The following is a 223,215-nucleotide window of genomic DNA, read 5'->3' as shown; positions in this document are numbered from 1 at the left end:
GTTTTGACACTTTAGTGTACTTCAAAATGTGGTTGAGCATCAGCAGTTTCTCTTGTTTTGTCACTGATAGTCACTCAATTAGCCATGTCAGCTAACCATTTTTAGATTGGTAAATGAATCTATCCAGTTACCTAAACTTCTAGTAATCATGGCTGAATACCAACCCAGGGGCCCTGACCTCCAGGGTGCCCAGGGGCCCTGACCTCCAGGGGGCCCCCATTGATTTTGTTAGTCACTCTCACTCAGATATCATTAAGGTGACATAAGCAGTGGTGTAAAAATGATCCAATTATCATACTTGAGTAAAAGTTAAGGGTAACACTTTACTTGACATGTCATTTGACATAAAAGCTGACAACTTGTCATTGTAATGACATATTTAGACCTGTTGTGGCATATTTGTGTTATTTTATGGCTGTTATGACACCTACATAAATGTCAAAACATTCCATTACACCACAGCCTACGTGTTAACAGTATGTTTGTTAACTTTTTTATTTTATTGACCATACACATTGCTGTCAGACATGTGCCTGCCCCAATGCTCTGTTGCTGATGAATGCAGGAGAAGCCACCCTCTTTTTTTAAACTTTTTTTAATTTTTTTAACTAATGACTGATATAAGGGCATGTATATGATAACCCTATCTGGCTTATATGATTGGTCATATTTTTTTTATTTGTATTTTTTATTTCACCTTTATTTAACCAGTTAGGCTAGTTGAGAACAAGAACACTGAAAAGTATCTAGACATTATCTCAAATTTCTTTTAGACAAAAATGTGGTTTCCACCAAGGAGATTTGTATAAACCTTCTCCAACATTTGCAACATTGTTTCAATATTCAAATTCGATCTCCAGCTGTCCCATAGTAATAAACGTAACGGGAGTCGGGACGAGACAGACAGTTGAAATCATGAATCAGCTGGCATAATTTTTATAGATATATGCAAATAAATGTCAAACGAAACGAAGTGCAGCTGGTTTGCAGTCTTTCCAGCTTCAGTTTGAAGTGATTGCGTAAGCTGTGTTGTTGGCTAGCGCCACTGAACAACAGTGTCCTGACGAGTGAGCACATTTTCTATGCCGGGCGAAATCGCGCCTCAGCTCATTGTTATGGATGTATCCAAATAAATGTCACTAGGAAACAGCTTTAACAAATGCAGCTACTTTGTTATTCTGGCTGCACTTTTTGACGTGACTATAAATTACCCTTCCTGGGCTAGCTCGATACCGTTATCTCGCTCCTGTTATCTAACAAAAGACCGTTTGTTCTCGCAACACTACGTTCTGAATGTTCCCCCCCAACCCAATTGCACAGTTCCTGTCTTCATGTTATTCTGTATTTTTCCATCATGAGAAAGGCCCATGGCCCTGAAACTGTTAACAATGTTTCAAGTCAGCTATGTTGCAAAACACATACATACATCCACACAAGCCAACAGCAGATAATATTCAATCACATATATGGTAAAGGGCTATAGTGCATAACACAGAAACCTCATACAGTAGAGACAGAGAATTTACTGGAGGAGGTTGCTGATGTTTTTACAGGAATAGGATTATTCCCAGGAGAATGTACCATTCACCTTGAACCTGTGGTCTACCCATCGAGAAAGATTCCCCTTGCTCTCCGTGCCCATCTGAAGAAAGAGTTGGAGAGCATGGAGCAATCTGACATAGTCACCAAGGTTACAGAACCGACTGACTGGGTAAACGAGTTAGTGGTGGTGGAGAAAGCACGCACAGGCTCCGAGTATGTCTCGACCCAAGAGACTTGAACAAGGCTACCGACGCTAGATGGCATCACACACAAGCTAGCGGGAGCACACTACTTCAGTGTCATGGATGCTAGATCAGGCTACTGGGCTATCAAGCTCACAGAAGAGTCATCTAAGCTCACAACATTCAACACACCGCTTGGACGCTACAGGTTCCGTCGCCTGCCTTTTGGGATTATCTCAGCCCAAGACAAGTTTCAGCGAAAGATTGACAAAGGCCTCGACGGAGTTGTGGCAATTGTGGACGACATCCTTGTCTATGGTCGAATCAAAGGGGATCACGACCGAAATCTCCGTTTGATGCTGCAAAGATCCCGCAAGAGAGGAGTCCAGCTCAACCCCGAGAAGAGCACAGTCGACGCTACAGAGGTCAGCTACAGAGGACATCTTCTCACAGCGACTGGAATCAAGCCAGATCCACAGAAGGTCTTAGCCATAAAAGAAATGGAGCCACCAAAGAACCATGCAGAGCTGGAAACAGTGCTTGGCATGGTCAACTACTTAGCCAAGTTCACACCCAGCCTCTCCAATGCTAATGCACCCCTGCGTCAACTGCTAAAGCAGTCCAGTGACTTCCTCTGGGACAAGCAACACGACATTGCTTTCCAGAATGGGAAAGACTTGATCACGAGAGAACCAGGACCAATCATTGCCTACTACGACCCCAACAAAGAGCTCAGACTCCAAGTGGACGCGTCGAAGTATGGACTAGGTGCAGTACTACTGCAAGAAGGAAAGACCATCGGCTACACTTCCAAATCTCTCACAGACTGTGAAATCAACTACGCTCAAATCGAAAAGGAGCTCTACGACATTCTGTTCGGATGTAAACTTTTCCATCAGTACATACAGTCGGGCAATAAAGTATTTAGTCAGCCACCAATTGTGCAAGTTCTCCCACTTAAAAAGAGGAGAGAGGCCTGTAAATTTATCATAGGTACACTTGAACTATGACAGACAAAATGAGTAAGAAAATACAGAAAATCACATTGTAGGATTTTTAATGAATTTATTTGCAAATTATGGTGGAAAATAAGTATTTAGTCAATAACAAAAGTTTCTCAATACTTTGTTATATACCCTGTGTCATTGCCAACAGAGGTCATACGCTTTCTGTAAGTCTTCACAAGGTTTTCACACACTGTTGCTGGTATTTTGGCCCATTTCTCCATGCAGATCTCCTCTAGAGCAGTGATGTTTTGGGGCTGTTGCTGGGCAACACTTTCAACTCCCTCCAAAGATTTTTCTTTGGGGTTAAGATCTGGAGACTGGCGAGGCCACTCCAGGACCTTGAAATGCTTCTTACGAAGCCACTCTTTCGTTGCCCGGACGGTGTGTTTGGGATCATTGTCATGCTGAAAGACCTAGCCACGTTTCATCTTCAATGCCCTTGCTGAGGTTTTCACTCAAAATCTCACGATACATGGCCCCATTCATTCTTTCCTCTACACGGATCAGTCGTCCTGGTCCCTTTGCAGAAGAACAGCCCCAAAGCATGATGTTTCCACCCCCACGCTTCACAGTATGTATGGTGTTCTTTGGAAGCAACTCAGCATTCTTTGTCCTCCAAACACGACGATTTAAGTTCTTACCAAAAAGTTATATTTTGGTTTCATCTGACCATATGACATTCTCCCAATCTTCTTCTGGATCATCCAAATGCTCTCTAGCAAACTTCAGACTGGCCTGGACATGTACTGGCTTAAGCAGGGGGACGCGTCTGGCACTGCAGGATTTGAGTCCCTGGCGGCGTAGTGTGTTACTGATGGTAGGCTTTGTTACTTTGGTCCCAGCTCTCTGCAGGTCATTCACTAGGTCCCCCCGTGTGTTTCTGGGATTTTTGCTCACTGTTCTTGTGATCATTTTGACCCCACAGGGTGAGATCTTGCGTGGATCGAGGGAGATTATCAGTGGTCTTGTATGTCTTCCATTTCCTAATAATTGCTCCCACGGTTGATTTCTTCAAACCAAGCTGCTTACCTATTGCAGATTCAGTCTTCCCAGCCTGGTGCAGGTCTACAATTTTGTTTCTGGTGTCCTTTGATAGCTCTTTGGTCTTGGCCATAGTGGAGTTTGGAGTGTGACTGTTTGTGGTTGTGGACAGGTGTCTTTTATACTGATAACAAGTTCAAACAGGTGCCATTAATACAGGTAACGAGTGTAGGACAGAGGAGCCTCTTAAAGAAGAAGTTACAGGTCTGTGATAGCCAGAAATCTTGCTTGTTTGTAGGTGACCAAATACTTATTTTCCACCCATAATTTGGGATCATTTTCAAAAGGAATAAGAGAGTTGGTTGCAGTGTTGCCAACTAATTTTCAGGGTAAGTTGTGATCAACTATATTCATTGGGTTTGGCTTGTGTAACCCGTACTACTGCTGTCAGCCAACAATGATTTGCAATTCGCTGAAACTGCTGCTGCCTGGGTATAGGCTGAGCGCCTGCTGCTGACGTCACTCACAATGCACTTTTGCAGCCAGGCAATTATGTTGTGACAGAGAAAATTGTTTGTGTCATTTAGAGGGAAAATGCGTGCATTATAGCTTTGAGTCACTTTTAACTAAACCTGTATGTCCAAGATTTTATGCTCTACAGGTGAATTACAGGAGAAGGTGATTCACTCAATCCTGTCCCTGAGGAGAATAGACGGGAAGCAGCCCCGTTGGGAGGGGCCATACCAAGTACTCCTGGTGACAGCCTTCACGGTGAGAATAGCTGAAAGAGCTACCGGGGTTCATATCACACATTGCAAGAGGGTAAGACACTGACACTGTCGAACAATCACAGAGTTAGGAGAAGAACTGAATACCAATAGGGTTCGGGTGTTACCTCTCTAACGAAGATTCCCTGTCCCCGCCCTATCCTCCCTGTTTGTGTTCGTAGAAGTGAAAGTGTGGGCTGGCCACTGGCTGAGGATATGTTCTCCAGGAAAGGGTGGGGCCTTACAGGAGTACTGATTGGTCTGAGCTGTCTTATTGTGGGAGCCATCATCCTAATACATCATGACCCATCCAAGATGGAAGAAGGTGAAGTACAGTGAAGGTGAGGATTTTGGACTCTAATCCGGATCGAGATAAATATTGCGTAAAGGTACGAATTACTATTAAAAACGTAAAGGAAGAGGATCTCGGGTTATGGTATGTTGGATTTGATCAGGTTTCAGTTGATACCCTAGTGCCAATCCGGGTAGAAGCGGTTAGGGCAGGTGATAGCTCTATAGTCAGCCAGAATACAAGCAGAGCCCCTGACGAAACAGATACTGACAGTGGAGTCGTAAAGAGCCACGGGCCGGGGCGGATAGCTCAGACGAAAGATCTTAAGGAAGTGATTGAGGTGGAAACTGTCTATGGTTATACAGCAAGATCAGTAGCGAAAGAAAAAGGTTATGCCTGAGCCACAGCAAAACCTCAGTTGACAACTATCCCCTTTCCATTTGATGGAATTGATTCACCCAGGGGAATGGCCTGTATGGTAAAGCTGTTCATGAAGGCAGGGAAGCCATACAATGACAGTTGCATTGATCTGCATGTATCCCCATGTGCCCAGGACATCCAGACTTCCCCCTTTCACCGTTACAGGAGGACGTTATTATTGTATTGCTCGATACATCACACACGGATGGGACGTAGGGAAAGTAAGAACATGCAATAGGACAGAGAACGTTACAATTGATGAGACTATGAGGGATCTGACAGGCTGGTTGAGCTCCGGGGATTTCAGTAAGATAAAGAGGATAAGGGCTGACGTCTGGTGGTTGTGTGGGGGAATGACGTTATGGCCGAATCTGCCTACGAATTGGACAGGCCTATGTGCTCTTGTACATTTAGGAATGCCTTTCACCCTCATCCAACACCATGACATAGTGTTGGCAAGATGGGAAAAATAAGCTCTCCATCTGGGTCTTTTGACGATAGAGTATATATTGATAATATTGGGGTACCAGACGAGTTTAAAGCAAGAAATCAGATCTTAGCAGGATTAGAATCAAGCATTTTCTGTTGGTCAACTCTCAATAAGAATGTGGATTGGATCAATTATATATATTATAATCAACAGCGGATCATCAATTATACTAGAGATGCAATAAAAGGATTGGCAGAACAGACAGAAGCGACTAGTTTGATGGCATGGCAGAATAGGATAACATTAGACATGCTACTAGCTGAGAAGGGAGGGGTGCTGTCACGAATCCCGCCGAAGATGGTGCCTCTTCCTGTTCGGGTGGCTGTGGTCGTCGTCGCCAGCCTATTAGCTGCCATCGATTCCCTTTCCTTTTGTTTCTGTTAGTTGGGTCTAATTGGTTACACTTGTTTTGAGTTCGTTGACCAAGGCCCTGGCTGGTTTAACCACCTTAGCTCACGAATTAGCAGAAAACTCTGGGGTGGATACTTCTCTGACGAGTTGGTTTGGAAAATGGAAAAATGTCATGATCACTGTTGTGGGCAACCTTCACCTGTGTGACTGTGTTAGTTTTGTGCGGATGTTGTTTGATTACGTGTGTGAGAGGTCTCATTTCCAGGACTCTGGAGAAATCGATGACACATCAAATGGTGAGATACGGACCGATGCCGAGCTCTGACCAGTGGAATGATGAATACATACCCCCAGACCTAGTAGATGGACTTCACTTACAAGGAACCTATGTTAGATGAGACCGTTTTTAATGTTTAGGTTCCTTCTTGTTTTGATGTTTAGACTGTTTTTTTATGAAGATTATAACAAATCCTGACAAGAAGAGTTATGATTCTGATGTAGGCCTAGAACAGTCATTGTAAATACATATATTGTTTTTCTGTGTGGTTGATTTTGAGTATAATGGATAATTCTAATAAAAATGATGTGTGATTAAATGTTTAATATTTAGTCAAAGGGTGGATTGTTGTGAATTTTATGTATAATGACTAAATTATGTATACATTTAAAGTAATGATAGATATAGTCCTAACAGAATTCTACCCTGTCAATGTATAATGATGAAGAATGTTTGTCCATGAGAAAGAGGGACTGTTAGCAGGCAAGGAACTGTGGCAGACAACTTGTGACCACTGTGAAACTGATAACAGGGAAGGAAGTCTCCCCATCCAGGGAGGGGAGAAACATTGGGCTTGCAGTAGATTGTGTAACATGTTGCAGGATGTGATAAGCAATGTATGAGTAGGAGAAGACTTGTAAACTATATTGTCATTGTCTGAGAGGAGGAGGGACATTTATGACGAAATGAGAGGTATATAAACCAATGTACATGAAATGATAAGCAGAGCTCTCGTAAATAAATGTTGCTGACTATTGTAGGCTGGCCTCTGTCTGTTTCATTTGAAAATTTCTACCAGACCGAGTAGTTTAATTGAAGTTCAGTTTATGAACATTGAGAACATAAATCTCGTGACATTTTCTGAAAGCATAGTAATAACACATTGGGAATTCAACAAACTTTTGTCTGTCTTTTTGAGTGTGTGAAAATAGGTTGGAATCTCATTGATCAAAGTATCTACCAAATTTCAATTTCATTGAACCAACGTGGAATAGACGTTGAACTGACGTCTGTGCCTAGTGGGCTATTCCCTATGCGGCTTTGGGCAAAAGTAGTTTCCTAAATAGGGAATAGGGTGCCATTTGGGACATAACCTAAAACTATATAGTTGATATGCACTGTTACGTTTTGTTTAGTTCTTACTCTGGCTGTGTTGGTATAACATGGTTTGAACTAATGCCCTCTCGCTCTCTCAGTGCTGCCTGTGATGAAGTGACTAAAGTATATCCAAAATTAATACAAATTTAAGAGGAAATCCAGCTGAGAATCTAGAGAAATGATCTGTGCTGAAGTATACCTAACAAAACTAGATTTTTATATTTATCCTGTTTTCTTTTAAACTCCTTCAGAAATATGGCTCTGTTCGGCTTGTAAAGGGTCATCACACTCCAAAATCAAAGTTTGTGAGACATTTTCAGACCTCAAAAGTGGACTTATGTTGAGATAGATCCATGTCCCAGTCCATATATTGTGTACATCCAACTGTATGCAGACAACCATAAATGAATGAAAAACATAAATACCATATAATGTTCTGATCTTATTCGGTGATAGTTCTAGCTCTACATTTCTACATTGAATAAAAATGTTATATGGTGAAATATTGGCAAAATGGAAACAAATAGATTCCCACTGAATTTAAGCTCCAATTAAGCTATTGATATATCAATATCAAATCATTTCTAGTTGACAATTAAGTACCTTACTGTGATTGTTTTAAATTAAAATGGTAAAAAAAAATATGAGTTTAGTTTATTAGCAAAAAGCCATTTCTCTAGCAATAATTTCACTAGGGCTGTCTGAGTGGCCCTAATTGGAGGAGCCTAATGGGAGGGATATGTCACTTGAAAACTATCTGTTATTGGCAGAGAGGTTTGAAACTCTCTGTTATGGGTCTATTAACTTATACTGCATGGGGATGTCACCAGGCAGGCCAAAACTCCACCCATTCAAAACGAGCTGAAAATTCTGTCTTTTCAAACAGCTTTTACATTCATAGGGAATTATCATAATTTTAAAATGTCTAATTTCAAACTCAAAACTTCAAACTCAAATTTCTAACTCTCACTGCCTCTGACCAGTACCCTAATGGCCATCATGCCCAGGCCCTAGCTCCAGACCAAGGGGATGAGGATGTCCCGTCCTATGATGACGACGGCGAGGGGATTTAGAATCCTCTTCGCAGCAGACGAGGAGGAGATGGAATATAAGGCGCAAGCCGACAAATCCTCTTCTACCCTTAGCGGGGCATCGTCACCGGATGAGAGATACTATTCACTACTCGATGTCTGCAAACGGACAGCGGTGAGACTCAACATTTAGTGGCCTGAGCCATTGGGGAGTCGGCGACGCAGACAGGGACTTTTACGATGGGCGGCGTCTCCCTTCTGGTACTGTTCCAGGCAAGCAGTTCCTCTCAACTGTCCTAGCATGCATGATGGAAACCAAGGGCAATTTGGTCAACCCCCTCACCTCCAAAGCTCAGACCAGGCATTTTGCCAACATGGAGGTCAGGGACATAAAGGACCTGGGTGTCGGCAGTCTACTGGTAATTGACCTATAGTTTCCCAAATACCTTAACCCTGGTTCTTCGTCTATGACGGGGACACCTCTCTTCCTGGAACAGCGGATCGATTCTCCACTTCCATTTACCAGAAGGTTTACCTGTCTGCCGCACGTCCAGAAGAGTTCTGAATGTGATGTCTCTGCTCCTGGTGTACCAGGCCAAACTGATTTAAGGCTATCCAGGACGTCTAGGGGAGCCATTCAAGGCTGTGGCCGTGCCATTAGCCTGGCGGTGGTAGGAGAGAGAGCCTTGTGACTCAACCTGTCAGGTCCCTCGGACAAGGAGAAAGCTGATTTCCTTGACAACCCCGTGGTGCCTAAGGTGCTGTTACAGCCTTCTGTTGCCACCATATGACAGAAGCGCAAACTTTACACTGACCAGCCTTCAACTGCAACCCAGGCTACACCCCACCAGCATATGATTTTTAAAGAAAACGGCCTAGGCTACATAACAATATCAGAAATGACTTGCTCGGTCGGCCCTTAGGTGGGAGTACGGTGGCAATGAGGTGGGGGTAAGATGGTGGACAGAAAAAACGTGAAAAGTGGAGCATGTTTTGAGTGAATATGGAATGGTGGATCACACAGAATTTATGGCATAGCTACAGAAGGAAATTGAGCATGAGAGTGAGAATGAATTAACTTCAGTGGCAAGTGCGGCGAAGACTGCCGGGTTTGCGCCTCCTCCTGGTGATGACAAAGATGATTCTGGTCCAGTGGGAGAGAATGGATCCTTGCCTTCTAGCAGATTAATATGTGGTGTCTGGTTGGATGGAGAAGAGGTTGGGGACTGTTGAGTTGGTGAAAGCAACTTGAAGTGGATTTGTGATGATTTTTTGTGTTTCTTCTGTCCAGAGGGAGCGGGCGCTCCGGACTACACGACTAGGGACAAGAGCTGTGACTTGCTTTGCTCTCCGAAGCAGGGCGCAGTTGAAAGGTGTAATAACGGGGTGGCGTTAAAACTGCAATATGTTACTTTTTGGGAGACCCAACCAAATTGACGTAGAAATGTGAGTTATAGATCTATCATTCGCATTGAAAGCAAGTCTAAGAAGCTGTAGATCTGTTCTGTGTGCATTATTTCTATGCCTCATGTTCTTAGGTTTAGTTTTTGCATCTTTTACTTTTGGTTTTGTACACCAGCATCAAACAGCTGAAAATGCAAATATTTTTGCTTATGGAAAATATTTGTCCGAGCGGTTTAGATGGTACAATGATTCTCTACACTATAGTTGATTGTTTTGTCACATAAACTGAAATTAGGCAAACTATTCTAATTTTAGCAACCAGGAAATGGCGGGACAATTTCTGCATAGTGCACCTTTAAGTTGGAAGAGGATCAACTTAAATTGAAGATTCCCGGTGTCTGTGATGCCCACCGTTTGGTGCGACACAGACCCGGTGAAGAGAGTGGTGCAACTGGAGAGGACATTGTCTGCCCTGCTGAGTTTTCATGCATTGTCAATGCCCAACAAGGTCAAGTTAGGATGTGTAATTTATCCTATGAGAGCTTTTGTCCCGGACCCATTATGGTGTTTTAGGTGACAAGCTTATGGTCATGTTGCAGCATGTGTAGGAGAGAGATTCTTATATGTGAGAAGAGTGCAGGAGGGCATGACACAAAGGACTGTGTAGTATCGATTTAAAAAGTTTTGTGTGTTAGCTGTGGGGGTGCCCATGGTGCTGGAGCTCGGAAGCGTCTGGTGAGAGGAAGGCATGTTGAGTTTGCCAGGATCAGAGTAGTACAGAAGATGTTGTATGCTGAGGCAGTGAAGTAGTAGAGGAAGATGGGTACAGGGTAGGTCTATCAACATACCTAATTGCCGCGCACAATTTCCTGTCACGAACTCGGATACCTCCTGCACCTCGACCTGTTGTTTCCTAATATTTATTTTTGTTTTGTTCAGAAGTGTTTGTGTCAAAAACTGCTACTGGCTAGCTGGGCTGCAATGGAGCCCGCTTCGTCTGCAATAGTTCAAACATTTCCAGCGCTGTAAAGCTGTGTTTATTACGCTTTTGTCTGGGACAATATTGGCAATTCGGGGTTCCAATGCGGCAATTGTTTGTTAATGGAGGATTACAGAAATGAGCTGGCTATGCTTCGTAATCTCAATTATGCACGGATTTATGGGGAAAATGCAAATTGGAACATTCTCAACTTGTCAGGATTTGGCCAGGGTTGTTCCGGTTTTTGGTCACTAGATGCCCCCATTGTGCCTTTTGACCTTTTGTTTTCCCTTGATCCCCATTATTATTTGCACCTGTGCCTCGTTTCCCCTGATTGTTTTTAAACCCTTTGTTTTACTCAGTTCTTTGCTCTGTGTTTGTATGTTAGCACCCAGCCCTAGTACTCTGTGAGCTCTTGTTGATCCCGGTGGACTCTCTTGTGGAGTTCTTTTTTTTGTTCTTGTTTGTTTGTTTTTGAGTATCTTTTGAGGCTTTTTGTGCTGTGCCTTCCACCTTGTGGATTTGCCTTTTTGTCTTGGAGGATTGCCTTTGTTCTTGTGGAATTCCTTTTGAGGTTGTGGAGTTACATGTTTTCCTGAAGAACTTCACTTTTTACTTCATTAAATACACTGTCTCAAGTACTGCTGTGTCTGCCTCATCTTCTGGGTTCTGCTGACTATTCGTGGCTCAGTTGGTTTAGTGACTGTTTCTCACTCCGGAGACCCGGGTTCGTAACCGGGTCCTGACACAACTCCTGTGGCTGGATGCCTCTCGGGCCTAATGGATGTTTGTCATCTGTCCCTATCCAAATGGGCTGTAAATACCTGGAACTTGCCTAGCAATGAAGTCGTCTCCATCTGCTTCTCCTCCATCTAGTAGTGGAGTAGATGGAGAACAGCAAGAAGATTTGTTCCAATCACCTCTGGTCCCATGTCACAAGTTGTGGAAACCGAAGACAGCGGCATGCTGCTAAATCAATGGGAGTGACTGCGAGAGGTTCGTAGCAGATTGACATAGGGAATAGCTCTGCTGCACTTGTTCCTGATCCACCTGCGCCTTCATCGCTGGGATTCCTCGTGTCAGCGATGGTTGTGCTGACTAAAGCTGTGGATTTATCGTCGAGTTTGGCTCCTTTCCCTCACTCTGGATCTGAGGGGGCACTGCACACTGTGGGATGTTCGGACCTATCGCCGGGAGAAGCTATCCTGCTTCTCGTGGGCCTGTGAAAGGTTCAACGAATTGTAAGAGGGGTAGGAATGGGCAGATTTCTCCACCCCATTCTCCGGCCGTTGTATTGGGCAGTTCAATGGTGAGAAATGTCTCAGTCCCTGGAACAAAAACGTTGTGCTATACAGGAACACGAGTACAGGACATCAATAAGCTGCTCCCAAATGCACACTACCACCACTACTACCTTCGTAGTTGGGGAGTCCATAGTCAGGGATGTAGCAGTCCACCATGCTTTACTGGGATCTGCACTGGTGCAATGAGTCCATGTTATGGATCTAAACAAGCAGCTACCCTGTGTGTTTTGTCCCATAGTTGCTAAACAACGAAGCCGTTTTATTATGTGAGAATATTACTTTTGTCATACAGTAGATAACATGTGACACAGAGGAATAAGTGTGAATCTGAATAATATTATATAAGTCCTTAACATTCACATATCATTATCTTATGTTATTAAACTACTGCACAGGCACATTTTTCAAGGATGATGAAAGTCTTAGGACATTTGCATCCCAACATTTCCCATAGCTACTCAGAAGTACACTGTATATACAAAAGTATGTGGACACCCAGTCAAATGAGTGAATTCGGCTATTTCAGCCACACCCGTTGCTGACAGGTGATAATATCGAGCACACAGCCATGCGATCTCCATAGACAAACATTGGCAGTTGAATGACCTTACTGAAGAGCTCAGTGACTTTCAACGTGGCACCTTCAGTTCGTCACATTTCTGCCCTGCAAGAGCTGCTCCGGTCAACTGTAAGTGCTGTTATTGTGAAGTGATAATGTCTAGAAGCACAACGGCTCAGCCATGAAGTGGTAGGCCACACAAGCTCACAAAACGGGACTGTCCTCAATTGCTACACTCACTACCTAGTTCCAAATTACCTCTGGAAGCAACGTCAGCACAATAACTGTTCGTCGAAACCCATGAAATGGGTTTCCATGGCTAAGCAGCCACACACAAGCCTAAGATCACTCTGCAAAGGGGGGGCCAACTCCACATTAATGCCAATGATTTTGGAATGAGATGTTCGATTAGCATGTGTCCACATACCTTTGGTCATGTAGTGAACATTTTAACAAACACAACTAATATGATAATGGCAGAACCGATGAGGTTATCTGAGTTGTCATAATTTGGCTTGCTGACCCTGGCTAGAAAAGGAGAAACCACAGCAGTATTTTTTATAAATAAAATGTTTACTGGTATGTACAGTATATGTTGCAAGTTTAGAGGGGCTCCCGAGTGGTGCAAGCGGTCTAGGGCACTGCATCTCAGTGCTAGAGGCGTCACTACAGACCCTGGTTTGATTCCAGGCTGTATCACAACCGGCCATGTTTGGGAGTCCCATAGGGTGGCGCCCAGCGTCGTTAGAGTTGGCTAGGGGGTAGATCGTCATTGTAAGTAAGAATTTGTTCTTAACTGATTTGCCTATTAAATAAAGGTTAAATCAAAAATAAAGAAATGTAAAAAGTTATTATCTGCTCGTATAGACGGGTTAGCTGACAACGTCACGAAAACAATGTGCATACTTCAATGGAGCAGAAGGTAGTGTTGTTGTGATTCTGGATGGCCAGATACTGTAGCTAGCAACAATGACAAGAAGCTGTCAAGTGGGGAATCATAGATGGCTCATTTCAGCAAATGTTATCTTGTTCTTGAATCCATGCTTTATTTTGAGGTGTTTTGACTGTCACGTCTATGCTAATTATGTCAAAAATTCACTAGCTAGCTAACCAACAACTGTAACAATGTATTTGAGACAAGTGCTCATTGTGCAAATGTTTTTGTTTTCAATGAACATTGGAGATGATATATAGCTTACATGCTGTCAATCTAAGCCAATCCCATCTGTTTTGCCCCATAGTTGCGCATGCGTCGATTTTGTTGTTAAACAATGAAGCCATCTGTTGTCACGTTCTGACGTTTTGTTATGTCTTTGTTTTAGTATGGTCAGGGCGTGAGTTGGGTGGGTTGTCTATGTTCGTTTTTCTATGATTTGGTATTTCTGTGTTTGGCCTGGTATGGTTCTCAATCAGAGGCAGCTGTCAATCGTTGTCCCTGATTGAGAACCATACTTAGGCAGCGTGTTTTCACCCTTGAGTTGTGGGTGATTATTTTCTGTTGAGTGTTTGTATCGGCACCAGACAGAACGGGTTCGTTCGTTCGTTCGTTCGTTCGTTCGTTCGTTCGTTCGTTCGTTCACGGTTTTGTTCAGTGTTCATTTACTTTATTAAAAAGATGGACACTTACCATGCTGCGCATTGGTCCTCACCTTCTTCCACCACCAACGACGAACGTTACATCTATTATGTGAGAATATTACTTTTTGAGTCAATGAATGAGTCATTGAACATACACAATTACTTCAGGTGTCTAGGCAAATGTCAATTTACTCTAGAGCCTAAATTAAAGAATCTAATTTTATTGGTCACATACACATGGTTAGCAGATGTTAATCCGAGTGTAGCGAAATGCTTGTGCTTCTAGTTCCGACCATGCAGTAATATCTAACAAGTCATCTAACAATTACACAACTACCTTTTACACACAAGTGTAAAGGAATGAATAAGAATATATAAATATATATATATATGAGCGATGGCCGAACGGCATAGGCAAGATACAGTAGATGGTATTGAGTACAGCATATACACATAATAATAATAATAATATATGCCATTTAGCAGACGCTTTTATCCAAAGCGACTTACAGTCATGTGTGCATACATTCTACGTATGGGTGGTCCCGGGGATCGAACCCACTACCCTGGCGTTACAAGCACCATGCTCTACCAACTGAGCTACAGGACCACCCACGACATGAGTAATGTAGGGTATGTAAACATATAAAAGTGGCTAGTGAAACATGTATTACATAAAGATGGCAAGATGCAGTAGATGGTATAGAGTACAGTATATACATACAGTGGGGAGAACAAGTATTTGATACACTTCCGATTTTGCAGGTTTTCCAACTTACAAAGCATAATTTTTTATCATAGGTACACTTGATAAAATGAAAATCATACAATGAGATTTTCTGGATTTTTGTTTTAGATTCCGTCTCTCACAGTTGAAGTGTACCTATGATAAAGATTACAGACCTCTACATGCTTAAGTAGGAAGTAGGAAAACCTGAAAAATCGGCAGTGTATCAAATACTTGTCCTCCCCACTGTATGAGATGAGTAATAACAGGAACAATGGTACAGGAGAGGGCTGAGAACGCACCCTTGTGGGTGTGTAAATATTATATATAGTGGCATTGTTTAAGTGACCAGTGATACATTTAATACATAATACACTTTTGAATGATTAAAGTGGCTAGAGATCTGAGTCAATATGTTGGCAGCAGCCACTCAATGTTAGTGATGGCTGTTTAACAGTCTGATGGCCTTGAGATAGAAGCTGTTTTTTAGTCTCTCGGCTTTGATGCACCTGTATTGACCTGGCCTTCTGGATGATAGCGGGGTGAACAGGCAGTGACTCAGGTGGTTGTTGTCCTTGATGATCTTTTCGACCTTCCTGTGACATCTGGTGGTGTAGGTGTCCTGGAATGTAGGTAGTTTGCCCCTGTTAATGCGTTGTGCAGACCTCACTACCCTCTGGAGAGCCTTACGGTTGTGGGCGGAGCAGTTGCCGTACCAGGCGGTGATACAGCCCGACAGGATGCTCTCGATTGTGCATCTGTAAAAGTTGGTGAGTGTTTTTTGGTGACAAGACAAATTTCGTCAGCCTCCTGAGGTTGAAGAGGCGCTACTGCGCCTTCTTCACGATGCTGTCTGTGTGGATGGACCATTTCAGTTTGTCCGTGATGTGTACGCCGAGGAACTTAAAACTTCCAACCTTCTCCACTACTGTCCCATCGATGTGGATAGGTGGCTGCTCCCTCTGCTGTTTCCTGAAGTCCACGATCATCTCCTTTGTTTTGTTGACGTTGAGTGTGAGGTTATTTTCCTGACACCACACTCCGAGGGCCCTCACCTTCTCCCTGTAGGCCGTCTTGTTGTTGCTGGTAATCAAGCCTACCACTGTAGTGTCATCTGCAAACTTGATGATTGAGTTGGAGTCGTGCATGGCCACGCAGGCATGGGTGAACAGGGAGTACAGGAGAGGGCTGAGAACGCACCCTTGTGGGGCCCCATTGTTGAGGATCAGCGGGGTGGAGATGTTGTTTCCTACCCTCACCACCTGGAGACGTGCCGTCAGAAAGTCCAGGACCCAGTTGCACAGGGCGGGGTTGAGACCCAGGGTCTCGAGCTTAATGGCGAGTTTGGAGGGTACTATGGTGTTAAATGCTGAGCTGTAGTCAATGAGCAGCATTCTTACATAGGTATTCCTCTTGTCTAGATGGGTTAGGGCAGTGTGATTGCGTCGTCTGTGTACCTATTGGTGCTGTAAGCAAATTGAAGTGGGTCTAGGGTGTCAGGTAGGGTGGAGGTGATATGATCCTTGACTAGTCTCTCAAAGCACTTCATGATGACAGAAGTGAGTGCTTTGGGGCAATAGTCGTTTAGCTCAGTTACCTTAGCTTTCTTGGGAACAGGAACGATGGTGGACCTTTTGAAGCATGTGGGAACATCACACTGGGATAGGGATTGATTGAATATGTCTGTAAACACACCAGCCAGCTGGTCTGCGCATGCTCTGAAGACACGGCTAGTTGGAGGCCTATAGTTTATTCTTATGTTTGGAATGTCATACAGTAGATACCATGATGTGACTCAGAGGAATATGTGTGAATCTGAATTATCCTATGTTATTGAACATCTTTTTTACAAACTACTGCACAGGCTCATGTTTCAAGGACTGTTAAACTCTTAGGACATGCTATCTAATTTGTGTCCCAACATTTCCCAAGGCTACTCAGAAGTACATTTAAACAAACACAACTAATATGATAAGGGCAGAACTGATGAGGTTATCTGAGTTGACATAATATTCCTTGCTGACCCTGGCTAGAACAGGCTAGAACAGGAAAGGAGCACCCAGAACAGTATTTATTTATAAATCAAAATAATGTGCTGATATATACAGTATTCCTATACGTTGCAAGTTATCATGTATTATGTGAGAATATGACTTCTTGAGTCACTGAACACACACAATTACTTCAGGTGTCTAGGTAAATGTCAAATGACCTGAGTCTATAGTTTATCATTACGTTTGGAATGTCATACAGTAGATAACATGACGTGGCCCCTAGTTGGAGGCCTAATGGTTCCATACTACACCCATATTGAATTAGGTAATGGCTCCATGTGTTCTGGAGCCATATGGCCTATTCCCAGGAAGAACTGGTTTTAACAGTACCTTTGAAAAAGTGGAGATAGTGTGGAGTGGTACAGTATATATAGCCTTGGTTGTGGGAGCGCCATACGTACAAACAAACATGAAAGCCCTGATTCTTCTGGCTTTACTCGGAGCAGTATGTAAGAAAAACAAATCACTCTAGAGGAAAGTGGACCGATGTGCCTATCCTTGTTAACTAAACTGTTTTAAAAAATCTTCTTTGTTAACGGATCCATCAGCTTATGGCTCTTATTATCTACTCTTCTGGATGTAAGTATGATCGGGCTTAACTCCACACCTGATTGTTTCAGTTGCTGCCCCGGTGGACGAGAGGGATGAGAAGGTTGTCGGAGGGTATGAGTGCCCTGCCCACTCCGTGCCCTACCAAGTGTCTCTGAACGCTGGCTACCACTTCTGCGGTGGCTCCCTGATCTCCAGCCAGTGGGTGGTGTCTGCTGCCCACTGCCACAAGTCGTAAGCACTGACAGGGCTTTATTAAACCGATGTAGGCCTATTTGATGTCAGCCCATGGTGGTTTAGCCTTTAATTGGGCCCACTTGTTATAGACTATAACAAGTGGGACACAGTCTTTCTTGGTAAGATAATCATATGGTCAGGAAAGAGTTCGGTATAATAGGTGATGTTGGTCAGGTAGTAGTCTAAATGTATTGTTTACTACAGAACCACATTTCAATATATGCCATTTCACAGTCGCTTTTTTCCAGAGCGACTTACAAGTAGCGCGTGCATACATTTTCGTATGGCTGGCCTACCGCGGGACTTCACACAATCTTAGATGTGTACTTTACTTTTCGTTCACTCCAAAATGATGGATTTCCTAAAACCCTCTCCTGATCCTCAGTCGTATCCAGGTGCGTCTGGGTGAGCACAACATCGAGCAGAACGAGGTCACTGAGCAGTGGATCGACTCCGCCAAGCTAATCAAGCACCCCAACTATGACAGTTACACCCTGGACAACGACATCATGCTGATCAAGCTGAGCAAGCCTGCCACCCTCAACAGGTGATTAATGAGCAGTGTTGTGGAGTAGTGAACTACATTTAGTTCAAACTAGTAATTCTGTGGTCGTTGAACTAAATAAAATATTGTTTGTGTTTTCAGTAGTAAATTACTGTTTGCCATGTAGTGGTGTAGCTAACTACTGGAACTACAATACTCTTCTTTCTAAAATAACATATTGGTGAAGTAGGCAAGAATTGACATACTTTCTTTTTTGGTATCAGACTTGTCTAATTCTCACTTGAAACACCTGTGTACCTAATTCTCACTTTTTTTGTTGAATAGGCTAAATTACACATTTTGACTGGCAATTTGTAGTCTATAACATTTCATATTTAGATATGATAATTATTCACGGAGTAGTTTGATGTAGTGCACTACTTTTTCTAAGTAACTAGTTAAGTAAAGTGTATTTTTCTTAAGGTTAGCTTTAATGTATCTTAACTTCTTACAGCGTGAAATAATTGGTAGCTTGGTAAACTATATTTTCAGAGTAGCTTCTTTAAGTCTTGAAGATCCTTTTTTTGTCCTTTTATCAATTTATAAATAAATATATATTTAGTTAGGCCTATGCCATTTGTATGCCTGTGGGTTTCAATTTGTACCGACTGCTGCTATTTAGGTGGAATCTATAACATTTGAACATGACATTTACAGCTACGTCCAGACTGTGGCCCTGCCCTCCCGCTGCCCCCAGGCCGACGAGAACTGCCTGGTGTCCGGCTGGGGCAACACCATCCCCAATGGAAGTAAGTGAGAGGCTGGAAGCTAAACGTAGAAGTTGCACCTGACCGTAGGCTTAGGATGCGACTAGCCAACCCACAATCTTAAACGTAAAACTATTTAGGAGAATACAAAATAATCCTGTATTAGTGGTTATGGGCCCTTTCTACAGTTCCATAACTATGCCATGATAAAGAGGACACACACTACAGGGGAAATCAGAGGGGATTGGGATGTGAAGTTAATAAGTGCCTTCTTTGATTAAAGCAAATTTACTTGAAGGGTATGCTTTTTTTGTGTACATGATGCACAACATTTCAAACGCAAACAGTTCAGGGCCGACTTGAATGCACACAACACAGCACCTCTCGTGAAGAATACTGTATGTTGAATGAGAGGCTGTGTAAGTGTGGCATAGCATATTCATTGACTTATTTCTGCTTTGCCAGACAGCTTTCCTACTAAACTCCAGTGCCTGAGGCAGCCCATCATCGATCACAGAATCTGCGAGAATGCTTACCCCCATCTGTTCACAGAGAACATGGTATGCTCTGGATTCATGCACGGAGGAGCCAGCAGCTGTCAGGTTAGTCGGCCTAAACCACTGAGAAAAAGGGGGTGGAGATACCGATATAGGACTGTTTGACTATACTATCAGGTTCAGCCACAGACTTTTCCTGCTTTCATTCTTCATCACCTCTACCACTTGTATTGATAGTATTCTCTAACCCTCTACCCAACACTCTCCTTTAGATTGTCTTACTACAGTTAGTCTCCTGAGAATATTCACTTTAATTCTGACCTTTTTATCCTCTCCCTCTCTCTGCCTTTCTCTCTGTGTGTGTGTTGTGTGTGTGTGTGTGTGTGTGTGTGTGTGTGTGTGTGTGTGCACGCAGGGGGATTCCGGTGGACCCCTGGTGTGTAATGGTCAGCTGCAGGGTGTGGTGTCCTGGGGTTACGAGTGTGCCCAGGAGGGACACCCCAGTGTCTATGCCCGCGTTTGCCGATACAACAACTGGATCAGCGATATCATGAGCAGCAACTAAACACAAATACACAGTGTTGCACACACACACACGTACTGTAATGCTCACACACTCATTCAAGGTCACACTAACTATGCCAATCAGAAACATTCACTCTACCTCTGAGTCAACAGACAGTGTATCAGTCAATACGTTGGGATACTGTGCAGCACTCTCACACCCTGTCAGTAATATACCGTTTGGAACACACACACTATATCCCGTGCAGACTACAGCCTACCCCCAGAGAAGTTTAGGCTATATCTATGAAATTAACTACAATAAATCCTATCAGTGTGTTTTATCTTCTTCAAAATGATTCAAACTGTTCTTCATAACACAGATAGGTACAACACATTGTGATGGGAACAGCATGTGAGCCACACATTTGTTGGGGGGGTGTTGTTGATAATATTGGGCTCCTCCTTTCAGGAATACATGTGGACATTTTCAAATATATATGCCATTTAGCAGACGCTTTTATCCAAAGCGACTTACAGTCATGTGTGCATACATTCTACGTATGGGTGGTCCCAGGAATCGAACCCACTACCCTGGCGTTACAAGCGCCATGCTCTACCAACTGAGAACATGTTCTAAGAGACCTCTCATCTCTCAATGAGCTGTAGCCTGCAGTATGTTACCCCCCAAATGGCATCCTATTTCCTATTTAGTGCACTACTTTTGACCAGGGCCAACAGGACTCAATATGTCAAAGTAGTGCACTATATAGGGAATAGGATGCCATTTGAGATGCATTCCAAGCCTGTCACAAGGGATATCAACTATTGTCTTTTTCAGGTTGTTAATTAAGAAGAGGTTGTAAGGGGAAAATGTGCATACTTTAAGGTTTATATAAATGATAGGTGTGTACAATCCTGTTACTCTGGATGTGTAAGTTGCTGTTTTCACATAACTCTGTACCTAATTCACCACGGCTCTGCACATCTCGTGTTCTTACGCCCGTTCTCTATACTCTGAAACCTGCATGTTCAGAACGAGGTGTCTCTGTTCTGAATAAAGTCTCTCCTTGTCCTCTATTCTAAGAACAAACAGTTGTTAGGACTTGCAGAAGAACACAGAGGACTCCGAATATCTGTTGGTTCGGCACATTGATATAGTTGTGGTGGATGAAGGAAATGTAACAAGGTTGGGCTATATAAGGCAAGTCTCAACTCAGAATCATTGGGCTCTCAACGAATCACCTACGGGTGGGGTGTTGACCAGCTACATTATTGCAATAATTAATCAATGGTTGTTTGAAGAAGTGACAAAGTCTCTCTCACTTGATTAGGATTTTTCACGACAAGGTTCACTTGCAGTTCAAATGGAGGTCAAAGTGCAGGGAAAACATGACAGGAAGGTGTGATTCTCTTCTATCATACTTCTTGTGAACTTCACTCACTGCTTGCGGTTTGCAGAAGGAAGCTGTAAATAGAGAGACATAAGTCGATCAGTATGGTACACCCTTCTAACCTCCATCTTAACTCCTCCTCCATATTTACTGGATTGGTTCAGTAGTGCAGAAGAGAACCTCCCCAGAAAGAGAGAAACGCCGCTCAGACATTTATTTGTTCGCCTGCTACGTTAGGTTATGACCCACCTGACCAGCAATTCTATCTATCTCTCTTTGGCCTTGAGGAATGAGTCTTCGCCCCCTGCAAGAAAGAACAAATAACAAACATGATTAACATCAACCAGTTGCGTTAAAGTGTCACTAAGAGGCTATTCAACATGCAATTCAATCTAGTACAGGCGTACCTAAATGAACAACAGAGACGGAATGCAATATGACATTTTATTAAATAGTTTGGGGAATGGCTTCGGAGCCAGAGGATGTGATGGAAGGTAGTCCTACGCCGGGCTGCTGGGAGAAAGGAGTTCCAATGACAGGCCGTATAAGGTTATTATACACTGCTCAACAGAATAAAGGGAACACTAAAATAACACATCCTAGATCTGAATTAATGAAATATTCTTCATAAATACTTGTTTCTTTACATAGTTGAATGTGCTGACAAAAAAAAAAAAAAATCACAAAAATTATCAATGGAAGTCAAATTTATCAACCCATGGATTTGGAGTCACACTCAAAATTAAAGTGGAAAACCACACTACAGGCTGTTCCAACTTTGATGTAATGTCCTTAAAACAAGTCAAAATGAGGCTCAGTAGTGTGTGTGGCCTCCACGTGCCTGTATGACCTCCCTACGACGCCTGGGCATGCTCCTGATGAGGTGGCGGATGGTCTCCTGAGGGATCTTTTTAATTTAATTTTAATTTTTTACCATTATTTAACTAGGCAAGTCAGTTAAGAACAAATTTGTATTTTCAATGACGGCCTAGGAACAGTGGGTTAACTGCCTGTTCAGGGGCAGAACGACAGATCTGTACCTTGTCAGCTCGGGGGTCCTCCCAGACCTGGACTAAAGCATCCGCTAACTCCTGGACAGTCTGTGGTGCAACGTGGCGTTGGTGGATGGAGCGAGACATGATGTCCCAGATGTGCTCAATTGGATTCAGGTCTGGGGAACAGGTGGGCCAGTCCATAGCATCAATGCCTTCCTCTTGCAGGAACTGCTGACACACTCCAGCCACATGAGGTCCACCATTGTCTTGCATTAGGAGGAACCCAGGGCCAACCGCACCAGCATATGGTCTCTGTTACAGATACAAGTATCCTGTGTGTGTATCCTGTGTGTGTGTTTCTTTTCTCTCCTTCTCCCCTCACAGGTGAAAATCATCACTCCCCAATCAGTCACCAATCATCAATCAGAAGACTCACCTCCTCCTGTTTCCTACCCAATCACAGTTCCTTTCCCTTGGTTTAAAAACCCTGTCAGTAGTTTGCTCTAGAGCTCAATCTCTCTGTAAATGCCATGTCTGTAGATCTTTATTCTGTAGAGCTCGCATTGATGTTCCATCCTGGATGAGCCTCACTACCTGAGCCACTTGTGTGGGTTGTAGACTCCGTCTCATGCTACCACTAGAGTGAAAGCACCACCAGCATTTAAAGGTGACCAAAACGTCAGCCAGGAAGCATAGGAACTGAGAAGTGGTCTGTGGTCACCACCTGCAGAACCACTCCTTTATTGGAGGTGTCTTGCTAATTGCCTATAATATCCACCTGTTGTCTATTCCATTTGCACAACAGCATGTGAAATTTATTGTCAATCAGTGTTGCTTCCTAAGTGGACAGATTGATTTCACAGAAGTGTGATTGACTTGGAGTTACATTGTGTTTAAGTGTTCCCTTTATTTTTTTGAGCAGTGTAGTTGGAGGTGGAGAGTTGTCAGTAACTTTTGCTGTATCACAGCAAGAAAGAGAACATGGGTAAGTTTGACATGTAAATACATCCCAAGATTTATGACTACAGAAAGGTGATAATTGCAAGATTTAGACCATATGTGAGAGGAATATGCGTTATTGTGCTCATAGGTTGAGGTAAATGGGTGAATGACAGTCCCCACGTGGTATAAAAGATTAGGAGAGATATGACGCTATGCTAATGATGATAACGTTTGTAACTTCTAACATATACACTGAGTATATCAAACATTTGCCCTCAGAACAGCATTAATTCGTCGGGGCATGGACTCTGCAAGCTGTTGAAAGCTTTCCACAAGGATGCTGGCCCATGTTAACTTCAATGCTTCCCACAGTTGTGTCAAGTTGGCTGGATGTCCTTTGGGTGGCGGACCATTGTTAATGCACACGGGAAACTGTTGAGTGTGAAAAACCCAGCAGTGTGTCAATTCTTGACACAAGCAAATGCGCCTGACACAAACAAATTATTTCAACGCTTAAAAATCCCTCTTTAACTTTTATCCTCCCCTCCATCTACTCTGAATGAAGTGGATTTAACAAGTGACATCAATAAGGGAAGTGAAGGGAAAGGCGGGAAAGGCGATACCTAGTCAGTTGCGCAATTGAATGAGTCAGGAATCAGAGCCGGATTACCGAATGGGTTCCAGGAAAAGGTACAAATAAAATATACAAGCAACTGATAAAATGCCTATTCAGCACCTCCGAATCACTCATTACTGTCATGCACAGGTCAGAAGTCTGCAACAGCTCAATACATTATTTAGATATTTTTTGGAAGTAGATACCGGCCCGGAACAGAGGTAAATGAAAATAGTTGCTCAGCAGAACTTATATTTTGTGAGTAACAAACGTATTTTGACATTATAACACTTAGAGTTGACTAATGGGAGTTTGAATCAGAGCTTCCTGGTCATTACAGAGGGGACATGTCATACACATAGTAGACATACAGTGTCTAATGCATAGATACTGGGGCAACCTATTCCACCTCGGGAGACTGAAAAGATTTGGCATGGGTCATCAGATCCTCAAAACGTTCTACAGCTGCACCATCGAGAGCATCCTGACTGGTTGCATCACTACCTTTTATGGCAACTGCTCGGCCTCTGACCGCAAGGCACTACAGAGGGTAGTGCGAACGGCCCAGTACATCACTGGGGCCAAGCTTCCTGCCATCCAGGACCTCTATACCATGTGGTGTCAGAGGAAGGCCCTAAAAATCGTCAAAGACTCCAGCCACCCTAGTCATAGACTGTTCTCTCTGCTACCGTACGACAAGCGGTACCGGAGCGCCAAGTCTAGGTTCAAGAGGCTTCTAAACAGCTTCTACCCCCAAGCCATAAGACTCCTGATACTCCATCCATTTCAATATTATCGCTTGCACAGTGCTCCTTGGGATGTTTAAAGCTTGGGAAATCTTTTTGTATCCAAATCCGGCTTTAAACTTCTTCACAACAGTATCTCGGACCTGCCTGGTGTGTTCCTTGTTCTTCATAATGCTCTCTGCGCTTTTAACGGACCTCTGAGACTATCACAGTGCAGGTGCATTTATACGGAGACTTGATTACACACAGGTGGATTGTATTTATCATCATTAGTCATTTAGGTCAACATTGGATCATTCAGAGATCCTCACTGAACTTCTGGAGAGAGTTTGCTGCACTGAAAGTAAAGGGGCTGAATAATTTTGCACGCCCAATTTTTCAGTTTTTGATTTGTTAAAAAGTTTGAAATATCCAATAAATGTCGTTCCACTTCATGATTGTGTCCCACTTGTTGTTGATTCTTCACAAAAACAGTTTTATTTGATTCCCTACTATGCATTGCGTGCCGACCGTTAATAAAGATTGTGACAGTGAGCAAGCTAACAATGATGGTGTCATATATATATATATATATATATATATATATATGACACCATCATTGTTAGATTGCTCACTGTCACAATCTTTAAGCATTAATTACTTTTTCAAGCCACTTCTCCATGTAATGCTACCCATAACCTATGCGCCCCTGCAAAGAATAGATTTGGATATACTGTATCTCTGTGCACTTCCTGCAAAATAAAGTATATGACCCAAGACGTATTGCTTACCAAACAGGCCTAAGTGGGCCTGAATATTAATGCTAGACTTCCTTCAGCAGAGAGACTCTACCCTTGCTCCATCCAATGATTGTATCTTACAACTTACTGAACTGGTATTAACCCATAACTACTTTGTCTTTGAGTCAGACCTTTTCCTTCAAATTCGGGGAGTAGCCATGGGCTCCCCTTTTCCCCCCTGTATGTGGAACAATTTGAAGAAGCATTCCTTTTTAAAACAGAGACACACTCCTTACTTTCTAAAATACTTTAATGGAAGAGATACATAGATGATGTCTTTGTGCTCTGGGAAGGAAGTCAGCAGGAAGTAAATGAATTCCAAACTCTGCTAAAGGAGAGCTCTGAACACCTCAAATACACCATGCAGACTGATGAGCGAAAAATAAACTACCTGGATTTATGGATCATCAAAGAGAATGATGCATTACACACAGACTTGTACACAAAGCCCACAGACCGCAATACCTTGCTATGTGCGGATAGTATGCATCCCCTTCCCCTCGAATTGTCTACCATATAGCCAGTTGTGCAGGGTTCAACAAATCTGTGGCCACCAGAAAGATTTTGACAGCAATGCTAAAAAAATGACAGATAAATTCAAAGGATAAAACTCTTGAAGCTGCAATGATGAAAATATCTCAAAAACCATGAGAGGAATTACTAAACTCAACTTAAGAAGAAAAACAACGCAACTGTCTTTTGTACTAAGTACACCAAGTGTTCAGAGAAAATGAAAGCAATCCTGAAAAAGCACTGGCATATTCTGCAATCAGATGAAAAAATTGCATCTCTTCAAGGAACCCCCACTGGTGGTCTATAAGCGTGGTCGCAATATTGGAGATAGATGAGATTTACATTTACATTTAAGTCATTTAGCAGACGCTCTTATCCAGAGCGACTTACAAATTGGTGCATTCACCTTATGACATCCAGTGGAACAGCCACTTTACAATAGTGCATCTAAATCTTTTAAGGGGGTGAGAAGGATTACTTTATCCTATCCTAGGTATTCCTTAAAGAGGTGGGATCTGACCTGCCCCCTGAGCCCACGCAGACACTCTTGACACCTATCCCAAATGGGAACTACAAATATGGCTCATGCGCACAGTGCAATGGCACTATAAAAACATCCTTCTTCAGACACCCACATACAGGTGGAAAAATCCCTGTTAGGGGTATCATCTCATGCAAGACCAAGGGAGTAATCTATCTCATCGCCTGTTCATGTGGAAAAGCCTACGTAGGACAAACGAAAAGACGATTAAAACAACGCATAGCTGAACACCGCAGCTCAATCAGGTGTAAGAACATTGACTATCCAATAGCAGCTCACTTTGTTGAAGCTAACCATCCCATCTCCTCCCTCAAATACACAGGCATTGAGCATGTTGCTCTACCAAGGGGAGGAGGTAACATTGAGATTCTACTACTACGAAGGGAGGCTTACTGGATATCCTCTCTAAAACATTGACCCCTAGTGGTCTGAATATTGACTTTGATCTCAGGCCCTTCTTATGACCACATTTTCCTTTATGAACAAGTCTTATAAATTAAACATTTTATTTTTACAGCTTATTAGCTATTACCTAATACGTTCCCCCTGTTGATGATGCTCATTATATATTAAGGTTGAACCAATATTACATGTAACAAAAATGAAATACGAAAATGATGTGAAATTGAATGAAACAATATTGCATGTTGACGCTAATATAATGTACAATATTCCATTATGTTTCTATATGATAACAATAGCATAATATATTTAATATGCCATATAATATTTTTAAACAGTTTCACACATTTTTATTCACTTAATCATTATGACCCACCCCTCACTACTGTCATTGTTCACACTAATTGCACTGTTTGTCTACATAACATGGGTCAAGTATTCATGACATTACCCTGAGGAAGGCACAGCGATGCCGAAACGTTGGTAAATACCCATTAAATTGCTGCGAGATTATACATATGGATTGTGCGACTTTTCTTTAAGTTGATAGATTATAGTGTAATCGCCATTATTCAGCACCTCCACACAAACTAATATTCTGGGTGTGCGCAAGCTCATGTTTTTTTAAACATTTTTTTTTTATATAGACTTAGCCTATATGCCATAAATTGTAAGGCTGTAAAGTGTATCTGTAAGAAATGAACACGTATCAAACGTGTATGGCTTCTGAGTTTGTTTTTGTTCATTTGAGTTTATCGAAAAGTTTGTGTTCGCAATGCAGCAAATGATAACAGAAAAGTAGTGCCTGATATTTGTCTAGTATTACAAAAAAACAGAACATTTATTAGAAATGGTTAATGTGCCATTAAATTGCCTGCAAATGATATGAAAGCCATGCTGTTGACGCAAAGTAAAAACAAGCTGGTGTGAATATGAGTGGGTGCCCAGTGCTGGTGTCTTTAATGGAGATAATTTGTGTACTCTCCATTATCCCCTCTTGTAGTGTTCAGTGGACAAACTTGCCATTTTCTCAACAGTTTTTTGTCTTTCTCATCCTGAGAAGGAAGAGCAGTTCAAGCACTAGCATATCACAATTCATAGAGAGACGTGGACAAAAGTGAGCGCTGCCCCCCAAAAACAATCCCGCCCTTGCACAGGCCTGCAGGTCAATCGACAGAGTAAAGCTTGTTGCAACCTTGAAAGAGAAGTTGACTATTTTATAAATTGATGTTAGATGGTGTTGTGTAAAAAAGAAAGCGAGACTGTAGATTCTTCAAACAACAACTTTATTATAATATTTCCAAATCTTGAGCAGTTAACAATTACTCAATGGTGCAGAGCTAAGGGCCCAACGAACAGAGTTGGGTCTCAGCTTTTATAAAATACAACCTCTTTTTCTACGTGGCAGTTAGCAGATGTGTGAGAGCCTGGTGGGAACATAGCGTGCAAACAAGTGATAACGTCAGTTTTATTACCCCTTTCTGCTGATATCTAGGTGCTGCTGCTCAAGCTAGCTCCTGTTCTCCTCATATCGCCACTCAGCTGTGTCCTTGACAGATACCAAAAAAACATGATATACCAAGACTCTGGTCACCCTCAAACGGCTCTTAGCTGTACGCCCAGACTTACGACTAGGCCAGACAAAGTCAGATTGTCTCAGTGTAATTGTAATTTTCCACCATAATGGTTTAGATGAATGACAGGTGAACTCTTAACCCATTCATGTCCAAAAACAGAAATGTATTATTTCCATTGGTACATATTTCTTATTTTTTCATCAGCCAAAGTGTTTGTCTACAACGTGAGTTTATGATATTGTACTATATTTAGTCTTTGGACAGATGGGGTTACTAATCAAGTCATGTGAATAGATGTTCAAATCATCAGATCTTAGTGATTGTTAGTATATAGAACAAAAGGTGCTATCTTGAACCTAAATGGGTTCTTCGGCTGTCCCAATAGGATAACCATTAAGAAACCTTTTGGGTTCCATGTAGAGACCATTCTACAGAGGGTTCTCCACGGAATCCAAAACGGTTCTGCATGGAACCCAAAAGGGTTCTCCTATGGGGGCACAGGGTTGCCTAGTGGTTAGAGCGTTGGACTAGTAACCGGGTTGCAAGTTCAAACCCCCGAGCTGACAAGGTACAAATCTGTCATTCTGCCCCTGAACAGGCAGTTAACCCACTGTTCCTAGGCCGTCATTGAAAATAAGAATTTGTTCTTAACTGACTTGCCTGGTTAAATAAAGGTTAAAAAAAAGATCACTTTTGGAACCCTTTTTTCTAAGAGTGTATACATGAAAACAATACCTAAAGAATTCCATTCACACACACCCCCAAGGATCTATTTTAACAAACATAATGCAATGGTAAATCTTAGTACTGGCCGTGTGGTGTGTCAGAAATATTTTCACAACCTAAATGATGGGTGCAGTAGCTGGCGATGGCGCAAAAGGGCTGGGTTTTGATGAATAAACAATTTTTGGGTGTGTCAAGGCTTGGCCCCTCACTGGCCAATCAGAACGTGCTCAATTGCTTAATATGTAGTTTCTTCAAGTTGTGTATGTACAGTTGAAGTCGGAGGTGTACATACACTTAGGTTGGAGTCATTAAAACTCGTTTTTCAACCACTCCACAAATTTCTTCTTAACACACTAAAATTTTGACAAGTCGGTTAGGACAGATTACAGACAGATTACATTTACATCACTTATAATTCACTGTATCATGATTCCAGTGGGTCAGAAGTTTACATACACTTGACTGTGCCTTTAAACAGCTTGGTAAATTCCAGAAAATTATGTCATGGCTTTAGAAGCTTCTGATAGTCTAATTGACATAATTTGAGTCAATTGGAGGTGTGCCTGTGGATGTATTTCAAGGCATACCTTCAACCTCAGTCCCTCTTTGCTTGACATCATGGGAAAATCAAAAGAAATCAGCCAAGACCTCAGAAAAAAAACTTGAATACCTCCACAAGTCTGGTTCATCCTTGGGAGCAATTTCCAAACTCCTGAAGGTACCACGTTCATATGAACAAACAATAGTACGCAAGTAGACACACCATGGGACCACACAGCCGTCATACCACTCAGGAAGGAGATGCGTTCTGTCTCCTAGAGATGAACGTACTTTGGTGCGAAAAGTGCAAATCAATCCAAGAACAACACCAAAGGACCTTGTGAAGATGCTGGAGGAAACAGGTACAAAAGTATCGATATCTACATTAAACGAGTCCTATATCGACATAACCTGAAAGGCCGCTCAGTAAGGAAGAAGCCACTGCTCCAAAACCGCCATAAAAAAGCCAGACTACAGTTTGCAACTGCACATGGGGACAAAGATCAAACTTTTTGGAGAAATGTCCTTTGGTCCGATGAAACAAAAATAGAACTGTTTGGCCATAATGACCATCGTTATGTTCGGAGGAAAAAGGTGGAGGAATGCAAGCTGAAGAACACCATCCCAACCGTGAAGCACGGGGGTGGCAGCATCCTGTTGTGGGGGTGTTTTGCTGCAGGAGGGACTGGTGCACTTCACAAAATAGATGGCATCATGAGGTAAGAAAATTATGTGGATATATTGAAGCAACATCTCAAGATATCAGTCAGGAAGTTAAAGCTTGGTCGCAAATGAGTCAGGCCTGTATGCTCTAGTCGGCTGGCCCTCGCTACATATTCGTCGCCAGACCCACTCGCTCCAGGTAATCTACAAGTCCATGCTAGGTAAAGCTCCACCTTATCTCGGTTCACTGGTCACGATGGCAATACCCACCCATAGCATGCGCTCCAGCAGGTGTATCTCACTGATCATCCCTAAAGCCAACACCTCATTTGGCCGCATTTCCTTCCAGTTCTCTGCTGCCTGTGACTGGAACGCATTGCAAAAATCGTTGAAGTTGGAGACTTTTATCTCCCTCACCAACTTTAAACATCTGCTATCTGAGCAGCTAACCGATCGCTGCAGCTGTACACAGTCCATCGGTAAATTGCCCACCCAATTTACTTACCTCATCTCCATACTGTTTTTATTTATTTACTTTTTTGCTCTTTTGCACACCAGTATCTCTACCTGCACATGACCATCTGATTATTTATCACTCCAGTGTTAATCTGCTAAATTGTAATTATTCGCCTACCTCCTCATGCCTTTTGCACACAATGTATATAGACTCTTTTTTAAATTTTATTTTTTTCTACTATGTTATTGACTTGTTTATTGTTTACTCCATGTGTAACTCTGTGTTGTTGTCTGTTCACACTGCTATGCTTTATTTTGGCCAGGTCGCAGTTGTAAATGAGAACTTGTTCTCAACTAGCCTACCTGGTTAAATAAAGTCCTTCTGTTCATCTGACTTAGAATTTCTCACAATCAAATGCCGACAGCATTATCTACCAAGGGAATTCTCTTCTATCATGATCACAGTCGTGTATATTCCCCCCCAAGCAGACACATCGACGGCCCTGAAAGAACTTCATTGGACCCTATGTAAACTGGAAACCACATATCCTGAGGCTTGCATTTATTGTAGCCGGGGATTTTAACAAGGCTAATCTGAAAACAAGGCTCCCCAGCATATCGATTGTGCTGCCAGTGCTGGCAAAACCCTAGACCACTGTAATTCTAACTTCTGCGATGCATATGGTCCTTCTGTAGCTCAGTTGGTAGAGCATGGCGCTTGTAACGCCAGGGTAGTGGGTTCGATTCCCGGGACCACCCATACGTAGAATGTATGCACACATGAGTCGCTTTGGATAAAAGCGTCTGCTAAATGGCATTTATTATTATTATTATTATTATTATAAAGCCCTCCACCGCACTCCCTTTGGAAAAGCTGACCACGACTCCATTTTGTTGCTCCCTGCCTATAGACAGGAACTACAACAGGAAGCTCCCGCGCTCAGGTCTGTTCAATGCTGGTCCGACCGATCGGATTCCACGCTTCAAGTGGACTGGGATATGTTCTGCATTGCAACGAACAACAACATTGACGAATATGCTGATTCGGTGTGCGAGTTTATTAACAAGTGCATTGGTGATGTTGTACCCACAGCGTCTATTAAAACATTCCCCAACCAGAAACCGTGGATTGATGGCAGCATTCGGCAAAAGTGAACGCACCACGAACCACTGCTTTTAATCAGGGCAAGGTGACCGGAAACATAACCGAATACAAACAGTGTAGCAATTCCCTCCGCAAGGCAATCAAACAAGCTAAGCATCAGTACAGAGACAAAGTGGAGTCGCAATTCAATGGCTCAGACACAAGAGGTTTGTGGCAGGGTCTACAGTCAATCACGGACTACAAAAGAAAAACCAGCCCCGTCGCGGATCACGATGCCTTGCTCCCAGACAGACTAAACAACTTTTTTAATCGCTTTGAGGACAGTACAGTGCTACTGACACGGCCCGCTACCAAAACTTGCGGGCTCTCCTTCACTGCAGCCGACGTAAAACATTTAAACGTGTTAAACCTCGCAAGGCTGCAGGCCCAGACAGCATCCCCGGCCGCTTCCTCAGAGCATGCGCAGACCACCTGGCTGGTGTGTTTACAGACATATTCAATCATTCCTTATCCCAGTCTGCTGTCCCCACATGCTTTATTGATAAATAAATACTGTTCTGGGTGCTCCTTTCCTGTTCTAGCCTGTTCTAGCCAGGGTCAGCAAGGAATATTATGTCAACTCAGATAACCTCATCAGTTCTGCCCTTATCATATTAGTTGTGTTTGTTTAAATGTACTTCTGAGTAGCCTTGGGAAATGTTGGGACACAAATTAGATGGCATGTCCTAAGAGTTTAACAGTCCTTGAAACATGAGCCTGTGCAGTAGTTTGTAAAAAATATATTCAATAACATAGGATAATTCAGATTCACACATATTCCTCTGAGTCACATCATGGTATCTACTGTATGACATTCCAAACATAAGAATAAACTATAGGCCTCCAACTAGCCGTGTCTTCAGAGCATGCGCAGACCAGCTGGCTGGTGTGTTTACAGACATATTCAATCAATCCCTATCCCAGTGTGATGTTCCCACATGCTTCAAAAGGGCCACCATTGTTCCTGTTCCCAAGAAAGCTAAGGTAACTGAGCTAAATGACTACTGCCCTGTAGCACTCACTTCCATCATCATGAAGTGCTTTGAGAGACTAGTCAAGGACCATATCACCTCCACTCAACCTGACACCCTAGACCCACTCCAAGTTGCTTACCTCCACAATAGGTCCACAGACGACGCAATCGCAATCACACTACACACTGCCCTAACCCATCTGGACAAGAGGAATATCTATGTAAGAATGCTGTTCATCGTTTACAGCTCAGCATTTAACACCATAGTACCCTCCAAACTCGTCATTAAGCTCAAGACCCTGGGTCTCGACCCCGCCCTGTGCAACTGGGTCCTGGACTTCCTGACGGGCCGCACCCAAGTGGTGAGGTTAGGTAACAACATCTCCACCCCACTGATCCTCAACACTGGGTCCCCACAGGGGTGTGTTCTCAGCCCTCTCCTGTACTCCCTGTTCACCCACGACTGCGTGGCCATGCACACCTCCAACTCAATCATCAAGTTTGCAGACGACACTACAGTGCTAGGCTTGATTACCAACAACGACGAGACTGCCTACAGGGAGGAGGTGAGGGCCCTCGGAGTGTGGTGTCAGGAAAATAACCTCACACTCAATGTCAACAAAACAAAGGAGATGATTGTGGACTTCAGGAAACAGCAGAGGGAGCAGTCCCCTATCTATATTGACGGAACAGTCGTGGAGAGGGTGGAGAGTTTTAAGTCCCTCGGCGTACACATCACGGGCAAACTGAAATGGTCCACCCACACAGACAGCGTGGTGAAGAAGGCGCAGCAGCGCCTCTTCAACCTCAGGAGGCTGAAGAAATTTGGCTTGTCACCAAAAACACTCAAACTTTTACAGATGCACAATCGAGAGCATCCCGTCGGGCTGTATCACCGCAAGGTACGGCAGCTGCTCCGCCCATAACCAGAAGGCTCTCCAGAGGGTAGTGAGGTCTGCACAACGCATCACCGGGTGCAAACTACCTGCCTTCCAGGACACCTACAACACCCGATGTCACAGGAAGGCCAAAAAGATCATCAAGGACAACAACCACCCGAGCCACTGCCTGTTCACCCCGCTATCATCCAGAAGGTGAGGTCAGTACAGGTGCATCAAAGCGGGGACCGAGAGACGGTCATCAGACTGTTAAACAGCCATCACTAACATTGAGTGGCTGCTGCCAACATACTGACTCAACTCCAGCCACTTTAATATTGATGTAATCAATTCATCACTAGCCACTTTATATAATACACTACATTACTCATCTCATATGTATATACTGTACGCTATACATACACTACATTACTCATCTCATATTTATATACTGTATGCTATACCATCTATTGCATCTTGCCATCTTGATGTAATGTATCACTAGCCACTTTAAACAATGCCACTTCATATAAAATTTTCATACCCTACATTACTCATCTCATATGTATACACTGTACTCTATACCATCTACTGCATCTTGCCTATGCCGTTCAGTCATCACTCATTAGATATTTTTATGTAAATATTTGTGTCCATTCCTTTATACTTGTGTGTATAAGGTAGTTTCTGTGGAATTGTTAGGTTATATTACTTGTTAGATATTACTGCATGGTCGGAACTTGAAGCACAATCATTTCGCTACACTCGCATTAACATCTGCTAACCATGTGTATGTGACGAATACATTTGATTTGATTTGATAGCTGTCTGCATCTGGGTCTTATCCTGAGTTCTGATACAAACATTGCAAAAGTTATTGCAGACAAGAGATTTAACGGCGAATGTCTTTTGAATGTCTGATATAAAACCCACTAGATCTCGCTGCTGGGTAGGGTTACTGCCTTCAGTTGGAGTATATGTATTCTCCTCATTTTGATGTAGTCCTACCCTGCAACTTGGCTTGTAGCCTGCCTGGCAACCTTGTGACCATGTAATTCGGAGTTAGGTGTATTTAGACAGTTCCAAAGTGATATTGCAAGCGATAGCTGTGAGTATAATTGAAATGCCTTTGCTTCTTCAGAGGATGAGGCATGGATGTAAGGGATAATAACCTACTATGCTATACCAGCAGAGGGCAGGCTTGTTCATTTAATGTCCACGTGTTTCTTTCCCCAGCCACCATTCCTATACATGAAGTTTGGTGCAGTGGCCTCAGAGAGAAGATAGCCTACACCATTAGCAAGCATGCATATGGCATAGTGGTTATTTTATGTTCCTGCTTGTAAACTCAGCAAAAAAAGAAACGTCCCTTTTTCAGGACCCTGTCTTTCATAGATAATTCGTCAAAATCCAAATCACTTCACAGATCTTCATTGCAAAGGGTTTAAACACTGTTTCCCATGCTTGTTCAATGAACCACAATTCAATGAACATGCACCTGTGGAATGGTCGTTAAGACACGCACAGCTTACAGACGGTAGGCAATTCAAGGTCACAGTTATGAAAACTTAGGACACTCAAGAGGCTTTTCTACTGACTGAAAAACACCAAAAGAATGATGCCCAGGGTCCCTGCTCATCTGCGTGAACGTGCCTTAGGCATGCTGCAAGGAGTCATGAGGACTGCAGATGTGGCCAGGGCAATAAATTGCCATGTCCGTACTGTGAGATGCCTAAGACAGTGCTATAGGGAGACAGGGTGGACAGCTGATCGTCCTCACAGTGGCAGACCACATGTTGCAACAGCTGCACAGGATCAGTACATCTGAACATCACACCTGCGGGACAGGTACAGGATGGCAACAACAACTGCCCGAGTTACACCAGGAACGCACAATCCCTCCATCAGTGATCAGACTGTCCGCAATAGGCTGAGAGAGGCTGGACTGAGGGCTTGTAGATCTGTTGTAAGGCAGGTCCTCACCAGACATCACCGGCAACAACGTCGCTTATGGGCACAAACCCACCGTCGCTGGACCAGACAACACTGGCAAAAAGTGCTCTTCACTGTAACGATTTTCTTCTTTCTCTGTCGAGGAGTATGAGAGATCGGACCAATGCGCAGCGTGGTAAGTGTCCATAATACATTTATTCAACTGAACACAGAATACAAAAGAACAAGAGAAATAAATGAAAAACCGAAACAGTTCTGTATGGTAAACACAGACACAGAAAACAACTACCTACAGCCCATAGTGGGAAAACAGGCTGCCTAAGTATGGTTCTCAATCAGAGACAATGACAAACAGCTGCCTCTGATTGGGAACCATACCAGGCCAAACACAGAAATACAAAAACATAGAACAACACATAGAATGCCCACCCCAACTCACGCCCTGACTAAACTAAACTAGAGACATAAAAAAGGAACTAAGGTCAGGATGTGACAGTACACCCCCCCAAAGGTGCGGACTCCGCCCGCAAAACCTAAACCCATAGGGGGAGGGTCTGGGTGGGCATCTGTCCACGGTGGCGGCTCTGGCGCGGGACGTGGACCCCACTCCACCATAGTCTTGGCCCACTTAAGTGGCGCCTTTGGAGCGGCGAACCTCGCCACCGACCTCAGACTGGGGACCCTTGCAGCGGGCCCCGAATAGACGGGAGACTCCGGCAGCGCCGAAGTGAAGGGCGGCCCTGGAGGGAGGAGACGGAGAGAGAGCCTGGTCCTCAGAGGAGGCACAGGATAGACCGGGCCGTGGAGGCGCACTCGAGGTCTCCAACTAAGGGCCTGCACAACCCGTCCCGGCTAGATGGTGATTTTTGAACTGTTATGACCCCCCCGCTCCCCGCTCCCCACTCCCCACTCTACTCCATTTCCACCCAAATGTCACTGCACCGCCACCTTACTTTTCCCCTCATAACTGCACTGATGCCTGGGGATTTCCTGATGAAATGGAAAAGCCTTTGTCAGTATGGCATAAAATGGCTTGGATTTTGTAGGTCATGGAAATGGTTTTGCAATAGGACATTGTTAGATGGGTAGCAAAGCATAAAGGGCTACTAACTTAGTAATAGTATGATAACAAGTTATAGGTACTCACCACGAATACATTATTTTACCCAGAAACCTTTTTGTGTAAATTATATGATTGTCTCAGAGTAGTACGCACCATAAGTAGTAGAGGGGCTAACAATACAAGAAGGCACAATGCTAAATATAATGCAGGAAATAAACCAACCCTCAACTGAAAGATGTAAGACAAGTCATCGTCACTGTTTGTGTTACGGGAACTCTTGAATGTGTGTAGTTCATGGTGTTCGGTTATTGCAGCTTTAAATGAGACAGTCTTGAGGTCCCTGAAGTTTGCGGCTGTTTATGTTTTGATCATTTCCTCCCTCTTCTATATTTGCCATTGCCTCAGGCTTACCAGTGTACCACACAGTAAATCAAATTTTAAGACCCAAAGTATTAAGTAACAAAAATGAGTATTACACGTAACAAAACACACACACACACACACACACACACACACACACACACACACACACACACACACACACACACACACACACACACACACAGAGCCACCCTCAGCTCTGAATCAGCCCTTCTACGGCTCTTCCCCTCTGTCACGACTTTCGCCAAAGTCGGTGCCTCTCCTTGTTCGGGCGGCGGTCGGCGTCGCCCCATCGCCGATCCACTTTTCTTTTTCCTTTGGATTTTGTCTTTGTTTTCAAACACCTGTTTTCCATTTCACAATTATTTGTTCCTGTATTTAAACCCGCTGTTTCCCCCATGGTGTTGTGTGGGATTATTTCATGTTCAGTTAGGTTTATTTTGATGGCTGTTTTTTTATGCTGTGTTGTGTTCTGTGTTCTGGTGCTGTGTTCACCCGTGCGTTATCTTTACCGTCTTGTTTTGGTCAAGTATATTGTTACCTTGTGCCTTGTTGAGTAAAGTACGTTGCTCACTCATTCTGCTCTCCTGCGCCTGACTTCAAGCACCAGCTACACTCACCTTCTGACACCCTCCCTCTATTTACATCTCTCTCCCCTTTTTTGTCCCCCTTGCCCTCTCCATATCTCTCTCGTGTTTAGCCTGTAAGCACTATTTCAATCCTCTGTCTGGGAGAGAGAGAGAGACAGGCAGAGTCAGAGAGAGCTAGTGCGTGTGAGAGAAAGAGGGAAAGGGGAGGGTATGTCAGACAGGATTTAGAGTTCAAGTGCACATGTAGAAAATTGCCTGAATAAAAGGGAGACTGAGTGGGAAATAAGCAAGGAGGAAGGGAGGCAAAAAGAGGCCCAAAGTGGAGAAAGCAGTGCTCTTACGCTCTCTTTCTGAGAGAAAATGTATTAACCCGGGAATAAGGGAAGAAATGGAAGTACAAAAATGAATACTGGGAGAGAGAAGAAAAAAAAATCCAGCAACCCCCTCCTCTTCCCTCTCTCCCAAACAACACACTCCTCCTCTTCTATCCCTCCCTCCTGGATATTTCACCATGAAATCCCAGTCTCGCTCTAGCTAGCTTTCCCTTTTCTCCCCTCCCACCTCTTTACACACAGGCACACACACCCGGGCTGACTCCTTCCCTCACACGCCTACTATCCACTTTCGCCTGAGACCGCAGCCAGCGCAGGGCTCAGTTTTTTTATTTGATTTTTTATTTGCCTTGCTTGCTTTGGGTCTTTCCCTCTTGTACAGCGAGACGAGTCCCATTTCACCCCTCCTCTGCCCCTGAAAACATAGGCCCTGGATTGTCCCTGCATCAGACTGCATGCTACCAATTGATTTGTGCATCTACTCCTCCCTATTATTTGAGCTCTTTATATTAAAAATTGCTCTCTAGCTTTAATGTAAAATTCGGTTCATTTTGAGTAATTTTTTTCACATACCCATTCTGGAAGAGAGGACGAAGAAAAGAAGAGAACGCTCACGGAATGGACAGATGAAAGGGGACAGCAGAAAAAAAGAGTGAGAAAATGGAGAGCATGTTCTGTGGGAGAGCAAGAGAGGTAGGAGAGAGAGTACCGGCACCACCAAGAAACATTAGAGGGAGAGAAGAGAAGGGGGGCCAGTAGAGGGTCAAAATCAAGGGAAAAGGAGGAAAAAAAGAGAAGGAACAAGACTTATCTCCTAAACGTGTGCTAGTACTTTCTATATCGCTTTTGTGTTTTTTGCCCCCTCACTTTTCCTCATCTTTTATAATTCCGTCAAGGTCCCTCACGCCTCTGTGTGTCTGTTCATATCCTTTTTTCCCTCTTCATACATTTATCGCTTTCTTTCTCTCAGATTCTCCTTTCTCCCGCCCTCCTCATTGCCTTGCTCCATTTTTCAACTATTTTAAAATCTTTCCCCTAGGATCCTAATCCCCCATCCTATCCCCTCTCTCTCTCTCTCTCCTTCCCTATCTCCCTCTCTCTCTTACTCTCCCCCTTCTGCTGTTCTCTAACACATGCTATCTTAAGTGCCTCCCTGTAGGATTACCCTTGGTCGCATTTAGATGGGTATTTCGGAGGGGGCTGCATTCAGAGCATCCAGTTTTGGGAGTCCAGACAGAGGAGAAAGAGAGAGAGGGAGACTGGGTCTGGGGGGTTTGGAGTGAGAGGTGCCTGGCGGATGGATCACTCTTATGGCGGATCACTCTTCTGTGACTCCCTACGCATTCGTGGGGTTGTACCAATCACGTTTCATGTTATATGTCGATGTGTGTATCGAAAGGATGTTTGTTGTGTGTTATAATGAAGCGTTAAAGGAGGCATGAAGGTCGGCTTGGCTGATGACAGCCAAGTTTGATTATTTTAGTATTACAATATGGGTATTGGGAATTGGGAATTAGAAGTATAGGGTCGCCCCTTCTCTCTTTTTGTTATATGCTCCTCCCATCTTTTTCCCCTTTTCTGTCCTGTCTTCCATCCGGGTACCCCTCAATCTGTCTGTCCTTCTGTATTGAAAGACAATATTCACAAATCAGGACATGGTCTGGTGTCATCAATAGATCGGGGGAAAATTAACTACGGGTTCCCGAAACACTCAAAAAGTTTGTTTGATTATCTTTCCTGCATTTTTGGGGGATAACTTGTTTGATGTGGTGATATTTGCTGGTAAAGAGAGAGACTTGGTATGTACATACAATTTCGACACCGAGCAATAGCAATAGTAGTATCTTGTGTTCATTTTAAGACATCGTGGTCATTCATTACTTTGCCTCACATGTCATATTAATGTAATGACATGTGAGGCAATGGCGATTCACACTACATATGTTATTGATATGTGATTGTTGGTTAGAAAAATACCCAAATATGCTCTACCCAGCTGCTAATCCAACCGTATGTATTGTATGTCCAGTACCAATATGTAAACCTACCTTCTCCTCTCCATCATCAGCCCGATATACACTACATATACACAAGTATGTGGACACCCATTCAAATTAGTAGATTCAGCTATTTCAATCACACCTGTTTCTGACAGGTTTTTAAAATCGAGCACACAGCCATGCAATCTCCATAGACATACTTTGGCAGTAAAATTGTGTCCTTACTGAAGAGCTCATTGACTTTCAAAGTGGCACCTTTCCAACAAGTCGGTTCGTCAAATTTCTGCTCTCCTAGAGCTGCTCCGGTCAACTGTAAGTACTGTTATTGTGAAGTGGAAACGTCGAGGAGCGACAACTGCTTAGAGCAAAGTGGTAGGCCACACAAGCTTACAGAACGGGACCGCAGACTGCTGAAGCGCGTAGCACATAAAAATCCTCTGTCCTCGGTTGCAACTCTCACTACCTAGTTCCAAACTGCCTCTGGAAGCAAAGTCAGCACAATAACTGTTCGTCGGTAGCTTCATGAAATGTGTTTCCATGGCCGAGCAGCCGCACACAAGCCTAAGATCACCATGTGCAATACCGTGCATCGGCAAGAGTGGTGTAAAGCTCGCCGCCATTGGACTCTGGAGCAGTGGAAACACATTCTCTGGAGGGATGAATCACGCTTCACCATCTGGCAGTCTGACGGACAAATCAGGGATTGGCGGATGCCAGGAGAACGCTTCCTGCCCAAATGCATAGTACCAACTATAAAGTTTGGTGGAGGAGGAGTAATGGTCTGGGCTGTTTTCATGGTTCTGGTTAGGCCCCTTAGTTCCAGTGAAGGGAAATCTTAATGCTACAGCATACAATGACATTTCAGTCAATTCTGTGGTTTCAACTTTGTGGAAACGGTTTGGGGAAGGCCCTTTCCAGTTTCAGAATGACAATGCCCCCGTGCACAAAGTGAGGTTCATACAGAAATGGTTTGACGAGATTAGCGTCGAAGAACTTGACTGGCCTGCACAGAGCCCTGACCTCGAACACATTTGGTATGAAATGGAACACCGACTGCGAGCCACGCCTAATCGCTAAACAGGAGTTCCCGACCAAACTAATGCTCTTGTGGCTGAATGCAGCAATGTTCCAACATCTGGTGGAAAGCCTTCCCAGAAGAGTGGAGGCTGTTATAGCAGCAAAGGGGGGGACCAACTCCGCATTAATGCCCATCATTTTGGAATGAGATGTTTGACGAGCAGGTGTCCACATACTTTTGGTCATGTAGTGACCAATCTTTCCCTTTCTCTCTTCCCTCCCCTGTGTTTAAGTCGAACCAGTAGGACTGCAATGCGCGGCCTAATTTCATTGCATGTTTCATGCATAGTTACAGGATGAATTCACATGTATTGATTTGATTAATGAAGACATCATCTCAATAGTCTGCGTGGGACGTCCCTTTGTTTAGTGGCGTTCCAGCCCTGGCACCACCACGACCTCCCTATGGCTTTTAAAGAAAGCATCCGTCAGGGGGGGATCCCATGATCCGGCAGTACACCTGTTTGATTCAAATCCACCATCAGATGTCTCTGAATGTTCCTCAACCTCAACAAACCGCCTTTGATTTCAGTCCTGTAGGTAGTTGATGGTAATGCCAGTGTACTGTATTGGGACCCGGGTGTTTTGTAATCTTTACGTGACAGTGGCTGGATGGGGGTGCAGGCTCATGATCAGTGGTAGTGAACTATATGGATCTACCCCTGGCATGGACTCGGTGGCCCCATCCTAGCACCTATAGCACAGTACATACCTGTGCTTGAAGTGGAAGAGACAGGTTGTAAATGACAAGAATACTGTATGTCTCAGAAGGAGGTTGACATCACATCTAAATACCACAAGAGTACATTATTATCATAATATTTAGTTGTACCCGATTTCAAATCTATTAGATCCATCCATTTCAGAAATGTGGAAATCATTCATCATCACATTAGGCTCATATGGAGAATTTTAACGAATATACGAACAATGTCACCCGTCAGCAGCTCATGTGATATTCCAAACATGTAATAGAAATACATATTGTACAAGCCCATCGCTCTAATCTGTCTACATCTTGCTCTCTTAGGTTAGGTCTCAAATAGCACCATATACCCTTTTGTAGTGCACTACTTTTTACCAGAGCTGTATGGGGGCTCTGGTCAAAAGTAGTGCACTACATAGGGAATAAGTGTACCATCGACATGTACCATTGTTTTAGCATCCGAATGTTCCACTCACCATCAGTTCCATTCTTCTGTATGTGAATCTGTTGCTCATACTTAAGAGATGATATTCAACCGCAGCATCATACATTAACTGGATCAGTGCAGACCTAACGATTTCCTCTGCAAGGCTGGCTCTGTGTGTGTGTCTAGATGGGGTTGACTCATTTAGATACAGGGCCTTCAGAAAGTATTCACACCCGTTGACTTCTTCCACATTTTGTTGTGTTACATGTTGACTTTAAAATGGTTTAAATTGAGATTTTGTGTCTCTGGCCTACACTATATCCCATAATGTCAAAGTGGAATTCTGTTTTCAGAAATGTTTACAAATGAATTAAAAATGAAAAGCTGAAATGTCTTGAGTCTATAAGTATTCAACCCCTTTGTTATGGCAAGCCTAAACACGTTGTTTAACAATAATAGTGTTGAACGTGATTTTGTAACCATACCTCATCTCCGTACCCTACACGTACAATTAATTATCTGTAGGCTCCTCAGTCAAGCAGTGAATTTCAAACACAGATTCAACCACAAAGACCAGGGAGCTTTTCCAAAGCCTCGCAAATAAGAGATGGGTAAAAAAAAAAAAAAGAGCATACATTGAATATCCGTTTGAGAATGGAGAAATTAACCAGATTTTTTTAATGGCTACCTCATCTCTGTACCTCACACGTATATTTATCCCTCAGTCAAGCTGTCAATTTCAAACACAGATTCAACCACAAGCGTATTTAATAACTTCGCCATCCTCAAAGGGATATTCAGTGTCTGCTTTAGGTACCCTTCTTTGAGAGGCATTTGAAAACCTTGCGGGTTTTTGTGGTTGAATCTGTGTTTGAAATTGACAGCTTGACTGAGGGATAAATATATGTGTGAGGTACAGAGATGAGGTAGTCACTAATAAATCATATTAAACACTATTGCACACAGTCCATGAAACTTAAGCACATTTTTACTCCCAAACTTATTTTGTCTTGTCATAACAAAGGGGTTTGAATTCTTATTGACTCAAGACAATTCAGATATTGAATATCCCTTTAAGGATGGTGAAACTAAGAATTACACTTTGGATGGTGTACCAATACAACCAGTCACTACAAATATACAGGCGTCCTTCCTAACTCAGTTGCCGGAGAGGAAGGAAACAACTCAGGGATTTCACCATGAGGCCAATAGTGACTTTAAAACAGTTACAGAGTTTATGGCTGTGATAGAAAACTGAGAATAGATCAGCAGTCTTTATTTATTTTTTTAACCTTTATTTTGAGAGGGAAGTCATAAATAGGGTCTCTTTTACAGATGAGCCCTGCGTAAATACATCGAACCTATACAATGTACAAAATTACAAAACATATTAAGGACAAAATACATTTATCAACATAGAGATCATTACTCTGAACTGACCAAGGGGGACACCTAATTTCAGAGAGCTCTGTAGTTACTCCGCAATACTAACCTAAATGACAACGTTAAAAAAAGGAAGCCTGTACAAAATAAAAAATATTCCAAAACATGCATCCTGTTTGCAATAAGTCACTAAAGTAAAACTGCAAAAAATGTGGCAAAGAAATTTACTTCATACAAATACAAATTGTTATGTTTGGGGCGAATCCAAAACAACACATCACCGAGTACCGCTCTTCATATTTTCAAGCATTGTGGTGGTGTCATCATGTTATGGGTATGCTTGTCATCAGCAAGGTCTAGGGAGTTAATAAATGGAATAGAGTTAAGCACAGGAAAATTCATGGAGGAAAACTTGGTTCAGTCTGCTTTTCAACAGACATTGGGAGAAAAAATCCCCATTCAGCAGGACAATTACCAAAAGCACAAGGAGAAATATACACTGGAGTTGCTTACCAAGACAACATTGAATGTTCCTGAGTGGCCTAGTTACAGTTTAGACTTACAGTGCCTTGCGAAAGTATTCGGCCCCTTTGAACTTTGCGACCTTTTGCCACATTTCAGGCTTCAAACATAAAGATATAAAACTGTATTTTTTTGTGAAGAATCAACAACAAGTGGGACACAATCATGAAGTGGAACAACATTTATTGGATATTTCAAACTTTTTTAACAAATTAAAAACTGAAAAATTGGGCGTGCAAAATTATTCAGCCCCCTTAAGTTAATACTTTTTAGCGCCACCTTTTGCTGCGATTACAGCTGTAACGCTCTTAGAGACTTACCCAGAAAGACTCACAGCTATAATCACTGCCAAACATAATTCTAACACATGTATTGAATCAGGAATGTGAATACTTATTCAATTGCGATATCTGTATTTCATTTTCAATACATTTGCAAACATTTCTAAAAACATGTTTTCACTTTGATATTATGGGGTATTTTGTGTGAGAGCAAAAAAATATAGTTAATCCATTTTGAATTCAGGCTGTAACACAACACAATGTGGAAAACGTCAAGGGGTATGAATCTTTCTGAAGGCAGGGGTTGAATGTCAATTTCTGGTATGGAAAAACTCCCAGTGTGACTGTTGCAAAGCAATATATCCGCAGAGCAATAGACAGATTGGTATACATACAGTTGAAGTCGGAAGTTTTTCTTGTTAAATTTCTTGTTAAGTTTTGGCAAGTCGGTAAGTACATCTACCTTGTGCATGACACAAGTATTTTTTTCCAACAATTGTTTACAGACAGATTATTTCACTTATAATTCACTGTATCACAATTCCAGTGGGTCAGAAGTTGACTGTGCCTTTAAACAGCTTGGAAAATTCCAGAAAATGATGTCATGGCTTTAGAAGCTTCTGATAGGCTAATTGACATAATTTGAGTCAATTGGAGGTGTACCTGGGGATGTATTTCAAGGCCTACCTTCAAACTCAGTGACATCTATGTTTGACATCATGGGAAAATTAAAATAAATCAGCCAAGACCTCAGAAAAAAAATGGTAGATCTCAACAAGTCTGGTTCATCCTTGGGAGCAATTTCCTGATGGTCTGAAAGGAACCAGGTTCATCTGTAAAAACAATAGTATGCAAGTATAAACACCATGGGACCTCGTAGCCGCAACACGGCTCAGGAAGGAGACCGTTCTGTCTCCTAGACATGAACATGCTTTGGTGCGAAAAGTGCAAATCAATCCCAGAACAACAACAAAGGACCTTGTGAAGATGCTGGAGGAAACAGGTACAAAAGTATCTATATCCACGGTAAAACGAGTCCTATATCGACATAACCTGAAAGGCCGCTCAGCAAGGAAGAAGCCACTGCTCCAAAACCACCATAAAAAGCCAACGTCAACAAAACTAGGAGATGTTTGCACATGGGGACAAAGATTGTACTAGTTTTTTTGGAGAAATGTCCTCTGGCCTGTTCACCCCGCTATCATCCAGAAGGCGAGGTCAGTACAGGTGCATCAAAGCTGGGACCGAGAGACTGAAAAACAGCTAAACAGCCACCACTCAGTGTATCTCAAGGCCATCAACTGGCTACCTTATATAATGTTACCACTAACAGTGTGAGTGGCTGCTGTTTACCAACACACTGTCATTGACACTGATGCTGCTCTGTACCATCACTCATTCATATATTTTAATAATGTGTATAAGAAGTTTTGATGGTTAGATTACTTGTTGGTTATCACTGCATTGTCGGAACTGATGAAACAAAAATAGAACTGTTTGGCTATAATGAGCATCGTTATGTTTGGAGGAAAAAGGGGGAGGCTTGCAAGCCAAAGAACACCATCCCATCCGTGAAGCACGGGGGTGGCAGCATCATGTTGTGGGGGTGCTTTGCTGTAGGAGGGACTGGTGCACTTCACACAGAATATATGGCATCATGAGGTAGGAAAATTACGTGGATATATTGAAGCAACATCTCAAGACATTAGTCAGGAAGTTAAAGCTTGGTCGCCAATGGGTCTTCCAAATGGACAATGACCCCAAGCATACTTCCAAAGTTGTGGCAAAATGGCTTAAGGACAACAAAGTCAAGGTATTGGAGTGGCCATCACAAAGCCCTGACCTCAATGTCCTCTGATGAAACAAAAATAGAACTGTTTGGCATAACTGAAAAACATTTGGAGGAAAAGGGGAGGCCTACAAACCATCCCATCCGTGGCACAGCAGCTCATGTCTGGAGGAATGGGCCAGAGGGACTTCACCACAGAATATATGGCATCATGAGGTAGGAAGCTTGTGGATATATTGAAGCAACATCTCAAGACATTAGTTAAACAATGGGTTTAAAGGCAATGGTACCAAATACTCCAAAGTTGTGCAAAACTTCTGACAACAAAGTCAAGGTATTGCCTGAGTGGTCACTGCCTCTAACCCTTTTAGAACATTTGTGGGCAGAATCTTCCTGAGGCCTACAAACCTGAGTCACTGACGTGATCTTCCTGTCTGGGTTGGCGCTCCCCCTTGGGTTGTGCTGTGGCGGAGATCTTTGTGGGCTATATTCGGCTTTGTCTCAGGATGAGGACCTGAGCCCTAGGACCATGCCTCAGGACTACCTCGCATGATGACTCCTTGCTGTCCGCAGTCCACCTGGCCGTGCTGCTGCTCCAGTTTCAACTGTTCTGTCTGCGGCTATGGAACCCTGACCTGTTCACCGGACGCGCTACCTGTCCCAGACCTGCTGTTTTCAACTCTCTAGAGACAGCAGGAGTGGTAGAGATACTCGTAATGATCGGCTATGAAAAGCCAACTGACATTTACTCCTGAGGTGTTGACTTGCTGCACCCTTTGACAACTACTGTGATTATTATTATTATTTGACCATGCAGGTCATTTATGAACATTTGAACATCTTGGCCATGTTCTGTTATAATCTCCACCCGGCACAGCCAGAAGAGGACTGGCCACCCCTCATAGCCTGGTTCCTCTCTAGGTTTCTTCCTAGGATTTGGCATTTCTAGGGAGTTTTTCCTAGCCACCTCGCTTCTTCACCTGCATTGCTTGTTGTTTGGGGTTTTAGGCTGGGTTTCTGTACAGCACTTTGAGATATCAGCTGATGTAAGAAGGGCTATATAAATACATTTGATTTGATTTGACTGGGAATGTGATGAAAGAAATAAAAGCTGAAATAAATCATTCTCTCTACTATTATTCTGACATTTCACATTCTTAAAATAAAGTGGTGATCCTAACTGACCTAACACAGGGACTTTTTACTAAGATTTAATGTCAGGAATAGTGAAAATAGTTTAAATGTATTTGGCTAAGGTGTATGTAAAGTTCAGACTTCAACTGTATACAGTAAGCGGACATGCTAATAGACATACTGGGAAACAGACAGGTGGATGTACAGTAAAAACAATGGACAGCCTAATAAACAAGCCAATACAAATATAGAGAAAACAGAGGCTACCTCTCTTCAGGGGTATTAGGGCAGCAGCAGTCAAGCATACAGAACTAGAACGGGAAGTTTTCAAAAGAAGTAAAGATGACTGCAAAAAATGTAACTGTTTTTTTTCTCTTTTTCAGACCTGACCTATGCACCCAACATTGCCAATCCAATTCCATGTAGCCCAAGACCTGAAAAGTAAGCAGTGGTGTAAAATATTACTTTTTTGGGGGGTATCTGTACTTTACTTTACTATTTATATTTTTGACTACTTTTACTTCACTACATTCCTAAATAAAACTATGTACTTTTTACTCCATACATTTTCCCTGACACCCAACAGTACTTATTACATGTTGAATGCTTAACAGGACACGAAAATGGTCCAATTCAAATACTTATCAAGAGAACATCCCTGGTCATCCATACTTCCTCTAATCTGGCGGATTCACTGAGCATGCTTTGTTTGTGAATTATATCTTAGTGTTGGTTCGTGTACCTGACTATCCGTAAATTTAAAAAAAACATGAAATTAGGCTGTCTGTTACATTTACTTATTTAAAAGCAAATACTTTTAGACTTTTACTTAAGTCTTATTTTACTGGGTGACTTTCACTTTTACTTGAGTCATTTTTTATTAAGGTATCTTTACTTTTACTCAAGTATGATGTTTGGGTGCTTTTACCCCCACCGAAAGTAAGGAGATATTTTTATTTTCAGTCAAAACTAACCAACACAAATCATCCATCATACTTCACTTACCTTTCAGGGAAGTAATCTGAATGTGAATAGAATCAAGTGCTCTATCGGTCATCTTTTTTCTCAAACATTTAGCAGTGAGGAAGATCACTTGGTCAGCCATTTCGAGCTCGGATCCAATCGACCCATTGATTTACCACCAGAACAATTGAATTACAACTCCCCGAGTCATCCTATAATGATTCCGTTTAAGGTTGTTCTACCAAGGAAGCTAAAGAGCAAACTAATGATAATGTTCTACGGTGATGGGTATTTCATGTCACTTTGACATACTGTATTTCCTACTGAGTTACAAGTGGTGAGGTTGCCAGTTGGTCATGTCCTGATCCTGCAGTCTTGTATGTAGTGAATTGCTAGGGAATCATGGCGAAGCAGAGGAGTATAAAGAAGAGCATGTGGTTTGAGAAGCTTCACATTACATTTTTGTCTTTGTAACTCCCCGTCCCCAGTTCCCACCAGCAGAATAAAACATTCTGCCCTGGCGACACAATAGAGCCCTTCATATCCAGATATTGTCACAATGTGTTTTTGCAGCACCATATGCACACCTACACCCAGTTCAATGGTTCACTTGGTTATGCTACGGACTTTACCTGATCAACGCATTCTTGTTTACTGTGTTCGTTTAGAAATGTGTATAGGCTCCCTGTATAGGCGTTTGTGTTTGTGTGTGTGTGCCGTGGCAGTTTAGGCATCACAATTAATCATGCTTCAATATATGTAGATTATTGGCTTTTCAGATACAGTATATGTGCTGATTTATTGTGTGTGCAGAACTAGGCTTGGTGAATGTGTGCACAGGACAGTACTGATGAAGTGGCCTGTGGTGGTATAGCCGTTTACTGTGGCTGCCTTTGGAGCACTGTCTCCCTTCACTGTCTCTATCCAAGAAAAAATAAATAAATAAAAACAATGAGTTGCTAGTGTAGAGCATTGTACAATGGTGCAACCCAGTGCCAGTGAGGGCTGCCAGTGTAGCCCGCTCCACCCCAACAGGGCGGCAGCGCTTGGGTTAATGTCTGAGGACTGGAGGAATGTGTCCTGTTAGACAGGGAGAATTCCTCAGTCCTGCATGAGTAGGTCACAGTGCTGACAAGAGCCTGCCTCTTATTTTAGCTCTCTCTCTCTCTCTCTCTCTCTCTCTCTCTCTCTCTCTCTCTCTCTCTCTCTCTCTCTCTCTCTCTCTCTCTCTCTCTCTCTCTCTCTCTCCCCCCTAACCTAGGCCCTTTCTGCCCTGCTCTCTCTCTCTCTCTTTCATCGTGCGCTCTCTCTCTCTTTCATCGTGCTCTCTCTCTCGCTCTTTCATTGTGCTCTCTCTCTCTCTCTTTCATCGGCTCTCTCTCTCTTCGCTCCCGCTCTCTCATAGCGCTCTCTCTCTCTTTTTCATCTCGCTCTCTCTCTCTTCGCTCGCATTCTCATAGCGCTCTCTCTCTCATCACACTTTCTCTCTCTCTCATCGCACTCGTGTTCTCTCATTGCTCTCTCTCATCACTCTCTCTCATCGCTCTCTCTCTCTCTCTCTCTCTCTCTCTCCCTTCCCCCTTGCCTTTTCTGCCCCTCTCTCTTTCACAGGTAGTCTATCAACCTCTCACTCATTCTTCCTTCTTCTCTGTCTTACTTTCTGCTCTCTTTTCACTCCTGTTCATTGTCTCATTTGTTCTTTATCTCCATGTCTCTCTATTCACATTGACATATCCTCCACTTACATCAGGTATCCTATTAACTTTATGCACTATACCTACCCTTCATTGATCTCTTTCTCCTCTCAATTCTTCCATTTCAATTCAATTCAAATTTAAGGGCTTTATTGGCATGGGAAACATATGTTAACATTGCCAATGCAAGTGAAGTAGATAATAGCTCTCTCTCTCTCTCTCTTCAGCACATGGAGTTCAGTACCTGCTGTGCTGGGGGTTGGTTGAGAAAGGGAAAGATACAGACTGTGTGTCTGTGCGTACTTGTTATTAATGCAGCACGGTACAGTGTCTGTATAGTGTGCCTGGTGCTGCTGGTCATGTATGATTTATAACATCTGTTCCCAAACACAGGAGGTTGTTGGCACCTTAATTGCGGAGCACGGGCTTGTGGTAATGGCTGGAATGGAATGAGTGGAATGGTATCAAATACGTCCGACACGATTTGAAATAGTGTTTTTTACATTGGATAAAGGTAGAGACTCAGAGCTCAAAAATGGTATATCATACACCACAGTTGAGGAACAATGGGAGAGTAATTTTGCTTTGAAAGTTGATAAACATGTAACCTCACTTTTGAGAAGAATGGCCCTTGGATGTTTTGGTACACCTACTGGAGAGCTCTTCTTTGTCTACACCCATTCAGCATCATTCACACCCTCTTAAACTTTAGTCCCACCCAGTTCTTTAACTTTTTATGGCTGCAGGGGCAGTATTGAGTACCTTGGATGAAAAGGTGCCCATGGTAAACGGCCAGCCCATCAGTCTCAGTCGCTAATATATGCAGTATTATTAGTATTGGATAGAAAAAACTCTGAAGTTTCTAAAACTGTTTGAATTATGTCTGTGAGTATAACAGAACTCATATTGCAGGCAAAAACCTGAGATATTCCACTTCCTGTTTGTATTTTTTCTGGGGGTGGCAGATTTTCAACCAAGCTCTCATTGAAATTACAGCGAGATATGGATGAGTTTTCACTTCCTACGCCTTCCACTAGATGTAAACAGTCAATATAACTTTGTCTGATGACTCTAATGTGAAGGGGGGTCAAATGAGACAGGAAATAGTCACCACTGCCACGAGTTGACCATGCTTTCACTATGCACACTCACAGGGGAAGGACCTGCGTTCCACCGGTCATCTGAAGTCATTCCAATTCTCCGGTTGGAATGTTATTCAAGATATATGTAAACAACATTCTAAAGATTGATTCAGTACATCGTTTGACATGCTTCTACTGACTGTTATGGAACTTTTGGACATTTCGTCACGTTATAGTGGACGCGCTTAGTGACTTTGTGACTTTTATAGTGGACGCGCTAACCAAAGTAGCTAATTGGACATTTTCAAACAAATCAAGCATTTATTGTGGACCTGGGATTCCTAGGACTGCATTCTGATTAAGTTCATCAAAGGTAAGGAAACATTTACCATGTATTTTCTGGTTTCTGTTGACTCCAACATGGTGGCTAATTTGGCTACTGTTCTGAGCTCCGTCTCAGATTATTGCATGGGTTGCTTTTTCCGTAAACTTTTTTAGAGGTATATCTATAATTCCATGTGTATAACTTGTATCATCATCTACATTTATGATGAGTATTTCTGTTGAAACGATGTGGCTATGCAAAATCACTTGATGTTTATGAACTAGTGAATCTAATACGCCAATGTAAACTCAGATTTTTTTACATAAATATGAACTTTATCAAACAAAACATGCATGTATTGTGTAACATGAAGTCCTATGAGTGTCATCTGATGAAGATAATTCAAGGTGAGTGATTAATTGTGTCTCTATTTCTGCTTTTTGTGAATGCTATATTTCGCTGGAAAATGGCTGTGCTTATTGTGGTTTGGTGGAGACCTAACATCGTTTGTAGTGCTTTCGTTGAAAAGTCTATTTGAAATCAGACACTTTTGGTGGGATTAACAACAAGATTAATTTTAAAATGATATAAGACACATGTATGTTTTAGGAATTGTAATTGTGAGATTTCTGTGGTTTGAATTTGGCACCCTCTATTTTCACTGGTTTATACCACGTGTGTGTTTGTAAATTCAATCTGGAGTGCCAGAGTATGCACTCTGGGCGTTTGTTTCACTCTCTGAGCGTTCAGAATGCACACTAGGACGCTCTGGCCGAGGAGTTGGGTTGATCTGAGCGTTCTGCAGTCAAGCACCCAAGCTAACTGGATAACGTTGGCTAGCTTGCTAGCTACTTCTAGACATAAATGAGGGAACACCTCACTCTGACCATTTTACTCACACTAGCAGAGCTGGTTAGGCTGTTTTTATGTTAGCCAGAGCGTTGGTGACTGCAACAGTACTGCTTGCAACAATTTAATTACGCGTTTTTGCAAACATTTACTGACACCGGCCATATTCAACGGCTGTTGAGCGTTCATAAATGTGTTAGTTATTCTGTGTTCTGGCACAGCTAAGTCTATCAAAAGTTATCACAGTGACATCATGAACAGTCTATTGAAATGGTTATTTGCATAGTGGAGTCTTTTGTTTAGACATTTAGCTAGCTATCTAGCTAAACATCAAGCCATAATCCCAACTCATTATGTTACTTCCTGCATGAATCTGCAGGTAGCTAAACCACCAGGTTCAATGTTAGCTAGCTAACATTGAGTAGCAATGCAAATGGCTCTGAGATACTAATAATATTACCACACAGATCATACACATAACATTAGCTACCTAGCTAACAGTACACTTTAACTTGAAATTAAACGACTTTCTGACTAAATTAGAAACGTGTAACATCTGAAAATGTAGCTAGACTATCTTGCCCGTATACATGGACACTTCTCCCTCTCTGTCACGGATGCCATAGTTGCCTTAGCTTGAAGATGTAATCCGGAGACAGGTGTTTTATATAACAGCCTTCGTGTGTTTTCTTTTTGACTCAGTTTGTAATTTAACAATTTTGTTTACAGATGGCAAATGTATTTACAAATGGCATTATTAAGGCACATGAAAGTTCACATGTTCCATAAAGCATTTCTGCCCAAAAACGCATTTTGATTAAAAAATGAAGTTTATGTTCAAATGGCTCTGCTGTGAAGTATATATGCATAGTTTCCTGAAATGAGTCACGTATGAGCTATCTGGATATCTGACTGTAGTAACCCAAAGCTGTGATTCTCTCTTTCTGTAGCCCCCCTACAATCCCCAATCCTGACTGGTTCATATTGTGAGTGACGGACTCAAAAGATAGCCCCCTCAGGTACGCTGATGTTCTTGATTCTGTCAGATGGGGGATTTGACATACTTTAAACCTCATACACACGCTCCTTGAATGAAAGTACATTTCACATACACAGATGTAGGGCATCTCATATCTGACGCAAAGGAAGCTTTTAATGCCAGATTGGCAGGGAATAGAATTTAGCTCAGGGGGACAGACAGAGGGAGGGCGGAGAGAGAGGGGGAAGGGGGAAAAAGAGATCAGAGAGAGAGTCTCCTGGTCTGTCTCACTCAGACACGCATACAAACATACACACACAGCTCTGTATTACTATACTTGTGAGGACTTTTTTACCCTATGCCTAAACCAAACCCTTATAATAACCCTAATTCTAACCCTAAACCTAACCCGAAGCCTAAAATAGCCTTTTTAGAAGTGAGGACCGGCCAAATGTCCTCACTTCTCAGAATTGTCCTTGGTTTACCATTGTTGTGAGGACTTCCATTGCTGTGAGGACTTTGTGTGCTGAGGTGGAAGGGGTGGCAATATCTGAGGTGTGTCTTTTAAAACATGTGCCAACGTGCCAATTTCAGGCAGCGCTGGTGGGGATATTTAAGGCCAACCAAAAGCTGGTCATAGCGGTTATGGCATGGATTTTGACGTTGGAAGCACAGCCTATCCAGCCGTGATGCACAGTGCCCGTATGCACATGGAGCATGAGAGATGTGCTTTTTCCGCCCATTTATTTTCATTTAATTAAAAACCAAGCATATCTTCCACTCTCAATGAAGGCTGTTTTTGTAATGCCCAAGAGAGAGAGAGATACTTACTTCGCCATTGAGTTACGCACCCTCACTGCCTAGAGTGGATGGCTTTTCACCGGCCTCTCGGGAATTGGGAGAGGACCTCCAGTTCCTGATAATGTTGGTAATCAGGATAGATGGCTGCCTCCGAGAACGCGTGAGACATTGCTTTTTTGACACCACCCCAGTGGTGTCGGTGATCAGGCCTACCACTGTTGTGTCATCTGCAAACTTAGTGATGGTGTTGGAGTCGTGCCTGGCCATGCAGGGTGTACAGGAGGGGACTGAGCACGCACCCCTGAGGGGCGTGCCTGTCAGGAAGTCCAGGATCCAGTTGCAGAGGGAGGTGTGTAGTTCCAGGGTCCTTAGCTTAGTGATGAGCTTTGAGGACACTGTGCCGGCACCCCGCCGGCACCACGGACCGTGCCGGCACCATGTACCAGGTGTCCCGTGCGACTCGGCAGTCCAGAGCGTCCGGCGGCAGTACCCAGTCCAGAGCGTCCGGCGACGTTTCACAGTCCAGAACCTCCAACGACAGGCCACAGTCCGGAACCTCCAGCGACGGTCCCCGGTCCGGGGACTCCGGCGATGATTCGCAGTCCAGAGACTCCGGCGATGATTCACGGGTCGGTTCTACAAAGGCGGAGGGATCAGTGTATAGAAGGAGGGCGGCGTCCAGAAAAAGAGCCGCAACCGAGGGTAGATGCCCACCCAGTTAGGTCAGGGTTTGACTATGGTGGGTATGTTAGTTTTTGTATTGTCTTGAGGTTTTTGTGGCCTGAATTGGTTCCAATCAGAGGCAGCTGTTTATCGTTGTCTCTGATTGGGGACCATATTTAGGTAGCCATATTCCCTTGGGTATTTTGTGGGTTCTTGTCTATGTGTAGTTGCCTGTCAGCACTCGTTTATATAGCTTCACGGTTCGTTTTGTTATTTTTGTTAGTTTGTTCTGTGTTCATTCGTCTAATAAAAGAGAATGTACGCATAACACGCTGCGCCTTGGTCTCCTCCATACGACGACCATGACACTCACACCCTGTTAACTTCTAAGCAGACCCAGGGTCCCCTTCAATACGGGACCAGGGTTTTACTTACGACATCTTGCGTAAAACCCAATGGGTGTTTTTTCTGGTCATGTTATTGGAACACGCAACACCGGAGGCAATCTTTCTTGGACCTCAAAAGGAATCTCACACATACTCACTCTCAATTCACATAGACTGAATTCAACAGCAAGACCTAATTCTGTTTTAGATGCCTCACACTGGGCACCAATATGTCATAACTTTACTTTCATTAATATGATGACTGTTATTTATTTAATCCACTATCTGTGTTAAACTGTAACCCGATTAAATGAATCATGTAACAATGAAATCATTAGGATTTGGGGCACTACGGAAGATGTTGGTTTAAAGAGATACCATCTCCCGAATTAAATACTATAAGGTATATAGGTCTATTTAATTGAAAAACAGTCATCTTATTAATCATTATCTCTTATCATATCATCCTTCTGACCAGTCGTTTTTTATTTATTTTATTTCTCCTTTATTTAACCAGGTAGGCTAGTTGAGAACAAGTTCTCATTTGCAACTGAGACCTGGCCAAGATAAAGAAAAGCAGTTCGACACATACAACAACACAGAGTTACACATGGAATAAAACAAACATACATACATACATCGTAACCATCTTGGATCTGCAAAAACCCCACCCTTGCTCATTATTCAGTACTATACAAATTGGTTTTGTATATGGTTTACTAGCTAACTACATAATAACACAGAATACACAAACACTTACTACATGAGACAAACGACAGACAGACAGAGAGAAATCATATAGTTTGCACACAAACCGCCGCCCGTTTGGAATAAGAAATCATGAATGTATTTACGTGTGGGTGCCTTTGTTCATTGTGTAGTCCTGAACAGAACTACGGAGTTCACTCTTCCATATTGGCTGCACCACATCCGGCCATGATTGGGAGTCCCATAGGGCGGCAGTTTCAACCATTTCAAACATGTAGCTAACGTCTCATGTTTAATGGTCAAATGTTAATTTCGTTATGCACTCTTGGTCAAAAGAGGCGTTCCGTCATGCTGACAAGCTCGCTGACCTCACTCGGGATGTGGCTAGTTACTGTGCGAAGTATTATGAAAAACAATGATGTTATTAGAAAACTATAATCACATTCCTATTTTTACAAAAATACTTGTATTTTATATTAAATGCACAACATATTGGATGAAAACTTTACAGATAAAGGGGATATACTTTTCAAGTTACAGTATTTCCGTTATACTATTTTTATTGACTTCACAAAATAATCAACCACATGACATTAGTTTTCCATAGACCTACAGTGATCATTCCCCACATCGTTGTGTTAGAAATATTGTTCCATTATCCACGTTTGACCGTGTTAGAGTTTTGGGCAAAAGTCTCTGGAGACAAAGGACATTCCTTTAGCAAGAGCAAGAGTGAGTCCTCTCCTGCATAATTTACAACTGTGTGTGAGCTGTCAACCGGGCAGTCCCCTCCCCACCCCCCTCACAGGACAGTCATGACAGAGGCTTTTGCCGTCATGCTTTTGCATTATCCACAATTCCCATTGGCCTACCTGCAGTGCAAACTCCATTCGGCTTGTATCCATCCACATTGTCTGGTTACCACCACCAAACATATACAATTATTAAGTCCTATAATGACATATCAACGGTAGGCCTAAATTATGGGAGCGTAGTATTTTTTATTTGAGGAGAAATGCAATGCTTAAAGACATACCCGTTGAAGCCAATTTCATTCATTTTGACTGTCAACACTCCAAATATATTGATCTTTTTTTTTCTTTACAGTTGTTATAACTCAATACTGTAGCCTGTGCTATTTAAAAAATGGTAGTATCAATCCACAATAGGCTAGGATGAGAATAGTCTGTTCTGAATTGGAGTTGATGACAATGACAAGACCGTCAATAACCTAAAGAATTGAGAATCTGCAGTATTAAGCCATGAAATGCGATGATTGGCGAGTGAGTAGCCAAGCACTGATCACACCTCCAATTTACAGTTGAAGTCGGAAGTTTACATACACTTAGGTTGTGGTCATTAAAACTCATTTTTCAACCACTCCACAAATTTCTTGTTAACGAACTATTAGTTTTGGAAAGTCGGTTAGGACATCTACTTTGTGCATGACACGAGTCATTTTTCCAACAATTGTTTATAGACAGATTATTTCACTTATAATTCACTGTATCACAATTCCAGTGGGTCAGAAGTTTACATACATTAAGTTGACTGTGCCTTTAAACAGCTTGGAAAATTCCTGAAGGCACCAAATTCACCGGTACAAACAATAGTACGCAAGTAGAAACACCATGGGACCAAGCAGCCGTAATACCGCTCAGGAAGGAGATGCGTTCTGTCTCCTAGAGATGAACGTACTTTGGTGCGAAAAGTGCAAATCAATCCCAGAACAACAGCCAAGGACCCTGTGAAGATGCTGGGGGAAACAGGTACAAAAGTATCTATATCTACAGTAAAACAAGTCCAATATCGACATAACCTGAAAGGCCGCTCAGAAAGCAAGAAGCAACTGCTCCAAAACCGCCATAAAAAAGCCAGACTACGGTTTGCAACTGCACATGGGGACAAAGATCATACTTTTTGGAGAAATGTCCTCTGGTCTGATGAAACAAAAATAGAACTGTTTGGCCATAATGACCATCGTTATGTTTGGAGGAAAAAGAGGAAGCTTGCAAGCCGAAGAACACCATCTCACCATGAAGCACGGAGGTGGCAGCATCATGTTGTGGGGGTGCTTTGCTGCAGGAGGGAGTGATGCACTTCACAAAACAGGAAAGCAACATCTCAAGACATTAGTCAGGAAGTTAAAGCGTGGTCGCAAATGGGTCTTCCAAATGGACAATGACCTCAAGCATACTTCCAAAGTTGTGGCAAAATGGCTTAAGGATAACAAAGTCAAGGTTTTTTGGATTGCTTGGATTGCGTCCTACCTGACAGGTCGCTCCTACCAGGTGGCGTGGCGAGAATCTGTCTCCTCACCACGCGCTCTCACCACTGGTGTCCCCCAGGGCTCTGTTCTAGGCCCTCTCTTATTCTCGCTATACACCAAGTCACTTGGCTCTGTCATAACCTCACATGGTCTCTCCTATCATTGCTATGCAGACGACACACAATTAATCTTCTCCTTTCCCCTTCTGATGACCAGGTGGCGAATCGCATCTCTGCATGTCTGGCAGACATATCAGTGTGGATGACGGATCACCACCTCAAGCTGAACCTCAGCAAGACGGAGCTCCTCTTCCTCCTGGGGAAGGACTGCCCGTTCCATGATCTCGCCATCACGGTTGACAACTCCATTGTGTCCTCCTCCCAGAGCGCTAAGAACCTTGGCGTGATCCTGGACAACACCCTGACGTTCTCAACTAACATCAAGGCGGTGTCCCGTTCCTGTAGGTTCATGCTCTACAACATCCGCAGAGTACGACCCTGCCTCACACAGGAAGCGGCGCAGGTCCTAATCCAGGCACTTGTCATCTCCCGTCTTGATTACTGCAACTCGCTGTTGGCTGGGCTCCCTGCCTGTGCCATTAAACCCCTACAACTCATCCAGAACGCCGCAGCCCGTCTGGTGTTCAACCTTCCCAAGTTCTCTCACGTCACCCCGCTCCTCCGCTCTCTCCACTGGCTTCCAGTTGAAGCTTGCATCCGCTACAAGACCATGGTGCTTGCCTACGGAGCTGTGAGGGGAACGGCACCTCAGTACCTCCAGGCTCTGATCAGGCCCTACACCCAAACAAGGGCACTGCGTTCATCCACCTCTGGCCTGCTCGCCTCCCTACCACTGAGGAAGTACAGTTCCCGCTCAGCCCAGTCAAAACTGTTCGCTGCTCTGGCCCCCAATGGTGGAACAAACTCCCTCACGACGCCAGGACAGCGGAGTCAATCACCACCTTCCGGAGACACCTGAAACCCCACCTCTTCAAGGAATACCTAGGATAGGGTAAGTAAGGGTTAGTAATCCTTCTCACGCCCCCCTTCTCCCCAAAAAAAAAAAAAAAAAAAAAAGATTTAGATGCAAGTGGCTGTTCCACTGGATGTCATAAGGTGTATGCACCAATTTGTAAGTCGCTCTGGATAAGAGCGTCTGCTAAATGACTTAAATGTAAATGTAAATGTTTTGGAGTGGCCATCGCAAAGCCCTGACCTCAATCCCAATTGAAAATATGTGCGCAGAACTGAAAAAGCATGTGTGAGCAAGGAGGCCTACAAACCTGACTCAGTTACATCAGCTCTGTCAGGAGGAATGAGCCAAAATTCATCCAACTTATTGTGGGAAGGTTGTGGAAGGCTACATTAAATGTTTGACCCAAGTTAAACAATTTAAAAGCAACACTACCAAATACTAATTGGGTGTATGTAAACTTCTGACCCACTGGGAATAAATCATTCCCTCTACCATTATTCTGACATTTCACATTCTTAAAATAAAGTGGTGATCCTAACTGAGCTAAGACAGGACATTTTTTACTAGGATTAAATGTTAGGAATGATGAAAAACTGAGTTTAAATGTATTTGCCTAAGGTGTATGTAAACTTCTGACTTCAACTGTATTTATTAATCAGAATTTGCTCATAATTCTGGTTATGAAAATAGCAAAAATATTTCTGACACACCCCAGAACCTATAGCGCTAACGCCAGCGCTAAGATTTACCATTAAGTTAGGTTTGTTAAAATAGAGCCCTAACTATAGTTGAAGTCGGAAGTTTACATACACCTTAGCCAAATACTTTTAAACTCAGTTTCACAATTCCTGACATTTAACTCCTGACATTTAAAGTACATTCATCTCTAGGAGACAGAACGCATCTCCTTCCTGAGCGGTATGACGGCTGGTATGCGCATGCATCGATATTATCTAGGATGCACCTGTTTGAACACTAGTTAGGTTTCCATTCAATCGGCGACAGACTTTCATGCAAATGTAACAAAATATGCATAAAGGAAATATGCAAGTTTTCCCACCAGTGGTGTGTTTCCACCAAACGGACTTGTTGCGGATGGAAATCAGTGTGTGATGATGTAGTCCACACAAAATGTAAACTTTCACTTAAGTTTTCATGTATCGAATAGAAATCTAAAGTTCTATTTGTTTCCATTGCATTTTCAACTTTACCCATAGTTTTATCACAAAAAGTGTTACGTTAAATAGCAAATGTGGTTCCCATCAGCTCCCGAGTGGTGCAGCAATCTAAGGCACTGCATCACAGCGCTCCAGGCTGTATCACATCCGGTTGTGATTGGGAGTCCCATAGGGCAGCACACAATTGGCCCAGCGTCATTGGGGTTTGGCCAGAGTAGGACGTCATTGTAAATAATATTTTTTTTCACCACTAGGCTGTATTTCTACACAGATCATTCAGAAGAAACACCACTGGCCTGTATTTCTACACAGATCATTCAGAAGAAACACCACTAGGCTGTATTTCTACACAGATCATTCAGAAGAAACACCACTAGGCTGTATTTCTACACAGATCATTCAGAAGAAACACCACTGGGCTGGATTTCTACACAGATCATTCAGAAGAAACACCACTGGGCTGGATTTCTACACAGATCATTCAGAAGAAACACCACTAGGCTGTATTTCTACACAGATCATTCAGAAGAAACACCACTGGCCTGTATTTCTACACAGATCATTCAGAAGAAACACCACTAGGCTGTATTTCTACACAGATCATTCAGAAGAAACACCACTAGGCTGTATTTCTACACAGATCATTCAGAAGAAACACCACTGGGCTGTATTTCTACACAGATCATTCAGAAGAAATGGTCAGTTTGACTTGTATGCAGCGGCCTTTCTAATTAAAAGTGCTGAGGAACCTTGAGCGAGATGGAGAGCAGGTTCAATAGCAGCCAGGTGTTTGTTTTCACCACTTCACATCAAAACACCCAGTATAGACACCAAAATGGTCTTCTGCGCTTTGATCTTGCCACCAAGCAACGAGGCGTTGTAGAAACCCACGTTATCCTGTTTTCACTTTTGAGATGTGTGAAGACATTGGCTGAAAGAATTTGAAATGTTTGTCACAATAGAAAAAATAATAGCAGTCTGAAAAGGAAATCGATAGTAGGAAAATATAGAATGTATGGTATGTATAGTGCATGATACTTGCATATATGCATTTCTAAAAACAAAAGATGGAGATTTGCTTTAGACGGTGGGGTGACAGATTGATGTTAAAAGTCCACTTGGCCCTCAGCTGTAGCTTGTCTGCCTCTATCATACAGAGCCAGATTTCACTGACTGGGGTTCAGAGGTCAAGGATAGGAGACACACAGCCATACCCTGGACACCCTCCAAACCGTGGCTTTGTCCCAAATTGCACCATATTCTCCATATAGTGCACTGGTCAAAAACAAATAATGTCTCTCAAACAGAATGGGGAACTAACAAAGAGTCACTGACAACAACCAAAATGAAACAGGTGGGATTTTTAGAAGGGGTTCTGAAAGATACTCGTGGGGGTGCCCACTGAAAGTTGACTAGCAACAACAACTGGAACCTAAAAGACACCGACCCGACCATGAGAGCCCACCAAACTTGGAGCAAAACATATTCAGACAAAGGATTGTTTGTCTAGACATCAAAATAGGAATAGCCAACTAAAGGTGTTAACGCTCTGCATCTAACAAGACAACTGGAGTACTGGGCCAGCCACTCTTAAATAGCACCTGGGCCAGCACAGATGAAACACCTTCCCACTAATGAGATGAACAAGACACCACAGGTGTAACACATACTGACTAACGATGTGACACCAATCGGTACGTCCTAAGTGCTAACGTACTAAAGTCCAACCTCAAAACATAAATGGAAAAACCAAAGCATGTAATAATATCCAATTCCCTCTCTTCTCTCAAAGTCTGAGTCACTGCTTTAACAGAATGTCAATAACAATGCAGGAAGGTTGAATTAGTCTCCGGTATCTCTCTGCTCTCCTCTCTCTCCCCTCCTTGACCCTCTTTCTTCACTGTCACTGACATCTAGAGTTTAAGTACTCAGGTTGTGCTGTAGAGATGGCTGGTTTCTCCCCAGTGTACAGTTAGCCAGTGCGCTAGCACTAACAGTCAGCCCCTGTCCAACTCACCACCTCCCATTTCTTCATCCCCCTCCTCCCTTTTTCTCTCTAACCCCTTCTCTCTCCTTCACTCTCTCACTTGGCTTCATATTGATCTGAATTCCTTTGTTTCTTATTGATCCGCCACTCCACCCTCTGCCGCATTAAACAAACATAAAGACACACACACACACACACACTCTGGAAAAGCACACACACACCCACTCACATAGGACATATGTGAACTGCGTCAATGCATGCACGTTGTGAAGACAGGTCTGTATCTGAATTGTATTGAATGGAAATACCACTATGCATGCATAAATATGCACTCACTCAGCGCTATTCCCGTCAATGTGTGTATCTCTCTGTCTCTATCTCTCTCACACACACCTGCGGACACAAAGGTCTCTACTAAATGACCGGACAAGCTAATGACACAGAATGGAGACCAGATTCCATATTGACCCAACACTCCAGAGCTGAATTGAAAACAGAGAGTCAGACCTTGCAGGTAACACAATTAGGCTAAAGCTGCTGTTCATTTTACAGTGTTGACGTTTTTGAAGGGGCTTTGCATTTTTGTTTAGTGTTGCATTGACATTGTTGTTTTTTGTCAACACTGGCACCACACATACAATTCATTCATAGAAGGATGTCTACAATCTTAGAAAACCCTTTTGAAGAACACGTTTTAGTTCCATACTGTGTAGAACCATTTTGGTTCCAGGTAGAACTCTCTTGGGTTCCATGTAGAATCCTTTCCACAGAGGGTTCTACATGGAACCCAAAAGGGTTCTCCGGGGACAGCCAGAGAACCCCTTTGGGACCCTTTTTTCTAAGAGTGTAGTATGCATCGGGAAGTATGAAAGACACAAGGGAAAAGTCAATGAGTATCCAGACCGAGATTCACTTGAGAATTCACTTTAAGAAGCATCAATATTTTAGGCTCAACTTCCTTCTTGCCGATTCAGAGCCAGAATGATGTGTCTCTGATAATGACCCCCTGGTTGTCTCTGACCTCTCAAACCATCCCGCCTCACAATCTCTGGTTGGTGTCATCAAGTTGCCGTAACACCTGACTGTTTAGCCTGGTCTTTGACCTCCTTTAAGGGCATGCTGTGCTCAATCAGACATCTCCAGCCATGGTTTCAATTCAAAGGGGTTGGGAGAGGCAGGGGAAGAGGGGCAACGCTTCCTCTGGTGATTTTAGATCAGAATGCACTGTAGGCAACACTGATCTCTTACTTAAGGTGTCTGCGTGCTTCCCATCTGAAACAGTTTGTGCATATATTACGGTGACATTTTGTGACATTGTCATTCGTTTTGTCCTTCAAGCAAGGGTTTTTTCGGCTGTTCGTACACACACAAAAATGTTTGAGGCAAACCGAAGATCGGAAGTTACATTTTGTGACGTTCTTGCTGGTTTTGGCCTTCGACAAGTTTTTAAAGGGCTGTTCGGAAGGCGAAGTCTACCCCCCTTCATCGGTAATTGGTCAACAGTAAGGATTATTCAATGAAGAGTTTGTTGTCATTCAAAGATAGACGACTCGTTTTCATATACATTTTTTTTCATTTGAGGAATACTGCACCAAACATCCTAGTTAAAAATATAAAAATGTGCGACTAAGATCTCCTTGGCAAAAATGTAAAAGTGAATGACATATCTTGACTATTTTGAGGAAGTGTATACTGGCTACGTGTCTCCAGATTGACAAACAGTACTAAGGATGCTTTTTTTTTTACAAGCCAAGTTGTTTTCAAGAAGGTCGAAGGTATGCAAGCACACTTGTTCGGTTCGCCCGCACCGAGTTCAGCCAGCTGAACTGAAGCATGCAGAGGCCTTAAGTGCATGCAAACACTGTGTTGAGATGAAATAATTATTGCATTTGTTTGGCTCACTACTATTTAATTTATAACGTCGGATTGTTAATGTATTATTCATCGCTATTGTCTTAAAACATCTCTTCACGGTTTTGTATGTCATGTTCTAGTCAGTCTTTGTCAATAAGCACAACAACATTGTGATCTTTTCACTCTTCCATTTTCCCTTTCATTATCTACACAGATAATATTGTGGATATACTCTGTTTCCTGACTTAAAGCTACATGATGTAACTTTTTGTTATAGATCTTTCATTCCCATTGAAGGCAAGTCTTAATAAGCTGTAGATCTGTTCTATGTGTGCTGTTTCTATTCTTCCCTTTCTAAAGTTTCATTTTTGCTCTTTTGCTTTGGTTTTGTACACCAGCTTCAAACAGCTAAATATACAATATTTTTTCTTATGGAAAATATATTTCACAGCGGTTTAGATGGTACAATGATTCTCTACATAATGACTGCTTGTTTAGTCAAAAACTGAAATTAGGCAAACTATTAGAATTTTAGTGATTTCTGCATAGTGTATCTTTAAGACTATGAGCTATTATGTTTTTGGTTCAATGGGTTTACTCTACTATTGTTATTTATTGTTCAAAGATTTACTTCACAAATGTTTAGCTTACATTATCCAACGCTCTATGTTTCCATCGGAAATAGCACTGGACAAGGTCAGGTCTGAACTGTGGACATATGAATTGATTTATTAATAGATGATAATAATAAACATCCTATTCTCTGTTGCTTTCAGGAATGCTGTGGTCTACTCTTGTCTTGAGTCCGTGGAAACTTCCCACTAAGGAGTAACAATGGAATGAATTTCAGTCCAGCCTAAGTAAGGTAAAGCTGCCTCCAATCTTTCTCTCTCTCTCTCTCACCCTTTTTTTCACACCCTCTTTTTCCCTCTCTCGCTCTCTCTCTCTCTTTGTCTCCTCTCTCTCTCTCTCTCTCTCTCTCTCTCTCTCTCTCTCTCTCTCTCTCTCTCAGACACACACACACACACACACACACACACACACACACACACACACACACACACACACACACACACACACACACACACACACACACACACACACACACACACACACACACACACACACACACACACACAGAAACGTGCACATATACACACATATGTGAATGTTCTGGCACCTTCAAATCTCATTCCACTCACAAACACTCCCACTAGTAGCTATTTCAAACAGATGGTAGAATATCTCATTTACATAAAACATCAAATAATGAGCTTTATCAACTTTTTCAATGGTCTTTATTAGAATTGGGTACAAGTACATTGACTTACATAGGCTACAAAAACACATGTTCCACACGTGCACACACACTCACAGGATTGGTACAATACCCATAGCAACTGAAAACTGCACCATAGTAACTATTGGGCATCTTGCCAAGCCATTGAGGTTGCCAGGCAGTGTCAGTGTTCCCATGGTAACATCTTATGCTGCCTTTGTAAATATGGGAGAGAGAAATGGGGGAAGAGAAAAGAGGGGTTGGGACTACTACAGCATCTTGTATCATCTTAAGAAAGCTAATAATTTATGGTCTGGGAGTAGCAGATACTTACCCTGGACTTGAATCAAGTTGTCATCTGGCTGAAGAGGGAAAGTTTGAGCCTTGCTCTCCCATGCAGAGAACCAGACCCAAACTCTAAAGAGGACAAGGGACTGAATATGACTCCAGAGAGGAGTATAACACATTTCAGCATCCTCCCCAACGTCTAACGGTCACATAAACACACTCTCATAAAAGTTCTGAAAATAAAGGGGGAAATAATTACCACATATCCACACAGTATACACAGTTTATACTCCCACCTGCTTCAGCTCTGGTGAGGTAATGCGTGTCACGTCGACTTGCCGTCCAACTCAATCTGCTTTTCCCGTTAGAAGAGGAGACAATGTTGGTTTGAGTCAAGACTCCCCACTCAACGATTTATGTGTTGCCATGCAGACTTCATGGACTCATGCTCTATGGCTGTCTGGGTTTCGCCACACACAGTGGCTTTTAGTTGTCTGTCACTCAAATCACAGTGGAGACATGTTAAGTCTTAAGATGTGTCCTTTTTTAAGTGTGTCAAAGGTGTATCTGTCACCTGAGCTCATTATTTGTCGCTTTGTATCCAGAGAATTACCTCAGTGATTGACAAAGATCAGACAGGCACGTTTGACACCAATGCATCTGTCACGACGCCCGAGTGTCTCTATCCAGTCAAGTCAGAAGCATATAATTTCAAAAAGCTTTTGTTTTGCGTTCCCTGCCTGTTAAGTCAAACTGTGTTTTAAATGTATTATCTTCCTCAAAGCTCATTTAAGACTTTGTCAATCTCTCAACTTTTGACTTAAAGAAACAGATGTTAAGTTTGTTCTTTTAACAAACAAACAAGCTTTGGTTACTTTTTCTTCTTGTCTTCCTTATATCCTTAAAGGATAAAAAATCATGTAACTGCTAGTTACTCAGAAGGGTGCCAATGTCCTATCTTCAGTGGATATCCAGTGGGACACTGTTTAAGTCCCAAAAGGCACCATGTTCCCTACATAGTGCACTAATCTTGGCCCTGGTCAATGGCTGTGCACTATATTGGGAAAACGGTGTAATGTGTGAGGTAGACACTGTAAGTTACAGAGATGGGCTGGGAGGGAGCCACCCACTGTGAAACAGCTGGAAAGTTTGACCATCCATCAGTCAACTGGGCAGTGCCAAGTTTTGGATTCTGTCGTCGGATGTGCTTCCCTCTCTCACCTTAACAAGCCCAACTCTGGTGTCTGGTGCAAAGTCACAGATTCCCAGACAGAGCCGAATAAGTGCATGTACTGTCACTTTCTGAATATGCAGAGAGGAATTTCTAATTCTTTATTATATCTAAATATTCTTCATCAATATTTGTCTTGAAGGTGGAGCTCTATGCTACGATCCTACGACCCTCCCAATTAATTTGGTGTCAATCAAGTTGTTTGAATAGTAATCTACAATAGCTTCACATAACCCCAAACCAACCGGGGTTCATAAACCATGGACTGGCATCCGACGCAAGGGCTTTCCATCAGGCTTACATTGGCACACAAAAAAAAACACACACACAAACAGACTGGCAGAGAAATGGCATTGGCACAACCATGCCGCATACACGCGTGATTCGACTACGAATGAGACAGTGAGAGAGATTTGAAAGAGGAGGAGCGGAATCAAGGGGATGAAGAAGGGAGACCTGTATGAAAAGAGAGATTGTCCAACAACAACAAAAAAAGAGCTGGAAAAGATTTCTCAGACAAATGTTTGATGAAGGACAACTGAGAGGCACTTCGAGGCCGGGGAAGCTGGCCAATGAAAGCGAATGAAAGGTAGACAGACGGCTTTGTGGGGTAGACTGAAGGAGAAAGAAAGCAAGAAAGAGAGGAGTGGCGAATGGGGTTTGCAGTTGGATGCAACACGAGTAAAAAAAAAAAAAGATGACCATCTGTAATGTCTCCACTGATCATACTTTTCATAATAGCATACGGTTTGAAATAGGCACTAAATCTATTGAAGGGCATAAAAGTTGGTCTTTCCTACCTGATATATCTATATAATATATCAAACGAAGGGTAGAATCACTTAGCAAGATAGCAAGACCGGCTATGGTGATGGCATTTATGCTCATACATAGTCCGAGACAAAAAGCCACTGACGTAATTGTCGCAATATGAATTTCCCAGTCAATATGCATCAGTTGACATGAAACCTTGATCCCGCTCCTCAACCTTTTGGTCAACAGAAATTCAGTAAGGCTTTAGCTAGCCAACTCAGAAGTGAATCCTTTTTTGGGGTGCATTAACCAAGCTGAATGGGGAGCCTAGCAAAGCTGTGGAGCTATCAAGTAATCAGTGAGTCCTTCAGGCACAAAGGAAGAGTGTCAAAACAGCACCATTGACTTCCAACAACAGCCAATTTACTGCTGTTATTATCAGAGAGGAAAAGAGCTATACCTCACTCTGCAGTCTGTACGCGCCTATCAAAATCAGCTCCCTGTGCTGTGAGATAGACTGACCTAATGTTGAGCTGTAGATCTGTACCTCACTCTGCAGTCTGTACTCGCCTATCAACATCAGCTCCTGTGCTGTTAGATAGACTGACCTAATGTTGAGCTGTAGATCTGTACCTCACTCTGCAGTCTGTACGCGCCTATCAAAATCAGCTCCCTGTGCTGTCAGATAGACTGACCTAATGTTGAGCTGTAGATCTGTACCTCACTCTGCAGTCTGTACTCGCCTATCAACATCAGCTCCTGTGATGTTAGATAGACTGACCTAATGTTGAGCTGTAAATCTGTACCTCACTCTGCAGTCTGTACGCGCCTATCAAAATCAGCTCCCTGTGCTGTGAGATAGACTGACCTAATGTTGAGCTGTACATCTGTACCTCACTCTGCAGTCTGTATGCGCCTATCAAAATCAGCTCCCTGTGCTGTGAGATAGACTGACCTAATGTTGAGCTGTAGATCTGTACCTTACTCTGCAGTCTGTACTCGCCTATCAAAATCAGCTCCCTGTGCTGTGCAGTGAGATAGACTGACATAATGTTGAGCTGTAGATCTGTACCTCACTCTGCAGTCTGTACGCGCCTATCAAAATCAGCTCCCTGTGCTGTGCAGTGGAGATAGAATGACCTAATGTTGAGCTGTAGATCTGTACCTCACTCTCCAGTCTGTACTCGCCTATCAAAATCAGCTACCTGTGCTCTGAGATAGACTGACCTAATGTTGAGCTGTATATCTGTACCTCACTCTTCAGGCTGTACTCGCCTTTTCAAAATCAGCTCCCTGTGCTGTGAGATAGACTGACCTAATGTTGAGCTGTATATCTGTACCTCACTCTGCAGTCTGTACGCGCCTATCAAAATCAGCTCCCTGTGCTGTGAGATAGACTGACCTAATGTTGAGCTGTATATCTGTACCTCACTCTGCAGTCTGTACGCGCCTATCAAAATCAGCTCCCTGTGCTGTGAGATAGACTGACCTAATGTTGAGCTGTAGATCTGTACCTCACTCTGCAGTCTGTACGCGCCTATCAAAATCAGCTCCCTGTGCTGTGAGGTAGACTGACCTCATGTTGAGCTGTAGATCTGTACCTCACTCTGCTGTCTGTATGCACCTATCAAAATCAGCTCTGTGTGCTGTGAAATAGACTGACCTAATGTTGAGCTGTAGATCTGTACCTCACTATGCAGTCTGTATGCGCCTATCCAAATCAGCTCCCTGTGCTGTGAGATAGACTGACCTGATTTTGAGCTGTAGATATGAACCTCACTATGCAGTCTGTATGCGCCTATCCAAATCAGCTCCCTGTGCTGTGAGATAGACTGACCTGATTTTGAGCTGTAGATATGAACCTCATTCTGCAGTCTGTACGCGCCTATCAAAATCAGCTCCCTGTGCTGTGAGATAGACTGACCGAATGTTGAGCTGTAGATCTGTACCTCACTCTGCAGTCTGTACGCGCCTATCAAAATCAGCTCCCTGTGCTGTGAGATAGACTGACCTCATGTTGAGCTGTAGATCTGTACCTCACTCTGCAGTCTGTATGCGCCTATCAAAATCAGCTCCCTGTGCTGTGAGATAGACTGACCTAATGTTGAGCTGTAGATCTGTACCTCACTCTGCAGTCTGTATGCGCCTATCCAAATCAGCTCCCTGTGCTGTGAGATAGACTGACCTGATTTTGAGCTGTAGATATGAACCTCATTCTGCAGTCTGTACGCGCCTATCAAAATCAGCTCCCTGTGCTGTGAGATAGACTGACCGAATGTTGAGCTGTAGATCTGTACCTCACTCTGCAGTCTGTATGCGCCTATCAAAATCAGCTCCCTGTGCTGTGAGATGGACTGACCTAATGTTGAGCTGTAGAACTGTACCTCAATCTGCAGTCTGTTCACGCCTATCAAAATCAGCTCCCTGTGCTGTGAGATAGACTGACCTAATGTTGAGCTGTAGATCTGTACCTCACTCTGCAGTCTGTACGCGCCTATCAATATCAGCTCCCTGTGCTGTGCAGTGAGATAGAATGACCTAATGTTGAGCTGTAGATCTGTACCTCACTCTGCAGTCTGTTCTCGCCTATCAAAATCAGCTCCCTGTGCTGTGAGATAGACTGACCTAATGTTGAGCTGTAGATCTGTACCTCACTCTGCAGTCTGTACGCGCCTATCCAAATCAGCTCCCTGTGCTGTGAGATAGACTGACCTAATGTTGAGCTGTAGATCTGTACCTCACTCTGCAGCCTATCAAAATCAGCTCCCTGTGCTGTGAGATAGACTGACCTAATGTTGAGCTGTAGATCTGTACCTCACTCTGCATTCTGTACGCGCCTATCAAAATCAGCTCCCTGTGCTGTGAGATAGACTGACCGAATGATGAGCTGTAGATCTGTACCTCACTCTGCAGTTTGTACGCACCTATCAAAATCAGCTCCCTGTGCTGTGCAGTGAGATAGACTGACCTAATGTTGAGCTCTAGATCTGTACCTCACTCTGCAGTCTGTACTCCCCTATCAAAATCAGCTCCCTGTGCTGTGCAGTGAGATAGACTGACATAATGTTGAGCTGTAGATCTGTACCTCACTCTGCAGTCTGTACGCGCCTATCAAAATCAGCTCCCTGTGCTGTGCAGTGGAGATAGAATGACCTAATGTTGAGCTGTAGATCTGTACCTCACTCTCCAGTCTGTACTCGCCTATCAAAATCAGCTCCCTGTGCTGTGAGATAGACTGACCTAATGTTGAGCTGTACATCTGTACCTCACTCTGCAGTCTGTATGCGCCTATCAAAATCAGCTCCCTGTGCTGTGAGATAGACTGACCTAATGTTGAGCTGTAGATCTGTACCTCACTCTGCAGTCTGTACGCGCCTATCAAAATCAGCTCCCTGTGCTGTGAGATAGACTGACCTAATGTTGAGCTGTACATCTGTACCTCACTCTGCAGTCTGTATGCGCCTATCAAAATCAGCTCCCTGTGCTGTGAGATAGACTGACCTAATGTTGAGCTGTACATCTGTACCTCACTTTGCATTCTTTACGCGCCTATCAAAGTCAGCTCCCTGTGCTCTGAGATAGACTGACCTAATGTTGAGCTGTAGATCTGTACCTCACTCTGCAGTCTGTACTCGCCTATCAAAATCAGCTCCCTGTGCTGTGCAGTGAGATAGACTTACCTAATGTTGAACTGTAGATCTGTACCTCACTCTGCAGTCTGTTCACGCCTGTCAAAATCAGCTCCCTGTGCTGTGAGATAGACTGACCTGATGTTGAGCTGTCGATATGTATCTCACTCTGCAGTCTGTATGCGCCTATCAAAGTCAGCTCCCTGTGCTGTGAGATAGACTGACCTAATGTTGAGCTGTAGATCTGTACCTCACTCTGCAGTCTGTATGCACCTATCAAAATCAGCTCCCTGTGCTGTGAGATAGACTGACCGAATGATGAGCTGTAGATCTGTACCTCACTCTGCAGTCTGTACGCGCCTATCAAAATCAGCTCCATGTGCTGTGAGATAGACTGACCTAATGTTGAGCTGTAGATATGTACCTCACTCTCCAGTCTGTTTGCGCCTATGAAAATCAGCTCCCTGTGCTGTGCAGTGAGATAGACTGACCTAATGTTGAGCTGTAGATCTGTACCTCACTCTGCAGTCTGTACGCGCCTATGAAAATCAGCTCCCTGTGCTGTGAGATAGACTGACCTAATGTTGAGCTGTCGATATGTATCTCACTCTCCAGTCTGTTTGCGCCTATCAAAGTCAGCTCCCTGTGCTGTGAGATAGACTGACCTAATGTTGAGCTGTAGATCTGTACCTCACTCTGCAGTCTGTACACGCCTATGAAAATCAGCTCCCTGTGCTGTGCAGTGAGATACACTGACCTAATGTTGAGCTGTAGATCTGTACCTCACGCTGCAGTGTGTACGCGCCTATGAAAATCAGCTCCCTGTGCTGTGCAGTGAGATAGACTGACCTAATGTTGAGCTGTCCATCTGTACCTCACTCTGCAGTCTGTACGCGCCTATCAAAATCAGCTCCCTGTGCTGTGAGATAGACTGACCTAATGTTGAGCTGTAGATCTGTACCTCACTCTGCAGTCTGTACGCGCCTATCAAAATCAGCTCCCTGTGCTGTGAGATAGACTGACCTAATGTTGAGCTGTAGATCTGTACCTCACTCTGCAGTCTGTACGCGCCTATCAAAATCAGCTCCCTGTGCTGTGAGATAGACTGACCGAATGATGAGCTGTAGATCTGTACCTCACTCTGCAGTTTGTACGCACCTATCAAAATCAGCTCCCTGTGCTGTGCAGTGAGATAGACTGACCTAATGTTGAGCTCTAGATCTGTACCTCACTCTGCAGTCTGTACTCCCCTATCAAAATCAGCTCCCTGTGCTGTGCAGTGAGATAGACTGACATAATGTTGAGCTGTAGATCTGTACCTCACTCTGCAGTCTGTACGCGCCTATCAAAATCAGCTCCCTGTGCTGTGCAGTGGAGATAGAATGACCTAATGTTGAGCTGTAGATCTGTACCTCACTCTCCAGTCTGTACTCGCCTATCAAAATCAGCTCCCTGTGCTGTGAGATAGACTGACCTAATGTTGAGCTGTACATCTGTACCTCACTCTGCAGTCTGTATGCGCCTATCAAAATCAGCTCCCTGTGCTGTGAGATAGACTGACCTAATGTTGAGCTGTAGATCTGTACCTTACTCTGCAGTCTGTACGCGCCTATCAAAATCAGCTCCCTGTGCAGTGAGATAGACTGACCTAATGTTGAGCTATAGATATGTACCTCACTCTGCAGCCTATCAAAATCAGCTCCCTGTGCTGTGCAGTGAGATAGAATGACCTAATGTTGAACTGTAGATCTGTACCTCACTTTGCATTCTTTACGCGCCTATCAAAGTCAGCTCCCTGTGCTCTGAGATAGACTGACCTAATGTTGAGCTGTAGTTCTGTACCCCACTCTGCAGTCTGTATTCGCCTATCAAAATCAGCTACCTGTGCTGTGAGGTAGACTGACCTCATGTTGAGCTGTAGATCTGTACCTCACTCTGCTGTCTGTATGCACCTATCAAAATCAGCTCTGTGTGCTGTGAAATAGACTGACCTAATGTTGAGCTGTAGATCTGTACCTCACTATGCAGTCTGTATGCACCTATCAAAATCAGCTCCCTGTGCTGTGAGATAGACTGACCTAATGATGAGCTGTAGATCTGTACCTCACTCTGCAGTGTGTACGCGCCTATGAAAATCAGCTCCCTGTGCTGTGAGATAGACTGACCTAATGTTGAGCTGTCGATATGTATCTCACTCTCCAGTCTGTTTGCGCCTATGAAAATCAGCTCCCTGTGCTGTGCAGTGAGATAGACTGACCTAATGTTGAGCTGTAGATCTGTACCTCACTCTGCAGTCTGTACGCGCCTATGAAAATCAGCTCCCTGTGCTGTGAGATAGACTGACCTAATGTTGAGCTGTCGATATGTATCTCACTCTCCAGTCTGTTTGCGCCTATCAAAGTCAGCTCCCTGTGCTGTGAGATAGACTGACCTAATGTTGAGCTGTAGATCTGTACCTCACTCTCCAGTCTGTACGCGCCTATCAAAATCAGCTCCCTGTGCTGTGAGATAGACTGACCTAATGTTGAGCTGTAGATCTGTACCTCACTCTGCAGTCTGTACTCGCCTATCAACATCAGCTCCCTGTGCTGTGCAGTGAGATAGACTGACCTAATGTTGAGCTGTAGATCTGTACCTCACTCTGCAGTCTGTACGCGCCTATCAAAATCAGCTCCCTGTGCTGTGCAGTGAGATAGACTGACCTAATGTTGAGCTGTAGATCTGTACCTCACTCTGCAGTCTGTGCGCGCCTATCAAAATCTGCTCCGTGTGCTATGAGATAGACTGACCTAATGTTGAGCTGTAGATCTGTACCTCACTCTGCAGTCTGTGCGCGCCTATCAAAATCTGCTCCGTGTGCTATGAGATAGACTGACCTAATGTTGAGCTGTAGATCTGTACCTCACTCTGCAGTCTGTACGCGCCTATCAAAATCAGCTCCCTGTGCTGTGAGATAGACTGACCTAATGTTGAGCTGTAGATCTGTACCTCACTCTGCAGTCAGTACGCGCCTATCAAAATCAGCTCCCTGTGCTGTGCAGTGAGATGGACTGACCTAATGTTGAGCTGTAGATCTGTACCTCACTCTGCAGTCTGTACTCCCCTATCAAAATCAGCTCCCTGTGCTGTGCAGTGAGATAGACTGACCTAATGTTGAGCTGTAGATCTGTACCTCACTCTGCAGTCTGTACGCGCCTATCAAAATCAGCTCCCTGTGGTGTGAGATAGACTGACCTAATGTTGAACTGTAGATCTGTACCTCACTTTGCATTCTTTACGCGCCTATCAAAATCAGCTCCCTGTGCTGTGAGATAGACTGACCGAATGATGAGCTGTAGATCTGTACCTCACTCTGCAGTTTGTACGCACCTATCAAAATCAGCTCCCTGTGTTGTGCAATGAGATAGACTGACCTAATGTTGAGCTGTAGATCTGTACCTCACGCTGCAGTGTGTACGCGCCTATGAAAATCAGCTCCCTGTGCTGTGCAGTGAGATAGACTGACCTAATGTTGAGCTGTCCATCTGTACCTCACTCTGCAGTCTGTACGCGCCTATCAAAATCAGCTCCCTGTGCTGTGAGATAGACTGACCTAATGTTGAGCTGTCGATATGTATCTCACTCTCCAGTCTGTTTGCACCTATCAAAATCAGCTCCCTGTGCTGTGCAATGAGATAGACTGACCTAATGTTGAGCTGTAGATCTGTACCTCACTCTGCAGTGTGTACGCGCCTATGAAAATCAGCTCCCTGTGCTGTGCAGTGAGATAGACTGACCTAATGTTGAGCTGTCCATCTGTACCTCACTCTGCAGTCTGTACGCGCCTATGAAAATCAGCTCCCTGTGCTGTGCAGTGAGATAGACTGACCTAATGTTGAGCTGTAGATCTGTACCTCACTCTGCAGTCTGTACTCGCCTATCAAAATCAGCTCCCTGTGCTGTGAGATAGACTGACCTAATGTTGAGCTGTAGATCTGTACCTCACTCTGCAGTCTGTACGCGCCTATCAAAATCAGCTCCCTGTGCTGTGAGATAGACTGACCTAATGTTGAGCTGTAGATCTGTACCTCACTCTGCAGTCTGTACGCGCCTATCAAAATCAGCTCCCTGTGCTGTGCAGTGAGATAGACTGACCTAATGTTGAGCTGTAGATCTGTACCTCACTCTGCAGTCTGTACGCGCCTATCAAAATCAGCTCCCTGTGCTGTGAGATAGACTGACCTAATGTTGAGCTGTAGATCTGTACCTCACTCTGCAGTCTGTACGCGCCTATCAAAATCAGCTCCCTGTGCTGTGCAGTGAGATAGACTGACCTAATGTTGAGCTGTAGATCTGTACCTCACTCTGCAGTCTGTACGCGCCTATCAAAATCAGCTCCCTGTGCTGTGCAGTGAGATAGACTGACCTAATGTTGAGCTGTAGATCTGTACCTCACTCTGCAGTCTGTACTCGCCTATCAAAATCAGCTCCCTGTGCTGTGAGATAGACTGACCTAATGTTGAGCTGTAGATATGTACCTCACTCTGCAGTCTGTACTCGCCTATCAAAATCAGCTCCCTGTGCTTTGTGATAGACTGACCTAATGTTGAGCTGTAGATGTGTACCTCACTCTGCAGTCTGTACACGCCTATCTAAATCAACTCCCTGTGCTGTGCAGTGAGATAGACTGACCTAATGTTGAACTGTAGATCTGTACCTCACTCTGAAGTCTGTATGCGCCTATCAAAATCAGCTCCCTGTGCTGTGAGATAGACTGACCTAATGTTGAGCTGTAGATCTGTACCTCACTCTGCAGTCTGTGCCTATCAAAATCAGCTCCCTGTGCTATGAGATAGACTGACCTAATGTTGAGCTGTAGATCTGCATTTTACAAATAAAAATAAAACCTGGATCTACCATCAGGGCAAGTGCTGCTTCATTGATTAGATTGAGAGAAGGGAGTATAACATATTAGTGCATATTAGTAGTGCATATTATGTACTCCCTGTTTTAGGCACTCCCATATGATTATTAAGACAGAATGTCTACTGATACAATAACTCATGTTGTGGTGATTGAAAGAGTGTGCTAAAAGAATATATCTAGCATCATAATTTCCAAATCACTACACTCTATGTCTTGATCATTCTTGTGTCACAATCTTATTGCCATCAGCTGATATTCTAGTGAAGAGAGATCCTACAGACCTTTTGATCTGAGTAAAGTGATGATTTTCAATCCACAGAGACAATACTTACATTCTGATGTTCTTTTTGTGGGAGAATAAAGAGAAAGTGAGAGAAAAAAGATGCGACTGAACCCAGCATTTCTAGACTGCTTCAGAATAATGAAGTATTCTCAGTATTCAAGGGGGTGAAGATTTTGGATGCACCACTTTATTGTTTAAGTACGTCAGACAGACTGCAGGTAGAGTGCCTGGCTTTGTGCTGTGAGACAGTGAAGGAATGCGTACCAAATGGCACCCTATTCCCTTATAGTGCCAGATCTGGTCAAAAGTAGTGCACTATAAAGGGAATAAAGTGCCATTTGGGACATAACCAAGGTCTTGCCATCAGTTGAAGGGGGAGGGGATGTCTTGAAGGTTCAATCACATACCACAAGAGGGAGACAATACCACAGAAATGCATTGGGTGGATGCATTTCTCAACCCTCACACATTTTTTTTATCACTTTGGAATCTGTACATTTCATCATGATACCCTGTACAATGTTAGGATATATTTAGGATTATATTAGGATATATTAACAAACCTTTCTAGAATTTTTATTTTATTTTTTAAATTCAGGATGACTTTCGAACCAATATTGAATTGTATCATCAATCGGGTGAAAAACATACTGTATTTAGAGTAAAAATACTGAAAGGAAACTCCAGCAGTGACCCTGCTCTAAGAGGGCTCTGCAGTGTGAGGTAGTTGGTTGTATTGTTTCGCATAATAAACAGCCTGGAGATAACTGTACAACCTTCTAGCTTTCCCTGCGGTGTCACCAATACATCATCAAATGGACCCCTTCTCTCGACTCCCCTGTGGTAAGTATGAAGAGTCGACTAAAGACCCCACAACAGTTCTGGACATTTAGACAGAGTGGGCCATTTAGAAAGTGTCAGCTCTACGCTAAGATGCTCCATTAATCTTGCTTTTTAGTCCAGGTCTTGGTTGAAACTGTGTCCAGGAAACTGCCCCGTAAAATACATGTACTATGTATTGCTCTGTCAATTTATAATGAATAATGTATAATAATGTGTAAAACCACTGAGTAAGAAATGTGAAATAGGGCTGTGTCCAAATGGCAGCCCCCAGGTGGTGAAGGTAGGAAACAACACCTCCACTTCGCTGATCCTCAACACAGGGGCCCCACAAGGGTGCGTGCTCAGCCCCCTCCTGTACGCCCTGTTCACCCATGACTGTGTGGCCATACACACATCCAACTCAATCATCAAGTTTGCAGACGAGACAACAGTAGTAGGCTTGATTACCAACAATGACGAGACAGCCTACAGGGAGGAGGTGAGGGCTCTGGGAGAGTGGTGCCAGGAAAATAACCTCTCACCCAACGTCAACAAAACAAAGTAGCTGATTGTGGACTTCAGGAAACAGCAGAGGGAGCACCCCCTTATCCACATCGACAGGACCACAGTGGAGAAGGTGGAAAGCTTCAAGTTCCTCGGCGTACACATCATGGACAAACTGAAATGGTCCAACCACACAGACAGTGTGATGAAGAAGGCTCAGCAGCGCCTCTGAAGAAATTTGGCTTGGCACCTAAAACCCTCACAAACTTTTACAGATGCACAATTGAGAGCATCCTATCGGGCTGTATCACTGCCTGGTACGGCAACTAGACCGCCGCCAACTGCAGGGCTCTCCAGAGGGCAGTGAGGTCTGCACAATGCATCACCGGGGGCAAAGTGCCTGCACTCCTGGACACCTACAGCACCTGATGTCACAGGAAGGTCAAAAAGATCATCAAGGACAACAACCATCCGGGCCACTGCCTGTTCAACCTGCCAGAAGGCGAGGTCAGTACAGTTGCATCAAAGCTGGGACCAAGAGACTGAAAAACAGCTTCTATCTCAAGCCATCAGAATGCTAAATAGCCATCACTAGCCAGCTTCCACCCGGTTACTCAACCCTGCACATTAGAGGCTGATGCCTGTATACATAGACTTGAAATCACTGGCCACTTCAATAATGGAACAGTAGTCACTTTAATAACTTTTACATATTTTGCATTACTCATCTCACATGTACAGTGGGGAGAACAAGTATTTGATACACTGCCGATTTTGCAGGTTTTCCTACTTACAAAGCATGTAGAGGTCTGTAATTTTTATCATAGGTACACTTCAACTGTGAGAGACGGAATCAAAAATAAAATGCTAATTAATTACTTAAAAATCATACAATGTGATTTTCTGGATTTTTGTTTTAGATTCCGTCTCTCACAGTTGAAGTGTACCTATGATAAAAAATGACAGACCTCTACATGCTTTGTAAGAAAACCTGCGAAATTGGCAGTGTATCAAATACTTGTTCTCCCCACTGTATATACTGTATTGTATTATATTCTACTGTATCTTAGTCTATGCCACTGTGACATTGATAATCTCATATGTATATATTCTTAATTCCGTTCCTTTACTTAGATGTGTGTGTATTGTGTATACTGTTGTGAAATTGTTAGATATGACTTGTTATATTTCACTGCACTGTTGGAGCTAGAAACACAAGCATTTCGTTACACCCACAATAACAATCTGCCAAACACGTGTGACCAATAAAATCTGATTTGATTTAGATTTGATGTATTCCCTAAATAGTGCTGTACGTTTGAACAGTGCCCATAGGGACGCAATCTATGTGTGTGATTGAATAAGGGGCATAAGGCCAATTAAGGCACATTAGACTTTGAAAATGTTATTTGAATTTCATCATTGATAAGTATTTGGTGCAGCATGTGGACGTATAGAGCTTTTATAAATTATTTTCATTGCTCAACTGCACTCTTTTAACTAGAGGTACACATACAATACCATAACCTAAACACCATTATCATGGTTTGTTCATGGTCACAGATTACACAGTGTATTGCCCTTTTCATTGTTGCACTCCCCCATTTCCATTACAGATTATGACAGCCTCTGGTCCAGTAATATCGACCAAATGGACATTTGTGGTGCTTTTAACCATTTTGTCTCCTTTTTGGCCACCTGGCCACCTTTTTGAAAGAATAGTTTATGAGAATTCCTCTAATTTCTCTATAGGGAGTTAATTTAACTTGAAACAGACTGTACAGACAATCTTGTTTTTTTCATTTCAAGTATTTTATGTCTGATATATTTAGTACCTTGCTAAAGATCGATGGGAAAAAAATCCCCATGGGCTTACTACAATTCTCCCCGACTCATTGTTGAATCATTAACCTATATTCTTTATTTGACAATTGCTACTGGTGTTATCCCTAAATTCTGGAAAATGGCACGTGTCCTCCCCATACAGAAGGGTGGAGATCCTTCCGACTTAGATAACTGTCGCCCAATTTCCAAGTTATCTTGCCTAGCCAAGGTATTAGAATCCGTGACCAACTCCCAGCCCTTGTTGATTTAAAACTTGTATTTACAGTAATGCGAGCAAAACTAAATATATGTTCTCTAATTCACGCAAAGAAAATTCTCAGATGGACTAAACACAGTGCCTTCAGAAAGTATTCACACCCCCTTGACTTTTTCCACATTTTGTTGTGTTACAGCCTGAATTTAAAATGGATTCATTTGAGATGTTTTTGTCAGTGGCTTACACACAATACCCCATAATATCAAATTGGAATGATGTTTTAAAAAAAAAAGTATTGAGTGTTCAACCCCTTTCTTATTGTAAGCCTAAATATGTTAATTGAGTAAAAATGTGCTTAACAAGTCACATAATATGTTGCATGGACTCACTCTGTGTGCAATAATAGTGTTTAACCTGAGTACCATCTATAGGCCAGCTATTAGTAGATGGGAAGAAAAAAAGGCAGACAACTACTTTTCTACTTTTCCAATGAGAGACACCTTGGAAAAACTACATCTACTCATTCATTTTTCAAAAAACAAGCCTGAAACCCTTTCTAAAGACTGTTGACATCTAGTGGAAGCCATAGGAACTGCAATCTGGGAGCTATGCATTTGTATATCCCATAGACAAGCATTGAAATGGCCTGTGACCTCCAAAAAATATTATACGGATGGATTTTCCTCGGGTTTTCACCTGCCATATCAGTTCTGTTATACTCACATACATTACTTTAACAGTTTTAGAAACTTGTTTTCTATCCAATGCTACTAATTATATGCATATCCTAGCATCTGGGTCTGAGTAACAGGCAGTTTACTTTGGACACGTCATTCATCCGAACTTACGAACACTGCCACCTAGCCCTAAGAGGTTTTAAATATCTGTGCGTTTGGATTGATAAAGATCTAATCTATTAAAACACCAAATCCATTCCCAGGGATGGTTAACTTTTGGGGTTCCACCAGTCTGAACCAATCTAGGTAGATCTGCTTCAGTTTTAATGCCCCCCTTTCTTGGACTAGCCTGCAGAACTCCTTGCATCTTGACTCCCTGGTGCTGCCAGGGCAGTTTAACATTATAGTGTTAGATTTGTTGAATGAAAGTTAGTTGTTTTGATTGAATTAAGAGATTGTTTTGGTTGTAATGTTGAAAGTTGTAATGTAGTTTTCTTTTTGTTTTGTTTGAAGGATCATTTTTGTACTGTTGTATTGTTGTATTGTTGTATTGCTCAGTGAGTTTCCCCTGACTAAATAAAAGTTAAATAAAAAAATGGGCAAACACCCTGGATTATATAGCCTTTGAATTAAATGGACAGGTGACAGGTTTCTACTGTGATCTCATAAATTCGCCATCTTCCCGAGAGTCTGCTGTTCTGTGTGGTTGCAGGAAGTACAGCTATTAGTACCAATATGTCCGAAAGCATGGGAGCTTGTGTTTGAGCTCCCCCACCATACTGCCTTCCCCCTCTCCTCCTCCTTGCCGTACAACCCCCCTCCACTCCCCCTAAGTCCCCCCCCCAGTGTGTCTGGCTAGTGGCTCAGACAGTCACTATCCGCATTGCGTTACAGTGCTCGAGTAAGGAGGGGAAAAGAACATATATCATTCATCTGTGCCTGCCACTGTTTCTTGTTTAAGCACTCAAATAAATACTTGCTTGACCTCTCCTCTAACAGGATAAATATACCCAGCATGGCACTAGTGACAACTATTGTCTGCTATTTTGGAATTTTGTGCCATTCGTAGGTTTGTGGGGGCACTTTATTATTTTTGACTTTGTGACATTCCTTTCTGCCGTCAACCATTGATGTTTCCTTCTTGATATAACCAATTGTCTCATGACTTTATATTGATTGTGTTATATTCATATATACAACTTGTGTTGGTTTAAAAGTGCTACACAACTGTGGCGTAGTATAAGTGAATCAAGTAACATGAAAATAACAGTGAATCTGTTCATGTGTGCATTTAAGATAAACGTGTCCATGACAAGTAGAAATGATCAAAGAAGACATGGTAGTTATATGCACATTTATAATTGGGATTCTAACTGTAAAATATTTATATTAAGAGATATTTATAAGAGGAAGATTCTTAGGGACATATTTGCTTCAGAGGTACTGAGTGTTGTGTAGATGTAGAGATGATGATAGATGTATGTTGTTTAGATGCCCAGTGTATAATAGTGAGGAGGTTGGCGGTCGAACAGAATGTGAGGTTAATCACCTTTGGGTTGATGTGGCTTTGATCCTCATGCTGTGTGAATACCACAGCCTCAGTCTCTGTCTGCTCCTGCCACTGCCACCTTCCCCCACTCCCTCCCTGCCTCCAGCTCTCACACACATTTACTCTCTTTCCCAGATGCACGAGCACAGCAGTGTACGAGCACACACACCACACATGCAAGTGTGCGCACGCACATACGTACAGATAGACACACAGACATAAAGACACAAATGCGCGCACACAGACTGCAAGATGGGCGAGACAAGTCGTCACGCCTGAAAACAACACAAGGGTGAGAGTATGAGTGAGAAAGAGAGAGAGAAAGTGAGAGGGAGGAAAAGGGAATAGATGGAGATGAGGGGAAAGGGGGTGAGAGACAGAGCAGGGGAGGCGGGGACAGAGCGGTGAGAATGTCAGCAGGCAAGAGAGAAAGATGGACTGTAAGCTTGCATATGTGTTTTGTGTGTGTTTGTGTGTGTGCGATGTATATAGGTGACACAGATTTATGAGGGGAGGAGGTCAGAGATGGCGGCGCTGGCTGGTGTTTGTGGTAGGGGGTTGTGGAAGTATGGCTGTAAGTACAGCAGCAATGGCATCAATGCGATTGTCTGTGTGTACCTGTCTCACACAATGGCTGCTTGGACTCTAATCGCCCGGAGAATTAGAGATCCGACTTGGCAAATGGAGACAGCCATTCACAGAGCCAGGGACAGAGCCTGTGAGAGGGATAGGAGAAGGAGAGAGAGACAAAAAAAGAGAGAGAAAACTGGAGGAGTAGAACGGGCACCTTTTTCATGTTACTGTCTAGGCTATAGCCCTGGGAAAAAAGGAAGACAGTGAAGATGGAGCAGGATAGGGCTTATTGTGCTTTATTTCCTTTACCGATGGAATAATTGTCCTTTTTCTCAGTGGGGTAATAGATCAATAACTAATCGAGAGTGTGTGTGTCTGTGTGTGCTACTGTGCTACTGTGCATGTTTGCATGTGTGTGTGTGTGCACGCTCTTGTGTATGTATGTACAGTATGTGCATCCATTTGTGTGCATGTATGTGCACACAGTCATGTGTGTGAGTGTGTGTTTACACAAGGAACACAAATTCTACACCAGCTAAAGCCGAAATGGTGAGTGGATACACTCGAGCAAACAGGCAAACAAAAAGAGAGAAGCTATCTATTTGACCTCTTTGGCCAGCCGGCGTTATTCTCTTAACATTTCTTCTTTCACATTCATCCTGTTTCTTTTTGCGTGGTGTTTCTACTCCCTCTCTCTCTGGTTTTCTTCATCCACCTTCCTCTTGTGCTCTCATGCTTTGGAGAGAAAGGATGAGCTCATAAATCTGGGACAGGGAAAACCAGAGGGACAAGAGGAAATTGAAGGGGTCTAATTTCAGACAGTACATGCTACATGCACCTTCGTTGTGTTGGATTTATTTGCATTACATGTATGTATTTCATTGCATGAGCAGCAAACTTAGCGCTTTGGTAGTATCTCAGTAGTTTTAAGCCTTTTTTTTACTTTTAAGAAAGCATATGTTTAGTTATGTTTCACTGTTGTCTAATATAGACTAGTGTAGAAATGTGTCTGTAAATCAATAATATTTCTACAAAATGTATATTTAAACTCGAATATGTGTGTGGGTGCGCAGACCCACTAACCACTGCGGCCCCCCATGAGTTACATTTTTTTGTGGCCCCCTCCCCATCAAAGTTGCCCATCCCTGGTTTAGACAATAGTATGTCAGTCTGTTTCAAAAGTAACTTTTTCTCTGTCTGTCTACCACTAGGGGGTAACTATAGGAATGAAATGCATATACAATATCTTCATGTCTTGAAAGATTCAAATGAAAACACAAGAATAGTACAGGGCATCAATACCATCCAATGATTTCTTACCCCTGTCTTTTTTCATCTTTCAGGTAACATCTCTGGCAAGTTTGGAGGTTTAGAGATGAGCCATTATGAGGTGGAGCCATTCACCAACCCAACACACAACACAATTATATGGTATCCAAACTAGTGGCAGATTGACTCTTTCTTTCAGGGATCGTCATAAGTAAGTTTCCCACTAACTGCTGTTCGCCGTTTCGCTACAAAAGCCTTTATACACCACTATCATTGTTGTGTTATACTTTTATCCTCAAATAGATTCACATAAGTATATTTAGAGACTTGACTTATATCTAAGCATGTTTTGTTGTCCCTGAGACCCTTAACCTGTGATTACTTTAAGGTCACAGGTGAGGTCCTTGGGAACAAGGCTGCATGCAAGTTCATCAGAATTTGGGTGAATAAAAAAACTATTAGGTAGAATGATGTAATCGGGATCAAGAAGATGTCATTGGATGAACAGCCAAGGAAACACAGAAATATCACCACCTAAAGCATCAGTTACCCTACTGGAAATATCACCACCTCATGCACCAGTTACCCTACTGGAAATATCACCACCTAAAGCATCAGTTACCCCTACTGGAAATATCACCAACTAAAGCACCAGTTACCCTACTGGAAATATCACCACCTAAAGCATCAGTTACCCTACTGGAAATATCACCACCTAAAGCACCAGTTACCCTACTGGAAATATCACCACCTAAAGCATCAGTTACCCTACTGGAAATATCACCACCTAAAGCATCAGTTACCTACTGGAAATATCACCGCCTAAAGCACCAGTTACCCTACTGGAAATATTACCACCTAAAGCACCAGTTACCCTACTGGAAATATCACTGCCTAAATCACCAGTTACCCTACTGGAAATATCACCGCCTAAAGCACCAGTTACCCTACTGGAAATATTACCACCTAAAGCACCAGTTACCTACTGGAAATATCACCACCTAAAGCACCAGTTACCCTACTGGAAATATCACCACCTAAAGCACCAGTTACACTACTGGAAATATCACCACCTAAAGCACCAGTTACCCTACTGGAAATATTACCACCTAAAGCACCAGTTACCCTACTGGAAATATCACTGCCTAAATCACCAGTTACCCTACTGGAAATATCACCGCCTAAAGCACCAGTTACCCTACTGGAAATATTACCACCTAAAGCACCAGTTACCTACTGGAAATATCACCACCTAAAGCACCAGTTACCCTACTGGAAATATCACCACCTAAAGCACCAGTTACACTACTGGAAATATCACCACCTAAAGCACCAGTTACCCTACTGGAAATATTACCACCTAAAGCACCAGTTACCCTACTGGAAATATCACTGCCTAAATCACCAGTTACCCTACTGGAAATATCACCGCCTAAAGCACCAGTTACCCTACTGGAAATATTACCACCTAAAGCACCAGTTACCTACTGGAAATATCACCACCTAAAGCACCAGTTACCCACTGGAATCTTACACAAAATAAACACATTCTGTTTGCAATTCTAACATGTTCCATCTCATGTGAAATTACTTGATTACCTGTTTCCTATGCATTTGTAATGTGTTTTGGAACTACAAAAGGCACTCCATACAACCTTTTAAGGTGTTTATGAAATCATGTTTTATGTTACAATTCGATTTGTGTTACAATACATTTTGTTATTGTGAATTGAATGTATATTCATACATTTTTAGCATGTCCATTTCTGGTAGGGGACCCTCACAAAAGTGTCTTTAATAGAATAATAATATTATTTTTATTCACAAATGATAAGGCTAAACTCCAATGTATTGATAAAGGAAATACACATTTTCTTGGAAAAAATGTATAAGGGAAGACATTGACATTGTAAATAAGGACACTAAAAGTATGTCACACAAGCATATAACAAAGGTGTATGGAGTATAACGAACTCATCGCAGCTCGGCCACGAAAATGGAAGAGGCAATTTCTCAAAATATAAAGCAATGCATTGGTTTGTCTGCCACCAATGAAAAACCATGCATGGCTTAAAATGACTAGTATGAATAGTAAAAATAATCAGTTTCACTTAAGGTCGAGAGTTTTGATAACTACACCGCATATAATTCGAGATATTTGCGAACAGATTTTTTATGTCCCAATACCATGGCATCGGGTTTATGAACTGATTTACAAAACAACAATTGAAGCAGAATTCCATTATTTTTTATTTAATGTTATTATGTAAAATTCTCACCACAAAAAGAATGCTCAATATATGGGGCATTGAACAGTCAGTCCTGTGCAGACTTGAAGAAACAGAATTAATAGATAATCTCTTTTGGTACTACCCTTCGGTGGCTCGCTTTTGGAGTCAGGTCCACAAGTGGTTGTTAAGTCCACAAGTGGTTGTTAATAAGTCTGTGCTCAGATTGACCTACAAACAGTACTGTTAGGAGATTTGAAAAACCACGATCAATTAATGGGAAATATGATAATACTCTAAGGTATCGTATTTATTTTTAGAAGAATCTCAGTAGAAATGGAACAAATAGAAAGGTTCAAGTCCCTCATAAAACATCACAGTAAAATAGGAGGATGTATGCAAAAGGAAATAGTCAAATGTTAGTGTATTGGGAAAGGTGGCTTAGTCTGTGGTTATCTGAGAGTAGGAATTCAGATTTTTTAAAACATTTTTACATTTGACCTGGAGTCCAGTGTAATTAGGAAAGAAACGTCATACACTGATGGTACAAAACATTAGTAACACCTTCCTAATGTTAAGTTGCACCCCCTTTTTGACACCTTGTCGAGTCCAATCCCAGACGAATTGAGGCTATTATGAGGACAAAATGGAGTGCAACTCAATATTAGGAAGGTGTTCCTACTGTTTTGTACATTCAGTGTCATATATATATATATATATATATATTTACAAAGTTTAAGTCGAATGTTTACATTCACTTAGGTTGGGAGTCATTAAAATTCGTTTTTCAACCACTCCAAAAATTTTTGTTAACAAGTCATTTTTCCAACAATTGTTTACAGAGATTATTTCACTTATAATTCACTGTATCACATTTCCAGAAGTTTACATACACTAAGTTCCCTGTGCCTTTAAACAGCTTGGAAAAAATGTCGCTGGCTTTAGAAGCTTCTGATAGACTAATTGACATTATAAGAGTCAATTGGAGGTGTACCTGTGGATTTATTTCAAGGCATTCAAACTCAATGCCTCTTTGCTTGACATTTATTTTTTTATTTAACCTTTATTAAACCAGGTAGACTAGTTGAGAACAATTTCCCATTTGCTACTGCGACCTGGCCAAGATAAAGCAAAGCAGTTCGACACATACAACAACACAGAGTTACACATGGAATAAACAAACATACAGTCAATAATACAGTAGAAAAAGTCTATATACAGGCAATAAAAAGGCCATGGTGGCGAAGTAATTACAATATAGCAATTAAACACTGGAATGGTAGTTGTGCAGAAGATGAATGTGCAAGTAGAGATATTGGGGTGCAAAGGAGCAAGATAAAAAAATAAATACAGTATGAGAATGAGGTAGTTGGATGGGCTATTTACAGATGGGCTATGTACAGGTACAGTGATCTGTGAGCTGCTCTGACAGCTGATGCTTAAAGCTAGTGAGGGAGATATGAGTCTCCAGCTTCAGTGATTTTTGTAGTTCGTTCCTGGAAGGAAAGGCGGCCAAAGGAAGAATTGCCTATGGGGGTGACCAGTGAGATATATCTGTAGCGCGTGCTACGGGTGGGTGCTGCTATGGTGACCAGTGAGCTGAGATAAGGTGGGGCAGATACTTGTAGATGACCTGGAGCCAGTGGGTTTGGCGACGAGTATGAAGCGAGGGCCAGGCAACGAGAGCGTACAGGTCGCAGTGGTGGGAAGTATATGGGGCTTTGGTGACAGAACAGATGGCACTGTGATAAACTGCATCCAATTTGTTGAGTAGAGTGTTGGAGGCTATTTTGTAAATGACATCGCCAAAGACGAGGATCGGTAGGATTGTCAGTTTTACTAGGGTATGTTTGGCAGCATGAGTGAAGGATGCTTTGTTGCGAAATAGGAAGCCAATTCCAGATTTAACTTTTTATGTCTGCAGGGGCAGTATTGAGTAGCTTGGATGAAAAGGTGCCCATTGTAAACGGCCAGCTCCTCAGTCTCAGTTGCTAATATATGCATATTATTATTAGAATTGGATAGAAAACACTCTAAAGTTTCCAAACCTGTCAAAATATTGTCTGTGAGTATAACAGAACTGATATTGCAGGCGAAACCCTGAGGAAAATCAAAACAGGAAGTGGCTTCTATTTTGAAAACTCCATGTTCCATAGCCTCCCTTTGCTGGATTTAAAGGGATATGAACCAGATTCAGATCGCTTCCTCAAGGTGTCTACAGTCTTCAGACATAGTTTCAGGCTTTTATTTTGAAAACTGAGCCAGAACGATAACATTGCGTCAAGTGGTCACTTGAGTTTTGCTCGCGCAACAGAATTTGGACAGCCATTGTTTTCCTCTCTCCTACTGTGAAAGACATTTGCGGTTAATATATTATCGATTATATATTTTAAAAACAACCTGAGGATTGATTATAAAAAACGTTTGACATGTTTCTGTGGACATTATGGAAACTATTTGGAATTTTCGTCTGCGTTGTCGTGACTGCTCTTTCCTGTGGATTTCTGAACATAACGCGACAAACAAACGGAGGTATTTTGGATCTAAAAATAATCTTTATGGAACAAAATGAACATTTGTTGTGTAACTGGGAGTCTCGTGAGTGAAAACATCTGAAGATCATCAAAGGTAAACAATTAATTTGATTGCTTTTCTGATTTCCGTGACCGAGCGATCGATAAACTTACACAAACGCTTGGATTGCTTTTGCTGTAAAGCATAGTTTCAAAATCTGACACAACAGGTGGGTTAACAAAAGGCTAAACAGTGTTTTCCTATATTGCACTTGTGATTTCATGAATATAAATATTTATAGTAATATTTATTGTATGTAGCGCTATGCTATTCAGCGGTTGTTGATGACACTTATACCAATATCGGGATTGCAGCCATAACAAGTTAATTTAGGATTGGAGATGTTTGATATGAGTCTGGAAGGAGAGTTTACAGTCTAACCAGACACCTAGGTATTTATTGTTGTCCACATATTCTAAGTCAGAACCGTCCAGAGTAGTGATGCTGGACGGGCGGGTGTGTGAGGGCAGCGATCTGTTGAAGAGCATTTAGTTTTACTTGCATTTAACAGCAGTTGGAGGAGAGTTGTACGGCATTGAAGCTCGTCTGGAGGTTACCTCTCTGGGATATGTGGGCCCACCTGGCCAAAAGCCAGTGAAAGTGCAGAGCGCCAAATTCAAATAAATTACTATAAAAATCTAACTTTCATGAAATCACATATGTAAGATACCAAATTAAAGCTACACGTGTTGTGAATCCAGCCAACATGTCAAATTTCAAAAATGCATTTCGGCAAAAGCAAACAATGCTATTATCTGAGGATAGCACCTCCGTAAACAAAGAGAGAAAACATATTTCAACCCTGCAGGCGCGACACAAAACACAGAAATAAAAATATAAATCATGCCTTACCTTTGACGATGTCTGACCAGCATTCTATGTTGTGTGTCTGGTTCGTCTATTTCTATGTTTGGCCTGATATGGCTCTCAATCAGAGGCAGGTGTTAGTCATTGTCTCTGATTGGGAACCATATTTAGGTAGCCTGTTTTGTGTTGGGTTTTGTGGCTGATTGTTCCTGTCTTTGTGTTTGTGGCAACAGATAGGACTGTTTTGGTTTTTTCACGTTTCTTGTTTTGTAGATTGTTGTACTTTCATCTTTATTAAAGATGCACAAAACTAACCCCGCTGCATTTTGGTCCGCCTCTCTTTCCCCAGAAGAAAACCGTTACAGACAAGCTTCTTTTGTTGGCACTCCAATATGTCCCATAAACATCACAAAGGGTCCTTTTGTTCAATTAGTTCCGTCGACATATATCCAAAATGTCCATTTATTTAGCGCGTTTGATCCAGAAAAACACCTGTTCCAACTTGCGCAATGTCACTACAAAATATGTCAAAAGTTACCTGTAAACTTTGCCAAAACATTTCAAACTACTTTTGTAATACAACTATAGGTATTTTTTAAATAAGTAAATAATCGATCAAATTGAAGACGGGATGATCTGTGTTCAATACAGGAAGAAAACAAACTGACGCTACCTTTCTGATCACGCGCCTCTATCTAACAGTACACTTGAAGTGACCCTCGTTTTGAACAGGACCACTTCTTCATTACACAAAGGAAAAACCTCAACCAATTTCTAAAGACTGGTGACATCCAGTGGAAGCGGTAGGAACTGCAAGAAGTTCCCTTAGAAATCTTGATTCCCAATGAAAACACATTGAAAAGAGAGTGACCTCAAATAAAAATCTGAATGGTTTTTCCTTCGCCTGCTACATAAGTTCTGTTTTACTCACAGACATGATTCAAACCGTTTTAGAAACTTCAGAGTGTTTCCTATTCAATACTAATAATAATATGCATAATATGCATATCTTATTTAATAATATTTAATAATAAAATAAATGTATTATTTTCTGGGGATGAGTAGCAGGCAGTTGAATTTGGGCATGCATTTCATCTGGACTTGAAAACACTGCCCCCTTTAACCAAGAAGTTTTAACACAGTGTCCAAAGAAGGGCCAGAGGTATACAGAACAGTGTCGTCTGTGTAGAGGTGGATCAGAGAATCACCAGCAGCAAGAGCGACATCATTGATGTATACAGAGAAGAGAGTCGGCCCGAGAATTGAACCCTGTGGCACCCCCATAGCGACTGCCAGCGGTCCGGACAACAGGCCCTCCGATTTGACACACTGAACTCTATCAGAGAAGTAGTTGGTGAACCAGGTGAGGCAATAATTTGAGAAACCAAGGCTGTTGAGTCTGCCGATAAGAATGTGGTGATTGACAGAGTCGAAAGCCTTGTCTCTTATCGATGGAGGTTATGATATCATTTAGTACTTTTAGTACTTTTAGTACTTTGAGCATGGCTGAGGTGCACCAGCTCTGAAACCAGATTGCATAGAGGAGAAGGTACGGTGGGATTCGAAATGGTTGGTAATCTGTTTGTTAACTTCGCTTTCGAAGACCTTAGAAAGGCAGGGTAGGATAGATATTGGTCTGTAGCAGTTTGGGTCTAGAGTGTCTCCCCCTTTGAACAGGGGGATGACCGTGGCAGCTTTCCAATCTTTGGGAATCTCAGACAATATGAAAGAGAGGTTGAACAGGCTAGTAATAGGGGTTGCAACAATTTCGGCAGATCATTTTAGAAAGAGAGGGCCCAGATTGTCTAGCCCGGCTGATTTGTAGGGGTCCAGATTTTGCAGCTCTTTCAGAAAATCAGCTATCTTGATTTGGGTGAAGGAGAAATAGTGAGGCTTGGGCGAGTTGCTGTGGGGGGTGGAGGGATATTGATCGGGGTAGAGGTAGCCAGGTGGAGAAAAATGCTTATTGAAATTCTCAATTATAGTGGATTTATTGGTGGTGACAGTGTTTCCTAGCCTCAGTGCAGTGGGCAGCTGGGAGGAGGTGCTCTTATTCTCCATGGACTTTACAGTGTCCCAAAACTTTTTGGAGTTTGTGCTACAGGGTGCAAATTTCTGCTTGAAAAAGCTAGCCTTAACTTTCCTAACTGCCTGTGTATATTGGTTCCTAACTTCCCTGAAAAGTTGCATATCAATGGGGCTGTTCGATGCTAATGCAGAACGCCACAGGATGTTTTTGTGCTGATCAAGGGCAGTCAAGTCTGGAGAGAACCAAGGGCTATATCTGTTCCTGGTTCTACATTTTTTGAAGGGGGGGATGCTTATTTAAGATGGTCCGAAAGGCACTTTTAAAGAATAACCAGGCATCCTCTACTGACGGGATGAGGTCAATATCCTTCCAGGATACCCGGGCCAGGTCGATTAGAAAGGCCTGCTCGCTGAAGTGTTTCAGGGAGCGTTTGACAATGATGAGGGGTGGTCGTTTGACCACAGAACCATTACAGATGCAGGCAATGAGGCAGAGCGCTGAGATCTTGGTTGAAAACAGCAGAGGTGTATTTAGAGGGCAAGTTGGTTAGGATAATATCTATGAGGGTGCCCGTGTTTACGGATTTGGGGTTGTACCTGGTGGGTTTATTTTGTAATTTGTGTGAGATTGAGGGCATCAAGCTTAGACTGTAGGATGGCCGGGGTGTTAAGTTTAGGTCACCTAGCAGCACAAGCTCTGAAGATTACATGGGGGGCAATCAATTCACATATGGTGTCCAGGGCACAGCTGGGAGCAGAGGATGGTCTATAGCAAGCAGCGGAGAGACTTGTTTCTGGAAAGGTGGATTTTTTAATTGTTTAGGGTACAGACCTGGATAGTGAGACAGAACTCTGCAGGCTATCTCTGCAGTAGATTGCAACACCTGCCCCTTTGGCAGTTCTATCTTGTTGGAAAATGTTATAGTTAGGGATGGAATTTCAGGATTTTTGGTGGTCTTCCAAAGCCAGGATTCAGACACGGCTAGAACATCCAGGTTGGTAGAGTGTGCTAAAGCAGTGACTAAAACAAACTTAGGGAGGAGGCTTCTAATATGCATGAAACCAAAGCTTTTAAGGTTACAGAAGTCAACAAATGAGAGCACCCGGGGAGTAGGAGTGGGGCTAGACACTGCAGGGCCTGGATTAACCTCTACATAACCAGAAGAACAGGAGTAGGATAAGGGTATGGCTAAAGGCTATCAGAACTGCTCGTCTAGTGCGTTCGGAACAGAGAGTAAAAGGAGCAGGTTTCTGGGCGTGATAGAATAGATTCAAGGAATATTGTACAGATAAAAGTATGGGAGGATGTGAGTACATTGGAGGTAAACCTAGGCATTGAGCAATGATGAGAGAGATGTTGTCTCTAGAGATTTAAACCAGGTGATGTCACCACATGTGGGAAGTGGAACTAAATGGTTGGTTAAGGCATATTGAGCAGGGCTAGAGGCTCACTAGTGAAATAAGACAATAATCACTAACCAGGACAGTAATGGACAAGGCATATTGATATTAGGGTAGAGGCATGCGTAGCCGAGTGATTATAGGGTCCAGTGAGTGGTTGGGCTGGCTGGAGACACAGCGATTCAGACAGCTAGCAGGCCGGGGATAGCAAGCTAGCAGAAGGGCCTTATGGAGGGACATCGCAACGGAGGAAAGTCTGTTTTAGCCTGCGCATGCGGTGACGTCGATAGACCAGTCGTGATGGATTAGTAGTGTTCCTAGTAGCAGAGGGGTCCAAGTCTAATTGGCAAAATAGGTATAGTGGCCCAAGGAATTGGACGAATAATCTATTCAGCTAACAGTCCAATATGCTCTAGACAGCTAGCTGGCCGTGGCTAACAGCTAGCGGGCCACGGCAGGCAGGCTAGCAGATGGGCATTCAGGGGACGTCGCAACGTAGGGGCCAGTTGAGTACCCCCTCGAGCAGATTACGTCGGTAGTCCAATCGTGAAGGGGAAATCAAAAGATATCAGCCAAGACCTGAGAAAAAAAAATTGTAGACCTCCACAATTCTGGTTCTTCCTTGGGAGCAATTTCCAAATGCCTGAAGGTACCACGTTCATCTGTACAAACAGTAGTATGCAAGAATAAGCACCATGGGACCAAGCATACGTTATATGTTATTGTTACAGGAATTAAATTCCTCTGTTTTAATAACCAATTAAAATGAATCACTCTGTCAATTCATAAGAGGTTGTAAGACACTTATTGGTATAAAATGGACAGAGACCAGCCTTTGAAATCAACCAGCTGCGTTTATTCCGTGAGTACTGCTCCTTACACATTTTGCCACAGGTTATAAACTTAAAATGACGTCATTAGTTTCAGTACCAGCCCGTATCATCTCCGCTCTAGTACAATGGCTGTATGGTTCTCACATCGTCTCTCCCTATTAAGATGATATATGACTGAGCCTAGGACAGCTGGTGTAGATAAGCCTTCTAGCCAGTCTGGCTATACGTTCATTCATTTCTACCATGGTACAGACAGTCATTGTTCTAATTCTTGATTATATTTACACACATTATATTTAATACTAGGATTAAAAAGAAAATTCATACATATACAGTAACATAATAGTATTCTGATTCGTACATATACAGTAACATAATAGTATTCTGATTAGTACATATACAGTAACATAATAGTATTCTGATTAGTCAGTCCTGATTGAAATGTATACATAATTAGTCATCGTTGATAAAAATTCCCTTAACAGTTATAGAGTTCTGTCCTACTATCCAGGCCTGTACCCAAACAATTTGAACTTCTACTTTAAAAAAAACACCTCTCTAAAAACAAGTATCTCACTGTTGCCACCTGCTATAGACCACCCTCTGCCCCCAGCTGTGCTCTGGACACCATATGTGAACTGATTGACCCCCATCTATCTTCAGAACTCATGCTGCTAGGCGACCTAAACTGGAACATGCTTAACACCCCAGACATCCTTCAATCTAAGCTTGATGCCCTCAATCTCACACAAATTATCAATGAACCTACCAGGTACAACCCAAAGTCGTAAACACGGGCACCCTCATAGATATCATCCTAACCAACTTGCCTTCTAAATACACCTCTGCTGTTTTCAACCAAGATCTCAGCGCACTGCCTCATTGCCTGCATCCGTAATGGGTCAACGGTCAAACGACCTCCACTCATCACTGTCAAAAGCTCCATGAAACACTTCAGCGAGCATGCCTTTCTAATCGACCTGGCCGGGGTACCCTGGAAGGATATTGATCTCATCCCGTCAGTAGAGGATGCCTGTTTTGTTTTTTAAATGCCTTCCTCACCATCTTAAATAAGCATGCTCCATTCAAGAAATTTAGAACCAGGAACAGATATAGCCCTTGGTTCTCTCCAGACCTGACTGCCCTTAACCAACACAAAAACATCCTATGGCGTTCTGCATTAGCATCGAACAGACCCCGTGATATGCAACTATTCAGGGAAGCTAGAAACCAATATACACAAGCAGTTAGAAAAGCCAAGGCTAGCTTTTTCAAGCAGAAATTAGCTTCCTGCAACACAAACTCAAAAAGGTTCTGGGACACTGTAAAGTCCATGGAGAATAAGAACACCTCCTCCCAGCTGCCCACTGCACAGAAGATAGGAAACACTGTCACCGCCGATAAATCCACTATAATTGCTTTCCACCTGGCTACCACTACCGCAGTCAACAGCACTGCACCCCCCACAGCAACTCGCCCAAGCCTTCCCCATTTCTCCTTCTCCCAAATCCAGTCAGCGAATGTTCTGAAAGAGCTGCAAAATCTGGACCCTTTCTTTCTAAAATGATCTGCCGAAATTGTTGCAAACCCCTACTACTAGCCTGTTCAACCTCTCTTTCATATTGTCTGAGATTCCCAAAGATTGGAAAGCTGCCATGGTCATCCCCCTGTTCAAAGGGGGAGACACTCTAGACCCAAACTGCTACAGGCCTATATCTATCCTACCCTGCCTTTCTAAGGTCTTCGAAAGCGAAGTTAACAAACACATTACCGACCATTTCGAATCCCACCGTACCTTCTCCTCTATGCAATCTGGTTTCAGAGCTGGTCATGGGTGCACCTCAGCCATGCTCAAAGTACTAAACGATATCTTAACCGCCATCGATAAGAAACAATACTGTGCAGCCGTATTCATTGACCTGGCCAAGGCTTTCGACTCTGTAAATCATCACATCCTCATCGGCAGACTCGACAGCCTTGGTTTCTCAAATGATTGCCTCGCCTGGTTCACCAACTACTTCTCTGATAGAGTTCAGTGTGTCAAATCGGAGGGTCTGTTGTCCAGGCCTCTGGCAGTCTCTATGGGGGGCCACAGGGTTCAATTCTTGGACCGACTCTCTTCTCTGTATATATCAATGATGTCCCTTTTGCTGCTGGTGAGTCTCTGATCCACCTCTATGCAGACGACATCATTCTGTATACTTCTGGCCCTTCTTTGGACACTGTGTTAACAACCCTCCAGGCGAGCTTCAATGCCATACATCTCTCCTTCCGTGGCCTCCAATTGCCCTTAAATACAAGTAAAACTAAATGCATGCTCTTCAACAGATCGCTGCCTGCACCTGCCCACCTGTCCAACATCACTACTCTGGACGGATATGTGGACAACTACAAATACCTAGGTGTCTGGTTAGACTGTAAACTCTCCTTCCAGACTCACGTGAAACATCTCCAATCCAAAGTTAAATCTAGAATTGGCTTCCTATTTCGCAACAAAGCATCCTTCACTCACGCTGCCAAACATACCCTTGTAAAACTGACCATCCTACCAATCCTCGACTTCGGCAATGTCATTTACAAAATAGCCTCCAATACCCTACTCAATAAATTGGATGCAGTCTATCACAGTGCCATCCGTTTAGTCGCCAAAGCCCCATATACTACCCACCACTGCGACCTGTACGCTCTTGTTGGCTGGCCCTCGCTTCATACTCATCGCCAAACCCACTGGCTCCAGGTCATCTACAAGACCCTGCTAGGTAAAGTCCCCCCTTATCTCAGCTCGCTGGTCACCATAGCAGCACCCACCTGTAGCACACGCTCCAGCAGGTATATCTCTCTGGTCACCCCCAAAACCAATTATTTCTTTGGCAGCCTATCCTTCCAGTGCTGCCATTGACTGGAACGAACTACAAAAATCTCTGAAACTGGAAACACTTATCTCCCTCACTAGCTTTAAGCACCAGCTGTCAGAGCAGATCACAGGTTACTGCACCTGTACATAGCCCATCTATAATTTAGCCCAAACAACTACCTCTTTCCCTACTGTATTTATTTATTTTACTCCTTTGCACCCAAATTTTTCTATCTCTACTTTGCACATTCTTCCACTGCAAATCAACCATTCCAGTGTTTTACTTGCTATATTGTATTTACTTCGCCACCATGGCCTTTTTTTGCCTTTACCTCCCTTATCTCACCTCACTTGCTCATATTGTATATAGACATATTTTTCTACTGTATTATTGACTGTATGTTTGTTTCACTCCATGTGTAACTCTGTGTTGTTGTATGTGTCAAACTGCTTTGCTTTATCTTGGCCAGGTCGCAATTGTAAATGAGAACGTGTTCTCAACTTGCCTACCTGGTTAAATAAAGGTTAAATAAAAAATATGAAAAATAAAAATACCGCTCAAGAAGGAGGCGTGTTCTGTCTCCTGGAGATGAACGTACTTTGGTGTGAAAAGTGCAAATCAATCCCAGAACAACAGCATAGGACCTTGAGGGGGAAACAGATACAAAAGTATCTATATCCACAATAGTCCTATATCGACATAACCTGAAAGGCCGTTCAGCAAGGAAGAAGCTGCTCCAAAACCGCCCTAAAAAAAGCCAAACTACAGTTTGCAATTACACAAAGATCACAAAGAGACAAAAATCGTACTTTTTGGAGAAATGTCCTCTGGTCTGATGAAACAAAAATAGAACTGTTTGGACATAATGACCGTCGTTATGTTTGGAGGAAAAAGGGGGTGGCTTGCAAGCCGAAGAACACCATCCCAACCGTGAAGCATGGGGGTGGCAGCATCATGTTGTGGGGGTGCTTTGCAGGGGAGACTGGTGCACTTCACAAAATAGATGGCTTCATGAGGCAGGAAAATTATGTGGATATATTGAAGCAACATCTCAAGACATCAGTCAGGAAGTTAAAGCTTGGTCGCAAATGGGTCTTCCAAATGGACAATGACCCTAAGTATACTTCCAAAGTTGAGGCAAAATTGCTTAAGGACAACAAAGTCAAGGTATTGGAGTGGCCATCACAAACCTCTGACCTCAATCCTATAGAAAAGTTGTGGGCAGAACTGAAAAGGTGTGTGCGAGCAAGGAGGCCTACAACCCTGACTCAGTTATACCAATTCTGTCAGGAGGAATGGGCCAAAATTCACTCTACTTATTGTGGGAAGCTTCTGGAAGGCTACCCAAAATGTTTGACCCAAGTTAAACAATTTAAAGGCAATGCTACCACATACTAATTGAGTTTATGTAAACTTCTGACCCACTGGGAATGTGATGAAAGAAATAAAAGCTGTAATATATCATTCTCTACTATTATTCTGACATTTCACATTCTTAAAATAAAGTAACTGAGCTAAGACAGGGAATTGTTACAAGGATTAAACGTCAGGAATTGTGAAAAACTGAATTTAATTTAAATGTATTTGGCTAAGGTTTATGTAAATTTTTGACTTCAACTGTACAGTATATATTCAATTGTAATGTTTTCCACCAAGTTTTCTAAACAGGGGAGAAGGGGGTAGGGGCATAGTAATTTATGTATATATATATATAGTACCAGTCAAACGTTTGGACACACCGACTCATTCAAGGGTTTTTCTTTATTTTTACTATTTTTTACATTGTAGAATAATAGTAAAGACACCAAAACTATGAAATAACACATAGTAAAAAGTGTTAAACAAATGTTAAACAAATCAAATATATTTTAGTCACACTTCGCCAAGTCACCTGGAATGCATTTCATTTAACATGTGTGCCTTGTTAAAAGTTCATTTGTGGAATTTCTTTCCTTCTTAATGCGTTTGAGCCAATCAGTTGTGTGACAAGTTAGGGGTCGTATACAGAAGAGCTCTCCCTATTTGGTAAAAGACCAAGTCCATATCATAGCAAAAACAGAAATAAGCACAGAGAAATGACAGTCTATCATTACTTAAAGATATAAAGGTCAGTCAATCTGAAAATTTTAAAGAACTTTGAAAGTTTCTTCAAGTGCAGTCGCAAAAACCATCAAGCAATATGATGAAACTGGCTCTCATGAGGACCGCCATAGGAAAGGAAAACCCAGAAAGGAAAACCCAGAGCTAGAGTTACCAGCCTCAGAAATTGCAGCCCAAATAAATGCTTCACAGAGTTCAAGTAACAGACACGTCTCAACATCAACTGTTCAGAGGAGATTGTGTTAATCAGGCCTTCATGGTCGAATTGCTGCAAAGAAACCACTACTAAAGGACACCAATAAGAAGAAGAGACTTCCTTAGACCAAGATATACGAGCAATGGACATTAGACAAGTGGAAATCTGTCCTTTGGTCTGATGAGTCCAAATGTGCCATTTTTGGTTCCAACCCCCGTATCTCTGTGAGATGCAGAGTAGGTGAACGGATGATTTCCGCATGTGTGGTTCCCACTGTGAAGCATGGAGGAGGAGGTGTGATGGTGCTTTGCTGGTGACACTATCTGTGATTTATTTTGAATTCAAGGCACACTGAACCAACATGGCTACCACAGCATTCTGCAGCGATACACCATCCCATCTTTTTTGCACTTAGTGGGACTATCATTTGTTTTTCAACAGGACAATGACCCAAAACACACCTCCAGGCTGTGTAAGGGCTATTTGACCAAGAAGGAGAGTGATGGAGTGCTGCATTAGATGACCTGGCATCCACAATCACCCGACCTCAACCCAATTTAGATGGGTGAAGGAAAAGCAGCCAACAAGTGCACAACATATGTGGGAACTCCTTCGAGACTGTTGGAAATACATTCCAGGGGAAGCTGGTTGAGAGAATGCTATGAGTGTGCAAAGCTGTCATCAAAGTATTGATTTGTTTAACACTTGTTTTGTTTACTACATGATTCCCATATGTGTAAGTTCATAGTTTTGATGTCTTCAATATTATTTTACAATGTAGAAAATAGTCAAATAAAGAAAAACTCTTGAATGAGTAGGTGTGTCCAAACGTTTGACTGGTATTGTATATACATGTACAGTGCCTACGGAAAGTAATCAGACCCCTTTAATTTTTCCACATTTTGTTGTGTTACAGCCTTCTTCTAAAATGGATTAAAAAAAAAATACAACTCAGCAATCTACACACAATAAATACCTCATAATGACAAAGCAAAAACAGGTTTTTAGTAATTTTCTTCAAATGTATTAAAAATAAAAATTCAAACACCTTATTTACGTAAGTATTCAGACCCTTTGCTATTTGACTCGGAACTGAGCTCAGGTGCATCCTGTTTCCATTGATCATCCTTGAGATGTTTCTACAACTTGATTGGAGTCCAACTGTGGTAAATTCAATTGATTGGACATGATTTGGAAAGGCACACACCTGTCTATATAAGGTCCCACAGTTGAAAGTGCATGTCAGAGCAAAAACCAAGCCATGATCTGGTGAAGGGTACCAAAACATTTCGGCAGAATTGCAGGTCCCCAAGAACACAGTGGCTTCCATCATTCTGAAATGGAATACATTTGGAACCACCAAAACTTTTCCTAGAAGTGGCTGCTCGTCCAAACTGAGCAATCGGGAGAGAAGGCCCTTGGTCAGGGAGGTGACCAAGAACCCGATGGTCACTCTGACCGAGCTCTAAAGTTCCTCTGTGGAGATGGGAGAACATTCTAGAAGGACAACCATCTCTGCAGCACTCCCCCAATTAGGCCTTTATGGTAGAGTGGCCAGACGGAAGCCACTCCTCCGTAAAAGGCACATGACAGCCCGCTTGGAGTTTGCCAAAAGACTCTCAGACAATGAGAAACAAGATTCTCTGGTCTGATGAAACCAAGATTGAACTCTTGTGCCTGAATGCCAAGCGTCACGTCTGGAGGAAACCTGGCACCATCCCTACGGTGAAGCATGGTGGTGGCAGCATCATGCTGTGGGGATGTTTTTTAGCGGCAGGGACTGGAAGACCAATCAGGATCGAGGAAAAGATGAACGGAGCAAAGTACTGAGAGATTCTTGATGAAAACCTGCTCCAGAGTGCTCTGGACCTCATACTGGGGCGAAGGTACACCTTCCAACAGGACAACGACCCTAAACACATAGCCAAGACAACTCAGGAGTGGCTTTGGGACAAGTTTCTGAATTTCCTTGAGTGGCCCAGCCAGAGCCTAGACTTGAACCCGATCGAACATCTCTGGAGAGACCTGAAAATAGCTGTGTAGCAAAGCTCCCCATCCATCCTGACAGAGCTTGAGAGGATCTGCAGAGAAGAATGGGAGGACCTCCCCAAATACAAGCTTGTAGCGTCATACCCAAGACTCGATGCTTTAATCACTACCAAAGGTGATTCCAGAATCAAATCAAATCAAATGTATTCATATAGCCCTTCGTACATCAGCTGATATCTCAAAGTGCTGTACAGAAACCCAGCCTAAAACCCCAAACAGCAAGCAATGCAGGTGTAGAAGCACGGTGGCTAGGAAAAACTCCCTAGAAAGGCCAAAACCTAGGAAGAAACCTAGAGGGGAACCAGGCTATGTGGGGTGGCCAGTCCTCTTCTGGCTGTGCTGGGTGGAGATTATAACAGAACATGGCCAAGATGTTCAAATGTTCATAAATGACCAGCATGGTCAAATAATAATAAGGCAGAACAGTTCAAACTGGAGCAGCAGCACGGCCAGGTGGACTGGGGACAGCAAGGAGTCATCATGTCAGGTAGTCCTGAGGCATGGTCCTCGGGCTCAGGTCCTCCGAGAGAGAGAAAGAAAGAGAGAATTAGAGAGAGCACACTTAAATTCACACAGGACACCGAATAGGACAGGAGAAGTACTCCAGATATAACAAACTGACCCTAGCCCCCCGACACAAACTACTGCAGCAGAAATACTGGAGACTGAGACAGGAGGGGTCAGGAGACACTGTGGCCCCATCCGAGGACACCCCCGGACAGGGCCAAACAGGAAGGATATAACCCCACCCACTTTTCCAAAGCACAGCCCCCACACCACTAGAGGGATATCTTCAACCACCAACGGCACAACCCAAGGGGAAAGTACTTAGTAAAGGGTCTGAATACTTACATACATTTTTTTTATATATAAATTATTTTTTTAAATTGCAAAAACCTGTTAATGCTTTGTCATTATGGGGTATTGTGTGTTGATTTATGAGGGGGGAGGGGGACGATTTATTCAATTTTAGAATAAGGCCGTAATGTAATAAAATGTGGAAAAGGTCTGAATACTTTCCGAATTCACTGTATAAAGGGAGATTAGAAATTATGTAAGTAATATTATTTGAGAGACATCGATTCTATCTGCTAATTTCATAGCTGATCTACCTCCTTAAAAAAATATTTTTAAAAATAATTGTCTTGGATAAATTATACATGAACCATAGTGTCAGACTTGTATCTTTGCATCATTGCCATGAGCAACCAATGACCATTGAGACCCCTGGAGGGACAGTCCCTATTGGCCGGCTTTGTGCCATGACCACTAACATGGTCCAATGAGAAGAAGTTGTGTATGTTTCATATGTTTCACCTGGGACTTTCAAGTTAACTGCCCAGCTGATGAAGACTTGCATGATAATAGAAGTATTTTTAGATACAGAGAGAGCTTTGATAGTCATCTTGTGTTAGTTAGTGTTCATTGTGTGTTGCAAATCAATAAAAACAAAACAGTGGGATGGATTGTTATGAACATGTTTCATTTCAATAAAGTTACATCTATAAAATGTTATTCATTTGGTTGTTCCAATTATTTTACTGGTAAAGGAAACTGTAATATTCAGTGTCACTTAATTATGTAAATCTTCAATGTACATTATGCATATATTTTACAATAACTACAATAACTGAAAAGATATACAGTCAGGTCTAAAATGATTGGAACCCTTGATAAAGACAAGAAAACAATACTATAAAATAAATAATACAAATGCTGAGCTATATGTTGACATACAGTGCATTCGGGAAGTACTCAGACACCTTCACTTTTTCCACATTTTGTTACGTTACAGCATTTTTCTAAAATGGATTGAATTGTTTTTTTTTTGTTTTTTTTCATCAATCTACACACAATACCCCATATTGACAAAGCAAAAACAGGTTGTTTGATTTTTTGCAAATGTATAAAAAATACAAAACTGAAATATCACATTCACATAAGTATTCAGACCCTTTATTCAGTACTTTGTTGAAGCACCTTAAGCAGGGATTACAGCCTCGAGTCTTCTTGGGTATGATGCTACAAGCTTGGCACACCTGTATTTGGGGAGTTTCTTCCATTCTTCTCTGCAGATCCTGTCAAGCTCTGTCAGGTTCAATGGGGAGCATCGCTGCACAGCTATATTCAGGTCTCTCCAGAGATGTTCAATGGGGAGCAAGTCCGGGCTCAGGCTGGGCCACTCAAGGACATTCAGAGACATCTGGAGAACTCAGCGGTTGTGGGCGGCGCAGTTGCAGTACCAGGTGGTGATACAGCCCAACAGGATGCTCTCAATTGTACATCTGTAAAAGAGTATGTTTTTAGGTGACAAGACAAATTTCATCCGCCTCCTGAGGTTAAAGAGACACTGTTGCGCCTTCTTCACCACACTGTCTGTGTGGGTAGACAATTTCAGTTTGTCAGTAATGTGTATGCCGAGGAACTTAACTTTCCACCTTCTCCACTACTGTCCCATAGATGTGGATAGGGGGGTGCTCCCTCTGCTGTTTCCTGAAGGCCACGATCTTCTCCTTTGTTTTGTTGATGTTGAGTGAGAGGTTTTTAGGTGATGGCGCCAGAGGAGATGGCCGCCGTTTTACGGTCTCCTAACCAATTGTGCTATTATGTGTTTTTTTTTGCAATATTTGTAAATTCTTTTGTACATAGTGTTTCTGCAACTATATATTACGGAAGAAAAGAGATTCTGGATATCAAGACATTTGTAAACAACAGCTGGTGCACGAAATCTAAGGAAGTCTCTATATATTGTGATAAACTGCAGGCCACACTACTTGCCTAGAGAGTTCTCAGCTATACTTTACGTGGCTGTTTATTTACCACCACAGACAGATGCTGGCACTAAGACCCCACTCAGTCAGCTGTATAAGGAAAAAAGCAACCAGGAAACCACTCACCCAGAGGCGGCGCTCCTAGTGGCTGGAGACTTTAATGCACGGAAACTAAAATCAGTTCTACCAAATCTCTATCAACATGTTAAATGTGCAACCAGAGGGAAAAAAAATCTAGATCACCTGTACTCCACACACAGAGATGCGTACAAAGCTCTCCCTCGCCCTCCATTTGGTAAATCCGACCACAACTCAATCCTCCTGATTCCTGCTTACAAGCAAAAATGAAAGCAGGAAGCACCAGTATCTCGGTCTATAAAAAAATGGTCAGATGAAGCAGATGCTAAACTACAGGACTGCTTTGCTATCACAGACTGGAACATGTTCCGGGATTTTTCCAATGACATTGAGGAATACACCACATCAGTCACTGGGTTTATCAATAAATGCATTGAGGACGTCGTCCCCACAGTGACTGTAGGTACATACCCCAACCAGAAGCCATCGATTACAGGCAGCATTCGCACTGAGCTAAAGGGTAGAGCTGACGCTTTCAAGGTGCGGGACTCTAATCCGGAAGCTTACAAGAAATCCCGCTATGCTCTGCGACGAACCATCAAACAGGCAAAGCGTCAATACAGGGCTAAGATTGAATCATACTACACCGGCTCCGATGCTCGTCGGATGTGGCAAGGCTTGCAAACTATTACAGACTACAAAGGGAAGCACAGCCGAGAGCTGCCCAGTGACACGAGCCTACCAGACGAGCTAAATCCCTTCTATGCTCACTTCAAGGCAAGCAACACTGAGGCATGCATGAGAACATCAGCTGTTCCCTGGATGACTGTGTGATCACGCTCTCTGTAGCTGACGTGAGTAAGACCTTTAAACAGGTCAACATACACAAGGCTGCGGGACCAGACGGATTACCAGGATGTGTGCTCGGGGCATGTGCTGACCAACTGGCAGGTGACTTCACTGACATTTTCAACATGTCCCTGATTGAGTCTGTAATACCAACATGCTTCAAGCAGACCACCATAGTCCCTGTGCCCAAGAACACGAAGGGAACCTGCCTAAATGACTACAGACCCGTAGCACTCACGTCTGTAGCCATGAAGTGCTTTGAAAGGCTGGTAATGGCTCACATCAACACCATTATCCCAGAAACCCTAGACCCACTCCAATTTGCATACCTCCCAAATAGATCCACAGATGATGCAATCTCTATTGCACTCCACACTGCCCTTTCCCACCTGGACAAAATGAACACCTATGTGAGAATGCTGTTCATTGACTACAGCTCAGTGTTTAGCACCATAGTACCCTCAAAGCTCATCACCAAGCTAAGGATCCTGGGACTAAACACCTCCCTCTGCAACTGGATCCTGGACTTCCTGACAGGCCGCCCCCAGGTGGTGAGGGTAGGTAGCAACACATCTGCCATGCAGATCCTCAACACTGGAGCTCCCCAGGGGTACGTGCTCGGTCCCCTCCTGTACTCCCTGTTCACCCACGACCCAAGTCTAGGACAAAAAGGCTTCTCAACAGTTTTTACCCCCAAGCCATAAGACTCCTGAACATCTAACCAAATGGTTAACCGGGATATCTGCATCGTGTCCCACCACCCGCCAACCCCTCTTTTTACGCTTCTGCTACTCTCTGTTCATCATATATGCATAGTCACTTTAACGATACCTACATGTACATACTACCTCAATAAGCCTGACTACCAGGTGTCTGTATATAGCCTTGCTACTCTTTTTTCAAATTTATTTTTGCTGTTGTTTTATTTCTTTACTCACACACACACACACACACACACACACACACACACACACACACACACACACACACACACACACACACACACACACACACACTTTTTTCCCCACACCATTGGTTAGAGCCTGTAAGTAAGCATTTCACTGTAACCTGTTGTATTCGGCTCAAGTGACAAATAAACTTTGATTTAATTTGATATTTTCCTGACACCACACTCCGAGAGACCTCACCTCCTCCCTGTAGGCTGTCTCGTCATTCTTGGTAATCAAGCCAACTACTGTTGTGTCGCTTGCAAACTTGATGATTGAGTTGGAGGCGTGTATGGCCACGCAGTCATGGTCGAACAGGGAGTACATGAGGGGGATGAGCACACACCCTTGTGGGGCCCCAGTGTTGAGCATCGGCAAAGGGGAGATGTTGTTTCCTACCTTCACCACCTGGGGGCGGCCCGTCAGGAAGTCCAGGATCCAATTGCACAGGGTGGGGTTGAGACCCAGAGCCTCAAACATAATGATGAGCTTGGAGGGTACTATGGTGTTGAATGCTATAGTCAATGAACAGCATTCTTACATAGGTGTTCCTCTTGTCCAGATGGGACAGGGCAGTGAGCAGTGTGATGGCGATTGCATCGTCTGTGGACCTATTGGAGCGGTATGCAAATTGAAGTGGGTCTAGGGTGACTGGTAAGGTGGAGGTGATATGATCCTTGACTAGTCTCTCAAAGCACTTCATGATGACAGAAGTGAGTGCTACGGGGAGGTAGTCATTTAGTTCAGTTACCTTTGCTTTCTTGGGAACAGGAACAATGGTGGCCATCTTGAAGCATGTGGGGACAGCAGACTGGAATATGTCAGTAACCACACCAGCCAGCTGGTCTGTCCATGCTCTGAGGATGCGTCTAGGCATGCCGTTTGGGCCAGCAGCTTTGCCAGGGTTAACACGTTCAAATGTCTTACTCACGTCGACCATGGAGAATGAGTGCCCACAGTCCTTGGCAGCGGGCCGCGTCGGTGGCACTGTATTATCCTCAAAGCGGGCAAAGAAGGTATTAAGTTTGTCTGGAGACGTCCTTGTCCGTGACGTGGCTGGTTTTTCATTTGTAGTCCGTGATTATCTGCCACATACATCTCGTGTCTGAGCCGTTGAATTGCGACTCCACTTTGTCTCTATACCGACATTTTTCATGTTTGATTGCCTTGCGGAGGGAAAAACTACACTGTTTATATTCGGCCTATTCCCAGTCACCTTTCCATGGTTAAATGCAGTGGTTCGCGCTTTCAGTTTAGAAGGAATGCTGCCATCTATCCACGGTTTCCGGTTAGCCTAACTTTGAATAGTCACAGTAGGTAAAACATCTCCTATACACTTCCTTATAAACTCACTCACCAAATCAGCGTATATGGCGGTATTATTCTCAGAGCCTACCCGGAACAAATCCCGGTCCACGTGATCAAAATTGATTGTGAGGTATTCAAGTTCAGGTGAACAAAAGTACTTGAGTTCCTGTATGCTGTTACAATTACACCATGAGTCGTTAATCATGAAACATACACCCCCGCCCCTTCTTCTTCCCGGAGAGATATTTATTCCTGTAGGAGTGACGCACTGAGAAGCCAGGTGGCTGTATCGACTCCGACAGCATATCCCAAGAGAGCCATGTTTCCGTGATACAGAGTATGTTACAATATCTGATGTCTCTCTGGAAAGCAAACCTTGCCCTGATTTCGTCGACCTTGTTATCTAGGGACTGGACATTAGCGAGTAATATATTCGGGAGCAGTGGGTTGTGTGCACGCCTCTGAAGTCTGACCAGAAGACCGCTCCGTCTTCCTTTTGTCTGGCGGCATTGTTTTGGGTTGGCCTCTAGAATGAGTTAAAATGCCCTCGGTGGTGCGGACAAAGGATCCGCTTCAGGAAAGTTGTATTCCTGGTCGTTGTGCTGGTAAGTTGACGTCACTCTGATATCCTGTAGTTCTTGAAGAAAAAGAAACGCACACCTATTAAGACGAGGTAGAAAATTTGAAAATAAAAGAGAGCCGCACACTCTAGGAGCTCATATGCAAAAATGTAATTACCAACGTTTCGACAGCCAAGCTGTCTTCATCAGGGTGTAGTCACAAACACTGCGGGATGACTCGTTTATATAGTGTCAAAAGACACAGGTGTCTGTAATCATGGCCAAGAGTGGCCTAATATCATTGGTTAATAATCAAATATTAAAATGTCATACAAAGAACAGCATACAAACAACAAATGGATAGCATACGATCATAGATGAATTTGAATACACAAGCTTACAAACAATTACAATGGCAAAGTCACAATAATCACAAGAATGGCTTCAGATCAAAGTCTACGTTGAGACCAAACAAGGGAAGGAGGGGGAACAAGGGTCTTTAAGTTAAAGATCCAGGCAGCCTCTCGTTTTAACAATAAATTATCAAGGTCACACCCTCTCCTAGGGAGGGTGACATGTTCGATGCCAATATAATGCAGAGACGAAATAGAGTGGTCTGCCTCCAAGAAGTGGGCCGCAACTGGGTAAGTAAAGTTTTTACACCTAATGGTGCTACGATGCTCTGAGATACGTACTATTAATTTGCGCTTTGTTTTACCTACATCATTTTTTACCATAGATCTTCCCAGCTGTATGTAATAACACTTAAGATTTTCTGGGCTAACAATGTAAGAAAAAACTAAATACTGCAAAGTTTCCCAAGGACTAGAAGCAAGACAGCCCTCTCTGTCTTTTCTGCACGGAGGTGCAAGGTGTACGATCGCCCATCCCCATGAGTGTGTCACCCTGTAGAAACATCTCAAGGATGATCAATGGAAACAGTATGCACCTGGGCTCAATTTCGAGTTATGTTGAGTCAATTTCGAGTTATGTTGGCTGACAATTTGTTAGCTACGCTGTCATAACGAACCACATAGCATATCGTTACAGCAGAATCCCAGCTAGCAATGAGGAATCGGCCCAGAAGCGGCCCTCTTCTGGGAGGCCGGAACTGATTGAATTCGCCCGGAATCGGGTGTCGGACTCGGCCCGGAATCAAAATGAATGACTGCCCAGAATCAGCCCAAGTACATCGGGCCGTTTCCTCTACCCAAATTCAGCTAACATCTTACCAGAATCTCCCCAGAAGCGGTCCGATGCAAATTTAAATAAATGTATACAAAATTACCCAATTTAGTCATTTTAAATACTACTATTATACATACAAAGTATACCCATCCACAAAAAAACTGAGGAAAACCATACACCTGGTGACCGTGTTAGCGGGCATGCGCCTGGCCCGCAGGACCTCCCCTAACTCGAACGATGCTGTGTCAATTGTGCATCGCCTCATGGGTCTCCTGGTTGTGGCAAGCACGGGACTCGAGACAGCATCTGTAGCAACGCAGTTTGTACTGCGATGCAGTGTCTTAGACTGCTGCGCTACTCGGGAGTGTAATGAACACAAAGGGAGACAGAGAGCTGGTTTCAAGCGCAGGGCGCAGCAGGTCTTTATTGGTAAAGGACCACATGAGGAGGCAGGTAGCTGGGTCCAGGGGCAGGCAGAATGTCATACACCGGGGGTCCAAAAAGGCAATAGTACAGGCATGGAAAAGGCTTGTAACGTCATCCGGGAGATCAGGCAATAGGTTGATAACAGGAAATCCGAAATCTAAAGTACAGGCAGGGAATAGGCAAAAGGCGTCGTTAGTGAGGCAGGCAGAAACTATCATACACAGGAGGAGTAAATCACGGGAAAAACAGAGCTCCGAATAGAAGTGTGTCACAAAATAAACAATACGTCACAATGACGGGAATGCAAAGAACTGAACTATATAATGTGTGATAATGACATACAAGTGTGTGAACAGGTAATCAAAGTGCAGGTGATTGGGATCTGGAGAGTGAGCTGCGTTCAGGGGATCTATGTGCTTGAGAGTGTGAGCTGGAAAGTGGACTGGAAAGTGAGCTGTGTCCAGGGGATCTACGTGTTTGAGAGTGAGTTGGAAGCAGATGTTACAGGGAGGCTCCATCCACAAAGTTTTTAATGCTTATCAATTGCCTTGCACAAATTATAAAAATTCTAAAATACTACACAGGACTCTTAAAGAATTTCATTTAAATGTTAATTATATTTTTTGATCACAGAAACTATTAGAAAACATGGAAAAATAAATAATGAAATGTTAAATATTTAAAGCAGCCCTCATCTGCCAGAGAGTGGTCCCAATCCGCTGAGCCCCAAGAAATACATTTGGGCCAGTAAACTCTCACCGGAATCAGCCCGAGCCCCAAATAATACATTTGGGCCAGATAACTCACACCGGAATCGGACCGAGCTCAATCCCCGCATCCTAACCATAAGTAATACTGACGTCTGCCGAGTCAGACTCTCAGCCGAGTTCCCCGACTCTACCCAACGTTTATTGACAAGATTATTCCCGTCATTCTTAGTTTAGCTAAATGGTATAGTCGTTGTGCATTCTCAATGGACATTCGGGTCCCGTCATTCTTAGCTTAGCTAAATGGTATATAGTCGTTGTGCATTCTCAATGGACATTCGGGTCCTTTCGTAAATTCGCTCTGACTATCTACAGCACTCTTATTTCAGAGCACTCTCCTCTGAGTGTAATGAATTTATGAGCGCTCAACCCCCATTGAATATGGCTGGTGTCAGTAAACTTCAGCAAAAGAGCGTCATTTACAGTCACAGTTACAGTCACCAACGCTCTGGAAAACTGCCTAACCAGCTCTGCTCGGGCGAGTAAAATGGTCAGAGTTGTCTCATTTGTGTCTGGAAGTAGCTAGCAAGCTAGCCAACGTTAGCTTGGGTGCTTGACTGCCATAAGATCAGAAAGCCAAAGGCTGGAGCGTCCAGTGTGCGCTCCGAGAGCGAAAGCTCTGAATTTACAAACAGACAATCTGACTACGCTCTGAATTTACAAGTGCACTCTGGCACTCCAGATTGAATTTAGGAACACACCCAAAGTTGTAAAAATGTTTTGCTCGTCATGTGTTATGCTAACTAGCTAGCAAGAGGTTGCATAGCAACAGCATCAACTACCGGAAGACAAGTGAAGAGACAGTATGCTCAACTGAAAGCATACTGTTCGTTTACAGTATACTAAAATTAACTATGTAGTATATACTCATTAAGTGTGCAGTATACCTATGTTAGTATGGGTATTCGCACGCAGCTCTGGTTAACTCTGCCAGGAAGCTGAAACTTGGCTGCAAGTGGCTCTTCCAGCAAGACACTAACCCCAAGAACACATCATAATCTACAAATAAATGATTAATTGACCACAAAACCAATATTTTGCAATGGCCATCTCAGTCTCTTGACTTGAACCCCATTGAAAACCTGTGGTTTGAATTGAAGAGGGCAGTCCACAAACACAGACAAAGGATATCAAGGATCTGGAAAGATTCTGAATGGAGGAATGGTCTAAGATCCCTCCCGATGTGTTCTCCAATCTCATAAAACATATTAGAAAAAGGCTCAGTGTCGTAATCCTCGCAAGGTGAGGTATTGAAAACAGGGATAACAATAATTTTGACCCCTATCTTTAAAATATATATATATTACTTGTTAAACTAAGTGTATTTCTCTGAACAATAAAACAACATAATTTTGAAATGTTTTTGAGCATACAATAGTATTTCAAGCTAGCAGTATATCGCTGCAGTTGTACATAGTCTATCGGTAAATAGCCCACCCAATTTGACCTACCTATAATATAATAATAATAATAATATATGCCTCATCCCCATATTGTTTACATTTATTTACTTTTCTGCTCTTTTGCACACCAATATGTCTACAATGTACATGACCATCTGATCATTTATCACTCCAGTATTAATCTGCAAAATTGTAATTATTTGCCTACCTCCTCATGCCTTTTGCACACAATGTATATAGACTCTCTTTTTTTTCTGTGTTACTGACTTGTTAATTGTTTACTCCATGTGTAACTCTGTGTTGTCTGTTCACACTGCCATGCTTTATCTTGGCCAGGTCGCAGTTGCAAATGAGAACTTGTTCTCAACTAGCCTACCTGGTTAAATAAAGGTGAAATAAAATAAAATAAATAAAAATATGATTTATTTTATAGTCTTTTTTTTTGCTCATCTTTATCAAGTGTGCCAATAATTTTGGACCTGCAGGATACATATCATTTTCTTTTACTGAAAACAAAAAAAAATTAAACAAAAGAAATCTCTTGTGCCATAAATTGTGCTAATATATTGTACAAAAATTAATTGAATAAATTAAAATGAGTCTCTAATTACTATTATTTTCTCTAACTCACAAACTAATTCTAAAATCTTTAAGGAGAGCAAGGTATTTTGTTTCATTTCAAAAAAGCACAACATTTTATAAAAGCAGAATATTTCAGTCACCTTACATTATTCAGCCTTGCAGGCAGCTTGGTGGTTTTCCTGGCCCTCTGCTCATGGTGGTGCATCCTGGGACAGTTGATATTGATTGTGCCATTTGCTGAGGAGACAGACCGAGACACATTAGTACCCAGCTCACCCCTGCTGAAAAACACATTAACTGCCTGCATTGGGAGCCCTGTCTCGTAACCATGGCAAAGCATGCAGGGAGCAGGTAGGGGTATTAGGGGGCAGCGGGTATCAATACACAGTCTCTCTGGGATTGTCTCTCAAGCTCTCTCCCTGTTTCTCTCCAAATCCCACACAGAGGCACGTACAGGGTCATGCGCACAAACACACATACAATTTGTATGTATATTTTTTATTCAGGCTGCTTCCATCACTCATTTGTTACGACATACCTCTTATCTCCCTTAATCTCCATACATCAATATTTTTCCTGTCTATGGAGACATGAGAACAACATATAGAAGTAGGGAAAAGAAAGGGGAAGCAAATCAAGTTGTGCGAAAATAACAAAAGTAGTGCTTGACATACTGTATATTTTCATTATTTCTACAGTTATATATCTATGCCATATTATTTTATACAGAAGGTGTAAAAGTTCTCAGCCATACTGTAGTGATCCTCCCTAATGAGCCACCTAGCAATTCCCACCAAGTGGGTTAACCCTATTGGTGTGATGCGTAGGTGGCTTGCTTTTCACGCCAGTGACACCTGGACAGATCATCAGTAAGAGAGGAGAACATTTGGCGGAAGTGGACGCTGATGTGGAGCGTGAATATAATGGCGGGGGAATCAAGGAGAATTGGAATGTTGTCCAAAAGAATATAAAACGGAGAAAAGAAGCAGACAGTGATGAGAATGTCCCTTCTTATCTTGTAGGAGTACATTTTGTTTGAAAAAAAGAATTTGTTCTTAACTGACTTGCCTAGTCAAATAAAGGTAAAAAAAAATATTTAAAAAAGTGATGAAAATATAACATGTTGCAATTGTGGTGGTAACCAATACGCCACCTATTTGGAATGCCCAACAAGGGTGAAAGAGAATGAGGTGACCGATGTTAGGGCATTTAAAAGGGTTGAGGGTTCAAATGCTGCTCCTGAATAGTCCATGGTGGTGGATAGGCATTCACTGAAGGCTGCAGGGGTTGCCGTTCAACGGCAGAACCCAGATATGTTAAAGGTACAGAAGGTGGACTTTGTGGCCTTTATAGCTATGGTGATTACTGCCACTGCCAAGGTGGAGAGGAAGTCCTGGAAAATAGACATTGTTGTGGATGCGGCGGAATGTTTCCTGGGACTGAAAGACTTCTTGGCAGAGGAGATGCATGGAGTATTGTCACAAGCCTCTCAGGTGAGAATTAAACACAAATACATTATTTAACCTTTATTAAACTAGGCTAGTCAGAAGAAGGGAGATATGGGGATTTGAAGGATAGAAGAAGTGGGTGTTTGGGGTTTTTGGTTTTGTCAATGTGGTTTTTATTGTTTTATTTTGGGTGGATTTAAGTTTGTTTTCCCTATCATGTATGGGTTTTATTTTTACCTTGTTTTTTTCAACGTCGTCCAGTTGGTGGCGGTAATACATATTTTGGGGTTGTATAGCATGTCCAGATCATCCAGAAGAAGCCCAAGCGTTTTCCCAGGCTTTCAAAGAAAATCATTCTGAGATATGATGCATCTTTTTTTATTTTATAATAATTGCTCAAATAAAGAACAGGGGTCATAGACAACATCTTATTTATTTCAGGGAGCGGAAATGAAAAACGTTGTTCCACTTCCCCTTTAGTCTATAGGAAATCAGCTTTCACCCGCCACAACGTCCGGTTGAAATTCAAATCGCTAGCTCGCTAAAAAATTACAACAAAGGCCGATTAAACATCTGGCGACTTTCATGACAAACGATATCTGATAGAAGTGTAGACAGCACCAGCTACGCAAGTATTGTACCAAGGTGAGGCGTGTGCTATTTTCATTAAACTAGTTTACCCTGCTTGAGATCCGGGGCTGTCGTAAGCGATCGAGCTAATGCTAGCTACCTAGCTGGATATGCTACGTAATTTGCTATCTTATTTTAAAGTACATTTACTTAGGTAGCTAGTTCAACCCGGTCGTAGAAGATGAATGTGATGTTGCTTCGAACATCTGGTAAAGTTGGCTAACTAGCTACTAGTAACCAAAACAGTCACTGAATCAGGATACTAAGCTAGATAGATTTCAGTGTCGCGTCAATGCATCAACTTTAGTTTACTTATGGAGAAGACGGTCATATCAGATTTGGTTTATTGTGCACCTTTCCATATACATAATTGCAACGTGCACCTTTCCATATACATAATTGCAACGTGACCTTTCCATATACATAATTGCAACGTGACCTATCACAAAATGAAGAAACTGCAATTAGTAAACCATCTATGTTTACAATGTGCATATTACAAGACACGAATACTTTTTCTGATAAAACTAGTTCATTGCATCCGCCATGGAGCCCAGTTTCATAATGTCCCAGCTGTCTGCCGTAGTTTTGAAGTAAACACGAAAAAACAGGCCTTATTTTGGGACATTTTCCCGGCTCCAAATAGTTATACTGAGCACCGTGACACCAACTCGCCTTCCGACCGTTCTACTCAAATTGTTCTAAGTCACGCCGCCTGCTTCGCTGTTGTTGGCAATGCCCACGTTGGTAGTTAAAATGTTCACCACAACACATTACTCATGTAACTACTTCCTTGTTATGCAGACATACTCAAACTTGGCACCATCGAGGTGCGGATGTTTACTTTCTACACAAGTTATCCTAAGAACAGATTGTAGTGGTAAAATAAAAAGGGATACATAAATGGAATTATAAGCGTCAGTCCAATCAGAAGAGACCCTGGGAATGTTCAATTCCATTCATATGCTAGTGTTCCAGCTTAGCTAACCTTTCTTTTGCCATGTTTCATCCTTGGGGGAATTTTGACTCATTCTATTGTCCAGCCTAGACATGCTAGCTACACTTTATCGTGCCCACATATGCCAGTTTTATGAAGGGGTGCGTGCTCAAAGAACATTTAGTTTTGTATTGTAACCTTCTCGATATGACCTTTACAGTGGGAAGCCCTAAGTAGTTCACAAGACCTCCTAGGAAGTGAGCTGGAAGGAAAGAAAGGAGGAGCCAGGTTGCAAGAAAACAGATGAAAAAAGAAGCAACAATGTCAGAAGAGGGGGCAACAATGTTGGATGAAGGGGCAACGGTGTCGGAAGAAGGGGAAGGGGCAACGGCTTTGGAAGAAGGGGCAACGGTTTTGGAAGAAGGGGCAACGGTTTTGGAAGAAGGGGCAACGGCTTTGGAAGAAGGGGCAACGGCTTTGGAAGAAGGGGCAACGGCTTTGGAAGAAGGGGCAACGGCTTCGGAAGAAGGGGCAACTGCTTCGGAAGAAGGGGCAACGGCTTCGGATGAAGGGGCAACGGCTTCGGAAGAAGGGGCAACGGCGTCGGAAGAAGGGGCAATGGATGCCACTAGTAGTGAAGAGGAGTCCGATGAAACCTTGTCTAATGGCAGCTCCATACCACCTAATAGGGGAAGGGGTAGGCCCAAAGGATCAGGCTCCAAGAAACCTAAGATACTGAGGGTACTAGACAAGCAGCCACGGGGCAGGCCACGTAAAGTGGTTGACCCTAATGCTGTTTCAGCAGAGACAACTGCACCTTTGAAGCGTGGCCGGCCCAAAAAAGTTCAGCAAAAAACAAAAATGGGTAGGCCGAGGAAGTACCTGCTGTCACCCGAGGAGGAAGAGGAGAGAGAGATACTGAAAAGCCAACCTAAGGGACCTAGAGTGTGGAAGCCGCTCGGAAGGCCGCGCATCTATCCCCGCGTGATCCCCCGCCACACCCACCTCTGCCGAGCCACGGAGAAGAGGCCGTCCACTCAAGGCATCAACAGGTAGAGGTGCCCACTTACGGAAGAACCCACCTCCAACTTCTAAAGTTTCAACGCCCCCGCTAAAGATGATTCCCGCGAAAGAGTGGCCGCCCCTTAGGCTCCTTCAAAGCCAAGAGAGCAGCAGAGACTGATAGGTCCAACAGTTCGCCCTCAGCCAAACAGGGTTGCACTGTTTCTCCAGTAGTAAGGCTTTACCGCTGCTCCGACGGTAAAGCAAATGTGTTCGATGAAGCTGCCTTCCAAGCCCAGAGGCAAAAAGGCAGGAGAAAGACTGTGAACGTTGATTGTACAGCTTATGATTCAGAGGAGGAAAATGAAGATACACAGAGAAATGAGGATGAAGTATTTTCTCTAGTAGAAGATGACAAAGAAGAGGAAATTAAACCACGCGATGGTCATGGCAAGGCTAGTAACCCTGGTAAGGTAGCGGCAGCTATTAAGAAAAAAGAAGTGGTTGTTCCTAAGAGGGGGGGCAGAAAACCTGGCACAATCAAAAAGGTTGTAAAGTAAAAGGAACCTGGGCGGAGCAGACTGAACGAGTATCAATAGCATCTTGTAAGATGTTTTTTTAACATTGTATTATCTCTTACCCAACTCTTTCTTGTTTTCTCAACTAACCTATGTGTCTGCTTGCTCTTGCTGTTATTTTTTATGGTTTGATGCCTTCATGGAAACCATGTGGAAAAAACAAGTACTTTTTGTACTTCCTTGGTCATCCATAGCTTGAATGATGTGAAGACAATTTCATTGACCGTTGTTAATCTTGTATTGGTCTGTTCAGACTTATCCCATTTAGATTTTTTACTGGTACTGTCATTGATACAGTTTCTAATTCCATACACATCCTATAGTTGATGATATTCTCATTGAGGTTTGTTAATCTTGTATTGGTCTGTGCAGATTTGTCCAAATAAGCTCAAAATGGTTTAAATCAATTGAATTAGGTAAGTATTTTGTTTTTCGTTTGTGAAACCTCCCCAACGTTCATTTGAGGGTAATGTGTGAATTTCAGTTTTTTTAGAGAGAGCAAATATTTAGAAAGTTTCATGTAATAAAGTGAAATGTCAAACTTTGTTTTTGTTGATGTTTTTTAATCTCAATAAAACCTAAAATATGACTTAATTTGTCTTTATTTGGTATTATTGTAAAACTTAATTGTTTGAAAAGCAGAATGTGATGAATAAATGGAAGATTTGATAGAAACATTTATTCCTGGCTGGTCAGTATCAAAAAGTCAGTGGTGGAATGTTCACACCGTTTATTGGACCGAGCTCAATCCATAAGTAATACTGACGTCTGCAGAGTCTGACTCTCAGCCGAGTTCCCCGACTCTACCCAACGTTTATTGACAAGATTATTCCCGTCATTCTTAGTTTAGCTAAATGGTATAGTCGTTGTGCATTCTCAATGGACATGTGGGTCTTTTCGTAAATTCGCTCTGGCTATCTACAGTACTCTGATTTCAGAGCACTCTCCTCTGAGTGTAATGAATTTATGAGCGCTCAACCCCCATTGAATATGGCTGGTGTCAGTAAACTTCAGCAAAAGAGCGTCATTTACAGTTAGTCACCAACACTCTGGAAAACTGCCTAACCAGCTCTGCTAGGGCGAGTAAAATGGTCAGAGTGGTCTCATTTGTGTCTGGAAGTAGCTAGCAAGCTAGCCAACGTTAGCTTGGGTGCTTGACTGCCATAAGATCAGAAAGCCAAAGGCTGGAGTGTCCAGTGTGCGCTCCGAGAGCGAAAGCTCTGAATTTACAAACAGACCATCTGAATTTACAAGTGCACTCTGGCACTCCAGATTGAATTTAGGAACACACCCAAAGTTGTAAAATGTTTAGCTAGTCATTTGTTATGCTAACTAGCTAGCAAGAGGTTGCATAGCAACAGCATCAACTTCCGTTAGACAAGTGAAGAGAGAGTACGCTCAACTGAAAGCATACTGTTCGTTTACAGTATACTAAAATTAACTATGTAGTATATACTCATTAAGTGTGCAGTATACGTATGTTAGTATGGGTATTCGCACGCAGCTCTGGTTAACTCTGCCAGGAGGCTGAAACTTGGCTGCAAGTGGCTCTTCCAGCAAGACACTTAACCCCAAGAACACATCATAATCTACAAATAAATGATTAATTGACCACAAAACCAATATTTTGCAATGGCCATCTCAGTCTCTTGACTTGAACCCCTTTGAAAACCTGTGGTTTGAATTGAAGAGGGCAGTCCATAAACACAGACAAAGGATATCAAGGATCTGGAAAGATTCTGAATGGAGGAATGGTCTAAGATCCCTCCCGATGTGTTCTCCAATCTCATAAAACATATTAGAAAAAGGCTCAGTGTCATTATCCTCGCAAGGTGAGGTATTGAAAACAGGGATGACAATAATTTTGACCCCTATCTTTAAAAATATATATATTACTTGTTATACAAAATGTATTTCTCTGAACTATAAGACAACATCATTTTCAAATGTTTTTGAGCATACAATAGCTCAGTATTTTTATTATTTATTTTATAGTCTTTTTTTGCTCATCTTTATCAAGTGTGCCAATAATTTTGGACCTGACGGTACGTAATCGAAATAATTTGCTGAAAAAAAAAATTACAAAAGAAAAAATCTCTTGTGCCATAAATTGTGCTAATACATTGTACACAAATTAATTGAATAAATTAAAATTAGTCTCTAATTACTCTTATTTTCTCTAACTCACAAACTAATTCTAAAATCTTTAAGGAGAGCAAGGTATTTTGTTTCATTTCAAAAAAGCATAACATTTTATAAAAGCAGAATATTTCAGTCACCTTACATTATTCAGCCTTGCAGGCAGCTTGGTGGTTTTCCTGGCCCTCTGCTAGTGGTGGTGCATCCTGGGACAGTTGATATTGATTGTGCCATTTGCTGAGGAGACAGACCGAGACACATTAGTACCCAGCTCACCCCTGCTGAAAAACACATTAACTGCCTGCATTGGGAGCCCTGTCTCGTAACCATGGCAAAGCATGCAGGGAGCAGGTAGGGGTATTAGGGGCAGCGGGTTCAACACACAGTCTCTCTGGGATTGTCTCTCAAGCTCTCTCCCTGTTTCTCTTCAAATCCCACACAGAGGCACATACAGGGTCATGCGCACACACACACACAATTTGTATATATATTTTTTTATTCAGGCTGCTTTCATCACTCATATGTTACCACATACCTCTTATCTCCCTTACATTTACATTTTACATTTAAGTCATTTAGCAGACGCTCTTATCCAGAGCGACTTACAAATTGGTGCATTCACCTTATGACATCCAGTGGAACAGCCACTTTACAATAGTGCATCTAAATCTTTTAGGGGGGGGGGGTGAGAAGGATTACTTATCCTATCCTAGGTATTCCTTAAAGAGGTGGGGTTTCAGGTGTCTCAGGAAGGTGGTGATTGACTCCGCTGTCCTGGCGTCGTGAGGGAGTTTGTTCCACCATTGGGGGGCCAGAGCAGCGAACAGTTTTGACTGGGCTGAGCGGGAACTGTACTTCCTCAGTGGTAGGGAGGCGAGCAGGCCAGAGGTGGATGAACGCAGTGCCCTTGTTTGGGAGTAGGGCCTTATCAGAGCCTGGAGGTACTGAGGTGCCGTTCCCCTCACAGCTCCGTAGGCAAGCACCATGGTCTTGTAGCGGATGCGAGCTTCAACTGGAAGCCAGTGGAGAGAGCGGAGGAGCGGGGTGACGTGAGAGAACTTGGGAAGGTTGAACACCAGACGGGCTGCGGCGTTCTGGATGAGTTGTAGGGGTTTAATGGCACAGGCAGGGAGCCCAGCCAACAGCGAGTTGCAGTAATCCAGACGGGAGATGACAAGTGCCTGGATTAGGACCTGCGCCGCTTCCTGTGTGAGGCAGGGTCGTACTCTGCGGATGTTGTAGAGCATGAACCTACAGGAACGGGCCACCGCCTTGATGTTAGTTGAGAACGACAGGGTGTTGTCCAGGATCACGCCAAGGTTCTTAGCGCTCTGGGAGGAGGACACAATGGAGTTGTCAACCGTGATGGCGAGATCATGGAACGGGCAGTCCTTCCCGGGAGGAAGAGCAGCTCCGTCTTGCCGAGGTTCAGCTTGAGGTGGTGATCCGTCATCCACACTGATATGTCTGCCAGACATGCAGAGATGCGAATCGCCACCTGGTCATCAGAAGGGGGAAAGGAGAAGATTAATTGTGTGTCGTCTGCATAGCAATGATAGGAGAGACCATGTGAGGTTATGACAGAGCCAAGTGACTTGGTGTATAGCGAGAATAGGAGAGGGCCTAGAACAGAGCCCTGGGGGACACCAGTGGTGAGAGCGCGTGGTGAGGAGACAGATTCTCGCCACGCCACCTGCGTGGGCCGCGCCGGAGATGCCCAACTCGGAGAGGGTGGAGAGGAGGATCTGATGGTTCACAGTATCGAAGGCAGCCGATAGGTCTAGAAGGATGAGAGCAGAGGAGAGAGAGTTAGCTTTAGCAGTGCGGAGCGCCTCCGTGATACAGAGAAGAGCAGTCTCAGTTGAATGACTAGTATTGAAACCTGACTGATTTGGATCAAGAAGGTCATTCTGAGAGAGATAGCGGGAGAGCTGGTCAAGGAGGGCACGTTCAAGAGTTTTGGAGAGAAAAGAAAGAAGGGATACTGGTCTGTAGTTGTTGACATCGGAGGGATCGAGTGTAGGTTTTTTCAGAAGGGGTGCAACTCTCGCTCTCTTGAAGACGGAAGGGACGTAGCCAGCGGTCAGGGATGAGTTGATGAGCGAGGTGAGGTAAGGGAGAAGGTCTCCGGAAATGGTCTGGAGAAGAGAGGAGGGGATAGGGTCAAGCGGGCAGGTTGTTGGGCGGCCGGCCGTCACAAGACGCGAGATTTCACCTGGAGAGAGAGGGGAGAAAGAGGTCAGAGCACAGGGTAGGGCAGTGTGAGCAGAACCAGCGGTGTCGTTTGACTTAGCAAACGAGGATCGGATGTCGTCGACCTTCTTTTCAAAATGGTTGACGAAGTCATCTGCAGAGAGGGAGGGGGGGGTTCAGGAGGGAGGAGAAGGTGGCAAAGAGATTCCTAGGGTTAGAGGCAGATGCTTGGAATTTAGAGTGGTAGAAAGTGGCTTTAGCAGCAGAGACAGAGGAGGAAAATGTAGAGAGGAGGGAGTGAAAGGATGCCAGGTCTGCAGGGAGGCGAGTTTTCCTCCATTTCCGCTCGGCTGCCCGGAGCCCTGTTCTGTGAGCTCGCAATGAGTCGTCGAGCCACGGAGCGGGAGGGGAGGACCGAGCCGGCCTGGAGGATAAGGGACATAGAGAGTCAAAGTATGCAGAAAGGGAGGAGAGGAGGGTTGAGGAGGCAGAATCAGGAGATAGGTTGGAGAAGGTTTGAGCAGAGGGAAGAGATGATAGGATGGAAGGATAGGAGGAGAGAGTAGCGGGGGAGAGAGAGCGAAGGTTGGGACGGCGCGATACCATCCGATTAGGGGCAGCGTGGGAAGTGTTGGATGAGAGCGAGAGGGAAAAGGATACAAGGTAGTGGTCGGAGACTTGGAGGGGAGTTGCAATGAGGTTAGTGGAAGAACAGCATCTAGTAAAGATGAGGTCGAGCGTATTGCCTGCCTTGTGAGTAGGGGGGAAGGTGAGAGGGTGAGGTCAAAAGAGGAGAGGAGTGGAAAGAAGGAGGCAGAGAGGAATGAGTCAAAGGTAGACGTGGGGAGGTTAAAGTCGCCCAGAACTGTGAGAGGTGAGCCGTCCTCAGGAAAGGAGCTTATCAAGACATCAAGCTCATTGATGAACTCTCCGAGGGAACCTGGAGGGCGATAAATGATAAGGATGTTAAGCTTGAAAGGACTGGTAACTGTGACAGCATGGAATTCAAAGGAGGCGATAGACAGATGGGTAAGGGGAGAAAGAGAGAATGACCACTTGGGAGAGATGAGGATCCCGGTGCCACCACCCCGCTGACCAGAAGCTCTCGGGGTGTGCGAGAACACGTGGGCGGACGAAGAGAGAGCAGTAGGAGTAGCAGTGTTATCTGTGGTGATCCATGTTTCCGTTAGTGCCAAGAAGTCGAGGGACTGGAGGGAGGCATAGGCTGAGATGAACTCTGCCTTGTTGGCCGCAGATCGGCAGTTCCAGAGGCTACCGGAGACCTAGAACTCCACGTGGGTCGTGCGCGCTGGGACCACCAGATTAGGGTGGCCGCGGCCACGCGGTGTGGAGCATTTGTATGGTCTGTGCAGAGAGGAGAGAACAGGGATAGACATACATCAATCTTTTTCCTGTTTATGGAGACATGAGAACAAAATATAGAAGTAGGGAAAAGAAAGGGGTAGCCAATCAAGTAACCCTATTGGCGTGATGCGTAGGGGGCTTGCTTTTCACGTCAGTGACACCTGTTCACGACCCACTCCCTCCATTCGCTACACTGGTGTCAGAAATGGGATGGTGGACATGAGGCCATCGAAATGCACGGCCGGACGTGTGAGGGCACTGAGGTGGTCAAAGTACGGGACAGCCTCCCATTCCGAGGGGGTAGTGTAGCGATCCTCGCTAACAATTCCTAAGTGGGTTAACCCTATTGGTGCAATGCATATAGGGTGTTTTCTTTTCACGCCAGCACCACAGGTTTATGTCTCTGTCCCTCCGTTTGCTACTCTCACTGATCTTTTAATTAATATTATTATCTAAAAGTTTGCAGTTTCAAGCTAACAGTCTCAAGAACACAGGTAAATCTAGCAATTAATAACTAATTAATTGATGAGATATACATTTTCATGATCCAAAGACCAATAGATCTAGCAGGGTTGGCTGCTGTTGGCACTGTACAAAACATTCACTCTCCATCATGGACAGATCATCAGTAAGAGAGGAGAAAATTTTGGCGGAAGTGGACGCTGATGTGGAGCGTGAATATAATGGCGGGAGAATCAAGGAGAATTGGAATGTTGTCCAAAAGAATATAAAACGGAGCAAAGAAGCACACAGTGATGAGAATGTCCCTTCTTATCTTGTAGGAGTACGTTTTGTTTAATTAGCAGCTGATTGGATTGCCAATTTTGAAGAATCCATTTGAGATGTCAAAACTGGTGGAGAGAGTGCTGGGTAAAGTGACGGCTGTGAAGATCACTAAAGGTGAGCTTGTTTGGATTCTTTGTTCTTCTGAGTTTTAGAAGGAATGTGTCTCACCTGAGTTTGATGTGTCCTGTGTGTCTCTTCGGAACAGGGCAACCATCACGGGGGTAATATCTGGCGTTTCACTGGAAGTCGATGTTGCAGAGATTAGTAATATTCCTGGAGTGATTGATACCTGTCGGATGAATTGTGGGGTGTATGAAGAAAAAGTGTTATTTTTGGAATTTCTCCTACTCAAGTGCATTTGGGATATACAAACTACAGAGAGAGCATTTGTTCCAAGACCAATGCAGTGTGATCACTGTAAAGCTTTTGGACATGTTTCAAGTGTTTATAGAAGGGAGAAGCCGAGATGTCCAAGTTGTGGAAAAGATCATATCATGTGTTTTAAAAGTGGCGGCAGCAGGGTAGCCTAGTGGTTAGAGCGTTGGACTATTAACCGGAAGGTTGCAAGTTCAAACCCCCGAGCTGACAAGGTACAAATCTGTCGTTCTGCCCCTGAACAGGCAGTTCACCCACTGTTTCTAGGCTGTCATTGAAAATAAGAATTTGTTCTTAACTGACTTGCCTAGTTAAATAAAGGTAAAATAAAAAAATAAAAAGTGATGAAAATATGACATGTTGCAATTGGGGTGGTAACCAATACGCCACCTATTTGGAATGCCCAACAAGGGTGAAAGAGAATGAGGTGACCGATGTTAGGGCATTTAAAAGGGTTGAGGGTTCAAATGCTGCTCCTGAATAGTCCATGGTGGTGGATAGGCATTCACTGAAGGCTGCAGGGGTTGCCGTTCAACGGCAGAACCCAGATATGTTAAAGGTACAGAAGGTGGACTTTGTGGCCTTTATAGCTATGGTGATTAATGGCACTGCCAAGGTGGAGAGGAAGTCCTGGAAAATAGACATCGTTGTGGATGCGGCGGAATGTTTCCTGGGACTGAAAGACTTCTTGGCAGAGGAGTTGCATGGAGTATTGTCACAAGCCTCTCAGGTAATAGAGCCTGATAATTAAACATGAATACATTATTTAACCTTTATTAAACTAGGCTAGTCAGAAGAAGGGAGATATGGGGATTTGAAGGATAGAAGAAGTGGGTGTTTGGGGTTTTGGTTTTGTCAATGTGGTTTTTATTGTTTTATTTTGGGTGGATTTAAGTTTGTTTTCCCTATCATGTATGGGTTTTATTTTTACCTTGTTTTTTTCAACGTCGTCCAGTTGGTGGCGGTAATACATATTTTGGGGTTGTATAGCATGTCCAGATCATCCAGAAGAAGCCCAAGCGTTTTCCCAGGCTTTCAAAGGAAATCATTCTGAGATATGATGCTATTATGCATCTTTTTTTATTTTATAATAATTGCTCAAGGAAAGAACAGGGGTCATAGACAACATCTTATTTATTTCAGGGAGCGGAAATGAAAAACGTTGTTCCACTTCCCCTTTAGTCTATAGGAAATCAGCTTTCACCCGCCACAACGTCCGGTTGAAATTCAAATTCAAACATCTGGCGGCTTTCATGACAAACGATATCTGATAGAAGTGTAGACAGCACCAGCTACGCAAGTATTGTACCAAGGTGAGGCGTGTGCTATTTTCATTAAACTAGTTTACCCTGCTTGAGATCCGGGGCTGTCGTAAGCGATCGAGCTAATGCTAGCTACCTAGCTGGATATGCTACGTAATTTGCTATCTTATTTTAAAGTACATTTACTTAGGTAGCTAGTTCAACCCGGTCGTAGAAGATGAATGTGATGTTGCTTCGAACATCTGGTAAAGTTGGCTAACTAGCTACTAGTAACCAAAACAGTCACTGAATCAGGATACTAAGCTAGATAGATTTCAGTGTCGCGTCAATGCATCAACTTTAGTTTACTTATGGAGAAGACGGTCATATCAGATTTGGTTTATTGTGCACCTTTCCATATACATAATTGCAACGTGCACCTTTCCATATACATAATTGCAACGTGACCTATCACAAAATGAAGAAACTGCAATTAGTAAACCATCTATGTTTACAATGTGCATATTACAAGACACGAATACTTTTTCTGATAAAACTAGTTCATTGCATCCGCCATGGAGCCCAGTTTCATAATGTCCCAGCTGTCTGCCGTAGTTTTGAAGTAAACACGAAAAACAGGCCTTATTTTGGGACATTTTCCCGGCTCCAAATAGTTATACTGAGCACCGTGACACCAACTCGCCTTCCGACCGTTCTACTCAAATTGTTCTAAGTCACGCCGCCTGCTTCGCTGTTGTTGGCAATGCCCACGTTGGTAGTTAAAATGTACACCACAACACATTACTCATGTAACTACTTCCTTGTTATGCAGACATACTCAAACTTGGTACCGTCGAGGTGCGGATGTTTACTTTCTACACAAGTTATCCTAAGAACAGATTGTAGTGGTAAAATAAAAGGGATACATAAATGGAATTATAAGCGTCACTCCAATCAGAAGAGACCCTGGGAATGTTCAATTCCATTCATATGCTAGTGTTCCAGCTTAGCTAACCTTTCTTTTGCCATGTTTCATCCTTGGGGGAATTTTGACTCATTCTATTGTCCAGCCTAGACATGCTAGCTACACTTTATCGTGCCCACATATGCCAGTTTTATGAAGGGTGCGTGCTCAAAGAACATTTAGTTTTGTATTGTAACCTTCTCGATATGACCTTTACAGTGGGAAGCCCTAAGTAGTTCACAAGACCTCCTAGGAAGTGAGCTGGAAGGAAAGAAAGGAGGAGCCAGGTTGCAAGAAAACAGATGAAAAAAGAAGCAACAATGTCAGAAGAGGGGGCAACAATGTTGGATGAAGGGTCAACGGCGTCGGAAGAAGGGGAAGAACGGCTTTGGAAGAAGGGGCAACGGCTTTGGAAGAAGGGGCAACGGCTTTGGAAGAAGGGGCAACGGCTTTGGAAGAAGGGGCAACGGCTTTGGAAGAAGGGGCAACGGCTTTGGAAGAAGGGGCAACGGCTTTGGAAGAAGGGGCAACGGCTTTGGAAGAAGGGGCAACGGCTTCGGAAGAAGGGGCAATGGCGTCGGAAGAAGGGGCAATGGATGCCACCATACCACCTAATAGGGGAAGGGGTAGGCCCAAAGGATCAGGCTCCAAGAAACCTAAGATACTGAGGGTACTAGACAAGCAGCCACGGGGCAGGCCACGTAAAGTGGTTGACCCTAATGCTGTTTCAGCAGAGACAACTGCACCTTTGAAGCGTGGCCGGCCCAAAAAAGTTCAGCAAAAACAAAAATGGGTAGGCCGAGGAAGTACCTGCTGTCACCCGAGGAGGAAGAGGAGAGAGAGATACTGAAAAGCCAACCTAAGGGACCTAGAGTGTGGAAGCCGCTCGGAAGGCCGCGCATCTATCCCGCGTGGATCCCCCGCCACACCCACCTCTGCCGAGCCACGGAGAAGAGGCCGTCCACTCAAGGCATCAACAGGTAGAGGTGGCCACTTACGGAAGAACCCACCTCCAACTTCTAAAGTTTCAACGCCCCCGCTAAAGATGATTCCCCGCGAAAGAGTGGCCGCCCCTTAGGCTCCTTCAAAGCCAAGAGAGCAGCAGAGACTGATAGGTCCAACAGTTCGCCCTCAGCCAAACAGGGTTGCACTGTTTCTCCAGTAGTAAGGCTTTACCGCTGCTCCGACGGTAAAGCAAATGTGTTCGATGAAGCTGCCTTCCAAGCCCAGAGGCAAAAAGGCAGGAGAAAGACTGTGAACGTTGATTGTACAGCTTATGATTCAGAGGAGGAAAATGAAGATACACAGAGAAATGAGGATGAAGTCTTTTCTCTAGTAGAAGATGACAAAGAAGAGGAAATTAAACCACGCGATGGTCATGGCAAGGCTAGTAACCCTGGTAAGGTAGCGGCAGCTATTAAGAAAAAAGAAGTGGTTGTTCCTAAGAGGGGGGGCAGAAAACCTGGCACAATCAAAAAGGTTGTAAAGTAAAAGGAACCTGGGCGGAGCAGACTGAACGAGTATCAATAGCATCTTGTAAGATGTTTTTTTAACATTGTATTATCTCTTACCCAACTCTTTCTTGTTTTCTCAACTAACCTATGTGTCTGCTTGCTCTTGCTGTTATTTTTTATGGTTTGATGCCTTCATGGAAACCATGTGGAAAAAACAAGTACTTTTTGTACTTCCTTGGTCATCCATAGCTTGAATGATGTGAAGACAATTTCATTGACCGTTGTTAATCTTGTATTGGTCTGTTCAGACTTATCCCATTTAGATTTTTTACTGTTACTGTCATTGATACAGTTTCTAATTCCATACACATCCTATAGTTGATGATATTCTCATTGAGGTTTGTTAATCTTGTATTGGTCTGTGCAGATTTGTCCAAATAAGCTCAAAATGGTTTAAATCAATTGAATTAGGTAAGTATTTTGTTTTTCGTTTGTGAAACCTCCCAACGTTCATTTGAGGGTAATGTGTGAATTTCAGTTTTTTTAGAGAGAGCAAATATTTAGAAAGTTTCATGTAATAAAGTGAAATGTCAAACTTTGTTTTTGTTGATGTTTTTTAATCTCAATAAAACCTAAAATATGACTTAATTTGTCTTTATTTGGTATTATTGTAAAACTTAATTGTTTGAAAAGCAGAATGTGATGAATAAATGGAAGATTTGATAGAAACATTTATTCCTGGCTGGTCAGTATCAAAAAGTCAGTGGTGGAATGTTCACACCGTTTATTGGACCGAGCTCAATCCATAAGTAATACTGACGTCTGCAGAGTCTGACTCTCAGCCGAGTTCCCCGACTCTACCCAACGTTTATTGACAAGATTATTCCCGTCATTCTTAGTTTAGCTAAATGGTATAGTCGTTGTGCATTCTCAATGGACATGTGGGTCTTTTCGTAAATTCGCTCTGGCTATCTACAGTACTCTGATTTCAGAGCACTCTCCTCTGAGTGTAATGAATTTATGAGCGCTCAACCCCCATTGAATATGGCTGGTGTCAGTAAACTTCAGCAAAAGAGCGTCATTTACAGTTACAGTCACAAACACTCTGGAAAACTGCCTAAACAGCTCTGCTAGGGCGAGTAAAATGGTCAGAGTGGTCTCATTTGTGTCTGGAAGTAGCTAGCAAGCTAGCCAACGTTAGCTTGGGTGCTTGACTGCCATAAGATCAGAAAGCCAAAGGCTGGAGTGTCCAGTGTGCGCTCCGAGAGCGAAAGCTCTGAATTTACAAACAGACAATCTGAATTTACAAGTGCACTCTGGCACTCCAGATTGAATTTAGGAACACACCCAAAGTTGTAAAATGTTTAGCTAGTCATTTGTTATGCTAACTAGCTAGCAAGAGGTTGCATAGCAACAGCATCAACTTCCGTTAGACAAGTGAAGAGAGAGTACGCTCAACTGAAAGCATACTGTTCGTTTACAGTATACTAAAATTAACTATGTAGTATATACTCATTAAGTGTGCAGTATACGTATGTTAGTATGGGTATTCGCACGCAGCTCTGGTTAACTCTGCCAGGAGGCTGAAACTTGGCTGCAAGTGGCTCTTCCAGCAAGACACTTAACCCCAAGAACACATCATAATCTACAAATAAATGATTAATTGACCACAAAACCAATATTTTGCAATGGCCATCTCAGTCTCTTGACTTGAACCCCTTTGAAAACCTGTGGTTTGAATTGAAGAGGGCAGTCCATAAACACAGACAAAGGATATCAAGGATCTGGAAAGATTCTGAATGGAGGAATGGTCTAAGATCCCTCCCGATGTGTTCTCCAATCTCATAAAACATATTAGAAAAAGGCTCAGTGTCATTATCCTCGCAAGGTGAGGTATTGAAAACAGGGATGACAATAATTTTGACCCCTATCTTTAAAAATATATATATTACTTGTTATACAAAATGTATTTCTCTGAACTATAAGACAACATCATTTTCAAATGTTTTTGAGCATACAATAGCTCAGTATTTTTATTATTTATTTTATATTCTTTTTTGCTCATCTTTATCAAGTGTGCCAATAATTTTGGACCTGACGGTGCGTAATCGAAATAATTTGCTGGAAAAAAAATTACAAAAGAAAAAAATCTCTTGTGCCATAAATTGTGCTAATACATTGTACACAAATGAATTGAATAAATTAAAATTAGTCTCTAATTACTCTTATTTTCTCTAACTCACAAACTAATTCTAAAATCTTTAAGGAGAGCAAGGTATTTTGTTTCATTTCAAAAAAGCATAACATTTTATAAAAGCAGAATATTTCAGTCACCTTACATTATTCAGCCTTGCAGGCAGCTTGGTGGTTTTCCTGGCCCTCTGCTAGTGGTGGTGCATCCTGGGACAGTTGATATTGATTGTGCCATTTGCTGAGGAGACAGACCGAGACACATTAGTACCCAGCTCACCCCTGCTGAAAAACACATTAACTGCCTGCATTGGGAGCCCTGTCTCGTAACCATGGCAAAGCATGCAGGGAGCAGGTAGGGGTATTAGGGGGCAGCGGGTTCAACACACAGTCTCTCTGGGATTGTCTCTCAAGCTCTCTCCCTGTTTCTCTTCAAATCCCACACAGAGGCACATACAGGGTCATGCGCACACACACACACAATTTGTATATATATATTTTTTATTCAGGCTGCTTTCATCACTCATATGTTACCACATACCTCTTATCTCCCTTACATTTACATTTTACATTTAAGTCATTTAGCAGACGCTCTTATCCAGAGCGACTTACAAATTGGTGCATTCACCTTATGACATCCAGTGGAACAGCCACTTTACAATAGTGCATCTAAATCTTTTAGGGGGTGAGAAGGATTACTTATCCTATCCTAGGTATTCCTTAAAGAGGTGGGGTTTCAGGTGTCTCAGGAAGGTGGTGATTGACTCCGCTGTCCTGGCGTCGTGAGGGAGTTTGTTCCACCATTGGGGGCCAGAGCAGCGAACAGTTTTGACTGGGCTGAGCGGGAACTGTACTTCCTCAGTGGTAGGGAGGCGAGCAGGCCAGAGGTGGATGAACGCAGTGCCCTTGTTTGGGAGTAGGGCCTGATCAGAGCCTGGAGGTACTGAGGTGCCGTTCCCCTCACAGCTCCGTAGGCAAGCACCATGGTCTTGTAGCGGATGCGAGCTTCAACTGGAAGCCAGTGGAGAGAGCGGAGGAGCGGGGTGACGTGAGAGAACTTGGGAAGGTTGAACACCAGACGGGCTGCGGCGTTCTGGATGAGTTGTAGGGGTTTAATGGCACAGGCAGGGAGCCCAGCCAACAGCGAGTTGCAGTAATCCAGACGGGAGATGACAAGTGCCTGGATTAGGACCTGCGCCGCTTCCTGTGTGTGGCAGGGTCGTACTCTGCGGATGTTGTAGAGCATGAACCTACAGGAACGGGCCACCGCCTTGATGTTAGTTGAGAACGACAGGGTGTTGTCCAGGATCACGCCAAGGTTCTTAGCGCTCTGGGAGGAGGACACAATGGAGTTGTCAACCGTGATGGCGAGATCATGGAACGGGCAGTCCTTCCCCGGGAGGAAGAGCAGCTCCGTCTTGCCGAGGTTCAGCTTGAGGTGGTGATCCGTCATCCACACTGATATGTCTGCCAGACATGCAGAGATGCGAATCGCCACCTGGTCATCAGAAGGGGGAAAGGAGAAGATTAATTGTGTGTCGTCTGCATAGCAATGATAGGAGAGACCATGTGAGGTTATGACAGAGCCAAGTGACTTGGTGTATAGCGAGAATAGGAGAGGGCCTAGAACAGAGCCCTGGGGGACACCAGTGGTGAGAGCGCGTGGTGAGGAGACAGATTCTCGCCACGCCACCTGGTAGGAGCGACCTGTCAAGTAGGACGCAATCCAAGCGTGGGCCGCGCCGGAGATGCCCAACTCGGAGAGGGTGGAGAGGAGGATCTGATGGTTCACAGTATCGAAGGCAGCCGATAGGTCTAGAAGGATGAGAGCAGAGGAGAGAGAGTTAGCTTTAGCAGTGCGGAGCGCCTCCGTGATACAGAGAAGAGCAGTCTCAGTTGAATGACTAGTATTGAAACCTGACTGATTTGGATCAAGAAGGTCATTCTGAGAGAGATAGCGGGAGAGCTGGTCAAGGACGGCACGTTCAAGAGTTTTGGAGAGAAAAGAAAGAAGGGATTTGTAGTTGTTGACATCGGAGGGATCGAGTGTAGGTTTTTTCAGAAGGGGTGCAACTCTCGCTCTCTTGAAGACGGAAGGGACGTAGCCAGCGGTCAGGGATGAGTTGATGAGCGAGGTGAGGTAAGGGAGAAGGTCTCCGGAAATGGTCTGGAGAAGAGAGGAGGGGATAGGGTCAAGCGGGCAGGTTGTTGGGCGGCCGGCCGTCACAAGACGCGAGATTTCATCTGGAGAGAGAGGGGAGAAAGAGGTCAGAGCACAGGGTAGGGCAGTGTGAGCAGAACCAGCGGTGTCGTTTGACTTAGCAAACGAGGATCGGATGTCGTCGACCTTCTTTTCAAAATGGTTGACGAAGTCATCTGCAGAGAGGGAGGGGGGAGGATTCAGGAGGGAGGAGAAGGTGGCAAAGAGATTCCTAGGGTTAGAGGCAGATGCTTGGAATTTAGAGTGGTAGAAAGTGGCTTTAGCAGCAGAGACAGAGGAGGAAAATGTAGAGAGGAGGGAGTGAAAGGATGCCAGGTCCGCAGGGAGGTGAGTTTTCCTCCATTTCCGCTCGGCTGCCCGGAGCCCTGTTCTGTGAGCTCGCAATGAGTCGTCGAGCCACGGAGCGGGAGGGAGGACCGAGCCGGCCTGGAGGATAGGGGACATAGAGAGTCAAAGGATGCAGAAAGGGAGGAGAGGAGGGTTGAGGAGGCAGAATCAGGAGATAGGTTGGAGAAGGTTTGAGCAGAGGGAAGAGATGATAGGATGGAAGAGGAGAGAGTAGCGGGGGAGAGAGAGCGAAGGTTGGGACGGCGCGATACCATCCGAGTAGGGGCAGTGTGGGAAGTGTTGGATGAGAGCGAGAGGGAAAAGGATACAAGGTAGTGGTCGGAGACTTGGAGGAGTTGCAATGAGGTTAGTGGAAGAACAGCATCTAGTAAAGATGAGGTCGAGCGTATTGCCTGCCTTGTGAGTAGGGGGAAGGTGAGAGGGTGAGGTCAAAAGAGGAGAGGAGTGGAAAGAAGGAGGCAGAGAGGAATGAGTCAAAGGTAGACGTGGGGAGGTTAAAGTCGCCCAGAACTGTGAGAGGTGAGCCGTCCTCAGGAAAGGAGCTTATCAAGACATCAAGCTCATTGATGAACTCTCCGAGGGAACCTGGAGGGCGATAAATGATAAGGATGTTAAGCTTGAAAGGACTGGTAACTGTGACAGCATGGAATTCAAAGGAGGCGATAGACAGATGGGTAAGGGGAGAAAGAGAGAATGACCACTTGGGAGAGATGAGGATCCCGGTGCCACCACCCCGCTGACCAGAAGCTCTCGGGGTGTGCGAGAACACGTGGGCGGACGAAGAGAGAGCAGTAGGAGTAGCAGTGTTATCTGTGGTGATCCATGTTTCCGTTAGTGCCAAGAAGTCGAGGGACTGGAGGGAGGCATAGGCTGAGATGAACTCTGCCTTGTTGGCCGCAGATCGGCAGTTCCAGAGGCTACCGGAGACCTAGAACTCCACGTGGGTCGTGCGCGCTGGGACCACCAGATTAGGGTGGCCGCGGCCACGCGGTGTGGAGCGTTTGTATGGTCTGTGCAGAGAGGAGAGAACAGGGATAGACATACATCAATCTTTTTTCCTGTTTATGGAGACATGAGAACAAAATATAGAAGTAGGGAAAAGAAAGGGGTAGCCAATCAAGTAACCCTATTGGCGTGATGCGTAGGGGGCTTGCTTTTCACGTCAGTGACACCTGTTCACGACCCACTCCCTCCATTCGCTACACTGGTGTCAGAAATGGGATGGTGGACATGAGGCCATCGAAATGCACGGCCGGACGTGTGAGGGCACTGAGGTGGTCAAAGTACGGGACAGCCTCCCATTCCGAGGGGGTAGTGTAGCGATCCTCGCTAACAATTCCTAAGTGGGTTAACCCTATTGGTGCAATGCATATAGGGTGTTTTCTTTTCACGCCAGCACCACAGGTTTATGTCTCTGTCCCTCCGTTTGCTACTCTCACTGATCTTTTAATTAATATTATTATCTAAAAGTTTGCAGTTTCAAGCTAACAGTCTCAAGAACACAGGTAAATCTAGCAATTAATAACTAATTAATTGATGAGATATACATTTTCATGATCCAAAGACCAATAGATCTAGCAGGGTTGGCTGCTGTTGGCACTGTACAAAACATTCACTCTCCATCATGGACAGATCATCAGTAAGAGAGGAGAAAATTTGGCGGAAGTGGACGCTGATGTGGAGCGTGAATATAATGGCGGGAGAATCAAGGAGAATTGGAATGTTGTCCAAAAGAATATAAAACGGAGCAAAGAAGCACACAGTGATGAGAATGTCCCTTCTTATCTTGTAGGAGTACGTTTTGTTTAATTAGCAGCTGATTGGATTGCCAATTTTGAAGAATCCATTTGAGATGTCAAAACTGGTGGAGAGAGTGCTGGGTAAAGTGACGGCTGTGAAGATCACTAAAGGTGAGCTTGTTTGGATTCTTTGTTCTTCTGAGTTTTAGAAGGAATGTGTCTCACCTGAGTTTGATGTGTCCTGTGTGTCTCTTCGGAACAGGGCAACCATCACGGGGGTAATATCTGGCGTTTCACTGGAAGTCGATGTTGCAGAGATTAGTAATATTCCTGGAGTGATTGATACCTGTCGGATGAATTGTGGGGTGTATGAAGAAAAAGTGTTATTTTTGGAATTTCTCCCTACTCAAGTGCATTTGGGATATACAAACTACAGAGAGAGCATTTGTTCCAAGACCAATGCAGTGTGATCACTGTAAAGCTTTTGGACATGTTTCAAGTGTTTATAGAAGGGAGAAGCCGAGATGTCCAAGTTGTGGAAAAGATCATATCATGTGTTTTAAAAGTGGCGGCAGCAGGGTAGCCTAGTGGTTAGAGCGTTGGACTATTAACCGGAAGGTTGCAAGTTCAAACCCCCGAGCTGACAAGGTACAAATCTGTCATTCTGCCCCTGAACAGGCAGTTCACCCACTGTTTCTAGGCTGTCATTGAAAATAAGAATTTGTTCTTAACTGACTTGCCTAGTTAAATAAAGGTAAAATAAAAAAATAAAAAGTGATGAAAATATGACATGTTGCAATTGGGGTGGTAACCAATACGCCACCTATTTGGAATGCCCAACAAGGGTGAAAGAGAATGAGGTGACCGATGTTAGGGCATTTAAAAGGGTTGAGGGTTCAAATGCTGCTCCTGAATAGTCCATGGTGGTGGATAGGCATTCACTGAAGGCTGCAGGGGTTGCCGTTCAACGGCAGAACCCAGATATGTTAAAGGTACAGAAGGTGGACTTTGTGGCCTTTATAGCTATGGTGATTAATGGCACTGCCAAGGTGGAGAGGAAGTCCTGGAAAATAGACATCGTTGTGGATGCGGCGGAATGTTTCCTGGGACTGAAAGACTTCTTGGCAGAGGAGTTGCATGGAGTATTGTCACAAGCCTCTCAGGTAATAGAGCCTGATAATTAAACATGAATACATTATTTAACCTTTATTAAACTAGGCTAGTCAGAAGAAGGGAGATATGGGGATTTGAAGGATAGAAGAAGTGGGTGTTTGGGGTTTTGGTTTTGTCAATGTGGTTTTTATTGTTTTATTTTGGGTGGATTTAAGTTTGTTTTCCCTATCATGTATGGGTTTTATTTTTACCTTGTTTTTTTCAACGTCGTCCAGTTGGTGGCGGTAATACATATTTTGGGGTTGTATAGCATGTCCAGATCATCCAGAAGAAGCCCAAGCGTTTTCCCAGGCTTTCAAAGGAAATCATTCTGAGATATGATGCTATTATGCATCTTTTTTTATTTTATAATAATTGCTCAAGGAAAGAACAGGGGTCATAGACAACATCTTATTTATTTCAGGGAGCGGAAATGAAAAACGTTGTTCCACTTCCCCTTTAGTCTATAGGAAATCAGCTTTCACCCGCCACAACGTCCGGTTGAAATTCAAATTCAAACATCTGGCGGCTTTCATGACAAACGATATCTGATAGAAGTGTAGACAGCACCAGCTACGCAAGTATTGTACCAAGGTGAGGCGTGTGCTATTTTCATTAAACTAGTTTACCCTGCTTGAGATCCGGGGCTGTCGTAAGCGATCGAGCTAATGCTAGCTACCTAGCTGGATATGCTACGTAATTTGCTATCTTATTTTAAAGTACATTTACTTAGGTAGCTAGTTCAACCCGGTCGTAGAAGATGAATGTGATGTTGCTTCGAACATCTGGTAAAGTTGGCTAACTAGCTACTAGTAACCAAAACAGTCACTGAATCAGGATACTAAGCTAGATAGATTTCAGTGTCGCGTCAATGCATCAACTTTAGTTTACTTATGGAGAAGACGGTCATATCAGATTTGGTTTATTGTGCACCTTTCCATATACATAATTGCAACGTGCACCTTTCCATATACATAATTGCAACGTGACCTATCACAAAATGAAGAAACTGCAATTAGTAAACCATCTATGTTTACAATGTGCATATTACAAGACACGAATACTTTTTCTGATAAAACTAGTTCATTGCATCCGCCATGGAGCCCAGTTTCATAATGTCCCAGCTGTCTGCCGTAGTTTTGAAGTAAACACGAAAAAACAGGCCTTATTTTGGGACATTTTCCCGGCTCCAAATAGTTATACTGAGCACCGTGACACCAACTCGCCTTCCGACCGTTCTACTCAAATTGTTCTAAGTCACGCCGCCTGCTTCGCTGTTGTTGGCAATGCCCACGTTGGTAGTTAAAATGTACACCACAACACATTACTCATGTAACTACTTCCTTGTTATGCAGACATACTCAAACTTGGTACCGTCGAGGTGCGGATGTTTACTTTCTACACAAGTTATCCTAAGAACAGATTGTAGTGGTAAAATAAAAAGGGATACATAAATGGAATTATAAGCGTCAGTCCAATCAGAAGAGACCCTGGGAATGTTCAATTCCATTCATATGCTAGTGTTCCAGCTTAGCTAACCTTTCTTTTGCCATGTTTCATCCTTGGGGGAATTTTGACTCATTCTATTGTCCAGCCTAGACATGCTAGCTACACTTTATCGTGCCCACATATGCCAGTTTTATGAAGGGGTGCGTGCTCAAAGAACATTTAGTTTTGTATTGTAACCTTCTCGATATGACCTTTACAGTGGGAAGCCCTAAGTAGTTCACAAGACCTCCTAGGAAGTGAGCTGGAAGGAAAGAAAGGAGGAGCCAGGTTGCAAGAAAACAGATGAAAAAAGAAGCAACAATGTCAGAAGAGGGGGCAACAATGTTGGATGAAGGGTCAACGGCGTCGGAAGAAGGGGAAGGGGCAACGGCTTTGGAAGAAGGGGCAACGGCTTTGGAAGAAGGGGTAACGGCTTTGGAAGAAGGGGCAACGGCTTTGGAAGAAGGGGCAACGGCTTTGGAAGAAGGGGCAACGGCTTTGGAAGAAGGGGCAACGGCTTTGGAAGAAGGGGCAACGGCTTTGGAAGAAGGGGCAACGGCTTTGGAAGAAGGGGCAACGGCTTCGGAAGAAGGGGCAATGGCGTCGGAAGAAGGGGCAATGGATGCCACCATACCACCTAATAGGGGAAGGGGTAGGCCCAAAGGATCAGGCTCCAAGAAACCTAAGATACTGAGGGTACTAGACAAGCAGCCACGGGGCAGGCCACGTAAAGTGGTTGACCCTAATGCTGTTTCAGCAGAGACAACTGCACCTTTGAAGCGTGGCCGGCCCAAAAAAGTTCAGCAAAAAACAAAAATGGGTAGGCCGAGGAAGTACCTGCTGTCACCCGAGGAGGAAGAGGAGAGAGAGATACTGAAAAGCCAACCTAAGGGACCTAGAGTGTGGAAGCCGCTCGGAAGGCCGCGCATCTATCCCCGCGTGGATCCCCCGCCACACCCACCTCTGCCGAGCCACGGAGAAGAGGCCGTCCACTCAAGGCATCAACAGGTAGAGGTGGCCACTTACGGAAGAACCCACCTCCAACTTCTAAAGTTTCAACGCCCCCCGCTAAAGATGATTCCCCATGAAAGAGTGGCCGCCCCTTAGGCTCCTTCAAAGCCAAGAGAGCAGCAGAGACTGATAGGTCCAACAGTTCGCCCTCAGCCAAACAGGGTTGCACTGTTTCTCCAGTAGTAAGGCTTTACCGCTGCTCCGACGGTAAAGCAAATGTGTTCGATGAAGCTGCCTTCCAAGCCCAGAGGCAAAAGGCAGGAGAAAGACTGTGAACGTTGATTGTACAGCTTATGATTCAGAGGAGGAAAATGAAGATACACAGAGAAATGAGGATGAAGTCTTTTCTCTAGTAGAAGATGACAAAGAAGAGGAAATTAAACCACGCGATGGTCATGGCAAGGCTAGTAACCCTGGTAAGGTAGCGGCAGCTATTAAGAAAAAAGAAGTGGTTGTTCCTAAGAGGGGGGGCAGAAAACCTGGCACAATCAAAAAGGTTGTAAAGTAAAAGGAACCTGGGCGGAGCAGACTGAACGAGTATCAATAGCATCTTGTAAGATGTTTTTTTAACATTGTATTATCTCTTACCCAACTCTTTCTTGTTTTCTCAACTAACCTATGTGTCTGCTTGCTCTTGCTGTTATTTTTTATGGTTTGATGCCTTCATGGAAACCATGTGGAAAAAACAAGTACTTTTTGTACTTCCTTGGTCATCCATAGCTTGAATGATGTGAAGACTATTTCATTGACCGTTGTTAATCTTGTATTGGTCTGTTCAGACTTATCCCATTTAGATTTTTTACTGTTACTGTCATTGATACAGTTTCTAATTCCATACACATCCTATAGTTGATGATATTCTCATTGAGGTTTGTTAATCTTGTATTGGTCTGTGCAGATTTGTCCAAATAAGCTCAAAATGGTTTAAATCAATTGAATTAGGTAAGTATTTTGTTTTTCGTTTGTGAAACCTCCCCAACGTTCATTTGAGGGTAATGTGTGAATTTCAGTTTTTTTAGAGAGAGCAAATATTTAGAAAGTTTCATGTAATAAAGTGAAATGTCAAACTTTGTTTTTGTTGATGTTTTTTAATCTCAATAAAACCTAAAATATGACTTAATTTGTCTTTATTTGGTATTATTGTAAAACTTAATTGTTTGAAAAGCAGAATGTGATGAATAAATGGAAGATTTGATAGAAACATTTATTCCTGGCTGGTCAGTATCAAAAAGTCAGTGGTGGAATGTTCACACCGTTTATTGGACCGAGCTCAATCCATAAGTAATACTGACGTCTGCAGAGTCTGACTCTCAGCCGAGTTCCCGACTCTACCCAACGTTTATTGACAAGATTATTCCCGTCATTCTTAGTTTAGCTAAATGGTATAGTCGTTGTGCATTCTCAATGGACATGTGGGTCTTTTCGTAAATTCGCTCTGGCTATCTACAGTATCCCATTGAATATGGCTGGTGTCAGTAAACTTCAGCAAAAGAGCGTCATTTACAGTTACAGTCACAAACACTCTGGAAAACTGCCTAAACAGCTCTGCTAGGGCGAGTAAAATGGTCAGAGTGGTCTCATTTGTGTCTGGAAGTAGCTAGCAAGCTAGCCAACGTTAGCTTGGGTGCTTGACTGCCATAAGATCAGAAAGCCAAAGGCTGGAGTGTCCAGTGTGCGCTCCGAGAGCGAAAGCTCTGAATTTACAAACAGACAATCTGAATTTACAAGTGCACTCTGGCACTCCAGATCGAATTTAGGAACACACCCAAAGTTGTAAAATGTTTAGCTAGTCATTTGTTATGCTAACTAGCTAGCAAGAGGTTGCATAGCAACAGCATCAACTTCCGTTAGACAAGTGAAGAGAGTGTACGCTCAACTGAAAGCATACTGTTCGTTTACAGTATACTAAAATTAACTATGTAGTATATACTCATTAAGTGTGCAGTATACGTATGTTAGTATGGGTATTCGCACGCAGCTCTGGTTAACTCTGCCAGGAGGCTGAAACTTGGCTGCAAGTGGCTCTTCCAGCAAGACACTTAACCCCAAGAACACATCATAATCTACAAATAAATGATTAATTGACCACAAAACCAATATTTTGCAATGGCCATCTCAGTCTCTTGACTTGAACCCCTTTGAAAACCTGTGGTTTGAATTGAAGAGGGCAGTCCATAAACACAGACAAAGGATATCAAGGATCTGGAAAGATTCTGAATGGAGGAATGGTCTAAGATCCCTCCCGATGTGTTCTCCAATCTCATAAAACATATTAGAAAAAGGCTCAGTGTCATTATCCTCGCAAGGTGAGGTATTGAAAACAGGGATGACAATAATTTTGACCCCTATCTTTAAAAATATATATATTACTTGTTATACAAAATGTATTTCTCTGAACTATAAGACAACATCATTTTCAAATGTTTTTGAGCATACAATAGCTCAGTATTTTTATTATTTATTTTATAGTCTTTTTGCTCATCTTTATCAAGTGTGCCAATAATTTTGGACCTGACGGTACGTAATCGAAATAATTTGCTGAAAAAAAAATTACAAAAGAAAAAATCTCTTGTGCCATAAATTGTGCTAATACATTGTACACAAATGAATTGAATAAATTAAAATTAGTCTCTAATTACTCTTATTTTCTCTAACTCACAAACTAATTCTAAAATCTTTAAGGAGAGCAAGGTATTTTGTTTCATTTCAAAAAAGCATAACATTTTATAAAAGCAGAATATTTCAGTCACCTTACATTATTCAGCCTTGCAGGCAGCTTGGTGGTTTTCCTGGCCCTCTGCTAGTGGTGGTGCATCCTGGGACAGTTGATATTGATTGTGCCATTTGCTGAGGAGACAGACCGAGACACATTAGTACCCAGCTCACCCCTGCTGAAAAACACATTAACTGCCTGCATTGGGAGCCCTGTCTCGTAACCATGGCAAAGCATGCAGGGAGCAGGTAGGGGTATTAGGGGGCAGCGGGTTCAACACACAGTCTCTCTGGGATTGTCTCTCAAGCTCTCTCCCTGTTTCTCTTCAAATCCCACACAGAGGCACATACAGGGTCATGCGCACACACACACACAATTTGTATATATATTTTTTTATTCAGGCTGCTTTCATCACTCATATGTTACCACATACCTCTTATCTCCCTTACATTTACATTTTACATTTAAGTCATTTAGCAGACGCTCTTATCCAGAGCGACTTACAAATTGGTGCATTCACCTTATGACATCCAGTGGAACAGCCACTTTACAATAGTGCATCTAAATCTTTTAGGGGGGTGAGAAGGATTACTTATCCTATCCTAGGTATTCCTTAAAGAGGTGGGGTTTCAGGTGTCTCAGGAAGGTGGTGATTGACTCCGCTGTCCTGGCGTCGTGAGGGAGTTTGTTCCACCATTGGGGGGCCAGAGCAGCGAACAGTTTTGACTGGGCTGAGCGGGAACTGTACTTCCTCAGTGGTAGGGAGGCGAGCAGGCCAGAGGTGGATGAACGCAGTGCCCTTGTTTGGGAGTAGGGCCTGATCAGAGCCTGGAGGTACTGAGGTGCCGTTCCCCTCACAGCTCCGTAGGCAAGCACCATGGTCTTGTAGCGGATGCGAGCTTCAACTGGAAGCCAGTGGAGAGAGCGGAGGAGCGGGGTGACGTGAGAGAACTTGGGAAGGTTGAACACCAGACGGGCTGCGGCGTTCTGGATGAGTTGTAGGGGTTTAATGGCACAGGCAGGGAGCCCAGCCAACAGCGAGTTGCAGTAATCCAGACGGGAGATGACAAGTGCCTGGATTAGGACCTGCGCCGCTTCCTGTGTGTGGCAGGGTCGTACTCTGCGGATGTTGTAGAGCATGAACCTACAGGAACGGGCCACCGCCTTGATGTTAGTTGAGAACGACAGGGTGTTGTCCAGGATCACGCCAAGGTTCTTAGCGCTCTGGGAGGAGGACACAATGGAGTTGTCAACCGTGATGGCGAGATCATGGAACGGGCAGTCCTTCCCCGGGAGGAAGAGCAGCTCCGTCTTGCCGAGGTTCAGCTTGAGGTGGTGATCCGTCATCCACACTGATATGTCTGCCAGACATGCAGAGATGCGAATCGCCACCTGGTCATCAGAAGGGGGAAAGGAGAAGATTAATTGTGTGTCGTCTGCATAGCAATGATAGGAGAGACCATGTGAGGTTATGACAGAGCCAAGTGACTTGGTGTATAGCGAGAATAGGAGAGGGCCTAGAACAGAGCCCTGGGGGACACCAGTGGTGAGAGCGCGTGGTGAGGAGACAGATTCTCGCCACGCCACCTGGTAGGAGCGACCTGTCAAGTAGGACGCAATCCAAGCGTGGGCCGCGCCGGAGATGCCCAACTCGGAGAGGGTGGAGAGGAGGATCTGATGGTTCACAGTATCGAAGGCAGCCGATAGGTCTAGAAGGATGAGAGCAGAGGAGAGAGAGTTAGCTTTAGCAGTGCGGAGCGCCTCCGTGATACAGAGAAGAGCAGTCTCAGTTGAATGACTAGTATTGAAACCTGACTGATTTGGATCAAGAAGGTCATTCTGAGAGAGATAGCGGGAGAGCTGGTCAAGGACGGCACGTTCAAGAGTTTTGGAGAGAAAAGAAAGAAGGGATTTGTAGTTGTTGACATCGGAGGGATCGAGTGTAGGTTTTTTCAGAAGGGGTGCAACTCTCGCTCTCTTGAAGACGGAAGGGACGTAGCCAGCGGTCAGGGATGAGTTGATGAGCGAGGTGAGGTAAGGGAGAAGGTCTCCGGAAATGGTCTGGAGAAGAGAGGAGGGGATAGGGTCAAGCGGGCAGGTTGTTGGGCGGCCGGCCGTCACAAGACGCGAGATTTCATCTGAGAGAGAGGGGAGAAAGAGGTCAGAGCACAGGGTAGGGCAGTGTGAGCAGAACCAGCGGTGTCGTTTGACTTAGCAAACGAGGATCGGATGTCGTCGACCTTCTTTTCAAAATGGTTGACGAAGTCATCTGCAGAGAGGGAGGGGGGAGGATTCAGGAGGGAGGAGAAGGTGGCAAAGAGATTCCTAGGGTTAGAGGCAGATGCTTGGAATTTAGAGTGGTAGAAAGTGGCTTTAGCAGCAGAGACAGAGGAGGAAAATGTAGAGAGGAGGGAGTGAAAGGATGCCAGGTCCGCAGGAGGTGAGTTTTCCTCCATTTCCGCTCGGCTGCCCGGAGCCCTGTTCTGTGAGCTCGCAATGAGTCGTCGAGCCACGGAGCGGGAGGGGAGGACCGAGCCGGCCTGGAGGATAGGGGACATAGAGAGTCAAAGGATGCAGAAAGGGAGGAGAGGAGGGTTGAGGAGGCAGAATCAGGAGATAGGTTGGAGAAGGTTTGAGCAGAGGGAAGAGATGATAGGATGGAAGAGGGAGAGAGTAGGGGGAGAGAGAGCGAAGGTTGGGACGGCGCGATACCATCCGAGTAGGGGCAGTGTGGGAAGTGTTGGATGAGAGCGAGAGGGAAAAGGATACAAGGTAGTGGTCGGAGACTTGGAGGGAGTTGCAATGAGGTTAGTGGAAGAACAGCATCTAGTAAAGATGAGGTCGAGCGTATTGCCTGCCTTGTGAGTAGGGGGAAGGTGAGAGGGTGAGGTCAAAAGAGGAGAGGAGTGGAAAGAAGGAGGCAGAGAGGAATGAGTCAAAGGTAGACGTGGGGAGGTTAAAGTCGCCCAGAACTGTGAGAGGTGAGCCGTCCTCAGGAAAGGAGCTTATCAAGACATCAAGCTCATTGATGAACTCTCCGAGGAACCTGGAGGGCGATAAATGATAAGGATGTTAAGCTTGAAAGGACTGGTAACTGTGACAGCATGGAATTCAAAGGAGGCGATAGACAGATGGGTAAGGGAGAAAGAGAGAATGACCACTTGGGAGAGATGAGGATCCCGGTGCCACCACCCCGCTGACCAGAAGCTCTCGGGGTGTGCGAGAACACGTGGGCGGACGAAGAGAGAGCAGTAGGAGTAGCAGTGTTATCTGTGGTGATCCATGTTTCCGTTAGTGCCAAGAAGTCGAGGGACTGGAGGGAGGCATAGGCTGAGATGAACTCTGCCTTGTTGGCCGCAGATCGGCAGTTCCAGAGGCTACCGGAGACCTAGAACTCCACGTGGGTCGTGCGCGCTGGGACCACCAGATTAGGGTGGCCGCGGCCACGCGGTGTGGAGCGTTTGTATGGTCTGTGCAGAGAGGAGAGAACAGGGATAGACATACATCAATCTTTTTCCTGTTTATGGAGACATGAGAACAAAATATAGAAGTAGGGAAAAGAAAGGGGTAGCCAATCAAGTAACCCTATTGGCGTGATGCGTAGGGGGCTTGCTTTTCACGTCAGTGACACCTGTTCACGACCCACTCCCTCCATTCGCTACACTGGTGTCAGAAATGGGATGGTGGACATGAGGCCATCGAAATGCACGGCCGGACGTGTGAGGGCACTGAGGTGGTCAAAGTACGGGACAGCCTCCCATTCCGAGGGGGTAGTGTAGCGATCCTCGCTAACAATTCCTAAGTGGGTTAACCCTATTGGTGCAATGCATATAGGGTGTTTTCTTTTCACGCCAGCACCACAGGTTTATGTCTCTGTCCCTCCGTTTGCTACTCTCACTGATCTTTTAATTAATATTATTATCTAAAAGTTTGCAGTTTCAAGCTAACAGTCTCAAGAACACAGGTAAATCTAGCAATTAATAACTAATTAATTGATGAGATATACATTTTCATGATCCAAAGACCAATAGATCTAGCAGGGTTGGCTGCTGTTGGCACTGTACAAAACATTCACTCTCCATCATGGACAGATCATCAGTAAGAGAGGAGAAAATTTGGCGGAAGTGGACGCTGATGTGGAGCGTGAATATAATGGCGGGAGAATCAAGGAGAATTGGAATGTTGTCCAAAAGAATATAAAACGGAGCAAAGAAGCACACAGTGATGAGAATGTCCCTTCTTATCTTGTAGGAGTACGTTTTGTTTAATTAGCAGCTGATTGGATTGCCAATTTTGAAGAATCCATTTGAGATGTCAAAACTGGTGGAGAGAGTGCTGGGTAAAGTGACGGCTGTGAAGATCACTAAAGGTGAGCTTGTTTGGATTCTTTGTTCTTCTGAGTTTTAGAAGGAATGTGTCTCACCTGAGTTTGATGTGTCCTGTGTGTCTCTTCGAACAGGGCAACCATCACGGGGTAATATCTGGCGTTTCACTGGAAGTCGATGTTGCAGAGATTAGTAATATTCCTGGAGTGATTGATACCTGTCGGATGAATTGTGGGGTGTATGAAGAAAAAGTGTTATTTTTGGAATTTCTCCCTACTCAAGTGCATTTGGGATATACAAACTACAGAGAGAGCATTTGTTCCAAGACCAATGCAGTGTGATCACTGTAAAGCTTTTGGACATGTTTCAAGTGTTTATAGAAGGGAGAAGCCGAGATGTCCAAGTTGTGGAAAAGATCATATCATGTGTTTTAAAAGTGGCGGCAGCAGGGTAGCCTAGTGGTTAGAGCGTTGGACTATTAACCGGAAGGTTGCAAGTTCAAACCCCCGAGCTGACAAGGTACAAATCTGTCGTTCTGCCCCTGAACAGGCAGTTCACCCACTGTTTCTAGGCTGTCATTGAAAATAAGAATTTGTTCTTAACTGACTTGCCTAGTTAAATAAAGGTAAAATAAAAAAATAAAAAGTGATGAAAATATGACATGTTGCAATTGGGGTGGTAACCAATACGCCACCTATTTGGAATGCCCAACAAGGGTGAAAGAGAATGAGGTGACCGATGTTAGGGCATTTAAAAGGGTTGAGGGTTCAAATGCTGCTCCTGAATAGTCCATGGTGGTGGATAGGCATTCACTGAAGGCTGCAGGGGTTGCCGTTCAACGGCAGAACCCAGATATGTTAAAGGTACAGAAGGTGGACTTTGTGGCCTTTATAGCTATGGTGATTAATGGCACTGCCAAGGTGGAGAGGAAGTCCTGGAAAATAGACATCGTTGTGGATGCGGCGGAATGTTTCCTGGGACTGAAAGACTTCTTGGCAGAGGAGTTGCATGGAGTATTGTCACAAGCCTCTCAGGTAATAGAGCCTGATAATTAAACATGAATACATTATTTAACCTTTATTAAACTAGGCTAGTCAGAAGAAGGGAGATATGGGGATTTGAAGGATAGAAGAAGTGGGTGTTTGGGGTTTTTGGTTTTGTCAATGTGGTTTTTATTGTTTTATTTTGGGTGGATTTAAGTTTGTTTTCCCTATCATGTATGGGTTTTATTTTTACCTTGTTTTTTTCAACGTCGTCCAGTTGGTGGCGGTAATACATATTTTGGGGTTGTATAGCATGTCCAGATCATCCAGAAGAAGCCCAAGCGTTTTCCCAGGCTTTCAAAGGAAATCATTCTGAGATATGATGCTATTATGCATCTTTTTTTATTTTATAATAATTGCTCAAGGAAAGAACAGGGGTCATAGACAACATCTTATTTATTTCAGGGAGCGGAAATGAAAAACGTTGTTCCACTTCCCCTTTAGTCTATAGGAAATCAGCTTTCACCCGCCACAACGTCCGGTTGAAATTCAAATTCAAACATCTGGCGGCTTTCATGACAAACGATATCTGATAGAAGTGTAGACAGCACCAGCTACGCAAGTATTGTACCAAGGTGAGGCGTGTGCTATTTTCATTAAACTAGTTTACCCTGCTTGAGATCCGGGGCTGTCGTAAGCGATCGAGCTAATGCTAGCTACCTAGCTGGATATGCTACGTAATTTGCTATCTTATTTTAAAGTACATTTACTTAGGTAGCTAGTTCAACCCGGTCGTAGAAGATGAATGTGATGTTGCTTCGAACATCTGGTAAAGTTGGCTAACTAGCTACTAGTAACCAAAACAGTCACTGAATCAGGATACTAAGCTAGATAGATTTCAGTGTCGCGTCAATGCATCAACTTTAGTTTACTTATGGAGAAGACGGTCATATCAGATTTGGTTTATTGTGCACCTTTCCATATACATAATTGCAACGTGCACCTTTCCATATACATAATTGCAACGTGACCTATCACAAAATGAAGAAACTGCAATTAGTAAACCATCTATGTTTACAATGTGCATATTACAAGACACGAATACTTTTTCTGATAAAACTAGTTCATTGCATCCGCCATGGAGCCCAGTTTCATAATGTCCCAGCTGTCTGCCGTAGTTTTGAAGTAAACACGAAAAAACAGGCCTTATTTTGGGACATTTTCCCGGCTCCAAATAGTTATACTGAGCACCGTGACACCAACTCGCCTTCCGACCGTTCTACTCAAATTGTTCTAAGTCACGCCGCCTGCTTCGCTGTTGTTGGCAATGCCCACGTTGGTAGTTAAAATGTACACCACAACACATTACTCATGTAACTACTTCCTTGTTATGCAGACATACTCAAACTTGGTACCGTCGAGGTGCGGATGTTTACTTTCTACACAAGTTATCCTAAGAACAGATTGTAGTGGTAAAATAAAAAGGGATACATAAATGGAATTATAAGCGTCACTCCAATCAGAAGAGACCCTGGGAATGTTCAATTCCATTCATATGCTAGTGTTCCAGCTTAGCTAACCTTTCTTTTGCCATGTTTCATCCTTGGGGGAATTTTGACTCATTCTATTGTCCAGCCTAGACATGCTAGCTACACTTTATCGTGCCCACATATGCCAGTTTTATGAAGGGGTGCGTGCTCAAAGAACATTTAGTTTTGTATTGTAACCTTCTCGATATGACCTTTACAGTGGGAAGCCCTAAGTAGTTCACAAGACCTCCTAGGAAGTGAGCTGGAAGGAAAGAAAGGAGGAGCCAGGTTGCAAGAAAACAGATGAAAAAAGAAGCAACAATGTCAGAAGAGGGGGCAACAATGTTGGATGAAGGGTCAACGGCGTCGGAAGAAGGGGAAGGGGCAACGGCTTTGGAAGAAGGGGCAACGGCTTTGGAAGAAGGGGCAACGGCTTTGGAAGAAGGGGCAACGGCTTTGGAAGAAGGGGCAACGGCTTTGGAAGAAGGGGCAACGGCTTTGGAAGAAGGGGCAACGGCTTTGGAAGAAGGGGCAACGGCTTTGGAAGAAGGGGCAACGGCTTTGGAAGAAGGGGCAACGGCTTCGGAAGAAGGGGCAATGGCGTCGGAAGAAGGGGCAATGGATGCCACCATACCACCTAATAGGGGAAGGGGTAGGCCCAAAGGATCAGGCTCCAAGAAACCTAAGATACTGAGGGTACTAGACAAGCAGCCACGGGGCAGGCCACGTAAAGTGGTTGACCCTAATGCTGTTTCAGCAGAGACAACTGCACCTTTGAAGCGTGGCCGGCCCAAAAAAGTTCAGCAAAAAACAAAAATGGGTAGGCCGAGGAAGTACCTGCTGTCACCCGAGGAGGAAGAGGAGAGAGAGATACTGAAAAGCCAACCTAAGGGACCTAGAGTGTGGAAGCCGCTCGGAAGGCCGCGCATCTATCCCCGCGTGGATCCCCCCGCCACACCCACCTCTGCCGAGCCACGGAGAAGAGGCCGTCCACTCAAGGCATCAACAGGTAGAGGTGGCCACTTACGGAAGAACCCACCTCCAACTTCTAAAGTTTCAACGCCCCCCGCTAAAGATGATTCCCCGCGAAAGAGTGGCCGCCCCTTAGGCTCCTTCAAAGCCAAGAGAGCAGCAGAGACTGATAGGTCCAACAGTTCGCCCTCAGCCAAACAGGGTTGCACTGTTTCTCCAGTAGTAAGGCTTTACCGCTGCTCCGACGGTAAAGCAAATGTGTTCGATGAAGCTGCCTTCCAAGCCCAGAGGCAAAAAGGCAGGAGAAAGACTGTGAACGTTGATTGTACAGCTTATGATTCAGAGGAGGAAAATGAAGATACACAGAGAAATGAGGATGAAGTCTTTTCTCTAGTAGAAGATGACAAAGAAGAGGAAATTAAACCACGCGATGGTCATGGCAAGGCTAGTAACCCTGGTAAGGTAGCGGCAGCTATTAAGAAAAAAGAAGTGGTTGTTCCTAAGAGGGGGGGCAGAAAACCTGGCACAATCAAAAGTGTTGTAAAGTAAAAGGAACCTGGGCGGAGCAGACTGAACGAGTATCAATAGCATCTTGTAAGATGTTTTTTTAACATTGTATTATCTCTTACCCAACTCTTTCTTGTTTTCTCAACTAACCTATGTGTCTGCTTGCTCTTGCTGTTATTTTTTATGGTTTGATGCCTTCATGGAAACCATGTGGAAAAAACAAGTACTTTTTGTACTTCCTTGGTCATCCATAGCTTGAATGATGTGAAGACTATTTCATTGACCGTTGTTAATCTTGTATTGGTCTGTTCAGACTTATCCCATTTAGATTTTTTACTGGTACTGTCATTGATACAGTTTCTAATTCCATACACATCCTATAGTTGATGATATTCTCATTGAGGTTTGTTAATCTTGTATTGGTCTGTGCAGATTTGTCCAAATAAGCTCAAAATGGTTTAAATCAATTGAATTAGGTAAGTATTTTGTTTTTCGTTTGTGAAACCTCCCCAACGTTCATTTGAGGGTAATGTGAATTTCAGTTTTTTTAGAGAGAGCAAATATTTAGAAAGTTTCATGTAATAAAGTGAAATGTCAAACTTTGTTTTTGTTGATGTTTTTTAATCTCAATAAAACCTCAAATATGACTTAATTTGTCTTTATTTGGTATTATTGTAAAACTTAATTGTTTGAAAAGCAGAATGTGATGAATAAATTGAAGATTTGATAGAAACATTTATTCCTGGCTGGTCAGTATCAAAAAGTCAGTGGTGGAATGTTCACACCGTTTATTGGACCGAGCTCAATCCATAAGTAATACTGACGTCTGCAGAGTCTGACTCTCAGCCGAGTTCCCCGACTCTACCCAACGTTTATTGACAAGATTATTCCCGTCATTCTTAGTTTAGCTAAATGGTATAGTCGTGCATTCTCAATGGACATTTGGGTCTTTTCGTAAATTCGCTCTGGCTATCTACAGTACTCTGATTTCAGAGCACTCTCCTCTGAGTGTAATGAATTTATGAGCGCTCAACCCCCATTGAATATGGCTGGTGTCAGTAAACTTCAGCAAAAGAGCGTCATTTACAGTTAGTCACCAACACTCTGGAAAACTGCCTAACCAGCTCTGCTATGGCGAGTAAAATGGTCAGAGTGGTCTCATTTGTGTCTGGAAGTAGCTAGCAAGCTAGCCAACGTTAGCTTGGGTGCTTGACTGCCATAAGATCAGAAAGCCAAAGGCTGGAGTGTCCAGTGTGCGCTCCGAGAGCGAAAGCTCTGAATTTACAAACAGACAATCTGAATTTACAAGTGCACTCTGGCACTCCAGATTGAATTTAGGAACACACCCAAAGTTGTAAAATGTTTAGCTAGTCATTTGTTATGCTAACTAGCTAGCAAGAGGTTGCATAGCAACAGCATCAACTTCCGTTAGACAAGTGAAGAGAGAGTACGCTCAACTGAAAGCATACTGTTCGTTTACAGTATACTAAAATTAACTATGTAGTATATACTCATTAAGTGTGCAGTATACGTATGTTAGTATGGGTATTCGCACGCAGCTCTGGTTAACTCTGCCAGGAGGCTGAAACTTGGCTGCAAGATGCTCTTCCAGCAAGACACTTAACCCCAAGAACACATCATAATCTACAAATAAATGATTAATTGACCACAAAACCAATATTTTGCAATGGCCATCTCAGTCTCTTGACTTGAACCCCTTTGAAAACCTGTGGTTTGAATTGAAGAGGGCAGTCCATAAACACAGACAAAGGATATCAAGGATCTGGAAAGATTCTGAATGGAGGAATGGTCTAAGATCCCTCCCGATGTGTTCTCCAATCTCATAAAACATATTAGAAAAAGGCTCAGTGTCATTATCCTCGCAAGGTGAGGTATTGAAAACAGGGATGACAATAATTTTGACCCCTATCTTTAAAAATATATATATTACTTGTTATACAAAATGTATTTCTCTGAACAATAAGACATAATTTTCAAATGTTTTTGAGCATACAATAGCTCAGTATTTTTATTATTTATTTTATAGTCTTTTTTTGCTCATCTTTATCAAGTGTGCCAATAATTTTGGACCTGACGGTACGTAATCAAAATAATTTGCTGGGGGAAAAAATTACAAAAGAAAAAATCTCTTGTGGCATAAATTGTGCGAATACATTGTACACAAATGAATTGAATAAATTAAAATTAGTCTCTAATTACTCTTATTTTCTCTAACTCACAAACTAATTCTAAAATCTTTAAGGAGAGCAAGGTATTTTGTTTCATTTCAAAAAAGCATAACATTTTATAAAAGCGGAATATTTCAGTCACCTTACATTATTCAGCCTTGCAGGCAGCTTGGTGGTTTTCCTGGCCCTCTGCTAGTGGTGGTGCATCCTGGGACAGTTGATATTGATTGTGCCATTTGCTGAGGAGACAGACCGAGACACATTAGTACCCAGCTCACCCCTGCTGAAAAACACATTAACTGCCTGCATTGGGAGCCCTGTCTCGTAACCATGGCAAAGCATGCAGGGAGCAGGTAGGGGTATTAGGGGGCAGCGGGTTCAACACACAGTCTCTCTGGGATTGTCTCTCAAGCTCTCTCCCTGTTTCTCTCCAAATCCCACACAGAGGCACATACAGAGTCATGCGCACACACACACATACAATTTGTATATATATTTTTTTTATTCAGGCTGCTTTCATCAATCATATGTTACCACATACCTCTTATCTCCCTTAATCTCCATACATCAATATTTTTCCTGTTTATGGAGACATGAGAACAAAATATAGAAGTAGGGAAAAGAAAGGGGTAGCAAATCAAGTTGTGCGAAAATAACAAAAGTAGTGCTTGATATACTGTATATTTTAATTATTTCTACAGTTATAGATCTATGCCATATTATTTTATACAGAAGCTGTAAAAGTTCTCAGCAATACTGTAGTGATCCTCCTCCCTAATGAGCCACCTTACAATTCCCACCAAGTGGGTTAACCCTATTGGCGTGATGCGTAGGGGGCTTGCTTTTCACGCCAGTGACACCTGTTCACGACCCACTCCCTCCATTCGCTACACTGGTGTCAGAAATGGGATGGTGGACATGAGGCCATCGAAACGCACGGCCGGACGTGTGAGGGCACTGAGGTGGTCAAAGTACGGGACAGCCTCCCATTCCGAGGGGGTAGTGTAGCGATCCTCGCTAACAATTCCTAAGTGGGTTAACCCTATTGGTGCAATGCATATAGGGTGTTTTCTTTTCACGCCAGCACCACAGGTTTATGTCTCTGTCCCTCCGTTTGCTACTCTCACTGATCTTTTAATTAATGTTATTATCTAAAAGTTTGCAGTTTCAAGCTAACAGTCTCAAGAACACAGGTAAATCTAGCAATTAATAACTAATTAATTGATGAGATATACATTTTCATGATCCAAAGACCAATAGATCTAGCAGGGTTGGCTGCTGTTGGCACTGTACAAAACATTCACTCTCCATCATGGACAGATCATCAGTAAGAGAGGAGAAAATTTGGCGGAAGTGGACGCTGATGTGGAGCGTGAATATAATGGCGGGGGAATCAAGGAGAATTGGAATGTTGTCCAAAAGAATATAAAACGGAGCAAAGAAGCAGACAGTGATGAGAATGTCCCTTCTTATCTTGTAGGAGTACGTTTTGTTTAATTAGCAGCTGATTGGATTGCCAATTTTGAAGAATCCATTTGAGATGTCAAAACTGGTGGAGAGAGTGCTGGGTAAAGTGACGGCTGTGAAGATCACTAAAGGTGAGCTTGTTTGGATTCTTTGTTCTTCTGAGTTTTAGAAGGAATGTGTCTCACCTGAGTTTGATGTGTCCTGTGTGTCTCTTCGGAACAGGGCAACCCTCACGGGGGTAATATCTGGCGTTTCACTGGAAGTCGATGTTGCAGAGATTAGTAATATTCCTGGAGTGATTGATACCTGTCGGATGAATTGTGGGGTGTATGAAGAAAAAGTGTTATTTTTGGAATTTCTCCCTACTCAAGTGCATTTGGGATATACAAACTACAGAGAGAGCATTTGTTCCAAGACCAATGCAGTGTGATCACTGTAAAGCTTTTGGACATGTTTCAAGTGTTTATAGAAGGGAGAAGCCGAGATGTCCAAGTTGTGGAAAAGATAATAATAATAATAATAATATATGCCATTTAGCAGACGCTTTTATCCAAAGCGACTTACAGTCATGTGTTTTAAAAGTGGCGGCAGCAGGGTAGCCTAGTGGTTAGAGCGTTGTACTATTAACCGGAAGGTTGCAAGTTCAAACCCCCGAGCTGACAAGGTACAAATCTGTCGTTCTGCCCCTGAACAGGCAGTTCACCCACTGTTCCTAGGCTGTCATTGAAAATAAGAATTTGTTCTTAACTGACTTGCCTAGTTAAATAAAGGTTAAATAAAAAAATAAAAAGTGATGAAAATATGACATGTTGCAATTGGGGTGGTAACCAATACGCCACCTATTTGGAATGCCCAACAAGGGTGAAAGAGAATGAGGTGACCGATGTTAGGGCATTTAAAAGGGTTGAGGGTTCAAATGCTGCTCCTGAATAGTCCATGGTGGTGGATAGGCATTCACTGAAGGCTGCAGGGGTTGCCGTTCAACGGCAGAACCCAGATATGTTAAAGGTACAGAAGGTGGACTTTGTGGCCTTAGACATCGTTGTGGATGTGGCGGAATGTTTCCTGGGACTGAAAGAATTCGTGGCAGAGGAGTTGCATGGAGTATTGTCACAAGCCTCTCAGGTAATAGAGCCTGATAATTAAACATGAATACATTATTTAACCTTTATTAAACTAGGCTAGTCAGAAGAAGGGAGATATGGGGATTTGAAGGATAGAAGAAGTGGGTTTTTGGTTTTGTCAATGTGGTTTTTATTGTTTTATTTTGGGTGGATTTAAGTTTTTTGTTTTCCCTATCATGTATGGGTTTTATTTTTACCTTGTTTTTTTTAACGTCGTCCATTTGGTGGCGGTAATACATATTTTGGGGTTGTATAGCATGTCCAGATCATCCAGAAGAAGACCAAGCGTTTTCCCAGGCTTTCAAAGGAAATCATTCTGAGATATGATGCTATTATGCTTCTTTTTTTATTTTATAATAATTGCTCAAGGAAAGAACAGGGGTCATAGACAACATCTTATTTATTTCAGGGAGCGGAAATGAAAAACGTTGTTCCACTTCCCCTTTATTCGATAGGAAATCAGCTTTCACCCGCCACAACTTCCGGTTGAAATTCAAATCGCTAGCTCGCTGAAAATTACAACAAAGGCCGATTAAACATCTGGCGACTTTCATGACAAACGATATCTAATAGAAGTGTAGACAGCACCAGCTACGCAAGGATTGTACCAAGGTGAGGCGTGTGCTATTTTCATTAAACTAGTTTACCCTGCTTGAGATCCGGGGCTGTCGTAAGCAATCGAGCTAATGCTAGCTACCTAGCTGGATATGCTACGTAATTTGCTATCTTATTTTAAAGTAAATTTACTTAGGTAGCTAGTTCACCCCGGTCGTAGAAGATGAATGTGATGTTGCTTCGAACATCTGGTAAAGTTGGCTAACTAGCTACTAGTAACCAAAATAGTCACTGAATCAGGATACTAAGCTAGATAGATTTCAGTGTCGCGTCAATGCATCAACTTTAGTTTACTTATGGAGAAGACGGTCATATCAGATTTGGTTTATTGTGCACCTTTCCATATACATAATTGCAACGTGACCTATCACAAAATGAAGAAACTGCAATTAGTAAACCATCTATGTTTACAATGTGCATATTACAAGACACGAATACTTTTTCTGATAAAACTAGTTAATAGCATCCGCCATGGAGCCCAGTTTCATAATGTCCCAGCTGTCTGCCGTAGTTTTGAAGTAATCACGAAAAAAACAGGCCTTATTTTGGGACATTTTCCCGGCTCCAAACAGTTATACTGAGCACCGTGACACCAACTCGCCTTCCGACCGTTCTACTCAAATTGTTCTAAGTCACGCCGCCTGCTTCGCTGTTTTTGGCAATGCCCACGTTGGTAGTTAAAATGTACACCACAACACATTACTCATGTAACTACTTCCTTGTTATGCAGACATACTCAAACTTGGCACCATCGAGGTGCGGATGTTTACTTTCTACACAAGTTATCCTAAGAACAGATTGTAGTGGTAAAATAAAAAGGGATACATAAATGGAATTATAAGCGTCACTCCAGTCAGAAGAGACCCTGGGAATGTTCAATTCCATTCATATGCTAGTGTTCCAGCTTAGCTAACCTTTCTTTTGCCATGTTTCATCCTTGGGGGAATTTTGACTCATTCTATTGTCCAGCCTAGACATGCTAGCTACACTTTATCGTGCCCACATATGCCAGTTTTATGAAGGGGTGCATGCACAAAGAACATTTAGTTTTGTATTGTAACCTTCTCGATATGACCTTTACAGTGGGAAGCCCAAAGTAGTTCACAAGACCTCCTAGGAAGTGAGCTGGAAGGAAAGAAAGGAGGAGCCAGGTTGCAAGAAAACAGATGAAAAAAGAAGCAACGATGTCGGAAGAGGGGGCAACAATGTCAGAAGAGGGGGCAACAATGTCAGAAGAGGGGGCAACAATGTCAGAAGAGGGGGCAACAATGTCAGAAGAGGGGGCAACAATGTCAGAAGAGGGGGCAACAATGTCAGAAGAGGGGGCAACAATGTCAGAAGAGGGGGCAACAATGTCAGAAGAGGGGGCAACAATGTCAGAAGAGGGGGCAACAATGTCAGAAGAGGGGGCAACAATGTTGGATGAAGGGGAAGGGGCAACGGCTTTGGAAGAAGGGGCAACGGCTTTGGAAGAAGGTGCAACGGCTTTGGAAGAAGGGGCAACGGCTTTGGAAGAAGGGGCAACGGCTTTGGAAGAAGGGGCAACGGCTTTGGAAGAAGGGGCAACGGCTTTGGAAGAAGGGGCAACGGCTTTGGAAGAAGGGGCAACGGCTTCGGAAGAAGGGGCAATGGATGCCACTGGTAGTGAAGAGGAGTCCGATGAAGCCTTGTCTAATGGCAGCTCCATACCACCTAATAGGGGAAGGGGTAGGCCCAAAGGATCATGCTCCAAGAAACCTAAGATACTGAGGGTACAAGACAAGCAGCCACGGGGCAGGCCACGTAAAGTGGTTGACCCTAATGCTGTTTCAGCAGAGACAACTGCACCTTTGAAGCGTGGCCGGCCCAAAAAAGTTCAGCAAAAAAAAAAATGGGTAGGCCGAGGAAGTACCTGCTGTCACCCGAGGAGGAAGAGGAGAGAGAGATACTGAAAAGCCAACCTAAGGGACCTAGAGTGTGGAAGCCGCTCGGAAGGCCGCGCATCTATCCCCGCGTGGATCCCCCCGCCACACCCACCTCTGCCGAGCCACGGAGAAGAGGCCGTCCACTCAAGGCATCAACAGGTAGAGGTGCCCACTTACGGAAGAACCCACCTCCAACTTCTAAAGTTTCAACGCCACCCGCTAAAGATGATTCCCCGCGAAAGAGTGGCCGCCCCTTAGGCTCCTTCAAAGCCAAGAGAGCAGCAGAGACTGATAGGTCCAACAGTTCGCCCTCAGCCAAACAGGGTTGCACTGTTTCTCCAATAGTAAGGCTTTACCGCTGCTCCAACGGTAAAGCAAATGTGTTCGATGGAGCTGCCTTCCAAGCCCAGAGGCAAAAAGGCAGGAGAAAGACTGTGAACGTTGATTATACAGGAGGAAAATGAAGATACACAGAGAAATGAGGATTAAGTCTTTTCTCTAGTAGAAGATGACAAAGAAGAGGAAATTAAACCACGCAATGGTCATGGCAAGGCTAGTAACCCTGGTAAGGTAGCGGCAGCTATTAAGAAAAAAGAAGTGGTTGTTCCTAAGAGGGGGGGGGGCAGAAAACCTGGCTCAATCAAAAAGGTTGTAAAGTAAAAGGAACCTGGGCGGAGCAGACTGAACGAGTATCAATAGCATCTTGTAAGATTTTTTTTAAACATTTTATCTCTTACCCAACTCTTTCTTGTTTTCTCAACTAACCTATGTGTCTGCTTGCTCTTGCTGTTATTTTTTATGGTTTGATGCCTTCATGGAAACCATGTGGAAAAAACAAGTACTTTTTGTACTTCCTTGGTCATCCATAGCTTGAATGATGTGAAGACAATTTCATTGACCGTTGTTAATCTTGTATTGGTCTGTTCAGACTTATCCCATTTAGATTTTTTACTGGTACTGTCATTGATACAGTTTCTAATTCCATACACATCCTATAGTTGATGATATTCTCATTGAGGTTTGTTAATCTTGTATTGGTCTGTGCAGATTTGTCCAAATAAGCTCAAATGGTTTAAATCATTTAAATTTAAATCAATTGAATTAGGTAAGTATTTTGTTTTTCGTTTTTTTATCTCTCCTTAATTAAGCTCTGTAGTTTTCGAATTGCTAATGTCTTCTAATTTTATTTGCCTAAATTGCCAAAGCTTTGAATGTAACTTCCCCCTCCCAGCTATCTTTGTTTCGATACAGATGTTGTTAGTATCCCTATCATGGCACCCTTTTACCTATAAAGTGCACTACTTTTGACCAAAGTCAAAAGTAATGCACTATAAGGGGAATATGGTGCCGTTTGGGACTGTACCATAATCGTAGTTGTTTTCTTTCACTTGGTTCATTGCATACTTCACCTTGTGGAGTCAAAACGGTAACTGCAAACTTCCAATCCATCATCCTTAAGATTTCTCTTAGAAGATGTATGGTTATTGACTATTGTGATGGTTTTGTTCGCCAGTATCATCCTTGTAATTCACTCAACATCACTCCTCAGTTATTTTTAAGACTTTTTATGTCAGCTCTTTTTACTTGTTTTTTATCACTTGGCTTTCAACTGAAGTGGATGCTTGGTTTCACAGACTCTGGGTGATGTGTGTAAATGTTCAGATTATATTTTAAACATGTCTTCATCTAGCCTGGTATTTGTTTATTTAATTAATTATGTGCTGGACCATGATATAAACAGTTCATACTGCATTACAACTTTGTAAATTATGTAATATAAAAATAGTAATTGAGGTAAACAACCAAATCTATCATTTGTATGAATTCATGTTCCTGTGACCAAAGCTTGCTAGTTTCATGTTTTCAACTTGGTCTGTTCTTATGCTATGTTGCTTGGATTAATACAATGTTCTTCAAGATGCAGTTAGAACTATAGAGAGATACATAGTGTAAGTTTTACCTATGTATTTCTCTCTGTGATCAGAAACAGGTCTGTGAAACCTCCCCAACGTTCATTTGAGGGTAATGTGAATTTCATTTTTTTAGAGAGAGCAAATATTTAGAAAGTTTCATGTAATAAAGTGAAATGTCAAACTTGGTTTTTGTTGATGTTTTTTAATCTCAATAAAACCTAAAATATGACTACTTTTGTCTTTATTTGGTATTATTGTAAAGCTTAATTGTTTGAAAAGCAGAATGTGGTGAATAAATTGAAGATTTGATAGAAACATTTCTTCCTGGCTGGTCAGGATCAAAAAGTCGGTGGTGGAATGTTCACACCGTTCATTGGACCCACTTTGTGCTTATCTCATTAGCATCATGGCAGCAACATTAAGACTTCTTAAAATATTTGTTAAAAAAATCTAAACCAAAGAGATTTACTACTTTATATAAATATAAGGTGGAGAACATAGATAAATGGTTGGAGCTTAAGTAACTTAATGTAAAGAACATAACATTCTAAAGACTGTAGAATGATTTAGCGCTGGAGTCTATACAGTACAATCAGAAAGTATTCAGACCCTTTTACTTTTTACACATTTTGTTACGTTACAGCCTTATTCTAAAATGGATTAAAAACATTTTTTTCCTCATCAATCTACATACAATACCCCATACTGACAGAGTGAAAACATTTTTTTTTTGCAAATGTATTACAAATTAAAAACAGAAATACCTTACTTACCTTACCTTAGATAAGTATTCAGACCCTTGGCTATGAGACTAGAAATGGAGGTTCAGGTGTATCCTGTTTACACTGATCCTCCTTGAGATGTTTCTACAACTTGATTGGAGTCCACCTGTGGTAAATTCAATTGATTGGACATGATTCGGAAAGGCACACATCTGTCTATATAAGGTCCCACAGTTGACAGTGCATGTCAGTAAAAACCAAGCCATGAGGTTGAGGAATTGTCTATAGAGGTCCGACACAGGATTGTGTCGAGAAACATCTGAGGAAGGGTACCAAAATATTTTTGGAGCATTAAAGGTCACCAAGAACACAGTAGCCTCAAATCATTCTTAAATGGAAGTAGTTTGCAAATCGGGGGAGAAGGGACTTGGTCAGGGAGGTGACCAAGAACCCGATGATCACTCTGACAGAGTTCCTCTGTGGGAATGGGAGAACCTTCCAGAAGGACAAATATCTCTGCAGCATTCCACCAATCAGCCCTTCATGGTAGAGTGGCCAGATGGAACAAGATTGGACTCTTTGGACTGAATGCCAAGTGTTACGTCTGGAGGAAACCTGGCACCATCCCTACTGTGAAGCATGGTGGTGGCAGCATCATGCTGTGGGAATGTTTTTCAGCGGCAGGGACTAGGAGACGAGTCAGGATCGAGGGAAAGATGAAAAGAGCAAAGTACAGAGAGATCCTTGATGAAAACCTGATCCAGAGCAGGGGGCGAAGGTTCACCTTCCAACAGGACAATGACCAGGACAAGTCTCTGAATGTCCTTGAGTGGCCCAGCCAGAACCTGATTGAACATCTCTGGAGAGGCCTGAAAATGGCTGTGCAGCGACGCTCCACATCCAACCTGAAAGACCATGAGAGGATCTGCAGAGAAGAATGGGAGAAACTCCCCAAATACAGATGTACCAAGCTTGGAGTGTCATGCCCAAGAAGACTCAAGGCTGTATTTTCTGCCAAAGGGTCTGAATATTTATGTACATTTGAAATTTCAGTTACTTTATTATTATTTTATAAACTTTTCTAAAAAATGATTTTTGTTTTGTCATTATAGGTTATTATGTGTTGATTAGATATATATTTTTAATACATTTTAGAATAAGGCGGTAACATAACAAAATGTTGAAAAAGTCAACGGGTCTGAATGCTTTACATGGTGTTATTTCTTGAATGACTGTGGTCTAAATACCCAGCAGCCCTTTTTACTCCGCCCATTCCATTGGTCCCAATACAAAACACTGTAGGCCTATAAATTGGCTTAGAGAGAAAAAAAGATTGTATGTGGTGTCGGGCATACTCAGTAGGGTCTGTAGAATCTATTTGTGGTGTCATTTCATGGGGCTCTGAAAAATACTACTATAAAAAGTTTGGGAACCACTGGATTAACCAATGCCATTAAGAAAGAGGTAGGTGAAGTCACATTAGCCTGGTCGATTGGTAATGGCACACTTGTTAATATTTTGTGCTGACCATGTTCAGCAAGGGAAGATTCTCAAATGAAAACTCTCAATGGGAAGAAAGCTTTGGCTAAGATGAGGGGGATCATTTCTAGGGTTCCACTTTCTATGTCCATCAATTATTTAAAAGAAAATATAGAGGGGGGCATAGTGGTTGAAGCCCAAAGTCTATTCAGTAAGAAAGAGTGGCAAAGTGAAAGTCAGTACTCTTAATGTTTGAGAAGGTTCTGCCTGAGACACCTTCTCAAATAGAAGTGCTTCATGGCTTTCACTGTTAGAGTTTGGCCCACCTCCATTAAGGTGTTTTTAATGCCAAAGAATGGGACATGTAGCGGCTCTGTGCAAAGGAAAGGAAAGATGTGGCAAGTGTGGAGGGGAACATGATTATGGTGAATGTGGGAACAATGTCAAGGCTAGCTATTATAATTCTGGGGGGAACACAGTGGTTACGAGAAATCTTGCTCTCACAAATGGGTTGTGTCAAAGGACACCTTGATAGTTCATCAGATTGACTTCATAGCTTTCATTGGAAAGGTTAACAACCTGCCTGCGTTTGTGGGAAGAAGAACTGCTAAATTGAAGATCCTTGTGGAAGCAGCAGCAGAGTTTTTAGGAGTAACAGATGTTACTGTCGCCATGATTGTTGATATGTTGACAACTAATAATAGTAATGATGGAATGTCTCAGTATGATGATAATTAGAGTTATGGTTTTTGTCATCCTTTAGTGGAATGCCAGAAGCCTTATTGCTAACTGACTTGCCTAGTTAAATAAAGGTAAAATAAATATATCCCTCTCTAACTTTAAGCATCAGCTGTAAGCAAGAGCAGCAAGAGCAGCTTACCAATCACTTTAGGTTGGATGGGGTGGGTGGGCGGGCGGGGTAGAAGGGATTTTGGGGATGGGGGAGGGTCATTTAGAAGTTAGTAAGGCTCTTTGTTTTTGTCAGACGTACTAAGTTAGGTAGGAGGATTTAGGAATGTGGAGCTAATATTGTAAACCGTGATTGACCACACACTCCAGCACAGTAGGTGGTGGAATGCACCTTAAACTTTTGTTTGTGTACCACCAATATATCATAGAAGAAGAATGCACTCCGACTTCAGAATGAAATGTTGCCTATTCACAGTGCCTGACTAAAATATTTAATTTTGATAAGTTAATAAATACATGCTGTGTTAATAATGTTGGCATGTTTACCTGCCTACAATACCCACTGTACTGTGCATAGATCTCAAGCCCGTAATAAGTCAATAGGGCTAACTGGCTAGCGACTACTGTTGGCTAGCTACTACTTTTAACAAGCCAGACAACCACGAATGATTGACATCTACCTTGCATAACATTAGTTTTAGGTCATTTTTGCCTATTTGGTTAGCTACATTATTACGATTCACATATAGCTCACTGGAGGCTCCTCCAGGGAGGAAGGGGAGGACCATCCTCCTCAGTAAATTTCATAAAAATAAAAATTGTGAAACATTAAAAAAGTTGACCTTTTTAGATAAAACTATACTAAATATATTCAAATGTCACCAGATAATGAATTAAACACACTGTTTTGCAATGAAGCTCTACAATGGCCTCAGCAGCACTCTGTAGGGTAGCACCATGGTGCAACCGGAGGACAGCTGGTTTCCATCCCCCTCTGAGTACAGTGGTACATTGACTTCACTACAAAACCAAAGAGGCTTGTGGTTCCTACCACCTTCCATAGACTTACACAGTAATGATGACAACTTCTGGAGGACGTCCTCCAGCCTATCAGAACTCTTGCAGCATAAACTGACATGTTGTCTACCCAATCAAAGGATCAGAGAATGAATCTAGTACTGAAAGCATGAGCTACAGCTAGCTAGCACTGCAGTGTATAAAATGTGGTGAGTAGTTGACTCAAAGAGAGAGAAAGACAATAGTTGAACAGTTTTGAACAAATTCATTTCTTCCAAAATTAAAGATAAGCAAGAGAGAGCTAGCTATATTTGGTTGTATTTAAATAAAAACGTTCCCTTTCACCCAGCTAGCATATGCATCTAGCTAGTTTAGCATACTCAAACACCCGGCTAAAACAGAGAGGTTAGTTTACAAGTCAAGGTAAGCTTTTGGTTTTATTAATTTATTGCCACTGGGGCCTGCCGGTGTAACTGCTAAACTGCGTGCTGCCGACTGTACACTGTACTGTTGCCATTGGCCTGGCTGGACGAAGGTTCTGTGAATCTGGAGGTGCAGCGTGAGGTAATACAGTAGGGGGAGTGTGAGTGCTTCTCAAATGTAATGTTTTGTGCACTCTCCACACTCTCGTCTTCACAAGAACGTACTCAAGAGAACGTCCTTGGAGATGCATATGCATACTGGGAAAACACCCATTGACCCGTGACAAATGGGAGAGGGTCCATTCAGAGAGAAGTAGTAGGTATTTTTAAAAGTTCTCATTTCCCCCGCAGAGAAGCGGGGTCCAGAAAACTCGGATCTGTAGCCTCTGCTTAAAAAAAAAACAGTAGCAGTTGTGGTGTTTATGTGTGCTTGTTCTTTAAGAGGGCAATGTGAATACACTTTTTCACAATGGCATGCAAGACTATGTTTTCCACGAGTTAACAGAGGAAATTACTTAGTTGAAACAAGTTAAGATTTTGAACTTAAATGATAGAGCAGACTGATAAAATTAAGCTTTACGCTTAATAATTAAAATATAAATATGTTATTTATTTCATATAGTGGTGGACACCAAATTGTATAATTTGATATGATATCGATAAGTGTTGTTTGCTCAGACAGTGAAGAGAGTAGTAGAGAAAGATGGGGGATACTAAGAAGATCCCTGCTGTGAGTAGGCTGAGGCCAATAGATAGTGACAGAAATAACAAGTGCTTCAGTAAAGTTTTTTTGTTGTTGTTGGCATTCATGGCCATGGTTGTCATCTGTACTGCAGGAATGGGTGCAGGAATTACTGAGGATTCACTTAGGATACATGTTGTGGTGGCAGTTGCAGAGAAGTACTTGAGTATATGAGATTTTACTCCATAAGATTTAAGGTGTTTTGAACGATACGTGTCCCGTAGGATCAGATAGGGCCAAAGTAGTGGAATAGTGGTGAGTTTAAAAAAAATCGGTGCAGGGTAAGTTGGTAGGGCAAAGTGTAATGAATGCATTATACAGAATAGTAGGCTGATACACAGCCAATACAGTAGGTGGCGGCATGCACCTAACATTTGTTTGCGGACCGCCATAATACCAAAGAAGAAGAAGCCCGTCGAAATGGACGTCTTTGACAGTGTTGCCACAATTTATCTCGACTTCGTGATTTTGCTGTAATTTTGCAAATCAGAGACGTCAGGAGTTCACTGGTCTATCTAATGGTACGTGCATCCATGCATACGAAACGGGGGGAGGGCTGTAATGGTAACGGTATCCCTGCGTTAGCGCGTTGACGGGAAGTCTAGATTCCGGTAGACTTTCAGTCATCGCTAGTTAGCATTAGCACGTTAAACTACTGCTAACTTCCTTCATACTGGACACAGATACATGACAATGGTATCCACGAGTTCATCTGACTCGGGGGAACTATATAAAGGGAATCATTGCCAATATCCCGAAGTGTTAATGATGAGATAAAAGACGAGTTCAGGTAGCCAGGCTGGAGCTCTGCGAGACATTAACAGCGATGGGGGCAGACGTTTTGATCAAGAGACCTTCAGAAAATATGCTAATTCTCAGATACTAAATATGCAACTATGTATTTTACAGTTATAAGCAAGGTGGATTCTTAAAGTTAGTGGTTTTATAAATTGATTATACTGTATTTAGAAAAAAATACGTAATTTCAAGCCTTACTATTTAATATTTGTACTGTGTACTTGAGCTGTGTCCTCAAGTGACTACACCTCAGCAACGTATAACTATTATTTTTTACCAGAAATGTGAGATTTTAACCTTTCTTGGAGTATGCAGCATTAATAGTTATTGTTTAGCCCTCTGATGATAAATAATTCAGGGGGGCAGCGTAGCCTAGTGGTTAGAGCGTTGGACTATTAACCGGAAGGTTGCGAGTTCAAACCCCCGAGCTGACAAGGTCGTTCTGCCCCTGAACAGGCAGTTAACCCACTGTTCCCAGGCCGTCATTGAAAATAATTAACTGACTTGCCTGGTTAAATAAAGGTAAAATTAAAATTACTTTTGGGGATTACATAAATTACATTTAGTTACTTTTAATTAAGAGGTTTTTAATCAGAGAAGTGTGCACTCACAAAATCAATATGTACAATAATATGGACTGTTTGTTGTTGTCAGGAGCATGCATGTGTTTCATGGACTTTACCATTTAGGAATGTGCAAGGGTAAATTTGGTTCATAGTAAATCCCACTTTTTTTTGCTGCATTATATTTAGCCTAGCCCAAAGGCCAGCAGATGGGGCTATTTAGTTGTTTCATCTTACTGTCCGAAGGGAATCTATGAAACGGGTTATACACACGTGGCCCTGTGGACTGGTTCGTACATGAAACATTCTCCATTCCGGCTGCAAAGGTGTAAATTTCCTACTTTTATTGCGAGGTGTAAAATAATGGGGAAAATATGCATACTTTCTTTTTGAAACACCATTTTCCACCACCATACTACAATGGTGTGGCTATTGCTAGTCCCTGTCCACAGTAGTGTTTGGAAACTATCACTGCCAGTAGTGAAAATACAGACTATGGCAACCTGATTGGCTGAACGCGATACGCAACATCTGGGACTAGCATTAGCCACTGTAGCATGGTGGGTAAAAACGGTGTTTCATACATTTTTCTGCCTTCTCCGCCATTCATTTGAGTTAAGGAGGAAATTGACGCCTTTGCAGCCGGAATGGAGAATGTTTTATGTACGAACCAGTTCATGGAGATACGGGTGTATAGCCAGTTGCATAAATTCCCTTTGCACGGTAAAATGAAACTACTCAATAACGCCATCTGCCGGCACATCATTTGATATATTATACCAGACATTCTACAACAAGTTAAAGCATTTACAAATGTTATATAATAGTATTTATTCTTATATTTAAGCAATAGCCAACCAAGGAGCAACCAGGATAACTGAAGGAGTCTGGATATGATCTGCAGTGAGTACATTTAATATTTTTATAAATGATGTAGCCTAGAAGGCTATTTTAATCATGATGATGCCATTGCCAATGTTCCATTTTCCCCCCATACAATAGCACTGATATAAGTGCTACTCCTATACAATGCATTTGGAAAGTATTCAGACCCCTAGACCTTTGATTAAATATTTTTTTTCCCTCATCAATCTACACACAATACCCCATTATGACAAAGCAAAAACAGGTTTTTCAAAATGATTGTACATTTACTCCGTACTTTGTTGAAGCACCTTTGGCAGCGATTACAGTCTCAAGTCTTCTTGGGTATGACGCTACAAGCTGGACACACCTGTATTTGGGGACTTTCTCCCATTATTTTCTGCAGATCCTCTCATGCTCTGTCAGGTTGGATGGGGAATGTCGCTGCACAGCTATTTTCAGGTCTCTCCAGAGATGTTCGATCAGGTTCAAGTCCGGGCTCTGGCTGGGTAGGGTTGCAAAGGGTGGGAAACTTTCAGGGAAATTTTCCATGGAAAGTTTAGCCCAGGAATTTAGGGAATTTTGCTTAAATTCCTCAAACAATTTAGCTCATAACAGTGAACCTTTTTAGTGGGATACACATAAGGCAATTCTAGGTCCTGTGGCATATTTTGGTTTAACTATCCCCAATTCTATGGAATTGCAACCCTCTGCATGCACAGTGCATTCTTCCATCACATGTAAAGCTGATTCTCAAGATCTTGCTCACTAAGGAATGTTATTGAGCCCACACTACTACACTGTCTGAGCCAAGGACTACATGCTTTCTGGTAAGTTCTGATTACAATACTGGGTGGGGTGAATATATTTTATAAGACATGCATGCTTTTTTGTTAACTGGTAAATAGTAGCCTACAGCAACATGTGTTTAAATAATTTCTAACTTGTTAACAATTTCTGCTAGCTAGTTTTTGCTACCATGTGGTTTTTTAGCTTGCTTGAGCCTGCTAACTGAGTGTTAATTCACCTGTTTCTATACATGTCTCATTTTAAAACATTTATCTTAAAAAGGAATTGTTTAATCTAACTTCTTAACCATTTATCTGTACATGGAATTGTATTTGTTAGTTTTTTACTCATTTCTTTCTAATCTTTACAGGAAAATGCTACGGGCACAATCTGATGTGTGGAGGCATTTCACTGCAGCTAATGTAGAAGGAAAATCTGTGTACATTTGCAAATACTGTGCCAAAATCATATGTGAAGAATGCAATAAAGATGCAGAATCATCTGGCCAAGTGCATAAAGTTCCCTCAGCGCTCACAACAAGCAACCTCTCACAAAAGTCCCTCTACTTCTATTTGAGGTGAAAATTATGAATCGGGCACCTTATCGATGGCAACAGCTCATGGTCCTCCTGGAATCAGAAGTTTTTTTGACTCAATGGAGGAACGTAGTCAGCGATGCTGATGAATGTCTTGCTCGAGCTGTGTATGCAACTGGTTCACCTCAGATGCTCATAGGCAATGTGTATTGGAAGAGATTTCTGAATGTTCTTCTCCCAGCATACATCCCTCCAATCAGACATGCCTTTTCTACTAATTTGCTGGATGCAGAGTTCATCAGAGTTCAAGTGAAGGTCAAGCAAATCATAGAGAATGCAGACTGTATTGCAATCATCTCTGATGGGTGGTTGAATGTTCGAGGGCAAGGAATAATTAACTACATCTCCACCCCTCAACCAGTATTCTACAAGAGTACAGACACAAGGGACAACAGACACCGGTCTCTACATTGCAGATGAGCTGAAGGCAGTCATCAATGACCTTGGACCACAGAAGGTATTTGCACTGGTGGTAGACAGTGCTGCGAACATGAAGCCTGCTTGGTCTAAAGTGGAGGAGTCCTACCCTCACAACACCAATTGGCTGTGCTGCTCATGCAATGAATCTGCTCCTCAGGGACATCATGGCACTGAAAAAAATGTATACACTCTACAAGTGAGCCAATGAAATGGCTAGGTATGTTAAGGGTAATCAAGTTATAGCAGCAGTCTACCTCACCAAGCAAAGTGAGAAGAATGAGAGCACCACATTGAAGCTGCCCAGCAACACCCGTTGGGGTGGTGTTATCACGTTTGACAGTCTCCTGGAGGAGAAAGAGTCTCTCCAAGAAATGGCCATATCCCAGTCTGCCGATATGGACAGCCCCATCAAGAGGATCCTCCTGGATGATGTATTTTGGGAGAGAGTGTTAAGCAGCCTGAAACTCCTGAAACCTATAGCAGTAGCCATTCCATGGATTGAGGGAGACAATGCCATCCTGTCTGATGTTCAGACTCTGCTTGCAGATGTAAGAAGAAATCCAAACTGCCCTGCCTACTTCACTGTTGCTCCAAGCAGAGGAAACTGCAGTTCTGAAATACATCAAAAAGAGTGAAGACTTGAGGCCAATACACGCAGCAAGAGTACATGTTTGACCCCAAGTAAGTTGGCAAGAGCATCCTGTCTGGTGCAGAGATCAACAAGGCCTATGGTGTCATCACTACCGTGTCTCACCATCTTGTTCTGGATGAGAGCAAGGTTGGCGAAGTTCACTTCCAAGCAAGGGCTTTGGGGTGGAGAAGCAATATGGCAGTTGTGCCAACATATCTCATCAGCCACCTGGTGGAAGGGACTTTGGCAATCTGAGGCTCTTTCTGCTGTTGCCTCCATCATCCTCCAAATCCTACCAACATCAGCTGCCTCAGAGCGCAACTGGTCCTTGTTTGGGAACACACACACCAAAGCACACAACAGGCTGACCAATACAAGGGGTGAAAAATTGGTGGCTATCTGGGAAACTTTGAGGCTGTTTGAGCCTGACAATGAGCCATCCTCAGCAAGGTTGGAAAGTGACAGTGAAGATGAGGCCTCAGACTCTGATGTTTAAGAGGTGGACATTGAGGATGTCCAGGGAGAAGACATGGAAGCCTGAGAGGATGACAACCAAAGCTTTAGTTTCGAGACTATAATTTTACAGAGATGCATGTTGAAAACATTTTTGGGAGATGCGATGGATCTTTGGAGATCATTCAATATTCCCTTTCTTTTGTTGTTCAGTGAAATCATCCCATGTGAAGAGTTAACTCATTTAATTAAAGTTCAATTTTAAAACTTTTTTAAAAAATATATTGGAAGAATTTAATAATTTGCAATTATGTCTTATGATAAGGTAAACAGTTTCTGTTTCTGTTTCCATATGATATGGTAAATATATCCAATATATAAAAAAAAACATCTACATTGAATTAATATTATTTAGCATATATTTCCGTTAATTCCCATGTATTCCTGTTAATTCCCACGGAAAGTTTCCACCTCTGAATGTTGGAAGTTGAACTTTCGCCCCAGTCTGAGGTCCTGAGCGCTCTGGAGCAGGCTTTCATCAAGGATCTCTCTGTACTTTGCTCCCTTCATCTTCCCTCGATGCTGACTAGTCTCCCAGTCCCTGCCACTGAAAAACATCCCCACATCATGACGCTGCCACCACCATGCTTCACCATAGGGATGGTGCCAGGTTTCCTCCAGATGTGACGCTTGGCATTCAGGCCAGAGAGTTCAATCATGGTTTCATCAGACCAGAGAATCTTGTTTCTCATGGTCTGAGTCCTTTAGGTGCCTTTTGGTAAACTCTAAGCGGGCTGTCATGTGCCTTTTACTGAGGAGTGGCTTCCTTCTGGCCACTCTACCATAAAGGCCTGATTGGTGGAGTGCTGCAGAGATGTTTGTTCTTCTGGAAGGTTCTCCCATCTCCACAGAGGAACTCTAGAGCTATATCAGAGTGACCATCGGGTTCTTGGTCACCTCCCTGACCAAGGCCCTTCTCCCCCGATTGCTCAGTTTGGACGGGCGGCCAGCTCTAGGAAGAGTCTTGGTGGTTCCAAACTTCTTCCATTTAAGAAAGATGGAGGCCACTGTGTTCTTCGGGATCTTCAATGCTGCAGACATTATTTGGTACCCTTCCCCAGATCCGTGCCTCGGCACAATCCTGTGTCGGAGCTCTACGGACAATTTCATTGACCCCATGGCATGGTTTTTGTTCGGACACGCACTGTCAACTGTGGGACCTTATATAGACAGGTGTTTGCCCTTCCAAATCATGTCCAATCAATTGAATTTAACACCGGTGGACTCCAATCAAGTTGTAGAAAGATCTCAAGGATGATCAATTGAAACAGGATGCACCTGAGCTCAATTTTGAGTTTCATAGCAAAGGGCCTGAATACTTATGTACATAAGTTTCCACTTTGTCATTATGGGGTATTTGTGTAGATTGATTTGGACTTATTTATATTATATTAAAATATTTGAAATCAATTTTAGATTAAGTCTGTAATGTAACAATGTGGAAAAAGTCTGAATACTTTGCCCTGTAAGTGGTTATGTGTTTCTCTGTTTGGAAAATAGTGGGCAATGTATTTTATATTTGTTTGTCATATGAAGGTTGCAGATGAACTTATTGACCAAGTTCTCCTGGAAGCCTTTGACAACATGGAGGAAAGTTGGGACAGCATAGAGGAAGCAGGAGACTACAAAACAGATGCAGCTAGACATTTACCAAGCTGTTCATGTCAGCAAATCACTGAACACAAGGTGGGCCATACAAACAGAAATGTATTCCAATTGATGTTTTCGAGACCTTATTCCAACCTCCATAACAATCACTTATTTGTATTCATTCAAATGTTTTGTCAAAAGGGAACAGAAGTGGGAGAAGAGATCCTGACTGACGAGACATATAAGAGCATGGCAGCATTTAAGGTGAAGAATGATGAAGGCTCTGCTCCTTTTTCGGACATCCACAGTCATTCAAAGATCATGGCTCAAGATCTTCAACGAAAGGCGGCAGAGAGGAGGGCAACAGAGGTCACCCACGATAAGTGTCCTTCTTTCTCAGAAAGATCATGCCCTGTGGGCCTAACAAATGTTCAGGAAATATGTATTTTGTCTTCTGGATTTGATGTAAAAAAGATCAGAGGGAGAGATTCTGCTGCAGTGGAGGTTGGCACTATAGTTTCTCCCCCCCCCTTTTCAAGCAGTCTGTCAAAAAACATGAAGGGAAATGTCACACTTTCACCCACAGAGAAGATTGCTGTGACTCAAGGGCTATCAGCCTCTTCTCTAAGTGACCACGCACGATATTCAAGAGAGGTAGTGAATGAGAAGACCTATGCTGATGTTTCCCATCAAACGTTACCACTTGCAGATATCAAGAAAGGAAAAGAGAAAATGTCCTTTACCCTTTTGCCTGTGATGGAAAAGCAACAAAAGCGAAAAGCTGGTCGGCCATATAAGAAGAAAACTCTAGTGAAAATGGCTAAACTTTTAGCAATTGGCCAAGAACGGTATTCCGATGCCACAGAAATACACGGGGATACTCTAACACCCTCACGCAAACAAACACAAGAGAAGAAAAAGGATGAAATGTTTCCCCCAACTACCTCAAGTGACACATGGTTTGGATGCAATTCAACATCTGATTCTTCAAACCACCTTACTATTGCACATTCAGATGACATCATTTCTGCATCTCAAATAGCTGGGCCAAGTATTTCTGTGGAATTGAACCAACCCTCCAGGATACAGAAAACTTCAAAGACCACACAAAAAGAAGAATTCAAAATAACCGAAGTGTCGGCGCTGAAATTGACCACTGTCACAAAGGGTCAATATTCTCCTATAGAACAAGCTCTGACACACAACACCTTGGTGCCATCTGAGAATGCATTGAAAGTACAAAAGAGAACTGGAAGAAATAAAACGATGATATCCAAAGGAGGAAATAGAAGAACTCAGGCATTCAAAAGAAACCGAATGAATCCGAGCAGCCTCTTCACCCCCCAGTCACAGAGTAGCAATGCTACATCCCAAGAAAAAAATGATTTGGGACTCTCTCAAGATGAGACTCCACTGCAGTCATCAGATATAAAAATGGAGCCCAAATACTTGTCAGACACTTCTGTCTTGGATGTAACGAACAATGTGAAGGAACACCAAAAAAGAGAACCTCCCTCCAAAAACTTTACAGAAGCGAGTATTAAAAGTCCTGGTATAATGTCAAAATGCTTTGACTTGTCTATCACTCAAAAAAATCAGGGGGCACGAAGTGACATGAAGAGGGAAATCAAAGATAATGTAACTGCTAACATATCAGCTGTAGGAAACCAGGGTGAAATGACTCCAAGAACTCAAGAGCTCTCAAGACTAAAGAGTATTGAGGATGTGCTCAAATTGAAGCGGAAAGCTGGTCGACCATTCAAGAAAAATAGGTTGTTTAAAATGGATAAGCTGGTAGCGATAGCACAGGAAGGCAGAACTAATGATCCAGAGAATAGTGGCATGACTAAAGAGTGTGTTCCAAAATTCCCTGCATATAACCCCCTAAAGTCAAAAGTGAAGAAGGAAAAGACTGACACAAAAACCTTGGCATCAAATTCACCTACAAGCCCCTCAAGAAGATCCAACAGAACATGTAAAACTACCCCAAAAACTGTTCAAAAGATGCAAGTCCTCACACACACGCTCGCCCAATCAGTTTTATCAGTTCCATCCAATCTCATTGAACTCAAATCAGAGGACACAACTCTTATCTCCGCAACGGTCTCTCCAATTATTTTATGTAGTGCAGAGATTTTCCCTCAACAGGAAAGCCACAGATGTGGAAAACCCCCGAAGAAAAACACAAAAGTTAACAAACACATGACCACTGCAGTCCCACATCCTCCAATATTTGCAGTAGTTTCCAAGGCCCTTGCTGAGATTGTCTCTACAGGGAATGGTAAAGAAGCAAATAAAGACATTGGATCCAAAAGAAAATACAAACGGGTGCCTGGAACTCGTGGTGTATCAGAATTGCTGTGTACAAATGGAATTCCTCAGGGAGATATACATACCCAAACTAATAGGGACGAGGTGTATTCCAAGACTTCAGCCCCAACTGTGCCACATTCCCAGAACACACGGAAGCGTGAGGTTAAAAATAAAAAAGGTACAGAAAAGGCAGCTGTCCCATTATCTGATGAAACTGTCCTTCCTGTTTCAGATTGCCAGGTGCAAAGTCACAGTGCATCTCAGGAAACGCCTTTACCGCCATCAAAGATTAAGACACAATCTGACACATTATACCTGACACCTAGAACGGTTAGGAAGAAAAAAAATCCAAAGACGTGTAAGGAAATAAAAAAAACTTCACCGAAAGTTGAGAAAGCACAGGTGCCATCTCTGGATCCTTCCCTTGGAGTGGAACATAGATGTCATGATGTGCCACAAGTGGATCATATAAGACAAATGGAAGCAGTGATAGAGTCCGTGATGGAGGATCTCCACAAACCACTCAAACCTAGTGGACAACAAAAAAAGTTTAAAGAAGAGACCAGTAATATTTGTGCATTGGAACAAACAGCATTTCTCGCCTCGGATAACCTGTTGGAACAGCGTAACCATTGTACGTTACCTCAATATTATTTTCTGACAAAATCAGGCTTGAAACATGCCAAACCCAAAATGTCAACAAAAATGAAGTCAAAAGCATGCAGTAAAGGGAAACTATTTAAAAATGCTAAGAAGGCTGCTGTAATAACTTCAGATCCTTCTATTGGAGCAGAAAATGGATGTCTTGAAATGCCTTCCCACTTTACCCAAGCAGAGAAAGGAGAAAAGGGAGATGTAAAAACCAATAAATGTGTAGGAAAGCATGAAAAGGAAGCAGTGATATCAGTGACCGGTGATCATTTGGAAACAGCGGCCCACAAACCACATCAACGTAAGGGGCCAAGAAAGAAGCTGAAAGATGAGGACAGCAGTGTTTCCAAAGCAGAACAAGTAGAATCTACTACTTCAGATAGCCAGCTAAGACTGCATGACCACAATGATTCACAACAAGTTTCTTTGCTAGTGTCGGCGGGAAAGACAGAATCAGGAATAAAGCATATCATGCCAGAAATGGAAATGACAAATAAGCCAAAAACATGCAGGAAAAGGAAAATACTGTCCAAACAAAGCTCAAAGATCACTGAAACTCCAACCCCACCAAGTTCAAAACCATCTCTTGGAGTGGAATATAGATATTCTGAAATGGCTACCCCTTTCACACATGTGGACCAGGGTCAGAATATTCTTGATACTCCTAAAGGCTCCAAAGCGAGTAATGGAAATACTGGATCAAACCATCCAATATCCAATGTCAGACATTCCAGACGGCCCTCCAAATCGAATTCACATATCACAACTGACTTGATGCAAGATCAAGCAATCTTATCAGTTGCATCACATCCCACTAATCAACCTACCAGTCCTGTATCAACAACCGTGTCCTCAACTGCAGCACAAGGACAGGTTACTGAATTAGTGAGTTCTCTTTGTACAGATAAAAGGCCGCATAAAATAGGGAGGCCTCCGAAGAATAAGAAGAAAAAGTCTCAGAGACCAAAAAGAACAGGTATTGATAAGAATATCACAGATGACGACAAAGTGTGTGTTAAATTCTTATCAGCATTTGTAAAAGAGGAACTAATTGAGGAAGAGAAAAGTCTAGAAAATAGGGGAAAAGAAAAGAACGGCAAAGGGAAGAAAGGCAAAATTCTCCAAACAGACAATGTGAAGGTGAAAGATGGCAACGCATTAGCAGATGACAAATTAGTTTTACAAGTCCCTATAGATGATGCAGGGGACTCTATATCTATTGCAATAGACCCAATCAGTGCCGTAATTCCCAAACATAAAAAAGGTGGCCGTATTGCCACGGGTAAAAGAGTGCAAAAAATTGCATCCACTCCCAACATCCCCGGTGACCAGCAATGCATGAATATGTCCCCAGAAGAAATGTCTCTGTGTCTCAGCAATATATCAGAAAAACACAGAAAACGAAAAGTTGACAGCAGCAGTGCTGATTTTGTTAATGCAGATATAAATGTTCTAAATCTAAAAGATGATCTTAGTGATAGATCTGAAATACCGGACTCGTCCTTACTAGGGACTCAGAGGGTGAAGAACAAGGGTAAGATCAAATCCAAGACAATTACAGAAGAACAGACATTGGCCACATCAGTGGTAAAAGAGATGGTGTGGCTAGATTTACAGACCACCATAGCAGCACTGAAAAAGAAACGAGGTCGGCCATTCAAGAAAAGTACCTTGATGAGAATGGCAAAACAGCAGTCATGTGAACAGCAGAAGTCAAACACTAGCAGACAACTTTCCGTGAACAAGACACAGAGCTGCAAATCAATGGGAACTTCTAAGGGAGGGAAAATGCACAAATTCAACCCAATGTCAACAACTTCAAGAAGGGACACTAGAGCATCCGTGGCAATGGAGAATGAAGACCTTGTTCTTAAACAACAGCAAGACGACATATGGGAGATCACCGATGTGTCCAGCAACATTTTCTTCCCAATTGTGACTAATTCCCGCAGTATTTCAGTGCAAGAAATCGAAACTTCGGAAACTATTTTCTCTGTTGATGCAGGGGCGACACAAGGAATCCAGCAAGTTGAGTCTACCCCATTAACAACCCCTCTCACAAAATTACCTCATAAAGTGACTGGCGTGAAGAAGAGACGCAGGAGAAATAAAACTGGATGGGCTACAAAAGTGAAATCCAAACAACCTCTCTCCAAAGTGAACTGCGGGGGTACGCTTGAGGTGTTTGTTCAGTCTTCCATTGACAACACTGGACTCTCATTCAACTCTAGCCTCTGTAATTCGTTAACAGAAAATGACACATTGGAAAGTGTTGAACAAGAGAAAGAATGTAGAGCACATGTGAAAGCAGTAACAAACTACAATCGAGTTTGTGTGGAGAAGGAGATCAACTGTGGCGATCAGCCCCTAACAGCTCGTGCTAAATTGCAGCATTCAAGTGTACTCCTACACAATTTTAAGACAAGGAAACCTATGTCGTGCCATTTCTGCAGTCGCTCATTCCGTCACATAACCGCATACACAATTCACAAGCGCATTCACACAGGTGAGAAGCCTTACAGTTGCCAGAAGTGCGGCAAGAGCTTTGCTCATCTCTCCAAACTCAAATCACACTCAAACATCCACAAACAACATGGGCCCATTCAATGCCCATGTTGCATCACTCAGTCTCCAAATAAAGATGACTTGATTGATCATTTCAAGATCCACATGAAGGGTACCAAGAGGTTCAGTTTGATTAATAAAACAAGAAGAGACAAAGAAATCCAGATTCACCCTTACACTGATTACATAGAGTCCCCAGTCACTCTTAACGGCAGGAAATTCCTTAGATGCTCCACTTGTTTTAAATATTTTTTCAGTAAGGCCACATTGAAGCTGCACCTACAAACACACAGTGGAGTGAGGCGTTTCACCTGCAAAGTCTGTGGCAAGATGTTTAGCACGTTCTCAAGTTTCAATGCACATGAAAAAACACACTGGCCTGTTAAACCGTATGCCTGCTCTGTGTGTGGAAAAGGCTTTGTTCTGCTTAGGGAGCTCAAAACCCACTCTCATATGCACTCAGGAGAGATGCCTTTCTTCTGTAACCACTGTGGTCAGGCCTTTAGCGACTTCTCATCCTTGCGCACACATCAAGTCTCCAAAGTGTGTTTTGAGGCTACAGACGAAGGGGATGGAAACAAGGTTGACATTGAGGGGTTCCTGGTGGAACAAAGGGCTGATGGGCAGATTAATACCCCGATGTACTTTAAATGTCAGATTTGCAAACAACTTAATCGTCACTGGTGTCAGTACATTCTTCATCTGCAAACGCACACTAATGACAAGCCAAACCTTTGTGAGATCTGTGGACAACGGTATGAGGTTCCTGAATTATGTGTTCATTGTAAAGTGTGCTGCAAATCAAGTGGAGAGGAGAGGGCATGCAATTCGTCCTTGTCAGAGGTCTGGCATGAACCCCAATCTCTGCAAAATCCGATGCATGTGACTGAAATTGATTTTCTGTACAATGATAATCAGGAAATGTTATCTACTGATGACCAACATCCTAAATGCAAGGAGCCTGAGCCCCTGCCACCTCTGGAAACTATGGAGGAGTATTCCTCAGATGTGCTTCTACAAAACCCCAAACCTGCTTACCAGATCCCAGGTAATGGGTTAGAGATAAATCGACCTTCTCCCTCAAACTCCATGTGTGCAAGTTCTGCCATATTGTCCCCCTCTGTAATGAGCTGTAATTCAGTATGTGTGGTTCAACAGCCTTCAGGTTTTCACTCTCGTTTGCAGACCCATGCTCCTTGTGACAGATATCGTCGTGGACAATGTGGAAAATCCTTTAACCGGTGGAATAAGCTCTGGTTGCATCAGGGACGACACAGAGAAAAACGCTGTAGCTTCTCATGCACTCAGTGCAATTTAGAGTTTCGCTTCTTAGGCTCCTATAGGGAGCACATGCAGGAACATGCAGCGCAGAGACCCTATGTTTGTCCGTTATGTCCCAAAACCTATATCACGAAAGAAGACTTAAATACCCATCTGTGTGAAAATCACCAGCCGTGTGAAAGCCTGAAATGTGACACGTGTGAAAAGGGTTTCACCAGTTTCAGAAATTTGGAGAGACATCGTCTGTTACACAGAGCTGCTAGCTCGCACTATTGTCTCCCTTGCAAGCTCCCATTTCCTAGTTACCTAGCCTTAAAGAATCACTTGAAGGCTCACAAAGCCCGCCCTGTTATCCCTCTCCCTGAAGGGCTATTGGAACCACTTCGATTTCCCTATCACTGTAGAAAATGTAATGCCAGATTTACAACCACAGACTTGCTCCAAGCCCATCAGGTTTGCCATCTTATAGGGGGGAAGAAAACATATAGCAGTTCAGCAAATGTAGTTTCTGCTTCCCTGACCTCCAAGCTCTCAAACAAACCAAGAGCGAGAGTCACCCCTCTATCCCCTACGACAGTACCGAGTCTTCTTCTGTCAAAGAAAAGGAACATGTATAGGTATCCTCACCCTGATCGTCTCTATGTCGTCCCTAAAATATCCTCACAGCCACCGGTCATTGTTTCGGACACAGAAGAAGAGCCCCAAGAGATTCTAAACTTTAGCTTATCCTCAGTCCACGACTCGCCCTGTAACACTGTGTCCCTTGAACATGAAGGGCCAACCAGCCCGAGCAATAATTGTTGTGAGGCAAACAACTCGGATCTACCTCAGTGCTCATGCCCCTCATGTGTCCTTATTTATGAACCTACTCAATGTATGCCAAAAATAGACACCCCACACATGCCGACTCATGAACCACCATGTCCCTTGGATAAAGGTCATCAGAATGTACCACCTCAAAGATGGAAAAAGTCTAAGGGTAATGATGATGCTTTCTTTAGAGCCTCAACATTTGTGATATCAAGGGGCAAAAAACAGCGGATTGGCTTTGAGTGTGCTGATTGTTGGGTAAGATTTAGTGACGTCTCAGAGCTACATGAGCATTACTTACATCATGCCAGGGGGGTGAAGTGAAAATCAATATATTTTTTTCCACTAATGGACATTTGCATCGGAAAGTATTCAGAACGATTTACTTTTTCCAAATTTTGTTACGTTACAGCCTTATTCTAAAATGTATTTTTGCAAATGTATAAAAAAAATATATGAAATATCACATTTACAAGTATTCAGACCTTTTACTCAGTACTTTGTTGAAGCACCTTTGGCAGTGGTTACAGCCTTGAGTCTTCTTGGGTATGACACTACAAGCTTGGCACACCTGTATTTGGGCAGTTTCTCCCATTTTTCTTTGCAGATCCTCTCATACTCTGTCAGGTTGGATGGGGAGCGTCGCTGCACAGCTATTTTCAGGTCTCTCCAGAGATGTTCTATCGGGTTCAAGTCTTGGCTCTGGCTGGGTCACTCAAGTATATTCAGAGACTTGTCCCAAAGCCACTCCTGTGTTGTCTTGGCTGTGTGCTTAGCGCTGTCCTGTTGGGGTGAAGGTTCTTCCAATATAAGGTCCTGAGCGTTCTGGATCAGGTTTTCATCAAGGATCTCTCTGTACTTTGCTCCAATCATCTTTCCCTTGATCCTGACTAGTCCCTTCCACTGAAAAACATCCCCACAGCATGACGCTGCCACCGCCATGCTTCACCATATGGATGGTGCAAGATTTCCTCCAGATGTGTTTCTTGTCATTCAGGCCAAAGAGTTCAATCATGGTTTCATCAGACAAGAGAAGCTTGATTCTCATGGTCTGAGTCCTTTAGGTGCCTTTTGGCAAACTCCAAATGGTCTGTCATGTGCCTTTTACTGAGGAGTGGCTTCCGTCTGGCCACTCTAACATAAAGGCCTGATTGGTGGAGTGCTGCAGAAATGTTTGTTCTTCTGGAAGGTTCTCCCATCTCCACAGAGGAACTCTTGAGCTCTGTCAGAGTGACCATCGGGTTCTTGGTCACCTCCCTAACCAAGGCCCTTCTCCCCTGATTGCTCAGCTCTAGGAAGAGTCTTGGTGGTTCCAAACTTCTTCCATTTAAGATTGATGGAGGCCACTGTGTTCTTCGGGAACTTCAATGCTGCAGACATTTTTTGGTGTCCTTTCATAGATCTGTGCCTTGACACAATCCTGTCTCGGAGCTCTACGAACAATTTCTTTGACCTCGTGGCTTGGTTTTCCCGCGGACAAGCATTGTCAACTGTGGGACCTAATATAGACAGGTGTGTGCCTTTCCAAATCATGTCCAATCAATTGAATTTACTACAGGTGGACTCCAAGTTGTAGAAAGATCTCAAAGATGAGCAATTGAAACAGAATGCACCTGAGCTCAATTTTGAGTCTCATAGCAAAGGGTCTGAATACTTATGAAAATATTGCTGTTTTTTTATTACATTTGCAAACATTTCTAAAAACCTGTTTCGCTTTGTCATTATGGGGTATTGTGTGTACATTGATGAGGAAAATGTTTTGTTTAATCCATTTTAAAATAAATGTGGAAAAAGTCAAGGACTGAATACTTTCCGAATGGACTGTATATCATTGTTTTTGATGAGTACTAAATAAGTTTCCGAGTTCACCATGGTTGTCTTCATAGCTATAGCAATGGTTAAATTAATAATTCACTCCAAACCACTATTTCCTATGATTTTCATTATTAAATAACGCCAATATGTATTTTCGTCGTTATGTTAAGGTAGGAAGCAACTTGAAAATTGTTGCGGAAATACTTTGGAGCTTAAGTCAACTACACTTCTCTCCAGACAGGAGGGCTGGCTAGCTTGCTAGAAAATATAGCTATACACAATATTACTAAAGTCAATATCAGCATGTGAAGTAGCTAGTTAGCTGTAAAATCTCAAACACTGCACTATCAATTTTAGAATTACAATCTCACCATGTTCAACCTGGTAGAGATTTTGTCTTGCTCAAAACAGTGAGTGAGGTTGTGAATGCTACACAATGGACCTGTGCTGCTGAGATCCAGTGGTACGTAGTTGGAGGAAAGGATATTGATCTGAAGGTGCACTGTGTACTTGAGCGCAAGTCTAAGAAGTGGTAGATATCCTAGTGTTTACCTGTGGCGGCAGGTAGCCTAATTTGTTAGTGTTGGGCCAGTAACTGAAAGGTTGCTGGATCAAATCCCTGAGCCGACAAGAAAAATATGTGTTGTTCTGCCCCTGAACAAGGCGGTTAACCCACTGTTCCCCGGTAGGCCGTCATTGTAAATAAGAATTTGTTCTTAACTGACTTGACTAGTTAAATAAAGTAAAAAATAAATAAAGGTATGTTCTATGTGTTGAATTTCTACTACTTCACATTCTTAATTTTTGTTTTTGGTCTTTTACTTTACTTTTTTTTTTTACACCAGCTTCAAACAGCTGAAAATACAATACCTTTTTTGTTACTAAAAAGCAGTTTGGATTGTACAATCATTTTCTACACTTTGCTTGTTTTGTCACAAACTTCAATTATGCGAAATCTAAAACAAATTTCAATCAGGAAATAGCAAAGCAATTTCTGCATATTGGATATTTTTTAAAGGCGTTATGAAATATGATAGTCTTTTTGGAAATAGGGATTAACAAACCATCACCAAATTGACAGGAGTTTCACTCCTGGAGTGGATTATCCATTTAACGTTGATATTAACCTTAAGTTTATTTTTATTTATTATCTATTCATATTTACACTGATTGTACAAAACATTAAGAACACCTTCCTAATATTGAATTGCCCCCCCCCACCCCCTCTACCTGTGAAAAACACCCAGCCGCTCCTTGCACCTACTACCATACCCTGTTCAATAACCTGTTCAAAGGCACTTCAATCTTTTGTGTTGCCCATATTCACCGTCTGAACGGCACACGTACACAATCCATGTCTCAATTGTATCGAGGCACTACATTCCTTCTTTAACCTGTCTCTTCCCCTTCATCTACACTGACTGAAATGGTTTTAACAAGTGACATCAATAAGGGATACAACTGGTCAGTCTGTCATGGAAAGAGCAGGTGTTCTTAATGTTTTGTACACTACTGCAAGAATGTGCCTTTTGAATAGATTACAAACTTGTCATACGTTAGTTAAACAGTTATTCATATCCAGTGGTGGAAATAGTACCCAATTGTCATACTTGAGTAAAATGGTAGATACCTTAATAGAAAGTTACTCAAGTGCAAGTCACCTAGGAAAATAATAAGTATTTGGTTTTAAATATACTTAAGTATCAAAAGTAAAAGTGTACATAATTTCAAATTCCTTATATTAAGCAAAGCAGACTGTACCATTTTCTTGTTTTAAAAATGTAGGATAGAGGCAGAGGGATGACCACGTGTTCTCTTGATAAGTGTGTGAATTGGACCATTTTCCTGTCCTGCTAAGCATTCAAAATGTGATTAGTACTTTTGGGTGTCAGGGTAAAAGTAAGTAAAAGTTGTCAAAAATATAAATTGTAAAGTACAGACCACATAAAAATACTTTTAAAGTACTACTTAAGTACTTTACACCGCTGTTCAAATCTGTCCAAACCTGGCAAAGTTTTCTTTGTTCTATTTTTGTAAGAGCTTTATGTACACAGACACCATGAGTGTCTCTCTTTTTATTATGTTTAACATGGGATATATTGCACATTTGATAATGCACACTAATTGTATCCTTTGGGGAAACGGATAGATCTGCTTTCCAAACAGTCAATAGTTTGGTAATGGTGATTACTTAAACATCTTTGATTTCTGGAAGGTGGTTTGGCACGTTATAGAAAGTCGGTCATTTTTAAATGTCAACGATTTCATTGGACATTCAGTAAGCATTACTCATTGAATATTTAGGCACTGTGTGCACGTACAACATGAGTATGAAAATGTTTGAAATGTAATTGTAACAAAGATGTGATGACAAATATTAGTTATTGATTCTGTGCTGGTAAGTTTTCATTCTTTTAGATGTCACTGTCTCATTATCAATGCAAAATGTGTTTTGCTTTTTACTTTTGATTTACAGTAGTCTGACAATAAAAGTTGACATTACATCAGGAGTATCTTGACTGACTTTTGTGCCGGGTTTCTCCACAGTAAGCACGTTTCCTAGCACGTCTCCAAGCACGTTTCCATTTATGCAAGGGAAGTCATGCCATAAAAAATAATCACGACAGGTGTGGTGGACACCAGACGTTTGGTCGTTTGACATGGTGGGATCTTTTTATTTTGTTGCAATGATAAACTATGTTGTATTACTCTTACGATGTGGAAAAGCATTGTTTTTAGGCAGATTAAATAATTGATGAACTTCATGGTGGTTAAGTGATGGACGGTGATGTGCTTGATGCAAAATGTCAAATATATATTACCAGTTTATTTAAATAGTGGTAACCTGACGATCGATGCTTGGCTGCCAATTATCAAAGGAAATGTTGCTGTTATGTATATCTTATCATATTACCTACCAAAGTTATTATAGTCAACTTTTTTGATAGCGGCTCCTCCACTAGCGCCATGTTGCCTCCATACACAACGCTATCCACAGTGGTACAATTATTTTCAGCCATATTCCCTTAATAGGCTATCACAATAATATATATTTTGATATGCAACCATGAATATAAATCGCTCCAATGCGCTGTGCTCCTTCAACAGTGTCACTATATCATTAATCTTCACACTTCAATGAATTAGGCAGCAGAGATTGGAAATCGGATTCTATGGATTCAGTCCTTGTTCGTTGTTATAGGCAAAACTAATGATTCCAATAATCCGACATGCTGCATGCAATGATCCATCAGTCCAATTTCCAACGAGAGTTAAGTTCTTACTGTTGTAGTGGTGATTCCCTATGAACTGCCACTGGCACAGGAGAGAGCTGTCCATAACACATCCACTAAAATCAGCTTTCCAAACATTACTCTTTTGGGGTGAAGTTCCCATTGCGTATATAAATCGCTCCAAAACACACATTCCTATACAAAAGGTGCAGAGAGATGCATTCTATAAGCTATACAAGTGATACGGTAACAACTATGAGCTCTCCTCTCACCTGTGCTAACCCTTCGTGCTTCCTATATGCACATGACCCCAACATATGTCCTCTAGTGTATATAAGTCAAAATAACCCTTGACAGACAACACAACTCATAAACAGGCCAAAATGGCTCTTACAATATATATATATTTTTTTTTGTGACAAAACCATCAGTGCCATAAATATAGTTCTGCTATGAATTGGTAATCAAACAAAGGTTGCATACTGCCACCTATAATATGTTGTTTGAACAGGCATAAAGCCACAAGGTTTGATGATTTACTTGGATGGAATTATGTGATCCTTCCTTACCCTGTAGGAAGTCCCACCCAGTTGTCAACTTCCAAAGGCCTCAATATCACTGCCCATGCTAAAATGGGCTTCGGGGCCCAAGTCCTCTATCTCTGTGATAGAAACGCCTTTGGTGGGAAAATGTGCCATGTTTTTTTTAATGCAGATTTGAGAATATTATCATGGAAATCTGTTGCCAATTGGATGGAATGCTTATGATGACCATCATGCCATATAACCATGATCATGAAATACACTGAACAACAAAATATAAACGCAACATGTAAAGTGTTCCCATGTTTCATGAGCTGACATACGCGCAAAAATCTGGTTTCTCTCAAATTTTGTGCACACATTTTTATTTACATCCCTGTTCGTTAGCATTTCTCCTTTGCCAACATAATCCACCCATCTGGCAGGTGTGGCATATCAAAAAACAGATTAAACACCAATCAATTACACATTGTGTTGTGTGATAAAACTGCATATTTTAGAGTGGCCTTTTATTGGCCTCAGCGCTGACTACAGGAATGTCCACCAGAGCTGTTGCCAGATAATTGAATGGTAATTTCTCTACCATAAACTGGCTCCAATGTAGAAGAGAAATAATAGATCAAATATATCAGTGCTCATCGGCCATTGGAAATAAACAGCCATTGGAAATCGGCCATTGGAAATAGCAAACAGTGAGTGGTTTGGAAGGAGTCAGTGGCTATAACTGCAACCATTGCAAAGCAATCACTAGCCTGTTATTCAGTGGAGTGGCTGTGTGGTCCTAAGTCTAAGATTAAGGGGTCTCTTTTCCTAGTTTAAAATTATAAACTTTCAACATTGGCTATGCTGTCAATGAAGAATGATTTGTGCCGCACTCAAAACAACTGTTAACTTGGAACTGCAAAATTTGACTTTTGTGAGTTCAAGACAACTGGGAACTCAGGAAAAACTGGGAAAATACATTTGAACATTCATCCAACTCTGAATTGTAAATCGGGAACTCGGGCCTCTTTCTAGAGCTACAACCTGAAGATCACTGTCGTCATGAGTCAACCCCCAGCTGTCTTGAAAGCACCATAAATCCAGAGAATGCCAGACTTTGATGTTAAGATTTGTCCACGAAGCACTGCCGTGACACCTTCCTGTTCAATTGAGCACAGCACAACAAGGTGAGTCCAAAAATATATTTGTAGTTGTATTTATTATGGTTCTCCATTAGCTGCTGCCACACCGGCAGCTACTCTTCCTGCGGTCCAGCAAAATTGAGGCAGTTTATACGGTTTTAAAAACATTACCATACATTCACAGATTTAACAACACACTGTGTGCCCTCAGGCCCCTACTCCACCACTACCACATATCTACAGTACTAAATCCATGTGTATGTATAGTGTGCATGTTATCGTGTGTGTGTGTGTGTATGCACGTGTCTGTGCCAATGTTTGTGTTGCTTCACAGTCTTAGCTGTTTTAAGGTGTTTTTTTAATCTGTTTTTTAAAACCAAATTTTACTGCTTTCATCAGTTACTTGATGTGGATTAGAGTTCCATGTAGTACTTTGTGTCTCCCATAGTCTGTTCTGGACTTGGGGACTGTGAAAAGACCTCTTGTGGCATGTCTTGTGGGGTATGCATGGGTGTCCGAGCTGTGTGCCAGTCGTTTAGACAGACAGCTCGGTGCATTCAACATGTCAATACCTCTCATAAATAAAAGTAGTGATGAAGTCAATCTCTCTTCTACTTTCAGCCAGGAGAGATTGACATGCATATTAGCCTATAACCTGTTTTTGAGAAACGTAATCTTTGAATATTGTAAGAGCTTCCATTGTCTGCTTATACGCCCACTTTATTTATCCTACGGTTCTGACTTGGTGTATAGAGAGAACACTGTAAGAACGGCCCATGTTCTGAATTGTCGCTGCACATTTCAAACGTGCTGAACAAATGGTTATATTGACTACGTCCATCCTAGCTCGCTCATTAATGTCTACATCGAAATTACGGATTGTCTCTTATCCGTTCCCTTATGCAATAGTTTGAACATCTCAATTGTCATTAGAAACCATATTTGTTTAAGCAAGTCAGCCATATCAGCTATGTTTTTTTAAAGGCAGTAAATGAGGCTGAATGAACTGTTTCTCTACCAGACAAGGCTCCGCTGATAGGCAGGTGTAGCAGTGGTAAGGTGTTGGGGCTGCTGTTGGGACTCTGCTGTGGGGACAGCTTTATGTAGGCCCTAACAGTTTGTGGGCACCGTTTGTCACCGTTATAGTGCAATTCATGTAATGTTTAGTGTTGTGTAGTGGCTTTTCTGGCATGTATCCCACTTTTTTTTTGCCCCACCAAGATTTACATGCTAAAATCGCCACTGCACGCTATACACACGTACACCTGGATTGTGTTCTCATAGAGTAGTTACCTGAGGGCAAACACTTAAAGTATTGTAAAATGTATTTTAATGTTTACATTTTTATGGACCCCAGGAAGCTGCTACCTTGGCAAGAACTATGTCTTGGAAAAAGCAGGTGTTTATTTGTATACTCAGTTTATATCAATCAAGTATGCAGGACACAGATAGCCTTCATGCCTGAATTCCCCCAGGAGGCAGATCTAAGGGCAGTGTGAGCCATTGTCTCCTCCCCTAGAGGTGGTGAGGACCTGGGCTTTAACCCCCCCCAGTCTTCTTCTTTTTTCCCCAGAAACTAGACTAAGAAGCTGAAACCACAAGTCATTAATAGTCATTATTTCTGTACAATTTCAAAGGAAAGTCTCCTTGCTCATGAATGTAAAACATTTCTACATTCTGCCTCAACAAACAAAATATAAACAGATATGCTTGTGATGAAAATATTTTCACTAACATGGAGGTATGCAATATCCACAGTCGGACGAATTCAGCGTCAGTCCTGGAACCCTTTGTTAGATTTTTTTGCACCTATTTTTCTAAGCCTTCATTATTTTCTTTCTTTGTAGGGCTGTGGGACCCCAAAGAAGTCAAATTTTTTAGACCTCACCTCAAGGATTTGGGTAGCAGCTTGGACATGTTTGTTTTGTTGATCCCAGCATTTCTGAAATGAGGACAATGTACATCTTCATAATCTGTCAATATGAACACAAAAGGCAAATTGTTTAATATCATACACATACCATGTCATATTATGTGAATCATCATTCCAGAATGAGGTTAGGATGCAGAGGGTTATTTTGGATATTAAATTGTCTACCCAAGGAACAAGATCAATCAATTGATTAAGAATGCTGATTCAGTTATTGGAGTTAGTTCTTGGCCTGACTCTGGAGGTCATGACAGAGCAGAGAAACAGACAGAAACTGGAAATCTGTACAGTACATCTAATGACTGTAGAAGTACTTTTAGCAATTGTCTTGGAATGCCAAAGTGCTCAACAGAAAGACTTAGGATGTTCGTTTTACCAAAAATCAAATTTATATAGCCCTTACATCAGCTGATATCTCAGTGCAGTACAGCAACTCAGCCTAAAACCCCAAACAATGCAGGAGTAGAAGCACAGTGGCTAGGAAAAACTCCCTAGAAAGGCCAAAACCTAGGAGGAAACCGAGAGAGGAACCAGGCTATGAGGGGTGGCCGGGTGGAAATTATAACAGAACATGGCCAAGATGTTCAAATGTTCATAAATGACCAGCATGGTCAACTAATAATAATCACAGTGGTTGTCGAGGGTGCAACAACTCAGCACCTCAGGAGTAAATGTCAGTTGGCTTTTCATAGCCGATCATTGAGAGGATCTCTACCGCTCCTGCTGTCTCTAGTTGAGCAGGTCTTAAAACAGCAGGGTAGCCGCAGGCAGAACAGAACTGGAGCAGCAGCACGGCCAGGTGGACTGGAGACAGCAAGGAGTCATCATGCCAGGTAGTCCTGAGGCATGGTCCTCAGAGAGAGAGAGAGAAAGAATGAGAGAGCATACTTAAATTCACACAGGACACAGGATAAGACAGGAAAAATACTCCAGATATAACAGACTAACCCTAGCCCCCCGACACAAACTACTGGAGGCTTCGACAGGAGGGGTCAGGACCTAATGCATTAGTTCCTAAGGAATACCTAATGCATTCGTTTTTTTATGAGCATACTTGAGGGGTTGTAGGCCTATATTTTATTATATAGTTTTGATATATTGATAGTAATATATTATTATTAAGCTCTCACTTCTGCCTTAACAAAGGCAAAACGCAGGAACTACGCAATTATTTTGTGTGTTCAAAATCATCAAACATCAAATAATTTTTTCGGTCTAGCAGAGAGCAATTTCTAATAATCCATTATATATTATAATCAATTGGCTTGTTCTTGTGTCAGGAAACCATTACAGCAGATCAAAGATGTTTTACAAAATTCATAATTACTGCCTTTGTAAGGCACTCTTGCCAAAGTCAGAGTGTTATTGGTTGCGCTATTGCCGAGTCACATCCCTATTGCCCCTGTAGACTTGGACAGTAAGGCTTCCCAGTCTAGGCCACTGATGCTGTCCCAGTGCACAAACTTAGGCTACAACAGTCATTCTGTGTTTTACCTGATCGTCAAGTAAGATAGTAAACTATGTTGAATATAGCCACTCTCAGAAAGAGAGAGTTGTATTAGGTCTTAAATGTTTCAATCTGGAACTTTTTTTAGAGGGTTCCCCTAGAAGCACATATGGTGCCCCAAAGCAGTGTGAATAACATCTCAACATACTGTCGACAATGTTTCACTGGCAACTACTAAGGCTCAAAATATTTTCACATTTTTCTCTCTGATCATTCGAATGGTTGTGCAGACCAGTCATTTCTGTTGGACATGCCAATAAATTAACTAGCTACACTATCACAGGTCTAATTAAAATGCTAAATACAATTGTTTCTTCTATTATTATACATTATATGCAGAACAATAGTTCACTGTAAATTGTTTTTTCTTAAGTTTGTTGCAGAATTCAACATAATTAAGTTGATTCGTTATATTACAAATGACAACACAGTCAGTTCCGGTACAACGGAATCATGGCCGATTGAGTTAGTCTTTCACTAATAGTCCACCACTTAAATAATTAAATAAATAAACAATTAGCTAAAAAATATGTCCATGTGCTTACACGATTGATATTATTGATTATCTTTTTACATAAATGTAACAACAGCGAGTAGATTTTTTAACAGCTAGCTAAAACATGCTTCCGGGAACCACCAACAATGTTGGCCAGGGCGAATAAAGATCACTTCCAGTATACAAGATGATAACGCAATACACATAACTGAATCAAAATAAAAGTCTAGAATTATGCGGCTGAAATACAGAAAACATTAGATTGGTAATTTCTTATCTGATAACTTGCCTCGCTTTCACTGTAAAATAGCTAGCTATGTTTATTTGTACTAATAGCACAAACTCAAAGAACATCGAGGGATTCAGAAGGGGCGTGGTATTGATGGAGTTTGTGCTAATAGTATATTTTAATTTATACATATAGTACATAATCTTGTTGCTAACATAAAAACTATCGGCCTATATCGAATCTCCCATTCCTCTAAAAAAAAAAATGAAAAAGCTGTGGCGCAGAAACTCACTGCCTTCCTGAAGCCAAATAATGTATACAAAATGCTTCAGTCTGGTTTTAGACCCCATCATAACACTAAGACTGCACTCGTGAAGGTGGTCATTTACCTTTTAACGGCGTCCGACAAAGGCTATGCCCCTGTCCTCGTTCTCCTACACCATTGGTTCCCAAACTTTTATAGTCCTGTACCCCTTCAATCATTCAACCTCCAGCTGCGTACCCCCTCTAGCACCAGGGTCAGCGCACTCAAACAATACGATACATTTATTAGACATAAGAATGAATGTGAGTTTTTGTCACAACCCGGCTCGTGGGAAGTGACAGAGAGAGCTCTTATTGGACCAGGGCACAAATAATAATATAATAATAATCAATCATTTTGCTCTTTATTTAGCCATCTTACATATAAAACATTATTTGTTGTGGGATCCTGTGTTTTACATTATAGTCCTTATATATATGATTAAATATTATCTGATGTTGGTTTGTGTGAGTGAGGTGTCTGCATTTGTGCACTGGAGCATCATTATGAGATTAAACAACTGCTTGCTACTTGCCTGTTTGTGTGTAACAAGAACTGAGTAACATGGTGTGACCTGCATGTTGCAAAACTGTAGATAACAGCCCAGCAGATGCTTTGTCCTTTGTATGTAACAATATTGAACACATGGTGTGACTTGCTGTATCTTACAAAGTTGTGATAGGGAGGGGTGGTCATCACGAGGTTTAACTGAGATGGAAAAATACTGAACAACACATGAACTGAGCAATTGTTATAACTAGGCTGCGATAGCAGAACAGTAAGAATCTATACATCGACGGAGGGAGGACTCCAAGAAGCGCCAAGAGGCGGGGACCCGCCTGAGCGCCTGCAATAGGCTGAGCAAGTCTAAACCACGCCCAGCCTCTACTGTGATAGGCCAACAGACGGGTTGGAACAATGTATATCACAGTATAAGAACACTGTTTACATACATCTTGTCAGTTCCCTGTTCTGCCCTGCGTGGTATTACAGTGAGCCCGTATATACGAAAGTTGCATTTGCCATTTATTACTTAGCTAATAAAAAATACATAGTATACAATCGGTGACTCATTGTTATATTTATCCTGATACCAGATTCGAATTTACGCAACTCTAACATTGTTCATCGAAAATTGTGAATAACTCACCACAGGTTAATGAAAAGGGTGTGCTTGAAAGGATGCACATAACTCTGCATTGTTGGGTTGTATCAGAGAGAGTCTGTCTTAAATAATTTTCCACACACAGTCTGTGCCTGTATTTCATTGTCATGCTAGTGAGGGCCAAGAATCCACTCTCACATAGGTACATGGTTGCAAAGGGCATCAGTGTCTCAACAGTGCGATTTGCCAAGTCAGGATACTCTGAGCGCAGTTTCAACTGTTCTGCCTCATTATTATTATTGGACCATGCTGGTCATTTATGAACATTTGAACATCTTGGCCATGTTCTGTTATAATCTCCACCCGGCACAGCCAGAAGAGGACTGGCCACCCCACATAGCCTGGTTCCTCTCTAGGTTTCTTCCTAGGTTTTGGCCTTTCTAGGGAGTTTTTCCTAGCCACCGTGCTTCTACACCTGCATTGCTTGCTGTTTGGGGTTTTAGGCTGGGTTTCTGTACAGCACTTTGAGATATCAGCTGATGTACGAAGGGCTTTATAAATACATTTGATTTGATGTAGTAACTAAAAAAGTGTTAAATAACTCAAAATATATTTTATATTTGAGATTCTTCAAAGTAGCCACCCGTGGCATAATCTCAACCAGCTTCATGAGGTAGTCACCTAAAATGCATTTCAATTAACAGGTGTGCCTTGTTAAAAGTTAATTTGTGGAATTTCTTTCCTTCTTAATGCATTTGAGCCAATCAGTTGTGTTGTGACAAGGTAGGGCTGGTATACAGAAGATAGCCCTATTTGGTAAAAGACCAAGTCCATATTATAACAAGAACAGCTCAAATAAGCAAAGATAAACAACAGTCCATCAATACTTTAAGACATGAAGGTCAGTCAATATGAAACATTTCAATAACTTTGAAAGTTTCTTAAAGTGCAGTCACAAAAACCATCAAGCGAAACTGAAACTGGCTCTCATGAGGACCGCCACAGAAAAGTAAGACCCAGATTACCTCTGCTGCAGAGGATAAGTTCATTAGAGTTACCAGCCTCAGAAATTGCAGCTCAAATAAACGCTTCACAGAGTTCGACACATCTCAACATCAACTGTTCAGAAGAGACTGTGTGAATCAGGCCTTTATGGTCGAATTGTTGCAAAGAAACCATTACTAAAGGACACCAATAATAAGAAAAGACCAAACTTGGGCCAAGAAACACGAGCAATGGACATTAGACCGGTGTAAATCTATCCATTGTTCTGATGAGTCCAAATTTGAGAATGAGTCCATGCAACTTATAAAGACATTTTTCAGAATACTTTCTGAAGGCACAGTACTACCAGATACAAGGACAAGACACAAGCGCTCTCAAACAGGTAACCAACCCACTTAACAACAAATATTCCCACAATTTTAGAGAACATTCCCTTAAGAGTCTCATTAGGTCATTAACTAAAGTTTTTCCAACAGAACCTTCTCTTAATGTCAAATACAACTTACTCAGAATGTGATTACGATGTTCTGAGAACTTATATATACAGTTGAAGTCAGAAGTTGACATACACCTTAGCCAAATACATTTAAACTCAGTTTTTCACAATTCCTGACATTTGATCCCAGTAAAAATTCCCTGTTTTAGGTCAGTTAGGATCCCCACTTTATTTTAAGAATGTGAAATAATAGTAGAGAGTGATTTATTTCAGCTTTTATTTCTTTCGTCACATTCTCAGTGGGTATTTGGTAGCATTGCCTTTAAATTGTTTACCTTGGGTCAAGTGTTTCAGGTAGCCTTCCACAACCTTCCCACAATAAATTGGGTGAATTTTGGCACATTCCTCCTGACAGAGCTGGTGTAACTGAGTCAGGTTTGTAGGCCTCCTTGCTCGTACACGCTTTTCAGTTCTGCCCACAAATTTTCTATAGGATTGAGGTCAGGGCTTTGTGATGGCCACTCCAATACCTTGACTTTGTTGTCCTTAAGCCATTTTGCCACAACATTTTGCCACAACTTTGGAAGTATGCTTGGGGTCATTATCCATTTGGAAGACCCATTTGCGACCAAGCTTTAACTGAGGTCTTGAGATGTTGCTTCAATATATCCACATAATTTGCCTGCTTCATGATTCCATCTATTTTGTGAAATGCACTAGTCCCTCCTGCAGCAAAGCACCCCCACAACATGATGCTGCCACCCCCGTGCTTCACGGTTGGGATGGTGTTCTTCTGCTTGCAAGCCTCCCCCTTTTTCCTCCAAACATAACGATGGTCATTATGGCCAAACAGTTCTATTTTTGTTTCATCAGACCAGAGGACATTTCTCCAAAAAGTACGATCTTTGTCCCCATGTGCAGTTGCAAACCGTAGTCTGTCTTTTTTATGGCCGTTTTGGAGCAGTGGCTTCTTCCTTGCTGAGCTGCCTTTCAGGTTATGTCGATATAGGACTCGTTCTACTGTGGATATAGATACTTTTGTACCTGTTTCCTCCAGCATCTTCACAAGGTCCTTTGCTGTTGTTCTGGGATTGATTTGCACTTTTCACACCAAAGTACATTCATCTCTAGGAGAGAGAATGCGTCTCCTTCCTGAGCGATATGACGGCTGCGTGGTCCCATGGTGTTTATACTTGCGTACTATTGTTTGTACAGATGAACATGGTACCTTCAGGAGTTTGGAAATTGCTCCCAAGTATGAACCAGACATGTGGAGGTCTACAATTTCTTTTTCTGAGGTCTTGGCTGATTTCAATTTGATTTACCCATGATGTCAAGCAAAGAGGCACTGAGTTTGAAGGTAGGCCTTGAAATACATCCACAGGTACACCTCCAACTGACTCAAATGATGTCAGTTAGCCTATCAGAAGCTTCTAAAGCCAAGCTGTTTAAAGGCACAGTCAACTTAGTGTATGTAAACATCTGACCCACTGGAATTGTGATAATGAATTATAAGTGAAATAATCTGTCTGTAAACAATTGTTTTTAAAAATGACTTGTGTCATGCACAAAGTAGATGTCCTAACCGACTTGCCAAAACTATAGTTTGTTAACAAGAATTGTGTGGAGTGGTTGACTCCAACCTAAGTATATGTAAACTGTATATACACTGCTCAAAAAAATAAAGGGAACACTTAAACACAATGTAACTCCAAGTCAATCACAATTCTGTGAAATCAAACTGTCCACTTAGGAAGCAACACTGATTGACAATAAATTTCACATGCTGTTGTGCAAATGGAATAGACAACAGCTGGAAATTATAGGCAATTAGCAAGACACCCCCAATAAAGGACTGGTTCTGCAGGTGGTGACCACAGACCACTTCTCAGTTCCTATGCTTCCTGGCTGATGTTTTGGTCACTTTTGAATGCTGGCGATGCTTTCACTCTAGTGTAGCTCAGTTGGTAGAGCATGGCGCTTGTAACGCCAGGGTAGTGGGTTCGATCCCCGGGACCACCCATACGTAGAATGTATGCACACATGACTGTAAGTCGCTTTGGATAAAAGCGTCTGCTAAATGGCATATATTATTATATAATAGTGGTAGCATGAGACGGAGACTACAACCCACACAAGTGGCTCAGGTAGTGCAGCTCATCCAGGATGACACATCAATGCGAGCTGTGGCAAGAAGGTTTGCTGTGTCTGTCAGCGTAGTGTCCAGAGCATGGAGGCGCTACCAGGAGACAGACCAGTACACCATGAGATGTTGAGGAGGCCGTAGGATGGCAACAACCCAGCAGCAGGACCGCTACCTCCGCCTTTGTGCAAGGAGGAGCAGGAGGAGCACTGCCAGAGCCCTGCAAAATGACCTCCAGCAGGCCACAAATGTGCATGTGTCTGCTCAAATGGTATGAGGGCCCGACATCCACAGGTGGTGGTTGTGCTTACAGCCCAACACCGTGCAGGACGTTTGGCATTTGCCAGAGAACACCAAGATTGGCAAATTCGCCACTGGTGCCCTGTGCTCTTCACAGATGAAAGCAGGTTCACACTGAGCACGCAACAGACGTAACAGAGTCTGGAGACGCCGTGGAGAACGTTCTGCTTGGTGTGGGGTGGCATTTCTTTGGGGGGCCGCACAGCCCTCCATGTGCTCACCAGAGGTAGCTTGACTGCCATTAGGTACCGAGATGAGATCCTCAGACCCCTTGTGAGACCATATGTTAGTGCGGTTGGCCCTGGGTTCCTCCTAATGCAAGATAATGCTTGACCTCATGTGGCTGGAGTGTCAGCAGTTCCTGCAAGAGGAAGGCATTGATGCTATGGACTGGCCTGGCCGTTCCCCAGACCTGAATCCAATTGAGCACATCTGAGCACATCATGTCTCGCTCCATCCACCAACGCCACATTGCACCACAATGTCCAGGGGTTGGCGGATGCTTTAGTCCAGGTCTGGGAGGAGATCCCTCAGGAGACCATCCGCCACCTCATTAAGAGCATGCCCAGGCGTTGTAGGGAGGTCATACAGGCACGTGGAGGCCACACACACTACTGAGCCTAATTTTGACTTGTTTTAAGGACATTACATCAAAGTTGGATCAGCCTGTAGTGTGGTTTTCCACTTTAATTTTGAGTGTGACTCCAAATCCAGACCTCCATTGGTTGATAAATTTGATTTCCATTGATAATTTTTGTGTGATTTTGTTGTCAGCACATTCAACTATGTAAGGAAAAAAGTATTTAATAAGAATACATTCATTCAGATCTAGGATGTGTTATTTTAGTGTTCCCTTTTATTTGTGGAGCAGTGTATATTTTCTAGATACATTTCATGGGAACATTGCAAGAATATTCATTTGTCCAATTTTCTGTGTATCACAGTTATCAGCCTGATGGTCTCAAAGATAAAATCATAACACATCACGCCTCGTTACTAAGCCCCTGATTGGTAAATCACTAATCCATTCACAGCTCTATTTGTCTGTTGGCAAGGTTAGGGATATTCTTACACGCAGTGCTTTTAACTTGCATATTTGACACACATGATTACATTGTGCATGTTAGTTTATACAGTAATTATTAATGAACATGTCTTCACCAGGGATTTGAACTCACAACAATTCAGAGCTTCCTGCTATTGCCACCATGTCTGTGTCAGCTTTCAGTTAATTTTACCTGATTAGATTGATTTATTTAAACAATTTAAGGACTTTCTGTATAGTTGGTTACTGTTGTCTTAATGGTACTCCTGAATCACTATGATCACTAAAACAATTTATTGATGGTACTTGTAACAGAGCTGAAATTTACTTCAAAGTGCATTATGTGAATAAAGCTTACCCCATAAAGTTGTTTTAAGGGGTTTAGGGTTTCTTTTGGACAGAGCCTAACTATACTGGCCCAATAAGGACATGCCCTTGAGAGATCCCTATTGACACAGTCGTTAGGGTGTTTGTCGCTCATCTTCTCCAGTATCCCCTGGGTACTTATACCTGTGTTTTCTGTCGTCTGTGCCAGTTTGTTTTGTTTGTTCAAACCTACCAGCAGTTTCCCTTGCTCCTGTTTTCCCTTGCTTACCGACCTCTGCCTGACCCTGCCCGCTGTTCCGCTGCCTTACACCCTCTCTGTATTATTGACCTCTGCCTGACCCTGCCCGCTGTTCTGCTACCTTACACCCTCTCTGGATTACTGTCCTCTGCCTGACCCTGACCCCTGCCCGCTGTTCTGCTGCCTTACACCCTCTCTTGATTACCGACCTCTGCCTGACCCTGAACCCTGCCCACTGTTCCGGTGCCTTACACCCTCTCTCTATTATTGACCTCTGCCTGACCCTGCCCTCTGTTCCGCTGCCTTACACCCTCTTTGGATTATTGACCTCTGCCCACTGTTCTGCTGCCTTACACCCTCTCTGTATTACTGACCTCTGCCTGACCCCTGCCCGCTGTTCTGCTGCCTTACACCCTCTCTGGATTATTGACCTCTGCCTGACCCTGACCGCTGTTCTGCTGCCTTACACCCTCTCTGTATTATTGACCTCTGCCTGACCCCTGCCCGCTGTTCCGCTGCCTTACACCCTCTCTGTATTATTGACCTCTGCCTGACCCCTGCCCGCTGTTCTGCTGCCTTACACCCTCTCTGGATTATTGACCTGTGCCTGACCCTGACCCTGACCCTGCCCGCTGTTCCGCTGCCTTACACCCTCTTTGGATTATTGACCTCTGCCCACTGTTCTGCTGCCTTACACCCTCTCTGTATTACTGACCTCTGCCTGACCCCTGCCCGCTGTTCTGCTGCCTTACACCCTCTCTGGATTATTGACCTCTGCCTGACCCTGACCCTGACCGCTGTTCTGCTGCCTTACACCCTCTCTGTATTATTGACCTCTGCCTGACCCCTGCCCGCTGTTCCGCTGCCTTACACCCTCTCTGGATTTATTGACCTCTGCCTGACCCCTGCCCGCTGTTCCGGTGCCTTACACCCTCTCTGTATTATTGACCTCTGCCTGACCCTGCCCGCTGCTCCGCTGCCTTACACCCTCTCTGGATTTATTGACCTCTGCCTGACCCTGCCCGCTATTCTTCTGCCTTACACCCTCTGTATTACCGACCTCTGCCTGACCCCTGCCCGCTATTCTTCTGCCTTACACCCTCTCTTGATTTACCGACCTCTGCCTGACCCTGACCCCTGCCCGCTGTTCCGGTGCCTTACACCCTCTCTGTATTATTGACCTCTGCCTGACCCTGCCCCCTGCTCCGCTGCCTTACACCCTCTTTGGATTATTGACCCCTGCCCGCTGTTCCGGTGCCTTACACCCTCACTGTATGACCAACCTCTGCCTGACCCCTGCCCGCTGTTCTGCTGCCTTACACACTCTCTGGATTTATTGACCTCTGCCTGACCTTGACCTCTGTTCTGCTGCCTTACACCCTCTCTGTATTACCGACCTCTGCCTGACCCCTGCCCGCTATTCTTCTGCCTTACACCCTCTCTGGATTATTGACCTCTGCCTGACCCTGACCTCTGTTCTGCTGCCTTACACCCTCTCTGTATTATTGACCTCTGCCTGACCCCTGCCCGCTGTTCTGCTGCCTTACACCCTCTCTGGATTATTGACCTCTGCCTGACCCTGCCCGCTGTCTTACACCCTCTCTGGATTATTGACCTCTGCCTGACCCTGACCCCTGCCCGCTGTTCTGTTGCCTTTACACCCTCTCTGGATTATTGACCTCTGCCCGCTGTTCTGTTGCCTTACACCCTCTCTGTATTATTGACCCCTGCCTGCCTTGACCTGTCATTTGCCTGCCTCTGTTTAAAGAATAAACTTTTGTTTCTTCAACACGTCTGCACTTGGGTCATACCAGAAACGTGATAGGCGCATGTTGACTCCAATGCTTCCCACAGTTGTGTCAAGTTGGTTGGATGTCCTTTGGGCGGTGGACCATTCTGGTATTTGGAGAACCTGCTACCATACCCCATTCAAATGCACTTCAATATTTTGTCTTGCCCATTCACCCTCCGACAAGCACGCATACACATTCCATGTCTACACTAATTGAAGTGGATTTAACAAGTAACATCAATAAGGGATCACAGCTAGGGCTGAGGCGGTCATTAAATTTTGTCAGCCGGTGATTGTCAAGCAAATAACTGCTAGTCTCACGGTAATTGACCGTTAATTAACATAAACACATGTATTATCTCCTGGCTTCCACACAGCCTACAAGCCACTGGTGCAGACCTTTGGAACATCTACATTTTAAATAGTCTAATAAATCCATGTAATATAGCCTACACCATCACAATAAATCCATTGTTTATTTTAGACAGGTCTAAAGAAGCACGATATGAAGAAACTAGTCTATTTCAGAAGAACAAATCGGTCACATACGTTATTAGCAGATGTTATTACTGGTGTAGCGAAATGCTTGTGCTTCTAGCTCCGACAGTAATATCTAACAAGTAATATCTAACAAATTACACAACCTATACCCAATACACACAAGTAGGAATTAATTAAGACTATATACATATGGACAAGCGATGTCAGAGCGGAATGGACTAAGATACCATAGAATAGTATATACACATTTGAGATGAGAAATGCCAGATATGTAAACATTAAGTGACTAAGATACTGTAGAATAGTATAGAATACAGTCGTGGCCAAAAATCTTGGCACCCTTGCCCTTTTTTCAAGTTACTCACTATTTTTCCTAAAAATAAGTTGGAATTGAACAAAGTATTTGGTCTTCACAATTCTTTATTTCACTGTTAATATGACAGAACCTTTGTTTTTTGATTCAGAACTTAATATATCCATTTAAATTGACAAAAGTATTGACACCCTAGACTTAATATTTGGTAGCACAGCCTTTGGTCAAAAGAACTGTGATCAAGCACTTCCTATTACCATCGATGTGCTTCCTGCACCTCTGTACAGTCAGTTTGGCCCACTCCTCTTGGGCAAACTGCTCCAGTTCTCCACGATTAGAAAGGAGCCTTCTCCTATCTGCTGTTTTCAGATCTCTCCATAAGTTGTCAATGGGATTTAGATCTGGACTCAATTGCTGGCCACTTCAGAACAGTCCAGCGTTTTGTCTTGAATGATTCCTGTGTGCTTGCTGAAGTGTGTTTGGGGTCAATGTCCTGCTGGAAGACCCATCACCTTCGACGGAGACCCAGCTTTTCTGACACTGGGTCCGACATTGCGCTCCAAAATACCTTGGTATTCACCTGACTTCATGATGCCATGCACACATTCAAAGCACCCAGTGCCGGAGGCAGCAAAACAACCCCAAAACATCACTCAACCTCCATGTTTGACTGTAGGGAAGGTGTTCTTTTCTTTGAAAGCTTCATTTTGTTTTCTGTAAACATAGAGATGGTGTGCTTTACCAAAAACCTCTAATTTGGTCTCATCTTTCTACAGAACATTCCCCACAAATGACTGCAAATTGCAGTCAGGAATTATAATGTTTTTCTCTTATGTCTTTCTCTCAGCAGTGGGGTCCTCCTGGGTCTCCTACCATATAACCCCCTTCATTGAGTTGGCGACGGATGGTGCGAGTTGAAACTCGTAACTTGTGTCTGAAGGTCAGCTTGAATCTGTGTGGCAGTTGACCGAGGTGCTTTATCCACCATTCAAACAATCCTTCGCTGCAATCTTCCATTAAGTCTTCTCTTGTGGCCACGTCCAGTGAGGTTGGTTACAGTGACAAGGGCCTTTAACTTCTTGATAACATTACGTATGGTGGAAACAGGAACATCAAGGTCTCTGGCGATGGACTTGTTGCCTTGAGTGTCACGGTTTTCATATGGTGAAGAAGAGTCGGGCCAAACTGCAGCGTGTCGATTGCGATCCATGTTTATTTAGACAAACGTAAACACGACTAAACACGAACACTACAAAAACAATAAACGAAACGAAAACCGAAAACAGCCTATACTTGTGTCAGCTAACATCAAACAAGGACATCAAGACACTCAGGACAATCACCCACAATACAACCAAAGAATATGGCTGCCTAAATATGGTTCCCAATCAGAGACAACGATAAACACCTGCCTCTGATTGAGAACCACTTCAGACAGCCATAGACTTTCCTAGAACACCCCACTAAGCTACAACCCCACTAAGCTACACACCACATACAAAAACCCATGTCACACCCTGGCCTGACCAAATACATGAAGAAAAACACAAAATACTTCGACCAGGGCGTGACATTGAGGTTGTCCATGCTTGGCTATAATCTTGTGTCTGATGTCCTCAGATCATTTTCTGGCTCTTTCTTTTCTCCATGCTCATTGTGGTACACACAGTGATACAAAACAGGAGAATGAGTCCTTTTCTCTATTGAATACGTGATTTTTATACTGCAGGCACCTTCAACTCACCACAGGAGAGTTCAATTCCAAAGTAAATGAGAATCACCTGCTTGAAATCTAATTATTTCTAACTACTTCTAGAAGGTGCCAATAATACTGACCCGGGCCATTTTGGATTTCTTTGTGGAATTATCTAAAATGTAGTAAATTATTCTGATTAAAAAAAAAACACAGAAGACATACATATGTGGATACCAAAATATGTATAAATTTCAACAGTTGTCTGGAAGAAATGGTGCATTATTTGAAAAAAGTGCAAGGGTGTCAATATTTTTGGCCACGACTGTACATATGAGATGAGTAACGCAAGATACAGTGAGGGAAAAAAGTATTTGATCCCCTGCTGATTTTTTACATTTGCCCACTGACAAAGAAATGATCAGTCTATAATTTTAATTGTATATGTTGATAGAACTTCGGCAGCCTAGTCCTCAGATGTGCTTTGTTAAAATCCTCAGCTAATGTGGCCTCAGGATATGTGGTTTCCAGTTTGCATAAAGTCCAGTGAAGTTCGAGGGCCGTCGTAGTATCGGGTTGAGGGAGGATGTAAATGGCCGTGGCAATGACGGAGGATAATTATCTTGGGAGATAATGTGGTTGGCATTTGATTGTGAGGTATTCAAGGTCAGATTAACAAAGGGACTTGAGTTCCTGTAATGTTCCTACAATTACACCATGAATCGTTAATCATCAAACGCACCCCTCCGCCCTTCTGCTTCCTGGGGAAATATTTATTCCTGTCTGTGCAATGTACTGAGAATCCTGCTGGCTTTACCGACTCTGACAGAGTATCCCAAGAGAGCCTTGTTTCTGTGAAACAAAGTATGTTACAGGCCCCGATGTCTCTCTGGAAAGAAATCCTTGCTCTAAACTCATCAACTTTGTTATCCAAAGACTGAAAATTAGCGAGTAATATACTTGGAAGTGGTGGGTGGTGTGTGCGCCTACTAAGTCTAACCAGCAGGCCGCCTCGAGTGCCTCTCCTCTGACTCAGTTACACCAGCTCTGTCAGGAGGAATGGGCCAAAATTCACCCAACTTATTGTGGGAAGTTTGTGGAAGGCTCCCCGAAATGGCCCAAGTTAAACAATTTGAAGGCAACGCTACCAAATACTAATTGAGTGTATGTAAACTTCTGACCCACTGGGAATGTGATGAAGAAATAAAAGCTGAAATAAATCACTCAACTATTATTCTGACATTTCACATTCTTAAAAAAAAGTGGTGATCCTAACTGACCTAAGACATGGAATTTTTACTAGGATTAAATGTCAGGAATTGTGAAAAACTGATTTTCAAATGTTTTTGGCTAAGGTGTGTGTAAACTTCCAACTTCAACTGTATGAGCAATGTGCTTCATATTAGAAAAGTAGAGAAATAAATATAGTAGAAAATAGAAAATCTGTAAATAAAATCAATGATGAGAATAGTACGATTGATACCAGAAACTGACATGGGGACGTAGCAGGAATACCAGAGTACTGTGAACCAAGAGGTTGTGAGGACATGTTGAATAACAATTACTGTATAAATGAACTTGAACAATGTTATCATGTACAGTGAGGGAAAAAAGTATTTGATCCCGTGCTGATTTTGTATGTTTGCCCACTGACAAAGAAATGATCAGTCTATAATTTTAATTGTAGGTTTATTTGAACAGTGAGAGACAGCATAACAACAATAAAACTAATGTCAAAAATGTTATAAATTGATTTACATTTTAATGAGGGAAATACATATTTGACCCCTCTGCAAAACATGACTTAGTACTTGGTGGCAAAACCCTTGTTGGCAATCAGAGGTCAGACGTTTCTTGTAGTTGGCCACCAGGTTTGCACACATCTCAGAAGGGATTTTGTCCCACTCCTCTTTGCAGATCTTCTCCAAGTCATTAAGGTTTCGAGGCTGACGTTTGCAACTCGAACCTTCAGCTCCCTCCACAGATTTTCTATGGGATTAAGGTCTGGAGACTGGCTAGGCCATTCCAGGACCATAATGTGCTTCTACTTGAGCCACTCCTTTGTTGCCTTGGCTATGTGTTTTGGGTCATTGTCATGCTGGAATAACATCCACAACCCATTTTCAATGCCCTGGCTGAGGGAAGGAGGTTCTCACCAAAGATTTGACGGTACATGGCCCCGTCCATCGTCCCTTTAATGCGGTGAAGTTGTCCTATCCCCTTAGCAGAAAAACACCCCCAAAGCATAATGTTTCCACCTCCATGTTTGACGGTGGGGATGATGTTCTTGGGGTCAAAGGCAGCATTGCTCCTCCTCCAAACACGGCGAGCTGAGTTGATGGCTAAGAGCTCCATTGGTGTCATCTGACCACAACACTTTCACCCAGTTGTCCTCTGAATCATTCAGATGTTCACTGGCAAACTTCAGACGGGCATGTATATGTGCTTTCTTGAGCAGGGGGACCTTGCAGGCGCTGCAGGTTTTCAGTCCTTCACAGAGTAGTGTGTTACCAATTGTTTTCTTGGTGACTATGTTCCCAGCTGCCTTGAGATCATTGACAAGATCCTCCTGTGTAACTCTGGGCTGATTCCTCACCGTTCTCATGATCATTGCAACTCCACGAGGTGAGATCTTGGATGGAGCCCCAGGCCGAGGGAGGTTGACAGTTCTTTTGTATTTCTTCAATTTGCGAATAATCGCACCAACTGTTGTTACCTTCTCACCAAGCTGCTTGGCGATGGTCTTGTAGCCCATTCCAGCCTTGTGTAGGTCTACAATCTTGTACCTGACATTCTTGGAGAGCTCTTTGGTCTTGGCCATGGTGGAAAGTTTGGAATCTGATTGATTGATTGCTTCTGTGGACAGGTGTCTTTTATACAGGTAACAAACTGAGATTAGGAGCACTCCCTTTAAGAGTGTGCTCCTAATCTCAGCTCGTTACCCGTATAAAAGACACCTGAGAGACAGAAATCTTTCTGATTGAGAGGGGGTCAAATACTTATTTCCCTCATTAAAATGCAAATCAATTTAGAACATTTTTGACATGCGTTTTTATGAATTTTGTTGTTATTCTGTCTCTCACTATTCAAATAAACCTACCATTAAAATTATAGACGGATCATTTCTTTGTCAGTGGGCAAACATACAAAATCAGCAGGGGATCAAATACTTTTTTCCCCTCACTTGTATATCAAATAAATAAGGTAAAAGTACTGAATGTGCGAGTATCCCGAACCTTGCCAAAAGACAGAGTTATGAATGGGTCAGTGGTTCACCAATCAGGGCCTTGATTGGCTAGGCAACAGTAACAAGAAGTGATGTGTAATACATTTTTATTTGGACACAAATGTCCTTGCAACATTCCCAACATGTCTAGAACATTAATATCTTGTGTTCTGAGAACACAATCATGTTCTGTGTATGTTTGGTGGAAAGGTGATGTAATATTCTCCTAAAAAAAAACTGGACACATGAATGTTCTTCGAACTTCCCATAAAAAGCATCTAGAACATTGTTGCATATTCTGAGAATATTGTATGTTCTGCTTGACATTAAGGGCATGTTCTAATGTTCTAACTAACACAAAAGGTTCTCATAAGGTTTTTGTTACATAGAATGTTCCCCTAATTAACTGGACACTCAAAACATTAGGGGAACATTACACAAACGTTCTCAATACAACAATTTAAGATTTTATTGAGTTAAAGTTCATATAAGGAAATCAGTCAATTGAAATAAATTCATGAGGCTGTAATCTATAGATTTCACATGACTGGGAACACATATGAATCTGTTAGTCACAGATACCTTAAATCAAAAAGTAGGGGCGTGGGTCAGAAATCCAGTCAGTATCTGATGTGACCATTTGCCTGTGGAATGAAGTCCCACTTCTTTTTAATCACTTTGCGAATTTGCTGGATTTTGGCGGGAACTGTAACACGCTGTCGTACACCTTGATCCAGAGCATCCCAAACATGCTCAATGGGTGATATGTCTGGTGGGTATGCAGGCCATGGAAGAACTGGGACATTTTCAGCTTCCAGGAAATGTGTACAGATATATATCCTTGAGACATAGGGCCATGCATAATCACGCTGAAACATGGTGTTGGCGGAAGATGAATGGCCCGACAATGGGCCTCAGGATCTCGTCACGGTATCTCTGTGCATTCAAATTGCCAGCGATAAAATGCTATTATGTTCGTTGTCCGTAGCTTATGCCTGCCCCACCGCCATCCCAGGGCACTCTGCTCATAATATTGACATCAGCAAACCGCTCAACCACATACATGTGGTCTGCAGTCGTGAAGGCGGTTGGACGTACAGAAAAATGATCTAAAACGACATTGAGGCAGCTTATGGTAGTGATATTAACAGGAAATGCTCTAGTGGACATTCCTGCCGTCAGCATGCCTACTCAAAACTTGAGATATCTGTGGCATTATGTTGTGACAAAACTGCACATTTTAGAGTGGCCTTTTAGTGTCCCCAGCACAAGGTGTGCCTGTGTAATGATCATGTTTAACCAGCTTCTTGATATACCACAACTGTCAGGTGGATGGATTATTTTGGTAAAGAAGAAATGCTCACCAACAGGGATGTAAACAAATTTGTGCACAAATTGAGAGAAATACGTTTTTTGTGCGTATGGAACATGTCTGGGATCTTTTATTTCAGCTCATGAAATATGGGACCAACACTTTCCATGTTGCGCCTATATTTTTGTTCAGTGTAAATGTATGTACCACTATTGTTGTTTCACATGATCAGTTATCGGACTCTCCATCTCCTGACCAATATCTACATGTGACTCAGGACTATATTACAGAAGCTGTGCAGGATTCTATCATCAATAGAATAATCACATCTACTGTTGCCCTCTTGAAAAGAGTCTCAATTTCTTCAAGCAAACTTTCCTACATATCAGCATGTCAGTATTATCATGTGTGATTTAAATAAATTAAACTCATGAACAGCATTCAGCTTATTCTCATCAATTGAAACAATTCAGGCTCTGTCAACTATGAGCAGAGAATTTGAAGCAATAAGAAACAAAACCAATTCTCTCTGTATTTTGTAAGAAATGGCATTTATCCTTTTCCCAATAGATATATACAGGTAATATATACGACTATGAAAAAGATTTTCCTGCCCTCTGCCTCCCCAACCTAAAAAGCAAACAAAAAAGTGAAAAGAAGCAGATAGACCATACAACACAAAATAAATAAAAACAAACCGACCAAAACAAAACTGGACCGGCACAGACCTAAAAACAAAAGTACTATAATTTGATAGTTTCCTAACAGCAAGTGTTTTACTGAGTCCTCTTTTACTGCTGTCTGCTATGTTGGTCTTAATACGTTAGTCTCTGAAGTATATGGCCATTGTCCAATCTCATCACCACATTGTCCTCAATCTCTGACCCATGCATTTTAACCCCAATTTTGATTATTCGACTGATTATTTTAGTCCTAAAGATGCACCTTATTTACATTTCTTTGTTTAACCGTTCAATGATTATATACTACATGGACAAAAGTATGTGGACACCTGCTCGTTGAACATCTCATTCCAAAATCATGGGCATTGATATGGAGTTGGTCCCCGCTTGGCGCTATTACAGCCTCCACTGTTCTGGGAAGGCTTTCCACTAGATGTTGGAACATTGGAACCAAGTCCCCACAGCATTCAGCCACAACAGCATTAGGTGAGGTTGGGCAATTAGGCCTGGCTCACAGTCGGCATTCCAATTCATCCCAAAGGTTTTCAATGGGATTCATGAAGCTCCCGACAAAGTTATAGTGCTGACTTTGCTTCCAGAGTGTTGCGATCGAGGACAGACGATTTATACGCGCTTCAGCACTCTGCCGTTCTGTTCTGTGAGCTTGAAGTGGTCTACCACTTCATGGCTGAGCCATTGTTGCTCCTAGACGTTTCCACTTTACAATAACAGCTCTAGCAGGATAGAAAGGTGACAAACTGACTTGTTGTAAATGTATCTTATGACAGTGCCACATTGAAAAAGTTACTGGGCTCTTCAGTAAGGCCATTCTACTGCCAATGTTTGTCTATAGAGATTGCATGGCAGTGTGCTCAATTTTATACACCTGTCAGCAACAGGTATGGCTGAAATAACCGAATCCACTAATTTCAAAGGGTGTCCACATACTTCTGTATATATAGTGTATATTTTAACACATGATTTAGGAAAAATTAACCTTTGGAACCAACAACAATGAACTTCTTAGTAGTCAGATGGGGACAAATTGAAGTGATGTGAGACTCGGTGGTGAGTCCAGGCTTGGTCTGTCCTTTCTGTGAAGATTGCCTATAGGCTTTCCCCCACTCTGGTAAGTCTAACCGATGGTGATGCCAAAACCACATTGGAACTTGTTCTTCTTGTGGTTGAGGAAGGACCCCAGGACCAAAGAAAGAGGCAGAGGAAGTAGCTTCTTCTCGAGTGTGGCCCCCACCACCCAATTACTATCTATGGAGCCTGGAGTATTGGGGAGAAAAACAGAAAATTGAATAAGTGCTTTCAGAAAATATTCATAACTCTAGACTTATTCCACATTTTGTTCTGTTATTTAAAAATTGATGAAATATATACATTTTGCACATTTATTGAAAATGAAATTACAGAAATCAAATTGACATAAGTATTAACACCCCTTTGCTATGACGCTCCAAATTGAGCTCCGGTGCATTCAATTTCCTTTGATCATCCCTGATATGCCACTAGATTGGAGTCCACATGTGGCCAATTCAATTGTTTGGACATGATTTAGAAAGAAACACACCTGTCTATATAAGGTCTCACAGTTGACAGTGCATGTCAGAGCAGAAACTATAGCATGAAGTCCAAGAAACTGTCCCTAGATCTCCAAGATAGAATTGTGATCAGGCATATACATATTGGGAAGGGTATACATTTAGAGTATTGAAAGTTTCCAAGAGCACAGTGGCCTCCATCATTGGGAAATTTGAAAAAAATATGGAACTATCCAGACTCTGCCTAGAGCTGACCGTGCAACCAAACTGAGCCACCGGGCAAGAAGGACCTTGGTCAGGGAGGTGACCAAGAACCCAAAGCCCACTGACATAGCTACAGAGTTCCTTAGCTGAGATGGGAGAATATGCCAGAAGGACAACAGTCTCGACAGCACTTCATCAATCTGGGCTTTATTGGAGACGCCAGACGGAAGCCACTCCTGAGAAAAAGGCACATTACAGCACAACTGAAGTTTGTGAAAAGGCACATGAAAAACAGAAGATAAGGCAAAATATTCTGTGGTCTGATGAGACAAACATTTAACTATTTGGCCTGAATGCAAAGCGCCATGTCTGGAGAAACCCAGGCACAGCTCTTCACCCGTCTAACACCATGGTGGTGGCAGTATCATCAGGCTATGGGGATGCTTTTCAGGGGCAGGGAGACTTGTAAGGATAGCGGGAACAATGAACAGAGCCAAATACAGGCAAATCATTGATGAGAACCTGCTTCAGAGTTCAAACATTCGACTGGGGCAAAGATTTACATTTCAACAGGACAACGACCCCAAACACAGCCAAAGCAATGCTGGAATGGCTTGAGAACAAAAATGTGAAAGTCCTTGAATGGCCCAGCCAAAGTCCAGACATGAATCCTATTGAAAATCTGTGGGAAGACTTGAAGATTGCTGTTCACTGCCACTCCGCATCTAACTTAACAGAGCTCTAGAAAATCTGCCAGGAAGAAAATGGGAGAAGAATCACCAAATCCAGATGTGCAAAGCTGATACAGACATACCCAAGACAACTCAAAGCTGTAATCACAGCCAATGGTTCTTCTTACAAAGGGGTCTGAATATTTATGTAAATCAGATATTTAATATAAGAATTTTGTCAATTTCTAAAAACATGTTTTCACTTTGTCATTATGGGGTAGTGAGAAATAAGACATTTAATCCATTCTGAATTCAGGCTGTAACAAAATGTCAAGTAAGTAAAGGGGTGTGAATACTTTGAAGGAACTGTATATGAAAATACAAAAACAGCAAACAATGTAAAAAAAGGCTAATATACAGGAATATATATATATATATATAAATATATATACATACATATACTTTAAAATCAGTGTCCATACAAGCAGAAGCCATACCTTTGAAGAGCAAATTGGCTTTAGGCACATCTAGCTGGTAGCCAAATGATACACTGGTCTCCTGCATTCGGGTGCTAGCCTCAAACTCAACACCCAACTGCAACTGTGGGATAAGAATAACAGTGAGAGAGCTGAAGACATTAACCAACACATTGGTAAAAAGTAACAGACACAGAAGGAAACCAATGGAATTGAGCAATACCGTGTCGTTGGCTTTGTGGTAGTAGGAGGCATGTGCCCCTGCTCCCCCTAGTGTCAATGTGGCAATGAAGTTACTGCCTGAAATAGCAAGAAACACCAGTCTTAAAATGGCATAGTGTAACACACACATCTATCCTATCCACTATGGGAAAAATATCAGTTAGTGAACTATCGCTGCATTATCAAAAATACATGTTTGTAGAGTGTCAAATTAACACATCCCTGCCAGATGTCAACTACAATAAGAACACACAAGGACCCATTCAGTGGCCAGAGAACAAAGGAAGATGAGCAAAAAGAGAAGGACAACTCCTGCTGGGTGCTTGCTGTGAGTGGCCCCCCCTCTAGTCTACATCAACGCTTTTGTCAGCAAAAAGGGCGGCAGGTTTGAACCAAAAGGGCACCCAGACCTCTGTCAGAGACATGGACACAACAGGTTTCTGACGAAGAGTGACCGTGACTCAGCCAAGGAACTTGTCCATTGGACAACATTACACTGCTCGCAAAAGTGCCTCAAACTCTTATTTCCTCAAGCAAACAGCTTAAAACGGACTGAAAAGACAGGCACACACCTGTGTATATAAAAAGGTCCCACAGCTGACAGTGCATGTCAGAGCAAAAACCAAGCCATGAGATTGAAGGAATTGTCCGTAGAGGATTGAGTTGAGGCACAGATCTGGGGAAGGACACCAAAAAATGTCTCCAGCTTTGAAGGTCCCCAAGAACACAGTGGCCTCCATCTTTCTTAAATGGAAGTTTGGAATCACCAAGACTCTTCCTAGAACTGGCTGCCTGGCCAAACGAAGCAAACGGGGGAGAAGGGCCTTGGTCAGTGAGTTACCAAGAACCTGATGGTCACAGACAGAGCTCATCTCTGTCGAGATGGGAGAATCTTCCAGAAGGACAACCATCTCTGCAGCACTCCACCAATCAGGCCCTTATGGTAGAGTGTCCAGATGGAAGCCACTCTTCAGTAAAAGACAGCCCACTTCAAGTTTTCCAAAAAGCACCTAAAGGACTCAGACCATGAGAAACAAGATTCTCAGGTCTGATGAAACCAAGATTGAAGTCTTTGGCCTGAATGCCAAGCGTTACGTCTGGAGGAAACCTGGCACCATCCCTACGGTGAAGCATGGTGGTGGCAGCATCATACTGTGGAATGTTTTTCAGCAGCAGGGACTGGAAGACTAGTCAGGATCGAGGCAAAGATGAACAAAGCAATGTACAGAGAGATCCTTGATGAAAACCTGCTCCAGAGCGCTCAGGACCTCATACTGGGGCAAAGGTTCACCTTCCAACAGGACAACGACCCTAAGCACACAGCCAAGACAATGCAGGAGTGGCTTAGGGACAAGTCTCTGAATGTCCTTGAGTGGCCCAGGCAGAGCCCGGACTTGAACTTGATCTAAAATCTTTGGAGAGGCCTGAAAATAGCTGTGCAGCAACGCTCCCCATCCAACCTGACAGAGCTTGAGAGGATCTGCAGATAATGGGAGAAACTCCCCAAATAGAGGTGTGCCAAGCTTGTAGCATCATACCCAAGAAGACTCAAGGCTGTAATCGCTGCCAAAGGTACTTCAGAGTATTGAGTAAATGTAATAGGATTTTTTCTTTTTGAATACATTTGCAAAAATTTCCAAAAAAAGTGTTTTTGTTTAGTCATTGATGAAGATAAAAAAAACAAAACAATGTAATCTACTTTAGAATAAGGCTGTAACGTAACAAAATAGAAAAAGAAAATAGAAAAAGTCCAGGGGTCTGAATAGTCACAGAACAATGCAGGTGATGAATGGGGGCTGACCCAACCCCAGGAACTATTCCATCACCTAAGCCAATCACAGCACTCCTGACAGGAGGGCTCACCTCTCACTGTTTGGTTTTACAAACCACAAAACAATCCAAGGACGTCCCATGGCGGGGACCTTGTGGAATTCTGTGTCCTACTGAAATTCTTATTTTTGGACTCTGCTGGCATGGAGAGTTCTCTGAAGACTGCCCCAGACAGATGTGTAAGAGTTTTCCAGCTCAACCTCACCTTCTTCTCCCTGATTTGATGTGAGCGTGTCATCTGTAGGCTTCAATCGGTTACTTTATATTTTAAGTGTCTTGTTTTTGTCCTTTGAATCACATGCTATAAAAAGGTTAGACAAACTCCCATATACTTTTCTTATTTGTCTATAAAATATCTCCACTATTCATTCATCATGTACATTTGTTTTATCCTGGCTATTTCTAAAGTCCTTTGTTTGTAAAGATATCTACTGTCTCCAAGCATACATTGCCATGTCATTTTAACTTAATTGCCTTCAGAATTATAAGTTAACTATTTTATAGTTTCTTGCTCATTTATAGTAATAAGTGTACAAACTCCCTTACATGGTTTAGAATACACTTTAACTTCTGAAATCTAAGGGTGGCGCAGAGACTGGGTTGTTCCCATACTTCAGTGTGATTGTGGCCAATGCCTCACCTGTGTATCTGCCAGCTAGAGACATGACCGTGCCTTCCTCTCCTGGCCTGCGATGGTAAACCAGCTCCCCTCCCAAAGCCAGGGATGGGGTTATGGACTGGAGGTAGTGTGCTACAATAATACCTGACAGATGAAGTAGTAAGAGAAAATTATCAGCTTAAGATAGTTACAGTTGGTGGTACATTTCAGTATTACAAAATACCTCCATTCACAAAGCTTACCAGAGCCTACAAGGACATCTGGGTTGCCCAGGGTAACAGCAGCAGTAAAGTCCTCTCCTCGGACCTCACAATCTCCTTGCCAGTTCACAAACTTTTGCTGCTGCGTCTGATGGCAGGACACACATTGATAAACATGTCATCAATCAGTCTGATGTAGTAACTTAAGTGGGCTATACACGGTCACCAAGCATCCCAAATGTAAGGTCCAGGCGTTGAAGCTCTACTTCAAAGTATTGTTAATTACCACCTAATTTCAACTGCCAAGGTAAATGGCAGACTAAACAAACACTACCATAGAAATCCAAATATCTGTACCTGGAAGGCTAGTTTGGACCGGACTCTGTTGGAGATCTGGTGAATGACCTGGGCATTGAGGCTGCCGCTGTTGTCCATGTCTCCCACCATGACTGGGAAGGACTGCAGGCAGTAAACAATAGTTACAATATACAGGTAAAAACTTTTCCAGAATAAGCTAATTTCACAAATACTAGCAACAATAACTGTAATATAGTTGTCATTCTCATTCATGACTGGTAGTGTGTGAACTTGACTGTATAAAAAAATATATACTGCGGGATTTTGGCAATGAGGCTCTTTATCTACTTCCCCAGAGTCAGATGAACTCACGGACACCATTTTTGTGGTAGCATGCTCATAGATGCCCATAGACTTCCAGTCATTGCGCTAACACTAGTTAGCATCGGCTCACGAAACTACATTCTGGACACAGCGACATGGTATCCACCAGTTCTTCCGACTCTGGAGAAGTAGATGAAAGCCCAAAATCCCAAAGCACCCCTTTTAGCACTCAAATGAAGAGTTAAAACTTTATATAGCTGTATTGTGTACAGGGCTAATGTATCAAACAAATCTTCAGGTTGTGGTATTAGCTAATTGGCTCGGACTCACCTCTGCTGGACCCATCTGCTTAGTTCCAACATAGGTGGCACCGAACCTGTAACTGGAATCGCCTAGGGTGCTGAGCATTACTGTGTGATTCACCTGATGGGATCGATCAGAGGGAGGACAACATTTCATGTTTCTGTCAGCAATGCTCCTCAAGCAAACATCTGCGTATTGTGTAAAATTAAGAGACAAAAGCTTCCCACCAGCTTGGTTGTTGCCTTATTTGGTTACGAGCGCAAGACCAGAACTAATCCTAACACAGTATTATCAAAGTTTCTAAACCCAGAGGCTTAACATCGTAAGACTTCAGGGAACGCTTCCGGAGCAGACCAGACCGGGCTTTGAGAAGTCAATGAGCGAAGAGAAATGCTTCCTTGGTTAATTTTCTCAAAACCTAAATTCGAACCAATGTCTTAAGTAGATGAACATGTTATTACTCCAACCTCATGAAAGTGACAAACTGACATTTATACACTGCTCAAAAACATAAAAAGGGAACACTTAAACAACACAATGCAACTCCAAGTCAATCACACTTCTGTGAAATCAAACTGTCCACTTAGGAAGCAACACTGATTGACAATACATTTCACATGCTGTTGTGCAAATGGAATAGACAACAAGTGGAAATTATAGGCAATTAGCAAGACACCCCCAATAAAGAAGTGGTTCTGCAGGTGGGGACTACAGTTCCTATGCTTCCTGGCTGATGTTTTGGTCACTTTTGAATGCTGGCGGTGCCTTCACTCTAGTGGTAGCATGAGACAACCCACACAAGTGGCTCAGGTAGTGCAGCTCATCCAGGATGGAACATCAATGCGGGCTGTGGCAAGAAGGTTTGCTGTGTCTGTCAGCGTAGTGTCCAGTGCATGGAGGCGCTACCAAGAGACAGGCCAGTACATCAGGAGACGTGGAGGAGGCCGTAGGAGGGCAACAACCCAGCAGCAGGACCGCTACCTCCGCCTTTGTGCAAGGAGGAGTAGGAGGAGCACTGCCAGAGCCCTGCAAAATTACCTCCAGCAGGCCACAAATCTGCATGTGTCTGCACAAACGGTTAGAAACAGACTCTATGAGGGTGGTATGAGGGCCCGACGTCCACAGGTGGGGGTTGTGCTTACAGCCCAACACCGTGCAGGACGTTTTTCTATTTGCCAGAGAACACCAAGATTGGCAAATTCGCCACTGGCGCCCTGTGCTCTTCACAGATGAAAGCAGGTTCACACTGAGCACATGACAGACGTGACAGTCTGGAGACACCGTGGAGAACGTTCTACTGCCTGCAACATCCTCCAGCATGACCGGTTTGGCGAAGGGTCAGTCAGTGTGGGGTGGCATTTCCTTGGGGGGGCCGCACAGCCCTCCATGTGCTCGCCAGAGGTAGCCTGACTGCCATTAGGTACCGAGATGAGATCCTCAGACCCCTTGTGAGACCATATGCTGGTGTGGTTGACCCTGGGTTCCTCCTAATGCAAGACAATGCTAGACCTCATGTGGCTGGAGTGTCAGCAGTTCCTGCAAGAGGAAGGCATTGATGCTATGGACTGGCCCGCCCGTTCCCCAGACCTGAATCCAATTGAGCACATCTGGGACATCATGTCTCGCTCCATCCACCAACGCCACGTTGCACCACAGACTGTCCAGGAGTTGGCGGATGCTTTAGTCCAGGTCTGGGAGGAGATCCCTCAGGAGACCATCCGCCACCTCATCAGGAGCATGCCCAGGCGTTGTAGGGAGGTCATACAGGCACGTGGAGGCCACATACTACTGAGCCTCATTTTGACTTGTTTTAAGGACATTACATCAAAGTTGGATCAGCCTGTAGTGTGGTTTTCCACTTTAATTTTGAGTGTGACTACAAATCTAGATCTCCATGGGTTGATAAATTTGATTTCCATTGATAATGTGTGTGTGATTTTGTTGTCAACATTCAACTATGTAAAGAAAAAAGTATTTAATAAGAATATTTCATTCATTCAGATCTAGGATGTGTTATTTTAGTATTCCCTTTATTTTTTTGAGCAGTGTATTTGTCAAAAACAACTATGTCGAAGGATTGCCTTTGATTTTTGACAGCCTGCACATGCACAGTTCGGCACGAGACAACCGTTAGACCTGACTGCGTGTTTCTGAGCATGAACATAGCTAGCCCACGTCGCCATGACATTCCCTACAAGCGTGATGGGGGACTTTATTGGAGAAGCAGTTTCTACACATCTTCAAACTAAACCATCTTTGGTTTTATACTCGAAGTCCGTAAACTTAATGAAATTATTTGCCAGGGGAGATCTATCTCTAGATGGAATGATGAAATCAGGCTCAGGATCAAAGGCCATTCATAACATCATTTTACCAGTAGAAAATCGAGATGTAGTGACCTTTACTGACCTGGAAGTGATTACTCAGGCCCTTGTTAACGATTAGTCTTACACCCTCCATCTGCATGGGGAACACCTCTGGAAAGACAGGTAGAAATGGGAACTGATTGAGATTACGTGTAGGCCTACAACATGAAGACACCGAACCAATAAAAAGGAGTGGTTCACTATTTTGGTATATTGTGTGTTATAGAAGGGTCCAGACACACGTTTTTGCGATTTCACTTGGGTGAGAAACTAACCTCACTTCCGCATTCTGCATTACGGGGGCTCTGGAAAAACAAACACACCCAATAGTGATGCAGGTCTTTAGATGTTGTACACATGAAACTGTGCAATTCCAAAACTTTACCCGCAACATTATGTTCCATATTGTGTGACTCGAGCGGTTTCCCTTACCAGCTGTGCTGCGAGGGCTACACGGAAAGGGAGCACTGCTGCTAAGGGGAACCGTCACAAATACTTAATAATGTTGCCAATAACGTTTGGAATTACACAATCTCATGTGTACAACATCTAAAGACCTGCAGCACTATACTGACAGCTTTGCCCTTTCTAAAATTATGTGTTTGGATGTTTTGGGAGCCTTCGTTCATGTTTTTCCAGAGCCCACACACACTGCAGAACGAGCAAGTCTATTGTGGGTGCGTTAAGTTTCTCAAAACCGAGTAAAAAAAAACAGAAGATAAAAGTGCCTGGACCCTTCTATCACATGCCATTTATGTCAACAATATAGATATGGTTCTAGAAAAGTGAACCAATCCTTTTAACACTAGAACTACCTGGCCTTTCAGCCTATAAGTACCTGCTAGAGAATGTTGCCAGCCATCACCTTTAGCATATGCATCGTATGCATATCAACCGGTACAGTGCAGCAAACATATGCACCAACACTTGATTCATTGCATATAGGAATACACATACATAAAAAATACAAAGTTTAGATCGTCAAGGATGTAGTAATATAGTAATATAGTAATCAAAATATTTTATCTGCATGTGACTGAAGGAGGATTTGATAAAGTGATACTCCTTTCACTGCATCTGTAAATTACAAGATGCTCCCATCTCCTCATGTACAATTTGACAAATGATAGGCCTAATATTGTCACTCATCAGGTTATTGTCAATTGAATATTGTCTGTAGGCTAACTCTTATTATGTGTGAAATTAGTTTTGGTATAGTTTCGATGGGCCAGCTGTGCAGGCTCACTGGCATTGTTTCCCGCTCATAAAATTGGATCGAGTGAAGGATATGTTTTGCATTATTCTAAAGGCCTACTGCAACACATGGCATGGGTTTGTTTCCCTTACTGTAGCTATTACTAATCACGTTTATTGTAACAAACAGTCCCGTAACAGCTTATTTTTAAATGTAAAAGGGCATAGTATCAACCTGCAAGGCACGCTGTCAAATGAATAACATGAACGCCAAAGCTGATAAATAGGCTTAACACAAACCCAGTACGCTACTGTTGTTCAAAATTAATTCAACCCCTTCACCTTCCTTATCATTCAGTTAGGCCTCATTGAAATTTGATTGTGAAGTAACTTGAACAATTATCACCCATTCCCTACATTTGTCATTAATGCAGTGGGCTGGTGTCAATTGCTTTGCTGGATAGAGTCATGGATATGTTTTGCAGTAGGCCTTCAGAATAACACAACATGTTTTCATTTCCCTTACAATAAATGTAATTAAAAGAGTTATAGTAACTTAAAGTCCAATAACAGCTTATTTTTTTACAAAGTAAAACAATAGAGAATAGTATCAACCCCCAAGGTGTGAAATTATTTGCTGCTGATAAATGCGTATATATTTAAAAAAAAACATTACACTATTGTCTTTCTAAATGAAATCAACCCCCTTATCATTCAGTTAGGCCCAATTTAAATTAAATTATCACCCATTCATCATTCATTCAGTGAGCATAGAGAGACATTAGATTAGTGCCTGGCTGGGTACCAATATCCTACAGCACATTGTTTTGGAAGGTTAAGCTGGGAATAGGTGAGAAACAAAAAGAAAAACTGGTAAAAAGGCTCTAAATACTTCTCTGTTTGTGATTTAAAAATTCTGAGATTATGAGCAGAGTCAAATACAAACATTTAGGAAAAGTGAGGGAAGGAGCAGGACATTTTTTATTTATTTATAAAATAAAGGCCAGTGGCCGTTGGCCTATTCGCCTACATTTGCACTATTCAATTCACAGATCTCATCTACATGGCGGAGGACTTTCTCTACAGACTAATCTGTTTACCTTTGCACTTGCGGTGGCACTCCTCAAACGTGCCAGGGTTGGACAGAGGGCCTTCTGCCTCCACCTGCTGACCGGGTGCCGCATTGCCTGAAGGCAGTACAGGTGATACTGGGGGCATTGAGAAGCCTGGGGGTACCGTCATCCCTGGGCCGCCAGGACTACCACCAGCAGGAGCCGGTGGCGGGTTGGGGGAGCTGGCTGCCAAAACACTGCCCATTCTGTGAGAGGAGATGATAGGATGAGAGAGGTCGAGGTAGAAAAGGGGGAGGATATATGTGATGGTTTGCTGGAAGATGCTGGGTGTATGGTTAGCTATCTCTGGGCAGTTGATCAGTAGGGGCAATAGAAAACTGGTACAGGAAGAGATGGGGCTGTTGGTCAAAATAACAGCAAAGACAACAAAAGCGCACCACTTGTTTACATGTCAACATATATTACATTGTAGTGTTCAATTTACATAGGGAACGCCTATAAAGTACAATTGTGGCCTAGCCATGAATGCTGATCATGACTTTTATAACATATTCCCAAAGATTGAGTTGGATCATTAGAGGTTTACATACAAAGCATGTTTTTTAGCTACATAGCTAGTTGGCACAGATTGCATTTACGTGATGGTCATCATTGAATGGGTAGCTCAAAACCCATGCCAGTAATGAAAGATTTATTGTAGCAGTTACCATCTCACCCAGTGCTATGGTGCTGAATTAATTGGGATTATTTCTGGCCATTACTGACAGCTAGCAAGTTAAATAATTCAATCGGCTAACATGTATCTCGATGGCCAACCTGTTAGCTAGTTAGCTGGTCTGCTGTAACTAGTAGTTAGCTAACGAATGGTGTAGGAGGTATGTTGTAAAATGACGGCAATGAAACGTTAGCTAGCTAGCTGCATAGGCTCTCCACACCTACTATATCCTAATGTTCTTATAGAAGACACGGATGAAACACCTTCTCGGTAAATAATTAAGAGCCTAATTCACAAGATCCTCAGCAACGCAAAAAGTACAATATTTAGGCTGTCTATTTTCAATGAAACCTCGCTGAAATTGCTACTCACGTTGTGATTTCCAGAGGACGATCCAACACCCGGCAGTAACGTAAGAAGACCTCAAACTGCCATGCGTCATAGCTAAGACCCGCCTACTTACTTGAGGTGGCACTTGGATTGGGCAAATGAGCCCACTTCTGAACAACGTGTGGCAGAAATACATGTCAATCTCAGCGTAAACAACCAGCACGGCACCACTGAGGTAAAAGAAAACTCAAGCTGATAATTCGAAGGCATGGTCTTGTAATTTCGACCACACCTCCATTTGTAGCCAACTGGTTATTAGACGTTTCAGTCACAAAAGAACTGCAATAAGATTGGACAAATGCAATATCTGCCTTACCCAACAAACGCTTGCTGATAGATTGCAAAATGGACTCTTTTTCTGATTTGGAAAAGACAGCAAGGTTCTCAAAGGCTGAAGGTGGGGTCATCACTGTTTGGAGGCTGCTGATTGGTGGACGAGGGGAGTCATTGAGGTTGGTTGCAGTTCAGGGATGTAAAATTAAAAAGTGCTGCCTGTGAAGGTCAGTGACAGCACGAGGGTCTTGAGTCAAATTCAGAAAAACGACTGGAATAGCACCTACACAACTTTTTCCACAGGGCCAGATTACCACATGCTCTGGGATCACTGACCTTCAGAGGTTGGGGCCCTTCTGGTGGGGGTGAAGGGTCAGAGAGCACATGATAGCAAAATGTATAGAATTGCAGAACATTTGCTTTAAAACGGCAAAATTCTCTCTCAAATTGTTAACAAAATAATAAGATGTGCTATAAAAAGAAGTGTAGAATTGCAGACAATTTGCTTTAAAACATGACAAAATGTGTAGAATAGCATTATAAAACTGCACATTTTACTCTGCACCATTACGAAATGAGTGGACTTAACTTGCAACAATTTTCAACCACTAACAAACGCAGCAATGTTGTGGATGTGTGTTTTGTGCTGACACACGTCCTTCAATATCTATGGAAGCTTTACCTTTCAGTTAGAGTAATGACCTGAGCAGTCACTAACTTTACATCGCTCTGGATAAGAGAATCTGCTTAATTTGAATGTAAGAATGTAGGCCTAAACACCTGAGTGCAGACAGCAATGTGTAAAAGTATCACAAAAGCACACAACCTGTCATGTACACAAGCCTTCAAAGACAGGAACAATGAAAAACACCACACTTTCAATTGAGTTCATTTTTATTACATTTTATAACCCCCTGTATTAATTCCAATGTCATTAAAGTACAGTTTAAGACTCTGATAGAAGTAGATAATTGAAGTACGCTTCTTGTATTGATTGTTTCTAGGGTTACCGAGGGGGGAGGTGTAACAAGCCAAATTGACATAGTTGCATTTTAAATTGTAATATTGTAAGAAAATTAATGGTGCAACTTTACCCATCGACTTTCTCTATAATCAGATCAAGCATACATGTATGCTCCAATATAGTGGCTGACTACGGCTGTCTGATTTGTAAGACAAACTACCTCGTCAAAGTTTCAGTGTTAAGACCTCCGTTTGTAATTCTCACTCTAAATGGGGCTGAACAGTTTTGAAAATAACAAATGAGAAAGTAAAAGCCACCAAGGTGTGTACATACCCACATACAGTGCCTTCAGAAAGTGTTCACACCCCTTGAATTTTCCCACATTTTATGAAAAGCTGAATTGTCTTGAGTCAATAAGTATTCAAACCCCTTTGTTATGACAAGCCAAAATAAGTTTGTGAGAAAAAAATGTGCTTAAGTTTCATGGACTGTGTGCAATAGTGTTTAACAGGATTTATTAGTGACTACCTCATCTCTGTACCTCACACATATATTTATCCCTCAGTCAAGCTGTCAATTTCAAACACAGATTCAACTGCAAAAACCTGCAAGGTTTTCAAATGCCTCTCAAAGAAGGGTACCTAAAGCAGATACTGAATATCCCTTTGAGGATGGTGAAGTTACTAATTACACTTGTGGTTGAATCTGTGTTTGAAATTGACAGCTTGACTGAGGGATACATATACTGGAGGATGGATCAACAATATTGTAGTTACTCCACAATACTAACCCAGTGAAAAGGAAGACTGTATAGAATAAAAAATATTCCAAAACATGCATCCTGTTTGCATCAAGGCACTAAAGTAATACTGCAAAAAATGTGGCAAAGCAATTCACTGTTTGTCCTGAATACAAAGTGTTATGTTTGTGGAAAATCCAAAGCAAACATTACTGAATACCACTCTCTATATTTTCAAGCATAGTGGTGGCTGCATCATGTTATAGGTAAGCTTGCAATCATTAAGGACTGGGGAGTTTCTCAGGATAAAAAGGAAATGGAATGGAGCTAAACACAGACAAAATCCTAAAGGGAAAGCTGTCTCAGTCTGCTTTCCACCAGTCACTGGGAGATTAATTCATATTTCAGCAGGGCAATAACCTAAAACACAAGGCCAAATTTACACTTGTGTTACTTACCAAGAAGGAAGTGAATGTTCCTGAGTGGCCGAGTTATACTTTTGCATTAAAATCTACTTGATAACTATGACAAGTCCTGAAAATGGTTGCCTAGCAATGATCAAGAGCTTGAAGAATTTTGAAAATAATAAATGGGTAAATGTTGCACAATCCATGTGTGGAAAGCTCTTACCCAGAAAGACTCACAGTTGTATTCGCTGCCAAAGGTGCTTCTACAAAGTATTGATTCAGGGGTGTGAATACTTATGCAAATGAGATATTTATGCATTTCATTTGAAAACATTTCTAAAAACATGTTTTCACTTGGTCATTATGGGGTATTGTGTGTAGATGGGTGAGAAAGAAATCTATTTAATCCATTTTGAATTCAGGCTGCAACAACAAAATGTGGAATAAGTCTAGGGGTATTAATACTTTCTGGCACTGTACAATAACTACACTGTACAATAACTACAGAAAACACAGGACAACGGAATTCTGAAATGGCTTCTCCCCCTTAATGACCACAGAAAATGTTTTACTCACTTATGTGACAAATTTAACCGTGGCTATGTTTAAAAGTTCCAAACACGTAATTTAATTCATTAATGAATTAAATTGAGCAAATTAGAATTTTAGTACCAGTCATTCATCCAGTTTCCAGGAACAGAATACACTATTTTCTTTCCAGCTCTTGCAGAATTCAGTCTCTCAGTTTATTGAATGTAGCGTCTCTGCATGTAAGAGGAGTCTGCATTAGAGAAGCACAACACAGTCATGCATGCAATTCAGAATTTGTGCAACTGAACATACAGTGGGGAGAACAAGTATTTGATACACTGCCGATTTTGCAGTTTTTCCTTACTTACAAAGCACATAGAGGTCTGTAATTTTTTTATTACATTTACATTTACATTTAAGTCATTTGGTACACTTCAACTGTGAGAGACGGAATCAAAAACAAAAATCCAGAAAATCACATTGTATGGTTTTTAAGTAATTCATTTGCATTTTATTGCATGACGTAAGTATTTGATACATCTGAAAAGCAGAAATTAATATTTGGTACAGAAACCTTTGTTTGCAATTACAGAGATCATACGTTTCCTGTAGTTCTTGACCAGGTTTGCACACACTGCAGCAGGGATTTTGGCCCACTCCTCCATACAGACCTTCTCCAGATCCTTCAGGTTTCGGGGCTGTCGCAGGGCAATACAGACTTTCAGCTCTCTCCAAAGATTTTCTATTGGGTTCAGGTCTGGAGACTGGCTAGGCCTCTCCAGGACCTTGAGATGCTTCTTACGGAGCCACTCTTTAGTTGCCCTGGCTGTGTGTTTCGTGTCGTTGTCATGCTGGAAGACCCAGCCACGACCCATCTTCAATGCTCTTACTGAGGGAAGGAGGTTGTTGGCCAAGATCTCGCGATACATGGCCCCATCCATCCTCCCCTCAATACAGTAGTCGTCCTGTCCCCTTTGCAGAAAAGCATCCCCAAAGAATGATGTTTCCACCTCCATGCTTCACGGTTGGGATGGTGTTCTTGGGGTTGTACTCATCCTTCTTCCTCCAAACACGGCAAGTGGCGTTTAGACCAAAAAGCTCTATTTTTGTCTCATCAGACCACATGACCTTCTCCCATTCTTCCTCTGGATCATCCAGATGGTCATTGGCAAACTTCAGCCGGGACTGGACATACGCTGGCTTGTGCAGGGGGACCTTGCGTGCGCTGCAGGATTTTAATCCATGACGGCGTAGTGTGTTACTAATGGTTTTCTTTGAGACTGTGGTCCCAGCTCTCTTCAGGTCATTGACCAGGTCCTGCTGTGTAGTTCTGGACTGATCCCTCACCTTCCGAATGTTCATTGATGCCCCACGAGGTGAGATCTTGCATGGAGCCCCAGACCGAGGGTGATTGACCGTCATCTTGAACTTCTTCCATTTTCTAATAATTGCGCCAACAGTTATTGCCTTCTCACCAAGCTGCTTGCCTATTGTCCTGTAGCCCATCCCAGCCATGTGCAGGTCTACAATTTATCCCTGATGTCCTTACGCAGCTCTCTGGTCTTGGCCATTGTGGAGAGGTTGGAATCTGTTGGATTGAGTGTGTGGACAGGTGTCTTTTATACAGGTAACGAGTTCAAACAGGTGCAAGTGGAGAACAGGAGGGCTTCTTAAAGAAAAACTAACAGGTCTGTGAGAGCCGGAATTCTTACTGGTTGATAGGTGATCAAATACTTATGTCATGCAATAAAATGCAAATTAATTACTTAAAAATCATACAATGTGATTTTCTGGATTTTTGTATTAGATTCTGTCTCTCACAGTTGAAGTGTACCTGTGATAGAAATTACAGACCTCTACATGCTTTGTAAGTAGGAAAACCTGCAAAATCGGCAGTGTATCAAATACTTGTTCTCCCCACTGTACATTTGAGGCTTTGCTGTATTAGCTCTATTGCAATTTGGGAATCAGGGGTATTCTGGTTTCTGTACCAGTTTATTTTCTCTAAACCCCATGCTGCAATACCATAATTCATATATTAATTGTATTATACCCCAAACCCCTTTTACCTTTCCCCACCATAGACCATATAGGCTAGCTCTTACTCGTGGTTTTAAGGACATGATTACCTTTTCCAAACATCTTGGAGTAAGTTAACCATAACCTTCCCTCCCCCATTTGTACTCATTCATTCACACAGTCACATCTTGACTCAATGGCCAAGAGCACGCACACACAGATCCACACAGGATTAGACAGTGACATACACTCAGTGGCCAGTTTATTAGGTACACTACACCGCTCACGAAAATGGCTAGCTCCTACAGACAACGAGTCACGTGGCCGTGGCTTGCTCAATATAGGCAATGTAGCATATACAGGCATCGACGCATTCAGTTACTGGTCAACTGAATGTTAGAATGGGCAAAATGAGTGACCTAAGCATCTGAGCGTGTTATGATCGTCAGTGTCAAGCGCGCCGGTTCCAGTATTTAAAAAAAAATGTCCGCCGTCCTTTTCATGCAAGACAGTGTCTAGGGTTTTACCAAGAATGGTGTGAGAAATAAAACACATCCAGCCAGGGACAGTCCTGTTGGTGAAAACAGCTCGTTGATGAGAGGTCATGGTGAATGGCAAGAATCATGCAAGCTAACAGGCAGGCCACAAACAGGCAAATAACGGCGCAGTACAACAGTGGTGAGCAGAACGGCATCTCTGAAAGCACAACTTGTGGATTCTTGTCATGGATGGGCTATTGCAGCAGACGACCACACCGGGTTCCAAACCTATCAGCTAAAAACAAGAAGTGGCTCCAGTGAGCACGCGATCACCCACACTGGACAATTAAGGAGTGGAAAAACATCGCCTGGTCCGATGAATCCCGGTTCCTGTTGCGTCATACGGACGGATGGCAGTCGGGATTTGGCGTAAGCAATTCCATGGCCACATCCTGCCTGGTGTCAACGGTACAGGCTGATGGTGGTGTAATGGTTTGCTGAATGTTTTCCTGGCACACATTAGGTCCTTTGATAGGAATTGAGCAATGTTTCCATGCCCCAAATAATTCAGGCTGTTCTGGAGGCAAAGGGGGGTCTGACCAGGTACTAGATGGGTGTACCTAATAAACTGAGTATACAGACATTTACCCACTGACATAGACTGAATATTCCATCTCTACACTCTTAACATTGCCTGTTTTCTAATCCCCTTTGTGACCACTGATGGGAAAGAACAGTATGTGAAAGGAATTTGGAAAAACTCTGCCTTGGGCTAGTTTGGAGTTTACACTATATGGCTAGTGTTGACCTATTCTGTCTTTGCACAGTATCGGTCACAAAGTAGACCAGAAAACAGGCTATGGACAACAGCCATACAGGTATTAAGACATTGTATGTCACTCACAGACAAACAAGCACACAGAAACATTCACAATTGCATACAGAAATTCACATTTCAGCCAATTGAACACCCAACCAAACAATTGTACAGAACAGCCATTCATATACAGACACACAGGCAATCACATTCATACCAACAAACA

The 223,215-nt window shown here is 42.8% G+C and overlaps 4 protein-coding genes and 4 long non-coding RNA genes across 13 annotated transcripts; 4 read left to right on the top strand and 4 right to left on the bottom strand.

Annotated features, from left to right (window-relative positions):
- Positions 1 to 17,371: 17,371 nt before the first annotated feature.
- LOC118399189 (trypsin-3-like) lies at positions 17,372 to 20,437 on the top strand. The gene is made up of 6 exons (XM_035795055.2): positions 17,372 to 17,492; positions 17,664 to 17,826; positions 18,215 to 18,376; positions 19,031 to 19,122; positions 19,546 to 19,682; positions 19,993 to 20,437. Exons 1-6 carry the CDS (start codon positions 17,453 to 17,455, stop codon positions 20,140 to 20,142), a joined length of 744 nt encoding a protein of 247 aa, XP_035650948.1. The 5' UTR covers positions 17,372 to 17,452; the 3' UTR covers positions 20,143 to 20,437.
- A 132-nt stretch (positions 20,438 to 20,569) lies between these two features.
- On the bottom strand, positions 20,570 to 22,827 carry LOC127909831 (uncharacterized). Its single transcript, XR_008072462.1, has 3 exons — positions 22,516 to 22,827; positions 21,725 to 21,779; positions 20,570 to 21,549 (listed from the first exon to the last, which is right to left on the bottom strand). It is a non-coding gene; the product is annotated as an uncharacterized LOC127909831 (long non-coding RNA).
- A 15,760-nt stretch (positions 22,828 to 38,587) lies between these two features.
- On the top strand, positions 38,588 to 102,706 carry LOC118399027 (uncharacterized). The gene is made up of 5 exons (XR_004828742.2): positions 38,588 to 38,978; positions 47,988 to 48,045; positions 65,094 to 65,182; positions 84,195 to 84,331; positions 99,584 to 102,706. It is a non-coding gene; the product is annotated as an uncharacterized LOC118399027 (long non-coding RNA).
- A 6,580-nt stretch (positions 102,707 to 109,286) lies between these two features.
- LOC118399188 (uncharacterized) lies at positions 109,287 to 113,912 on the bottom strand. Its single transcript, XR_008072460.1, has 3 exons — positions 113,756 to 113,912; positions 112,216 to 112,307; positions 109,287 to 109,475 (listed from the first exon to the last, which is right to left on the bottom strand). It is a non-coding gene; the product is annotated as an uncharacterized LOC118399188 (long non-coding RNA).
- A 101-nt stretch (positions 113,913 to 114,013) lies between these two features.
- Positions 114,014 to 149,007, top strand: LOC118399187 (uncharacterized). Of its 5 annotated transcripts, none has more exons than XM_052471913.1 (2): positions 114,014 to 114,163; positions 147,102 to 149,007. In XM_052471913.1, exon 2 carries the CDS (start codon positions 147,185 to 147,187, stop codon positions 148,400 to 148,402), a length of 1,218 nt encoding a protein of 405 aa, XP_052327873.1. In that variant the 5' UTR covers positions 114,014 to 114,163; positions 147,102 to 147,184; the 3' UTR covers positions 148,403 to 149,007. The 5 variants fall into 5 exon arrangements, 4 of the variants coding, with proteins under 4 accessions (XP_052327873.1, XP_052327872.1, XP_052327871.1 ...); XR_008072458.1 differs by lacking the exons at positions 114,014 to 114,163; positions 147,102 to 149,007 and adding exons at positions 124,461 to 124,836; positions 125,948 to 126,365; XM_052471912.1 differs by lacking the exon at positions 114,014 to 114,163 and adding an exon at positions 124,538 to 124,836.
- LOC127909830 (uncharacterized) lies at positions 144,574 to 154,819 on the bottom strand. The gene is made up of 3 exons (XR_008072461.1): positions 154,092 to 154,819; positions 145,606 to 146,383; positions 144,574 to 144,586 (listed from the first exon to the last, which is right to left on the bottom strand). It is a non-coding gene; the product is annotated as an uncharacterized LOC127909830 (long non-coding RNA).
- An 8,210-nt stretch (positions 154,820 to 163,029) lies between these two features.
- On the top strand, positions 163,030 to 181,349 carry LOC118399186 (uncharacterized). The gene is made up of 4 exons (XM_035795054.2): positions 163,030 to 163,165; positions 164,853 to 164,908; positions 169,354 to 169,503; positions 169,609 to 181,349. Exons 3-4 carry the CDS (start codon positions 169,402 to 169,404, stop codon positions 177,349 to 177,351), a joined length of 7,845 nt encoding a protein of 2,614 aa, XP_035650947.1. The 5' UTR covers positions 163,030 to 163,165; positions 164,853 to 164,908; positions 169,354 to 169,401; the 3' UTR covers positions 177,352 to 181,349.
- Positions 181,350 to 204,175: 22,826 nt separating this feature from the next.
- Positions 204,176 to 216,985, bottom strand: tomm40l (translocase of outer mitochondrial membrane 40 homolog, like). Of its 2 annotated transcripts, none has more exons than XM_035795053.2 (10): positions 216,834 to 216,985; positions 215,683 to 215,900; positions 213,432 to 213,499; positions 211,050 to 211,142; positions 210,456 to 210,557; positions 210,141 to 210,246; positions 209,920 to 210,042; positions 207,451 to 207,527; positions 207,249 to 207,351; positions 204,176 to 205,601 (listed from the first exon to the last, which is right to left on the bottom strand). In XM_035795053.2, exons 1-10 carry the CDS (start codon positions 216,968 to 216,970, stop codon positions 205,462 to 205,464), a joined length of 1,167 nt encoding a protein of 388 aa, XP_035650946.1. In that variant the 5' UTR covers positions 216,971 to 216,985; the 3' UTR covers positions 204,176 to 205,461. The 2 variants fall into 2 exon arrangements, with proteins under 2 accessions (XP_035650946.1, XP_035650945.1); XM_035795052.2 differs by having other exon boundaries at positions 216,743 to 216,888.
- Between the last annotated feature and the right edge of the window lie 6,230 nt (positions 216,986 to 223,215).

This window comes from Oncorhynchus keta, chromosome 20, assembly GCF_023373465.1.
Source record: "Oncorhynchus keta strain PuntledgeMale-10-30-2019 chromosome 20, Oket_V2, whole genome shotgun sequence".
NCBI lineage: Eukaryota > Metazoa > Chordata > Actinopteri > Salmoniformes > Salmonidae > Oncorhynchus > Oncorhynchus keta.
The sequence above is the reverse complement of the archived record's forward strand: the minus strand, read 5'-3'. Positions and strand labels throughout refer to the sequence as shown.

What these genes read in the sequence shown, in the direction of transcription:
- LOC118399189 (XM_035795055.2), top strand. Translation starts at nt 17,453, where the DNA reads ATGAAAGCCCTGATTCTTCTGGCTTTACTCGGAGCAGTAT. An exon ending in GGCTTTACTCGGAGCAGTAT is followed by an intron (nt 17,493 to 17,663) that starts GTAAGAAAAACA and finishes TGATTGTTTCAG; the next exon opens with TTGCTGCCCCGGTGGACGAG. An exon ending in AAGCCTGCCACCCTCAACAG is followed by an intron (nt 18,377 to 19,030) that starts GTGATTAATGAG and finishes TGACATTTACAG; the next exon opens with CTACGTCCAGACTGTGGCCC.
- LOC118399187 (XM_052471913.1), top strand. Translation starts at nt 147,185, where the DNA reads ATGAAAAAAGAAGCAACAATGTCAGAAGAGGGGGCAACAATGTTGGAT.
- LOC118399186 (XM_035795054.2), top strand. Translation starts at nt 169,402, where the DNA reads ATGGAGGAAAGTTGGGACAGCATAGAGGAAGCAGGAGACTACAAAACA. An exon ending in AGCAAATCACTGAACACAAG is followed by an intron (nt 169,504 to 169,608) that starts GTGGGCCATACA and finishes TTTTGTCAAAAG; the next exon opens with GGAACAGAAGTGGGAGAAGA.
- tomm40l (XM_035795053.2), bottom strand. Translation starts at nt 216,970, where the DNA reads ATGCCTTCGAATTATCAGCTTGAGTTTTCTTTTACCTCAGTGGTGCCG. An exon ending in AGATGTCCTTGTAGGCTCTG is followed by an intron (nt 210,043 to 210,140) that starts GTAAGCTTTGTG and finishes TTCATCTGTCAG; the next exon opens with GTATTATTGTAGCACACTAC. An exon ending in TCTAGCTGGCAGATACACAG is followed by an intron (nt 207,528 to 209,919) that starts GTGAGGCATTGG and finishes TTGCTATTTCAG; the next exon opens with GCAGTAACTTCATTGCCACA.